Raw genomic sequence first — 206827 nt, 5'->3', positions numbered from 1 at the left:
TAGACCTAAGAAGGTTTAGGGCTTTTTCTGGAGGGGCCATTGATCGCGTTTGTGGCAGTGACGAAGTCTCTGGAGCTGTTGGTTTCTGCTAAATTTTCCATTTAGGGTTGATTTTATAGTCCACCACTGGTTTTTGAGAGCTCTGGATTTCCTTTGAACATCAGCTACGGCATGGAGATAAGCTAGTTACTTGTGGACTGAATTTGGGTCATTTTGCCAGGATTGTAGGCATTTCCTTTATATAACATACTTTGAAGTTTATCATCATTTTCGTCAGCCCAGTCTCGAGGTTTTATTTCGATGAATCCAGTTGATTCTTGGCAAACCGAAAGCATGAAGGTTTTCAGTATTGACCAGTGTTGTTCATCATTGTCAGGACACTCAGCAGGTAACTTTTACTTCACAATGTTCTGGAATTTCTTTTAGTTATTTAATATTTAGCAGATTTTTTACTTGTTTCTTTTGCTTCCACCGTTTGGGTGACACTTGTAGAGCCATTACTGAACGGACTATTTGATGATTTGTCCAGCAGTCATCAGACTGAGCTACAGTTCTTGTGATCCACACATCACGTCGATGTCTAGATCGCACAATCACACAATATGTGAGATGCGAGTGTTTTGATCTGTGGTGTTGCCATATGATTTTAAGCTTATTTTTCTGTCGAAAGTGAATGTGTGTAGTGACGAGATCGTGTTCTGAGCATTTAGTCAGAAGAACGGTTCCATTGGAGTTGCTATCGCCTATAACCTCTTACCAACGATACCTTTCCATAGGGCATAGTCTCTGCCAACTCGTGCATTGAAATCACCTAGCGGAATAATTTCATCTGATCGAGGCTGTTGATAAGAGTCGATCCAGTTGGCTATAGAGCTCTTCCTTTTATCATCCTCTGAGTCCAGGATTGGTGCGTATGCACTAATTGTACAAACGTCAAAAAAAGTTTTGCATCACCACGGTTCCAAGAGTTCCAGAACCTGTACAGAAAATTGGAATAGAGATCAACATAAACATCATTTCAGCCCTTTTTATTGCTCATGAAAACCACACATTGCATGTTGTACCACCATACAGCGAGACCTTCAAAAGTGGTGGTCCAGATTGCTGTACACACTGGTACCTCTAATACCCAGTAGCACGTCCTCTTGCACTGATGCATGCCTGTATTCGTCGTGGCATGCTATCCACAAGTTCATCAAGGATCTGTTGGTCCAGAGTGTGCCACTCCTCAATGGCGATTCGGCGTCGATACCTCAGAGTGATTGGTGGGTCACGTCGTCCATAAACAGCCCTTTTCAATGTATCCCAGGTATGTTCGATAGGGTTCATGCCTGGAGAACATGCTGGCCACTAGTCGAGCGATGTCGTTATCCTGAAGGAAGTCATTCACAAGATGTGCACGATGGGGGAGCGAATTGTCGTCCATGAAGAAGAATGCCTCGCCAATATGCTGCCGATATGGTTGCACTATCGGTCGGAGGATGGCATTCACGTATCGTACAGCTGCTACAGCGCCTTCCATGACCACCAGCGGCGTACATCGGCCCCACATAATGCCACCCCAAAACAGCAGGGAACCTCCACCTTGCTGCACTCGCTGGACAGTGTATCTAAGGCGTTCAGCCTGATCGGGTTGCCTCCAAACACATCTCCGACGATAGTCTGGTTGAAGGCATATGCGACACTCATCGGTGAGGAGAACGTGGCGCCAATCTTTCCGTTCGGCATGTTGTTGGGCCCATCTGTACCGCGATGCATGGTATCGTGGTTGGAAAAATGGACCTCATCATGGACGTCGGGAGTGAAGTTGTGCATCATGCAGCCTATTGTGCACACTTTGAGTCGTAACACAACGTCCTGTGGCTGCACGAAAAGCACTATTTAACATGGTGGCGTTGCTGTCAGGGTTCCTCCGAGCCATAATCCGCGGGTAGCGGTCATCCACTGCAGTAGTAGCCCTTGGGCGCCCTGAGCGAGGCATGTAATCGACAGTCCCTGTCTCTCTGTATCTCCTCCATGTCCGAACAACATCGCTTTGTTTCATTCCGAGACGTCTTGACACTTCCCTTGTTGAGAGCCCTTCCTTGCACAAAGTAACAGCGGACGCGATCGAACCGCGGTATTGACCGTCTAAGCATGGTTGAACTACAGACAACACGAGCCATGTACCTCCTTTCTAGTGGAATGACTGGAACTGATCGGCTGTGGACCCCATCCGTCTAAATGGCGCTGCTCATGCATGGTTGGACTCTCAACAGTCAAAGGGACTGTGTCTGTGATACAATATCCACAGTCAACGTCTATCTTCAGGAGTTCTGGGAACCGGGTTGATGCATCTTTCCCAGCGGCATATTACGTATGAAGAGATTATCAACAAAATCAATATTTTACGCATACAGTCACATTCAAGCGGAAGTTGAATGAAATAAAAGGAATCGAAGTTCTCCGGTTCTTCCGTGGACATTTACAAGTTGCGGTATTTTAACGAACTTTCGTTAGAGGGCCAAGTAGAAGAGAATAAATTTTCGCATACTTGTGTCTTCTTTTTCTAAACTGTAAACAAGTTAACAAACGTTTCACTATCCGTCAGCAGAAAGCTGATGTAATCATCAAAATATGAGTGTAAAATTCCATTAATAGGTTTTCAGTTGCATAGTTCTCTATCTCATTTTAAACCATTCCCTGCTTCATATTTTAACACAGTGCCAGAGTCACTGTTGTTGTTGTTGTTGTTGTTGTTGTGGCTTTCAGTGCACAGACTGGATTGATGTAGCTGTCCGCGCTACTAGAAACGCCTTATCTGCATCAGTAGTCATTCTCACTAGTGCAGAAAAAAGCATACACGTATAGCGTCTGCTTCAAAAGGAACGTTAAATTGATAAGCTTTCTTGGAACAAGTACGGACTTGGACTTGCTGACACATCCCTGGCTAGATAAGAGCGAACTTGACAGATGAGTTTGCTCTTTCAGGAGGGTCATAAAAGGTTTTAAAAAGTTTCATTGTCCATTCGAACAACGTTGATGTAATCGTCGGGTTTGTGAGTAATATTTCGTTTGGCAGATTTTTATGAGCAAATCTCTCATTTTAAGCCATTCCCTAGATCAGACTCTCGTTTTCTTCTTCTTCCTCTTCAAACACAATGCCAAAGTCAATGCAGGACTGCTTTGCATTTGTGACCGTTCTCACTACTGGTGAAATACTCACTCACGAACACGAACAGCAGCTGCTTCAAAGAGAGGTTAAACTGACAAACATTGTTGGAACATGTACGGGCTTGCTTGGCAACCCTGTGGCTAGATAAGAGCGATTTTGTCAGGCACGTTTGACCGTCTATGGGAGCGTTTACAGTTGTTGCACAACTTCGCCACTGCAGCACCGCCAAGGGACTATCAAGAAAAAACACACTGCGAAACGATTGTATACTGTGAATATGGGGTGGAGAAGCACATTCAAAATGAAAATGAGATCGTGTTTCGTAGCTTATTGTGGCGCTAGAAATGTAGATAGGCGTATTACACTGAAGCGCCAAAGAAACTGGTATAGGCACGCGTATTCAAATATAGAGATTTATGTAAACAATCAGAATACGGCGCTGCGGTCGGCAACGCCTGTATGAGACAAGTTGTTAGATCGGTTACTGCAGCTACAATGGCAGGTTATCAGGATTCAAGTGAGTTTGAATGTAGTGTTATAGACGGCGCACGGGCGATGGGACACAGGAGCTCCGAGGTAGAGATGACATGTACGACCGTTTCACGAGTGTACCGTGAATATCAGGAATCCGGTAAACCATTGAATCTCCGACACCGCTACGACCGGAAAAAGATCCTGCAAGAACGGGACCAACGATGACTGAAGAGAATCATTTAACGCGACACAAGTGCAACCCTTCCGTAAATTGCTGCAGATCTCAATGCTGGGCCATCAACAAGTGTTCTTGCGAACCGCTCAAGAAGGCCATTCAACAAAGGCCCACTCGTGTACCCTTAATGAGTGCACGACACAAAGCTTTATGCCGTGCCTGGGCCTCTGGATACCGACATTGGACTGTCGATGACTGAAAACATGTGGTCCCATTTCAAATTGCATCGAGCGAATGTATGTGTAGCCTGCATGTCAGCATGGGACTGTCCAAGCTGATGGAGGCTCTGTAATGGTGTGGGGCATGTGTAGTTGGAGTGATATGAGACCCCTCGTACGCCTAGATCCGAGTCTGACAGGTGACATGTACATAATCATACTGTCTGATCACCTGCATCCATTCATGTCCATAATGCATTCCAACGGACTTGGGCAATTCCAGCAGGACAATACGACAGCCCACACGTCCAGAATTGTTACAGTGTGGGTCCAGGAACACTCCTCTAGAGTTTGAACACTTCTGCTGGCCATCAAACTCCCCAGACATGAACATTATTGCGCATATCTGGGATGCCTTGTAACGTGCTGTTCAGAAAAGAACTCCACCCCCTCGTCCTCTCACGGATTTATGGGTAGCCCGGCAGAATTCGTTGTGTTAAAGTTCCCTCCAGCACTACTTCAGATATTAGTCGAGTCCATGCGATGTCGCACATGCTCGCTGGGGCCCTATATGATACTAGGCAAGTGTACCAGTTTCTTTGGCTCTTCAGTGTATACTATTGGGTATAATAAAATGTTATTTGTTTTTAAGACAGTGTGAAATCGTTAACAGAGAGAGACATGGGGACCCGCTTTCTTTCTTCAAAGCGAATTAGAATAATCTGCATTGACAGATTTGTATTAAAAGTCAAAAAAGGGAAAGTGTAAGGCAAGTTTATTGTCAATACTGATGGTTATTTGTTCTTTGAAAATGGAATGAGGAAATAAAAAGACTGTTATTGTTTGTCAAAAACTGAAAATTAGCACAATACGGTTCATTGGTGATGCAGCAGTAATAGCCGAAAGAAAATGGTTTCTGTACTAAATGTAACGGAGCCTGTGGTGACTTTAGGTTATGATATGCAGATAAATAAGAAAGCGTCACAGGTGGACACGCTGCAGGACTAAATATAATAGCCGGCGAAGAGAATCCAGATGCGATCTGTACATTTTGATATCTGGCAAGCAGGATAGATAAACCTGATATGTACACGCAATGCATAAAATCAATGAAAAGGACAAAAGGTCTTTTATAAGAATAAATAGCGGTTAATGCCCATGAATGTAATAGTCATGCCTAGTTTTGAATGTACTATAATGAGTTTGAAACCCGCAAAGAAATTCGCGAAACGAACTACAATCGGCTCAAAGCATCAGAGTGCTAGTGGCAAACATGCAGGTATACTCGATCAGTTGCTTTTGAACATCAACACGTCAAATGACAATCATTTCTCGTCTTAAATAATTTTAGATGATACTATTACAAGTCAGTTACTGTAAACCGCATATATTACATCGCACTAAGGTTTTATCATCACATGGTCCAGTCACATTAATGTTCGACGACAAATTGTAATAACCACTCACAGACGGTAGGTGGCAGCACTAACAGTGGAGGGTGTAGAAACCTTGTTGGAGCACACGAAAAAATGCGCAGTCGTTGTCATAATGCGGAAAAGGAACGATTTGTGCGTCGTCCAAAGGCGCATGATCATTGGTTTACAGCCCCCCCCAGGGGGCTCGCCACTCTTTAGCGGGTTCGTGCTAGGCTACCAAAGGGCCCCAGCCTCTGCAGTATTTTTTTGCCTTCTGTGCTTCATGTCTATCCTCTTGCTATTATTTTTCCCCTCCATTGGGGAACGTATCTGGGGTGCTGTTGGGAATGTTCTGCATTGTGTGTCGCTGATTTAAGAACAGTGTCATCTTTGTTTTTCGCTCCCTTCTTCTTTCTATGTTTCCCTTCTCCTCTCGTTCCTCCGCTCCTGCATTTGATGATCCTCTTTTTTCTTCTTCCTCCCTGTGCGCTCCTGAAGGAATGCCCACACATCTGACGCATAACAGGTGACTGGGTAATGTGTAATTTCCAGCTCCAGGTCGACAGGTAGGGTTTGCCCGTACCCCCTGGTACAGACCAGGCTCAGGGAGGGGTGACTGCCTGACCTGCAACCTTCCCAAATTGCCGACTGGTTCCTCTGTCAGGTGTTTGGGAGGTGTGACCAGAGGTGAGAACAATCACCTAAGGCAGGTGCACCCCCTTGTGAAGGGGACCCCCAGTTGGAAGCAGCAAACCATCGGAGATGCTGGCAGTCGTGGGGGATTTTCTCACAATGAATCAATCATCCACAATATCAACGTCTACGAAACGCAAACGTAATGAGGCTAATGATTCAAAGTCCCTTCTTCCTGCACCATGGTTCCCTGTGGTCTCGCATACTGAAGACTGTCAGTCCTTTGCCATGGTAAATCCATTTATTATTCAGAAAGGTGTTAATGCAATTGCCAGCCCTGTGAAATCCCACCCTCGTTTATGGAATGGCACTTTGCTTTTGGTGACTACTTCTGATTCTCAAGCATAACAACTGATTGCTGCCTCACTTCTCCACAGCTACCTTGCTCATGTTGAGCCCCATAGAACTTCGAATTACTCCCATTGGTTCATTTACACCCGGCTGCCCGATGGTCTAACTGAGGCCAAGACTCAGTCTTACCTCTCTGATCAGGGTGTCATTGCCATCCATTGTGTAATCAGAAAGATAGATTCCTCCTTGGTGCCCAGGTGCACTCTTTTGTCTCACCTTTGAAAAAATGGTGCTTCTGTCCAAGATCAAAGCAGAGTATGAAATTACCATAGTCCGACTGTACATTCTGAACCTGATGTGCTGCTACCAGTGTCATTGTTTCAACCACACTAGAACGTCTTTTCAACACCCAGCCAAAAGTGTAACCTGTGGTAGGGATGAGTAGAAGGGCGATTGTTCGCCCGCTTCTCCCTGCTGTATCAACTTCAATGGCGGCCATGTCGTCTCCTCTCGGAATTGTCCCTTGTATCTTGATGAGTGGGCTGTTCAAGAGATCTGGGTAAATGAAAAAGTGCCTTACCCAGTCGCTCGCAAGTTACTGGTTAGTTGCAAACCCTGTGTCCTCCCATCTGGCACATATAGTTTTGTTCTTGTTACCCCTCGTTCCATGAAGGACATGGACACGCACACATGCGACCTCCAATTCAGCTCTGAGGTTGTGAAATTGCCCACTGTCAAGGTAGCATCGCCAACCCCCCATCCAGATGTGCAACAAGCTGTCAAACTGTCGCCTCAAGAGGCGAAGCCACCAGCTACACAACTGGTAGGCCAGAAAGGACGGAAGGAGTACTCCTGTGAAGACTTACTCTGTCCCTCAAGCCAAAGAAAACCCGAATCTTCCTCTAACCGTAAAAGCTCAAAAAAGTCCGCCAAAGGCAAATGGTCTTCTCCTTTGCTGACTCGAAGACCCTCTTCGATGGTGTCATGTGTTACCTTAGCCCAGCGTGTCTCCATGTCGCCAATGTGAACCACCAATCGTTTTTCAGCGTTTGACTCCAAAGACTGACCGCACAAGCAAGCCAATGCTTCTGTGGACCCCATGGAGCAGGATACTCCTGCTTCTGTGCCCTGTAGTAGCGATTCTTCACAGACTGTCACTCGGCAGCTGCCGAGGTGACCCCTACATCTCTTCCTCATCACGACTCTCCTCCAATGGAACGTTTGCTGCCTTTGGTCTCTCACAGAGGATTTACGACTGATTTTAGCATTGCAATGTCCCCTTGTAGTCTGCCTTCAGTACATGAAGTCACGCCCTCACGACCGCTTTGAGCTTTCACATTTCTTCCCAGTTCGGTTTGACCTTCCCCCTCAGGTCGGCATTCCATTGCATGGGGGTGTCATGCTGCTCATACGGGATGACATTCAAAGTCAATCCATCTCCCTGACTACCCATCTTCAAGCTGTTGCAGTTCGCCTTTTCCTTCCCCACCTGACTTTTTCTCTCTGTACCATTCAGTCCCTCTGTCATTCGATGCCACCAGTGCAGACTTCCTTCAGCTTATTGGGCAGCTATCTCCCCAATTTTTGCTATTTGGTGACTTTAATGTGCATCATCCCCTTTGGGGTTCTCCCAGGACCTGTCAGAGGGGTGTCCTCTTGGCTGACCTTCTTAACCAGTTTAACCTCTTTTGCCTTAACACTGGAGCACCCACTTTCCTTTCCAACTCCCCACACACCTGTTCCCATTTTGACCCATCCTTCTGCACTGCAAAGCTTGGCCATCATCTGGAGTGGTCCATTCTTTCTGACACCTACTCAAGCGGCAATTTCCTGTGTGCTATCCTTTTGCTGATTCCTACCCCATCCACAAGCACACCCAAATGGCAGCTTACTAAGGCTGACTGGCAGCTTCGCTCCTCCCTAGCGACCTTCAAAGAACAAGATTTCCCCAGTTATGATAACCAGGTGGAATATCTCACAAAAGTATCCTTACTGCTGTAGAAAGCAGCACTTCCCCTTTACCACGTCGTGTCCCAGTCCCTTGGTGGACGGAGACATACCATGACACAATTTGCACACGAGATGCACTCTCCACACTTTTAACCATCATCCTATGATGGAAAACATCATTCATTGTAAACAGATGAGTACAAAGTGTCGTCGCGTTCTTCAGGATAACAAAAGAGCTAGCTGGATTTCAATCACTCGTTCTTTTAACAGTTCCACCCCTTCCTCCATCGTGTGGGCCAACCTCTGACTGCTCTCTGGGACCAAAATCCATTCCCCAATTTGCAGCCTGACAGTAGCAAACGATGTCATCGTGGACCCTACTGCTGTTTCCAACACCTTGGGCCGCCATTTTGCGCAAGTTTCGAGCTCTTCCCGCTATCACCCTGCCTTCATCCACCGAAACGAGCGGTGGAGACTCGGGTGATACCCTTCTCTTCTCTGAATCGTGAGTGCTACAATGCCGCCTTTACTATGAGGGAGCTAGATTACGCTCTCAGTTCATCCCGACCCTCCACCCCAGGGCCAGACGTCATCCACATTCATGTTTCTCTTGTGGGCAAACACTTTCTGCTTAACATATATAACCGCATCTCAGTAGAGTGCACATTTCCCGGATGCTGGAGTGGAGCCACCGTCATACCCATACCTAAGCCTGGTAAGGACAAAAATCTTATTTCTAGCTACCGCTCCATCTCTGTTACCAGCTATGTTTGGAAGGTGATGGAACGTATGATTCATGCCTAGCTGGTATGGTGGCTCGAGTCTCGCAACTTACTAACCACTGCACAATGTGAATTTCAAGCGTGGCGATCTGCGATTGGCCATCTCGTTACTTTGTCCACCCAGGTCATGAATGGTTTTCTGCGGAAATCCCAGTCTGTGGCCGTGTTTTTCTATTTGGAGAAGGCCTACAACACCTGTTGGAGAATTGGTATCCTCCGTACTCTATACGTGTGGGAATTCTGTGGCCACCTGCCCTGTTTCCTCCAGGAATTTGTAGAAGATCGAGTTTTCAAGGTATTTATCAGACATCTTTATCCAGGAAAACGGTGTACCTCAGGGTTCTGTCCTAGGCGTCGTCCTCTTTGCTATCGCCATTAACCCTATCATGGCCTGTCTCCCACTGGGCATCTCCAGCTCACTTTTTGTTGACGATTTTGCCGTCTATTGCAGTTCTCCACGGACCTGTCTTACTGAGCGTCGTCTTCAGCGATGTCTTGATCGTCTTTACTCCTGGAGCATTGATAATACCTTTCACTTTTCCACTGGCAAAACCGTCTGTATGAATTTCTGGCGACGCAATTGGATTCTCCCACCATCTTTACATCTTGGGACTGTTGCCCTTCTGTTCGTTGAAACTACGAAATTCCTGGGGCTCATGCTCGATAGGAAACACTCTTTGTCCTCCCATGTGTATTACCTGGCAGCCCACTGTACACGGTTCCTCAATGTCCTACGTTTCGTCAATGGTATTTCCTGGGGTGCCGATTGAATCACCCTCCTCTGTTTATACTGGTCCCTTGTCCATTCAAAATTTGACTATGGGTGCTTTGTTTATGTGTCTGCATGTTCATCCCTCTTACGCCATATCAACACTATCAACCATTGTGGCATCCATTTGGCCACATGCACCTTTGACACTAGCCCAGTTGAGAGTCTGTATGCTGAAGCTGTTACTGCAGTGACTTTCTCCTCAGCAGGTATGCATGCCGTTTGTCTCCCTTGACATCCTATGCCTCCTTCTTTGATGATTTATTTGATCGCCAATATGGATCTCGTCCCTCTTCTCTGTTACCTTCTGGAGCCCGCTTTCAGCACTTGCTACAGCAGTTTAACATCACACTACCTGCAACTTTCCCGGTAGGTGTGAACACTTCACTACCTTGGCTTCATGAAGTGGCCCATGTTAACCTTCACCTCCATTCCCTTCCTAAGGACACTACTCCAGCCTCGATTTATAGCCTTCAGTTCGTATGGAACTTCGCGATAGTACCTTTGTCTACACTGATGACTCTCAGACTGATTGTGGGGTCTGGTGTGCCTTCATCATTCGCACCTGTGTCTTTTGGTTCTTCTGGCACACTGCTCAGTGTTTACAGCGGAGCTCTTCGCCCTGTATCAGGCCATGGAGAACATCCGGCGACACAGCCTTTTCAATTGTGTCCTCCGCTCAGACTCACTGAGCGCCCTTCAAAGTGTATGTGCTCTGTACAGTGCCCATTTCTTGGTGCAGCAGGTCCAGGAAAACTGCCACTTGCTCACTCTTGGTGGAGCCAGTTTGCCAGGTCTTGTCTATCTGCCAGGAAATGAGGTGACTGACACTGCTGCCAAGGCTGCAGTCCACATAACTCAGCCCGTGAGTTCCTATATTCCCTCCGATGATCTCTGTATTGCCGTCTGTCAGGAGGTGGTGTCCCTTTGGCATCACCAATGCTCCTCCCTTCACAGGAATAAGCTCCAGCTTATTAAGCCTCTCCCAGCGGCTCAGACGACCTCCTCTCGGCCCTCCGGCCAGGAGGAGGGTGTTTTAACTAGGCTGCATATTGGGCACTGCATTTTTAGCCTTCATCATTTAATAAGTTGCGCTACCCCACCACTATGTACACATTGAGCCCAAGTTTTAACTGTCTGCCACTTCCTGATGCAATGCCCATTTTTTAACCGTTTATGCTCCTTCTTGGGTTTGCCGTCTGAGTTATGGGCCACTTTAGCAAATGAAGTGCGGGCTGCCGACCACGTTTTACTTTTTATCCGCCAAAGTAATATGGCGATGTTTTGGATCTCCATTTCTGTATGGTACCTTTTTTAGCCCTTTCTCCGCATGCCTGTTTTTAGCAGTCTTCTCTTATGTCAATTTGGACTGATGTATAGTCGTTTTTGATTCCTCTGTCTTTGTTTTCTATAGTTTTGACTTGGCCGCATATGGTCCTTATGATGTTATTTATTATATGGCTACTTGTTTCGGTGCTTCAGTGCACCATCTTTGTGCCTTAACTGACGCTGATGGGGTTAACTCCAATAGTATACGCAATTCATCAGAAGCTAATATCTATGAACTGGTTTTGGCTGACTACCTGTAACAACGATGTTGCGTCTCCGACCATCAACTACCAACTGACTAGATTCAGTCAGAGGTTGTGTCTCCAGCCATCAACTACCAACTGACTGACTTGACTCAAGTCAGTTGGTAGTTGATGGTTGAAGACACATCTTTGTTGCAGGCAGTCTGCGAAAACCAATTCATAGATGTCGGCCTCTGATGAATCATGTATGCAATCGGAGTTAACCCCCTCAGCGTCTGTTAAGGCCTGGAGATTATGAGTTGAAGCACCCAAACGGGTAGCCATATAATAAATATCGTAAGGACAGCTGTAGGTGGTCCATTTTATTACAGAACCTCTTTGGGTTTTGTGCCACATTTCGAGGTGGAGTTTCGTTGTGGAAAGTATTAAAACCATCTCGCATTCAAGTTTGCACTAAATTTCGAAGTTCTGTGGAACTTCGTCAGGTTTAGGGATTTTGGATTTTTTAAAGTTTGGCATGATTTTTTCGTTGTTTCTGCTATAGTGTTCCGAGGTGTTTTATGTACCACGGGGTGTATCAGTACCACCTCTTATTAATTCAATTTGTGTGTGTCTATATATATATAAAATGATATGAATATAATAGAGGGAAACATTCCACGTGGGAAAAATATATCTAAAAACAAAGATGTGACTTACCAAACGGAAGTGCTGGGAGGTCGATAGACACACAAACAAACACACACACACACACACACACACACACACACACACACAAAATTCAAGCTTTCGCAACAAACGGTTGCTTCATCAAGAAAGAGGGAAGGAGAGGGAAAGACGAAAGGATGTGGGTTTTAAGGGAGAGGGTAAGGAGTCATTCCAATCCCGGGAGCAGACTTTTCTGCTTCTGTGTGTGTATATGCGGATGGATATGTGTGTGTGTGTGTGTGTGTGTGTGTGTGTGTGCGCGCGCGCGCGCGCGCGCGCGAGTGTATACCTGTCCTTTTTCCCCCCTAAGGTAAGTCTTTCCACTCCCGGGATTGGAATGACTCCTTACCCTCTCCCTTAAAACCCACATCCTTTCGTCTTTCCCTCTTTCCTGATGAAGCAACCGTTTGTTGCGAAAGCTTTGTGTGTATGTTTGTGTGTCTATCGACCTGCCAGCACTTTCGTTTGGTAAGTCACATCATCTTTGTTTTATATATATATATATATATTTCCCGCGTGGAATGTTTCCCTATTATTATTGGTGTTTTGCCCTTAAAGAGCGCATTTGGACTAAACTACATGGCCAGTTCCTTTTGCTGCCTTCCTTGCTGCCCAAACTTCCCTCATTCGCTCGCTGTGTTTCTGTTTCCGGTCCTCTGTCCATGCTTCGTGTCGGCTTCGTGTCTTCGGCTTCATCTTGATTGCCTTTTTGGTTGCCCATATTTCTTTCATCTTCTGGCTGTGATCTTGCTTGCGCTCTTCGGTCCATTTTATGCCTGTTCGTTTGTCGCATTGTATCTCATGTAGTTTACTTTTCTTAATGATGTTTCTGAACTTTATTCTGTCGTTTATTGTGTCTGCTGTTATGTTGAGCTGGTTCAGGTCGTTTTCTACCTCTGCCACCCATTTATTGTTTCTAGTGGTTACCCAGTCAAAGATCTGTTTGGTCAGCCTGTGTGATGGCATTCTGTATAAGTGTCCATAGAATTGTAGTCTGCGTTTTCTAATCTTTTCTGTGATTGTCTCCGTATGTTTGTACAGTTCCTCTGTAGGTTTCTTGATCCATATTCCATTGTTGTTAGTTGCGCCAAATATTTTCCTAAGTATTTTCCGTTCTACTTTTTCTAATTGTCTAATACGTGTATGCCCTCGGATTAGTGTGGTCTCTGCTGCATATAGTGCCTCGGGGAGCACCACCGTGTCGTAATGGCGTAATTTGGCTTTTTGTGAGATAGACTTCTTGTTGTAATGATTCCACACTACTTTGTATGCCTTGTCCAGTTTAGTCTTTCTTTCTTCATTTGAGTCTCTGTTATGTCCACTCATTTGTAGTGTTTCACCGAGGTATTTGAAGTTTGCTGTTTTGTAAATCGTGCCATACTTTGTGTTCAGAGATGAGAGTTTCTTTGTGCTCATAAACTGTGTCTTTTCGTAAGAGATCTGTAGTCCAGTTTTGGAAGCGATTTCGTGCAGTTTTTCAATAGCGTCTTTTGTTTCCTTTATACCTTTCGTGACAATCGCCAAATCGTCTGCAAAAGCCAGGCATTTAATCTGTAGGTTTCCTAAGGTTATCCCCTGTTGTGATGTTTCCCATTCTTTTATGACCTTATCTAACACCAGATTGAAAAGGAGAGGTGAGAGGCCATCGCCTTGTCGGACACCTGTGCGAATTTCAAAGGGCTCTGATAGTTCCCCACAGAACTTTACTTTGGAGGTCGTGTTGGTTAAAGTTTGCTCTATGATAGCCCGTGTTTTGTTGTCTACTTTGTATTCTGCTAGAATTTTGAAGAGAGTTTTCCGGTCGATAGAGTCGTACGCCTTTTTGAAGTCAACAAAGGTAATGATCAGGTTCTGTTTGTGTTGTAAAATCATTTTCAGGTTCCAAATTTGTTCCGCACAAGACCGCCCTTTACGGAAGCCTGCTTGGTATTCCCCAATCAAGTGGTCGGTTTGGCATTCTAGTCTGTTCAGTAAAGCTTTAGAGAGGATCTTGTATGTGACCGGTAGTAGGGATATTCCTCTGTAGTTGTTCGGGTTAGTCTTGTCACCTTTTTTGTGTAGTGGGTGTATCAGGGCAGTTTTCCAGTCGTCAGGAATTTTCATGGTCTTCCAGATGTCTTCAAAGATCCTGTGGATGTCTTTGGTGAGTTCTGGGTCTTGTAACTTCCAGATTTCCGCGATGTTGCCATCTTCTCCTGGTGCTCTACGATTCTTGAGTGACTTTATTATTTCTTTAACTACTTCTAGAGTTGGAGGTTCACTATCTGGATTGTATGTGCTCGTTTCTGTCATCATTTCTTCCATGGGGGGGTCCGTGTTGAGCAGTTTTTCAAAGTACTTTGCCAGAATGTCACAATTGTTTTTGTTATTGGTTTCTAGGGTTCCATCCGGTCTTCTGAAGCACAAGTTGGGTGGTTGATATCCAGTCATATTTTCTCTGAACGTTCTGTAGAAGTTTCTTGTATTGTTCTTCATGAAGTCTGATTCGATCTCTGTCAGTCGCCGTTTGTCATACTGTCGTATATATATATATATATGATCAGTCGATACTATTTCTTTGAATTTAAATCACATCTGGTCCACGTTTATATAGTCAGATTGGAAGGAGTGGAGACTGTCTCTTAGGAAGGTGTCTGGCGAATTTTTATCTTTTTGATGCATTTTGCGTTCATTTTTTGGTCGTGTTTGGATGTTATGGTATGCAGTCTAGCTGAAACAACTTTGTGGTCACTAATCCCTATCTGTCATGATGCTCCTTATTTAGTCAGAATTATTTGTTGCTAACAGTCCAAGCAACTCTGTCTATTCCCCTCGACCTATCCTCCCTGCCTCCCCACTGGCCTAGTGTTTGTGGGGTCCAATAGCATTTGAGTATTGGCACACTGACCAATGGACTCCTGAGCCCTAGGACTCCGCTTCTGTCAGCAGCCCAAACAACAGGGGACTGACACGCATTGAGTCTATGAAATGACGCATTGGTAATAGGTAGGTATAGCCGAAATCTTGATTTGCGGAATAAAACCTGCAAGAAAAGGACGACTGATTGATTTGCTCTATCATTTGAAAGTCATATCACAGTCGCTGAGTGCACCGACGTTCCTAATGGAAGGTAACCTGACAAACCTCTGACCGTTCATGCTGCTCTTCTCTGTATATGTTCAATACCTGCTGTTAGTCCTGTTTAACATGAGTCCCACACATTTGACCAATAATCTAGAATGTATCATACAAGTGATTTGTAAGCAACCTCCTTTGTTCACTGATTGCACTTCCCAAGTATTCTACCAATAAGCCTGCTTTGCCCACGACAGAGCCTATGAGATCATTCCATTTCATATTCCTAAAAAGCGATATACCCAAGTATTTGTATGAGTTGGTCGATACGAACTGTGACTCACTCATATTATAGTCACAGTATACTAGGTTTTTCTCATTTCATGGAGTGCACAATTTTACGTTTCTGAACATTTAAAGCAAGTTGCCAATCTTTGCACTACTTTGAAATCTTGTTGAGATCTGACCGAACATGTATGCAGCTGCCTTCACACAGTATTTCATTACAGCCAACTGCATCATCAATAAAAAGTCACAGGTTACTGTTAATATTGTCTGCAAGGTCATTAATATACAACATGAACAGCAATGGTCCCAGCATTCTTCTCTAGAACAAGTTACTTCTACATCTGACGATGATTCTCCATCTTAGATAACATGCTGTGTTCTCATTGCCAAAAATTCCTCAACCCAGTCACAAATTTCACTTAATATCCCATATGATTGTACATTTGGCAATAAGCAAAGGTGTGGTGCTGAGTCAAATGCTTTTCGGAAATCAAGAAGTACAACATCTGTCTGACTGTCTTGATCCAAAGGTTTTAGCATGTCGTGAGAAAAGTGCGAGTTGAGTTTCACGTGATCGATGTTTTCAGAATCCATGCTGGATGGCACTGAGGAGGTCATTTTGTTCAAGATACATAATTACGTTTGGGCTCAGAATATGTTCTAAAATTCTATAACAAATCGACGTCAAATATATTAGACGGCAGTTTTGTTAATCACTTTGACTACTCTCCTTATAGACGAGTGTTACGTGTGCTTTCTTCCAACTACTGGGTGTGGCTTTTTGTTCGAGATATCTACGATAGATTATGGGCAGAAAAAGAGCTAACTCAGCCGCAAATTTGGTATAGGATCTGATAGGACTTCCATTGGGCACCGGTACGTACTGGTGTCGGTCGTGATGTGGCAAAATTGGTGTGGCCAGGTAGTTGAAAATACTCCTTAGTATTTCCCTGCCTGTCATGAGCAGAAACTCCAACACACAGCTGGGTAGTTCAAAAAAGTAATGATAAGTGTGTTGGATTAATAACTCAATGTGAGGCCACATTCGACGATACTGTGATAGCATTACTGGCAGCAATAACTGCCAGACACACCTGCTGAAAATGACACTGCATAGCAATGTTGCTTCCAGCAGTACCACAATATTGTGAACATGGGAGGCAGTGGCAATATTGCCTAGCCAACAAAAGCAGAGTGGAAATCAATAATGAGCTAAGTGACAAAAACATTTTTTTTTCAGTTAGACCTGAAAAGCCAAGCTAAGTGCCATTGCCAACAACCTGAAAAGTGGGCAAAGTGCTACGGTCATTTCTTGTAATCGACATTTTATGGTAAAAGCCCAAAATCAACCAAAGCGGGAATTGGCTGCCCAAGCCACAAAGTGGCTAATGTCGCTTTAAATTGGCCAACCAATGTCAGATCTTTTCCTGATTTTGGGATCTAGCCGACCAGTTCATGAAGTGGCTGGGACCGAATGACCAAACTCCGAAGGAAGAAGAAAAGCAGATTTGACTGAACACTTTCAGACTGAATAAGTCAGGAAATGGCCTACATCACTTTAAATTTTCCGATTAATTTCAGTCTTAATTCACACATGTCAGGTGAGAAAGAGTCGTGGAAATATGCAGCTCACAAATGTATGTTACGTGTTAAATGAATTTTTACCAAACTTGTTATAACGTGAGTGTTAACTGGCCTGCTGACAAGTTGAAACAAACGTCCCAGTGAGGGGTTAATCTTCTGTGAAAGGAAGCTAACCTCAAGTTCAGAGTGTTCATTGCACAAAAGCGTGTAATCAGAATAATTGCTGGAGCTCATCCAAGATCATCCTGCAGACACTTATTTAAAGAGCTAGAAATCTTCACTGTAGCCTCACAATATATATATATTCACTTATGAAATTTGTTATTAACAATCCAAACGAATTGAAAAGTAATAGCAGTGTACATGGCTACAACACTAGGAGAAATGATGATCTTCACTACTCAAGGTTTATAACTTTGGCTCAGAAGGGGGTAAATTATACTGCCACAAAAGTCTTTGGGCACTTACCTAATAGCATCAAAAGTCTGACAGATAGCCGTATAGCATTTAAAAGGAAATTAAAAGAATTTCTTAATGGCAACTCCTTCTACTCATTAGATGAATTTTTGGATAGAGTAAGTGTGAAATTTCCCAACGCCGCCCCCCCCCCCAAAAAAAAAGAAAAAAAAAAAAAAAAAAAAAAAAAAAAGAAAAAGAAAAAAGAAAAAAGAGTGTCATGTAATGTTTTGTGTAATGTAATATCTTGCATAGACATCTTTTATTAACCTGACACGTTCCACATCATTACTAAGTGTCGTATTCATGATCTATGGAACAAGTACTAATCTAATCTAATCTACTACGATTCCTTTAGTAATGATATAAATATAGTAATTGAGAATGTACGTAATGAGAAGCCTCAAAAGACAGTACAAATAATGTTGTCTTTCATATTAATTGTAAGGTTCAGTTGAATTAGTTAGTATCAGTTAAAGTTCAGGTTTTGGCCCTACCATTTTCAGATCTGTTCGACAGTTATAAACATGAATACTAGGGCCCATTCAGGGTTTGTGTGTTTAAAGCAAGGTGTTTCCACGTCTTAAAAAAAGTTTAATACAGTTCCTCTGCAAAAACGTGTTTATTATAGTATATTTAATCAATGTTTGAAAGAAATAAAAAGCTTTTCAGTTTATGTGTATATTTTCATGTTTGTTGGTAGTGTTTTATACGGACTACAGTAGAGGAAGCACACGAATGTCGATAAAGTGAGCGAGGTATTAGGGAAGGTGGTATCGGCACCTAATTTGTATTTATTTATCTGAAGAAATTATTTTCAAAAAGAGCCATATGGCAACTGTGAAAACAATCAGCTCAATTAAACTCGTTATGATGAACCTTAAAATAATGTAGTTATTTTCTCATCCATTTTCACAGAAAAAAATGTAACTCATGAAAGACAAGCTTTAAGTATGTTTAGTAAATATATTTTCTATTTAAAATGGCCAGGGTAGACCTCAAGTATGGGGGGGGGGGGGGGGGGGCAAATAAAATAAATAAATAAAAAATCAGCTTTCATAATTAACTGACGTTCCCCTATCTCATCTGAAAGATGTGCAAAGTACTCACAATGAATCCAATTTAACAGGAAGAAAGACAAAGTGCAAGAGGCAGGCCCTTCTCCACAAAGCAGCAGCTAGAGGTCGCACAGGGTACGATGGGCGATGCACAGTTACCAATTTTCGTCAAAAGCACTGGACAACTTCATTTGTTTGTTCAGAAGAGGAGGCCAACAAATGTTCGCCACCTTTCGTCCAGTCAGCGATGTCTGAATCTACGTGCACGCCCTGCAGTCTTTCTCAAATGATTTTACAGAAACCATTCGGTAAAAAAAAAACTCATTTTTGCTTCATTTATAGCTTTATATGTCAGGTTCATGATAGCATGCCCTTTGTTTCGTTAACGGTCGTAGTTATTGCGATATTTACATGGAAGTAAGACACTGTGCGGAATTCGAAAAAGTTTTTAATGAAAAATAGAGTATCTTTCACCACTCTCGAGAAAATTGACCTGACGTAGTACACACATTTGCGATAACGCCACACCAGCGACAAAGCCAGAGTGAAATATCCGCAAGATTCCTCCTATTTCATAAACGGTTTGAGATATCGAAATGAGATTTTGTCAAATGGTAACACATAACAGGTGATCTTTCCATACGATTATTATGCAGAACTTCATTATCTACTATGTTATTCCACTAACTACAGACATTTCCGATCAAGGAATACAATTTCTAAGGGCTATCGATAGCTTGTGAAATGAGAAATGTTATGGGTTTTGGAACAACATAAGTGAAGTCATTACACGTTTATTTTGTACCGGGGATGTGCTTTTTCATAAGATACTGGCCTTACTTTTCCTCTGTTCATTTGATAAACTTAATCACCCACTGTTTCAGAATTCTCTTGCAATTGCGTCTGTGCAACATGATAGTGAAGTGAGACTATGTAAACTCTGCTGTGTTTTGGCAAAAAGGCAAATTTCGACATGGAAACAAGAGAGATGTGAAGGTTTTTCTCAAAACTCCCCACTCATGAAACTTCTCTGAAAGTTACAAATGGTTAACAAACCAGGCAAAATAAACCATTGCATTTTCAGTGGAATTCTTTTTAGATACAAACCAAAGAAGAGGTGACAGATCCATTGGAAAGGTCTCCACGTATGTATGGGGGTAACGGAGCCCCACATAATATTTGCGGTTCAGAACGACACTTCCCCTCCAGCGCCTGCCCGCAGCTCCCACCATTACAGCTCTCCCCAAGCGTGCCCTGCTGTTTACGCATCTACCCGCCACCATATTCCGCATGCACTATACCACGTGCATGGCACAGTTAACACTGAATGTTAGAAAAGGGCTGCCTACCTCGTATTGTTGCCTTATCACAGTATGCAGTTCGATTTAGCCAGGTATTTCCCGACGTATGTGCAATCACATTGTATTTTGGCCAGGTATCTCCAGCCAATTCGCGAAATGGCTGGCCAACGTCTACGTGTATGTGATTACTCTGCTAGTCACAATAAAGTGCCTGGCAAAGGGTTCAATGTACCACCTTTAAGCTGTCTCTGTTCCATTCCATTCTCGAATGGCATGCGGGGAAAACGAGCACTTAACTTTATCTGTGCAAACCCTGATTTCTCTTATCATGATGATCATTTCTTCCTATGTAGGTGGGTGGCAACATGATGTTTCCACAATCGGAGTTTCATGACAAGATCCCATGGCAGCGAAAAATGCCTTAGTTTTAATGATTGCCACTCCAATTCACGTATCATGTCTGTGGCACCATCTCCCCTATTTCGTGATGATACCGAATGAGCTACCCTTCTTTGTACTTTTTCAATGTCATCCATCAGTCCCACCTGATGCGGATCCCACACCGCACAGCAATACTCCGGAATAGGACAGACAAGCGTGGTGTAAGCAGTCTCTTTAGTAGACCTCTTGCACCTTCTAAGTGTTCTGCCAATGAATTGCAGTCTTTGGTTTGCTCTACCCACAACATTATCTATGTGATCATTTCAAATTAGGTTGTTTGAAACTGTAATCCGTAAGTGTCTAGTTGAATCTGCAGCCTTAAGATTTGTGCAAGTCATCACGTAATCGAAATTTTAGGGGATTTCTTTTAATACTCATGTGAATGACTTCACACGTTTCTTCATTCAGGGTCAATTGACACTTTTAGCACCATAGAGATACCGTATCTAAATCATTTTGCAATTCATTTCAGTCATCTGATGACTTTACAAGATGGATACTCAGATTATCTCCTATGCCGTTAATGTAGATCAGGAACAATAGAGGGCATATAGGACTTCCTTGGGGAACGCGGATATCATTACTTATTGTGAATCAGTAATTTTATTTCATAAATCTAGATATTCATACAAAACTACACTCACTAAAATTCATTATTTCATAAACCACTGTTTATAACTTATATGTTCGGAATACATGTAGGAGACTTAATGTAAAAATCTCTAAATTTAGGTCTAACACTTTTTGCTAAATAGTTATAAGGTAACATTTTTTACAATGATGAAAATCTCTTTGCTTCACTTTCTGTGTTATATTTGTACTACTACTCTATGAACACTTGGTGGGAAGTTGTGTAGTAATCGAGACCAGTCATGTTTACGATCAGTAGCAAGGAGACATTGTAGTTGCGGTCAATAGCCCATGGAAGCGAATTAACTTCACATTATGTTATTCTGATGTTTGAAGAGTTGGATTACAAATATTGAAAGTGCAGCTTTTTTTTTCTTTTTATTTTGTAGATAGTGATGCACCAGACTTTCAGATCCTAGCATACGTTTTTTGTACAAAGCAGAGCTGCTGCATTGTTCTACCTCTGTAAGATTACAATGGAGCCAACTTCAAGACAATCAGCTAAGTAAAAACTATATTTTAGTGAAGTGAATATAACCTTCAATGCAACAACATCCACTATAATGACAGATGTTAATTCCAAGGGCAAATCATTGTACATCGAGCAGTGAATTGGTCTATTACAACAAGAGGAAGAAATAAACATCAAATTATTTGAATACTTACTCCACAGAGGAATGTTAACTGATATTCAGTGTACAATAACAGAAAAATACCAAAGAATTCTTTGAGAGTTGTAGTACCCAAAATGCTATACTCTTAACACACTGTTTCATTTGTCCAGACAAGTCTAACATTCTGCGACAATATTACAACTTGCTTGGATTTTAATTCCCACAAGAACATGATCCTTTTCTCACCTTTTCAACATCCTTTGAACAAACATTTACAGAGAGGGCAACATTTTGTTCTTTTCCATTATTTTATTGAGCATTTATAACACCACCACACACAACAAATTGTGACCTGGCCGCAGATTGATGCAGTGGTACAGGAAGTGTAGAATGAATTTCTTTCATTTCTGCCATTCATCTAAGGACCAAAAGTTTTGTGACCTTTGGCCAAAATAAAAGAAATTCATTCAACAATACATATGTGCAGTTATTGAGTGCACAAAAATTCCACCCAGTGGGATCAAATACCACGTCATACATTTACGACATTGACAATCGGCTTTTCTTTTGGATCGTCACTCTGAAATGAAGCACAGATCAGCCTGTCTTCACTGATTGTGATTCTGAAGTTGAAACTCCAGCTACAATAGATGGCACCAAAATGTGTTGCATTAAGCTGACTTCAATAACAGATATCTGGTTGCTTAGTGTCAACTTAATCAACACACTGACCTGTGGAAGGTTGCACATACTTAGCTTTTTCAACACCTTGACAACATTTTTGGTGCAGAGGCAATGTGATTGCTATCTCTCAGTACTGAGTCGAGTGCCAGTGAGCTGACTTCAAACTGCTCACTCCAGTGCCGGAGAGCTCGATGCCACGGAAATCCCGAGTATCGGCACCAGAGTCCAGACTCGGGCTGGAGTCGCCGTGTTTGCCACTCACCAGCAGGCCACAGGTGACTGTGCTGCAGCTGCAGGCCACGCCGCTGTCCCTGTTCTCCTGGGAACACGATTACGGTTTTGTTCCACTAAAAGCTACCGGTGATGTTTTCAAACTGTCACAGCTTGTAACAGTGCCTCCAAATGATGTACTGTTGGGCTAGTATTTGTTTGCACCTGTAGGCCTCTTACTGTTTGCCTTCTCAGCTGTGAAATTCCTTGTAATGGCCACTCCCTTTGAGCCCTTCCTCTTTCTCGGTTTCACCCATAGCAAGTACATGTCGCGCCTCACCTAAAAGAGAAAGCGAATTATTCAATTTACAGTAACTGGCTAAAAATATGATAAAAGCAGTACGGAACTTAATGCACTACTGTGTGGATGAGGCTTATCTTATCTGGGTTTAAACCTCGAACAGTCACGTTGGTTGACTGAGCCAACCAGAGTTCACCGTTTTGATCTGAATTCTTATTACTTATTGTTGGACTGCTTGAGGTTCCATCTATCTTCGAGCTGGACCTCTATTAGTTACATGTATTGTTGCTGGAGTTGTAGTGAGAAGGCGCACTCGCAATAATTGCAGCTTATTTTTGTTCATGCTCTGGTGTACGAAGTCAACAACACAGCCACTAATGTGAGTAAAATTTTTTATATTAATAATTTATACCAACTTTTAATGGATTAAAATCTTGCACTATCAAATGAGTTTCATTTTTATTCATACTTTGAGGGCTTGTTTCATAAAGGGTTGGCAGAGCAAGAAGTTGAAAATCTTCTAAACAATGATTCCAACAACTAGGAGTATTCTGAATTTGACTGGTCCTACTGGGAGGAAGAACTAATATGATTTAGCAATCACAAAACTTAATCAGAAATAGAGCTGTTCCATTAGAGGGAAATAAACATATACATCTAGAGGAAGAGCAAATCCAATGTCATGAAGAAGATTATGATCTTGATTTTACACTCCTGGAAATTGAAATAAGAACACCGTGAATTCATTGTCCCAGGAAGGGGAAACTTTATTGACACATTCCTGGGGTCAGATACATCACATGATCACACTGACAGAACCACAGGCACATAGACACAGGCAACAGAGCATGCACAATGTCGGCACTAGTACAGTGTATATCCACCTTTCGCAGCAATGCAGGCTCCTATTCTCCCATGGAGACGATCGTAGAGATGCTGGATGTAGTCCTGTGGAACGGCTTGCCATGCCATTTCCACCTGGCGCCTCAGTTGGACCAGCGTTCGTGCTGGACGTGCAGACCGCGTGAGACGACGCTTCATCCAGTCCCAAACATGCTCAATGGGGGGACAGATCCGGAGATCTTGCTGGCCAGGGTAGTTGACTTACACCTTCTAGAGCACGTTGGGTGGCACGGGATACATGCGGACGTGCATTGTCCTGTTGGAACAGCAAGTTCCCTTGCCGGTCTAGGAATGGTAGAACGATGGGTTCGATGACGGTTTGGATGTACCGTGCACTATTCAGTGTCCCCTCGACGATCACCAGTGGTGTACGGCCAGTGTAGGAGATCGCTCCCCACACCATGATGCCGGGTGTTGGCCCTGTGTGCCCCAGTCGTATGCAGTCCTGATTGTGGCGCTCACCTGCACGGCGCCAAACACGCATACGACCATCATTGGCACCAAGGCAGAAGCGACTCTCATCGCTGAAGAAGACACGTCTCCATTCGTCCCCACATTCACGCCTGTCGCGACACCACTGGAGGCGGGCTGCACGATGTTGGGGCGTGAGCGGAAGATGGCCTAACGGTGTGCGGGACCGTAGCCCAGCTTCATGGAGACGGTTGCGAATGGTCCTCGCCGATACCCCAGGAGCAACAGTGTCCCTAATTTGCTGGGAAGTGGCGGTGCGGTCCCCTACGGCACTGCGTAGGATCCTACGGTCTTGGCGTGCATCCGTGCATCGCTGCGGTCCGGTCCCAGGTCGACGGGCACGTGCACCTTCCGCCGACCACTGGCGACAACATCGATGTACTGCAGAGACCTCACGCCCCACGTGTTGAGCAATTCGGCGGTACGTCCACCCGGCCTCCCGCATGCCCACTATACGCCCTCGCTCAAAGTCCGTCAACTGCACATACGGTTCACGTCCACGCTGTCGCGGCATGCTACCAGTGTTAAAGACTGCGATGGAGCTCCGTATGCCACGGCAAACTGGCTGACACTGACGGCGGCGGTGCACAAATGCTGCGCAGCTAGCGCCATTCGACGGCCAACACCGCGGTTCCTGGTGTGTCCGCTGTGCCGTGCGTGTGATCATTGCTTGTACAGCCCTCTCGCAGTGTCCGGAGCAAGTATGGTGAGTCTGACACACCGGTGTCAATGTGTTCTTTTTTCCATTTCCAGGAGTGTATTTATGGGTCTGTTGCTGGTAAAGATGGTAAAACTATATGATCCAAGAGGGGGATGAAAAGGAGACTTTGACGGAAGACTTCTGTGCTTTTACTGGAACCCTTCTATTGACTGGCTTTTGAAGGGTGGAAATAAAGTAACTATTGAATCACTTTGGAATAATGATGGCACTGGCACGATGATTCTCAGAGCTTATGTCTTATAGACGGTTCTTATTCCTCCTCCTAAGTGTGAGATTTGTTGACAAAGAGACAAAACACAAAATCATGAGGAAGATAAGTTAACAACGATTAGGGCATATTTTGATAAATTTGTTGCAAATTGTAAGGAAAGCTCTAGTTTGGAAGAGTTTGCAACCATAGATGAGACGTTAGAGGAAGATGTTTGTTCCTTCAATATATACAGGACGAACCAGCCAAGTAGGGCTGGAAATACTTTGCTATTTGTGATACCAAACCACCTACAGAGCTTCAGTGGAGTTACACTGTGGAACACAACAAGATGGTCCTTACAAGGCTTCAAAACATATGGTATTGTGCACTGACTAGCAGAAACTCTGAATGAACCCAACTGGAATTGATAAGTCAGTCCGACAGTCTCTCTCTCTCTCTCTCTCTCTCTCTCTCTCTCTCTCTCTTTCTCTCTCTCTCCGCCAACCCTCCAGTCTGAAGAAAGGCCCAATGGTATCAAACGACTGCCATGTCATTCTCATTCCAGAGGCATCACTGGATGTGGTCAGCACACTGCTCTCCAGGTCATCATCAGTTTTCGTGACCAGAGTCACTACTTTTCAGTCAAGTAATTCAATTGGCCTCGCAAGGGCCGAGTGCATCCCATTTGCCAATAGAGCTCAGCAGACCTGGACGGTCACCCATCAAGTGCTAGACAAGCTTAACAGCACTTAACTTCAGTGATCTGACAGGAAGCAGTGCTGTTGCCCTAGGAATTGGTAATTGTTATACTAGCTACCCATTGGCAATCTCACTTTTGCAGAAACACATCACTTGCATTGGGGGGGGGGGGGGGGGGGTGGAAATCCCTCCAGAATTCCTAGTGCTGAAATCCACGAATATTGGGTCTTCTCTGTTTGCATACAGAAAGATATCACAATGGTGTCACATGTGCCCCAAAAGAGTGTTATTCTGCTTAGCACTATGTACAGTTGTTGAAGGAACCAATAAACCACACATTAACATGGGTTACATGACAAAGGGAGGGTTGGGATAGTTGACCAGATATGTTGTAAATACTCTGTGGCTCATGGAACTAGAAGGTGGACAATGGCAGTATGGTTTGCTTTACACTAAATATTGTTGGCATCAATGCCCAAATTTTGTTTCAGTCCAGTGCAGAAAACCCAAGAAAACCAAGGAGGATATTTTGAAACAGCTGTCTCAAAAACTTATGAAATCTCATTTAGTTGCAAGTTCCCACATTCCTCTGCTTCCAAATGGCCTCAAGATATTTTTGACACCTTATAAACTGGAAGAACATTGGGAACTAGAAGAGCCTCCACACAAAAAGACGACTTGCTGCAGTGTGTGTGGCAGAAATAAGAATGTTGTTCCACAATTCGTTGTTGTCAGTGTAAGATGTTTGTGTGCAAAAAGCATTTTACCATCATCCGTGAAAAGTGTTCACATAACACTGTCAATGAGGTGGAGGAAATGGATGACTAAAATCTGTCTATACATAACAACAATTTATCTAATATATAACCTCAGTACGATTCAATAAGTGCTGTAGGTATAATGTGCATTGCGAAATAAGTGTACTGGTAGGCCAAGTGTAATGTGAGACTGTTATGTGTCTTAGAAATTTGTTGCTAATAAAAGAGTAGGATACTTATATTAGTTTTTAAAACAATCTATTAAGAAGCAATAAAGTCAAACATTAAAATATATGTTTATGTATGTAAAAAGCAAAATAAAGTTTCTTTTTCCCAACACTAAGGATATTAAGACAGTATTTTTTGTGCCTCTGAAGAATGTGATGATTGGTTGACAGAGTATCCACACGGCCACTGATGTTACAAAAACTGATGTGGCCATTCAAAGGTTAATATACGAGGAAAAATCACCATATGTAACTTTCATAACTGAAAGCAGGGCTACATTCACTTATAAAGATATCCTATATTTATTCCATTGAAACTTCATGAGATCCTGAAGCTGATCACTGGACATGGGATCAAGCTAATGCCTATGTTTCACTAACTGAGCTGCGAAAAGCACATAATTATATAAGTGTGGAAAATTTGTCACTCCACTTTTAATATAAAATGTGCAATGTTTGTACGATATTACTGAATACTGCAAACAACATTGAGAACACGTACCTGAGAGATAGCACTCTGTTTGCCACTGCAAACTAACAGTTTGGCACGTCACATGATTGCAACGTAAGGTACCACATTCTTGCTGCGGATGCACGGTATAGGTTCAATATATGGTGTCTGTGCATTTATTCGCAGCCACACTACGGGCACACAAAGCAAGCCCCATTGCTCGAAATGGTACACAAATCAGTGTCCTAAGGGTGTACCGTCACTCGGCAATTGTAGAGGAGCCCTGATAATAGAATGAGGATAGAGACAATATTCAAAGTGTGCTAAAAGATGACTGGGCAGCACACGTTAATGACAGACTATGAGGTATATCAAAAAACCATGACTGGCTGCATCTTTCCTGTCAAATCTGCCACCAATTCTCACCTGCAAATGATACAGGAACCTATCGGATGCATCTGTTTGTTCATTTAGAGCATCTTGAATTCACCAAAATGCACTACCCAATCACCAAACACTTTAAGGATCAATCCATGATCATAAGAATATTTGTGAAATATCATTGGTCCCATGGCATACAGCACAATGGGCACATCTGAAATGCTGATGTGAACTTTGGTAATGAGTATCCAGGAGTCTGTATATGCCCTCGGTCACAGTGGACGTTTAGCAACCTTTGTTTGGACCCCAGGACATGTCAGGATACTGGGCAATGAACTTGCTGACAGACTGGCCAAACAGGCTACCAGTAAACCAACTCTGGAGATCAGCCTGCCAGAGACTGATCTCTGATCAGTCTTCCACCATAAGGTTTTCACGACCTGTGATACTGAATGGCACACCCTTGGTACACCTGATAAACCCCATGTTATCAAGGAGACAACAAATGTGTGGCAGTCATCCATTCACAGGTACTCTGTTGTCCTCTGCTGGCTCTGCATCGGCCATACTTGGCTAACACATGCTCACCTTCTCTGTTGCGAGAATCCACCTCGGTGTCGCTCCCACATGACTGCTGTCCACATCTGATTGGACTGCCCAATTTTAGTCGCTCTGTGGCGGACTTTTAACCTTCCCAGCATCCTACCTACAGTGTTGGGCAACAAAGATTCACATGGCTGGTTTAGTTCTACGTTTTATTTGTGACGGGGGTTTTTATCGCACAATCTAAGGTTGGGCATCTGGCCTTCTCTCCCAGGCCTCCACCCTTCCTCCATTTTACCTCTTCATCACTCTTTCTTTGCATTTTGCTTGCCTTGGTGTTCGTCTTTTCCCTGTGTGTTCATCTCACCTTGTCTTTTAAGCTGGCGATTTTAGTATGTTGCAGAGTGAGTGGCTCCTTTTTTATTCTTGTCATCAGCCACCCCACACCACCTAGTATATGATTTTAATACCTTCCTTTACTTTTCCTTTTAGTGTACATTTTTCCCTTTGGTTTGTTTCTTTTGTTTTGTCTTTTGGCATGGCTTCCCATTGGTTTTATGGGCTTTTACTTTCCCCAACTCCTTTTGGTAATTGTTTTACTTTGAGACTTGTTTGCTTGAGGAAAAATGGACTGATGACCATGTTGGTTGGTCCCTTTATAACCCAAACCAACCTACATGCATACATTTTTTAAAGACAGAATAAACCACAATTTGACTGTGTATTACTGTATTTATCTTCTGTACTATCTAGAGTTTGACTTTTATGCCATTATCGAGTGCAACGCTACAAGTTCTTAGACCAATGACTGTTACATCTGCAAGGCATGTGTTAGTTTTGTTTACCTGCTTTGGACTATCTTAACAGATATAGTTTTTTATGGACTATTAGATGCACTTTCTTTCAAAAAATACCCTCCAAAATTCATGTGCATGTTATACTCAAAATTAATATAAAAATGTCCAGTGTTTGATTTAAAATTCCTGCCAGTCTTAAAAATGGCCATATATTCAATGCTGTGCCCATCTTTCTCTATCTGGCAACACTGGACTTAACTGGAAGCAGCAGTGCATCACTGCAACAAATGTAAGTTGTGGGCATTCAAAAGCTTACTAACAATGTTACCCTTCTGCCGATCCATCACAAACCCAGAACAACACTGTCTACCCTATGACAGCACAATATTTTTGATAGTAGCTAGTTTTGTAACGGAAAAAAATAAAAGGTATTCACATGATGCGGGCTATAAATTGGAAGTAATAGCATATGCAGAAGAATATGGAGAGGCATTTCGACCTTCCACCAATAGAAATAAAACATTCACAGTTGGTGAGCTAGTAAAGAACTGAAAAAAAAAAAAAAAAAAAAATAAGGAAGACTAAATTTGCAAATAGAGGACTGAATGCAAAACGGCCAAAACTAGAAAATGAAGATTTTCAGGGATTTTAAAGATCAGTTCAGTTCTATAAACAAATAACTTCTTTTTCAGTCTGGCTTTGCAATCTAATAATAAAAATGTAATTTGTTTAAAAATTGCTTAAGAATTAAGGTACATATTATAGTCCATAACATCTTATAGTCTGTAAAATATGTTATGATGTGTTAATGGTCTAAGAACTTTTAGCATTGTACTCAATAATGGCATAAAAGCCCAAATATAGATAGCACATAAGATGAATACAGTAATACACAGTCAAATGGCACTTTATTCTTTCAAAAAATGTTGGAAGACTGTGGCTCAGCACCATCGAAAACATTGTACTCTCATTTGATTTCTTATGTCATATACTCACTTTCCATTAGGTTCCCGTTCAGACATTTACCATCAGCTCCCATCATGCAGTTCTTCACTGCTTGCTAAATAAGCCTCAGACATTTCAAACAATTTCTAAGTCCATAACTCCTTGCTGTAATTAGACACTCATTGTACACAATGATCGTTAACTTTACACCTAATCGTAGAATTTCACTGCCAATTTGTACAATTTTATTTTCAGTTTGTTAATTATATATTAGGTTAGTCTCTTCTTATTGATTTTGCTCCATTAATTTGTTCTGTCATTTTTTGAAGTCAAAGAGAGTAATACCGCCACAACAACAAAAGAAGTTCAGATGTGCCCTGGAAACTGCAGTACTACCCAGAATAGCTTTGGTGATTTATGGTCTCTTTTGCCTAATTCTCTCTGCATTTTCTTCAGTTTTAATTTGCTGTTCATGAACAATGGAAATGTCATAGTTTAAAATAAGGTCTCGGAATCTCTGGCTCACCATTACAAAATCAATGTGAATCCTTCCACTGTTCCTAGGCTTTTTCCACGAATACACTGTTTTTCACAATTCTTAGATGGAGGTTAACAATGAATAAATTATGCTGCATGCAATTTTCTATCAGGCAGCTTCCTTTCCCTCAGTCCATATTCTCTTATTATTTTTCTTTCTTCTCCTTTTTTGTCTATTGAATTCCAATGCCCCTTATAATTAAATTTTTGTCATCCTTAACAATCACAATAATTTTTTTTCAGCTTATCATAATTCTTTCAATCTCTGTCATCTACAGAGATATTTGGCATGCAAAATTTTGCAGCTGGGGTTAGTACTGGCTTTGTGTCAGTCTTGGCTCCGACTGCTGTTTGTAGTAGTTTACTCGCGTTCCAGTTTTCCTGTTTGTCTTCTGACTTACCAGTATTTGATTTTTTTGTTGGTAATCCAGTACTCTGTTGACCAGAAATCCTCCTCATTGAAATGACATGTATTCAGCAGGGTGCCATCATCCAAATGCTGTAATATTTTGACAGGCTGTATTGCAGCCAGCTTCAGAATGTCCTCATGACTTATCATCTGCTGGGCACCGTCTTGCATACCCCTGTTGTGAAACTTTTAGAGTAATTTTGTAAAAATGTTGAATGTTTCCAGAACCAATCAACCAAATTTATGCAGATTTTGCCAAAAATTATCGAAGTCCTGAATGGTACTGTGAAAGAGCCACTCTTCCACCTAAAATGATGCTGTGTATGTCTTAAACAGCCAAATTCAGGGTATGATAACCAGGTACAGTTACTGAATATAAATCTATACATTCAGTAGTGGACACTGATTATGCAGTCAATTTCACCTGAAGATCTTCCTGGAATGCCACCAATTCAGTTGAAAATATGGTCAGTAATTGTAATCTTATAAAATTTACGTCCACCAAAGCTTTGACATGGAACATAGCTCAAAGTAAAAACACAGTCACCTAATTTCACAGAATCTTCAGTACTTACAGGAAAAGGTGAAAACTTATTTACTACACAAATACCAACCATCCACTTAGGCTTGATTTTGCCATTACAGCTAACAAGGAGAGTCAAACAGTGTGGTGTTAACATAGAAATCCCATATTTTTCTCACAGTAAACCCTACGAAGTACATTCCAAGAGTATATTCTCTACAAGACATGTCTTCAGCTGAGCTCCCAGAGGTAAGCAAGCACTGGATTAATGTTAATATACATAACGCAACATAAGAGACCCATGTTCAGGAAACGAGTGTCGAGGAGCAGATGTAGGAATCCTGTGAGGAATTCCAAGTGAGGTCCTAGTGGAGGTGGCCTGCTGTTACCTTCCTCCAACCATTGATGAAGTGTCAAGTGCGTATCTGTGGGGAACAGTGTGGGTTAAACCCAGTGATGATGCAAAGCCTACTCGACTCTTTTAATTGCACCGAGGGGCCCGCCAGGCTTAATGCACCGATCCAACGGACGGGTCACGATCAACAGTGTCACAAGAAGACAAAAAAGGTGTGTATTTGTTAGGATATCGCTCTCTGCAGAGTTTCCCTGCTCGAGTAGCAGTGGGCAAACCTTTGACCCAAAATACAAAAACATAATAATTATGAAACTTCTAGTCCAGGACTGCCCTTACTGGACACAACACACTGTTTAAAAGTACTACAGCACTATACTACTCCTACCTGTACTGCAGATAAGAATACATTATTGTAACCACTGTTCTGCTTCATATTTTCTCCATAAACGGGCAGCATTTCTACTTTCTCTTAATTGGTATCCATTGTACTTGCACAAACTTTCAACTGAAGATGGTTCACTGAAATGGACAGAATTGAAAGGAAAATCAGCACTGGCTGTATTTTGTTGATTTATTGTCAGCAAAATCGATTTTCGGTCACTTAGTGACCATCCTCAGTGCTGTAATATACAATTAAAATTGGTAGGCATTGGTATCAAGCTATAACCACAAGCTTAGAGTGATCATATAAACTGAGCAGTTTATATGGTTATAGCTTGATACCGATGCTTACCAATTTTAATTGTATATTACAGCACTGAGGACGGTCACTAAATGACCCAGTTTATGTGATCGCTCTAAGCTTGTGGTTATAGCTTGATACCAGTGCCTACCAATTTTAATTGTATATTACAGCACTGAGGATTGTCACTAAGTCACCGAAAATCGATTTTGCTTACAAAAAAACAACAAAATACGGCCAATGCTGATTTTCCTTCCAGTTCTATCCACTATTTGGTCGTGGTGCACACAACACGCCATGGAGTCACCAATCAATGAATTGGACAGACTATTACTCACCACATAGATGAGGCACTGAGTGGCACAAAGGCAAACTGAAAAAGCTGTCCTCCAAGTGCTAAGGCATTACTGCAGATGGGCCATAGTGCCGAGAGAGGACAGCAGCCACATGTGTGTGTGTGTGTTTTTTTTTGTTTTGTGTACATCTGATGAAGGACTAAGACTTAGTCCGATAACTGAAACAATATATAGCAGGCTTTTTTCAGTGTCCCTGTATACCATCCAACACCACCTCAATTTTTTGCGCAGCAATCTATCCTCTTCACATGATTGTTATTGCAATGTGCCAGCCAGCCTGCATGTAGTATTTGCACTGTTAGCTGATTCAGGCAGAAGACGTGCTTCGTTGATGCTGCACATTTTCATGATTTTGACAGAGAGTAACTGATCCCAGTGCAGAAGTTGCCACAGAATCAGCCAAGTGAAAAATCTGTGCAATTTGCATATTTATTTATATGTAAAAGCTGACTCCAGAATTTTCCTTTGTGTGAGACTGCATGTGCCAGACCCTGTACCGATGTGTAGGTCTAGATTCACGTGTTTCACTATTCGTGTCGCTTCTACATAATCCACCACTGATTGTATCAATACTCATTTGTGTTGTGATATATTGCGAAATTTGGAACATTTATGAGTGGTGCAATAAAGCCATACTGTTGTCATCAATTGTAGGCTTAAACTTATTTGTGCTGTTTTACATTTTTGAGAACAGTAAAACTATCCTTGTTCAGAACAATCATTAATTAATTTCATTGTATAATTGTGTGAGAAATAGGTTACCTTTAAGAATTTTCAGATGCTTACAAAACTACATTTTTGAAAAGTTTCCTAAGTTACCAGTATGAGTGCTGTGGATTTCATAGCAAAAACAGCATTTGTGATTCACAGTTACTCACACAGAATACATCAACTCGAATTTTAGTGTATATGAATTCAAATAAACATACATTTTTTAGAATTTTTGAAAGTTGCTATTATCCTGGGCACAATCTAATTTGTAGCAAATCAGCATCTGTGATTTAGTTACTGTAACTAACACATTGTGTTACGTGTAGTTTTTCCTTCTCGAGTAATACTCATTATCTACATTTACAGTAAATTAATGCTATTTTCAATTTTTTAAAGACTAATGAACCTCAAAAAGCTTTAGAAAACTAGGTACCTTTTTTCTGGTGCCTTAATAGAAATATTGCTTTCTGTACTTGGTTCAATTCTTATAGGGAATTAGTAATTTTTAGCTCAACTGATACACTGCACCAGCCTGGAGGCCTCATTCAACATTTTGTAGAGGCTATTCCAGCACCCACAGAGGGAACAAGATGCAACCAACTGCAGATTGTGAAGCGTGTTGCAACAAACAATACCTGTAATCTGGGTCCAGAACTTTGATCATTCCAGCAACAGGCAACTAATATTGGGAAGACCAGCCTTGTGCATGGAGTTTCAACAAAACTCACAATTTACAGCATTTTCCCCAGAAACGATTGTGGCCCTTTGGTTCTGAGTCTAGTGAAAGGACTGAACCAGAGACTTCGTATGTTCCATGACAAACCAGGCTGCACTACACATCAGATGCTGCTACCCAGGTGGATGACTGTGTGTGAAGTGCACACTAAGATTTTTTTTGATTACGCAACACACTGTCCAGTCCATGGAATGACAACTGTAGGAGACCCACAAGTATACATGTAAGATCCAAAAGGATGTCCTCTACATGCAAGAATATTAAAATCCTTGTAGTTAAATGCTGCAGCATTTGTAACAACATTTGAAACACTCCTGAAAAGCAGTCCTCTCATTATACTAGATACAGAAAACTGACTGAAACCTGAAATTGATAGCAATAAGTTTTTGGGGAAATTTAAGTGTATACTGAAAGGACGGGCTAGTGGCAAATGGAGGTGGTATGTTTGTTGCAAATCTTCAGAGACAGAAACTGAATCTGCTTGCAAGACAGTTTGGGCAAGACTCAGTACCAGTGGTGGGCATAAAATGGTAACTGTATCCCTAAGACAGTCTCCACTCATTCGCTGACTGTGTAAGCTCAGACCTTGGTTTAAATTCAAAGAAACAGAATCGACAGTAATTGCGATATGTACACCAAATAAATTTATGAGGGATGGTACTGACTGTCCATGGTACACAAAACAGACCAGAACACGGCTACAGAAGCAATGAAAACAGCATGCTAAATTTACAAGAATGCAAAACCCCCAAAATTGGTGAAGTTTTACTGAAATTCGGAATTTAGTGCGAATTTCATTGGAAGATGTTTTTAATAGTTTCCACAATGAAACTTTGCCTCAAAATCTGGCAAGAAACTCAAAGAGAGTATGGTCATTTGTAAAGTAAACCAATGGCAAGATGTAATTAATAAATCCACTGCGTGATAACAGTGGTGATGAACTGATGACAGCACCACTAAAGTCGAGTCACGAAATAGGGTTTTCCAATATTTGGGGGGGGGGGGGGGGGGGGGAGATGATGAGGAGAAGAACGGAAAAGGAGTGGAGCTGGGAAGGGGAAAAAGACAGACAAGTGCACTGGCAAAGGCTGGCACACAAAAAGGTTAAGGTAGTGTGGAAAGGTAAGGGATAATAGGACAGGGGTGTGGAAACAGTTAGATGGACAGTGTAGGAACAGTATGTTACTGTTAAGTTGAGGATGGGATAGTTTCGGGACCAGAGAACGTTTTGGAAGAATAACTCCCATTTGCACAGTTCAGAAATGCTAGTGGTGGAAAGAAGTACCCAGATGGCTTCGGTCGCACAGTAGCCATTGAAATCAAGCATGTTACATTGTGTCACAGAGTGATCTGCTTTGCTCTTGGCCGTTCATCATGGTGGGCAGCTGGTTGTTAGTCATGCCCATATAAAAAGCCGTGCAATGGTTACAGTAGTGCTGGTATACAACATGGCTGCTTTCCTAGGTGGCTCAGCCCTTAATGGCATAAGATAAGACTGACAGGACTGGACTAGGAAGTGCTGGGCAGGTGGATCGGGCATTCCACAGGGACATGATCCATATGGCAAGAGGTTATGATTATGAGTGGCATACTGATGGACTAGGATGTTGTGGAGGTTGGTTGGGCAATGGAACACCACTTTAGGAGGGGTGGGAAGGGTCTGTGGTAGGATGTCCCTCATTTTAGGGCACGATGGTAGATAATCAAAGCCCTAACATAACATGTGGTTCAGTTATTCCAATCCATGGTGGTATTGGGGGGCGCTGTTGTCTAGCTGGCTCTTGGGCCTGGTGGGAGGGTTGAGGGTGTGTGGGGAAATGACAGGGGAAATATGTTTGCAGATTAGGTCCAGGCAATAGTGCCGGACCGTGAAGGCCTTGGCGAGATCTTCAGCATTTTGGGAACGGGAGTTCTTGTCACTTTAGATACACTGTTCCCAGATGGCAAGGCTGTATGGGAGGAATCTTTATGCGGAGCCAGCCACCAGCTCTTTCCATTCCAGTCCGCTCGCAGTTTTGTCTTAGCCCATCAAAGGCCAGGGCACATGTGTGTGTGTGTGTGTGCGCGTGTGTGTGTGTGTGTGTGTTTTCTTTGCTAAAGTAGGCTTTGGCTGAAACCTTTAATGTGTAACAGTCTTTCCACTGCACTCAATGATTTCCATTGTTTAAGTTGGAATGATGATGTACGTAACTTTGTGGGGAAAGCAAACCGAAGGCTGATTTACTGGCAGGACTCCGTACTCTTCTAGAGCAATGCAGTGCGGATGGGATCTGCTTAAGATAAGACTAATGGAGGACACTGAAAAAGTTCAAAGAAGGGCAGCTCATTTTGTATTATCATGATATAGGGGAGAGAGTGTCATGAATACGATACATGAATTGGGATGAAAATCTTTAAAACAAACGCATTTTTTGTTGCGGCAGGAACTTCTCGTGAAATTTCAATCATCAGCTTTCTCCTCAGAATGAGAAAATATTTTGTTGGAACTGAGGGAGAAAATAAGATAAATCACAGCTCACTCTGAAAGATTAAGAGTTAGTTTTCCCATACACTGTTAAGAGCATAATGGCAGAGAAATAGCTTGTAGGTGAGTCAATGAATCCTCTACCATGCACTTAATTGTGTATTGCACAGTTCCCCAATCATACTGTAATCATTGGTGGAGACTTTAATCATCCAACAATCAACTGGGAAAATTACAGTTTTGTTAGTGTTGGCATGTAAAAAATTACAAAATGCCTTCTCTGAAGCTACCTACAACAGACAGTTTGGAACCCCACTCATGATGGACATATATTGGATCTAATAGCAACATAAACACACCTAACCTGTCTGAGGATGGTCACATTGAAGCTAGTATTAGTGATCATGATGCGGTTATGGCAACAATGTTTACTAAAATACAGCTAAAACAAGTATAAAGATACATGTGTTCAGTACATTAGACAGAAAAGCAAGGGTGTCATATTTCAATGAGATATTTGAAACCCTCAGCACAGGGCAGTAGCATGTAGAGGAACTGTGGCTCATGTTTAAAAGAACAGTTGACATGCATTGTATAGACATGTACAGAGTAGAACAATTCATAATTGGAGGAACACCCCATGGTACACAGCCACTTAAAGAAACTTCTAAGGAAACAGACTACTGTATAATAACTGTAAAACAAAAGCATAGGACTATAGATAGAGAGGTGCTGAATGAAACACATTTGGCTGCCAAGAGATCAGCACATGACACTTGCAATCATTACTGGAACAGAATACCAACAAATGATCTTTCCCAAAACTCAAAAGCAATTCCGCTCATATGTAAAGACTGTTAGTGGCTCCAGTGACATACAAATGAGACAGGCACTGAAAATGAGCAAAGCAAAAGATGAAATACTTAATTCAGTTTTCAAATGTTTCTTTACAAGGAAAACACAGGAGAAATGCTCCAACTTAATCCTCGTTCCACTGAAAAGGAGAGCAAAGTAAGTGTTAAGTGTCAGTGGTGTTGAGGAACAGCTGAAATCCTTGAAACTAAACAAAGCATGAAGGACCAATGGAACCCCTATCAGTTCTATTTCTATACTGCATTTGTGGCCAAGTTATTCCCTCTTCTGACTATAATCTGCTGTACATCCCTTTGGCAAAAAAATAGTTTGAAGACAGAACAGGTCACAACCAGTTCCCAGAACGGTAGTAGAAGTCATCCAAAAAATTACCACCCAATCCTTGACATCTGTTTGTTATACAATCATAGAACATATTCTGAGCTCAAACACAATGAACTATCTTGAACGGAATACCTGCTTCAATGCCAGCCATCATGACTTCCAAAAACATCAACATGTGAAACCCAACTCTCACTTTTCTCATACAACATACTGGAAGCTTCGGATCAAGGCAGTCTGGTAGATGCAGTATTTCTTGACTTCCAAAAAGCATCTGGCTCCATACAACACCTATGCTTATTGTCAAAAGTACCATCATATGGGGTATCAAGTGGAATTCGTGACTGGATTGAGAGCTTTTTGGTAGGCAGGATGCAGCTCGTTATCTTAGATGGAGAGTCATTGTCTGTTGTAGAGGTAACTTCGGATGTGACCCTGGGAAGTGTGGTAAGACCCTTGCTATTTATGTTGTATATTAATGATCTTGAAGACAGTATTAATAGTAAACTCAGACTTTTTGCAGGTTATGCAGTTATCTATAATGAATTGTCTGAAAGAAGATGTATAAATATTCAGTATGATTTGGATAAGATTTCCAAGTGGTGCAAAGATTGGCAACTTTCTTTAAATGTTCAGAAATATAAAATTGTGCACTTAAAAAATATCAATATCAATAAGCCACAGCTGGAAGTGTAAAACTCATAAAAATACCTGGCTGGAACAATTCGTAGGAGTACGAAATTGAATGATCACGCTGGCTCTGTTGTAGGTAATGCATGTGATACACTTTAGTTTATTGATAGAATATTGAGGAAACGCAATCAGTCTACAAAGGAGATTGCTAACAAATCACTCATGTAACCCATTCTACAAAACTGCTAAAGTGTGTAGAACCCCTACCATATAGGACTAACAGGTGATATAGAACTTATACAATGAAGACCAGCACAAATGGTCAAAGGTTTCTTTGACCCACATGAGAGTCAAAGAGATACTGAAGAAACTGAACTGGCAGGCTCTTGAAGACAGACATATGCTATCTCAAGAAAGCCTATTTACAAAGATTTGAGAACGGGATTTGAATGATTACAGCAGGATTATACTAAAATACCCTACGTATAACTCTCATAGGAATCCTGAGGACAAGATCTGATTAATTACAGCACACACACAGGCATTTAAACATGCATTCTTCCAACACTCCAAATGTGAATGGAACAGCAAGAAACCCTAATAACCGGTACAATGGCACGTACCCTCAGCCACGCACTTCTCAGTGGTTTGCAGAGTATAGACGTAGGCGTAGGCCGTCTCTCACATGCACTAAGTGAATACTGGGTTGGTACCCATGTCCCGCCTCAGATACATGCTACGCAAATAATTACAATGCTATCTCACACTTACATATATAATTTACTCTCAACACAGAGAGCTGATTCCATCCTGGGGGGAGAGTGGGAGTGTGTGTCAATAGACCTTACATGTTTGTTCTCCTCCATAATCAGCAGCAATACTGGAAGCATATAGAGTGATCCACTATTGCAGCCCAATTTTGTTTCATTTCTGTTCTGTTAGAAACAAAGAAGAATACGAACCTTTTAAGAATAAGAAGTGGAAGAGAAGAGCTAGAAATGATAGAGGAATTTACCTATTTGGGAAGCAAGATTACAAGGGATGGTAGAAGCTGGAAAGTAACAGTGAGCAGAATAATACAGGCTGAAATTGCATTCAGTTTATGAAAGAACTTATTCACCAGCAGGAACATTAGTCTGGAAATAAGGGAACGGGTTATGAAAGCATTTGTTTGGAGTGTGTCGCTACAGGATGAGACACTTGGACAGTAGGAAACCAAGAGAGAAGACGGTTAGAAGCCCTGGAGATCTGGTGCTGCAAAAGGATGAAGAGGACCAGCTAGAGAGACAGAGTGATCAATGGAGAGGTGCTGAAAAGAGTACAGGAAATCGCATTTCTGTGGAAGCACATCCAAAGAAGATGAAACGAACTTATTTTAAGACACAGTAACATCACAGGGGTAATAACGGAAGGCGCTATTGAGGGGAGGAATCCCTTTGGATGCCCAAGGATGTCATACATGCAGATGAATGATGTTGGATACACTACATACACAGAAACAGAGAGGAAGGCAGAATGGAATATTTCTGCAAACCAATCTCGGGGTTGAACACTTCAGAGAGAGAGAGAGAGAGAGAGAGAGAGAGAGAGAGAGACTGCTTGTGAATTTGTTGTGTATGTGTTCTGTTTCTCACCAAAAGGGTGCTGGCCCCACGAAGACACTTATCACGGAAGAGGCTGAAGGTAACACTGCTGTGCACAAAGTGCTGAGAAGTACCACAGACCACATCACTGAGACTCCAGCTTATGATACGGATTGGTCTGACAGATAATGAAGGAGATTAATTAGAGGCCATGATAACCAAACTTAATCCAAGCACTGTGAGTGGGGAACGCTGATGTTAGGATGTTTGATGAATCCAAATTACAATGGATGGAACATGAACTAGTACAAAGCCATGTTCCTTGTGGGTGGCTTCACAGACAGCCATTATTGGGCTTCTACCACGAACAATCCTGAAGCTGCAGTAGATAGTGTGGTGTGGTATTCATGATGATTTATTGGTCCACAAATGTACATTTACATACACATCACACTTCACAATCCATCTAACAGTGGCAGAGGGTGCTTCTGGTACGACTGACTGAAGCTCTCTACTTTGTTCCACTCACGAATGACACATGGGAAGAATGATTACCGGTAAGCCTTTGTATTAGCTCTAATTTCACAAATTTTCTCGTCGTGGTCTTTCCGCGAGCTGTACGTGGGAGGAAGTAATTGTTGTCCGACTTCCCAGAACGCGCGCTCTCGAAATTTTGGTAGTAAACCTCTCCGTGATGCACAATGCCTCTCTTGTAACATCTGCCAATGGAGTGTGTTGAGCATCTCTGTAATGCTCTCAGTCTGACTAAATGATCCTGTGACAAAACATGCCGCTCTTCACTGGAACTTCTCTCTCTCTCTCTCTCTCTTCTACCAGTCCTACCTGGTAAATGTCCCACATTGGTGAAACCCAGCCTGGCATCTGCGTTTCCTACCATTTGTTTTATGTGGTCAATCCACTAAAGGTTACTCTGGATAGTTACTCCTACATGTTTTATGATAGAAACGTTTCCAGCAATTCATCATCAGTAGTGTAGTTGTGGATTTCTTTTCCTATTTATGCATATGTTGTATTTATTTACATTCAGGGTCAACTGACAGAGCCTGCATCTTTCATCAATCCTGTGCAGGTCATTCTGCAAATTTATATTCTCTTCTGGCACTGCTACTTTCTTACAGACAACCACATCATTCGAGAGCAGTCTTAAAGTGCTTCAAACGCTTTCTACTAAATCATTTATATATGCTGTAATCAGTAACAGTACGATCACAGTTCCTTGGGGTACTCCGGAAATAACCTTTACATCTGTGGATTCTGCTCCATTAAAAAGTGATATATTGAGTTCTGTCTGCAACGAATCTTTATTCCAGTCACAAATCTCATTCGATATTCAGTAAGCTTGTAAATTTTTTTCACTAAATGGCAATGTGGGACGGTGTCAAACACCCTCTTGAAGTTGATGTGCTCTCTATATCCCTATGGATCTTATGGAAGAACAGAGTGAGCTGAGTTTCATGAGATCTCTATTTGTAGAATCCATGCTCATTTTTAGAGAGGGGATTTTCATTCCCCAAAAGCATCATAATTCTTGAGCATAAAACATGTTCCAAAAGTCTACAACAGAATGCCATTAATGATATAGGGCTATAATTATTTGCAGCTTTCCTACGACCCTTTTTGAGAATGGAACTGACTGCGCTTTTTTCCAGTTGATGGGTACCCCCCACTGCTCTAGTGATCAACAATAAATTGTTGCTAGAAGTGGAGCAAGTTTTTTTGCATAATATTTGTAGAATCTCTTAAGACATCTCATCTGGTCCTGAAGTCTCTCCACAGCTAAGTGATTGTAGTGGTTTTTCTATTCCATGATCGGTTACCTCCATACCTGCATTTTGACGTCTGTACGATAATTGAAAGGAGGGACTGTGTTACGATCTTCTGCGGCGGAACAATTTCAGAAGACCAAATTCAATATTTCGGTCTTTTCTCTGTTATCTCCTGTATCGGTGCCAGCATGGTCACTGAGTGAATGAACACAGGATTTTGAACCACCTACTGATTTTACCTAAGACCAAAACCTCTTAGTGTTTTTACTCCGATCGGTTGACAAAATTTTACTTTCAAAGTCACTAAATCCTTCTATCGTTGCTCTCTTTACACTAATTTTTTGCTTTGTTCAGCTTTTGTTTGTCAGCTAGGTTTTGGCTTCTCTTGAATCTGTGGTAAAGTCCTCTTTGTTTATGTAGCAGTTTTCTAACACAGCTTTTAAACCTCAGTGGGTCTTTCTCATCTCTTAAGACTTCATTCAGAACATACTTGTATAATGCGTAAGGCTTTTGGTGTTTCATTCTCAGCACTGAATATTTAATGCTAGCTGCTCAGATACTTTGCAATTTGTATGCGGTCACTCTTGGTGAGTAAAAATAGTTTCCTATCTTTCTTAACATTAATCATATATCGGTGATGTTCCTGAGACATATTGAGTCTCACCATCTACAATGATGATGACGTAGGCTGAGGCAATGAATTAAAATTTGTGTCGGTGCCCGGATTTGAACCAGAGTCAATACTGAAGCGAGTTTAGAAGGTGAAGAGCAATGGTCTGATTGTGAATTGGAGTTTGTATTGGGGAGGGAGACATGCTAGGGTAGTCTTTACAGCTACGGTAACTGGAGAGCCAATGTAGTGCTAAGGATAGTGCTTCTGCCTAGGAAGCAGGAGACTCAGATTTGAATCCTGGCACTGGCAAAAATTTTCATTCACTGCTTCAATCCACACCATTATTGTAGGTTTCTTACCATTCCCTGATAAATCCATAGTCACAGCTGCCTAATGATCACTGATACCTTCCTCTAAACTTACTGTTCGATAAGTTCAAGTCCGTTTGTTGCTAGGAGGTTTAAGATGTTACTTTCACAAGTTGGTTCTCGAGTTATCTGCTCAAAGTAATTTTCGGACAACACATTCAGAATACTGTCACACAACTCTCTGTCTCTGCCACCAGTCTTGGCGACATGACTCTCCCAATCTATACCTGTCAAATTGAAGTCACCCCCTATTACAACAGCTTCATCAGGAAAATTATTAATGATAATTTGCAGGTTTCCTCTGAAATGCTCTATCACTATAGCTCCTGACCCAGGCAGTCTATAAAAGTATCCAATTACCATTTTTGACCAACCTTCGATGTTTAAATTACATTCAGAAACCGTGATTACCTTGCCAGATGTCAAATTCTTTACTGCAATAAATACACCCCACAATTGGCGACTACCCAATCCTTATGATAAATATTTCAATCTGAACCCAGTATCTCATTACTATTCACTTCCGGTTTCAACCAACTTTCTGTTCCTCATACTTTCTGGGTATTATAACCTTTGAAAAGTGATACTAATTCTGGGATCCTTTGTCAGACGCTCCTGTAGTTTACTAATATCATATTAAGGTTTTCTGTATCTCATCTGCCAGGGGGATAATTCCTCGAGAACATTCTTCGTGGAACAATGAATGCGGCAAGGTCTCTGCACGCACTACAAACTTTTGTTCACATCCTTGTTGCAAACTGAGATGATGTGGACAATGTGTAGTTTCTGCAGAATGGTGCACCTCCACATTTTGGACTGCATTCACAAGAATAATTTGAAAATGCTTTTTCAGGCTGTGTTTTTGGACACCACAGAAATGTTGAGCAGCCACCAATGCGTACAGGCATGATCCTATCAGATTTCTTTCTGTGGGGTATCTGAAATAGAAAATGCACACCAGAAAACCACCTGATTTGAACAATTTCATATCAGTGCTTAGAGATAAGTGTGTGTGTGCATTGCAAATGATATGTTGTTGGTCAGCAATGATGCACTTTGACGGCAGTGGTGTGCTACTATTAGCTGGTGTCTGTGTTAAAATGTGAACAGTTACATTGTGTTGTGAATAATGGAGGTAATTTGTACACAAGAGGTAAATTCGTAAACACTTTGTGACACAAATGACATCTAGAGGGGGAAAGGGGGCGGGGGATGACATCAGGATAAATGGTACGAAACACAGACGAAACACAGATACTACTCTCTCCACAAGGGTGTCAATTGCTATGACAAGCTTCACACCGGAGTAAATATGTGGTGGAGCTGTTTTTAGCATGTTCTCCATAGGGGACTCAAGGCTGTGTTGTTCAATTACTGAAGAAGGTATATGTTTCACAACACCATTCATGTCCAGAAATTTCACGTGAAACAAGACAGGCTCAAGGAACACTGATTTCACTAACAAACAAAATGTCTTAACAATCCAGAGGATGCTGCAGTTCTTTCTTGGGTCTCTTTTTTCTCTCTCTCAAAACAATGAAACTTACTTTTTGATGGCACTTTTACTGTTTGGCATCAGGGCTGTCACAGCTATTTCCACAATTACACTCACTCCTCTGTTTACCATACAGTGTTAAAAACCATTGACTGTCAACTACACTCCTGGAAATGGAAAAAAGAACACATTGACACCGGTGTGTCAGACCCACCATACTTGCTCCGGACACTGCGAGAGGGCTGTACAAGCAATGATCACACGCACGGCACAGCGGACACACCAGGAACCACGGTGTTGGCCGTCGAATGGCGCTAGCTGCGCAGCATTTGTTCACCGCCGCCGTCAGTGTCAGCCAGTTTGCCGTGGCATACGGAGCTCCATCGCAGTCTTTAACACTGGTAGCATGCCGCGACAGCGTGGACGTGAACCGTATATGCAGTTGACGGACTTTGAGCAAGGGCGTATAGTGGGCATGCGGGAGGCCGGGTGGACGTACCGCCGAATTGCTCAACACGTGGGGCGTGAGGTCTCCACAGTACATCGATGTTGTCGCCAGTGGTCGGCGGAAGGTGCACGTGCCCGTCGACCTGGGACCGGACCGCAGCGACGCATGGATGCACGCCAAGACCGTAGGATCCTACGCAGTGCCGTAGGGGACCGCACCGCCACTTCCCAGCAAATTAGGGACACCGTTGCTCCTGGGGTATCGGCGAGGACCATTCGCAACCGTCTCCAAGAAGCTGGGCTACGGTCCCGCACACCGTTAGGCCGTCTTCCGCTCACGCCCCAACATCGTGCAGCCCGCCTCCAGTGGTGTCGCGACAGGCGTGAATGGAGGGACGAATGGAGACGTGTCGTCTTCAGCGATGAGAGTCGCTTCTGCTTTGGTGCCAATGATGGTCGTATGCGTGTTTGGCGCCGTGCAGGTGAGCGCCACAATCAGGACTGCATACGACCGAGGCACACAGGGCCAACACCCGGCATCATGGTGTGGGGAGCGATCTCCTACACTGGCCGTACACCACTGGTGATCGTCGAGGGGACACTGAATAGTGCACGGTACATCCAAACCGTCATCGAACCCATCGTTCTACCATTCCTAGACCGGCAAGGGAACTTGCTGTTCCAACAGGACAATGCACGTCCGCATGTATCCCGTGCCACCCAACGTGCTCTAGAAGGTGTAAGTCAACTACCCTGGCCAGCAAGATCTCCGGATCTGTCCCCCATTGAGCATGTTTGGGACTGGATGAAGCGTCGTCTCATGCGGTCTGCACGTCCAGCACGAACGCTGGTCCAACTGAGGCGCCAGGTGGAAATGGCATGGCAAGCCGTTCCACAGGACTACATCCAGCATCTCTACGATCGTCTCCATGGGAGAATAGCAGCCTGCATTGCTGCGAAAGGTGGATATACACTGTACTAGTGCCGACATTGTGCATGCTCTGTTGCCTGTGTCTATGTGCCTGTGGTTCTGTCAGTGTGATCATGTGATGTATCTGACCCCAGGAATGTGTCAATAAAGTTTCCCCTTCCTGGGACAATGAATTCACGGTGTTCTTATTTCAATTTCCAGGAGTGTATTAGCCAGCAGACAGTGAGAAACACTTGTACAAAAACAAGTTAACAACTTTATTAGATCAAAAATTCAACATTTTACTACATAATGAGATCTCATCAACAGCAAAAATAAATTATTCTTACAACAGAACATTGATATATTGTTACACTGTTCTTTGCATAAATTTTTAAACACCACATACGTCATACAAAAAGAAGGCTAAATGGGCACAAATTGCTGTTCTATATTGCACCATTCCGTTCATTTCATTGCATGTAAGGGAACTCTTGGGAAGAACACGAAGTCTACACAAGAGAAAACGTCACACCACTAAGGCAGTCAGCAATGAATGTAATACAATGTACTCATCAAGCAGTCCATCTCTCTCTCTCTCTCTCTCTCTCTCTCTCTCTCTCTCTCTCTCTCTCTCACATACGTTTTCCAAATTATCAATCTGCATCTTTTATGTGCCATGAGCTCTATGCTTCATACATTTTAAAGATGCATATCTGAAAAACTGTTATGTGGGTGTCCGATCATTTGCTACATAGGCCAGAATAATGTGCCTTTACTAGCCACTTTTCACCAGATAGGAGAAAGAAACACACATCCACTAATTTGAAAGTGACTGCACAGAAGAATGTGAACCTGTATTCAGCTGGCAGTAACAGAAAATTAACAAAAAGCTCTTTGAGAGTTGCAATGCCAAAAGCACTATACTACTAGCACTGTGTTTCACTAGTACGACAAGTCTAGCATTCTGCAACATTGCACTTTATGGGATTTTAATTTCCACACACACACACACACACACACACACACACACACACACACACACACACACACACATATCTTACCTCACATTTTCAACATCCTTTGAACAAGCGTAGCACGTTCATCACTTTACAATTACATAGAGGACAACGTTTTGTAGTTTTCCACACTCTCACTGTGCATTTATAGCAACAGCACATATGTGCATATTTCGAATGCACAAAAATTCCATCCAGTGATCTTGAATAACACGTCATACATTTATCGACATCAACAATGGGCTTTTCTTTTGGAACGTCACTCTTTGAAATGAAGCAGAGATCAGTCTGAGTTTTCACAGAGCGCAGTTCACAGACACTTCCCTTACTGGAATGCTGCACATAGTCAACCTCATCAACAATCCGACTTATGTGTTGCTGCCCAGTGTCCACTTCATCAACACCCTGACTCACAGAAGGCCAAACAGCATCAACTTTATCAACACCCCAACTTGTGCAAGGGCACGCAGAGTCAACTTCATTAACACTTTGACTCATGGAAGGTCGCACAGAGTCAATTTCATCAGCATCCTGACTCGCGGAAGGCCGCACAGAGTCAATTTCATCAACACCCTGACTCGTGGAAGGATGCACAGCGTCGACTTCATCGACACCCTGACTCGTGGAAGGATGCACAGCGTCGACTTCATCGACACCCTGACTCGTGGAAGGATGCACAGTGTCGACTTCATCGACACCCTGACTCGTGGAAGGATGCACAGTGTCGACTTCATCGACACCCTGACTCGTGGAAGGATGCACAGTGTCGACTTCATCGACACCCTGACTCGTGGAAGGATGCACAGTGTCGACTTCATCGACACCCTGACTCGTGGAAGGATGCACAGCGTCGACTTCATCGACACCCTGACTCGTGGAAGGATGGTCAGCGTCGACTTCATCGACACCCTGACTCGTGGAAGGATGGTCAGCGTCGACTTCATCGACACCCTGACTCGTGGAAGGATGGTCAGCGTCGACTTCATCGACAGCCTGACTCGTGGAAGGATGGTCAGCGTCGACTTCATGGACACCCTGACTCGTGGAAGGATGCACAGCGTCGACTTCATCGACACCCTGACTCGTGGAAGGATGCACAGCGTCGACTTCATCGACACCCTGACTCGTGGAAGGATGCACAGCATCGACTTCGTCAACACCCTGACTTGTGGAAGGATGCACAGCGTCGACTTCGTCAACACCCTGACTCGTGGAAGGATGCACAGCGTCAACTTCATCAACACCCTGACTCATGGAAGGATGCACAGCGTCGACTTCATCAACACCCTGAACAGTCGAAGGATGCACAGTGTCAACTTCATCAACACCCTGACTCATGGAAGGATTCACAGTGTTAACTTCATCAACACATTGATTCATGTAAGGCTCCACAGCATCAACTTTATCCACACTTCTATACAAAGTCCGCACAGCATGAACAGCTCTTTGAACATCTCGACATGATGTCTGTGATGATGAGTCAATTTGACTGCTGTCTTGATGTAAATTATTTGACTGTGAGGCAATCACACAAGCTTCTCGACGTGCGACACGTGCTAACAAATCGACTACATCAACACTTTGTCTCAAGTCAAGTCCCAGTGAGCTGACTTTCAAACTGTGCTCTCTGGTGCTGGAGAGCTTGATGCCATGGAATTCCCGAGTATCGGCACCAGAGTCTGGACTCAGGCTGGAGTCACTGTCTTTGCCACTTGCCGGCAGGGCAGAGGCAACTGTGCTCTGACTACAGGCCACGCCACTGCTCTGGCTGCAAGCTACACCGCTGTCCCTGTTCTCCTGGGAACACAATTCCAGTTTTACTCCACTAAAAGCTATTGGTGATGTTTTCAAATCATCACAGCTTTTAAAAGTGTCTCTGAACATCGTACTGTTGGGCTGAAATTTGTTTGTGCTTGTAGTCCTCTCACTGACTACCTTCATAGCTATGGAATTCCTCGCAGTGGCCACTCCCTTTGAGCTCTTCCTCTTTCTTCTCTTCCTCGGTTTCACCCGTGGCTGGTACATGTCCCGCCTCACCTAGAATAAAGAGAAAATTAATTGGTCGATTTAAAATTTTTGCTGTTTCAGATTTTGAGGTCTTTTTATAGCAACTTAAACATCACAATTCTAAAAAGGAACCCCATATAGTCATATCACATATCATTTCTTTAAAAATTAGTACCTTCAATTTTTTTTATTTTACTGTTTTTTGTGTGAGCATGAATCATTACAACAATGCCATCTACTGGAATACATCTACTTAAAGGAACTAGTTGACTGTTTTAAGATGGATGACAGCACATACTAAGCTGCTTAAGACTATTTTTTGTTGTGAATGCATTTATACAAGCAGTAATAATTGTTCCAAAAAGTAAGAAATTAATAAACAAGGCCAACCATTTTGTTATCTATCATATGTAACTCAACACTGTGTAATGCAAAGGATGAATTGTGTAAATAATTCAAATTAAAATAACTTATAGGAAGGCAGCAAAGTGACCATCACAACCGCCGATAATTTGACAGGTGCGCACCCAGTTATTTTCGAGGTAAAATTGCAGCAAGTAAGCGCTGTGCAATGGAATTTAAAACCTCAGCGTACAGAGCAATTCCTGAAAGGTAACACAAACGTGCACAGGTGACACCTCTGCCACCCCCCCCCACCCCACCCCCCCCACCCACTCACAAGTCAGAAGTTGTCAATAGTGAAAATTAATAACCACCATGGGATTAGGTAGCTTTAAACCTGTCCCTCTGTTTTTTGAAACGGGAGACAGCAGGATTCCATACAGAATGTAAGTGAAAACATGGAGCAGCAGTATTGTTTTTTGATAAGGGGGAGAACACAATTCCATGCAGAATTTAAGCAAAAACCTCTATCTCTATATATATAATTTAATGTTAACTGTTTGCTTAATAATTCCACCGCACTAGCTGGAAGTGCAGGCTAGAACCACCGTATTGTTATATTCCATAGGACGACTGGCACCAAGACAATGTCCTGTAATAGCAGAATTGCTCGGCTGTTGAAAGTGTGTGTGTGTGTGTGTGTGTGTGTGTGTGTGTGTGTGTGTGTGTGAGGCACATAGGATTAGTTATGATCAGAAGACCAGTCATCCACAGTCCTGAAAATCTGACCAATATATGACGTGCCACAACTGTAAGGAATATGAGAGGCACTCACCTCATGCAAACTGAGGTCATCTTTAATGGGACCTAAAAGGACCCTAATCTTAGGTGGTGGTCGAGAAACACATTTCACATCTTATTTTCATAAAACACGACCAGTCCTGTTGGAAATGCTCCCTGCATAAGGCAGAAAGGCATTACACCTTGGTACCAACTCGGTATTATCATCACCCACCTGGTGCACTGCTGGTCGATAGCACAAAGCACATCTGATCTGTCTTTCACTATATACATTCTGATGCAAGGTGACCTCAAGATGGGCTAACTCAGCTGACAAACTCTCAGGGTCTGAAATGATGTGGGTCCTGTGAACCAAGTTACGAAGTACCCATTAGTGCTGAGCTGTATGGTGACAGCTATAATCTTGCAGATAAATTTCAGTGTGAGTAGGCTTCCTACACACAACATGTCTTAACATACCATCAACCTCCCTCCCGACCAACACATCATGAAAGAGGAGGTAGCCATTCTTTTCCACCTCCATCGTGAAATGAATATTCAGGTGTTCTAAGAAGTTGTTCAAATTCTCACTGCCATGATGTCAAACACAAGTATTGTCCAAATATCTGATAAATTGCAGGTATCAATGCCACTGACTCCACAGCATATTCCTTGAACTCTCCCATTAACAAATTTGCCATAACAGGTGTTAACTTCCATTTAGTTTTTATTCAATGACCAGTACTATGAGCAGACAAATGGAGTTGTGATGGGAAGCAAACTATCACCTATTATTGCAAATTTGTTTATCGAGGTCTTTCAGCAATGTGCCTTGGAATTGGCACACTGAATTATAATTTATTATTACTTTTTCAGATGTGTTGACGATACTTTTGCTGTTTGGCGTCATGGCAGTGAGAACATGAACAACCTTTTAGAATGCCTGAAATCAATCCACCTAAATATTTGTTTCACGATGGAGATGGAAAAGTAACGGCTGCCTTCGCTTTCTAGATGTGCTGGTCGGGGGAAAGTTGATGGTACATTAAGACATGCTTTGTATAGGAAGCCTACTCTCACTGGCTTTTATCTGCAGGATGATATTTGTCACCATGGAGCTCAGCATAAAGGGGTACTTCGTAACTTGGTTCACAGAGCCCACATCATTTCAGAACATGAGAATTTGTCAGTTGAGTTAACCCATCTCGAGGTCACTTTTCATCGGAATGGATATCTACATCTACATCTATACTCTGCAAACCACCGTGAGGTGCAGGCAGAGGGCACGTCTCATTGTACCAGTAATTTGTCTTCACGATCCCTGTGTGAGCAATATGTAGGGGTTTTTAGCATATTCCTGAAGTAATCATCTGAATCCAGTTCTTGAAAAGTTTTTGTTGATATTCTCGGGACAATTTATGTCTCTCTTCAAGCGTCTTCCAGTTCAGTTCTTTCAGTATTTCTGTGACACTCTCCCACAGATTAAAGAAACCTGTTACTATTTGTACTGCCCTTCTCTGTATCCATTCAAGCCCTCTGTTAGTCCTATCTGGCACAGGTCCAATACACTTAAGCAATATTCTAGGATGGCTCACATGAGTGATTTGTTAGCAATCTCCTTTGTACACCAATTGCATTTCCCCAGTATTTTACTAATGAACCAAAGTCTAGTATCACCTGCTTTACTCACAACTGAGCCTATGTGCTCATTCCATTTGATACTCCTACAAAGTGTTACACTCAGGTATTTGTATGGTTGGCCGATTCCAACAGTGACTCATTAATACTATAGTCACACGATATTAGATTTTCTCATTATGTGAAGTGCACAGTTTTATATTTCTGAACATTTAAAGAAAGTCGCCAATCTTTGTAACACTTTGATATCTTATGAAGATCTGACTGATTATTTATGCAACTTCTTCCAGATAGTACTTCATTACAGATAGCTGCATCATCTGCAAAAAGTCTGATGACCGTATTAATATCGTGTGCAAGGTCATTAATATACAAAATGTACAGCAAGAGTCCCAACACATGTCCCTGGGGTACACCCAAGGTTACTTCTATGTCTGACGACGACTCCTGCATCCCCCTACAAAAATGTCCCAGACCCAGTCATAAATTTCACTTGATACCCCATATGATAGCACTTTTGACAATAAGCATATGTGTGGTAATGAGCTAAATACTTTTCAGAAATCAAGAAACAGTGTATCTACTTGACTGCCATGATCCTAAGATTTCAGGATGTCATGTGAGAAAAGTGCAAGTTGGGCTTCACATGATCAATGATTTTGGAATCCACATTGGTTGGCATTGAGGAGGTCATTGTGTTCAAGATACCTCATTATGTTTGAGCTCAAAATATGTTCTAGGACTGTACAACAAATCAATGTCAAGGATATTGGATGGTAATTCTGTCCATCACTTCTACTGACCTTCTTGAAGATGGGTGTGACCTGTGTTTTTTTTTTCTTCTTCCAAAAACAGGGCATAGTTTTTGGTTCAAGGGATCTACAACAGATTATAATTAGAAGGAGGGTTAATTCAATCACAAATTCAGTACAGAATCTGACAAGGATTGGATCAAGCCCCCAGAGATTTGATTTGTTTCTTAGTGCACTTGACACTAATACTTATTTCATTCACCTTTCCAGTGGTGTGGGGATTAAATTGGAGGAGTTGCTTTGCTACCCAAATTTCAGTTCTTGTCTCATTCGGTACGGACTGGACATTAACTTTGGTGCCACTAAAAGCCTTTATATATGACACGAATGTCTTTCACTTCTGCGAAAGATCATTTGACAACATTCTGTTATGGTAGTCATTGAAGGCCTCACACATTGCTCTCGACAGCCAAATACGTTTTATTCAGCTTATATCTATTGCCCTATGCTTTGTTTTACACCTCTTTCTTTACAGGTTTCTTTACAGTGAATGTATACCATGGAGGTTTCCTCCCATTACGGACTGTTCTACTGGGTATATATACAGGATGATTATAATTGAAGTTATAACTTTCAAAATGCTGTAGAAATAACACCACTTGTCAGAATGACGTCAAATTGCAAAGGAATATTATCGAAGAATGGGGGAAACATATGGCAGAAGAAAAAAAGTAGCATGAAAATTGAACAATAGATGGTGCTGTATGTGTCAGAATACGTAAATGAAAACACCTGTCACGCGCATGACCCATTGAAGTTGGTATAAACACACCGGGTACACGGCTTTTCCTCCTTTCGCGACTGCGATGTTCGCCATGACTGTCTCAATGCAGGATCTCACTCTGCTCGTAAAGCTGTATTACAAGAATTATGACTGTGCACACGTTGCACTGCAGTAGTTCTAGACACTGAAGGGTTTGAAAAGAGGCATTGGTCCGATGACTGGTGTGGGTCTGGGGAAAATGATTCAGAAATCCGAAAAGACAGGTTCTTTTGGTGTGCAACCTTATAGAGAGAGAAAAACAGCAATGCACGAGGAGACGAGTGGGGGTGGTGTGCAAACGTGTAGTGCATGGAGAATTGCCTGAGCATTGGACATAACCCTGAGCACGATGCATAAAATCCTATGAAACATCCTTCTTTGCCATCCATTCAAAATTACCCATGTGCATGAGTTGCTTCCTGTTGACCTGCCAGCAAGATTTTTTGCTCGCATGGAAGTGGACAATGATTGGCCATGGAAGATTTTGTGGACGGACGAAGCCCACTTCCATCTGACAGGATATGTCAATACACAGAACTGTCGAATGAGGGCAATGGAAAATGCTCATGCAAATCAACCAGTACCACTTCATCCTGAAAAGGTCACTGTGTGGTGTGGGTTTACGGCATCATTTATCATAGAGCCACATTTTTTCGAAGAGGCAAGTGCTTCTGGTCCTGTTATCAGTACTATCATTGGTAAGCGCTACGATTGTCTTTTGCACAAGCACGTCTTTCCAGCTCCCCAACAGTGTGGATGGGATCATTTTTATGCAAGATGGCGCACCTCTACACATTGCAAATCCAGTTAAGCAGCTGCTGAAGTGCCATTTTGGAAATGCTAGAATTATCAGCTGCTATTTCCCTATAGCCTGGCCATCCCAATCCCCTGGTCTCAATCTGTGTGACTTCTGGCTGTGGGGATTCCTGAAAGATGTCGTGTTCACTGTTCTGATTGCAAACTTAGCTGCACTGAAGGCACGCATGGAAACACTTCGATCAGTTGTGGAACATCATGTTTCTCGATTTAAACTTGTTGCAGAAAACTACGGACAGTGTATTGAACATGTTTTGCACCAGTCACACATAAATTACTAATCTGATGTGATTCTGACAAATGCTTTTTATGCAGTTTTTTGGCCTTAGGACAATTAAAAACTGATGTTATTAATGCTTTTTTATGCAGTTTGTGGCCTCAGGACAATTAAAAACCAAAGCGTGTGATGCTTTTTATGCTGTTTTTGGCCTCGGGACAATTAAAAACCGATTTTTCCCATCCAATGTGACATGACCTTGCTGCGGTGGATGGGCTTACGTAGCTAACAGTATCACACCTGTACATCCATACACACTGCGTAGTACAGTTTGTTTAACATCAACTGTACACTTTAAGCATTGTTGTATGGTTCATCTGTCATTTGTAGTTGACGACTATTAAATTATAGTGCTTACATCACCATCTATTGTTATACACTCCTGGAAATTGAAATAAGAACACCGTGAATTCATTGTCCCAGGAAGGGGAAACTTTATTGACACATTCCTGGGGTCAGATACATCACATGATCACACTGACAGAACCACAGGCACATAGACACAGGCAACAGAGCATGCACAATGTCGGCACTAGTACAGTGTATATCCACCTTTCGCAGCAATGCAGGCTGCTATTCTCCCATGGAGACGATCGTAGAGATGCTGGATGTAGTCCTGTGGAACGGCTTGCCATGCCATTTCCACCTGGCGCCTCAGTTGGACCAGCGTTCGTGCTGGACGTGCAGACCGCGTGAGACGACGCTTCATCCAGTCCCAAACGTGCTCAATGGGGGACAGATCCGGAGATCTTGCTGGCCAGGGTAGTTGACTTACACCTTCTAGAGCACGTTGGGTGGCACGGGATACATGCGGACGTGCATTGTCCTGTTGGAACAGCAAGTTCCCTTGCCGGTCTAGGAATGGTAGAACGATGGGTTCGATGACGGTTTGGATGTACCGTGCACTATTCAGTGTCCCCTCGACGATCACCAGTGGTGTACGGCCAGTGTAGGAGATCGCTCCCCACACCATGATGCCGGGTGTTGGCCCTGTGTGCCTCGGTCGTATGCAGTCCTGATTGTGGCGCTCACCTGCACGGCGCCAAACACGCATACGACCATCATTGGCACCAAAGCAGAAGCGACTCTCATCGCTGAAGACGACACGTCTCCATTCGTCCCTCCATTCACGCCTGTCGCGACACCACTGGAGGCGGGCTGCACGATGTTGGGGCGTGAGCGGAAGACGGCCTAACGGTGTGCGGGACCGTAGCCCAGCTTCTTGGAGACGGTTGCGAATGGTCCTCGCCGATACCCCAGGAGCAACGGTGTCCCTAATTTGCTGGGAAGTGGCGGTGCGGTCCCCTACGGCACTGCGTAGGATCCTACGGTCTTGGCGTGCATCCGTGCGTCGCTGCGGTCCGGTCCCAGGTCGACGGGCACGTGCACCTTCCGCCGACCACTGGCGACAACATCGATGTACTGTGGAGACCTCACGCCCCACGTGTTGAGCAATTCGGCGGTACGTCCACCCGGCCTCCCGCATGCCCACTATACGCCCTCGCTCAAAGTCCGTCAACTGCACATACGGTTCACGTCCATGCTGTCGCGGCATGCTACCAGTGTTAAAGACTGCGATGGAGCTCCGTATGCCACGGCAAACTGGCTGACACTGACGGCGGCGGTGCACAAATGCTGCGCAGCTAGCGCCATTCGACGGCCAACACCGCGGTTCCTGGTGTGTCCGCTGTGCCGTGCGTGTGATCATTGCTTGTACAGCCCTCTCGCAGTGTCCGGAGCAAGTATGGTGGGTCTGACACACCGGTGTCAATGTGTTCTTTTTTCCATTTCCAGGAGTGTATTTTGTAACTATATTTTTCTGCTGCCATACGTTTTCCCTCTTCTCCGATAATATTCTGTTGCAATTTGACACAATTCTGACCAGTGGTGTTACTTCTACAACAGTTTGAAAGTTTAACATTAATTATAGTCACCCTGTATATCCAGTGTGTTGTCGAATTTTCTTGTAAACATGAGCCAGAGTTCCTCTACGTGCACCTGATATGCGCTGAAAGTTTAAAGTTCCTCACTGTGATGCGAAACTACTGATTTTTTATTTAGTTTACTGAAAATATGCACTGATCAACTACAACATGATGACCACTCACCTAATAGCCAGTGTGTCCACCTCTGGCATGTACAACAGCAGTGACATGTCATGACATGGAAGTAATGTATGGTATGTCACTGGATGGAGCTAGCATCACATCTGCACACACAAGTCATCTAATTCCTGTAAATTCCAAGGAGGGGAGCGACGAGTTCTGATGTCACGTTCAATCACATCCCAGATGTGTTCGACTGGGTTCAGGTCTGGCAAGTTTGGGAGCCAGCATATCAATTACAACTTGCCAGTATGTTCTTTGAACCACTCCACCACACTCCTGGCCTTGTAACGCAGTGCATTATCTTGCTGAAAAATGACAATGCCATCGGAAAACGCAACTGTCACGAAGGTATGTAAATGGTCTGCAACCAGCGTACTACACACCTGGGCCATCATGGCGCCTTCCATGAGCTCCAGTGAACCGACGGATACCCACCTGAATGTTCCCCAGAGCATAACTGAGCTGCTGACAGCTTGTTCCCTTCCCATGGTGCAGGTGTCAAGGAGTTGTTTGCCTGGAAGACGATGGATTCGCGCACTTCCATCAGCTTGATCAAGAAGGTATCGGCACTCATCAGACCATGCAACACTCTGCCACTGCACCAACATCCAGTACCAATGGTCATGTGCATATTTCAGTCATAGTTGCCAATGTCACAGTGTTAACATTCACACATGCATGCGTCTTCGGATACAGAGGCCCATTTTTAGGAATGTTTGGTGTACTGTGTGTTCAGATACACCTTTACTCAGTCCAACATTAAAATTCTGTTGTTAGTTCTGCCACAGTTCACCACTTTTCCTGTTTTACCAGCCTGCCCAGCCTACAACGTCTGACATCTGTGACCCCCCCCCCCCCCCCCCCCCCCCAAACCTCACAACGCCTAGATGTGATTTCACCTTGGTTTCGTCACATGTTGAATACACTCACCACAACTCTTTTCAAACACTTGACAAGTCATGCAGTTTCCAAAATTCTCGTGCTGAGCCTCTGGGCCATCACAACCAGTCCACGGTTGAACTCAGATAGATCAAGTGACTTCCCCATTCTACACACAGACAGCACACTCACCAATTCTACATGCACCAAGCGTGTGACTAGCAGTAATTCCTCGCCAGGTGATGCTGGTATCAGCTGGGTGGATTTATGTCGATAGTATGTCAGTGGTCATAATGTCTGGCTGATCAGTGTAAATCTGGTATTAGTTGTCCTTTATAGTTTGGCAATCATTGTTGCCACAATCGAGTCATGGTCATTGATACCAGTTTGGAGGTGGCCATCCTCAAAGAGCACAGGGTCTATTGTTGCCATTGGATCCAATGTATTTTCATCGTAAGTGAAGTTCGCAACTATCTGTTCTAGGTAGTTTTCTGAGAATGCATTTAGTAATGTTTCACAGAATGTCTTATCATGCCCTCCACTAACAAAACAGTAATTTTCCCAATTAATTGTTGGATGATTACAGTCTCCACCAATGATTACAGTATGACGGGGGAACTTGCATACAAGTGAACTGAATTTTTCTCTAAATTTTTCAGTTACATCAGGAGATTAGTGTGGTGGGTAATAGAAGGATCCAATCATCATTTTATGCCCATTCCTGGTACAGCGTCTTGCCCAAACAATCTCACATGAAGCTTCAATTTCTATCTTGGTGGATTTGAGTTCTTCTCTACTGCGACAAATACACCACCCCATTTGCCTAGCCTTTTGATTTACACTTAAATTTCCCCAAAAATCTCACTGCTTTCAATTTCACATTTCAACCAGCTTTCTGTACCCAGTCTTACGTGAGCTCCACTTCTTTTCATGTGCACTTCAAACCCTGACACTTTGCTGCGAACGCTTCAGCAGTTTACCATTAGGATTTTAATACTCTCACCTGCGGGAGGCATTTATTTCGATCTTCCACTGATACTTCTGGGTTTCCTACAGCTTTCATTATCTGGACTGAATGGAGAGTCGTCTAATCTAAAACAAACCCTTGTGTGCACCCTACACACAGTCAGCTAGCTGAGTAGCAGCCTCTGACACGTGGTGCAAAACTGACCTATTTAGGGGGGACCCTACAGTTCTCAACCCTATGGCGCAAGTCCAGGAAGTCACAGCTTAGTTTGTCACAGAACCTTCAAAGTCTCTGGTTCAGTCCTTCCATTCGACTCAGAACCAAAGGCACACAATGAGTTTTGGGGGCAGTGCTGAAAATTGTGAGCTTTGTCGAGACTCCATACACATGGCTGGTCTTCCCAATCTTCTCTGTCAGTCACTAGAATGTGTGAAGTATGACCTCAGAGCAGAGACGACAGGCATAATTTGTTCCAAGATGTTGCACAATCTGCAGTTGCTTGCACCCTGTTCCTCAATGGCTGCTAGAGCAGCCTCTTCAACAAGTTGAATGAGGCTCCAGGCATACACAATGAGAGCACCTGGTGTCCTTTTCTGTCCCCTGCTGTCATTTCCCTAAGGGATATCATCATTCGGTGTACATATGACGTTTGATCTGCCAATGATTAACAGGCTCCTACCCTCTAACATCCCAAAAGAAGTGAAGTGAGTCCCACTGCTTCAGCTTAAATTACAGTGAGATACAGCACCTCAAACGTGTTAGTTAGAGGGATTGGTACAACATCCCAATTCCTCCCTGGTTCCCATCCACAGGACGCCTAGATTTAAAATTGACACATCACTCACAGTCACGTGGATGAGTATTGACAGATCATGTACTTTCTGCAAAGGAGACAGGATTCACAGGAGAGGGTAGTACTTGATGTACCTCTGATACTATTATCACAGGTACACGACTCTCGGGATCTCTTCCAACACACCGAAACACAGTAAATTTTCGACAGCTCTGCTGTGGCAAACAAGCATGGTGCTACTCCACAAGGGGTTATGGGCGTTAAAATCTCCCAAATATAAGAAAGATGTAGGGAGTTGATCGATCAGTGCACCCAATATGTTCAGGGGTACTGCGCCATCTGGAGGGAGATATACATTGCACACAGTTATTTCCAGCATCGTCCATATCCGGACAGCCACAGCTTCAAGAGGAGTTTGAAGGGGCACAGGTTCACTACATACCGAGTTTACGACATAAATGCAAACTCCACTTGACGCATTATTACATTCATTACGGTTCTCGTAATATCCCCTGTAACCGTGAAGGGCAGAGGTTCACATTGCTGGGAACCAGGTTTTCTGGAGGGCTATGCAGAAAGCAGGTGTAAAGCTTAACAGTTGCCATAGCTCAGCCAGGTGGTGGAAAAAATTGCCACCACTAGTGGATGATGTGATTGTGAAACTGGGAAGGCATGAAGTGTCAATGAGGCAGTCTACGCCTCAGGTCACCTGCTGCCACCAACTTCTTTCCTGAACAGGCTATATCCATTGATTCTGAGGCTCTGGCGAGATCTAGGTCCTCAGCGGATCCCAGAATCTTCACCTAATCCTCAGATGCAGAGCTTGTAGATAATGGTGGTGTGGGCGCCACTGCAATTCCCTTGGTCTTGGTGGTGGTCTTTCTGGATTTCTCTCGCTGATCCTTGGGTTTCTCTGGCCAGGAGGACTTCACTGATTCAGTCTCCAGGACTGAGGATGATCGCGAAACCCTATGACCAACTGCTTTTGGGCACTTCAGCCACTGGCAGATGTCATCTTTCCCACTAGCCAAAACCTGGGAAGGGACACCTTCCTAGTGATGTGTGTGTATATTGTGTTACGTAAATGATGTTCGCCTGCTAGGCATGATTAATGTACACCGGTTAGTGCATTCTGTTCAGTCACTTCAAAGAGGTTATTTTTGTTAATGAAAATCAGAATTCATTTAACATTCGATTTCTTGTATGCCATCACCAATATTTATTCAGTAATTCCGTGCAGTAGTCTGAACTACATAGCAAAGCTATTCAGGCTTATTACATGCAATAGCCGTTTTCCAGATGTCCAATGCTGCATGGTCTAAAAATATTACAGTACATTCGGATAGTGGCATTGCATATGGCTTTGCCGTGACAGGACTCGTCACAGTAGCCAATTTTTCGTGGTATTTGACCGACACGTGGCGACCGTAGGCGAAAGGGGCATTAATATTAAATTAGTGTCCTGAACTTTGCAGTTAAAATTGGGTGTATTTTAAGTAATACGATCTCTAAATTTTTATGAAATTCCAAGATGGCGGACAAGCAAAAATTATGAAGTGACATGGACAAAGTAGAGCAAGATTGTGGAAGTCCAAATTGTAACAGTGGGGAAGATAACACATGTGAACCAGAGATGGCACAGTATTTGAGAGTACACCAGAATGTGTTCGATAGTTGTGCAAAGAGTAGTGTGGCTGAAGAGAACTTACAAAAAACAATGAATGTAACGATCGAAACTATAAAACAGGAAGTCACAGATAGTGACCAAAGTAATTTAGAAGGACCAATTGCATACCCAGTACATGTATGAAAAATAAAAGTGGAACACGTAGTGGAACCCACTTGGGATTTAAGTATGTTGGTAGGCATGTTGCAAACAATGAATGGAAACATAAGCACAATAAACGGAAATATAGGTTTGTTGAAAGAGGAAGTAAATGAAAATATAGGTTTGCTGAAAGAGGATATGAATGAAATAAAAGGGGAAGTGAATGAAAGAATAGGCTCACTAGGCAAAAAAATAGACACTGTAAATAGAAATATGGAGGCATCATTGAAAGTAATGGGGGAGAGGCTAGACACCTATGAAGGACGTGTTAGAGCAGTTGAAAAGAGTGTAGAATTAGTAAACCTTGAAGTCAAACATATTAAAGAAACTCATGAGATAGTAGCTCAGGAAATGAAAATCGAAATACAGGAATCTGTTTCTGAATTGGAAACCAAGATTATTCATGTTCAGTCAAGCACTGAAACCAAAATGCAAGCAGTTGAAGAGGCTGTATATAGCAAAATTGTTAATGCAGTAGCAGTAATAAAGCAAGATGTAGATGGTAAAAATAAAGTCTTAGCTAACCATGTGCATCAACAAATTTCTGAATTGAAAGTGAATGAGGTAGGAGGGCTAATTACAGTAACTTCAGAAGTTGCTGAAAGGATTGAGAGTTTGGAAAATGCGAAGAAGTCAGCTATCATGTATTCATTTGGAGGGGGATATCATAACCATATAGGTGCCGAATTGGAAAAATTTGACCTGAAAGGCAAAATACATCCTGTAACTTTTATGAAAGCTTGTAAGACTCTGATTCCCAGGGAACTCCCTGAGAAAAATAGAATAATGATAGCAGAAACTAAGATGATCAGTGATGCTACGAATTGGGCAAGTAGGGCCGCAGAGGATTGTGAAACTTTAGAAGAGTTTTTGAGTAAATTTGAAGAGGAATTTTGGTCCAAAAGTAAACAGAGTGAAGTGTACCAGGAATTCTTGGATGCTGCACCATTTAAACTAGGTGGCAGCAAGACCATGAGAGAATATTGTGAGGACTTGTGTCGAAAAGTAGATAATGTAAGGGGTTTGGTAACAGAGGAGCACTTGCTACATGTGTTGCATAGGAAGTTACCTTGGAATGTACAAGGGTACATTAGCTTGGCAAGTAGTAATAAAACAAGTCCAACTATAATAACCAGAACAGACACAATTATAGTAATTACCATAATAATGGTAATAATAACAGGAATGAACAAAGGCAGGAATATGGAGTGAGATCAATGAGGACTAATAGAGGTAAAAGAGGTGGAAGAGGTTTTGGTGGTAGAGGTAACTACAATGGTAGACTTCAATACCAGTCGGAAAATGAAGAACTGCCACAGTAGAGGGCCGAACTGGAGCGGAATATGGGGGTAGGCCCCATCAACAGTATAATAGGAACCAACATTATCACCAAAATAAGAATTAAAATAATAATAGGCAATATAATAGACAGAAAGTAAATTATTGCAATAAGAGTGAACAGAATGAATACCATGCTTGGTGTGAGAAAGATATGAAGCAATGGGGTAGAGACAATGGGACTCTAAATTAAAATGGGTACAAGGTTTAGCTGGATTTTTTAGAAAAAAGGAACTAGATACGTATTACAAGCTAAGGAAAGCCTATGAAGGCGACATAGATGATACCTTGCCAGCAAATGAACATAATAGCATAACTAATGTTAAAGAAGGGATACCCAAAAGGGAAAAGGTTAGTACTTGCAGAAATATAGGAAAGATTATCAATGGTAGTACTGGAAAAGAAGTAGGAAGTGTAGTTATTGAGAGTAAGTCTCCCAATAATACTAGTGGTGAGGAAGGAAATGATCAATGGGTAAATGACTTATGTGAGTTAGGTACAGGATTAATAGAGTACGAGAGAGAGCTAGGAGAGGATCCTTGTAGTAGATATGAGAAAGTTGAAGGAAGGGATAGAATTGAAATAGAGGAGAATATTGAAGATATTCCCGAAATATCTAGTGAGGCAGAGGAGGAATCAATAAGTAGTACCAGTGATCATAGTGATGAGGAAACTAGTAGTGACGATAGTGATGAGGTGGTAATGGAGATAGGTGCTCCTACTGATAACATTGAACTGTGTAGTGTGAGTACACAGATGGAGCATAATTTGTTAGGAGAGTGTTTCAAAGGAAATAATTCAAAGAGTGGCCAGGAAGGTAACAGCTTGGTAGGCATGGGTAATGAAATCATTAGTGTAGAGGGGCAAGTATTTAATGGTAAATGTGATATGGTGATAGTAGGTGAACCTAATCAAGAATATGAGAGGTTATATGGTACCCAAAGAGCAGAACTAAGTGAAAGAGAGTATCTCCCCCTCCCCCATGCTGAAAGGGAAACACAAGTTTACCTTGTCAAAAGAGGCAATTATAGGGATCTGAGCCAAGAGGATGAAAGTGTGATAGGTGATAATGAAAATTCCTCAATAGAAATGAGTCAAAACACAGTAGGAGAGACAAACAGAAAAATATCCCAGAGAGAGAGAGAGAGAGAGAGAGAGAGAGAGAGAGTCACAGAGAGGGAAAAGGAACCGCCAGATAAGTATAGTGATAAGTTAGTGCAAGGAATGTCAGCAGATTGGACTAATGAGGCTACTGAACAGGATTTGCTACAAGAAGAGGAAGATGAGTCATCAATTAGGTTAGGCCAACCCTTAATAAGTGTACAGTTGTATGATGTAAGTGAATATGCATTATTAGATACAGATAGTGAGATAACTTGTATTTCTGAGTCCTTGTGGAAACATATTAGTAGTAAATATGAGATTCCAGAAAAGTCTGTGGCTGGACTCAAGATAGCAGGTGCCACAGGGAAGTTAAGTAAACCTGTGAAGAAACAAGTGTATTTGTATTTCAAAATGGTAATATGGAAAGTGTGTCTTTAGTTATTCCTAAGTTAAGCATAAATATGATTATAGGTTCAGATTGGATGATGGAAAATCAAGTAATAATTAGTTGTGACCAAGGGCTGATGCTGTTTAAATATTTGGGTACAGAATATACAGTGAATTTTGCAGGACACATGGTAGATGAGAAGGAACCATTAGGTTGTCTCAAAATAGTGGAAGGGTCAGTAGTGGAATGTTGTGAAGAATGGGAGGAAGGAAATGTTGGTGAAAGTGAGAATCTATGGTTAGACAAGAATAGGTTGTTCCATCAGAAGGTAAGTGAAGTGGACAGCATTGATGAACAACAAAAGGAGGAGCTGTATAATCTATTAGTAGAAAACGAATAGGTGTTTTCTGAGGAACCAGGAAGAGTGAGTAATCTATTTTGAATGTAGGTTAAATATTAAACCTCATGAACCATTTTATAGAAGATCATTTGATATAGCTATAGCAAAGAGGAAGGCAGTAGCTGCTGAATTGGACAGGATGGAAAGACAGAGTAATAGAAAGAAGTAATAGCAATTATAATAACCCGATTATGTGTGTACAGAAAAAGGATGGTGGAATTAGAGTAGTACTGGATGCCAGGAAGCTAAATTCAATAATAGAATGTGACAAACCAGACAGTTTAGATGATATAACACAAAATTTTAATGGGATTAAATAATTAAGTAGTCTCAATTTAACAGAGGGATATTGGCAAATAGGCCTGGCAAAGGAGCATAGAAAATATACGGCTTTCTTATTTGGAGGAAAATGTTACCAATATTGCGTGGTAACATTTGGTCTGAATATTTCAGTATCCATATTTATACGGGCTCTAGACAAAGTATTAGGAAAGGAGTTGAGTAGCAAAATTACAGTGTATGTGGACGATATACTCATAGCTACCAAAAGTTGGAAGGAACATTGTACTATATTGAGAGAGGTGTTGCATGCATTGCATAAAGAAGAAATGACATTACGATTGAAGAAATCTGAATTTGTGAAAAGTGAGATTATGTTTGTAGGTTACATAATTAGTAGTCAAGGAATTAAGAAAGATCCAGAGAAGATTAAAGCGAGAAAGGAATTCCCTGTGCCCAAGTGTAGGATGCATTTGAAAGCTTTTCTAGGATTGTGTGGTTTCTACAGAAAATATGTGTCAGTCCAGGCATTTAATAGTCCAGCACTCAATGAGTTACTAAAGAAAAGTAAAGCTTTTGTTTGGTCAAAAGAGTGTCAGGAGGCATTTGAACACCTGAAAGAGAAACTTAGTGATGATAGTATTTTAAGTCATCCAGACTTAAGTCTGCCCTTTTGCTCAGAAACGGACAGCAGCGGATATGGATTAGGTGCACACTTATTCCAAGTAGTCAGTTTGGAGGGGCATGAGGAAAGCATTTGCAAGCAGGACGTTGAGTAAATGTGAGCGTAACTATACCATTTCAGAAAAAGAAGCTCTAGCAATAATTTGGGCATTTAAAAAATTTTATAACTTTTGTGGGGACATAAAGTAATAGTATATACTGACCATCAGGCATTGACATTTCTTAGTAATGTAAGCTAGTAAATACCAGATTGACACGATGGGTGTTGTATTTACAGCAGTTTGACATTGAAATAAAGTATATAAAAGGTGAACAGAACGTAGTATCAGATGCTTTGTCCAGGCTACCTATAGGAATGAGACCAGAAGAAGGAGTGTTAGGAGAAGAGGGTTACAAGAGAATTTACTACATAAAAGGGATGAAAAATCAGAAAGAAATCAACAGTATATGTAAGAATTTAAGAAGGGAACAGAATAAGGATCCATTTTTAGTATTAGTGAAAACTGAGCTTAGAAAGAGGGGTAATGATAAGATGCAAAAATATTATTGTGTATTTGATGGACTATTGTTCAGAAGGAGAGAGGAAACGTCAGATGTGTGGAGAGTATGCTGGCCGGAGGAACGTGTAGTAGCATTAGTTGATCGCATACATTTAAGTTGTGGGCATTGTGGAACAAAGAAATGTTTGGAGAAATTGACAGAATCAGTATATTTTAACAATATGGCAAGGAGGATCCATGCAAGATTGAAGACGTGTGACCTCTGCCAGAAGGTGAAGGTAACAAATCAGAAGAGTAGGGATCCAATGCAATCCATTTTACCCAAAGATACCTTAGAAATTGTGGCTTTGGATTTCTATGGTCCATTACCTAAGACTATAGGAGGTTTTTGTTACATTTTAGTAGCAGTAGACGTATTTTCAAAATTTGTAAAATTATATCCTCTGAGAAAAGCTACAGGAAAAGCAGTGTGTGACAAAATGATTAAGGACTATTTTGTAAAGATAGGCAAACCAAATGTTATACTGTCAGATAATGGGTCTCAATTCATTTCAAAGAAATGGAAAACGAGTATGCAAGAGCAAGGAGTAGAATTAAGATATATAGCAGCGTACCATGCAGCAAGCAATCTGGCCGAACACTATGTGAAAGAGATAGGTAGACTCTGTAGGGCATTCTGCCATGACAAACATAGTAGTTGGGAAAAGTACGTACCTGACATTGAAAATGTTCTAAATAACCTGGGGCATGAAAGTACAGGATTTACCCCAAATGAAATAATGATGGGAATAAAAGAGGCTAACATAGTTGAAGAGAATATTAACTTCCCTTCAAGAAAGGAGATGACTTTAGAAGAAAATAAAGGGCTAGTTAAAGAACGCGTGGTAAAATAATGTTACGGAGGAAGAAAAGACATAATGGGAAAGGAAAGTTAACTAACGTAGAAGTAGGAGACCCCGTGTTGGTCAAATCCCACGAGAAATCCAAAGAAATTACTTCAGAAATTTCAAAGTTTTTTCAGGTATACAAGGGTCCCTTTGAGGTGGGTGACATACCAATGCATACTGTCTAATCTTTCCTAAGTCAAAGAAAAAACTATGGTGTATGGAACATAGAGGACTCAAAGCTGTATAGGAAGAACATACAAGAGTAAAAAGTTCAAAAATAAAGAAAGAGACTCTAAAAGTACAGGAAACCACTATTGTATATAATTGTAGTAGGTATTACTAAAATTTTGTAAAGACTATAATAATAGGGCACGTTTTGATACTGTGGTGGTATGGCAGAAACTAAAAAATATATGTGTAATGTAAGACTGTATTTAATGAAGGAATTAACGTGTTACTGTGTGATTTAAATTAGAATAGGCAAACTGAACTGAAAATTATCATGTTGTTTATTAGTTCTTAATCACCATTATAATCATAGTATTATTATGTGTGTCATGTAACATGTCTGTCTTTCCAAGAGGAATTCAAAATAATTTAGCACATTTAAGTAATGGTTTCAAACAATAGTAAACATGACAGGAGGCAGGATGGTATTTCATCCCGACCTTGTATAAACAACCCGGGATGAAATAGAGGGGCATACATAATGCCACAACTAAGCATAGCCAAGGCGCAGCAGTTGAATAAGTGAATGCTCATGCCATCTGTTGGATAGCTGCGCAAACAAAAGCACAGGTGCTTCCGCCTGGCGGCAGTCAAATGAAATAGCGCTACGAGTAAGACAGTATATGAATAGTGCTGCCCTCGGAAGACAAAATAAAGAAGCATTAAACTAGGATAATATTATTACGTATAGTAAAAATATTAGTTTAAAATTAGTTATATATATATATTAAACTAATATAAAATGACTGTAACTGAATATGGTAATGTTATGGTATGTCCATTTGTAAACAGAGAACATGGCATAGTGTAAATTAATGTTTAAATGTGAGGGAAATCCCCGAGAACGCAGACAATGCAGGTTGGCGCGTGAATTTGGCAGTAGAGAGAGATGTTTCTGGAACTGTTCAGATGCAGAACCGAGATCACGCGGCGCGAAAGTGACGGTTTTAGTACGGTGCGGTAACGTTGCTTATAGACAGTTAAAAGTGAGCTTACAAGAAACACGAACTGGATTTATGGTGTGTCAGCAAGTCAAATGGACAATAAGGCTTGCAGGATGCAACATTTCGACAGAGACGGCTTGTGAGCAATATAGTTGCTGTTCCCGCTCAAAAAGCACATGGCATGCCTTGTGGAAGTCTGTGTAATTTACGACGGACTGCAGCGACCAGCAGCAAGGTATGAAATGACCAGTGTCTGCAGCTAATGTTGCAATGTGATCTTACTACCATATTAGATCCACTGATGAGCTCACGCCAGCACAAGCAACGAACTAGTAGTTATCGTATGACAGTGTTTTCACAAATGGTGCATTTTATGCCGCCGCCATAACAAGTACATTTATCCGTAGTGAACCAGTTTATGTATTTATCAAGTCAAGTTCTCTACAGTGTAATGTCTGAGTGAAATAATAAGTTTGTGATTCAAAGTGCATTCCATGAGCGTCATCAATTATTTACAGAAAATAGTTCATTATTATCCCAAATCCATCACTGTGTGTGTGTGTGTGTGTGCAGCAATACCAGTAAAAAGGCTATATTATGTATAGGTGTATTAATGCAACAAGAGGATATAATTGGAGTTAATGCCGAAAATTTCCAACAAACGCCGGATTATACAACTGACAGAAGACGCCAGGTATTGTGCCACATTAATGTGGTGGCTTTTCAGTACATTATCAACGTAAAAACCCATTCAGTTTCATTAGAACAAAATGATTCTAAAGTAATGTTTTTTAACATCTCTAGTAACCATCAGTTCTATAGTGTTCACTGATTATTCAATTAAAGAATTTATTGCCACCACAGTACTCATTGTACCTTCAGTACAATGCAAATTCAGTAACATTAAAATCATTACTGACAGTTGGTGTAGATCAATCTAACTTACAGCAAGTTCAAGTGTTTATCATATGTGTGTGTATATTGTGTTACGTCAATGTTGTTCGCCTGCTAGGCGTGATTAACGTATACCAGTTAGTGCATTCTGTTCAGTCACTTCAAAGAGGTTACTTTTGTTAATGAAAATCAGAATTCATTTAACATTCGATTTCTTGTACGCCATAGCCAATATTTATTCAGCAATTCCGTGTAGTAGTCTGAACTACATAGCAAAGCTATTCAGGCTTATTACACGCGACAGCCGCTTTCCAGACGTCCGATGCCACATGGTCTAAAACTATTACAGCACATTCGGATAGTGGCATTGCAACATCTGCACCTGGAAATGTCTTACAATTTAAAACATGGGTCCTAAATCTCTGTCTTAGCATTATATAATCTAGCTGAAACCTTCCAGTGTTTCCAGGCCTCTTCCACGTATTCAACCTTCTTTCACGATTCTTAAAGTGTTAGCTATGATTAAGTTATGTTCTGTGCAAAATTCTACCAGGCAGCTTCCTCTTTCATTTCTTAGCCCCATTCCATATTCACCTACTACGTTTCCTCCTCTTCCTTTTCCTACTATCGAATTCTATTTCCCCTCCATGGCTATTAAATTTTCGTCTCTCTTCATCATCTGAATAATTTCTTTTATCTCATCATACAATTCTTCAATCTCTTCGTCATCTGTGGAGCTAGTTGGCATATAAACTTGTACTACTGTGGTAGGCGTGGGCTTCGTGTCTATCTTGGCAACAATAATGCGTTCACTATGTTGTTCATAATAGCTGACCCGCACACTTATTTTTTATTCATTATTAAACCAACTCTTACCCCTATTTGGTTTTGTATTTATAGCTCTGTATTCACCTGACCAGAAGTCTTGTTCCTCCTGCCACCAAACTTCACTAATTCCCACTATATCTAACTTTAACCTACCCATTTCCCTTTCTAAATTTTCTAACCTACCTGCCCAATTAAGGGATCTGATATTCCATGCTCCGATCCGTAGAACGCAAGTTTTCTTTCTCCTGATAACGACGTCCTCCTGAGTACAAGTGTGGTATCTACAAATCTATGAGAACCTTTACTGCAAAACAGAAATTTTTAAGTTGATAGAATTTAATGTCGTTTTCTCTGAGGTTTCACAAAATTGTCATTTTTTAAGTACAGCATTAAATTATTGCAGTCACTAGTTCATAATTTCATGCATGTCCCTTGCCCTAGTGCTGTGAGTCAAATGCTACAAGACTGTTCAAGCAAGGTTGATAATGTATCTAGCGCTTTGGCGTATCGGCAAATCTCGAGCCTAAAACGCAAGCAGTGTTCATTAAGCCCCACCCAATGGGACTGTTCAATATAAATTTGTAAGAAAGCTTAACAGTGTGAAAGCTTCACATGTAAATGTAAGACAACTTCTGTCCTAATATATTAAACAATATAAAAATGTTGACCTCATCAGCAGTTGCTTAATCTGTGAAAAGATCATCCCATATTTTTCGAATGATGAGTCTGGGAAGAAACCTCGTCTTATAATCAGGTAAATATGGTAATTTACAAAAACACCTGCTGTGTTCTCTAATCAAAGTGGATACAACAATCACCTTTTAATTATTTTTTATTATTTTGTGTGAATTTCTTTCTGTCAGTGATATTGCTTTTAAATTTCCTTACTCTGTTTGACTGTAGTAAAATACAGATTCCTATTTTAATTCTATTTTGTCCCTTTTTCTTTTACTTCTTTTCCTCCTATGCACTTTTAATGAGCAACTTCGATCCATTACCTTGTAACATTTCTCGCAGTATCGGAATGCAGGTCTGTTGTTCACGTTGCTGCACTGCAGACACGTCCAGTAATCTCTTCTCGGGATTTCGGGATCAAAGACGTCAGAGCTGCCTGATGAACCACAGCTAGAATTTCCTGCGTTGTCCCATGTCTTGGGTGGTGGAAGCCCAACAACTTGAAGCTCCTGTTAACACAAACATAACACATATAGCACTACAGAAAGATTTCCACTGAGATCACTTGTATTCTTCAAAATTTAGCAGCAAACAGAGGGAAAGTAATAACAGTGATGGAAATTTTGCATTTTAGTAAAAACAAATGCCTCAGAACTACGTGTGGGGCAGATTCCGATAGGATGTACTTTGGTGGAAGTAGTAGGCTGTCAGCCAATGATAAAACAGAAGTGAAGATTGAGGAGATCATAAACTATTAGCCACATTCTATTCATGAAACTGAACAGGATAATGCACCCAAAGTGCTGACCAGTCTGTCAACCTCTGAACATTGTGCTGCTATATGGAACTCTCAAATTCCAGAGAAGAAATAAATATTCAGTGAAAGAAACTAGCACCTTATTGCTCATGGAATGAAGGCCAGGAGTGCAAAATTAAGCTAGTAGGAGTATTGTGCAAAAATTATTTTAAACAGCTTATTAGATGAGCAATGTGCCTTAAACCTTTCAGCTAAAAAAAAAAGTGTAACAACATTAACCACGCATGAGCACAGGTGTGAGATTGTCAGCAACAATTCAAAAAATGGTAGCAGATACTTGTATTGAAAAAACTCCCAGACTTATAGAAGAGCTAAATATGCAAGAATACTGGCCCAATACACATTCCACAGAGTGACAGGTGTAACTTGAGATGAGACACCCATGAAAGTGATCTGCACAATATGCAATAGCCTGGCAGTTTGACAGAAGACATAAAATTCTGCAATAAAAACTACAATGTTGACTTTCATAATGGTTGGAAAGGAAACTATTTAGGGACCATCCCAGCATTCATACTAAGCTACTAAGGGAAATCAATCTGGATATCCGCACAGGAATTCTGATCTCTCTCCTCCTGAGTACAAGCCCTGCAACTTTATTCCCAGACCATCACTCGTGCTGGATGTAGGAAGAAGCACGTGAGGGGCATTCAGAGAGGCGAGACGACAAAACTATATCCAAACAATAATTTCAGTCATTTATCAAGCACATAACCCCACCACACAAAGCTACACTATCTCAGCCTCATTTTTAGATGCTGCCTTGCCAAAGCTGTCCAAAGCATATGTGTGCTTCAGGACTCCGTGAACATATATTACTGAAATATACATCAGAGATGAAGAGGCAAATGAGAAAAATGACAAATCATTACAAATACTGAATCAGATTTTACACGGCATATATGGTTCTATTAGTTTATTATTTTTTGTACGTTTCTTGAGATGAAGAGCTCAAGTGTATCTATGTGAGAACTAATTAATTTTCTCTCTTATTTTCTAAAGAGAGAAAACTACTGTTTTACATTTTCAACAACTGTCTGGACAACAAAAGATGACAGACATAAGTAGATCACACCACAAAAATGCAGTATTTTCTTCAAATTTATATTTATATAATATATAATTGTATTGATTCTTAGCTGGTGAATCACTTTAAATACAATGGTGAAATGGCAACAGCACATCAGGGTATGCAGTCCCGAAACATGGAAAGTAATTTAAATTTGTCCTATCTCGGACTGCTTTCCAGCAGAACAGAAAGGATTGAGGGCACCAGAGGGTTATGAGGAAGATGGAAGAGATCAGTGTTGAACTTCCTGCCAACAATGAAGTCATTAAAGATGGAGCACAATCCCGGATTAGGGAACAACGGAGAAGGAAAGCGGTTGCGTCCTTTCGAAGGAGCCATCCTGGCACTTGCCTTAAACAGTTTAGAGAAATAGCAGAAAACCTAAAACAGGATGGCTGGATGCAGATTTGAAGTGTCGTGCTCCCAAATGTGAGTCCAGTGTGCTAACCACTGTGCTAACCCACTCAGTGGGCATTATGGTGATTCTGACCAATGAGTAGAGGAGATGGGAACTGCAAAGACAAAGTTGTTAGATAAAATCCTACAGACTGGGATTTGAGTGTCTGCATTCATCTGAGAGTTGGTGGAGTTCTAACACTTCAGAAGTAGGAGCACACGGAATTTAATAAAAAGAAAGGAATCGATGATGCGGACAAACTGGGTTGTATGTCAGCATCTAAATACATAGCTGGAATCATGGTGGATGTTTCAGGGGAATCTTACAATCTGTGTTGGGAATCTCTGTTCCTTCATTTACAGGATACACTACAGGATTATCTAACAAATATAGCTGTAGAGGTAAGATGGCAAGAATGTCATTCCGAGGCAAATCAGTTAAGACAATAACTGAAAGCTGCCCTCAAGAGTGTATATCTCTTCCGGGAGCCCTACAGCCCCAGCACGTGACAGCCTATGCCAGTGAATTAACACTGTGATGTAGTAAAATTAAACTTCCAACTGCACTGCAGGAATCAAACTACGTCCTTTTACCACAGTGCAAAATTCTTATATACAGAGACAAAACTCTTACACTGAGTCTGAGTATTCAGTTACATCAAATGCTACCATACATTGAGGAAATGAGCAGCAAAGGAGCTATGTTAATACACAGCATGTGAATAAATACAAGACAACACCACTTCCACACTGCACCAGTAGTAATTAAGTACGTCATAACAGAACAGTTTACATGCACCAGTTGTGGGTCCTGCTACAGCAGACAGAAGCACTGTGGCCTTCAGTGTGCCTCTAAGAGATGGTCACATTAGGACTAGAGCCTTTACGGTCAGCTGTGAGACAACAATTGACCGGCTAACACAACATACATAGAATTTTATGCCAATGCTGATTCGCATTTGACAAAACATAAACATGAAATATAATCTCAAATAAGTGGCAGGTGTGACGGGAGATCTCAGAAAATTAGAGCAGAATTAGAGTGTTCGGGAAAGATTAAAACAGAGAGTGAAGGAACAAGTCACTTTCTCACAGCTCGTAGCTTTATTTCACATAATTTGTGTCGGATCGGGAGGAGGCACAGACAGTGCCCCAAATTTGGCACACCAGATGGTACGTGAGATTGTATCATATTTGAGTGCAAAGAGTATGCAGGAAAAGCTTGTCAGGGGAAGCAGATAAAGAGAATGGAAAATTTTTGACTTAATATGAGACAATAACCAGAGCACTTTAAACAATCTAGTGGAACAAACTGCAAAAAGAGCTGTGAAAGATTTTATCTGATATGTAGGCTTAGATGGCATGTAAACGTGAAGTCAGAAAAAAAAAAGAAAAGAAAAAATCACAACTTTGCTACATTCGCCTGTCAATGATCTTGGTGGATAATACCAGTGATGGTGAGGGAGACAGCTCTAACTGTCTGAACGCAGAACAGGGGTTCTCTACTGTGATATTGCTCCTTCACACCTCCTACCTGCAAGTGCAACATTTTATGTAACACATTATATAATTTTCGTGCACTCCCTAACGTCGTAGAGTGCTAATCAGTCGATACTGACATTACATACACTTTATGTTATGCTATTTTTACTTTAACAAGAATAATCAGTTTCTGAAAATTAATTTAATTAGATAGATAAAAAATCTACTCACCAAGTTGCAGCAGAAGAAAACACTCATAAAAAGTTAATGAAATGTGCAAGCTTTCAGAGCCCATGGCTCCTCGTCCTGGCAGAAGGATTGAAGGGAAGGGACGAGGGACAATGGAAAATGCCTGGCAAGGTTTAGAAAATTGGAAGAATTATGGAAAAGTCACCCAGAGCCCTGGATCAGGGAAAACTTACCAGATGAAATGAGATGGAAAAACTATTTTTTCCATCCTATGCATTAAGTCTCCCCTGACCGGGGGAGACTTTTCCACAATTCTCTCATTTTCTTAAACCTTTCCAGTTCTTTTTGTTCATACTTCTCCCTTCCCCTTTAACCCTTCTGCCAGAAGACGGCGTCACTGGCTCCAAAAGCTTGCATATTTCATTAACTATTTATGTGTGTTTCCTCCTACTGCAGCTTTGTGAGCAGATTTCTTACCTATCCAATTATAAGCTATTTATACTTTGCCATTTAGTTAATAATGACATAAAATATTTAGGGTGGTGGTAGACTAGAACACGAGACAAAACACAGCTGTTGAGAGCAGCAGAGAGCTGGCAAATCCAACTTTAGCAGTGCTGAGAGGGCAGAGGGAAGCAGTGTGTGGATACTGTATTAACTATTGCAGTACCGATGACTCCTAGATAATCCAGCACTGTACATTTGTGTAGCATCAGCACAGCCCTATTTCTGTTGATTGTCAGGCTATACTGTAACACTCAGGCAACAGTTATGTAAAGAATAAAGTTTAACAGTAATTTGGCTAGATGCTTGCTTTTTCAGCATTTAGCAATCACACTTTTCACACGTGTAGAGTATCACAGAATGTGACAACACTGATGGTCACGATGCACTCGGGGGATTCGATCAACAGTACACCTCGTCTGCACTGAAACACTGATTGCAGGAGCTGCAGAGTTGTTGGGACTCATCGAGCATTTTGGAAAGCTCCGGCGAATCGAAAGGCCTAACAGGCATAATTGGCACACAATTGTGAGGCCACAGCAAGCAAATGACTGACTGAACAAAACTATACTGAGTAATAAGGCGAACTGACCTAAAAATACTTTTTGCAGTTCCGTCATAACGTTGGCATTTCTCAATCAAAAATAAGTAACAGGAAGCAGTTTAAAAAAAAAGGGGGCCCCACAGGAATTGCACCTTGCCTAATAAGAGAGTAAGGCCATAGATTAAAAGACTTAAAACACAGTAAGGGACCAGAGAAAGTGATACTTATTTTTACTTAGCAATAAATGATTAAAAAGTACAGAAAGTACACAGTATTGTCACACACAACTGTCAAGGAACTGTGTTGGCAAGGAAGGGTATTCTTAGACTCTCTACAACAGATCAGAAAATGTAATCAATTTCTCAAGCAACTCATTAAAGCTATGCCTCAGTCCTGCATTCTAACAGTAGAGTCAAATGGAAACAAACACCATGTACGTCCTTCCTCAACATACACTACTAGTTCTTCAAAAGAGAAGTTTGGTAAGTAAATTTCACGCCTCAATGAGGGAATTCATTCCCAGCTAAAAATCTTTCAAAATAGTAACACTGTTTCAACAAGCAGGTGTAAACAACATACAGTCAAACATTTTGGTGACAAACATGCATGAATCGAAAAAATGTATCTGACCACAGTGACGCACTCTCTTTTACACACATAACTCATCTAGTAAGCCAAATATAAATTTACTGAGACCAATGAAAAAGGTTTCAATAGCTTTCCATAAACTGAGAAACCAAAGCAAGGATTGTGGGGCTATTTCTAACCACCCCACAAAACAAGCACTGCAAATTACATGCAAGTTTTAATTGAAATTATTTCATTAACATTATTCCAATCATCTTAAGCGTTGTGTGTGTGTGTGTGTGTGTGTGTGTGTGTGTGTGTGTGTTTCTTTTTCTGAGGGAAAGGAGAGTCTGACAGAGTGATTAGAGGGGAGGAATATGGTGGAAGAGAGAAGGTTGACACAGAGACAAATTTATGAGAGGAAATAACAACAATAACTTTTGTTCCACCACTTCAGCAACTGTAACTACATCATTAATCCAGTTGCAGCATTCTCAAACAAAAGTAAATGTGTTCACAAGTGTAAAATTGACAACAATTACGGAAGAGATGGATAATAATTAATTTACTAAAATGAAACTTCCTGGCAGATTAAAACTGTGTGCCCGACCGAGACTCGAACTCGGGACCTTTGCCTTCCGCGGGCAAGTGCTCTACCAACTGAGCTACCGAAGCACGACTCACGCCCCGTCCACACAGCTTCACTTCTGCCAGTACCTCGTCTCCTACCTTCCAAACTTTACAGAAGCTCTCCTGCGCAGGAGAGCTTCTGTAAAGTTTGGAAGGTAGGAGACGAGATACTGGCAGAAGTAAAGCTGTGAGTACCGGGCGTGAGTCGTGCTTCGGTAGCTCAGTTGGTAGAGCACTTGCCCGCGGAAGGCAAAGGTCCCGAGTTCGAGTCTCGGTCGGGCACACAGTTTTAATCTGCCAGGAAGTTTCATATCAGCGCACACTCCGCTGCAGAGTGAAAATCTCATTCTGGAATTTACTAAAATATTTGCATATATATTTGATAACATTACTCCCACTTTAAGCACCTGCACGATGCTAGGTTGCAATACGGCTCTAAGATCTCTTCTGGTGTTCAATAATATCTGCAAGAAATGAAACAGTCTTGCAAATAATTTTTTTTTAAAAAAAAAAAAGGGGTTGTAGAGGTACTGCAACTTAACATACTGCAGACAGATAAAATGAGAACCATCTGAGTAATAGTAAATGGTGAGCAAGAAAGGAAAAATGTGCAAGGGTGGAGTCACAACAAAGGAGGGGCAGAAGGAGAAAGCAGGGAGGGCAGGGAGGGATGCATCACCACACTGGCACAAGAGTACACAGTGGACAGGGGACACACACAAAGAGGTCACCCTCACAGTTCTGCGCCCCGCATCACTCAAATTTTCCTGATCTTATGGGAAGTGGTATTTCGATGCAGGATAGCAGTCAGTCAAAGTTGTGTCCGGGAGTTCTTAAATTCTTAATATCACAAAACTTACGTTCACACTGGCATCACTCGCAGTACTGCTATCGCCAAAAGGATTCGGCCCTTCATTAGGTGACCGTATTTCAAATTCGACACGACCTACTGCATTTCTCTCTGACCACTCACTGCTAGACGTTTCGCTGCTGCGGCAACATAAATCTGTAGGATGAAGGAGTGTTAATGACATTATTTCTGTCTACAGGCAATATTAGACAATTTACGAATATGTGGCAGCCTGAAGATTCGGCGGAGCCGGAAGGATCGGCAGCAGACACTGCGACACTGTTAAAGAAAAGAAAAGAAAAACGGGGTACAAAGATGAATGCGACACTCTACACCTTGCATTCGATAAACACAAACTAGTGATATTTCATAACATAATTGATACAATGAATGAAAACGCTAATAACACTTATTTTGTGTTACACTTTCACACAATATCTGAAACTATTAGCACGACCCAAAACTCACTTTAGCTATGAAAATTGTATACATAAAGTTTTGCTTCAGAAAGAAATGTTTTATTTTATGTTCCTAGTTGATTAATGCTATAAATGGATTGAACATGTATTCTGTCAAAACAATAAATGGACTGAGAACATATTCTGTCAAAACAGTCTTTTTCGTCAGCGTCCGAAAGGTATAGAAAGGAAAGCATTGCTGTTATTACAAAAGCAAAAACAGGTAATGGAAAGTCCTTGTCAAATCCTTTTTTGAGCTAGAGTACACACACACACACACACACACACACACACACACACACACACACACACACGCACGCACAGTGTCACTGCGATTATTATCCAAGTTGTTACTCTTAATCCTTAGTGACTTACCAAACGAAAGTGCTGGCAGGTCGATAGACACACAAACAAACACAAACATACACACAAAATTCAAGCTTTCGCAACAAATGGTTGCTTCATCAGAAAAGAGGGAAGGAGAGGGAAAGACGAAAGGATGTGGGTTTTAAGGCAGAGGGTAAGGAGTCATTCCAATCCCGGGAGCGGAAAGACTTACCTTAAGGGGGAAAAAGGACAGGTATACACTCGTACGCACACACACACACACACACACACACACACACACACACACACACACACACATATCCATCCACACATACACAGACACAAGCAGACATTTGTAAAGGCAAAGAGTTTGGGCAGAGATGTCAGTCGAGGCGGAAGTACAGAGGCAAAGATGTTGTTGAAAGACAGGTGAGGTATGAGCGGCGGCAAATTGAAATTAGCGGAGATTGAGGCCTGGCAGATAACGAGAAGAGAGGATATACTGAAGGGCAAGTTCCCATCTCCGGAGTTCTGACAGGTTGGTGTTAGTGGGAAGTATCCAGATAACCCGGACAGTGTAACACTGTGCCAAGATGTGCTGGCCGTGCACCAAGGCATGTTTAGCCACAGGGTGATCCTCATTACCAACAAACACTGTCTGCCTGTGTGTCCATTCATGCGAATGGACAGTTTGTTGCTGGTCATTCCCACATAGAAAGCTTCACAGTGTAGGCAGGTCAGTTGGGGTGCTTTCACACGTGGCTCTGCCTTTGATCGTATACACCTTCCGGGTTACAGGACTGGAGTAGGTGGTGGTGGGAGGGTGCATGGGACAGGTTTTACACCGGGGGCTGTTACAAGGGTAGGAGCCAGAGGGTAGGGAAGGTGGTTTGGGGATTTCATAGGGATGAACTAAGAGGTTACGAAGGTTAGATGGACGGCGGAAAGACACTCTTGGTGGAGTGGGGAGGATTTCGTGAAGGATGGATCTCATTTCAGGGCAGGATCTGAGGAAGTCATATCCCTGCTGGAGAGCCACATTCAGAGTCTGATCCAGTCCCGGAAAGTATCCTGTCACAAGTGGGGCACTTTTGGGATTCTTCTGTGGGAGGTTCTGGGTTTGAGGAGATGAGGAAGTGGCTCTGGTTATTTGCTTCTGTACCAGGTCGGGAGGGTAGTTGCGGGATGCGAAAGCTGTTTTCAGGTTGTTGGTGTAATGGTTCAGGGATTCTGGACTGGAGCAGATTTGTTTGCCACGAAGACCTAGGCTGTAGGCAAGGGACCGTTTGATGTGGAATGGCTGGCAGCTGTCATAATGGAGGTACTGTTGCTTGTTGGTGGGTTTGATGTGGACGGACATGTGAAGCTGGCCATTGGACACACTGAGGTCAATGTCGAGGAAAGTGGCATGGGATTTGGAGTAGGACCAGGTGAATCTGATGGAACCAAAGGAGTTGAGGTTGGAGAGGAAATTCTGGAGTAGTTCTTCACTGTGAGTCCAGATCATGAAAATGTCACCAATAAATCTGTACCAAACTTTGTGTTGGCAGGCCTGGGTAACCAAGAAGGCTTCCTCTAAGCGACCCATGAATAGGTTGGCATGCGAGGGGGCCATCCTGGTACCCATGGCTGTTCCCTTTAATTGTTGGTATGTCTGGCCTTCGAAAGTGAAGAAGTTGTGGGTCAGGATGAAGCTGGCTAACGTAATGAGGAAAGAGGTTTTAGGTAGGGTGGCAAGTGATCGGCGTGAAATGAAGTGCTCCATTGCAGCGAGGCCCTGGACGTGCAGAATATTTGTGTATAAGAAAGTGGCAGCAATGGTTACAAGGATGGTTTCCGGGGGTAACAGACTGGGTAAGGATTCCAGGCATTCGAGAAAGTGGTTGGTGTCTTTGATGAAGGATGGGAGACTGCATGTAATGGGTTGAAGGTGTTGATCTACGTAGGCAGAGATACGTTCTGTGGGGGCTTGGTAACCAGCTTCAATGGGACGGCCGGGATGATTGGGTTTGTGAATTTTAGGAAGTAGGTAGAAGGTAGGGGTGCGGGGTGTCGGTGGGGTCAGGAGGTTGATGGAGTCAGGAGAAAGGTTTTGTAGGGGGTCTAGGGTTCTGAGGATTCCTTGAAGCTCCGCCTGGACATCAGGAATGGGATTACCTTGGCAAACTTTGTAAGTAGTGTTGTCTGAAAGCTGACGCAGTCCCTCAGCCACATACTCCCGACGATCAAGTACCACGGTCGTGGAACCCTTGTCCGCCGGAAGAATGACGATGGATCGGTCAGCCTTCAGATCACGGATAGCCTGGGCATCAGCAGTGGTGATGTTGGGAGTAGGATTAAGGTTTTTTAAGAAGAATTGAGAGGCAAGGCTGGAAGTAAGAAATTCCTGGAAAGTTTGGAGAGGGTGATTTTGAGGAAGAGGAAGAGGAGGTGGGTCCCGCTGTGACGGAGGACGGAACTGTTCCAGGCAGTGTTCAATTTGGATAGTGTCTTGGGGAGTTGGATCATTAGGAGTAGGATCAGGATCATTTTTCTTCATGGCACAGTGATATTTCCAGCAGAGAGCACGGGTGTAGGCCAGACATACCAACAATTAAAGGGAACAGCCATGGGTACCAGGAAGGCCCCTCACATGCCAACCTATTCATGGGTCGCTTAGAGGAAGCCTTCTTGGTTACCCAGGCCTGCCAACCCAAAGTTTGGTACAGATTTATTGGTGACATTTTCATGATCTGGACTCACAGTGAAGAACTACTCCAGAATTTCCTCTCCAACCTCAACTCCTTTGGTTCCATCAGATTCACCTGGTCCTACTCCAAATCCCATGCCACTTTCCTCGACATTGACCTCAGTGTGTCCAATGGCCAGCTTCACATGTCCGTCCACATCAAACCCACCAACAAGCAACAGTACCTCCATTATGACAGCTGCCAGCCATTCCACATCAAACGGTCCCTTGCCTACAGCCTAGGTCTTCGTGGCAAACAAATCTGCTCCAGTCCAGAATCCCTGAACCATTACACCAACAACCTGAAAACAGCTTTCGCATCCCGCAACTACCCTCCCGACCTGGTATAGAAGCAAATAACCAGAGCCACTTCCTCATCTCCTCAAACCAAGAACCTCCCACAGAAGAACCCCAAAAGTGCCCCACTTGTGACAGGATACTTTCCGGGACTGGATCAGACTCTGAATGTGGCTCTCCAGCAGGGATATGACTTCCTCAAATCCTGCCCTGAAATGAGATCCATCCTTCACGAAATCCTCCCCACTCCACCAAGAGTGTCTTTCCGCCGTCCATCTAACCTTCGTAACCTCTTAGTTCATCCCTATGAAATCCCCAAACCACCTTCCCTACCCTCTGGCTCCTACCCTTGTAACAGCCCCCGGTGTAAAACCTGTCCCATGCACCCTCCCACCACCACCTACTCCAGTCCTGTAACCCGGAAGGTGTATACGATCAAAGGCAGAGCCACGTGTGAAAGCACCCCAACTGACCTGCCTACACTGTGAAGCTTTCTATGTGGGAATGACCAGCAACAAACTGTCCATTCGCATGAATGGACACAGGCAGACAGTGTTTGTTGGTAATGAGGATCACCCTGTGGCTAAACATGCCTTGGTGCACGGCCAGCACATCTTGGCACAGTGTTACACCGTCCGGGTTATCTGGATACTTCCCACTAACACCAACCTGTCAGAACTCCGGAGATGGGAACTTGCCCTTCAGTATATCCTCTCTTCTCGTTATCTGCCAGGCCTCAATCTCCGCTAATTTCAATTTGCCGCCGCTCATACCTCACCTGTCTTTCAACAACATCTTTGCCTCTGTACTTCCGCCTCGACTGACATCTCTGCCCAAACTCTTTGCCTTTACAAATGTCTGCTTGTGTCTGTGTATGTGTGGATGGATATGTGTGTGTGTGTGTGTGTGTGTGTGTGTGTGTGTGTGTGTGTGTGTGTGTGTGTGTGTGTGTGTGCGTACGAGTGTATACCTGTCCTTTTTCCCCCCTAAGGTAAGTCTTTCCGCTCCCGGGATTGGAATGACTCCTTACCCTCTCCCTTAAAACCCACATCCTTTCGTCTTTCCCTCTCCTTCCCTCTTCCCTGATGAAGCAACCGTTTGTTGCGAAAGCTTGAATTTTGTGTGTATGTATGTGTGTCTATCGACATGCCAGCACTTTCGTTTGGTAAGTCACATCATCTTTGTTCTTAGACATATTTTTCCCACGTGGAATGTTTCCCTCTATTATTTTCATATATATATATATATCACTTATAAACTCACATGGGAAGTATCTTATTTTTTAAATATAATCTACACCAGTTGAAAATGGTAAAATTTATACTTGCATTGCTTCAAGATCTAATAAAATGAGTAATTTTTTTATATAGAAGGCTGTGGATATCTGTGTTACAATAGTTAAATTACACGTCAAAATCAGTATCGTATCATTTCATATTACAAACACGTGTTTTATGTTGAAGGGCTAACATTTTTCCGAAGAAAAGTGACGAGCAGATTGGTAAATCTGCTCAAAAAGTAAAGTATGACGCCAAAACAAAATGTTTTTAAGAAACGTGGGTTTCATGGTAATAGATTTTCGAATAAAAGGAAACATTGTGTTCAACATGTGGCGTGTGAAGTTACAAACAATGAAATACAGGCAAACTCGTCAGTATTTAGAGAAACACCTATTAGTGCTTCGAAGATTAAAATAAAACGTTGTGACACACAGTTTTCTCAAAATGAAAGTGATGTACATGGTAGGTTAGGTTATATTCTGACAGATTTACACATCCTAATAAGGGTGTTAGGTGACTGTATGTGTTGTAAAATATGTGGAGGGCCAGTTAGTTTACATGAAGACAGAGAGGTATCAAATGGACTAGCCAGGAAACTTATCACTAATTGTGCAGTTGTAAATATACTCATTCATTTTAAAATTCTGATAAGTGTAATGATAATTATTTTGAAGTAAATGTTAGGTGGTTTTATGGATTGAGAGCTATTCGTAAAGGACACACTGCGGCAGAAACAATGTGTGCCGTGATGAATATGCCATGCCCACCTTGTAAAATCAACAAGTATGCAGGATGTATTGGAGCTGCTGCAGAATCTGTTGCATGGGAGTCAATGAAGGGTGCTACAAACAAAGCTGTTGAGATAAATGATGGTATGACTGACATACCAGTAGCTTTTGATGGGACTTGGCTGAAGCACAGCTACATTATTATAAGTGTAAATCAGGGAATGAAGATGAGTGTATCTGTGACAGGAATTATGAAGGAGCAAGTGGTGTTATGGAGGTCTCTGCAGCTATTGAACCTCTTAGTCCATCTGTGAATGAAAGGATTTGCCATGTTACACTAAGTTCTTAGGTGATGGAGACTCAAAAGCATATAACAGTGTAGTAGCCACTCAGCCTAATGGTGAGAACATTAATGCAAAACTGTAATGTATTTGTCATGTCGAGAAGAGGATGGGCACCAGGTTGAGGAAGCTGAAACAAAGCTAGATAGAGAGGCAATAAACTTACTGATGGTGAAACCATAAGAGGCCAGCTGACAGACAAAATGATTGATGAACTACAGCAGTATTATTAGAAATAATACTGAGGATTTGTTGAAAATGAAGCAGGCAGTATGGACTCCCTTCTTTCTCAGACTGTCAACTGTTGAAAAACCAGTACACCACATTTGTCCTCCTGGGCCTGATTCATGGTGCAATTACCGCAATGCCTAGTACTCAAAGAGTTCATACAGCCATAAACATTCCATCCCAGCAGCAGTCATGGATATCATAAAGCCTAGCAAAACCTAGCAAATCCCCCCATGAACAATGGACCTTGCCCTTGGTGGGGAGGCTTGTATGCCTCAACGATACATATAGCCGTACCGTAGGTGCAACCACAACGGAGGGGTATCTGTTGGGAGGCCAGACAAACGTGTGGTTCCTGAAGAGGGGCAGCAGCCTTTTCAGCAATTGCAGGGGCAACAGTCTGGATGATTCACTGATCTGCTCTTGTAACACTAACCAAAACGGCCTTGCTGTGCTGGTACTGTGAACGGCTGAACGCAAGGGGAACCTACAGCCGTAATTTTTCGTGAGTGCATGCAGCTTTACTGTATGGTTAAATGATGATGGCGTCAACTTGGGTAAAATATTCTGGAAAGGGACTACTCAAGAGGACGTTGTTATCAGGAGAAATAAAACTGGTGTTCTACGGGTCGGAGCGTGGAATGTCAGATCCCTCAATCGGGCAGCAAGGTTAGAAAATTTGAAAAGGGAAATGGATAGGTTAAAGTTAGATATAGTGGGAATTAGTGAAGTTCGGTGGCAGGAGGATCAAGACTTTTGGTCAGGTGAATACAGGGTTATAAATACAAAATCAAATAGGGGTAATGCAGGAGTAGGTACAATAGTGAATAAAAAAGCAGCAACGTGGGTAAGCTACTACAAACAGCATAGTGAACGCATTATTGTGGCTCAGATAGATACGAACCCCATGCCTACCACAGTAGTACAAGTTTATATGCCAACTAGCTCTACAGATGATGATGAAATTGAAGAAATGTATGATGAGATAAAAGAAATTATTCAGATAGTGAAGGGAGACGAAAATTTAATAGTCACGGGTGACTGGAATTCGATGGTAGGAAAAGGAAGAGAAGGAAACGTAGTAGGTGAATATGGAATGGGGGTAAGGAATGAAAGAGGAAGCCGCCTGGTAGAATTTTGCACAGAACATAACTTAATCATACCTAACACTTGGTTCAAGAATCATAAAAGAAGATTGTATACATGGAAGAAGCCTGGAGATACTGACATGTTTCAGATAGATTATATACTGGTAAGACAGAGATTTAGGAACCAGGTTTTAAATTGTAAAACATTTCCAGGGGCAGATGTGGACTCTGACCACAATCTATTGGTTATGAACTGTAGATTAAAACTAAAGAAACTTCAAAAAGATGGGAATTTAAGCAGATGGGACCTGGATAAACTGACAGAACCAAAGGTTGTAGAGAGTTTCAGGGAGAGCATTAGGGAATGATTGACAAGAATGGGGGAAAGAAATACAGTAGAAGAAGAATGGGTAGCTCTGAGGGATGAAATAGTGAAGGCAGTAGAGGATCAAGTAGGTAAAAAGACGAGGGCTAATAGAAGTTTTTGGGTAACAGAAGAGACACTGAATTTAATTGATGAAAGGAGGAAATATAAAAATGCAGTAAATGAAGCAGGCAAAAAGGAATACAAACGTCTCAGAAATGAGATCAACTGGCAGTGCAAAATGGTTAAGCAGGGCTAGAGGACAAATGTAAAGATGTAGAGGTGTATATCTCTAGGGTTAAGATGGATACTGCCTACAGGAAAATTAAAGAGACCTTTGGAGAAAAGAGAACCACTTGCATGAATATCAAGAGCTCAGATGGAAACCCAGTACTAAGCAAAGAAGAGAAAGCCGAAAGGTGGAAGGAGTATATAGAGGGTCTATACAAGGACGATGTACTTGAGGACAATATTATGGAAATGGAAGAGGATGTGATGCTGTTATTGCTTTTAATGGTGGCAACATTGGTAGGGTGAAAGTGCTACAGCATATGGAAATTAAACCTGGTGCAAACTGCATCAGAGAACTTGAACAGATGGACAAGGTTTGATTGATAAAGCAGAGTATGCAGCACAGTTGGAAACTAAGGACTCCAGAAGGAAGAAAAAAAGAAGAACTTGGAAAAAGATCAAGAGGATGATATACAGTATGGTACAAGGTGCTTCTGAGTGACTAAATATAAAAAAATTAAGGATATATTAAGTGAGTTACAGTCTCTTGAAACTTTAGAAGCCTTTCCTGAAAATTTACATTTTCTGTTGCATTTTTCCCTAAATCTTAGAAACACTTCGAGTAGAGTATTCAAATTTTCAGCGAGTAATAACACACATATCCTGAGTCGACTGAACTAAAACAAAAACATAATGTTATGTACAATTAAAATTATTTAGGATAATGTACAAAAATTTACACAGAATTTTAACTGTGTAATTAAAAAATTGTATTTCTGAAAGCAGTTGCTGAAATGCAATTATTGTAGTTCAGTAGACTCATAACATACAGTTTAATGGCCTAATGGCCTGTAAAAGTTTCATGTCAGTGGCTATTATGGTTCCCGAAATACAGGGAAGCCAAGTCGCTAAATTTAATATTGTTGGGATAGGGCGTTCCTACTCCCCTTAAATCAAAAAATGTGTTTAACTGCTTCTGAGAACTGGAATTTAATTTGGCCACCTTTTGTCTCTATAGACCTGTGACATGGTGCCCTGGCAAATTCAACTGTATAATCAGTAAACTGACAATACACACAGACAAGGTACTGCTTCTCTAAAACTTAAACATTACAACTCTGTTTGAAACTCTCACATACACTAGAACTATTTTTCTCCTTTTGTACACCGTAGGGACAAACTTATTATACAAATGTGGCACTTTTCCACTTGTACTGTATTTATTTAGACTACTTCTGCATTTTACAACAAGTAACAGCTTTTTAAGCCATTATTGAGTGTTTAGCTAGAACAAGATGCAGAACATATAAATACAATAGTATATTTATACAGTGTGCTTCTATTCGTAAACCAAATGAAAAAGATGCACATCATGTGACAATGCTGCCATTTTCAAACTGTAATCTCAAAAAATTATTGACGTTAGCATTTACGGGTAATGTCTAATTTAAGAATATCCATTATAGTTGGTGAACTGCAACTGTAATTTAAATTGGTGATTTATCAAATTAAATTTCATAACCAACTTAGATCACACCTGCTTCCACGCAACATGTGGAATGTACCACATATAATCATATGTCACTGAAGACTTGCCAACTGCGAAATATCAGTCTATTTTAATTATTGAAGGTTAGAAATCAGTTTTTCTCTCCTTGGTCAAATGAAACCACTCCCAACTATTCATCCTCAAATTGCAGGTCTCAAATTACCACACGTTTTTCCATATACATAACATAGTTTTATATCAGTTCATAAGCTTAAATTAGATACAAAAAAACTGATAACCAACATAACAATGTGAAAGCATTTCATCTATGATATACATAAAGGTTACAACAGAACAAATTAAATTCACATACAAGAAAACACAAAATAAATTTTGCAGCCACTCACCACTAATTGAAACCTATCAGAACTGATAAAATCATGAACAGGACACTCAGTTGCTGCCTGCAGGGATAGTGTTGTAATTGGAAATGACACACATAAATGTTAGTTTCATGGAATATTTATGAAGTGAGAATCCACTTTAAGAAAAAGTAGGAAAAGACAGATTGCTACTTACTGTAAAGAAGACACATTAAGTTGGCCCAAACTGCTGGAGTTGGTGTTCATGTGTTCTTGAGGCATGCCTCCTTGTGTGTGTGAAGGGTGTGTGTTTCTCTTTTACTGATGAAGGCTGTGATCAAAAGCTTTGGGTAAGTGTCTTAATTGATCCTGTCTGCAACTTAATGTGTATTTTTTATGGTAAGCAGCAATCTATCTTTTCCTACATTGTTTATATTCCTATCTGGAATTTCGATTGTTTGATTTTGAGAATCCGCTTTATATTGATCACAGATAAAAATAAAAATCATGCTAAAGATAGAATAATTTTGCTGGATACACAATTATACATTTTACAAAGGTGGACATAAGCAGACAATTCCACTACATGTTTATGATAAGAAGCTCGAAGTTGTTTTAAATATTTCTCCATAATATTAAAAATGACAATAATCACACATGCACCAGCTGAGATGGCAGGTAGTGCTATTTAGAAATGGAATGGAAAAAACAGTCAGTTCAAACAAGAGACCTCACCAGAGGAACCTCGCACACTGCTCTGCCCTTTCCATTTTCTTCATACCTACAAGACTTTAAGCTCAGTGCCTGTACATCAGTTACCTACAGCAGTACAAGAAAATTCTTATAAAAACTTGGAAAAGTTGTATTCAAAAATAAAAGAAGATTTCCGAAAGCTGCTAAGTACAAAACATTACGGTCTTGTCAACACAGTTGTCGACAGCTGAATGTGTAGCATATAAGTCTCATACTTGTAAAGCTAATGGTTCGAGTCAAATTAGTGGCAGTTTTCATTTTCTACTTAAAGTCATATTTATGAACAAAAGGAAATGCTAATTAACAAATACTGAAACACCAAATTTTTTAATATATATATATATATATACATATATCTCTAAAAACAAAGATTCTATAACTTACCGAACGAAAGTGTTGGTACGTTGATAGAAACAATAACAAACACAAACACACACACAAATTTCAAGCTTTGGCAACCCACGGTTGCTTCATCAGGAAAGAGGGAAGGAGAGGGAAAGACGAAAGGATGTGGGTTTTAAGGGAGAGGGTAAGGAGTCATTCCAATCCCGGGAGCGGAAAGACTTACCTTGGGGGGGAAAAGGGACAGGTATACACTCGCGCACACACACACATATCCATCCGCACATAACAGACACAAGCAGACATATGTAAAGGCAAAGAGTTTGGGTAGAGATGTCAGTCAAGGCGGAATCACAGAGGCAAAGATGCTATTGAATGACAGGTGAGGTATGAGCGGCGGCAACTTGAAATTAGCGGAGGTTGAGGCCTGGTGGGTAACGGGAAAAGAGGATATATTGAAGGGCAAGTTCCCATCTCCGGAGTTCTGATAGGTTGGTGTCATTGGGAAGTATTCAGATAACCCGAACAGTGTAACACTGCGCCAAGATGTGCTGGCCGTGCACCAAGACACTCTTGGTGGAGTGGGGAGGATTTCATGAAGGATGGATCTCATTTCAGGGCAGGATTTGAGGAAGTCGTATCCCTGATGCAGAGCCACATTCAGAGTCTGATCCAGTCCCGGAAAGTATCCTGTCACAAGTGGAGCACTTTTGGGATTATTCTGTGGGAGGTTCTGGGTTTGGGGAGATACTTCCAGCCTTGCCTCTCAATCCTTCTTGAAAAACCTTAATCCTATTCCCAACATCACCACAGCTGAAGCCCAGGCTATCCGTGATCTGAAGGCTGACCAATCCATCGTCATTCTTCCGACGGACAAGGGTTCCACGACCGTGATACTTGATCGTCGGGATTATGAGGCTGAGGGACTGCGTCGACTTTCAGACAACACTACATACAAAGTTTGCCAAGGTAATCCCATTCCTTATGTCCAGGTGGAGCTTCAAGGAATCCTCAGAACCTTAGGCACCCTACAAAACCTTTCACCTGACTCCATCAACCTCCTGACCCCACCAACACCCCGTACCCCTACCTTCTACCTACTTCCTAAAATTCACAAACCCAATCATCCCGGCCGCCCCATTGTAGCCGGTTACCAAGGCCCCGCAGAACGTATCTCTGCCTACGTAGATCAACACCTTCAACCCGTTACATGCAGTCTCCCATCCTTCATCAAAGACACCATCCACTTCCTCGAACACCTGGAATCCTTACCCAATCTGTTACCCCTGGAAACCATCCTTGTAACCATTGATGCCACTTTCTTATACACAATTATCCCGTATACACAATTATCCCGCATGTCCAGGGCCTCGCTGCGATGGAGCACTTCCTTTCACGCCGATCACCTGCCACCCTACCTAAAACCTCTTTCCTCATTACCTCAGCCAGCTTCATCCTAACTCACAACTTCTTCATTTTCGAAGGCCAAACATACCAACAATTAAAGGGAACAGCCATGGGTACCAGGATGCCACCCTCGTCCCTTAGAGGAAGCCTTCTTGGTTACCCAGGCCTGCCAACCCAAAGTTTGGTACAGATGTATTGACGACATCTTCATGATCGGGACTCACAGTGAAGAAGAACTCCAGAATTTCCTCTCCAACCTCAACTCCTTTGGCTCCATTAGATTCCCCTGGTCCTACTCCAAATCCTATGCCACTTTCCTCGACGTTGGCCTCCCATCTGTCAAATGGCCAGCTTCACACATCTGTCCACATCAAACCCACCAACAAGCAACAGTACCTCCATTATGACAGCTGCCACCTATTTCATATCAAACAGTCCCTTCCCTACAGCCTAGGTCTTCGTGGCAAACGAATCAGCTCCAGTCCGGAATCCCTGAACCATTACACCAGCAACCTGAAAACAGCTTTCGCATCCCGCAACTACCCTCCTGACCTGGTACAGAAGCAAATAACCAGAGCCACTTCCTCATCTCCTCAAACCCAGAACCTCCCACAGAAGAATCCCAAAAGTGCCCCACTTGTGACAGGATACTTTCCAGGACTGGATCAGACTCTGAATGTGGCTCTCCAGCAGGGATACGACTTCCTCAAATCCTGCCCTGAAATGAGATCCATCCTTCACGAAATCCTCCCCACTCCACCAAGAGTGTCTTTCCACCGACCACCTAACCCTCGTAACCTCTTGGTCCATCCCTATGAAATCCCCAAACGACCTTCCCTACCCTTTGGCTCCTATGCTTGTAACCACCCCCGGTGTAAAACCTGTCCCAAGCACCCTCCCACCACCACCTACTCCAGTCCTGTAACCTGGAAGGTGTACACGATCAAAGGCAGAGGCACGTGTGACAGCACCCATGTGATTTACCAACTGACCAGCAACAAACTGTCCATTCGCATCAACGGACACAGGCAGACAGTGTTTGTTGGTAATGAGGATCACCCTGTGGCTAAACACGCCTTGGTGCACGACCAGCACATCTTGGCACAGTATTACACTGTCCGGGTTCTACATCTACATCTACATCTATACTCCGCGAGCCACCTTACGGTGTGTGGCGGAGGGTACTTATTGTACCACTATCTGATCCCCCCTTCCCTGTTCCATTCACGAATTGTGCGTGGGAAGAACGACTGCTTGTAAGTCTCCGTATTTGCTCTAATTTCTGGATACTTCCCACTGACACCAACCTATCAGAACTCCGGCGATGGGAACTTGCCCTTCAGTATATCCTCTCTTCTCGTTATCCGCCAGGCGTCAATCTCCGCTAATTTCTAATTTCAATTTGCCGCCACTCATACCTCACCTGTCTTTCAACATCATCTTTGCCTCTGTACTTCCACCTCGACTGACATCTCTACCCGAACTCTTTGCCTTTACATGTGTCTGCTTGTGTCTGTTATGTGTGGATGGATGTGTGTGTGTGTGTGTGTGTGTGTGTGTGTGTGTGTGTGTGTGTGTGTTTGCTATTACAAAACCAGGACGCTATGTTTTGGAGTATCTTATTTTAATTAAAAAGGGATAGTTGGAAGAAACGGAAAAGCAAGAAAGAAAAATTTTCAGGGAGATGTAGGATCCCAGAAGACTAGCAAAGGGAGTCGAGGAGCTCTTATGAGTACAGTGAAAAAATCACAGACACAGTGCAGAAACAACAGTCAAAATTTTACCTACGAAGAATGGACAAAAACTGACTGAGCACAAAGGTCTCTGATTACATCACATTGTTAAAGTCCACTTCTAAGTGGGTAGAAGAGGTCAAAAGAGATGCACGAGAAACTGCTGTTACACTACAGCAGAGCCAAAACAGAGAATAGCTGAGAAGCACAGTCAACAGCACAAAATCATTTGAAGAGAAACCACTAAATAAGAGGTCCACAAATTACACTGAAGAGGAGAGGGAAAGAAAAAAGTGAAAGAATGAAGAGGTGATGGAAAGAGAGGAAAAGAAAGCCGAGAAGCTCCAAGTTCTACAAGGTCCGCAAATAGCCAAATTCAGAACGAAAACAAAACACTGTTAAAACTCTGAAAATAAGATATTTTATTTTTTTTATTTTTGTACCTAATTTTTGTTTATAGTAAATACTGATGTCTTTACAAAATTAGCAATTAAAAAGAAAAAGACATTTTATACAAAAATAATTAAAATTTCCATTTGATGAGAAATATAGAATTTTAGTAAAAGTAAAAAAAAAAAAAGTTGCTACTAGCAAGATTTAAACTGGTACTTTTACAATTACGAGACACTTACACTATGTACTCAGCTACCGACAGCTGTGTTAATGAGCTCGAAATGTTTTGTGCATAACAATACTCAGAAATCTCCTAATCTCCAATGGATTTTTTAGTATTTGTGAGAACTGTGTCACAGTGTTTTAGAAAACATGAAAGGTCACTGAGCTTCAAATTCTATTTGTTTGAAGAAAATTAAAGAGGATCAGTCCTTAATATCACCTCATCAGATTGATATTCACAAGAAACAATCTTGCACATACTGGTAACTACAATTAATAGACAACAAATTGTCTCAATACACTGACAGATATAGATATTTACATGGACCAGAATTGTTTTAGCGGGGAGTAGACCTCGATTGAACAGATCGAGCTCTCTAAGGGATTCTACAACTGAAATAACTATAAATCATTCCATTCCCCCGAAGCAGGCACCTGTCATGTCCACTGGTGTGCAAAACTTACGGACGAAGGTAACCTTCACACGATGTGTGTCTGCCGAGTAACAGCTTGATGAAACTTGGACCATACATAGAAAGAACTGATACAGTATAGTACAGACAGTAACTGAAAGAAATATGTAATAAGATGAACAGAAATGACACTTTTATTTGAAGACAATAATTACGCCAATGTCACCATGACTTACGACGGTACTCTGAAAATTACAAAAGGCAGGACAAGATTCTTAATAGGGTGTGCAATCATCATGCTCTGCAACTTACTACCATGCTGGTAAGGAGTTCTTGTGGGAGGGAGTTCCATTCCTGCACCAGTGCAGTTGACAACTGCCAAATGGCCGTCAGTGTATACGGACATGCTGGAATACATCTCCCCACCACATCCCTAATGATCTCGACAGGATTTACGTCGGGTGGCATGGGCAGGCCAGTCGGTTCGCCACATATCCTCTCATCATTCCAATAGCTCCGTTGTTTGATGCAGTCGCACATTGTCATCCATAAAAATGAATCTGGGGCCGAATGCACCCCTGAAAAGACGCACGTGGAGAACAATAATGTCTCTCAATAATGTCAACCAGTAAGTACACCATGTTCACAGATTTGGTGGTCCGTGCACCCATGCAACATTATGCCCCACACACCGTAACACCAAGATCACTAAAATAATAAAGTTTGACAATGTTCCTGGGTGCATTACGTGTTCCTACATCTCACAATCTGAGGGTATGTCTCGAATCACTATTCGGACTGAATATGCTCTCATCTGAGAAAAGCGCGCGACTTCACTCCTCACTGGTCCAGTCTCTATACTCACAGCACCATTGCAAATGGTGCTGCTGACATGTCAGTATCAACGGAACACCACTTACTAGTTGCTGGGCAAAGACACAACACACACCATCACCATCCCACTGTGGGGTGTGTGACTGCGTGCCTTGCAGTCCTGTTAAATGTGGTTTCCACTGCTCAATGTAGCGGTCATCTGCTGCTGTAGTTGACTGTAGTCGGCAACCTCCTCTCCTTCATGCAGCAGTGCCTGTGGTTCAAAATGCTTCCCGTGCATGCTACACAATACTTCGAGCAATACCAAACTCCTGGGCTACGCTTGTCACATGCCATCCTCCTCCCAGTTTCCCAATCATTGTCCCCTCTGTGTGAAGTCATCCAAATTTTATTTCTGAGCCACTCGCCAAGTGACACGCGCAGTCTTTTCCAATTCCTTCAGCTGTCTCGCATTGTGGAGCCAGTCTCATTTGGCGCCACAGCACGGTGACCTAACACCATGTAAAGTGCAGCGTTCTCTGCTCGATTGAGAACTGTCTGGCGACATGCTCCAACACTTCCATTCACTTCCACTGAGTGGTTAATATGTTACATTACTTTATCTAATTCATTCATAAGTTCTGCACAGGAGTGTATTATGGTCTGCACACTGTCAACTAATGATAACATATAGTTGGGTACAAAAGTCAGCTCTATTTGTAATTACTTTCCCAGTCTTTTACCACTCCCATTTTCCTTTCTTTTCAAGCAGGGACAGGCTAAGAAGACAAAGCCATCAACAAACCTATTTCCATGGCCTGAGGCTGAAAATTATGACAAAGAAATTTCATTACATGACAGTTGCCATGTTCCCCCTAATCAATATACCGAGTCTGAATAAATATATGCAACACATTACCTGATACACAACCGCAGAGCCTTTTATAATCTTTCCTCATTACTAAAACTCTTAAACGACAAAAAAGTTTATGGATTTGTGGAAACAGTGACGGAAAATGGAAAATAGAAAAACATTTGACTTTCAAGTGTTAAAAGTAATGTGAAAACAAAGGGGGAAAAAAGAAAGGAAGATGGAGTAGGCATAAACAGAAACTCAAATTATATTGAGCCTACCAATACATGTAAGTGGATTGCACTAAAGTACAATAACAAAGGAAGAGAGTGACTAACAATGCACCAGAATTGACTTCTCAACAACTGGCGATTCACTAACACACATAAGCTTTTGGCCACAGCCTTCATCAGAAAAAGAAACACACACCAATAATTCATACACACAAGCACATCTCACACACACATGACCACCAACTCCAGCAGCTCAGACCAGAAATGAATGGAAGCAGCAATCTGGAGGGGCGGAGAAGTGGGAGAGAGAGCAGTGTACAGGTGGGGGGGGGGGGGGCGCACTGTCCTGCAGTATGTGCAGGGACTAGAATTCCAACAGGTGCAGCATCAAGAGGTTCTGGGGCAGGGAGGTGGGGAAAAGCAAGAAAGCAGAGGAGCGAGGAAATACGGGTGGGTGCTTTGGTAGAGGGCATCATACAAAAAGGGTTGAAGAAGAGAAGTTGTGGGTTGACGACGAGAATGGGGAGGAGGTGACAGAACAGAGTGGGTGGAAACTGTTGGGTGGAAGGTGTGGGGACATTATGTTACCGCAGATTGAGGTAGAGATAATTACAGGAGTGGAGAATGTCTTGTATGGATAACTCCCATCATAAAAGCTGGTGGTGGAGGGGTGGATCCAGATGGCTCGGGTAATCAAACAGTCATGGAAATCAACCATGTTATGTTCAGCTGCATGTTGTCCCATAGGGTGGTCTACTTTCCATTTGGCCAGTTTGGCGGTGGCCCTTCATCCTGGTGGACAGCTCGTTGGTAGTCATTCATACCAAACAAAGCTGGTATATGACATGGCTGCTTTAATATGTGACGCTTCAACGTGGTAAGATAAGCCTATGACAGGACTGGAATAGGAAGTGTTGGGTGGGTGGATTTGGCAGGTCTTGCACCTGGGTCCTCTAAAGGGACATCATCCCCATGGCAAGGCATCGGGATTGGAAACGGCACAGGAAAAGACTAGGATGTAATGGAAGTTCGATAGGCTATGGAACACCACTGTTGGAGGGGTGGGAAGGATCTTGGGTAAGATGTCCCTCATATCAGGAAATAATGATAGATAATCAAAATCCTGACAAAGTATGTGGTTCATTTGTTCCAGTCCCGGGTGATACTAGATGATGCAGGAGGCACTCCCTTGTGGCTGGTTCTTAGGGATGGAAGGAGGACTGGAGTTGTGAGGGAAATGGCACAGGAGATCTGTTTGTGGACTAGGTCTGAGGGACTGTGACAGTCTGTGAAAGCCTTGGTGAAACCCTCAGCATCCTGGGCAAGGGAATTCTTGTCACTGCAGATGTGCCATCCCCACATGGCCAGGATGTATCTACATGTACATCAATATAGATACTCCGCAAACTACATTACAGTGTGTGACGGAGAGTGCCCTGCCCCACTGCTAGTCATTACCTTTTCTGTTCCAGTTGGAAGTAGAGTGAGGAAAAACCACTGCCTATACGCCTGTGTATAAGCCCTAATTTCTCATATCTTATCCTCATGATCCTTACGCACATGAATGTTGGAGATAGAAGAATTTTTTGCCAGTCAGCTTCAAATGATGGTTCTCTAAATTTCCTCAATAGTGTTCCTCAAACAGAATGTCGTCTTTCTCCTGGCATTCCCATTTGAGTTCCCAAGGCATTTCCGTAACACTTGTGTGTTGTTCTAACCTACCTGTAACAAATCTAGCAGTGTGCCTCTGACCTGCTTCTTTGTCTTCCTTTAATCTGACCTGGTGTGGACCTTAAACACTCAGTCGTACCAGTATTGTATATGTGGTCTCCATTACAGATGAACCACACTTTCCCAAAATTCTCCCAATAAACTGAGATCAGCCATTCATCTTCCCTACCACAGCCCTCACACGGGATGGATTTTTGGTGTGAAAGAGAGATAGCTGTTGAAATTTGTAGCACAGCCATGGGCATCCACATGGCCCCTCCTATGCCAACCTATTTATGGGCCATCTAGAGACGTTTCTAGCCTACCAAAATGCCAAACCTCTAGTCTAGTCCAGGTTAGTTGATGACACCTTCATGATCAGGACTCAGGTCCAAGACACACTATTTTCATTCCTTCATTACCTCAAAACCACCTCTCCCATTCACTTCACATGGTCCTCCTCAACCCACATGACACCTTCCTAGACATTGAGCACCTCCTTTCTAACGACTCCATCCACACCTCTGTCCATATCAAACACAAAAACCACCAACAGTACTGCATTTTGATAGCTGTTATCCCTTCCATACCCATACAGCCTGGCTGTTGTGATAAGAACTCCCTTGCTCAGTTTGCTGAGAGTCTCCTCAAGGCCTTCACAATTCACAGACAGGAAGTGTCCCGCAGACCTAACCCAAAAACAGATCTCCCTCAATTCTCCCACCACTTCCAAGAACCATCCACAAATGAGTGCTCCCTTTGTCACACAATATTACTTTGGACTGGAAAAACAGAACCACATCCTTCAGCAGGACTTGATTACCTGATATCAAGTGGTGACAAAAGATACTTGCCACCCGTTCTAAACTGGTGTTCCACAGCCCACCCAATGTCCACAACATCCTAGTCCACCCGTATGCCATTCCCAATCCCAACCCCAACCCTTTGCCACAAGGATCATATCCCTGAGGAAGACCCAGGCGCAAGACCTGCCCAATTCATCCACACAGCACTTTCTATTCCAGTTCTGTCACAGGTTTATCCTACACCATCAGAAGCTGGCCCACCTCTGAAAACAGTCATGTCATATAACAGTTCCGCAAGCAATCATTGTACAGGTTTTCATGTCAGTATAACTACCTACAAGCTGTCTACCAGGAAGAACAGCCACCAGAAAACAGTAGCCAAGAGCAAAGTGGACCACCCTGTGGTACAACATGCTGCTGAACATAACATGGTTAATTTCAATGGTTGCTTCACTACCCAAGCTATCTGGATCCTCCCCGCCACCACCAGATTTCATGAACTGCACAAATGAGATTTATGCTTATGAGACAGTCTCTGGTCCCCACCCATCTTTGCCGACTCCTCTGCTTTTTCACTCCATTTTCCCCACTTACCTGCCCCTGTCGCTGCACCTGTTGGCATTCTAGTCCCTGAGCATTCTGCCAAACAGCGCCCCTACCCCCCTCCCTCGCCAACCCATACACTGCTGCCCCTTCCACTTCCCCGCCCCTCCAGACTGCTACTTCCATTCCATGTGACAGTTGCATTCCGGTCCGAGCTGCTGCAGTTGGGGCTATGTGTGCTTGAGGTGTGCTTATTTGTGTAAATGAATGGTGTGTATTTCTTTTTCTGACGAAGTCTGTGGCCGAAAGCTTGTGTGTGTGTGTGTGTGTGTGTGTGTGTGTGTGTGTGTGTGTGTGTGTTAATTGTGCATCTCTGCAACTTATCATGTCATCATTCCAGAATGTAGTAATCTATCTCTTCCTTATTTTTTGATAGTCCAGTAATCCATCTTTTCCTACATTTCTGATATTCCAACTGGGAATTTCCATTGTTCAAATGTTAAAATAGATATCCCTGGGTGAATAAGTATGCGTCAATTACATGATCACTTCAAAAATGGGCGGACAACAAAATAACATGAACTTCCACAGGTAAATTGCAATGACAACAAAAGTGTTTCCATTGTTGTAAGGACAAACTCTTACATCTTAAATGGAGTGCAAAATCTGATCTGTATGGCAAAAAATTTGTACATTGCATAAAAGTTAACTGTAATTGGTATACTGCACAGAAGATTGATGAGTAAAAAGTTAGTGGAATATAAAACAATGGAAAATCCAAGATGGAATAATGACAATATTATGAAAAGGATACATTGCTATTCACCATACAGAAGAGATGCTGAGTTGCAGACAGACACCCAGAAAGATTGCTTTAAGGGTGGGATTTTGGCCAAAAGGTCGCCTTGTAACGTAGAAAACACACACACACACACACACACACACACACACACACACATTCACAATATACACACATGTGACCACTGTTTCTGACCACTGAGCTCAAACTGCAAACAACTGCACTTGATCGATGAAGCAACCTTGCGTGGGTAGTGGGGGTAAGCAGGAGGCTGGGGTGGGAAGGGGGAGGGATAGCAGGGTAGAGGCTGGGACGACATAGTGCTGATTGAGGAAGAAGCATTCAAGGACATGGTGGCGACAGCATATGACTGTTAGGTGCAGTTGTAAGGTTTGAGGACGGGGAAAATGGAAAAGGGGAGCAGGAGAGGAGGAGAAAAGGACTGGTGGGTGTGTTGGAGGAACAGAAGGCTATATAGTGCTGGAGGGGGGGCAGGAAAGGGGATAGCTGAGTGAAGGACAGGGACTAGTGAAGGCTGTGGACAGGGAAAGGGGGGGGGGGTTTCTGCAAATGTGGGATATGTTGCGTGGAGAGTTCCGACCCACAGAACTCAGAAAAGCTGGTGTTGCTAGGAAGGATCCAGATGGCACAGGCTGCAATATATCTTACGTTCCTGTAACCCATCTTCCACTTTTCACCCCCCCCCCCCCCTCCGCCCCCATAGTCCCTGTTATTCACACACCTATCCCATTCCTTGCTCCCACTCCAGCATTACATAGCCTTCTATCCCTCCAACGCACACACTAGTCTGTCTCTTTCTTTCCCCTCATCTACCTCTCTTTTACACTCCCCCCCCCCCCACCTAAAACCTCCCCACTATGCCTAGCAGCCCTACTCTCTCCCCAACATGTCACTGTATATTCCCACAAGCATCACTACACCCTCCCAACCCCAAACTCTTCCTTACATTCACCACTCAAATTGCTTTGCCTAGCAGGTACAGTTGCTCAACAGTCCACCTCAGTTACCTGAGAGAGTGGTCATGTGTGTGCAAGTTGTGCTTACATGAATGTGAGTTTGGTTTCTATGATAGAAGCAGTCCTCTTAGCCAAGAGCTCACATGTACAGCAGTCTTTTTGCGTGCCTGTCTGTGACTCAGTATCTCCTTATATAGTGAGTATCAATCTATCCTTTTCATAATACTACCAGTGGAATGTAAAGTAAGATAGAATTTTGGTTGTATTAATGAAGAACACTTATCTGGCAATTGCTGTGAAGAGTTGAGGCAAAATATTGTAATTTTATCTGTACACAGAATTCCAGGTGTGGAAATAATGGAACCACTTTCATCAAAATTCCAGTGGCTATTGCAGAAACTTAAAACATAAGCCAATGAAAGAGTCATAATAGTTGCTGATTCCAACACAGATTTAGTTATTGAAGTCAATAGTGTGGTGTCACTACCAGACACCACACTTGCTAGGTGGTAGCCTTTAAATCGGCCGCGGTCCGGTAGTATACGTCGGACCCGCGTGTCGCCACTGTCAGTGATTGCAGACCGGGCGCCGCCACACGGCAGGTCTAGAGAGACGTCCTAGCACTCGCCCTAGTTGTACAGCCGACTTTGCTAGCAATGGTTCACTGACAAATTACGCTCTCATTAGCCGAGACAATAGTTAGCATAGCCTTCAGCTACGTCATTTGCTACGACCTAGCAAGGCGCCATTATCAATTGCTATTTATCTTGTGATGCATGTACTGTCAGACCGATGTTCACAAATTATGGATTAAAGTTAAGTATTCCAACAGCTACGTACTTTATTTGCTAGACTCAAATCCTTTAACTGTTCCAGACCTCACGCCAGCCTGCGTGAGCTCAAACGCGTGCCTTTCGGCTTCACCTCCTAGTGGCTTGGCTGTCTTGCCAAGTCACAACAAATAGCTCGGCAAAATTCATTGACTATTCAAAAATTGGGCTTTTATGCTAATTTCACTGATTTTACTTGAGTAAACAAACCATCAACAATATACAAAGAAAATATTTTAACAAATTTTACTTATACCGAGAAAAATAATTTTTGTTTAGATTTAGGACTGCCTGATCATTGTGCCCTATTTATGGAGTGACCAGCAAAGGAACCTTGCTTTAAAAAAAAAAAAAGGCCAGCACCAAATGGCAGTTTTACAAAAAAATATGAACTTATTCCATCACAGGTAAAATAACAGACTGTACGACAGAACACAGTACAGTATTTGAAATTTTGTCTAAATTCTTGGAAAACTTCCAGCTCACTTTTTAATGATGCTTCCCCTCTTGCTGTACAGCATAAAGAAGTAGAAAATGAAGTAAAGAGGGTTGCTGAAGGAATAAAAACATTAACTGTTAGAAAAGACAGCGCCACAGGGAACTAAAACACAGCTAAAGTCCCAACTTTGTTGTCTATATAAAAGCTACAAAAATATTTTCAGAAAGGCACAAAAGAACTGGCAAATAATACATTTATCTTGGGTAGTAAGAACAAATCAAAGACATTTTAGTCAGCGATCAAAGCTGAAACATGCACTATAGCTAGAGGTCCCAATATTTCCAAAATCAAGACAAAGGGCCAAACTCTTAAAATCCTGCTCAAATTTCAGCACTGTTTAATGAATTCTTTACAAATGTAAAAAAAAAAAAATCAAATATTAATGTACAAGATTACACAGATAAGGTTAATTTCTTTGGCACTGAGCAATTTTCTCTCAGGAAATTCAGCAAAATTACTACGAAAGATGTAAATAATATGATACTGTCACTAAAAAGAAAGATCAGCAGGTGGGATGGAATAACAACAAAAGTGTTACACACAGTCTCTAAAATAATCTGCACAACCACTATCCGCAATAGTTAATAAGTCTTTGATGTTGTTTTATAGATACTCTGAATTATGAAATAGTTAAATCACTACTCAAAAACAGCACAAAAGAATTTATGAGAAACTATCACCCAATACCTCTACTTCCACCACTATCAAAAATATTTGGAAAGGGACTCACAATATAAACTCAAAATTTCACACAAAAATTTAAAAAAAAATTCAAATAATCAGTATGGGTTTCAAAAAGGCAATAGCACAATACCTGCTATCAACCACTTTCTAGACAAAATTAGCTCCTTTCGAGACAACTGCCTACATGGCACAAAAAATTCTTGTGACCTACTGACAGCCTTCGATAGTGTGAACCACTGCTTGCTACTCTCTAAACTCGAAAAAATAAGGCATTAGGGGCACTCTAATAGAACAGTTTAGGTCCCACCTAACAAACTGAAGACAAGAAGTGGTTATAACATCAGGGAGTGGCAACTGTGGTTCAGAATGCAAAACCATTTCATTTCACAAAGAATTCCTTAAAGCTCAGTTATATCTCCCATTTTTTTTCCTTAATATTGACTGTCACACAGTTTTATTAGCAAATGACGAATCTGAAATCACTGACACTAATAGTATGTACCAAAGTCCCCAAACTATCTTAAATACTCGAGAAAAATTAGGTAACTGCTTTAATCTAAATTACTTCAAATTAAACATCGAAAAAACTAAGTTACGACAGTTTAAAAAAAACCAAGTCAAGTTAAATGATGTTCAAATTCACCACAAAAACAACGATTTAAAAAACTGAACTCCAACCGAACAGGTCACGAAGACCCTACAGTACCGGTCGGATGGCATGTTATCTTCAGCCCACAGGCGTCACTGGATACGGATATGGAGGGGCATGTGGTCAGCATACCACTCTCCCGGCCGTATGTCAATTTACGAGACCCAAGTGATAGCTCAAGCCTACAGAGCTTAACTTTGGTGACCTGACGGGAACCTGTGTTACCACTGTGCCAAGGCCATTACAAAAACCAGGAAGCAAAATGATCATGAAAATCCTAGGAATGCACCTGGAGAAAAATATGTCACAGGCCTCGCATATATAACACTTCACAAATAAATTAAATAGCCCAGCATTTGTAATGATGATGGTATACAATACTATCAGCAAGAACGTAAGGAAAGGACACCCATAAAGTTCAAGATGGGCAGCTCATTTTGTACTATGATGAAATAGCAGAGAGAGTGTCATAGATATGATACACAAATTTGGGTGTCAATCGTTAAAACTACGGAATTTTTCATTGTGGCAACATCTTTTCACTAAAGATCAATCACCAATTTTATCTTCCAAATGTGAAACTATTTTGTTGACACCAACCTGCTAAGGGAGAAATGTTCATCCTAATAAAATAAGAGAAATCAGAGCTTGCAGAGAAAAATGTAAGTATTCATTTTTCCTGCACACTGTTCGAGAGCAGGACACTAGAGAAGTAGTATGAAAGTGGTTTGATGAATCCTCTGTCAGGCACACGAGTGTCAATTGCCAAGTAGTCTTGTAAATGTAAGTAATATATTACATGTACTTTGCATCTGTAATAAGATATGGAATTAAACTTCGGCATAGCTCAAACTTTTTTTTTTTTTTTTTTTTTTTTGGTCATCAGTCTACTGACTGATTTGATGAGGCCCGCCACGAATTCCTTTCCTGTGCTAACCTCTTCATCTCAGAGTAGCACTTGCAACCTACGTCCTCAATTATTTGCTTGACGTATTCCAATCTCTGTCTTCCTCTACAGTTTTTGCCCTCTACAGCTCCCTCTAGTACCATGGAAGTCATTCCCTCATGTCTTAGCAGATGTCCTATCATCCTGTCCCTTCTCCTTATCAGTGTTTTCCACATATTCCTTTCCTCTCCGATTCTGCGTAGAACCTCCTCATTCCTTACCTTATCAGTCCACCTAATTTTCAACATTCGTCTATAGCACCACATCTCAAATGCTTCGATTCTCTTCTGTTCTGGTTTTCCCACAGTCCATGTTTCACTACCATACAATGCTGTACTCCAGACGTACATCCTCAGAAATTTCTTCCTCAAATTAAGGCCGGTATTTGATATTAGTAGACTTCTCTTGGCCAGAAATGCCTTTTTTGCCATAGCGAGTCTGCTTTTGATGTCCTCCTTGCTCCGTCCATCATTGGTTATTTTACGGCCTAGGTAGCAGAATTCCTTAACTTCATTGACTTCGTGACCATCAATCCTGATGTTAAGTTTCTCGCTGTTCTCATTTCTACTACTTCTCATTACCTTCATCTTTCTCCGATTTACTCTCAAACCATACTGTGTACTCATTAGACTGTTCATTCCGTTCAGCAGATCATTTAATTCTTCTTCACTTTCACTCACTATAGCAATGTCATCAGCGAATCGTATCATTGATATCCTTTCACCTTGTATTTTAATCCCACTCCTGAACCTTTCTTTTATTTACATCATTGCTTCCTCGATGTACAGATTGAAGAGTAGGGGCGACAGGCTACAGCCTTGTCTTACACCCTTCTTAATACGAGCACTTCGTTCTTGATCGTCCACTCTTATTATTCCCTCTTGGTTGTTGTACATATTCTATATGACCCGTCTCTCCCTATAGCTTACCCCTACTTTTTTCAGAATCTTGAACAGCTTGCACCATTTTATATTGTCGAACGCCATTTCCAGGTCGACAAATCCTAAGAAAGTGTCTTGATTTTTCTTTAGCCTTGCTTCCATTATTAGCCGTAACATCAGAAATGCCTCTCTCATCCCTTTACTTTTCCTAAAGCCAAACTGATCGTCACCTAGCGCATTCTCAATTTTCTTTTCCATTCTTCAAACAATATGTCTGTAATATTAAGAAATCAAAAAACCATCATCAGAAATACCCAAAACATGAAGTGAAGAAAACCGAGTTGCACTCCTAAAAAAAATCCAAGTATATTAAGGGTTCCATCACAGTACATCTGCGATCTTATTACCTTTGTACACAGTAAGCAAAATTTATTTGTAGTGAATCAAGTTCAACTTGTATATGATGCCAGGAATCAAAGTGTATTCTTTGTAGATCATTTTGCATCTAAACTTTTTACCCACAGGCTACAGTGTTGTTAATGGCAGATCATAACACACAAATGAAAGAGTAAGTTAAATGCACTGCTCTGTTCTTAAATGCTGACAGAAAAGAAAGAAACAGAAAGTGGATGCCAGATCTCAACAAAAGGCACAGGCCTGCTTATTGTATTACTGACAGCTGTGTAAGCACTGAACAGTGAGATACTTCTTTCCTGAGATAGGTGTAAAGATATCAATCGTGCAGCAGTTTCTTACCTCCTATGCATCAAATTAGGTCATTTTGTTGACATATACATATTTCACACTTATCTCAAGATACACCGATTCTACTGTCTCAATGTTTTTTACCCATTTTATGCGCCTTATAAATGCTGGAGGGAAAAAAAGTTTGCAGGGACTCAGTTACAGTAACTTAGAAGATCTGTAAGTGGAAAAAATGTAAATTGGCATCAATCATAACAGTTTTATTTTGAAGACAATAAATTTTGACGGTGAAACCACAAACAGTAACAATAAGTAGTGGTGGTTGCTTCACAAAGAAACACTTTATGTACTGTGACACACATTTGCAACATCTACACCACAATGCAGTACACGTAGTGTTCTTACAACACTGAAAGCATCTTCTGCATCTTCAAACTATCTGCTGTGTCGTAACTGTAGAAGCCATGGCAACTCAGTCAATTATTGCCAGTGGAACACACAAAATATCTTTAAAGTCACATCACATGCTGCTGTGAGAAATAGCCAATGCTCATCCCTCTAAACTACAAAATATGAATGTAAATGAAGTGAAGTCGTACCTGTTTCTTCTTCCTGAAATGAAAATTCAGTCTCTGATCCAGGATCCGTATGGCGCTCTGGCAAATCAATCAACCTACAAATGTCATTTTTGAAGACCTTGGTTGGGATGGTGGCATCATCTGAAAAACACATAAATGAGAATAAAATTGTAACCGCTTCCTTTCACTTCACTGTGACGAGACTTTGAAGTGATAAGACAGTTCATAAATTGCTCTCAATAAAATGGTAAAGTAATCTCAAAGAGTAAATAAAATGAATGAATACTCCTGGGTAAAAAAAAATAACCCACTAACTTTACAGAGCAGTCACACAAAAATAAGGCATAAATATAATCAAACTAAACTTTTGTGTAATCACCACAGAGTTCTTATTGAGCAAATTAACAATGAAGTCATAAAACTGGGTGACAAGCTTTTGAATTTATGGTGGATGAAGAGGAGGACTGGCTGGAATCAAAAGGAAGAAGGAGACAAGTAAAAATGACCAAGAGTGATTTTGGTGCACTAAATGTTTTCAAAGCTAAGCCTTTTCCACGTGCCCGAAAAAGGGGAAGTTTAGAATCTGAGTTTCTTACACTTACGGTTGTGAAATGGACTTTTAATCAAAAAACCAATTAAAGCTGTGAGTATCAGCCAACCACAGAGACACGCCATGTCTCTCTCTCTCTCTCTCTCTCTCTCTCTCTCTCTCTCTCTCTCTCTCTCTCTCTCTGTGTGTGTGTGTGTGTGTGTGTGTGTGTGTGTGTGTGTGTGTGTGTGTGAGTGAGTGAGTGAGTGAGAGAGAGAGAGAGAGAGAGAGAAATGTATTGTTATGGACTGGAGGGCGCACTCAAAATAAAAGGCAGCAGCAAAGAGAGAGGAAATATGTAGAGGGGCCGAAGCAGGCTTTTCAGCAGTGTCCGTTCCATTAGCCATCATGCTATATGAAGTCATTCTGCATAATTTAACAATTACCTACAAACACTGTACCCATACTATAAATAAACTGCTTATCGACACATTTAAAAATTCATAATGATAAGTGCCACGCATAAAAGTTGTTCCAAGTGGTTCGTGGTTCGTTTCTAAAGTTTATTTTACGTAAAAGCCCAGAAAATGAGATGAAGTTGTAGATTCTAAAACTGTGACACAGTGGCTTTGAAATCCATCTGAGAATGCTTTATAATATAGTTAATAACCCTGGGTTACCTCGTTTTGGTCATCTTGACAGAAACTTAAAATCCCTCTGGCTACGTAAGAAGAGACCCTCGAAAAAATAAAAACCAGTTTATATCCATTTCAGCATTGACAGTCACATGTGAGTGTGTGTGCTACTACATTTGAAGCCTAGTTGTCATGTTTTGGTTGAGGTGGTTGGCATTAGATACCACCTTCACTGTGTGCAACTTTGGATACTAGACAACAAAATGCATGCTTTCAGACTCTCTCCCATACTGTTGTTAGGGCAATGCTTTAAAAAAAAAAAGAGAGAGAGAGAGAGAGAGAGAGAGAGATTACTATAGTTATCCTGAGTCTGAAATTTAATTTAGCAGCTCAGAAAGTGAAGAAGAATGTGATCTTACGTCATCAGAGACGAACTGACAACATTTTGTCAGTTTAGCGACAAGTGCTCACCAATGGTAAAAGAATGATACATACACTGTACTGCAATCAGCTCCTTCAGGATTTATATTCACAGGAAGCCATTGTGAAATACACAATTGGACTTCATAGATACAGAGAAACTAAACAATGACTTCAAGTTTCAGGATATTTTAGTCAAAGTCCAGTACACGAGTATACCGGGATTTTATTGCTGGTGGTTTTCAAAATGTTGTAACTCATTGTTTTGAGTTTTGTAAGCTGGCTTTGCGTGTCTATATGTAATGTCATTCATTACAGGATGTTTTTCATTAATAAAATAAAATACTGTTGGAACATAATTTGAAAAGAAAAGTTACATTAACCAGTTCAATATGCTGAGTTTTTACACTACTGGCCATTAAAATTGGTACACCACGAAGATTACGTGCTACAGATGCAAAATTTAACCGACAGGAAGAAGATGCTGTGATATGCAAATGATTAGCTTTTCAGAGCATTCACACAAGGCTGGCGCCAGTGGCGACACCTACAACGTGCTGACATGAGGAAAGTTTCCAACCGATTTCTCATACACAAACAGCAGTTGACCGGCATTGCCTGGTGTAACATCGTTGTGATGCCTCATGTAAGGAGGAGAAATGCATACCATCATGTTTCCAACTCTGATAAAGGTCGGATTGTAGCCTATCATGATTGTGGTTTATCATATCGCGACATTGCTGCTCGAGTTGGTCGAGATCCAATGACTGCTAGAAGAATATGGAATCGGTGGGGTCAGGAGGGTGACATGGAACGCCGTGCTGGATCCCAACGGCCTCGTATCACTAGCAGTCGAGATTACAGGCATCTTATCCGCATGGCTGTAACGGATCGTGCAGCCACGTCTCGATCCCTGCGTCAACAGATGGGGACGTTTGCAAGACAACAACCATCTGCACGAACAGTTCAACAACGTTTGCAGCAGCATGGACTCTCAGCTCGGTGACCATGGCTGCAGTTACCCTTGAGGCTGTATCACAGACAGGAGCGCCTGCGATGGTGTACTCAACGACGAACCTGGGTGCACGAATGGCAAAACGTCATTTTTTCAGATGAATCCAGGTTCTGTTTACAGCATCATGATGGTCGCATCCGTGTTTGGCGACATCGCGGTGAACACACATTGGAAGTGTGTAATCATCATCGCCATACTGGCGTATCACCGGGTGTGATGGTATGGGGTTACACGTCTCGGTTACCTCTTGTTCGCATTGACGGCATTTTGAACAGTGGAAGTTACATTTCAGATGTGTTACGACCCGTGGCTCTACCCTTCATTCGATCCCTGCGAAACCCTACATTTCAGCAGCAGGATAATGCACGACCGCATGTTGCAGGTCCTGTACTGACCTTTCTGGATGCAGAAAATGTGCGACTGCTGCCCTTGCCAGCACATTCTCCAGATCTCTCACCAACTGAAAACGTCTGGTCAATGGTGGCCGAGCAACTGGCTTGTCACAATATGCCAGTCACTACTCTTGATGAACTGTGGTATCGTGTTGAAGCTGCATGGGCAGCTGTACCTGTACACACCATCCAAGCTCTGTTTGACTCAATGCACAGATGTATCAAGGCCGTTATTACAACCAGAGGTGGTTGTTCTGGGTACTGATTTCTCAGGATCTATGCACCCAAATTGCGTGAAAATGTAATCACATGTCAATTCTAGTATAATATATGTGTCCAATGAATACCCGTTTATCATCTGCATTTCTTCTTGGTGTAGCAATTTTGATGGCCAGTAGTGTATATAAACGACAAGAAAGAAATGAATATTGCAGAAAAAATAAGAAAAAACCAACATTGCCATCTTTTGACTGCAATACCATTTATTTGTATTTTTTAGTCAAAAGGCAAGCACGGCCCCTTGGGAGAGCCTGTAACTCCTAGAGGGCGCGTCCCCAGGTGGCGGATCGGGGAACGCCTCCCAGATATGGGTGGTAGGAGGGAAATCAAATACCTCCCGCGGACCAACAGGCCGGGCAGAGCAAGTTCGTTAGCTGAAGTGAAAGCAACTGCTCTAGGGGTAGGCATCCCCGAAATCAAGACCCTGGTCCTCCAGGTTGGGGGTTGTGCTTAGGGCCAGCGACCCTATCACAGGATCCTGTAGGAGAAAATGGATTGCTACGAATCAGAATGACAAGAATGCTGGGCCACCAAACTTGATGACGAACTTGCAAAATTTAAAGGTTATGAATATGGGAACATGGAATGTATTAAGTCTCTATAGATCAGGATCACTGATAAATGTCATACAGGAACTTGAAAGGTATAAAATGGATTTAGTTGCAGTACAAGAAACCAGATGGACGGGTAATGGAAGTATAAACAAAAATAAGTATACAATAATGTATGGGGGAAATGATACACAAATACATGCACTAGGGACAGGATTTATAATAAACAACAAATTGTTACCTTTTATTAGGAAATTTGAGGCAGTGAATGAAAGGATATCTCACATTACGATTCAATGCAAATATAAGACTTTAAATGTTATAAATTGCCATGCTCCAACAGAGGATAAAGAGGACAATATTAAAGAAGAATTTTACAACAAATTGGAACAGGTATATGATACATTCTCGAAAAATTCAATTAAAATAATTCTAGGAGATTTCAATGCCAAGTTAGGACATGAAAATCATTATAAACCTACAATTGGACCTCATAGTCTACATCAGCAGAGTAATGAAAACGGAACAAAACTTATTAGCTTTGCCACTTCCAAAAACATGTTGATCAAAAGTACATATTTTGCACATAAAGATATACATAAACAAACATGGGCTTCAAGAGATGGCATCACAAAAAATCAAATTGATCATGTATTAATCGAAAAACAACATCATAAATGCATACATGATATCAGAAGTCAAAGGGGAGCAGACTGTGATTCGGATCACTTTCTTGTAAAAGCCAAGTTCAAGATCTCACTCTCAAGACATAAATGGTCTAAATTAAATGGTGTTCCTAGGTTTAATACAATGAAACTGAAAAACCCAAACATTCTCAACCAGTACATTAGAGAATTAGAAACACACAAACCTGAAGTGGAAAGTAAAATTAACAATGATGATACTAATCAAGCCTGGAACGCTCTGAAAGAAAGTATCACACGAGCAACTACCTCAGTTTTGGGACATTTTACTACAACTAAGAACCCCTGGTTTGATGCCGAGTGCTCGAACGCTATCGAAGATAGAAAATTAGCAAGGGAAAAATTCCTACAAAAACCAATAACACAAAACAAACTTATTTTTGAAGAGAAACAGAAACTTGCCAGGAAACTCATTAGGAAAAAGAAAAGGGATTTTATGAATTACAAATTAAAAAGAGCTGAGAATGACCGTACCACAGACTCCAGAGGATTTTTCAAGAGCATAAATATGTTTAAAAGTGGGAATATAAAAAATTATGGACAGTTCATAACAGACCCAGATGGCTCCTTGCTAACAGAAAGAAGTGACATTGCTAACAGATGGAAGGAATATTTTAATGAGTTACTAAATGCTCCAACTATAAGCGTCTCTCAGGAAGATGACAATGAATATCTTACTGCTGACCCATCGGACGAAGAGCCCAGCTTAGCAGAAATTAAAGAAAGCATCAAGAAGCTGAAGAGACATAAAGCTCCTGGAAGTGATGGTATAGACACAGATATATGGAAGCTCAGTAAATTTCCTTTTGTAAACTGCTTACACAAAATCATCACCAACATCTGGAAGCAGGAACAGGTCCCACATGATTGGAAAGAAGTAGTTGTGTGCCCTATATACAAGAAGGGGGACCCAACAAATTGTTCAAACTACAGAGGAATTGCGTTACTAAACACAACATATAAAATTCTGACAAATATACTGTTAGCAAGGATAAGCCCTTACGTTGAAGACTCCCTAGATGATGCCCAATGTGGATTTAGACCTAACAGATCGACTATTGACAATATATATGTCCTAAGGATGTTGGGTGAAAAGAAATATGAATTCAATCAAAATGTACATATGCTTTTCATTGATTTTAAAAAAGCTTTTGACAGTATCAACAGGGAATATTTATGGAAGTGCATGAGGCAGATTGGCATCCCTAACAAATTGATAAATTTAATAAAATCTTGCACTTTAAACTCAAAATACAAAATAAAAGTAGCTAGCAAACTTTCTGAAGACTTTGAGGTTAAAACTGGAGTCAAACAAGGGGATTCACTCTCACCAGTTCTTTTTAACATAGTAATCAATAGAATAATCCAAAAAGTAAAGCTACTACAAATTGGAGCACAACTGGAAAGCAAAATTAACATTGTAGCATACGCTGATGACATTGCATTATTATCTGACAGTGAGAATGATTTGAAGCTTCTTACTGCACAATTAATTAAAGCCACAAATGGCACAGGCCTCCAGCTGAATACAGACAAAACAATGTACTTTATCTTATCCCGCTATCCATCAAATAATAATGTACTGCAAATTAATAACACAGCTTTCACAAAGACAAATGAATTTAATTACCTTGGTACAATAGTAACCTCTGACAACTCCATAAAAATTGAAATAGAATCACGAATTCAGAAGGCTAACAAATGCTACTATAGTCTCTTGACAGTTTTCAAAAGCAAGTTAATTTCTAGGAACACCAAACTACAAGTATACAAATCATTGATTATACCAGTACTCACCTATGGATCTGAAACCTGGACTCTCACAAAAAAAGAGGAAAACAGATTAAGAGTATTTGAACGAAAAATTTTGAGAAAAATATTTGGACCCATAAGAGATAGGATCAGTGATGAATGGAGATTGCTAAATAACAATGAAATTTACAAATTATATAAAGACTCCGATATAGTGGCCAAAATTAAAGCCAAAAGACTGAAATGGATAGGGCATGTCATCAGAGCACCACCAAACAGGACCATCAAGAAAGTGACTGAAGAGATTCCCACCGGAAGACGACCTCTTGGACGCCCACGCATGAGATACTTGGACAATATTCAAGACGATCTCAGAAAACTAGGACATGACAGACAGTGGCAAATTACTTGTAAAGACAGAGCAAAGTGGTTCAACATTGTCCATTCTGCAGCAAAAAGCCTTCATGGATTGTAATGCTTAATAATAATAATAATAATAATAATAATAATAAAGGCAAGCACGGCGCCATTTGCAAAATTTTACATGACTCTGAACCCCAGTAACAGGAACACTGTTGTGCTCTTTTGATACAGCTGTCTGTACTGTCCCAAGGCCTTTCACCTATGCACAGTTATACATTTGAGCCTGCTTACCATAATCAAGCTTTTGCCTTGCTCTTTATTCTTGCAGCCAATTATTTTAAACCTATACCGACATGTTCCTTCTTATAAAGTGACAAAGCATGTTGCTCTTACTACAGAAGGATCACACTGTTGAATGTAGTATACAAATTTTATCCGGAACTCTATACTATAGAATAGTGCCTAATATGGAAGTCATATTGGGTGATTATCAGTGAGGCTTTAGGCATAACAGATCAGCTGTGGACTAGATATTCATACTGAAACAAATACAGGAGAAAAAACATATGAATATAATGTAGAAGTCAACATTATCTACATGGATTTTGAGAAGGCTGTGACTGTGAGAGCTAGGTCATTATGTGTGTTATGAATAAGCTACATATTTGTCTCTTAGTAGTTGAGAAATTCCCGACTGGGCAAAATCATCTTCAATCTCAATTTAATCAGTATTCCACCAACCGGGAGTTACAGTTGGATTTTATTACATGTTGGCCGCACATCAGACAAGAGATTAACAATTAGCACGCGTTTTTATCTTTGACTTACATTCGGTTCAAACACTGACAGTTCACCAATTAAAATAAAATTGCTACAACAAAAAGTTATGTACGCAGTAAAGCCCCATTTTTAAGTTCAGCATTTTATGTTTCCCAATTTTACCAGTCATTTTTGTCAGTCCTGACAGAAGTTCTATGCTCTCAATACAATGCTTTCCCGTCATTAACGGTTCTATATTATTTTATGTTTTTTTTTTTTTTTTTTGTTGACGTTATCACGATCTTTACCATTTCATACAGATTCTTGCAAAAAGTGCAATTTATTTCTGTTAAAAGTCAGCCTTTTTATTGTAGGTTCGCAGTGTTTGGAACATTGGTAAACTATGCTAATAATGATGTGACAATAATGACTTTGGTAGCAACCTTCCTTCTGCTCAATGTGTTGTGTTACAACAGCTTTAATTTGAAGACAGCCATCTCTATAATGGGCTTTCACGAATCACTGTTACTTCCACGTCCAAAATGCTAATCCATACTACATACACGGTCTTAGGTTGGTACAAGCTAATAACAGGCGTAAACATTCCTCCTCACGAAGCTCTGTAACATGACAATTACAGCCCTCTTTCTCACCCAGGTCATCCTTGAACCAAGTGACCACCTTGTCAACACCAAGTTGTAGATTTCATGCCTATAGTTCTATGTTTACACAGACTGACAACTGTAGTGTTTTAACCAATATAGAGTTACAAATTTTATTAACCATAATTTTGTAATGATAACCAATATAGAGTTACAAATTTTATTAACCATAATTTTGTAATGATATCAATAATAAGTCTGACAGTAGACCATAAATCTCTCTTTAATGTGGTTTCACAAAAGAGTACAGCCAATTTCTGTTAGAAAGAAATTGTATCAGATTTTCGTGAAGGAAAAATTTAAATTGTTTTAATTTTGTATTTTGAACAATATAAAGAGAATGACAGTAAGAGTAATTTGTTCACTTTTGTTTGTTGTGTTTCCAATGTTTTCCTGAATTTCACACTTTCCTGCATTTTACACTTTTTTGGGTCAGTCCACTGAAAATATATATATATAAAAAATGGAGGTAGGTACTATGTATTGATATTACTGCAATACACTGTGGTCAAGCCGTTGATAGTCCTCAGGGCTGCATACAACGCAGCAGTCTCTTCGCTGCACTTGTAATGACGTTGGGCACAGCACTGCAGTTCCTGCAGCCGCACAATACCCATAAGGATTACCTCGGGCAAATAATTAGAACATCCAAAACAGAATGTGCTCCATAACAAATCCTCACACGTAACAAAGATAGCTCTAACCCTCAAAATGACCTTTCTACTCAACTTTACCAAATACACAACTACGTGTGCTTCTTCAGTTATGCATCCAACAAGTACGAAATTTTCCTATTAATCAAATGGTTTTGGGCTCTGAAATTATCATGGGGGGAAAAAAAAGAGGCAGAAAAATCATGCATTCAATAGTCTAAATAGGGAAGATATGTTAGAAGACAAAATTGTTTGGCACACTATCCAAATATATTTTTGTTATTAGGGCAATCTCAAAAAGTTCTAAGACAATCATGAAGGTGGATAGGGAATTAGCTGACTGTTTCAATATCAATAAAGGAGTTACAAAAGATAATGCCCTTCTCACAATGCCTTTCAATTCGACCTTAGAAGCCATTATGGAAAGACTCCAAATAACTGGGCACATAGGTATAAGAACCATGCAAGTTGGTGGCATACGCTGACAACACTGCAGTAATTAGTATACGAATGATGTCACTGGAGAGAATAGTGGTGAAATTGAAAGAAGCCGCATGGCATATGGGTCTGGAAATTAACAAATCAGAAAACAAATATATGTAACTCTATAGAACCGAGGACAATAATCTGGATATGGTCAGCAGCAGGTTTTAATTTTGAGCATGTAGAGGATTTTGAATACCAAGGAGTTTATATTATTAAAATAAATTCCATGTCCACTGAAATAAAAGCCCACATTTTAAGTGGTAATATGTTTGGTAAACTGACAACTAAAAATCACTACATATAAAGTTACAATCAGACCAGTAGTTACACATGGATGTAAGGCATGGATGCTAACCAGCAATATCAATCAACAACTCTGAATGTTTGAATGAAGAATACTATGGAAAATTTATGGAGGAATCTGAAATAATGATATTACACAGAGATCAAGGACAAATTATGAGTTGGATCACCTCATACAGGGAGCTGAAATAATAAGGCTAATTAAAAGTAAAAGAATAGAGGACACAAATACAAAGGTCTTCCAACAGACACCGACAGGTAGAAGATTAAAAGAAAGACCACATAAACGGTGGCTGGATGAAGTGAAAGAAAAGATCAGAGCCCTAGGAATCTGTGCATGGAGAAGGAAAGTAAACAAGAGCACAGAATGGAAGGAAACTGTTAAGGAGGCAAAGACCCACAGAGGATTGCAAAGCCACAAGAAGAAGAATACTTCTTTTCATTTCCAAATTGACGATTCCTTGATGCCGCAGACTGTGCCCTGAAAACTAATATCTTCTTTTAGTCAAGTTCTGCTATCAATTTTTTCTGTCTTCAGTTTGATTCAGCATCTCTTCATTAGTTAACCAATCATTCTTCTATAGCATTACATTCCAATAGCTTCTATTGTCTTCTTGTCTGAACTGTTTATCATCCACATTTCACTTTTGTGGAAGGCTACATTCCAGACAAATACCTTCAAAAAAGCATTCCTAAAAATTTTATATTTGATGTTAACAAATCTCTCTTTATCAGAAATTATTTCCTTTTTGTGGTCAGTTCTTAATACATTCTTTCTACTTCTGTTATTGTTATTTATTTTGCTGCCTGAATAACAAAACTCATCTACTGCTTTTAATGTCTCTATTTCTAATCTAAATCTCTCACTATCACCTAATTTAATTTGATTACATTCCAGTACCACTTTTCTACTTTTGTTGACGTTTGTGTTATAAACTCTTTCATATACCATCCATTCCATTCAACTGATCTTCCAAGTCTTTAGCAGTCTCTGGCAGAATTGCAATGTCATCGGTTTCTCTTACTCCTTGCACTACATACAGACTGAATAACACCTGGAATAGGCCACAATCCTGTCGGACTCCCTTATCAACCACCACCTCCACTTCATATCCTTCGACTCCCATAAATGCAGTTTCATTTCTGTAAAAGCTGTAGATAATCTTCCACTCTAAAGGTAGGTTGGTCCTTATTCAATCTACCTTCTAAGATAAGTCATAGGTTAAGTACTTCCCCAAGGTGTTCCTACATCCCCGTAGAACCTAAACTGATCTTCCCCGAGGTAAGTTGCAGTCACTAATTCCAATTCTACAGATAACTGAATCACTTATTACTAAAAGGGGATAATTCTTCAAAAGCTTAAAACGCAGATTTTGTAAGTTTCAATTCGAGATATTGATGCACTGTCCGGAATTAAAATGCGATACTGTCATTGTCTTGATGCTTTTAGAAATCTGACTTAAATCTGCAATTATTTCTAATAGGGGAAAACTCCAGGAGTTGTCACATATTAGAAATGAACTTGTAGAAGGCCTGGAAACATGCTGAACCAACCAGTGACTTTTGCTGAAAAGCATGATTAAGTATTCCAGTTCTTATATTATGTTGAGCAGTTCAGAGTTTGAAACATCAAATAATAATGAAAAAAGGAGAAAACAAAAAAAGGTAAAGGCTGATGACTTTTTATAGTATGCTAAGGGTTTTTGAGATACACAACATGAAGAAAAAGAGAGGTACACTTTATTATTGTTATGAGGGGCCAAGGTAAGAAGGCCTTAATGAAGTGTGCACCTTATTGTAACATTATATTGGGAACTGTCTCCACAAGAGAACTCCACTTTTTTTAACAACGCACACAGATGTCAAAATCACAATCATGTGGTTGTAAAAATGTTCTTATTCTTAACAAACACTGGCAGATTTGACAAAACCTACTACTATTTACCCATTGGAGGCCACTCTTATCAACCATCTGACGACAAATTAGATGTCCAAAAAGAAAGTTACGAATGCGCAACCGAGTACTTATTCCAGATAAGTATAAGTCACTTATCACCACATCCAGCTGCTCATTCATTTTGAAGTGTATGCAGCAAAAACAAAAAAAAACAAAAAAACAGTGAATTCTAAAACCTGATGAATCCCTTTGTACAAAAAGATCATCATCTTAACCAAAATAATGGGAACAGGCACTAGAAAGCATGACAAAGTATCATTTGCTCCCCATTATTTTCTGTACCATCAGCACTATTCAGAAAAGAAAAGGCTAAGTCCTATATTGAAAGACACAAAGTCATTGCCACTACATTAATGAAAGCCAAGACATGTTTTACCAAAAAGAACACTGAGCTTCCTGAAACAGGAGCATATGATTAGACAGTTCTCATAAACATAAAGAAAGATGACATTCAGAAACTTAGTTACGTATATTACCAATAGTATCAAGTTCTCATAATCAGCTGAAGGTGCAGCCTACATAGAAGTGGATGAAGATGATTGAAAAATGAGTAGAATCAATAATTTTTTGTAGCATGCTTTGTATTCATTTTTGTATAAACTTAGCATAATTTTGTGAACAAGAGGCCAATCATGATTTGTAACATGTTTTTTATCCATTTTTCATTAACATAGGGCTTTTTTTAATACTTATGGTTATAAAGATGATGTTAAACATAGTCAATGGCTCAGGTTCGAAAGTATGTAAAAGCAACGAGTTTTTTGCTATCATTTAAATGTACCTCGTACTATGATTACGTATTGTAATTTTTCTGTAAAATGGTACACTCCAGACATGCATACTTTACATTACATTTATAGTGTGCAAAGTACTGTCATTCATTAAGTATGAGTTTTTACTTTCATGTAATTTAAGTACATGCCTTAACATATATTTGCTACCTCAACAATGTAAGAAAACAGATATCGTTACTCACTGCAAAGATGACTCATTGAGTTAGAGACAGGAACAACGAAACGACACTTACACATCAGCTTTTGGTCAAACCCTTCACCAGAAAAGGAAACACACATATATTCATTCACACAAGCAAGCACATCTCACACACACATGATCAACTTCTCTGGCAGCTCGGATCGGAATGCAACTGTCACATAGAATGGAAGAAGCAATCCAGAGGGAGGTGGGAAAGCAGCGAAAGGGGGAGAGCAGAGGGCTGTCAGGCAGAGTGTGCATGGACCACATTCCAACAGGCACAGTGTCAGGACGCAAGGAGATGTGGAAGGGGGAGGAGGTGAAAAAAGAAAGCCATGTGGGTGTGTTGACAGAGGACAGCACACAAAGAGGGTGGGAGATTAGAATAGGGAGAAGTTGACAGGACAGAAGGGGTGAAACTGTCAGGTGAAAGGGTGTAGGTTACCTTACGTTGAAGCAGAGATGATTTCGGTAGAGGAGAATGTGTTGTAAGATAATGCACATCTAAGCATTTCAGAGAAACTGATGGTGGAGTTGAAGATCCAAATGGCTAGTGTTGGGAAGCAGCCATTAAAATCAAGCACATTATCTTTGTGTACAAGGTGGTCTACTTTGCTTTGGCCACAGTATGGTGGTGGTCATTCATCCTATATATTCCAATATAAAATGCTGTGGAATGACTGCAGCAGAGCTGGTATATAACATGGCTACTCTCACAGGTGGCCCGGCCTCTGATGGGGTGTGATAAGCCTGTGGCAGGACTGGGATAGGCAGTGCTGGATGGGTGGATTGATCAGGTCTTGCACATGGTTATTCCACAGGGATATTATCCCTGTGGCAAGGGGTTGGGACTGAGAGTGGCATAGGGATGAACTAGGATTTTGTGGAGGTTGGGTGGGCAATGGAACATGACTTTCGGGGGGGGGGGGGGGGGGGGGGTGAAGGATCTCAGGTAGGATGTCCCTCATTTCAGGATACGACAATAGGTAATCAGATCCCAGACAAAAGATGTGGTACTGTTGTTCCAGTTATGGGTGGTTCTGGGTGACTGAAGAGGGCATTCATTTTGTAACTGGTTCTTAGGGGTAGTGGAAGGATTTGGGGAGGGAGGGAGGGAGGGAGGGATGGTGCAGGAGATTTGTTTGATAACTTGGTCTGGGGGTAGTACCCGTCTGGGAAGGCTTTGGTGAGACCCTCAGAATATTGGGAAATGGGGTTCTTGTCACTGCAGATACACCATCCCCATGAGGCCAGGTTGTATGGGATTTTTTGGTGTGGAAGGGATGGCAACTGTCAAATTGTCGATCTGTTGGTGGGTTTCATGTGGACAGAGGTGTGGATGTAGCCATAGGAGAGTTGGTGGTCAATGTAGAGGAAGTTGGCCAGGTTGAGGAGGACAAGGTGAAGCACATGGGAGAGAAGGTGTTGAGGTTGTGAAGAAATGAAGATAGGGTGTCTTGGCCGTGAGCAACTCATTTATCAAACTTCCTGGCAGATTAAAACTGCTTGCCGGACCGAGAACCGAATTCGGAACCTTTGCCTTTCACGGGCAAGTGCTCTACCAACTGAGCTACCCAAGCATGACTCATGCCCCGTCCTCACAGCTTTACTTCCGCCAGTACCTCGTCCTCATTCAGCTCATTTATCGCTATCGTTGATAATGCCATGTGATAAAAATCACCATAGTAGTTACAAATATTTTTCAAATTACACAATATTAGCCTTACACATACCAGAAAATGTACTGTATATAATACAGGGAAACATTCCACGTGGGAAAAATATGTCTAAGGACGAAGGCATATTTGCAGAGCGAATGTAAATAAAACTTAATGGGGTCGTTGTGGGGACGTTGTGAGGGTGATATGGTATTAGAAGGTGGAAAGTGTAACATGAGGCTGAAATGAAAATGAAAATAAAAATATATGGGGAGAGATAAAGGTGAACTAGAAAGCAACTGGAGATCTGGTGTGAAAAAAGTCAAAAAAGTGTTGGTTAAAGATGGGCTATGTTGATCCTGTGGTGAATTTGGGTTGGTAACCAACGATGTGCACAAAGGTTAGGTGGTTGTGTTCTCGCCGAAACACGTTAAAGGGTGGAGAAATTTGGGAAAATTTATTTATTTATTTATTTACATTCCCTCCGCAAACATGCCTTCGCCCTTAGAAAATGTACTGTTTTACACAGCAGAAAGAAATTGGATATTACATTGCTAAGGAAGGATATGGAAAGTGTTTTCTTCCTCCTGAATAATTTATGATGCGTATTGTTCCCTTTTAGAAACAAGCAATTCAATTGGTGTTACAATTTTGCAACCACCTGCAATACTCAATGCCTGAAACAGTCACCCAGCCCCACGGGTAGGTTGCCTGTCTAATGGCTCCCAGGGGTAACGCAAATTTGATTTCCGATATTATATATAATCACTGACCAAATTTAAAAATTTAATAACGATTGTTTTAGTATGGATATTGGGGTTTCAAGGCTTTGTTGTATTTATTACATTCAACTTATAATTATAAATCATACATCAAATGAAAGAGCAACTGAAACAGTTTTGCTTGTATACCAGTGTGAACACACATGTAATGTTTCCTGTGTCTTCCAATAGGAAGTGTTACAGCTAGAGTGACAAACTACGACAGTGAAGTTTAGGCTCATTCTGCACACCTACGTCGTGCATTCGACAATAACTGATGAGCCTTCAGTAGAGTTCTGAGTACTTCATCACAAATGTCGCAGCCAGAGTGAGCATTAAATTTAATCAAAGCAAGTTGTTTGGTAAATTTCTATTCCACTTCTTGTGTGTTGTCACTGCTGATGGTGTTGGTAAATGACAGAAACGAGCAAGAGACACACTTAATTCAACCACAAAGCAAGTGTACGTGTGTACCGAACTGTTGCTTTGATTGGTCAGATGGTTGATTGGTCAGATGGTTGATTGGTCAGATGGTTGATTGGGGGGATGGGTAAAGGGGCCAAACAACTCAGTCATCAGTCCCTCAATTGGAGAGTGGTTTATCTGGAAGTAGATACATCCACCAAGAATGTTTCCTGATACAGTTGGGAGATTCATACCACTAAAAGTGAGAAGGCTAAAAACGTAATGGACATATTTTGTATTGTCAATAGCAAACGCAAGATGGAGGAGATAGGGAAGTCAGAAGGTGGGTGTCTCAGGGATTCTGCAATGTGACAAGAAATTTCCCACCCCTAGCCATCACACCCCTGATCCATTAGAGTCAAGAGTGCTCACTATTCAACAAAATGTAACACCCAGAACAGAAAATTGGGCATGGCAGAAAGGAGGAAAACTGAATCTAAAAGCGACACAAACATTGTAAAAGAGGACTTAAGAGGAGCCAGCTCAAGGAGGTTAGGTCGGGTATCCCCCAGACTTTGCGGGTATACTCCATTCATCGTAAGAATAAACCTCATGTAAACATTACACTACGTATTCTTCCGTGTTTCCTGGAACCTCATTGGGTTTCATTTCATGTGGAACAGAAGCCATGCTATTTCGAGTACAGTCAAGTAGAGTAATGAGGATACATTTTATGATGTGCATTACGGGTACATCGACTCAGCCATAATACGAGACAACCGCTTTACCAGCACATTTAAATTGGACAGCACTGGCCAGCCACCTGGTCCAACCAACCTGCAGTGATGTGAACTGTTGTAGCAAAGACATAAAAAAGTGATGATATGAGAACAATATAGCCTTGAATGTCATTTTATTTTCAAACAGAAGGAAATAAAGGTAAAACTCAGGTGATACACTTCTTAGATAATCTGATGGAAAACATAACATGCTTACGATCTTAGCTAACATAGTACAGTAATTAAAAACGAGAGAGATGAAAACTCCTGAATTTAACAAGGGTAATTTTTCCACATGACCTATGTGCAGTGTAAAAGCGCACTGCTGGGATTTCACCATGTAGTTAAATATTGAAGCCACAGAAGGTATTACAGTCAGTCATCTGGTAATCTCTGAACTTATTCCGTATCAGATTCCGAGGAATACAGGACATTTCTGCACTGTTATGCTGATAACGATGCAATCAGCAGAGTCCCAAGCCACCAAAAAGTCCACATTTCCTCCTCCTCATTTATAACATGCTGTTCTGCATTTCGCCAGTGTTCGGCAGTGACGTGTCACAAAGCTTCGTGCATTAGTTACAGCAAATCTGACAGCTTAAATGTCTTGTTATTTCTCACGACAGATTCTTTAACTTCGCTCCAGATCAATTCTGTGGGGTTCAGATTGCAAAGTTAAGGTGACAACTGTAAAAAATGCATCATTTGTTTAGTGTCCTTGACGCCATGAAAATTATTGTTTCCCACGTTTCTACGATGATCACTCTGGCTCGTATGAGACCACATCTGTCCTACAAAACAATGGTCTTATTCAAACAAAGAGTATTTGTTTATTCATTTTTCTCCAAAAAATTTAATTTTGTAATGTTTTCTTAACTTCAAAATCTTTAACAATCTTTTATAAAATATTGATAATCAAGAATGTGTAGCCATTAACAGTAATCCGCACGCACGTTTCACTACGAAGCAGGAAGCAGTGTCATCCATTTTCATAGAACATTTGAACCCAGAGACAATCAGAGCACAAGTAGTGCTTATGGAGACTGCGGCTGTGCACAATTTTTCAAATAAACTTAAAGAAGCTAAAGCACGGTTGAGGAATATGTTAATGGCTGTTAATACATCAGTAAAGTTTCATTTACACTGACATAGTAATAAGATATCTAATACATCAGTTGGACCTACTTCCAAGAGCAGACCACCACCACTGTATGAGAGCTATGGCTGCTGACCAATCATAGTGTTTGTTTGTGTTTGTTTACATCAGGTTTATTCTTATGATGAATGGAGTAAAGTGGAGATGGCCCATCCCCAACCAGCCTGGCCCTGCTCCAGCGGTAGATTAAACTCTTACAACTGAGAATAAAAACAGCTTTTATCGAGTACCAGTTCAACCAGTCATGAATCGTCCACCAATATTAGAGACAATGAGTCCAGAACTCCACACTTAGCATGAAGGGTCGAAATAGGCTCCACAACTACAATGTGAGGGCAGCTTGTTACACAAAAGAAAACTACAGGTTAACCTAGTACACCAAGGCAGAGATGACACAGGACTGTGGATTCCTTCCAGCAGAAGCAGAAGTAACAGGAGCCTTTGTTGCAGCAGTCTCTTCGACTGTGCCAAGTTTATTAGATGGGGCAGTAGCCCATCATATGTTGTCCCATTTCTGAGTGAGCAGATCTCTCGTGTGCACCCACAAATTTGCATTTGAGGTTGGCAAAGCGAATGGGGAGCAAGAAAGTGTTCCTCAAGCCAAACGGTCAACCAATTCATTCTCCAGGGTACCCACATGACATGGGATGCAGATAAAGACAACCCAGCAGGCAGCACGACAGAGGACAGCGAGAAGATCAGAAATAGTGGAGACCGTAGGGTGGCAAGAATAGTGTCAGTCAAGAACGTGGAGGCTGCTCACTGAGTTGGTATACATTAAAACATGGTCAAGGAAGGCCTGTCTAAACTTTCACTTGGAAGCAGCAACACTGCAATCCCCACTCGCACCTCAACCTGCGCAAACTGCCATTGTTCCTGAATCAGACTATTGTAGCAAAGATGGCTACAAGTGAACAGAGAGCTTTTTGTGATTTACAGTTTGCATGGACTGAATCTGTTGATGCAGTACAATGTGTTTTCCATATTGAGTTCTACTGTAATCTTCCAAGTGATAATAACATCCATAAGCAATGGCCATCTTTCCAAAGGAAAAGTATGGGATGACCAAGAGTGACTGAAGAATGTGCTGATTGTGTGTGAGAGTCTATCACATGTAACCCCAAGAAATCAGTTCAGAATCCTAGCTGTGAATTAGCAGTTCCAGTGACATCTGACTCTTAAGGGGGCACTTAGAACTATGTCCTTATCGTTTGCAGCTGTTACAAGCTCTAAAGCTTACAGACTCCAGTTAATGAGCCAACTTTGCAAACAACATGATGCTGCAGGACGAAGTAGCTTTTCTGCATCACGTCATCTTCATTGATGGATTGACATTTCACCTACGTGGACATGTGAACACATGATGTGTACACGTGTGGGTCACTAAATCCCCACAAGATGGTACAGTTGCAATGAGACTCCCACAAATTGAACGACAATGTTTTTTGTGTCCTTTTCCATGAGAATGTTTATGGGTCTTTCGTTTTCAATGAAGCAACTGCTAATGGTGTTCCTTATCGATGCGTTAGAACGACGGCTCTATCCTCAATTGGAAGAAGCTAAACCACAGACCTTTATTTAGCAGCAAGATGGTGTACCGCTTCACTCAGTACGTGATTCGTTAAACATTGTTGTACCTGACTGCTGGATCAGCCACGAGGGGCCTGATGATAGACCTGTTATTGCAAAAGAACAGACACCATGCGGAATTCGCACCTGTGATAAATATCATGTAAATTGAAGGTGGAGGGAGATGAAAGGAAATGTAAAAGATGAGACTACTGATGGCAGAAACATCAGTACTTTATATGGAATAAACAGCAATGAGTGAAAATGTGTGCGACAGATTCGAACCCAGGATCTCCTGCTTATTAGGCAGTTGCATTAACCACTGCGCCACCTGCACAAAGTCTTTATCACAAGTCTGTGGACTATTTTGGCACGGTCCCCATCCACGGTCTTCATGCTTGCTACTTTGAGATTCCCCCAGGAAGTAGGACGTAACTGTACATCCACACTGAAGATGGTGGATTCATTGCCCATTGAGGCCAATTTGCATTATATGTATCGCAGCTGCATATGCTGCATTGTGTGTTCTTTCAGACATGTCCAAAAGAACAGGCAATAATTGGTTTGCCTCAATGGGCAATGAATCCACCACTTTCAGTGTGGATGCACAATTACATCCAACATCCTATGGAAATCTCAAAGCAGTGAGCATGGAGCACATGGACAGGGACTGTGCATAGTGATGCTGGGTAGGAATGTGGGTCGGCTGAGATGCGTGCAAAGGAAGTCCATGGAATTACAAAAACAATGACTGCAAGAGCCCACTGATTATTGACTTTCTGGAACACGGCACCAACTTAACGCATAGCAGTACGTCGACACTTTGCAAAAACTGAAGTGCATCATCAAGTCCATATGCCCAGGAAAGTTGGACAGCATCTGTCTGTGTTGCATGATAATACTCACCCACACTTTTCCATGTTGTTTCGACAATGCTACAGAAGGTTTGCTGGGAAGCCTTTACACATCCTCTACACAGTCCTGATCTCTCCCCATGCAATTTCCATATTTTTTGGATCCACGGAAGATGTTAGTGCCTGTTGACTTGCTTCAGACAAAGAGGTGCACACCTGAGTACAATCATGGTTCCGTAGACACCGGCAAACATTTTTGCATGAAGACACTGGCCATTTTGTCTCACAGTTGAATAAATGTATTACAGCTATGGTGATTTCTTTTGCAATAATAACCATTTACTTATTTTCTTCCATCAGCCTCATTTTCATTTGACTGTCCCTTACACATACAGTTGCTCCTTTTGTATGAAGGTTTCTTAGGTTTTTCATTTACGTGGCACCAACCTTTCTATTGCCTTCCATTTCTTGTCCAGCCAGTCTATGTTTTCCAGTTTGCATTTCCTGCCTATCTCATTTTTTATGCATCTGATTTCCTTTTGTACACTGTAATTGGTGAATATTTATATTTTCTGATTTTATCAATTAAATATAGTATCTCATGTGTTGTGCAATAATTCCTACTGAGCCTGGTCTTTTTGCCTACTGATCATCAGCTATTTTCTCTATTTAATATCTGACAGCTATCCATTCTTCATCTATAACATTTCATTCCCCTGTTCCAGTCAAAGTTTGCCAAATGCTCCTTTAGAAACTTTCAACCACACACCTTCCTTTCAATTTATACAGGTCCATCACCTTAATTTCATATCTTTTTGCAATTTATTCTGTTTTAATCTGCAGTTCATAAGCAATAAATTATGGTCAGAATCCAAATCACCTACTGGAAGTGTTTTGCTACACAAAATTTTGTTTCTCAAACCTTGTCTTACCATTACATAAGGTATCTGATCCGTCTGGTGTTGGAGGTCTCTTCTATGTATCCGATCATCTATCATAACTCTTTGAAACGATTAAATTGTGTACACGCAAAATTCTGCTGAAGGGTTTACCCTTTCATTCATTCCCCCATCAACTTTTTCCTATTTTTCCTCCTCCTCCTCCTCCTCCTCCTCCTCCTCCTCTTCTTCTTCTTCTTCTTCTTCTTCTTTCTCTTAACTAATTCCAGGCCCTGTGAAAAAACTGCATTGCCATTAATGTACTTAATAATTTCTTTTACATCATGATTTTTTTCAATCTCTTCATCCTCAATGGAACTCATGGGCATATATACTTGTACTTGCAGTGTTATGATGATCTGTTCACTATGCAGCTCATATTATGTTACCCCCATTTCTATTTTTCTGTTCATTATTAGATCTACTCCTGCATTACCTCTATTTGATTTGTTGCTGGTAACCATGAGTTCAACTGGTCAGAAATCATGTTCTTTCTGCCACCACATTTCACAGTGTCCCGCTATATCTAATTTCTTATTTGAAGTTCTTTAACCTACCTACACAATTAAGAGACCTGGCATTCCATGCATCAACCTACAGAATGCCAGTTTTCTTGAGACTGTCCTTATGAATAACCTCTGCTCAGAGATCTAAATAGGGGACCATTTTACTTCTGGAGTACTTTATCTCAAGAACATGTCATCACCACCACCACTACACTGAGCAATAGAGCTGCCCAGCAGCGGGAGATATAATGGCTCTAGCTTCCATTTGCTTTTATGCATTTGCAGTACTCTTATATGTTGGCTAACGTAATGAAACCAGAAGAGTCAACGGCCAATCTGTTACACCTGCAACTACTGAAAAGACTACTGTCTCTTTTCAGGTGCCATATGTGAATGAAGGAGTTCTATTTCCTACTGTCATATTTAATATACAGCACATATTACAGGCAGTTGGCACACAAAACTATGCTCGACTGCATCTCGGGCCTCCTCAGTGATAAATGGAAGTACCGTCTGTTAACAAATTTGCTGGACCGAAGTTGGATGCATTCCCCACACATAAAAAAAATTAAAAGAGTCAATTGAGAACTTTGTTAAAATTAATGAAAGAAAAAGGCTGAAGGCTGCACAGTACTTATCACCAAAAGGTACTACTCTACAGAAACACACAAAAGGAGAAAACTGCGACCCCTGTTTCTTGCATTACATGTTCCTTCTTCAGGGAGTAAAGGTAGGACTGTTGGGAAAGGATAGATAAGAGGAACAGATTATTCAGACCCCGGATGGAGAGGGACTAACTTCTTGACAGTACATGGCCAGGGCTATGGTTTTCTCTTGTTGAGCCCTACAACGATGTCTCTTTCCAATATTCCCCCTGCACCGCTTACTGTTACCTTCCATCACCCTAGTAACCTCCACAATGTACTCATCAAACAATATATCATTCCCAGGTTGCTATCCCTAGCCCACATTTCCTAATCCTCCAATCAACACTTACTCCAGCTATACAGCTGGTAAATCTTCCAATATTGAAGTAAGATCTACTTGCAGACTCACATATTTCATTTACCAACTAACAAGTGCTTACTGCACACCTTTCTATGTACGTATGATCACCACTCAACAGTCTGAGAACTTGAACAGACAGCCAGTTGCTGGTTACTTCACAGGGACTGATGTGTGCCTACTGTTGCAACATCACATAAGCCATTTGCATCCTCCCACCCAGATATGTCTTTTTTTTTTTTCTTTTTACATTTGTACCACTTTTGCCTAAAATTGAGAGTATGGTCCTCACTAAGCTAAATTTTTTCCCTTCCTGGCACAAAAAAACAAAGTTAAAATGTGGTGCACTAAAAGAAAAACCACACAAGCCCAGCATTCTGTGGGTCTTCTGGTCAGAGCAGATAAATATGAGCCAATGGACAAGATTCTACACAAATACAAATGGGAATTACTCTGTGCCTCATACCACACTAGAAGGAAGTGCACCATCCTCCAGTCAGTTTGTCAGCTCCACTGACTTACCTCGTCATCGGTTCCTTCTTGCTTCTGGGACACAAAATAGTCTACGAGATGATACGACACCGATCGTCAGAGGTTTCCAGACGAGCTGCCTTCACTGCTCCACCTACTGCTCAGCTTCCCTCACTGCCGAAGCCAGATTGCCACAAATTTCCACCTCTATATGAGAACCACAGTGTCATTTACTGACTGGAATGATTTATAGGCCGATTACTGTCTAGTCTTCTGTGTAAAGCAGCGAGGGCTAGGAGCAGTTACAGAACTTATCACTGCCCTGAGAGCTCTTCCGCTCTGGTACTTTCTTGACTGCCCCCCATCTATACACAACACGCAACACTGAGATGTGGCTTGGGAGGCAGATCGTAACATCACAACAAAGGAAAGTAATGTAGCTCTGGTGGTGTTCACCCCACTTTGGCTCTCCGATGTATTCTATACTGTGTTTGTCATACTCAAATAAAATGCTCTTTTTTGAGTAGTAAGTGAAGCACTACTCTGCCACGATCATATTTGATCTGCACTCAATTATCGTGAAGGTTATTTGCTCCAATCCTGTTAAAGGACTTTTCAGTATCTTGTTCTACACCGAGACCTTCTAGGCATTCCTTTTTTTAGGACGGAAAATGACTGTGCTGCACTGAAGTTGTTTGCATAGTTTCTGCAGTGATAGTGCACGTGTGAGAGGAGCTGGCACAGACCTAACTAAGCACATGTCGCACCACAAGAAGCTGGTGCCACACAGCAAACAGTTGCTCACCGGCCTCTGCACAGAGGTCCCCACAGTTGCCCTAGTACCCTCACAGTGGATCACATTGAACGTCTTTAATCGGGAAGATCTAGATGCTTGGCACTTTTAATCAGAGATTCTACAAAATATGACAAGGCCGGTTCCATTTGCACCCTAGTTTTCAGCTTTAGGATATTTTAATACATCAAATGCCTTTGAAATTCTACACTTCAAATCGATTACGTGTGGTGGCTGTGATAACCCCTCATCAAATACAGGATCTGAGAATCTCACAGAGGTTTCAAAGCTAAGAACATATCCTCCATCTACAGTACCAGTAAATTAAAAGCACAGCAATAATGTGAATGCTGCTGTTATGCCACTAATATAATTATTACTCTCATTTTGTGGCCATTTCCTTCACATTCTGCTTTTGCCACATACCAACAGTTCGATCTCGATATGTGGAACATTTTTGCACTACACGGTAGCATATACCAACAAAAATTGAAAGTGTTCTGCCACAAACACTACTGAGCTCATACCCCAGCATTCCCGCATGTGTTATATGTCAATTGAAATCTCATTCTTACGAATGTGTCTTTTCAGCACGGGAATAAAGCCAACCTTGAAGGTGAAGAACAGTGTGAGTGCACAGTGGGTACTGGATGTGTCTAATGTTACTGGAACTTTCCAGGCAGAGATCTCAAGACAGCTCTAGACCTGCCCCTTTCTGGGAAGTCAAATAACTAGTATAAGGGGCACGTGCAGCTCGCACGGAATGTCGGCTGTAGCGCGCCGGCTGCGTGATGAGTGCTGAGTGGGCAGACTCGGGACAGCAGGGCAGCAAGAATGGCTGGCACAAGAAGACCATAGCGTCATTCAACCGGCTCAGATATACAGACGAATGACGACAACTGAAATCCGCCCAAATATTACAGACAGTGTGTCATCACTAACTGTCTACAATACACTCCTGGAAATTGAAATAAGAACACCGTGAATTCATTGTCCCAGGAAGGGGAAACTTTATTGACACATTCCTGGGGTCAGATACATCACATGATCACACTGACAGAACCACAGGCACATAGACACAGGCAACAGAGCATGCACAATGTCGGCACTAGTACAGTGTATATCCACCTTTCGCAGCAATGCAGGCTGCTATTCTCCCATGGAGACGATCGTAGAGATGCTGGATGTAGTCCTGTGGAACGGCTTGCCATGCTATTTCCACCTGGCGCCTCAGTTGGACCAGCGTTCGTGCTGGACGTGCAGACCGCGTGAGATGACGCTTCATCCAGTCCCAAACATGCTCAATGGGGGACAGATCCGGAGGTCTTGCTGGCCAGGGTAGTTGACTTACACCTTCTAGAGCACATTGGGTGGCACGGGATACATGCGGACGTGCATTGTCCTGTTGGAACAGCAAGTTCCCTTGCCGGTCTAGGAATGGTAGAACGATGGGTTCGATGACGGTTTGGATGTACCGTGCACTATTCAGTGTCCCCTCGACGATCACCAGTGGTGTACGGCCAGTGTAGGAGATCGCTCCCCACACCATGATGCCGGGTGTTGGCCCTGTGTGCCTCGGTCGTATGCAGTCCTGATTGTGGCGCTCACCTGCACGGCGCCAACACGCATACGACCATCATTGGCACCAAGGCAGAAGCGACTCTCATCGCTGAAGACGACACGTCTCCATTCGTCCCTCCATTCACGCCTGTCGCGACACCACTGGAGGCGGGCTGCACGATGTTGGGGCGTGAGCGGAAGACGGCCTAACGGTGTGCGGGACCGTAGCCCAGCTTCATGGAGACGGTTGCGAATGGTCCTCGCCGATACCCCAGGAGCAACAGTGTCCCTAATTTGCTGGGAAGTGGCGGTGCGGTCCCCTACGGCACTGCGTAGGATCCTACGGTCTTGGCGTGCATCCGTGCGTCGCTGCGGTCCGGTCCCAGGTCGACGGGCACGTGCACCTTCCGCCGACCACTGGCGACAACATCGATGTACTGTGGAGACCTCACGCCCCATGTGTTGAGCAATTCGGCGGTACGTCCACCCGGCCTCCCGCATGCCCACTATACGCCCTCGCTCAAAGTCCGTCAACTGCACATACGGTTCACGTCCACGCTGTCGCGGCATGCTACCAGTGTTAAAGACTGCGATGGAGCTCCGTATGCCACGGCAAACTGGCTGACACTGACGGCGGCGGTGCACAAATGCTGCGCAGCTAGCGCCATTCGACGGCCAACACCGCGGTTCCTGGTGTGTCCGCTGTGCCGTGCGTGTGATCATTGCTTGTACAGCCCTCTCGCAGTGTCCGGAGCAAGTATGGTGGGTCTGACACACCGGTGTCAATGTGTTCTTTTTTCCATTTCCAGGAGTGTAGATTAGCGGGTCGAGATCTGGAGTTGTCACATGCCATCTTTCACTGGTGTAGTACCACAAACAGGGACTCGCATATGTAGAGCCAGGGTCAACAGGGGCATCGGGTGACCCTCTATGGTGTTCAGTCACTTCTGTTTGTGGTGGTCAACTCACATACTGACATGTCGGTAGATGACCCGGTGAATCATCACAGGAAGCAGCAATTCTCGACATCTGTACTTCTCAAACTTCTGGAATAGAGATACAGAGGGCTGTTGGATATGACAACAGAAACGATTCGGTAAACGTCGGAAAGAGACTGAACACTTGTCAATAAGCAACAAGAATGGTTAACTCCTGTTCTCATACCTTTCACAGCTAAGATACCAAAAGGCGTATTCCTGCAGGATAATGCTAGACCCCACACTGTGGTTCACATCACAAATGCCTCAATGAATGTATGGATCATCGACTGACGTGGCTGGTCCTCCGATTTGTCATGCACAGAGCACGTGCTGGATATGGTGGAAACATATTTCAAAACGCGCCTCCAGCCAGCTACCTTCATCAACTCACATAGCTCACATTTCAGGCACGGCAAGGAATTCATCAAGATGGTGTTCAGAGAGTCTTTGCTTCTTTGTCACAATGAATACGGGAGTGTATTCCTGTCTATGGGAGGGTCACGCACTTACTGGTGGTGGTGGTGGTGGTGGACATCGGTTAGAAATCAGTTTATCATTTAACACACATTATGTGATGAACATCTAAAAGTTTGATAAATGTTGAACTGGTGGTACTTCATGTAACATTTACCATTTCTGCCAGTTAGCAAGACAGAATTCAGACTATTGTCACAACTGACGTGTAGTGTAACAAGAGGCCTGTTTTAGCTCAGAAGCTGATAGTTCCGTTTTCCACTACTGCATTTTACTTGCACCCTGCCAGAGCCCAGCATTATTTTTAGAAATAACTACTGTTTGGAGAGCAGTTACATGTGCGTACTTATGTTCATGATATTGGCCAGTCTCGAGAAATAGCTGTAATGAGACACATTTGCTAAAGAACCAATTCCATTTTACTCATACAGTCTGTTCTTTTTGCAGAAGTTTTTCCCACTTCCTTTCTCACTATGAAGTGCATCAATGTACTTGACAAAATCATTAACAACATTTCAACATTAAAAGTGTGAAAATACTGTACACAGCAAAAGCAGAAAGTAAAGGAAAGGCCAATGACAAAATGAGGGTAATTCAAACAAGTCTGTCACCAGTACCCAACACATCATTCTGTATGAATTAATTCATATAGTGTTTTGTAGTTGAGATAATTCAATTAATAAATACAGAAATTATATAAGAAATGTAAAAAATGGAAATGATTGTATGGCATTGTTGACTGGGAGGCCCCATTAGGGGAGTTTGGCCGCCGTATTGCAAGTCCTTTTTAAGTGACGCCACATAGGCGACTTGCGAGTCAATGATGATAAAAATGCTGTATATACCTGGAACAGAAATGCGTAGATGTGACAAAACATATGATGAAAAATGTGCTTTACATCATTTATTATATTTATATGTATTTTCCCGTGCAAATAATTTCTTTTTATCTGAAAATGCAGATTTTTCACATTTCAGCAACGGTTATGTTAAGGTGACTGTCACGTTAACAGAGTGTATGTGCAGACAAGGAAAAAAAATTCCCAGGTTTCCCAGTTAAAAACACACTTTTCTTCTGGGTGAAGACAATCTTTTTCTGTGTTAAGGGACAGTATAGTTTCCTTCGGAACGGTAAAACTTACCAATCCATTGAATGGTTATGGTTTTATACACGGGTGTACAATTTCCCTGCACTTTAGAAAACGAAAATCAGGGGAAAAAAAAAAAAAACACGTTTTGGAAAGATCTTTGATGTGCAGCAACATGTATGCTGCATATTTTCGTATTATGAAAGTATAAATTTGAATTCCACCAAATACAGCATGTTACTTTCCGGAGCACTGATATCAAGATTGCGATGTGCCTTTGTAAGCCACACATAACTTATGTCACGTGATCTCACCAGCCAATGACAGTGGATATTCAGACCATAGGACACGTGATGTAGTCAGCCAATAGCAACATCACTGTTAAGTAGTGTGAACACACAAACAGGAAGTGTTAATGGTTTAAATTAATATGCATAGTATTGCTACAAGAAAAGCAAAGCTTTCACATATACTGGTCTCTAAGGTTAATGAGCTGCAAGAGAAGATGAACTTTCACATATAATGTAGATCTTTCTGTGCGTGTTACACTTTAAGATGATGTTGTTGTGGTCTTCAGTCCTGAGACTGGTTTGATGCAGCTCTCCGTGCTACTCTATCCTGTGCAAGCTTCTTCATCTCCCAGTACCTACTGCAACCTACATCCTTCTGAATCTGCTTAGTGTATTCATCTCTTGGTCTCCCTCTACGATTTTTAACCTCCACGCTGCACTCCAATGCTAAATTTGTGATCCCTTGATGCCTCAAAACATGTCCTACCAACCGATCCCTTCTTCTAGTCAAGTTGTGCCACAAACTTCTCTTCTCCCCAATCCTATTCAATACCTCCTTATTAGTTACGTGATCTACCCACCTTATCTTCAGCATTCTTCTGTAGCACCACATTTCGAAAGCTTCTATTCTCTTCCTGTCCAAACTGGTTATCGTCCATGTTTCACTTCCATACATGGCTACACTCCATACAAATACTTTCAGAAACGACTTCCTGACACTTAAATCTATACTCGATGTTAACAAATTTCTCTTCTTCAGAAACAATTTCCTTGCCATTGCCAGCCTACATTTTATATCCTCTTTACTTCGACCATCATCAGTTATTTTACTCCCTAAATAGCAAAACTCCTTTACTACTTTAAGTGTCTCATTTCCTAATCTAATCCCCTCAGCATCACCCGATTTACTTTGATTACATTCCATTATCCTCGTTTTGCTTTTGTTGATGTTCATCTTATATCCTCCTTTCAAGACACTGTCCATTCTGTTCAACTGCTCTTCCAAGTTCTTTGCTGTCTCTCACAGAATTACAATGTCATCAGCGAACCTCAAAGTTTTTACTTCTTCTCCATGAATTTTAATACCCACTCCGAATTTTTCTTTTGTTTCCTTTACTGCTTGCTCAATATACAGATTGAATAACATCGGGGAGAGACTACAACCCTGTCTCACTCCTTTCCCAACCACTGCTTCCCTTTCATGCCCCTCGACTCTTATAACTGCCATCTGGTTTCTGTACAAATTGTGAATAGCCTTTCGTTCCCTGTATTTTACCCCTGCCACCTTCAGAATTTGAAAGAGAGTATTCCAGTTAACGTTGTCAAAAGCTTTCTCTAAGTCTACAAATGCTAGAAACGTAGGTTTGCCTTTTCTTAATCTTTCTTCTAAGATAAGTCGTAAGGTTAGTATTGCCTCACGTGTTCCAACATTTCTACGGAATCCAAACTGATCTTCCCCGAAGTCCGCTTCTACCAGTTTTTCCATTCGCCTGTAAAGAATTCGCATTAGTATTTTGCAGCTGTGACTTATTAAACTGATAGTTCGGTAATTTTCACATCTGTCAACACCTGCTTTCTTTGGGATTGGAATTATTATATTCTTCTTGAAGTCTGTGGGTATTTCGCCTGTCTCATACATCTTGCTCACCAGATGGTAGAGTTTTGTCATGACTGGCTCTCCCAAGGCCATCAGTAGTTCTAATGGAATGTTGTCTACTCCCGGGGCCTTGTTTTGACTCAGGTCTTTCAGTGCTCTGTCAAACTCTTCACGCAGTATCTTATCTCCCATTTCATCTTCATCTACATCCTCTTCCATTTCCATAATATTGTCCTCAAGTACATCGCCCTTGTATAAACCCTCTATATACTCCTTCCACCTTTCTGCCTTCCCTTCTTTGCTTAGAACTGGGTTGCCATCTGAGCTCTTGATATTCATACAAGTGGTTCTCTTCTCTCCAAAGGTCTCTTTAATTTTCCTGTAGGCAGTATCTATCTTACCCCTAGTGAGACAAGCCTCTACATCCTCACATTTGTCCTCTAGCCATCCCTGCTTAGCCATTTTGCACTTCCTGTCGATGTCATTTTTGAGACGTTTGTATTCCTTTTTGCCTGCTTCATTTACTGCATTTTTATATTTTCTCCTTTCATCAATTAACTTCAATATTTCTTCTGTTACCCAAGGATTTCTATTAGCCCTCGTCTTTTTACCTACTTGATCCTCTGCTGCCTTCACTACTTCATCCCTCAGAGCTACCCATTCTTCTTCTACTGTATTTCTTACCCCCATTCCTGCCAATTGTTCCCTTATGCTCTCCCTGAAACACTCTACAACCTCTGGTTCTTTCAGTTTATCCAGGTCCCATCTCCTTAAATTCCCACCTTTTTGCAGTTTCTCCAGTTTCAATCTGCAGTTCATAACCAATAGATTGTGGTCAGAATCCACATCTGCCCCTGGAAATGTCTTACAATTTAAAACCTGGTTCCTAAATCTCTGTCTTACCATTATATAATCTATCTGATACCTTTTAGTATCTCCAGGATTCTTCCAGGTATAGAACCTTCTTTTATGATTCTTGAACCAAGTGTTAGCTATAATTAAGTTATGCTCTGTGTAAAATTCTACAAGGCGGCTTCCTCTTTCATTTCTTCCCCCCAATCCATATTCACCTACTATGTTTCCTTCTCTCCCTTTTCCTACTGACGAATTCCAGTCACCCATGACCATTAAATTTTCGTCTCCCTTCACTACCTGAATAATTTCTTTTATCTCGTCATACATTTCATCAATTTCTTCATCATCTGCAGAGCTAGTTGGCATATAAACTTGTACTACTGTAGTAGGCACGGGCTTTGTGTCTATCTTGGCCACAATAATGCGTTCACTATGCTGTTTGTAGTAGCTAACCCGCACTCCTATTTTTTTACTCATTATCAAACCTACTCCTGCATTACCCCTATTTGATTTTGTATTTATAACCCTGTAATCACCTGACCAAAAGCCTTGTTCCTCCTGCCACCGAACTTCACTAATTCCCACTATATCTAACTTTAACCTATCCATTTCCCTTTTTAAATTTTCTAACCTACCTGCCCGATTAAGGGATCTGACATTCCACACTCCGATCCGTAGAACGCCAGTTTTCTTTCTCCTGATAACGACATCCTCTTGAGTAGTCCCCGCCCGGAGATCCGAATGGGGGACTATTTTACCTCCGGAATATTTTACCCAAGAGGACGCCATCATCATTTAATCATACAGTAAAGCTGCATTTCCTCGGGAAAATTTACGGCTGTAGTTTCCCCTTGCTTTCAGCCGTTCACAGTACCAGCACAGCAAGGCCGTTTTGGTTAGTGTTACAAGAGCAGATCAGTCAATCATCCAGACTGTTGCCCCTGCAACTACTGAAAAGGCTGCTGCCCCTCTTCAGGAACCACATGTTTGTCTGGCCTCTCAACAGATACCCCTCCGTTGTGGTTGCACCTACGGTACGGCCATCTGTATCGCTGAGGCACGCAAGCCTCCCCACCAACGGCAAGGTCCAAGGTTCATGTCACATAAACGAGACAGTAAAATATTTAGTAATGACGTAAATGTCTGATGATCTGGGCTCGAAATTCTTCTAAATGGCTCGTCAACAAAGAGTTGATTTTTAAATGTGAGTCAAATGCTCTGTGATTTAAGAAATTCATTGAACATTCTCGCACATAGTTCAACTTCCGTAAAAGGAAATTTACATTATAAGTAACACTTTTCAAACCACCATTCCCAATATTTTCCTGCAACCTATTAGAAATAGGTTCATTTCAGCAGTTGCCAGAGTGTGCCATATAACAGGTAGCACCGCACTTGCGTAGCTACGATGACATAGGAAGCCTGTATGTTCGTATGTGTAAAACATTACATCGTGTCATAAAAGAAACAAGACATCAGACAACACACCAAGAGCACCAGAATTTCATGAACCATACTAAAATGTGCACATTTAAAGTGCACATTCGTATGTCCAGATTCCCAGTGAAGTAGGCCTCGACCAGATATTAAGTTTTTCAGTGTGGTTTTCGGGATGTAGATTTTCTTGGAGTACCAGTACTGTATCTTACGTTTGGTTATTTATTATGGCATAATGCCATACGTGCTAGACGTTGAAAACATGCACTTGAAATGCAGCGAACAGTTGAAACTAGCCAATAGTGCGGAATTAAACACTTCATTTCAAATACATTGACTGCCTCAGCGGAAAAGATTAACAACAGCCAAATTTCATTAGCAAACCGACAAAAATAACTTCTTTGTTCTGCAAGGTGATTAATGCTTGACTGTCAGAAAGGCGGAAATAAAATCTGAAACTAATAACATATTTTAGCCTTCAGAAATTATGTGAATATATTTTAATTTACTTGGTAGCTCCCGGCCACAGAAATCCGTTTTGTTTTCATTTTACACGAGAGCAGTAAATGAAGAGGAAACAGCAAAATCACCAAATGTAAACACGGGTCATGTGGAGACTACCCACTTCCCCACTATAACTCAGAGTACTGCGTGCCTCAGCCCCGTATCTACAATATTTCCAAACCCCATTTCTCTAGAGTTTGAGATAGAATGACAAAAAATTTTAAAAATCAAATTTCCAAAAATATGTTTATGTTGTAGTGCACATCTTTCTGAAGAGTCCGATACATAAAACACGTGTTCGAGAAAATGTAAGATCTGTTATTTGGTCTTAAGTGTGCCAAAGTGTAGTGCCACCCCTCTTCACACAGCATTCTTCTATCGCACATCACTGTGCTTCACTCTGTGGAATTGAAATCTATATATTTTGTAATGGATGCCATGAAACTATAATCAGGGTAGTGGAAATTAAAATGTCCTGTGGTGCCTCTCCTGCTCCCAGTCGGCCGGTCTGATATCCTGGCGCAACCCCCCCCTCCCCCCCCCCCCCATTCTTTTTTTTAAATCACAATTAATACTGAATGGGAGTATCTGTAATCTGGAGAACAAGAACTCTTCAGAAAATCTGTACTCTTTATTGCCTATTAGCTAATAACTTTCTCTTTTGTGCAGGATGCATAAAACCAGTAAAGACAAGAAAAAAGCAAGACAATGCACATTTCTTCAATCCTTAGCTCCTAGCATTTTTTCTCCCCCTAATCTTGATACAGCTTTACATGGCGTGCTTTCCCTTCTGCGAAAAAATTTATTACCTCATCAAAGTTTGACAAACGTTTTGCTACATGAAAAATCGAAATGTTGTTGTCTAATACTGAAAAAGCTGTCAACAAAAATAGTACCCAAGACTGGTATGGTTTCTCGATCTGACTACGTCTATTTTGTCACTGTCTGCTACATAAAACAAAATAGGCCTTTCTAATATTGCAGCAATTTTAACACACGCCAAATAAACGAGACTGTTTTGGCATAAATGGTCATTTTTATAACACGGCAGAATATAATTCACGAAGTACCAATATCAAATGCCTATTGGGCCTACTACAAGCAAAACGCTTTATGTTAGGAAATAGTTTCACATTTCATTCATACGCTTCAGTTTCTCCAGCACGAGATCGAAAGAATTTGGAATCGTCATATTCTTCCATAATTTGTGTTATATCCCAGTTTTTTCTCCTTCCTCGTTCTAATACACAATCTTGTCATCACTAATTCTGTAACTATTCCTGCCATTGCCAAAACTTACTCACCAGTTACCTTCACAAACCCTGCCAGAATCACTGGTTTAGTTCTCCCCAGATTATTCTCTGGTTAGCCATTGTAACACATTCATACAATGCATTTTCTGCACTACTTTCAGAATAGAACTTAAGCAGCTGCTAGCTGGAGATTGTACAACTGGCCCTTACTAGTGTAGCGACGTGGCCAAAAATTTTCTGTCAAAATTTCATTTTCTTGGATACACTGGGAAGATAATAGGTAATTTTTGTTACCTGTTATTCCTGCTAGTTGTTTATTACCACTCTGGTAGTCTGAACCTATAGATTTTGCTACTAATTATAACGAGGCTGATCATTCACAAACCCAATCAACCACATGATCTGACAGTGATTGCCATTCATCCGTTCGGCTTTCCTCCGCTCAGCTCGTACAGCCCTTCTATCTGCAGGTAAGTTTATTTCTAGATGCAATGAGGATTCCCCTGACAGAGACATAATGTACACTATGCACGGATTCACAAATCAACTTAGGATTCATTCATTCAGAAATCAGTTTAGAATGAGTTCCAAAACTGACTATGCGCTACAAAACCATGTGAATAATTGATTGACCAACGTGCGCTGGGTGCTAGGTGCTTTGTGAAACAAGGTTTTTCCCTCAAGAATATGAATTACCCCCCCCCCCCCCGAAATTGCCATTGGGTCAGATACCTCGTCCCCCCCCCTCCCCCCAACCCAATCTGGGCCTTCTGCGCATGCGTGAATCTGGCAGCTTGGGCGCGCCAGTAAACTTTTTCTCGATAGCACCTAGCTGCTTGCTGCGACTGATTACACAGCCAACAGCCAGATTTCTGTAGCCAGAAGTGAGAGAAGGCACTACTCATACGTGATTCAACTGTGCATGCACATGAGCCCACTTGTAACTGCTAAAACGAATCTAATGTAAACCGCTGTGCTAATCGGAGGCCATTTGTTGTTATGAAGCATTGCATAGTCTTCCTACAGCCTTTGACATTTTTCTGTTGACAGACACTTGTGTGAGCACTGTCTTTTGTTATTGTGTATGGCGCATTTCCTTTGCAATTTAAGTTCTTTTTTTTTCTTTCTCTAGTTCATGTTTTATTGCTGCAGTATTATTCTGCAGTAGCAGGATACAGTAATATCCTTTGTTAGAGTATTGGTTTTTACCGGTCAAAACTACAAAAATATAACTGAAAACTAAAACGATGAAAAATTCCCGGGTTTTTCCCAGTTTTCTCCTGGATGAAAGAATTCCCGGGTTTTTCCCGGATCTCCCGGGTCGTATACATCCTGGTTAGATACTTAAAATATATTTACACCACTGGCTATACATATTAACTGTTCCCCCATCATAGCTTCCCACAATTCCTCATAAGAGGCATTATCGACATGCCAACCTTAAGGACCGAAGGTACCAGCTGTGAAGATAATTATTATGCTTGAACTACCCCTAATGTTAGGAACTTAATCATCAGCAACATGTTTTGCGAGTTAGGCACTCATACAAAAACATGCACTTAAAAAGCACACAAATTCAAAAAACAAAACCAAAGTTATTCAGACACGAAGTCCTTGCCTTAGGGCCCTGCCACACTGGGACGCCTTGGCAAATCTGTCTGTAATTCTGCTGCCAGCACTCTGGTCTCACAGTACAAGATGTCAGCAGAGACATCAGAGCAATGCCCTCAGTCTCCGTTCAGTAGAAGAGCTACAAGCTATATGTGCAAGTTCGAAATAAAAAGAAAATGCAGAGAAAGAAGTTCAGGGCTCATCCCATCATTGCTGATCATGACATTAATGGGTTATTTGACATGCTTTATAATGATTTAAGAAATTACAGTGCTAAATTTTGCAGTATCCTGAAAATGTCATTCTGTCCATTTGATGAGATTTTGGAGAGCTTCTGAGATTAACTGACAAAAAAGTCACTGTTTTAAGTAAAGTAATCTCATTGAAGGAAAAGATTTTCAAGACCTGTGTACTCAGTAACTAAGTGTTTGTTGTCCGTAGTGATAGTTACAGTTTTATTTTTAACTCTAAAGTACACACAGAAGTGCTTTTCAGATTTTATTTGAAAAGTATGTTACTATAAACTGAAAACAAATTTACAAATGTTTTAGACAAGAAATCAGAAACCTGACACTTTTGTTTACATATCTTCTTTCTTAAAATAATTCTAGCATGTCTGTATCTGGCCTATTAACATCACTTTCTGCAGCAAGAGATGTAGCTGTGCTATTTCGGCCTGGAAGTAGGTTGACGAAAACTTACAGAACCCAGATAGTAAATGTGCTTTGCCTGTGCTGTGGTTGCACTGGAGCATCAGGAACAGGCTGTGAGGAAACTGAGGATCAATAATTTCCACTACCTGCATCCAACCAGAGTCCAGAAAGTGTGTTATTGTAAGTAATTTGAACGTGACTGTAATGTAGAGAGACGTATTCTCCGATCTGAGTTTCACTCCACAGTGCTCACGTGGGAGAGTAAAACTAGGTACGGGTGAGTGGCAAGTAGCACTTGGCAGCTCTGCTGGTGTCCTGGTGGGGGAGCGACCATAGGCCATTGTGTGTTCCAGTGGCAGCACCACCAGGCCTGCCGGCATAACCTCGCAGCAGCTGCTCTGCCACGCTCAGGCAGATGCCAAGTCAGGAGGCTCCATTACGTCCCACGCTTCTGTCTAGCATCTCTGCCAGCAGATCTGCCGTGGCATCCCAGTGCAGTAGGGCCCTCACTTTAAGAACGGCAAAACCAAATTCCCTGCTCCACTTATCCGTGTTACCACCCATCGAGCAAAGCATTCCTTTCCTGTAGTGGTAAACACTAGTCCCATGAGCTAAAAGGCCCACTAGCTGCCTCTCCGTGCACTGGCTAGTTCAGCAAACATGTATATGGCTCCAACAGACTACACTGGGCCATCAGCCGTTCCATTGAATTCCAAAGATGTTACAAGGGACATGAAGAGACCACTTACCAATGATTACCCATGCAAAACTGCTCACATTCACCATACTAATGCTAACCTTACAAAATATCCAGAAAAGCACTGAAGATAGCATTACTACTCTTAAATGTTTGTACATTATCAAACCTAGCTTAGTCAACTGCTATTTCAAGTGAAAGTCAGCCAAGCTTGCTTTCTTTCTTCTTTGTTTGCATAACCTCTAAACCACCTTCTGTGCCTTTAAGGGGGTGACCAGTCTCATATATACATTTGGCAACAACTGATCCATCACAATTGCCCACATGTGCACGCGCTCTGTATCTTGTTAAAAATTTCCTCCCCATCCGTCCTACATGCTCCGCATCACATGATGCACACTGTATTTTATAAACACCTACCTATTCAAATATACTTGATCTGTTCTCAACTTCATGCTTTACACTATATCTGATTAAATTTTGCCAACCGGACATTGTACAGACTAAAAATGTATGCCAATTTCTGTGAAATGTATGGTAATGATCTTTTTATCACTAGTTATCACCTCATTCCAATTCTTCTTGAGCCCGCGGATAAGACAAGTCACCCATTATTTACCAATATCTGATTCATAATGTTTAATTCAGTTTAAAATTGTTACTGCACCATATTTTGGGAAAACTTCACAGAAGTTGGTGAAAAGTTTTAGATGGTACAATTACATAAAGATTAAAGCATGAAGTTTGGAATTGGATAAGTAAATTTGACTGGTATGTGTTTACAAAATATAGTGCACATCATCATCATCATCATCATGGACAGTTTCCAGCCTCTGGCCAGGTCTGTATGGAACATAGACCTCTCCGCCGTCTTCTGTCTTCTTGCCACCTTGGTCCAGTCTTCTACTTTCTTCTGGACACACTCCTCTACTCCTTTCAGCCACCTGTCTCTCAGTCTTCCTCTTGGTCTCTTTTCCTTCCAGTTTCATCTCGTGTATCCTCCTGAGTATCCTCTTCTTCCCCATTCTCTTAACATGTCCATACCATCTCAGCCATGATTTCTCTATCTCCTCCTGTCATGATTCCACCTTCATTAACTCACTGATCCTCTCATTTCTTAACATATCTGTCTTTGTCACTCTAATACTGTTTCTCAAGAATTTCATCTCACTAGCTTGTACTTCGCTTTTCTCTCTTCCTTTCATAACCCAGGTTCCTGATGCATATGTCAGGATCGGGACGCAGTGTGACTGGTATATAACGTTTTTGCTGATTTTGAGTATATCCTTGCTCTATATCAGGCTTCTGACACGCTTCCGAAATGCTTCTGCTTTTCTCCCTCGTTTGTTTATTTCTCTGTCGTTTTTTCCATCTTCCTGCATCAGGCTTCCTACATACTTTAAACTCTCTCCCCACTAATTGTTATTCCAGTTCTTCCTCTCCCCTTCTTTCTTGTTGTGGTAATCATCTTACTCATACTAAATTTCATCCCATATTCTTGTACAGTCCGTTCCCATATGTCCAACTGCTCTAGTACTTCCTCCTCATTCCCCCAAATCATCAGATCATCTGCAAACACCATAGCTTTCATCTTCCTTTCTCCAATTACTTGTGCTACTGTACTCATTATATAATCCAATACAACAACGAAGAGTAATGGTGAAAGTGCATTTCCCTGCCTCGAGCCATTCTTCTGTTCAATCCAAGCCCATCTCTCTCCTCCCACTTTCACACAGCTCAGCCGGCCGCTGTGGCTGAGCGGTTCTAGGGGCTTCAGTCTGGAACCGCACTGTTGCTACCGTTGCAGGTTCGAATCCTGCCTCGGGCATGGATGTGTGTGATGTTCTTAGGTTAGTTAGGTTTAAGTAGTTCTAAGTCTAGGGGACTGATGACCTCTGATGTTAAGTCCCATAGTGCTTAGAGCCATTTGAACCATTTTTTCACACAGATCACACTTCATGGTACATTTCCACTATTCTCCAAAGAAACTGTTTTACTACTCCTCTGTACTACAAGGCTTTCCACACTTTGCTTCTATGCACACTATCATACGCTTTTTCAATGTCCAGGAAGGCCATTTGTAGATCTATTCCGTATTCATAGTGCTGTTCCTGCAGTTGTCTTACAGCAAAAATTAGATCCACCGTGAACCTTCTTGTTCTGAAGCCATGTTGCTCTTCTCTCATTCTTCCTTCTAATTTTGCCCGAATTCATGCTTCCAAAATTTTCTCACAAATGTTTGTACAATTACTCATCAATGTTATCCCTTGATAGTTCTTGCATTCTTTTCTATTTCCCTTCTTAAAGGTCGGGATAATTATTTCATTCTTCCAGTCTTCTGGGATCATCTTCTGTCTCCACACAATTTTCATTACTTGATATAGCCATTGCATCCCCACCTCTCCTGCTGCTCTCACCATCTCTACACTTAGCTCATCCAGACCTGGTGACGTCCCTCCCTTCATCTTTCCCAATGCCTCTTCCACTTCTCCCCATGTAAGGTCTTTTCCTATTTGCTGTTCCTCCTCGGCTTGTTCCTCCTCATCCAGGTTGTGCATCATATGAGTGAAATATATAGAGCAGATGGGGAGGAAGCTTTTTAACAAGATGTAGAGAGCACAGAGACAGTTTTACAGTGGGCAATTACAGTAGACTGGTTGCTGCCAAACATGAGAATGGTCACACCCTAAAAGGCATAGAAGAGGGTTTAGTGTGATGCAAGCAAAGAAGAAAGGAAGCAAGCTTGACCTACTTGAAGAACTTGAAATAACAATTCACTGAGTAAGGTTTGATAATGTACTTTATGTACAAATGGGCAATGGGCAAGAGCTGTAATTCTTTATTCAGTTTTTTTTTCCTTTAAGGTTGGCATTAGTACAGTAAATGTGAGCACTTTTGCACAGATAACCATTGGTATGTGGTTCCTACATGTCCCTTGTAACTTCCTTGGAACTCTATGAACAGCTACTGGCTCAGTGCCATCTGTTGTTTACTGAAGTAGCCATTGCACAGGGAGGCAGGTGATGGAACCTGAAGATGATGTTGACTGGTGTTTACCACTTCAGGTAAAGAATGCTTTGGTGGATGGGTGGATGAGTGGCACAGAGAATCTGGTGTCGCTCTTTTTAAAGTAAGATGAGGACTTCATGTCTGAAGAACTTAATTTCTTTTTATATTTCTGATTTTGTGTGGCTTTCAAGTGCTTGTTTATGTAAGGTTAGAAAGACAGCCAGATGGTGGGAGCTTGACTCCTGAAATGTGTTACTGAGGATTATGTTCCTCACATTTGTGGTTGTATGCTAAAATATTTCTAACAGTCACCAACATACACTTTATGTTTGAGCACGGACACCCTATAAAGTTTTACCCACAAAGCAGCCTAATTGTGTACAAGGTTCATCCGTCATTCTATGAAAATTGATTTTAGATGTAACAATTCCATCCTGGTCTAATAACCATGTTAAAGAATGTAACAAAACCAAAGCCATTCCTGACAAATTTCAAGTATGTAGCTGTTGGAAGCACTAACATATATACTTTTGTGTTATTCTAAAGTAAATACTCACCACTGTCATCACTGGAATGACTTCTTTTGATGCCACACAGCCCTGACCCTTAAACCAAAGGGCACATTATCAGAATCTGAAATCCTCTACATAAAAATGGCAGTGACAAGTTCTTAATTGCTTCCACTGAACAAATAGCACAAATTTAATAACAGAGGGTTTTTTCCTTGTTTAAGTTAGCCCAGCTTGAATTTATTCAATGACTCTAGCATTAATTTGTCAATAACTACATCATAAGATCTGAAGTTTCACATTAAGGGATTGTGTGGAGGAAGAGGAGGAGCAGGTAAAGAAGCAGCAACAGGGTAGGATGAACAGTGGGAGGAAAAGACAGAGGTGATAACGAGGATAAAGCTATACGCGCTAAGAGAAATCAGGATGATTCACAGCATAAAAGGGCACCTTGAGAAAATAAGGTCAAACATGGAGAAAACATGAAGAACAAATGCAAATGTCATGTGATTTAAACATGTTGCGGGTAAAGGACAAGAAACTTAAATTTGATCATTATTTCTTCAGATTGCTGCTATAGTTGTGTACAATTTTTTGGAGGGGTCTAGTTTCAAAACTTAACGTCGGTTTACGAATCAACATTAATGTTCTAAACTACTCACCACTAAGAAACTGTACGCTACTCTGACAGAAACCTGAACAAATATTAAAAGCAAAATTATGAGGAAGGCTGAGTAGGAAGAGAGTGTGTACACATACAGTAATGGACACAGGTTCAGCCCACTTTGGGGCTTATACTTTTGTTTTCCATGCTTCTGCACTAAACAAGGAAAAAAGGTATCATATGGACATGCCTACATTCCAACTTCAAAGACATGTTGTATGTTCCCCTGCCCTCGGTGGCTGCTTTAAGCTATCACTCCTCTACCACATGAAACTGATACATTGACAACGTACAAGCAATAAATGAAGTGCCCTGTCCTATATGACACTATTCTTCAATTTCACTGATAAATTAATGGTGAGCAAAGGGTGGAGGGGGGCGGGGGGGGGAGGCAGCATTTCACAATAATGACTTATCTTTCCTCTCAGCTGACATAACTACTAATCAAACCGTAGTTTTTGAACATTAATCAAACAATGGAAAATCCAGGATGGACCAACTCCCCCGCCCATTTCTCCTCCTGGGAGACTTCAATGCCCATCATGTCCTGTGGGGCTCCACTTCTCTTTGCGCTCGAGGTTGAATTTTGGAGAGCCTCCTAACATCTCAAGTGTTGTGCATCCTCAACACAGGTACTTCGACTCATTTCTCTACTGCTAAAGGGTCATTCTCAGCCATTGACCTATCTTTCTGCTCTCCAACCCTCACCGACTCTGTTCACTGGGAGGTCATTGACGACCTTCATTCCAGCGATCACTTCCCTATCCGCATTCATCTCCTGGATGGTGTATCACTGCAGCAGCGACCACCATCGTGGATGATTGGCAGGGCTAACTGGCCACTGTTCACTCAGTTGGCTGTCTTTGACCCCCACAATAACGTACAGGAATGGGTGGATCACATCACGCTTGTGGTCCATCATGCTGCTGACCTGTTCATACCACAGTCTTCTGGCACTCTTAAGCGGCGCCTTGTGCCTCGTCGGACAGAAGAGTGCCGTTCAGCCATCCGGGGCAGGCGTGTGGCTCTTCGCCGATTTAAATGCCGCCCAACAGCGGTCAATCTTACCGCCTTTCGAATCGCGAGAGCCAGGGCACGCCGTGACATTAAAGAGAGCAAGAAATGGTCATGGCAGGAGTTCCTGGACTCCATCAACCGTTCCACTTGTTCCACAAGAGTATGGGAAGCCATCCGGAGGATTTCCGGTAAACATAGCCGTTTACCAATAGCTGCTGTCCTGAACCAGGGATGCCTCCAAACGACACCCAGAGCCATTGCTCAGACGCTGGCAGAGCATTTTGGGCAAAGTACTGCCACTGCAAATCAGGATCCAGCGTTTCGTCGCTACCGTGCGACTGTCGAAAGAGCGACCTTGGACTTTCGGTCGAACAGTTCTGAGGCCTACAATTCCCCTTTCTCCATGTGGGAACTTGAATCAGCACTTACTGAGACTTCTGACACTGCATCAGGTTACGACCGCATCCGGTACTCCAAGCTTCGACATCTGCCAGCGGGGTCAAAGGAAATCCTCCTTGAATGTTTTAATCTCATATGGCAGACAGGAGTGTTTCCCACCTCATGGAGGGAGGCAATTCTCATCCCTCTCCTCCAACCAGGAAAGGACTGCACATGTCCCAGTAGTTATCGTAGTATCGCCTTGACAAGCTGTGTCGGAAAGACCCTGGAACGGATGGTTAACCGGCGTCTGGTCTGGCTGTTAGAGACCAGACAGCTCCTTAGCCGCTTTCAGTGTGGATTCCGAAAATATCGGTCCACGGTCGACAACCTGATCCTCCTAGAGGCGGCTATTCAGCAGGCTTTTCTCCGTCAGCATCACTGTATCGGTATCTTCTTTGATATAAGTAAGGCATATGATACTACTTGGAGACACTGTATTCTTGCACAAATGCATCAATGGGGCTTTCGTGGCTGCCTCCCGATTTTCATTCGGTCTTTCCTGTCTCAGCGGTTTTTTCGGACCCGCGTTGGTAACACACTGTCTGATCGCTTTGAGCAAGAGAACGGTGTCCCCCAGGGCAGTGTTTTAAGCGTTACCCTCTTTGCCATAGCCATCAACAGTATAACGTCTACAGTGACGAATCCAGTACAGTGCTCCTTATTTGTGGACGACTTTGCTGTTTTCTGTTCCTCCTCCAGTGTTGCAACCGTGAGCCGTCAGTTGCAGCTAACAGTGCGGCGGTTAGAGGAGTGGGCTGCGAAGATTGGTTTTCGGTTTTCTGCCGATAAGTGTGTTTGTGTTCATTTTAATCGTTCTCGTCATCTTTTTACTTTGCCTGCCTTGCATATGGGGAATACTGTCCTACATTTTAGAGACACAGTGCGGTTTTTGGGCCTAATTTTTGACTCCAGGTTGTCATGGCTGCCACCTACGTGACTTGAAAGCCAGAACGCTGAAGGCACTGAACATCCTCAAGTGCCTCAGCCACAGGTCTTGGGGCGCGGACAGGGTGCGTCTCCTACAGTTTTATGGAGCTTTTGTGCGTTCACGGCTGGACTATGGGTGCACAGTAGATGGGTCAGCGAGGCCATCTTATTTGCGGATCCTTGACGCTGTTCACCATGCTGGGATCCGACTGGCCACAGGTGCTTATCGGACCAGTCCCGTACCCAGCCTCTGTGCTGAATCTGGCGAACCGCCACTTACCATCCGGCGGCAGCTCCTGCTGGTGCGCCAGGCTTGTAAGTTTCTTGCAGCTCCCAGATCGCCTGTTCACCATCTTGTTGCCCATCCACCTCTGGACCGCCTTTTTTCCCACCGTCCCCGGGCTACGTTGCCGTTTGGGATCCGTGTGCAAAGTGTACTAGAGTCCCTCGGTGTGGAGTCTGTACAATCCCAAATCCAGGGTTGCCTGCCACCCTGGTTGCTGAAGAGGCCCGGAGTGATTTTAGATTTATTGCAGTACAAGAAAGATTGCACTCCTGCCACCGTTTTTAATGCATCATTTTCTGCCATTTTATCTGAGCACCACGACTATGTAGCTGTTTTTACGGATGGGTCTAAACAAGGGGATTCTGTTGGTTGCTCAGTTGTTTTTCCATATCGTGTCCTCAAGGTCCGACTGCCTCAGACTTTTACTGTCTTTGATGCAGAATTGTTTGCGATTTTGCGGGCACTGGAGCACATGAGACATTCTTCCACTCCTAAATTTCTTGTCTGTTCCGATTCACTCAGTGCTCTTCACTCATTGCAACGTTTGTATCCAGCAGACAAAATTGTCCAGACCATTCAGGATGCCCTCCTCCGACTACAGCGACTGGGGAAGGTTGTAGCTTTCTGCTGGGTTCCGGGGCATGTTGGCATTGCTGGGAATGAAAGGGCAGATTTCGTAGCCAAGGAGGCGTGTCTCGCCCCACAAGTATCTCAGTGTGCTATCCCCTTGCACGCACTCACCTCGCTGTTGAGCTCACGGGTCATGCGTCGGTGGGAGGATGAGTGGCTGGAAGTGACTGACAACAAGCTCCGTATAGTCAAGCCCACAACGCGTGTGTGGTGTACTTCCTTTCAGCCCCATCGATGGGACGAGGTTCTCCTCACTCGGCTTTGAATAGGCCACAGCCCTATGACGCATGGCTTCCTGCTCCGGCGAGAGGACCCTCCAATGTGTAGTGCTTGCGGCGTCCAGGTCACTGTGCGCCACATTTTATTGGATTGCATTTTGTTTTCTGACCAGCGGGTCGCGGCTGACTTGCCAGCGGACCTGCCATCTCTTTTAGGCAACACTCGGACGAATGTGGTTAAAGTTTTAAAGTTCTGTGCCCTGTCAAATGTTTTTACAAAGATTTTAGGGGAGGATCTTAATTTGCTCACTGTGTGACAAACTCGCCCATATTTTATGTAAATGGCCAGCCAATAACAATTTCCTGTGACATTCTTGTTGCTATGTTTCCCCATTCCTTAGGTTTTACTTTCTTATGTAGCATTTTCCTTCTTTTCCTGCTTTCTTTGAGTGTCTGCTTTAGTTTTCTTAGGTCTGCCCACATTCGTTCCTTTTAATGTGTGTCAGGGCGCTGATGACCTCGATGTTGAGCGCCCATAAGCCCCAACACACCACCACCATCCAGGATGGAATTAACAATATTATGAGAAGGAAAGTTGCTACTCACCATATAGCGGAGATGCTGAGCCGCAGATAGACACAACAAAAAGACTCACAATTATAGCTTTCAGCCATTAAGGCCTTTGTCAACAACAGACACACATACGCACAGCACACTGTGGTTTCAGTTGACTGAGACTGCAGTAAGGTGTGCGAGTTGTGTTTGCGTGAATGTATGTGCGTATATTGTTGACGAAGGTCTCAATGCCCAAAAGCTATAATTGTGAGTCTTTTTGTTGTGCCAATCTGCGACTCAGCATCTCTGCTATATGGTCAGTAGCAACTTTCCTTCTAAATATTGTTAGTTTTTGGACATTGGTAGTTTATATGGAATAATATCCATATAAACAAGTCGCAGATAGGCACAACAAAAAGATTGTCAGCAATTAAGCTTTCGGCCAAATAGTCCTTCATCGGAATAAGAGAAAAACACACACACACACACACACACACACACACACACACACACACACACACAAAGTCTGGCTGCTGAGGCCTCAGCAGTCAGAGACTGTGGTCATGTATGTGAGAGTTGCAGTCGAGAGAGTGTGTGTTGTCTCATTCTAATGAAAGCTTACTTGCTGACAGTCTCTTTGTTGTGCCTATCTGCAACTCAGGATCTCCACCACATGGTGAGCTGCAACTATCCATTCCATAATACTGTCATAATTCCATCCCGGATTTTCCATTGATTCATGTAGTTAGTACACTTTGATTCAAAATTGTCTTCACTTTCCAAATTGCACTGTCTTATAACCTGGTACAAGAAATGAAACAGACGAAATATTGCTACAGTAAATGGGCTTGCAGCCGCCCACTTCGCATTTCTAAATTAAAGAATACTTGATTTATTGTTAAACTAGTTGAGAAACCGTGCATTTCCTGGGTCAGAATATATGGCATGGGAGAAGGCATGAACACCATTCTAGATAAGAGATATATACAGATGAATATGTCATTAAGGATATTATGAATGCAGTTATCCTGCTAGAAAGGTAGTTTGGTTGCAGTGTGTGGCAGTGGGTGAATGTGGTGAGCAAAAATCTGCATACTGTGGAGAAATAAATATCCTTGGAAAAAGCTAAATAATATAGGACTTACAAACTTTACTGTACACGTGAAAATGTTTTTATTGTTCCATTCACAACGCAATGTAATGGTGAGAGTTTCACCCACTGTGGCATACTGCGATAAAACTCCCTTACTAACAACATGAGGCCAAGCGTTATCTGCCATCACAAACATGAGGGGGTGGCAATGGGTGGTCACAGAGAAAAGTCTGTCAGTACAACAGACACAAGCCATTTACATACAGATATAGATGACAAGTTGTATAAACAGTTCATCAACCAACAAAAACTAACACAAAAAATTGAATAAAAAAGAATTCTAGTAACATCAGATTACCATCACTTAAGGTGCTAATGCCTGAATGTGTTCTAATACACAAGTGCTTACCTGATGGCAGGTTTTGACCAAGAGTACTGCATTCACCCATACTTCTGCTGAAAAATAATAAGTGACATAACAGATTTTACTCAGTAAAAGAGAAAAACATTTGAAAACAGCTGAGGGCAAAAGTGAACAAACTTCTTTTTCAAAACAGTGCCAGGCAGAAGACCAAATTTTAAATATGAATATAAGACTCTGCTCACAACAAATATAAAACAGTAACACTTCAGCTGCATCACATGTACTACTTTCACCAGAGGCAATATCCAGTTCACTAACTGAACACAAAATGTCTTTTCACAAAGGCCTTTAAAGGCCCACATTTAACCTAATACGCCTATAACTTTTTCACTTCATCATTTAGTGCATGTATAAACTTTTCAATTCACATTGACACCAATTTACTTCATGGGGGGGGGGGGGGGAGGGGGGGGAGGGGGGCACGTTCCCCACAATGCCAATGAAAAGAACATTTGCAACTACTAACTATCTGTTAAATAAAACTCCACAGCTTCAGACTGCATGACAACGTGTCTCACGGACACGCGATATTAGCATCAGTCTGTAGTATTGGTCTTGTTGACTCATTTTTCGTCATTGGTGATTCTGCAAAGTTGTCAACTCAGGTAAAAGTGCAGTTACTGTGTCAGCATTTTTTTTTTTTGTGAGGTGTAGGTTTTGGTCTTGCTAATGAATCGTGAAGTGTAGAAGGATAATCATGAACCAGATGCAGATAGCTAGTGACATTGTGGTTCTTCATTTGTTTTGATTCTTAAATAAACCTCAGCAACTTAAGTGGAGCTTTTCTAATAAACTAGCATCTTCTGCCCAAAAATTGAGTAACGTTCAGCAACTATCATTACTTACTCTATCACTACATCCAAATAAATCATGGAATATATTAGAATTGAAACTGTTTTCACTATTCTGAAGCCTAATAGCACAGCACTAATTTCACACAACGTAAATTCTGAATTTTTACAAGACAAAGAAAATATCTGTAAACTTTACTTCCAAACCAAAAGAAATAACACACAAAATTTTTACTGTCGACATCATGGTTGGCCATCCTCATTTCGCACATTACCAACACATATATGTCAAGTGAAAACTGCCGACACTGTAACTGCAATTAAAGTGAGACAACTATTCAATCTACCATGTTAAACAGAGATCTCAACAACATGAACTCTCCTATCTGTTCCTTGATGATACATGTGTTGCTTGAAAACTGTGATACAGAAAAGATACTGACCACATTACAAATACCACCAATATGGTATATTTCACATATATATAATGAATATGCCACTCGCAAAACCCCACGAAGTTCAGAAGTAAAAATTCCAAATAAACTCTCAAATGTGGGGCTGTACTGCAAAATTAAACTTTGACAAGTTAAGTTAGTATTGTATAGCATAGTAGTTTATTCATATAAGGAGCACATGCAATGATAAAAGTTGTAAATCGCAAGTTGAATATACCAAATAAATTAAGTAGCTTTGTTTTTCTGATGCAGATACCATTGTTTCAAAATTTATGGAAAATCAGAATGCTAGAAAACCAATGAAAATGAAGTGATAAGAAAATTGAATACACCAGTAACACATTCATGCGATGCAAAACTACAAGTTGCATTTCAGCAGCTCTACAACCTGAATACAACAGCATATTTGCAACTCACACCCAAACTCTCATCTTTCAGCCTAATCAAGACCTCAGGCTACACTATGGATCAGTAGATATGTCAGCGCACACAAGATTTTGTAGTTACTTTCACTGACTTCGCCACCTCACTATCAATCATCTTCCAATATATACTATAACTCAGTCTCACTATACAATTTATGTTTCAAAATCTAACACACGGATGAAAGAAATATGGTCAGTATTCTGCACTCTTAATGTCTGCACATATACAATATAACACACCACTTCCTAATTATGTTACTGTACAAAGTTTATGTCCAGGACTGGTTTATTCAACTGACTCTATTTATACAGAGATTAACTACGCAGTCTGCTCATAAATCTACAGAATTACAATTCTTTTATGTTGCAGCCTGGAACAATTCAATGAGAACAATTTTAATCCTATGTAAAACAGGGAAACGTGGACAATACAGACCGCAGACAGGAGGAAAATACAAGACCTCGAAATACGATGTTACAGAATAGGGGAGAAAAGCACTTTTTGGCACATGAGAGTGAGAGAGAACAACTTTTACTTTTTCGTTATTTTTATCGCCGCTTCCATTGTATTATAAGGTTTAACGGCATAAATTATCCTCACAACTCTCGGACATTTCATCGCGAGATCAAAATAATTGTACCTACGTTACGTGACAAACCAGAGTCCAAAATTTTCTGGAAGTCTGTTGGCGATAACGTTTCATTCACTTTGATTCCACACAAAATATTAAACTTCATATAGCTTATAAACGTACACCAGCTATAGTATTTTACAAGCTCTAGATGAAACTATTCCCCACGTTTCAGCACATAATACTTACTGTTATATTCCATTTTACTGTAGGAAATAGATTTCGTGAATGGAAATGTGGTGTCACATTAAAGGGAAAAAAAAAAGGATGTGGAAATTTTAATACGATAAATTCTACTTTCACACACTCGTGAACAGAACTCATTTTACCTATTTATCCCCGAGCGAAATATTAAAATTTGAATTACATGCAATAAAAAGTCGTCAATACTCTTGCTTCCGACGTACTCACAATAAAACACAATGCATACATTTAAATAAAAACATATTTAATACTGACATACCGTTACTATTCACTGCACTTTGCACTACGTTTGCAACTTTCTTGTCCCGACTTGCACAGATCGACGCCTGCGGTTTGTTTACGTTGTTATGCAATGTCGCCAACGTAGGAAAGACTTATAAAAAAAAATAATGTAGCATTCTTAAGTTCACTAAAGACAGTACGAAACAGTCTCTATCGTACTGTGAAAAAGTTTCAGTAACATCAGAATGTATGAATTTTTAAGTAATCAAATCCAGAAAGCAACTTTAACTGCAACCCAGATAAAAGCTAAACTCAGTTGTTGGTAATTTTCAGCCCGGACTTCATTTGTTTACTTTTCAAAGTTTTGAATTTTACAAAAATATGACAGAGTAACATCATTTGTAATAAAATCCAAGTAACTCAACAACGCATTGAAATGTTTCTCAATAAACCGTGTCCTATGATAGACTAAAAGTATAAAATTTATTCATGCATTCAGTCATTTAGAGATCATGTTACAATGGTACAGAATTTGTCAGCTTAATAGAATGAAAATGAGTAGGCCAGAAAATATACTGTGCATACACAGAATTGTGTAAGCATACTTTAAGAGGATAAGAGTGACCGTGAATGAACAATCCTGGCATTTGCTTGAAGTGTCTTCGGAAACCCCAAATCAGGATGGTCAGGCAGACCAATCTATACGCTCGAATACGAGAACAGTGTCTTACGTGCACTGCATCAATCGTTTAGCTTCTACTATGAAATGTGTCGTATGAATAGAAATAAAAAGTTTTGGATTCGTGCTTTCGTTTCACATATTTAGTACGCGATTTCGTATCTGTCTGGTATATCGTAAAAACGGAAAAAGGTACAGGTGCGTCAACCATGGTCAGAGCCTGCGTGCGAAACCAGTTTCAGTTTATTCACCATTGACCACTTACAGCGGAATAGGTCTGAACATTAAATATACAATTAACAACAACTTTACAGTAAAGTTTTTACAGTTTAATTCCTTTTCTTTTAGGAATATTCTTATATACTAATGTCAATGCTTATTTCAAAATATTCTGTTATCTTATAAAATGGGTGTCAATTAACAACAACTTTACAGTAAAGTTTTTACAGTTTAATTCCTTTTCTTTTAGGAATATTCTTATATACTAATGTCAATGCTTATTTCAAAATATTCTGTTATCTTATAAAATGGGTGTTTGAGAAGCCAGTCATAAACCTTACGTTTGAAAATATTATTGGTCAGTGACCGAGCAGATGCTGGAAGTTTATTGAAGAGTTTTAAACTCATTATTTTGTGTGAGTTTGCAGTCTTTGTGAGTCTGTGTCTTGGTATGTCAAAGTCCAGTTTGCCTCTGGTGTTGTGGGGATGTATGTTCTCTCTGGTCTCGAACTCATTTAAGTTGCTTTTGACATAAAGCAGGGCTGTGTAGATGTATAGATTCACCACGGTTAATATCATGTGCTTGATAAAGAGGGGATGGCAGTGTTCCTTGGGCTTAGCTTTGCTTATTATTCTAATTACTTTTTTTTGAATTTTCAGAATTTCACTGACAAAGCAAGAATGTCCCCATAACAATATGCCGTAGGAAATGTGTGACTGAAAGAGGCCAAAATATACCACCTTTAGATACTCATCAGTGACTATATCTGTCAGTCTCCAGATGAGATAACACACTCTTGCTATTCTCTTGCAGTGAAGCGCCCTTTCAATTTTGTAAATGAGTGAACCAGTTTCTTACCATTTGGAAAAGATTGCCAAAAGGAAAAAAAAAACATACTACATGTCATTTATTTATTATGTATCTGCTAATATATTCTAAATACAAATTATAAGAGATTAAGGATTGTATTCTTTGTATGTTTATTGGAATTTGCTTTTTTTGCCATAATGTTTCACAATTTTACGTATTTATAGGATCGTGAAAAATATTACGTCTCCCAACTGTTTTTCAACAGAAAATAATAAAAAGTTATGTTCTTATGTGTAAATAACAAAAGGTTTCTGGCTATTTTTCTCGAGTTTTTACTCTGTGGGTTATCGCCGTTTATCTAGATTTTAATATTTAACGTAAGTAAAAAACAAGATGCAGAAATCCCCTGCTGCTAAAAAATCAGAACACAGTTATACAATATCAACTCTTCTAGCAATTCAATTAGCTGAGTCCGTAATAAAATTGTGAGTATCCATGATATCTAAGATGTTCCCTTCTATTGATATTGCGGCCGAGTTGGACATCTTCCCTGACTCATTGTTGAACGCACATAGTTTTTTTTATAAATTTTAATTTGGAAGAGGATCTTGCATCACATGCTACTGTGCCTGGCATCGTTATTCAGTACCTCCTCGTTAATTACATAATCTACCCACCCAACCTTCAGCATTCTTCTGTAGCACCACATTTCAAAAGCTTCCATTCCTCCTTGTCTAACTCATTTATTGTCCAGGATTCACCTCCACTGCAGACAAATACAGAAAAGACCTCCTGACATGTAAGCATCTATATTAGATGCTGACAAATGTCTCTTATTCAGAAATGCTTTCCTTGCCATTATTATGTCCTCTCTGTGTTGGCCATCATTAGTTATTTTGCTATCCAAACAGCAAAACTGAGCTACTACATTAAGTATCTAATTTCCAAATCTAATACCCTCAACAGATTTAATTCAAGTATGTTCTATTATCCTTGTTTTGCTTTTGTTGATGTTCATGTTATATCCTCCTTTCAAGATAGTGCCTATTCTGTTCAGCTGCTCTTCCAAGTCCTTTGCCCTCTCTGATAGATTTAGTATGTCATTGATAAACTTCGAAGTTTTTATTTCTTCTCCCTGGACTTTCAAACTTATTCCAAACTTTTCTTCGGTTACCTTTACTGCTTGTTTTGTGTACAAATTAAATAGCATGGGGGACAGCCTATAAAACTGTCACACGTGCTTCTCAACCACTGCTTCCTTTTCATACCCCTTGACTCTTATAACTGCTGCCTGGTTTCTGTAAGAGTTGTAAATATGGTAGCCTTACACTCTTTGTATTTTACCCTTGCTACCTTCAGAATTTCAAAAAGAGTAATCCAGTCAACATTGTCAAAAGCTTTTGCTGAGTCTACAGACACCATAAACGTATGTTTGCATTTCCTTAACCTACCTTCTAAGATATGTCATAGGGTTAGTGAGGCCTCATATGTTCCAATATTTCTCCAGAATCCAAACTGATCTTTTCCGAGGTCAGCTTCTACCAGTTTTTCCACTCTCCTGTACAGAATTCATGTCAGTATTTTGCAATCATGACTTATTAAACTGATAGTTCAGTAATATGCATACCTGTCACCACCTGCTTTCTTTAGAATTAGAATTATTATATTCTTCTTGAAGTTTGAAGGTATTACACCTGTCTCATACATCTTGCATACCACATGGAAGAGTTTTGTCAGGTTCTATCATGGCTATCAGTAGTTCTGACAGAATGTCATGTATTCTCGTGCCCTCAATTTGACTTGAGTCTTTTAGTGCTCTGTTAAATCCTTCTTGCCATATCACATCTCCCATCTCATCTTCATGTACAAACTCTTTTGTTTCTATAATGTTGCTTACAAGATCGTCTGTTGTATAGCCCCTCTGTATATTCCTTACTCCTTACTGTTTTTTCCTTATTTGGTTAGGACTGGTTTTCCATCTGAGTTCTTGATATTCATACTGCTGCTTCTCTTTTCTCCAAAGGTCTCTTTAATAATTCTTTAGGCAGCATCTACCTTGCCCTCGTGATATATGCTTCTAAATCCTTATATTTGTCCTCTAGCTTTCCTGCTTAGCCACTTTGCACTCCCTGTCAGTCCCATTTGTTAGAAGTTTATATTCCCTTTACCCAGCTTCATTTTCTGCTTTTTCATATTTTCTCCTGTCGTCAAATAAATGCAGTATCTCCCATGTTACCTAAGGATTTCTACTTGGCCTTTTCTTTTTACCTATTTGATCTTCTGCTGCATTCACTATTTCACCTCTCAAAGATACCCATTCATCTTCTGCGGGATTCCTTTCCCTGTTCATATCAGCCATTGCGTAATGCTCCCACTGAAACCCACAACAACTTATGGTTCTTTGTACTCTTGCCAGTCCCATCTCCTTAATTTCCTACCTCTTTACAATGTATTCACTTTTAATCTACAGTTCATAACCATTAAGTTGTGATTAGAATCCACTCCCCAGAAATGTCTTACACTTTAAAATCCGGTCCCTAAAACTCTGTCTTACCATTATGTAATCAATATGGAACCTTCCAGTGTCTCCAGATCTCTTCCATATCTTCAACTTTCTTTAATGATTCTTAAACCAGGTGTTAGTTATAATTAAATTGTGCTGTGTGCAAAATTCTACCAGACAGCTTCCTCTTCCCTTTCTTTACATTCACCTACAATGTTTCCATCTCTTCCTTTTCCACCTGTCAATGGCCAATCATCCACCACTATTAAATTTTCATTCCCCTTAACTATCTGAATAATTTCTTTTATCTCAGCATATATCTCTTCAATCTCTTCATCATCTGCGGAGCCAGTTGCCATTTAAACTTGTACTAGTGTGGTAGATGTGGGACTTGTGTCTATCTTCGCTACAATAATGCTGTTGATATTAGCTTATCTGCATTCCTATTTCCTTATTCATTATTGAACCTACTCGTGCATTAACCCTATTTGATTTTGTATTTATAACCCTGCATGCATATGACCAAAAGTCCTGCTCCACCTGCTACAAAAATTCACTAATTTCCACTATATCTAACTTTAACCTATCCATTTTCATTCTTAAATTTTCTAACCTAACTACGCAATTAAGGAATCTAATATTCCGCTTTCCGAACACCTCTTTTTTTTCTACTGATGATGATATCCTCCTGAGTAGTCCCCAGCTGGAGATCCAAATGTGGGACTATTTTATCTATGTAATATTTTACCCTAGATGATGCCATCATCATTTAAACATACAGTAGAGCTGTATGCCCTCAGGAAAAATTACTGCTGTAGTTTCCCCTTGCTTTCAGCCGTTTGCAGTACCAGCACAGCAAGATCATTTTTGCTGGTGGTACAAGGCCAGATCAGTTATTCAAACTGCTGGCCTGCAACTACTGAAAAGCTTCTCGTCTTCTTCAGGATCCGTACATTTATCTGGCTTCTCAACAGATATCCTTGTGTTGTGTTTGCATGTACGGTACAGCTATCTGTATCGCTGAGGCACACAAGTTTCCCCACCAATGGCAAGGTCTATTATTCATGTTATGGTTTGTTTCTAAAACCTTGTTGCAAATGTAAGACATATTCAGACCATATCATTAATTTAGTTTAGAAAGAATGTCTTGGCCAAGAAGTGCCGAATCAGTATTTGATATCGATAGTGCTCATGCGATGCACAACAGCAGCTTACTTGACTAGCCCCTGGTGGTGTAGCATACAGGGGTCATCAGGGGTGAAAATTCCAGAACAGTAAAATATGGGTGGCATCACACACTTACCATGTGACCAACCACACCCAGCACAGCTTCTTTGAACCTTCTAGCAGGGCAGTGAGGAAATGGAGGGATATAAGTAGGACCCACATGCACTATTTGAGAGAGAATGGTAGTAGCAACAAGCAGATGACACCGTCTCCATGATGCTCGTCAGTCTGAGCTGGACTTAGTTTATTTCACTAGCTTCAGCCAAAGTAAGATGCATATCAGCCTTAGAGAATGTTGAGTTAGTTCGTGATAGATGGGAGCTTGTAACTAGTTAAGTGTGCCAGGAGTACTTCCAAGCATTGAAGTTACAGCAGTAGTTAAACATTCCTATGCTGTTTCCTGAGTAGCCCTATGAAATTCCATACTCCTCTACACCTATCAAAACTCACTTTTCAACCATGGGATCGGCTCGTGGCCCACCACCAGTTAACCTAATCGAATTTCGTCGTTTGAGGTAAGGCCTTCAGTCACTCACCTAGCTGTCCTTCTCACTCCCACACAAGACATAAAAGAGGACATGTAAAAGTGAAGCAAAGTGTGGGGTGGATTTTCTTGAGTGATGAGATAGGAGATTCAGAATACAGGTATGGGGAGAAGAAGGAATTTCAGTAGAATTCAGCCCTGATCCAAGTATAGATGCACAGCTGAACAGTTCCGAGGAGATAATGGGGATGTCACACTGTACCACCATAATTAGCATGAGGATCACGATTCGCAAGGACAGCGCATTGCACCAGCATTGTGGGTGCAAAGACCATCTCAGCTACTGCACATTTAACAGCTTGGCAAGTCTGCAGGGTCACTGTACATGTCGTCCGATGCCGATTCCCACAGTACATCAGCTTCTGATGAAGATAGGCATTATCTTAGCCATATCGAGTGTACTAAACTAGTCCCATAAAATTTTATGGAGACAGGGAACAACTTTCAGAGTTTTTAGACAACTATAATAGTTTAGTGAAGTCTAAACCTAAGAAAGTGTTTCTAAAATAAATCATTGGCCAAATAATGGGCTCTGCCCAAAGTAAGTTGTTAGTTAGAGATCATACTGAAACTTGGTCAGCCATGAGAACAATACTGCTAGAGAATTATGAGGACTAGCAGACACTTGATTTTATGCGAGTTCTATTTTCGGTAGTCAGCAGGGAAAGGAAGGGAGTGCGGTTCAGTGGGGCTCTCGCATGGACACTATGTAGTATGTCCTTTAGGGAAACCACGAGGAAGGTCATAAAGAAAGGAGAAATTTCCGGCAGTTACGCATTAATTGGCAAGCCAGGAGGAGTTGTGTTTATTCAGGGTTTATATAATGAACGAATCAAGACATTGATATGAGCTCAGGGTAAGAAATTAACACTGCCAGAAGCAATTGAGTTAGCCACAACTGAAGAATGAGCAATTGTGTACAACAAAGAGAAATAACTGATGGCAACTGCACCCCAGCAAGTATGAAAGATCGATTCCAAAGGTTGCCGTACTGGAAGCTATTTAGTCCAAATGTATAGACTGCAGAATACCGAGTGCAAGGTAGAGACTGTTAAGGAAATTCCACCTGAACCTGAGTTTACTTGACTGCCTAATAGCGTAGACGATATTCAAGAATTTAGAGGAAACGGTTCATGGTCCCAGTGTCCTCCACTGACCAGTCATAAGATGTGCAAAATGCAATGTGACCAGGCACACTCCTCTAAGCACTAAAGAAATACCTTTAACTTGCTTCACATGTCATCAGCCCAGCCATTATGTCCGAGATTGTCAAGAAAATAGATGAGCCAACATACGCGCTTAACTTCAGTGATCTCACAGGAACTGGTGTTATCACTGCGGCAAGGCCGTTGGTACTAATGGTATATACTCATGAACAATTGCAATTCTGTTGCTGTATGAGACTGTATTGTGCGAAAATGTATACTACCAAAAACTGTGATTTCCTATTGTTCATGCCAATGGAGCAAGGTGAAGAGATGTATTGTGTGACGACTATTTTTCTTGATAGACTTTTTCTAATGCAGTTTGTCATATGTAGTAGAGAGGATATAAAATGTAGACTGGCAATGGCAAGGAAAGCGTTTCTGAAAAAGAGAAATTTGTTAACATTGAGTATATATTTAAGTGTCAGGAAGTCATTTCTGAAAGTATTTGTATGGACTGTAACCATGTATGGAAGCGAGACTTGGACGATAAATAGTTTGGACAAGAAGAGAATAGAAGCTTTTGAAATGTGGTGCTACAGAAGAATGCTGAAGATTAGATGGGTAGATCACATAGCTAATGAGGAAGTACTGAATAGGATTGGGCAGAAGAGAAGTTTGTAGCACAACTTGACTAGAAGAAGGGATCGGTTGGTAGGACATGTGTTGAGGCATCAAGGGATCACCAATTTAGTATTGGAGGGCAGCGTGGAGGGTAAAAATTGTAGAGGGAGACCAAGAGATGAATACACTAAACAGATACAGAAGGATGTAGGTTGCAGTAGGTACTGGGAGATGAAGAAGCTTGCACAGGATAGAGTAGTGTGAAGAGCTGCATCAGACCAGTCTCAGGACTCAAGACCACAACAACAACAACAGTTATATCGTTTGGATATAAAGCTGCAGGCGTGGCACACGCAACTAGGCAGCGTAAATCTGATAACCTCTGAGATCCGAGCCTACAAAAATTTCCCTGGGAGCGAAGGACGTATCATGAATGTAAGAAATATTCCAACCGGTTCAGTTTTGGAAGAAGTTCTTGGACAAAAGACAGCAAATAGCCTGTTCTAACAATGGAATTGGCGAACTAATATTTGATGTCGATAGTGCTCATTTGATGCACAACAGCAGTGCTACTCGACTAGTACCTCATTGTTTAGTATACAGGGGTCGTTGTTGTTGTTGTTGTGCTCTTCAGTCCTGAGACTGGTTTGATGCAGCTCTCCATGCTACTCTATCCTGTGCAAGCTTGTTCATCTCCCAGTACCTACTGCAACCTACATCCTTCTGAATCTGTTTACTGTATTCATTTCTTGGTCTCCCTCTACGATTTTTACCCTCCACACTGCCCTCCAATACTAAATTGGTGATCCCTTGATGCCTCAGAATATGCCCAAGCAACCGATCCCTTCTTCTAGCCAAGTTGTGCCACAAACTCCTCTTCTCCCCAATTCTATTCAATACCTCCTCATTAGCTATGTGATCTACCCATCTAATCTTCAGCATTCTTCTGTAGCACCACATTTCGAAAGCTTCTATTCTCTTTTTGTCCAAACTATTTATCGTCCACGTATCACTTCCATACATGGCTACACTCCATACAAATACTTTCGGAAATGACATCCTGACACTTAAATCTATACTCGATGTTAACAAATTTCTCTTCTTTAGAAACGCTTTCCTTGCCATTGCCAGTCTACATTTTATATCCTCTCTACTTCGACCATCATCAGTTATTTTTCTCCCCAAATAGCAAAACTCCTTTACTACTTTAAGTGTGTCATTTCCTAATCTAATTCCCTCACCATCACCCGACTTAATTCGACTACATTCTATTATCCTCGTTTTGCGTTTGTTGATGTTTATCTTATATGCTCCTTTCAAGACACTGTCCATTCCATTCAACTGCTCTTCCAAGTCCTTTGCTGTCTCTGACAGAATTACAATGTCAAAGTTTTTGTTTCTTCTCCATGGATTTCAATACCTACTCCGAATTTTTCTTTTGTTTCCTTTACTGCTTGCTCAATATACAGATTGAATAGCATCGGGGAGAGGCTACAACACTGTCTCACTCCCTTCCCAACCACTGCTTCCCTTTCATGCCCCTCAACTCTTATAACTGCCATCTGGTTTCTGTACAAATTGTAAATAGCCTTTCGCTCCCTGTATTTTACCCCTGTCACTTTCAGAATTTAAAAGAGAGTATTCCAGTCAACATTGTCAAAAGCTTTCTCTAAGTCTACAAATGCTAGAAACGTAGGGGTCGTAAGGAAGGAAAATTCCGAAATGGCCAAATGTGTGGATGGCATCACGCACTAGCCGCGCTTGACCAACTACATGCAGGGCAGCTTCGTTGAACCTTCTAGCTGAGTGGTGTGCAAATGAAGCCCTATAATACTGCACTACTGAAGTGAGAATGGTACGAGCAGCAAACAGATGGCGTGGCTTCCAGGGCACTTATCAGTCTGAAATGGACTTATTTTATTTCGCTAGCCTCCAGCCTAAGTAGAACGCGTATTAGACTTAGAGAATGTTGGGTTAGTTCATCATAGATGAGAACTCATAAAAAAACACTTCTGCCCTGTTTCATGAGTAGCCCTATCGAGTCCTGTACTCTGTACCACTCAAACCTAACTTTTCAGCTGAGACCAGGGAAACAGCAGGGGGCTCACTACCAGTTAACGTCGTCGAACTGCATCGTTCAAGGTAAGGTCTACGGTCGCTCATCTAGCTGTCAGAAGGACACGAAAAGCCTACACCATAAGACGAAAACAGTGTTTTTCGAATCTGAGTAGAGTAGCCATTCTCTTTGATACTTCTCGCTGTTTCGTGAATGGTTTCCATAGCAGTAGATTGGAAACCTTCGATTTGAAGTTCAAGCAATCATTCTTTCTGATTTGCTTCAGGTTTTATATAAAATACCGAAGCATTTCAGAACTTAAAACTGCAGGCCAAAATCCAGGATCTTCTTTAGAAATGTTCGGTGTCGATCTTGGTATCCTTGGAAACAGTGGTCTTGGAGGTGGCGTTTGTATGCTAATACTAGCCACAGACATCATTTCAATGGCGTTGCCTTCTAACTTACATTCATCAGCAGTCAGGAAACCAGCAATATTAAAAAAAATTCTTTTTACTCTGTAAATAATTAAGTGTGCTAAAAATGATAGTGGCGCAAAATATTCTGGTACAATTTAAGAAAAAACCACTCTAGTTCTTATTTAGAATTTAATACAGCGATAAGGGTTAGCTGTGTTATTAGTAAGCATTTTAAGAAAGACAAAGAAAATGGAAAGTTGCGACCACACTGACACACGTGCGTGATCGACGAAGGTTAATCTAGAGGAAAAGGGGATCGACTATATTTGAGGGGTCCGGGTTTAATCCCCAGGCCAGCCACCAAACTGGTGTGTTCTATTATTTCCTTTACCATTTCAAGCAAATGTTGGGATAAGTCAATGAAATGGATACATACACTCCCTTCTCTTCCAGTTAAACGGAACTCCATTTCTGATGACCTATGCTGTCGACCAGACGAAAAACTTCCTTCCTTCATTCATTATGAGTGCACTGGATAGTTCCTATTATACACCCACTAGCTGATAATAACCTGCTTCGCTTGCGTTTTAATTTTCAGTCAGTAGTTTTATAAATGTTATAATGGACAGATAACTGCAGTGAAAGACTTTTCAGTTTCGTTTTTTTTTTTTTTTTTTTTTCTCGCTGTATTACAATATCATGCTAACCATTTTCATTGTCCAATTGCTTTGGCCACTTTGTTTGATCGAGGTGCATTCTTTCATTCTCTTCTGCTGGACCCTCATGAGCTCGAATTATTATTTTGTAATTATCTGCGACCATTTTTTCGATTTTCTTTTTAAACATTCGTACCTGTTCATTTTTTTTATGTTTGAAACATTGCAGATCCAGAGTTATATCTGGATGCAACCCAGTGGTGTTCAAGAAGCGCTGATCAGCTTCGTCATCTTCGTTTCCTACAAAACGTACTTGTAAAAACTTCGACGTTTCATTTGGAGATGGTAACAATGTTCCGGTTTCATGATACACTTGTCCTTGGATTCTAAACACCAGACTAAATCCTTCCTACTCGGTTACTCCTGTTGCTCCAAATTATGTCTTTTGGAAGCATGCGTTATAATATCTTCCCTTTTTTTTTTTTTTTTTTTTTTTTATCAAAAAGTTCTTCGATATCGGTGTTCCACCTTCCTATGTTCAAAGAATTTGAGTGGAGCTAATTTTAGTGCTGGCAACGTAATTTTGCCATTTGAGCAGCATATACTTGGCTTTTCATTTTAAATTTTTTCGCCTTACGATATTTACATAGATTATCCATTCTCCCAATTGCTATACTTATATTTCATAGTTGGATAGTAACGAAATGTCTCATTTTTAAAAGAGTGACGTGCTTTCCTCCTTGCGCATTCAGCATTTGAAGATGTCTTCAATGATTGTGCGGTGACCCGACTTCCTAAGCGAAGATTATTTATTACATCTGTTTTCTGTTCGTCACTTTTATTCCTAACCGATCTTTTCCTTGTTTTTCTATATGTCTGGTTTTTTCTCCAATCTGCTTCGCTAATATTTTCACGCTGTTCGCCTGTTAGATAATTTCTTCTTCGTTGAGAATTTTGTTGTAACATTGCTAGACCTGTTCTCTTTCTACATCTGTTTCGTTGTTCCGTGCTTTCCGACACTACACAGGGTCGCTAAAAGTTGTTTTTACGTTTGGGTTTTTTGCTCCAATATATTTTCATGTTCTTAATAATTACACACAGATACTAGATTCTCCTCCTTTAAATGTTGAATTGGAACTGAATCACAGTTTTCGCGAGCAGTTTTCATAAATAATGATACGTAGGCAGAGATTGGATCATAGAATTTGTGTTGGCAGCGCCGAGCCTTAATTACGTTAACATGACAATTTTTGTCACCAACAGATACCTAATTCCACCCACAGCGACCAAACTTTTGTCCTTCAGAGATGACAGCCCTTTGTTCTCGCTGTGCTCTTACCAATGTCAGTTCGCTTAACTCGTTTCATTCCGAATTTAATTTGAGTCATCTGGGGTAGGTTGAGGCCAAGCAGCTACTGAACATCTTAGGGAACTGTCCTGACGTCCTCACTAATTATTTGGGGGTAACAGACAAAATTCAGTACAAGATTCGTTTAACTGATAATGCTCCAGTGCGACAAACTCAATATCGATTGTCTCCCCTGAAAAAGAAGATACTGCAACAAAAGGTCAATCACATACTTGGGATGGGTTTGTTAGTCCATCCACATCACCTTATGCTTCCCCCTTTTTTTCTGGTTGCTAAGGAACAAGTCAAGGATTACAGGGCACTTAATCAAAAAGCCATTTTGGAATCTATAACACTTTCTGACCTGCATTATTGTTTTACTTTGTTTTCTGGGACTTGTTGCTTCCTGGTGCTTGATCTTAACCAAAGCTGTTAGCAGGTACAGTTGACCAAGAATTCTAAGCACATTACTGCATTTTGCACCAACTGGAACTATATGAGTTGAATTGGGTGCCCTTTGGCTAATCTACCAGGGCCACTGTGCTGTCTCAACTGTTACATCATGTTCTGGGAGACCTTATGTTCAACTGCATCTACAACCACCACGATGATGCTCTTGTACATAGCCATTCATTTGACCAACATTCATGTCATCTCAAGGAAGTGTCCTTACAACTTTGGGTAGCTGGATTAATCATTAAGCTGTCTAAGGGTGCACTGGCTAGGTGGAAAATTTCTTTCTGGGTCATCTCATGTCATGTGATGGGATTAGAATTGATCAGGATTGTACCTCAGCCTTATGAAGTTTTCTTCCTCTAAGGAACAACAAGAGGGTAGCTAGATTAAGGAAGTTTGTTTCTAATTTTGTTCAGCTCACTGCCCCCTTAATAGTCTGCATAAAAAGGGAGAGACCTTTGTTTGGGTGTAGAGGCATCAGGCTGCTTTTGAAGCTATTAAAACCACCTTGAGTAATCCAGTCTTGGCCATACCAAACTTTGGGGAAGGCATCATTGTCCAGACTGATGTGTTGAATGCTGGCATCATGGCCATGTTCTTGCAGTAGTGTTCCTTGGAAAGATGTTCCATTGTTTACACCTCAAGGAGTGTTTAGGAGTATCAAGCCTTGGCAGTTCTCTTTGCCCTTGAGAAAATTAAATTTTATCTCAAGCAAAGGGAGTTTCATCTGTAGATGGACAACCAAGTTTTAAGACGTGTCTTAGTGTGACGTAGAAAGACCAGTAGAATCACCGGATGGGCAGTACGAATATTCCCATTCTGCTTCACAGTTCAGCATGTTATGGGGCCTGACAATCATGTGGCCAGTACACCTAGTTGAGTGTTTGAAAAAGGTGCTGAAGAAGTAGGAGGGGTTCACTCCTCATCCATGAACTCTGTGTCTTGGTCAAGTTATCGGAGATTATTACTGACCTTAAGTCTAAACAGGGCCAGAACCCCCTTTCAGGATCCATTAGACAATGTCTGTGGCCAGAGAATGGGTACCCGGTTATCTGCTTGAAAGGGCACAGTTCGCTGGGAGGTTGGGAGATCCATTGATGTTAGGATTGTTTTCCTGTGGAGCTTGTTTCTTACATTTTTTATTACTTTCATGATTCCTCACTTGGAGGGCATTTGAGGCTTCACAAGACCATCGTTAAGGCGCGGCAATATGTAACCTGGCCATGATTATATAAGGATATCGGCCAACTACTGGTGGAGTGCGAGTTATGTAAGATGGAAAAATCCAGTCACAACTCATGCAAGGGACTTTTACAGTCCAAGGGAGAGCAACTTGTTTATTGATTATATGGTGCGTCTTCCTCAAACAAAGGGGGGGAATTATGTGTTGGTTGGAGTAGATGCATTTTCCTGTTTTGTCTGGCTTGTCCCCAGTAGGGGGGTCACTGTGACGGTGAGGTCATCCACATAAGTGCTAAAAGGAATCTGTTCCATTTGTTCTGCCGCGTGTTCGACTTCCGCAGCGGAAGGTACTAGAGGTTGTGTATTGAATTAATATAAATAACACTTATGTGTAGTAGTGGAACAATAATTTGTCTTAATATCCCAAATATGTATCATGCTACAACAGAAGACATGTAACTTAGAATTCACTGAGTGAATACAAACACTTCATTATTTCCTAGGAAAGCATTTAACTCCCCATTGACTGGCTTTGCTTCACAACTTTTTAAAGTATGCGGCAGCTTGTTTAATGGTCTTTGCCCACTAATGTAAGGACTACTGACAGTTATTTGAAATAGTTATCAAAATAGTTGCCTTTACTTCTAGTATGTGCTAGTCACAAAAAAATGTAATGACTTTATACAAATATAAGAAATATGTTGTCAAATATTTATGTCAGACAAAGGTTTCATGACAGAACTCACTGACCTTAGTCCATGCTTTAAACTAACTACTCTGTTCTGTAGTACTAATATTCTGTTGAGGTGCAGGCCTGCTGCACAGCCCCACAGTTCAGTGCCATAATAAAGAAATGGATAACTTATTCCACAGTACAAGAATGAAAACAATCTGTTTTTGACAAAATAATGTTACTGTATGACTAAAAAGTCTGCTCACAAAGTGGTGCCAGAACACACACGTAAAAGGAGGTTGTAATTGGGCAAGTTTTCAGAGCCAGTGACTTCTTCTTCAGGCAGAAGAGCTGAAGGGGAAGGAAGAGGGGTGAAGGAAAAGTACTGGAGATGTCTAGGAAAAGGGATAGATTTTGGGAAAGTCATCCAGAACTGTGGATCAGGGGAGACTTACCATACGGGATGAGAAGGAAAGACTAATTGTCGGGGATTGCTCGGATGAGATGCAGGATGGAAAATCTCGCCCGATGCAGTCCCCAACAATCAGTCTTTCCTTCTCATCCTGTGCAGTAAATCTCCCCTGCCCTGCAGTCCTGGGTGACTTTCCCTAAATCTACCCCTTTTCCTCGACATCTCCAGTCATTTTCCTTTACCCCTCTTCCTTCACCTTCAACCCTTCCCTCCTGAAGAAGGAGTCATTGGCTCTGAAAGTTTACCCAATTACAACCTTCTCTTATGTATGTGTTTTGCCGAGTAGATTTTTTATCTATCCAATTAAATGATTTTATTTCATAGTACACTATTTTTAATGTTTGTCTTGAAACTGTTATTGCCAGTTGGCTAATCAAATAAAAGCTACTGCTGAGTTTCTCACACATAAAATTAATTTGGTTTAACCAGCGAAGATTAATGTCGTATGTTTCTACTGGTGTAACACCTCATATACAAGTGATACAATACATATCACAAAAGACTGGCTGTTCAGTTTGTTTGTTAAATTGTCTGTGTGTCTCTTTCAATTTAGACTTCTGTGGAGACATAGACCTAAAATGACACACTGCTCACTTCAGTCATCTGCTGCTCAAAGCGAATTATTTCTTTGTGTGTAATTTAATTTAAAATGGCACTTTCTAGATATTTGTGAAACTCAGTTTTAGCCCATTTTGATGAAACAAAAAGTACTTTGCACAGAAAACGGTTAAGGTAAGATGCAAATATTTGATCAGGTGAACATCTGCAACCAAGGAAAATATTTATAGAATAAAAATCTGCTTCAGTTGCCAGTAATTTTCTAAAGTTAGTCCATAACCAGTTTTGAGGCTTAAAGCTTCACCTTCAGATGCCACCAAATAACTGCGGCAACATAAAAGTGGGGCAGTCATGCCAGATAGTCATGTGAGATCACATCCATGTCAAACAAAGGCGTAGGTGCATAGGACCAACATCCACTGCACCCGCCTGGAGAGTATGACACAGAAATGCATAATGTAACATAATTTTTTTATGGAACAGCTGATGAATCTTGCATAAAAGAACTCTGAAATCAACTTCATGAATAAAGCACACTGATCTCAGACACAGTTTTGATAGTGATTTAAAATGATCAAATTACTGATATGTCCCTTCCTTTTCTGCACCATTCATATGCACCTGTCAAGTGATATGGATGTTCTAAGACTACACAAGTAGGGTGAACTTTATTTTCACAAGGATAAGGTAGACTGGACTCAATTACACTGGTGCACGGTATTATTCCCTTAATCTATTAAAAACTGATCAGCAGGACTTTACATTATTTTATACCCTTGCAAACATGGTGGCAGTCATTCTGTGACATTCTGTCAATGGTGAATCCTGTCATTGGCTCATGCTGCCACAATGATTCGTCCCATCAGTTCCAACACTTGACTCCCATGAGTACTCACAAAAAATGCAATTTATGTAGGCTACATATTAATAGGAAGATCAGTACACATGACACTGACCCTCAGTATCAGGATTGGCTCTCGAGCAAAAAAGTTTGATGATCACCAATGTAAAGGAATCACCTAGACAATAGAAAAGGGAAATACACAATGTGATTTCTAACTTGCAAACAACAATAACTGCGTTAACTGAGGATTTGCAGTTGGAGGTAACGAAACAATGTGATCTTGTGAGAAAGGAAGTTAGGGACAATTTCAAGAGCTTAATAATTATGTAAAGCAATTGAAAGAGGTTAACAAATGTGAATTTAGAACAGTTAATGAACAAATCTCAGACATGTTTGTGAAACAGAGTATATTATAATAAAAGAAGGCTTTGGAGGTGATGGCTATTGCAGGGTCTGCCTTTGGTAACTTGGAGGAGCGAGTGAGTGAGTTAAAATTCTTTGGACACACAGTGGCTATAAATGGAGTGTATCCTCACTCTAAGTGGAGTCAAGCAATAGAAAACTTTCCAGAATCTCAGAACATAAAACAGTTATGCTCCTTTTTAGGACTGGCCAGATTTAATAGGCCATTTGTAAGAGTGAGTGATTCCCATCATTTGTCTCTTTGGAACAGAAAACTAGTGGATATCAGACAAAGGTGCTGCAGAGCCATTTAACAGCATAAAGTAAGCCTTAGTAAGCACACAAATTTTAAAACACCCATAATGGCATCAGCCTTTCAAACTTGCCACGGATGCATCACACTACGACATGGACTGTGAGCTGTTCCAAGGAGAATGGAATCTGGAAGAAAGCAGTCATGATACAATAGCTTTAGCCAGCAAGTGCCTAAATAAACACAAAATAAATTGTACACCTGCCAAAATGGAATTGTTAGCCATAGTGTTGAGGGTACAGAAATTGCAAATGCTGATATGGAGGTCACAGATAAGGCTGCTCGTGAGGCATGTGCTTTCTAAGAGAAAAAGTGTATTATTAGACAACGGATTTATACACTGGGTGTTATTTTTACAAGAATTTCAGAGAGAAATAAGATACATAAAACATCATTAGGTACAATCCCAGACAAAAAATCCAGTTACCTTTGGGTATGAACATTGTAACAAGAACAGAAGGACCTGGTGTTGTTTTTAAGATTAAATTTTGTCTATTAGCTATATGGATAATGTGGTAAGATGCTTAGCAAGAAATATTAGTAAAGAATGACAATCTGGTGAATTCTTTAGTAAAAAGTTTTTGGTGCAATCAGAGAAGCCTAACAGAAAGTGAGAAACCTTTACGGATGCTACAAGGAGTCTTATTTTGGAGATCAACAGGGGACTCCAGGTGCTGAAAATTATGTATTACACATCCAAGCATAGAAGAATTGGTTTGGTTTTTGCATAAAAGTTATGGCCATTTTGGGATAGGGAAATGTGTTACACACATCATCAAACTCTATAATTTCAAAGGTATGAGTAAAAGAAGGTATCATACGGATCTGTAAGTTGTGTTGGAAAATCAAAGATGACAAAAGCAATGAAGTACATAAAATATATCAATTATTTACAAAGAGTTTACATGGCATAACAGTGACTAACTTACATGGACGTCTGCCAAAAGCTGGAGGAGGAGTTCCTTATAAATTTTAGTATGAGCTGAATGTTGGTCAAAGTATGTAAAATTATATCCAAAAAAGTTAGGCAATGGACCTACAATAATAAATTGTTTAAGGAAATGCTTTTCAGATATAGGAAAACCACAATGGATCCTGACGGACTATGGCTTACAATTCACAAGCAACAATTTCAATGAATTTCTGACTTGGGAATGTATCAAACAAGTAGCCACTTCCATATACTGTACCCAGGGCAACCCATCAGTGAGGATAGTGCAGAAGATCAGTCAACTGTGTCATACATACTGTTCCAAAAAGCACGTGACCTGACTATGAGTTATTTCCTGAATTCCAAAAGATATTCAATGAATTACCACATTTTTCAACTGTTCCCAGTAGAGGATATGCATATAAAGTTCATAGGGTAACCACTTTTAAAATATTTTACTTGATTGAAGGTGGATGAATTAAGTGATGTGAAGATTAATGACAAGTGGAAGGGCACTTAAAGAAGGAAGCAGTGCATAGGGCAAGAGAACATAAGGTAAAGCCATGTGTACCTAAGTTGCAATTCGATCAACTTGCAGTAGTAAAAATTTATCATCAAATTTTAAATTAAAAAAAAAAAAAAAAAAAAAAAAAAAAAAAAAAAAAAAAAAAAAAAAAAAAAAGACACCAGTAAGTTATTCCAGTAATTCGATTCCCCAATCCAAAACTGTATTTCTTGTAAATCCATCCATAGGCCAAGAAAAAGATTTTTATAATGCAGAATTGATAAAGAGATGAATAGCTTAATACTAAATGACTTGGAGGACCCACCTCATTTGATTTTTTTTTTAAATACATGCAGCACAAGGATGTAATTGCTTCTGTCTTCTTGAGAGTGAATGAGAGGATTGATATCATTTGATAATGACACATATTGCTCACTGTACAACAATAACATGACGTTTTGCAGCCTTAATGAGGAGAGGAAATTTATTTTATTTTATTTATTTATTTATTTATTTTTACAATCATATTGACCAACTAGAATCATGTTAACAACTTCAGTTCCTCTTTTTCCTTTGTTGTTGTTTCCTATTTTTCCAGTATTCCCTCATTTTCTCCCCATGAAGTCTCTTCCTTTCTTCTGTCCATGTTGTTCCCGATTTTTTATTTCTTCTGCTTTGAAAGCCTTCCAAATTTAGTATTTTGTTTTTAAAACGGTTTCTTTCTGCTATTTCTGATTCTTTGATGTTTTTTTCAAGATCTTTTCTTACTTCTGTAATACATGCTATTGTCGATTTCTTCTTCCAGAAATTTAGGAGTATTAGTTTTGTTAGTCTATTTCCATCCATTCGGTAGAGATGTCCAAAAGAGGTTAATATTCGTTTGGCCATTACTTCGTATATTTTCTCTATATTTTTGTAGATCTCCTCATTACTTCTTATTTCCCAACCATCTACAGTTTTCATTGCACCCATTATTTTTCTAATAATCCTTCTTTCCAGTACCTCTAGTTTGTACATCTTACAGTTCATCGTTAGGCATTCAGATCCATATAAACATTCTGGTTGTACCACTGTGGTGTAGTGTTTCAGTTTTGTTTTTCTAGATATACATTTCTTGTTGTAAATATTTTTGGCTAAATCAAATGCTCTTTCCATTTTGTTAAATCTTACATCTATTGCAAATTTTTCTAGTCCATTTTGTTGTATAGTTTCTCCAAGATATTTAAATTTATTTATTCACTCTATTTTACCAATTTGTGTTTCTATGTATTTTGGTGCCTTTTTTATATTTGTCATGAATTTTGTTTTTTCGGCTGAAATTTTGAGACCAGTTCTGTTTGCTAATTTTTCCAGAATGTTTATTTGAGTAACTGCTTCTGTCAGGTTTTCTGAAAGTATTGTGAAATCATCCGCAAAAGCCAAGCAGTTTACCTTAATTCCATTTGTTTTCCTTCTGGGAGTTATTGGTTCAATTTTGTGATTTTTTAGTTCCGAATTCCAGATCCTTACAATTTTTCTAGAACACAGTTAAACCATCACCTTGTCTAACACCAGTTTTTATTTCAAAAGGCTGAGATACTTTTCCCATAAATTTGACTTTAGATACTGTACCTGTTAGTCTTTTATGAATTATGTTTGCGAGTTTTGATTTAACACCAAATTCTCTAATGACCTTATCTATTGTTTCTCTGTCTATACAATCAAATGCTTTCTTGAAATCTATAAATGACACTAGTATTGGTTTGCTGGTTAACATTCTATGGCGAATTATTGACTTTAAGTTAAAAATTTGTTCTGCACAGGATATTCCCTTTCGAAAACCACCCTGATATTCTCCTAGTTGTTTGTCTAAAGTATCTACCACTCTGTTGAGGAGAATTTTTGATAATATTTTGTATGCCACTGGCAGAAGTGACACTTCTCTGTAATTATTGACATTTTGTTTGTCTCCCTTTTTATGTAGCAGGTGGATTAATGCTGTTTTCCATTCAACTGGAATCTTTTCAGTTTTCCAAATATTCTCAAAAAGCAGCTGTAGATGCTTTATGATTTTTGGTTCTGACCACTTCAATAATTCTGCTGTAATGGAGTCTTAACAACTTGCTTTATTGTTTTTGAGTGTTTTGATGGCTTCATGAATTTCTAGCTCTGTTGGTGGGAAATCTTCCTCTAGATTTTGAGGTGTCACTGGAAATTCTAATTTATCTGTTGTAACTGGACAGTTTAACAACTTTTCAAAAAAAAATTGCTAAAATTTCACTATTTTATTTATTATTTAATCCTATTTTGCCATTTTCATCTTTGAAACAAATACTTGGTGTCTGATATCCTTTAAGTATGTGTTTAAAGGTTTGGTAAAAATTTCTAGAATTATTTTTGGTGAAATTTTCTTCTATTTCAGTAAGCTGACAATTTTCAAAGTTCCTTTTGATTTTTCGGATTATTTTTGATGTTTCTTTTCTTTGTTGTCTGAATTGTTCAAGGTCTTCTTGTTTTCTCAAACAACTCCATTTTCTCCATTTTTGAGCTCTTTGTATTAGTGCTTCTTCACATTCCTCATTCCACCATGTCTTCTTTTTATTCTTGGCTAATCCTAAAGTTTTCTCTGCTGCTTGAGTTATTTTCATCTGGAGTTCACGCCAATCACCTTCTTTACTTGTCTCAATTTCTTCTCTAAATTTTGCTATATTTTCTTTTGTAATATTAGCTGTAGTGGTGTTGTATCTGATCACTTTCTTGGTTGCCTTTTTTGGTTTAGATGGGAGAAATTTTATTTTAATCTTAGAGAGATAATGATCTGAATCGAATTCCCCATTTCTGACTATTTAACGTTCATAATTTCCTAAGCTATGGAATAATCTTTTGGGGAAATAGTACCCGAATCTGCAAGCACTTTCCAGATTGCTGGGTCAGCAAACAAATCAAAAGCTATATGGAATGTAGTAAAAAAATAAATAGGCCCAAGCAAAAATGTTAGAAATCCAGATGACTTTGTTTTAAAAGATGATCAAGGTGTGCTAGTCAGAAATCATACTTTAGCAAATTACGTTAATGACTACTTCATAAATAGTCCAATCAATCTGCATAAAAATTGTCCTAAGATAAGTAGAACATCAATCCCAGAAGAACAAAGTGTGAATTCATGATTGCTACCTCCCACAAACAAATTGGAAGATAATCAAATAATAAAAACAATGAAGAATAAAATGTTCTCAGGGATTGACGAGATACCTTGCTCAGTCATGATGAGATGTGCTAGTGTCATATCAGACCCACTCTCACACATCATAAACATGTCATTTTCAGAAGGTGTCTTTCCACAACGATTAAAAATTGCAAAAGTAAAACCATTGTATAAAAAGGGCAATATACATGAAGTGGGAAACTATAGACCAATAGCTTTATTATCGGTATTTTCAAAAGTAATAGAGACAGTCATGAAAAACAGAATTACAAATTACCTCGAGAAATTCAATCTATTGTCTGTAAACCAACACGGCTTCCCCAAAGGAATGAGTACAGAGTCAGCCATCACCCAATTCATTGAAAATATTGTAACGGGGCTAGATAAGAACAGCAGTACAATAGGAATAAATTTGGACCTCTCAAAGGCATTCGATACTGTCCAACATGATATCCTGCTAGACAAATTAGAATATGTCGGTATACGAGGAGTAGCTAAAAGTGGTTTCAGTCGTATCTCCATAATAGGAAACAGGTAGTAGAAATTGCAACAACAAACAGTAAAAACCAAAGTATTGTTTACAGATCGGATATTCAGACTGTGCCAATAGGGGCACCGCAGGGGAGTGTTCTAGGACCTCTCCTATTTCTTCTTTACATAAATGATATCAAGATTCCAGTAAATGGTACTCATATAACCCTGTTTGCGGATGACACAAACATTGTAGTAACTGACATAAACTGGGTATTGCCAACATCTGCTAGTACTTCATTGGCTCTTCCAATGGCAGGTCAGTTGTCTTGTTGGTACTTTTTCTCCATGCTCCACACTTTGTGGAAAATCATTGATGTAAATTTAGAACAATACTGGGTCCAGAACACTTCCTTGTGGGACTCCTATATTAACATACTGTGGGTCAGAGAAGTGATTTAGTGTACCACATATTTGGATGTGCTCTGTGAAATTTCTACTCTCTGCACTCTGTTATTTAGGCACAATTGCATGCAGAAAACTGGAGAGTTTTGAGAACTTTTTAAATCTGCTACAAACCCATGTAAGTGGAATCCATCAGTAGAAACAGATGTCAGGGAAGTAAAAGTCCTATGTAGCAGCTGACACCTATAATAAAATAAATTAATAAATAGTGTACTAAAATATGTATTCAGTCACTATTGCAAGTGCTTGGTATTGGCATCACCACATTCACCAGGGGAAGAGGGAATAGATATCCACCTTGGAAATTAAGTGACAAGCTAACATCTAGGTATAGATGTCAACACAGGGTAAGGATAATGTATAAGCCTGTCATAACATTAATTCAGTGGAGGGAAAAGTACAGGAACCACTATAGGTGGCAATCTAGGCAGTCCATAAGTAAGTCCAAGCTATAAAAGAAAATAAGCTACCTAGAAAAGAAAAGTGCTTGAAGAGTAGAAAGATTTGTAATTTATTTGTGTGAAATGTCATTACATACAAAGCAACTGGTAGTACAACCGATACAACTTGTATGCAATCTAAATTTATTTCATTATGGATGCAGTCTTCATTATTTTACATAATAATATATTAGGTTTTAGTTTCTATGGTAGGCTATGGTAGCACTGCTCAATGAACCATGATTTTAGATGAAACTTCCTGGCAGATTAAAACTGTGTGCCCGACCGAGACTCGAACTCGGGACCTTTGCCTTTCGCGGGCAAGTGCTCTACCAACTGAGCTACCGAAGCACGACTCACGCCCGGTACTCACAGCTTTATTTCTGCCAGTACCTCGTCTCCTACCTTTCATATCAGCGCACACTCTGCTGCAGAGCGAAAATCTCATTCTGGAAGCATGATTTTAGATGTTATTTGATTTTTTCACATGTTAACATTTTAGTGCATCAAAATATTTTGCTCGTTTATTGTATGGACTGTTTGCAGTTCTTTTCAGTCTTCTGTTTACTGTATGATTACCTTTTACTTGTCTAATGTTATGTTCATGAATTTCTACATTTCATCATGTATGCTTCTTATCTTCTACAGCTAGTACTATTTTTTCAAACAGACACATACAACAGCTAGTCATAATTTTAAAATCTACAAATAATCTCTTGGTTGATGTTCTAGCATCTGTTTTGCTAATATTCTCAAAGGTCTTCTCTGCAGTGTAAATACTTAGTCAACATGAGTTTTGGAAGCCCTATCCCATAATACAAGACTATATGCAAGAAAGGGTTGGATTAAAATGAGATACATTGTCCTCATCTTTGGGTGTTGGCATATGGAGCTATTCTTCTAAAGACATATATGCTAGAAGTTAGTCTTGCAGACATATTGCCAATTTGGTGCGTCCCTAATAGTTTGCTATCTACAAAAATACCTAAACATTTACACTCAATGCAGATTTTCCCTAATATATTGCTATCTTGAGAATCAATACAATTTTGCAAATCCCCAACATTGAAGGAAACTGCATATGTCTTTCGTAAGCTGACTTTTAGATTGTCATTTTCAAACTTTGTCTTTGCTACATCTATAAATTTTTTTACCTCTATTGTGAGATCAAATATATCATTTCCACAACAAAAGCCTGAAGCATCATGTGCATACAGAGTAATGAAGGTATCATTTTTAAATGTATTTGAGAAGCCATTGACATAGCATATGATACGGATGGGATCAATTACACAGCTCTACAAAATAAAATTTTTTTTTCGTTGCCAGGGAAGTTTGAAAGAAAATGGGATATTGTTATGATACTCATTCCGAGTATATTTGTACTTTTTCCAAATTGGCTCTGGTTTTTGAGATATAGGTTATTTGTGGAAATGAGAGTTTCATGCGGATAATATCAACTGCAGGGTCCATATATGGTGTAATGTATTTGCTACCTGTTTTTTAATTAGTGATATTGTACTATCTTTATTAAACAATTGTACTCAGGGAGTGCATCTGTGTGGTTGAGGATTACATCATGCAAACATCAAACTGTCAGCATGTGTTCAGTCCTGTTGTGCGGTGCGTGTGTTGAAGATATTGAGGGTTGTGCATATTTGAATTCGGCGGTACTCGACATTCATTTGTTGGCCGAGGTAATCCCCGCAACAGCCGATAGGTAGCGTTCAGTGTAAACAAGAAAAATGGCGATGGTCGAAAGTCACACACATGTGCAGTGCAGCTTCAAGGAGATAGAACGTTTTCATCGTGACGTAGCAAATAAGAGGTGAGTATTCATTTCACACAAAACAATTAATGATGTTTGTTGGATGTGATTGACATGCAAATACAAGAAAGTTCTGCATAATATGTAGTATTTGTGCAATTTTGTTTTAGGAAAACATGAGTTCTTCATGCTGTCTTTGCGTGAACCATCCAGATGAGTTCTGCTACATTTGTGGTGAATACGTTCTTCAAAAGAACAGGAAGAATATCACTCCTTTTGTGAAGGAAGCGTATCTGGCATATTTCGGAATTAAACTTGGAGATCAAGACAAGGCGTGGGCACCCCATAAAGTTTGTAAATGCTGTGTGGAGTGCTTACGGCAGTGGACAAAACGAAAAAGGAAAAGCTTAAACTTCGGAGTGCCTATGGTATGGCGAGAGCAGAAGAACCATACAGATGATTGCTATTTTTGCATTGTTAATGTGAAAGGTTTTAATAGGTTCAAAAAACGAAAGTGGGAATATCCCGATTTGGAGTCAGCAAGAAGACTGGTGGTGCACAGCAACGACGTTCCTGTACCAACCTTCACAACATTACCCACGCTAACATCATCAGATGACGATGTGCGCGGCGAGGAATGTACAAGTAGTGGTTCGGAATATGAAGGACGTGAGACACAACCCCAGCAGTTCGACCAGAAGGAGCTCAGTGACTTGATACGAGAACTCAATCTTTCAAAGCAAGCATCAGAACTCTTAGCATCCAGGCTTAAGGAAAAGAACTGTCTTCATCCAAGTGTTAAAATAACAGCTTACCGGACGAGAGAAGAAAACCTTCTTCCATACTTCAACCAAGAAGAGGTTATAGTGTATTGCAGCAATATACCTGGACTTTTACTTGAATTGGGGCTGCCGGAATATAGACCAGAGGACTGGCGTCTCTTCATAGACAGTTCCACTAGAAGTTTAAAATGTGTTCTCCTACACAATGGCAATCGTTACGCATCTATTCCAATTGCCCACTCAACAAAACTTTGTGAAGCATATGCTAACATCAAGATGGTTCTGCAGAAAATTCAGTATATGCAGCACCAGTGGTTGATTTGTGTTGATTTGAAAATGGTGAACTTCTTGCTTGGACAACAAAGTGGATACACAAAGCACCCATGTTTTATCTGCATGTGGGATAGTAGGGCAAAGCACGAACATTGGAAGCAGAAAACATGGCCTCCAAGGGAACATATGGCTGTTGGTGAAGCAAACATCATTAATGAACCTCTGGTTAGTAGGGACAAGATTGTTCTTCCATCATTACATATTAAGTTAGGACTAATGAAGCAATTCACCAAAGCTTTAGACAGAAATGGTAATTGCTTCACATACATCTGCAATACGTTCCCTGGACTCAGTAGTGAAAAACTTAAGGCAGGAATATTTGATGGTCCTCAAATTCGCAGGCTCATCAACGATACCAATTTTACAAGTGTCATGACTGTCACTGAAGCATCGGCCTGGAACAGTTTTGTCGCTGTTGTAAAATGTTTTTTGGGCAATCATAAAGCTCCCAATTACGAGGAACTGGTCAAAAACATGCTCACTAACTTTCAAAACTTAGGAGCTAACATGAGCATAAAATTGCACTTCCTTCACAGCCACTTGCATCGATTTCCTCGTAATCTAGGTGATTTCAGTGAGGAACAAGGAGAGTGGTTCCATCAAGATATGAAAGGAATAGAGGAAAGATATAAAGGAAGATGGGACAGGCATATGATGGCAGATTATTGCTGGAATCTGCAACGTGACTGTTCTGAAGAGACCTATAAAAGGAAAGCGTGCAGGAAGCGGTTCGTCATGGACGGAAAATGATATACTTATAGAGAAACTTTTCAATTATGTTTTATACGTGGACAAATGCCTATCAGGTTTTCATAGAAGCTATTTATAAACATTATTTTCTTTTTTGATTGTAGTTTGTAGCGCTCGAGTTCAGTATTAGCAATTTTTTCTAATTTTTTGAATAAATCATGCATTATCTCAAAAACTAGAGCCAAACTGCATAAATGGTTGCTATATTCGTCCTCAGCACCACTAACCCATCCTAAAGCCACTCAAATATCCTTGGCAAGAAAATGAGTGTTGACCAGTGTTATCGATCCCTGAGGCACACCAAACTTAATTTAATTCCTGACACTTGATGAATAACTTTTTAATGTTTCTCCATTATTGTGTGTACACTTTCTCCTGTTTCTTTAAATATGATGTGATAAGATGCAAAATTTTTCCACTGATGCTATCTCTGGTCAATTTTGAAAGAAGTACCTCATGATCAGCTCTATCAAAAACCAGTAATAAATCTAAGAAAACTCCAGTTACTTGCATGCTTTCATCAATTTTGTCAAGAATTTTCAGCATAAATTGTAGTGCTGCTCCCATGATGCTATGGCCACTCCTAAAATTATAATATATATTCCAGAATTATTTTTTCAATTAACTTACTAAAAATGGAAGTTAAAGCAAGTGGTCTGTAATTTTCTACTAGTTGTTTATCACCTTTTTTGTAGAGAGATTTAACAATGGCTAATTTTAGTATAGCAGGGAATGCTCCTTCTTTTGAGACACTATTTATTAGATGCATCAAAGGATATGTTAGATTATTTTGGCATTGTCTGACTAAAAGTGGAGTAATTTTATCCCAGCCAGCAGATTTTTTTGTTTTTACATTCTCTGATGAGCTGCAAAATATCCTTGAGTTCAACTTCAAGTTCAGAGTTTACCTCAGTATGGTCTCCAGCATGTACTTTATCTGCAGTACAAAAGTCAGATTCTACTATTGTGAAGTAGTCACTAAAATGGTACTTATCTCCTTAGGATTGGTGACAATATTGTTATTAGATATCTGCATATTGATGTTATTATTTTTAGTTTCATTTTATTGACTCTTATTTCATTTACTATGGACTGGCAGGTCTTTGAGATACAATCTGAGTTTTATATTTTTGAATCAATCTTCTCGGCATAAATATTTTGACTTGCTTGCAAAAATGGTACTTAACATCATCTGTGTTTATCCTTGTGTGCCTTATTTTATGTCTCTCTTTGCATCATATTCATGTCTTCAATTTTTTCTTTCAATTATCTAGGAAAATTATCAAATTCTACAGGTTTAGGCTGTAGTGTTTTATTCTTATTTATATTTATCTTTCTTATAGCAAAGATAAATCTGTAGGGCTATGCCGGCAGTAGCTTAGCTACCAGAAGGGTCACCCAAGCTGGACAGGCCAAATGGGAGAAGCCAGACAAAGTGTGTCCCACAACAGCCTATCACTCCCCCTTTCCTATCCCAAACCTTTCCTCACCATGTCCTTTTCCTGTCATTTCCTGTTATATGTATAAGACCTCAGTGGCAGCAATAGCAGAGAAAGAGTCTTTCAGAACAGTGAAGCTGGCAGAAGAGGCACCTTTTCTCTTTTGGTACACAAAGAGTACAAGTAGCGACTGTACCACAGAGGGGTGGCTACAGATGGCGTCTGACTCATAGTGAGTGGCTGATTTTAGGCTGGGCATCCTACTGCCTTTGTGGAATGTAACGGGAAACTACCACATTACATACCCAAGCAGTACATAGTATGTCTCTCCATATGAAAGATTCCAGAGTTAAAACTTCCTCTCATTCGGATCTCCAGGAGGGGAACACATTGAGAGTAGATGTATTTGAAAGGAAGAAAGGGACAGCGAAGGGAGGAAAGGTAAGGATTGGAACATGGAAAGCAGGAAAGCTAGAGAATGCAAAACAGGAGATGAAAAGGAACAGATTTGATGCCCTCGGTTCGTGTGACATGAGATGGGGAGAGAATGGTGAGATAGAAAGAGGAGATTATAAGCTCTTTTACTCAGGGGAAATCAGGAGTGGTGAAAACAGAGTAGGAATATTGATAGGGCAAAAGCTGAAAAATAAGGTAATCAAGGTACAATATATTGATGGAAGACTGATGATGATACGACTGAAGGGTAGTTCAAAAGATTTGGTTGTAATACAGGTATATGTGCCAACCAGCCAACATAGAGATGAGGAAGTGGAAGAATATTATGAGAAAATACAAGAACTCATTGAGAAAGAAAATAGAAATGCCTGCATTATCATCATGGGGGACTGGAATGCAGTGGTGGGTGAAGGAAGAGATGAAGATACAGTAGGAAAATTTGGATTAGGAATAAGAAATAAGAGAGGTGGATGACTTAAATTTTTTCTGTAAAGAGAATTCATTAGCAGTGGGTAACACATTGTTTGAAGACCACAAAAGGAGACGTTACACATGGGTATCAAATTTGACTAGGGAAAGATATCAGTTGGACTACATCCTGATACAAAAGAGGTTTAGGAACTGTTTGAAGAATGCCAAAGCTTATCCAGGAGTGTATAAATTCAGACCACAACCTAGTAGCGGGAGAAATACAAGTGAAGTTGAAAAAAGTCTGGAGAGGTAAATCAAAAGAAATACTAAACAGAGAAAGACTCAAAGAGGTAGGAAAGGCATCAGATTTGGAGAACAGATTTATGGAAAAATGGGAAAGAGGTAGTGTTGATGAAAGTGTTAATGACAAATGGATGAAAATGAGAGGAGGACTCACGGACTCTGCCAAAGAAGTACTAGGAATTACAGTATCCCAAAGTACCAGGAAAGAATCGATAACAGAAAACATGTTGAAAAAGATGGAAGAGTGGAGAAAGTGGAAAAATGTAGAAACTGAAGAAGGCAAAAAGAGGTACAGGAAACTGAACAATGAATTAAGAAGAGAAACTGAAGAAGCAAAGGAAAAATAGATGAAACAGAAATGTGACAAAATAGAGAAACTGGAGAAAGTGGGAAAGTATGAAATGATGTATAGACTGGCTAGTGAGATAGTTTTTGAATGTATAAGAAAGAGGAATAACGTGGAAATAGAACCACAGGAGGTTTTGAACAGATGGCAAGAATACATTGAATGTCTGTGAAAGGCGGATGAAATACAAAGCGAAATTAAGGTTGAAGAGGAGCAATATGCGCCGGAAGATGGAAAGGGATTCACCATCTACATCTACATCTACACTCCACAAGCCACTCAACGGTGTGTGGCGGAGGGCACTTTACGTGCCACTGTCATTACCTCCCTTTCCTGTTCCAGTCGCATACGGTTCGCGGGAAGAACGATTGCCGGAAAGCCTCTGTGCACGCTTTAATCTCTCTAATTTTACATTTGTGATCTCCTCAGGAGGTATAAGTAGGGGGAAGCAATATATTCGATACCTCATCCAGAAACGCACCCTCTCGAAACCTGGACAGCAAGCTACACCACAATGCAGAGCGCCTCTCTTGCAGAGTCTGCCACTTGAGTTTGCTAAACATCTCCGTAACGCTATCACGCTTGCCAGATATCCCTGTGATGAAACACACCGCTCTTCTTTGGATCTTCTCTATCTCCTCTGTCAACCCGACCTGGTATAGATCCCATACTGATGAGCAATACTCAAGTATTGCATCTTGGAAGCAGAAGTAGAAAAGGCACTGAAGGAGATGAAGAATAGTAAGGCATGTGGAATTGATGATTTGCCAGCAGAACTGTTGAAGAGTCTGGGAAACAAGTCAAGAAAAGAAATAGTTTACCACTGTAATGGGGTATATGTCAAAGGGGAATGGCCTGAGGACTTCCCTGCAACAGTTATGATACAATAGATAAAAATGGAAACACTAAAAGATGTGAAGAGCGTAGGACCATCAGTCTAATTTTTCATGCAGCTGCAGTCTTACTGAGAGTATTGAATAGAAGCTGGATAGAGGGATTGCAGAGGAGCAGTTCAGATTTAGAAGAGGAAAAGGAACAAGAGATGCTATTGGCCTGTTAAGAACTATAGGGGAAAGATATATGGAAAAAGGTAGAGAAATCTTTGCTGTTTTTATAGATTTAGATAAGGCTTTTGACAGAGTTCAGTGGAACAAGCTGATGGATATTTTGAAGAGGAAAGGAGTAGATTGGAAACAGAGATGACTGATGCAGAATCTATATTTACACCAGAAAGTAAGGATAAGGATTGGAAATGAAATGTCAGAAGGAAGCAGCATTGGACCAGTTGTTAGACAGGGTTGTTGTCTTTTCCCACTGTTGTTTAATGCATACTTCGAAGAGATTATTGGGAAAGGATTAGATGGAAAAAGAGGAATATGTATTGGTGGAAAGAGAATAGATTTATAAGATTTGCTGATAACTTGGTATTAGTGGCAGAAAGTGAGCGGACAGTGAATAACATGCTGAAAGATCTGAATGAAGCTTGTGTGGAATATGGGATGCAAATAAACACAACAAAAACAAAGAGTATGGTCATCAGTACAAGACGCAGACTGTCCAATATTAAAGCAGGACAATCTACCGTTAGCCAAGTAAGGGAAAGGCACAGAAGCAGCAACAGGATATCTCACTAAATATATCCTAGAAGCACTCAATAAAGGAAACTATACAACAGGTATATTCCTCAATGTAACCAAAAATTTTGACACAGTGGATCACAAAACACTGTTGGTTAAGCTAGATGAACTGGGAATAATGGGGATTGTAAAAAAATTGTTCCAGTCATATCTAGAAAATAGAATACAGATGACTGAAATAACACATTTATCATGTAACTCCAACTGTATTGAAAAACATATTTCTGACCCCAAACATATAAATATAGGTGTACCACAGGGTAGTGTCCTAGATCCAGTAGTATTTCTAATTTATATTAATGATTTCCCACAAAGTATAAAGCATGGGCATACAATATTGTTTGCAGATGACTCTAATGTGCTAAACAGTGACACATCACATGTAGATCTAAGAGAGAAAGCTGAAGAAACACTAAAAAGTGTATATGAGTGGGCAGTTAACAACAAAGTCACACTTAATATTAAGAAAACAAGTGTTATGAACTTTTACATAAACAAAAAACCATATCATAATAACCTGAAGTTAGGTAATGAAACCATACAATGGGTGGAAAGCACAAAATTTCTTGGGATGCAAGTTGATAGTTGAAGTGGGAAGCCCATGTGAAAATACTTCGTAACAGAATCTCTATAGCACGCTATGCCCTCAGAGTTCTTACTTCAGCATGGGATATTTCATGTATTAGATCAGTATACTTTGTGTATATCCATTCTGTTATTAGTTATGGGATAATATTCTGGGGAACGAACAGGAAAAATATCGAAGCTATATTCAAATTGCAGAAAAGAGCAGTATGTATAATGACCAAGAGTGGCAGAATGGTTCACTGCCTTGAACTTTTTAAAATGCTCTAAATCTTAACTGTCCCATGTGAATATATTTTTCAGAATGTTATGTACATTAATAAAAATATTGGACACTATGTTAACAATGGTTCTGTACATGGTTACGAAACTAGGAATTGCAATAATTTGCATCTGGATAGAAAAAATAAAGTTAAAACGCAACAGAGTCTACTGTACAATGCCATCAAATTATATAATAAATTATTGCAAAACATAAAAGACATAGAGACAATCTCCTCTTTCAAAGGAAAACTAAAAAAAATTTAAAAAAATAAAAGTTTCTATACAGTAATGGAGTACTTGAATTAAAAAAGGTTACTTAAAATCTGAAAGTTCTCTGTTAAACTATATGGAGAAATAATAATTATATAAGAATGAAAAATGTAAATTAGATTATAAGAAAATTTCACTGTCAACTATTGTGTAAGAAACAAATAAGAAAATTTCACTATCAACTACTGTGTAAGAAACAAATTTAAACTGTTAAATTGTCTGTTATTCAATGACAAAATCCATACAATGTAAATTGTTTCACAGAATAATAAAGAAATCAAATCAAATCAAATTACTTACCTATTTTACGAGAAACCAGGGTGAATAGTTTGTAGGTGAACATGGAATATATTCTATGGGCCGTCTTATGTGTGTACAACACACATGTTCCCAATAACAAACTCAAAAGAGTATCAGATGATATGAAGAACAACAGTGTGAAAATAGAATATTCTTACTGAATTGAAAGTTAGATCCACAGACTGATGTAATCCTTGTACACATGAGTTTGAAACAAAGCTAATGTGGTTAAAACAAACAACAACTGAAACTAAACAATATAAAAATATGAACTTATGTTATGAAGGACAAATGATTTCTTGCCCAACAGAAATTGCAGGGACCTTCAACAAATATTTTGCAATGTAAGTGAACAGTTGGTGAGTGGACTGAAAGAACACAACAAAATATCACCTCCGTCATCCAATAGTGTGAGAAATGTGTCTACATCTTTGTTCATTTTACCCACAAATACTGAAGAAATTTTGTCACTTATAAAAACCTTGAAAGCAGGGCACTCATGTGGAATTGATGGAATACCAGATGCAATTATTAAAAAATGATGTCTTACCATAGCTAAACCTTTGACACACTTGTGCAACAGCTCACTGGCATCAGGAACCTTCCCTTCATGCTTAAAAACAGCAAAACTGAAATCACTTTTCAAAAAAGGAAATCCAGAAAGTGTTTCAAATTATAGAGCAATTGCCCTACTGCCTGTATTTTCAAAAATTTTAGATTTTTTTTTATGAGAGATTATCTGATTTCCTAAATAAAAATAAAATTCTCTCTCCTTCACAGCAAGGCTTCAGGAAAGGCTATTCAACTGAAAGTGCAATATTTGAATTTCTTAATGAAATCTATACTAAACTGGATACAAGTGAGTTTGTGAGAGGTATATGTATTGATTTATCTAAAGCTTTTGACATCATTGACCATAATGCCCTACTGCAGAAGCTTGACCAATTAGGAATTAAAGGTATGTCCAATGAGTGGCTCAAGACATACCTATGTGGTCACAAACAGGTGGTTGAAGTGCAATATACTGACCATAACAAAATCAGCTACTCCTATTCAGGATATGAACAGCGTCCCTCAAGGATCAGTATTAGGACCCATTCTGTTTCTCCTCTATGTCAATGATCTTATCTACAACAAGTATTGCCAAACTACCCTCCAATTTTCAGACGAAACAAGCTTCCTTATTAGTGGTAAAACAGAAGAAAAACTAAGACTCCACTATCCAAACGAAGAACAGCGTAGAACAGTGGTTCAGCTATAACAAGCTAATTATAAACAAAGAAAAGACAGGAGCACTGAACTTCTATAATGTAAAAAGAAGACACCACCCAAACATAGAAATAGAACTTAGGGACAGAGTTCTTGAAAGTGTTGACAGCACAAAATTTCTGGGACTCTGGCTCCAGAACAACACAAAACGGGAGCCACACATTGAATATTTGCAAAGAAAACTAAGCAAAACCTGTTACATGATATGGATCTTTAAAACTTGTTGCAGCAAAGCCAGCCTGTTATATGTATACTACTCCTATGTGCATTCTGAAATAAAATATGGCATAATCTTCTGGAGCAATACAACAACAAATATTAAACTGTTCAGGATGCAAAAGAGAATACTAGGAATTATTGAAGAGGTCAGCAATACGAAATCATGCAGACCCATATTCAAAAACCTGTCAGTTCTTCCTCTTCCTTGCATTTTTATCTACGAAACATCAGTTTTCATCAAACAATATATTGATAGACACCCAGATATCTTATTAAATAATGAAGGTATAAATGCACACAATACAAGGCAAAAATCTGACCTTCATATGAAACAGGTAAGAACATCATGTGCCAAAAAGGCACACTACATACAGGGATAAAGATTTTCAATAATCTACCTAACCATATTAAATCAGCAAGTAAACTCTGTGGTTTTAAGGCTGAAGTAAAGGCATATTTAATTGATCATTGCTTTTACAGTCTGACAGAATACATAAAAGCCAAACAACAAAAATAAAGATGAATTATGAATATTCCACTTTATATGTTGCCTGTAATGTTTGTTCTTTGCTAAATTACTTTAATATCTAGTCCTTAGGGATGCAATACAAACTGTATTTTATCTTGTAAATACCTAACCATGTCCAATATCCTTGTATATATTCTATACATGTAGGATTTGGAGGACTAAAAAAATAAAATAAGGATTTAAGATTTAAAGATCAGAGACTAATTCACTGTAAGGTAAGCTGTTATGAAGTACAACTTTTTATTTGGGATGGAAGACGTAACTAGCGTGAAAAACATGTTGTTGTTGCTGTGGCTTATCAAAGGAGTGAATTATAAAGTAGTTAAAGTTGATTTGATTTAACTGTAGAATAAGACTGTCTAAGCAGAGGCTATGAGATGCAGCAGATGGCTTTGGCTTAAAATAATATGTTATACCTTAATCTTTCCATCTCATGAATGATGTCTGTGATGTTTAAAAAAGGAATTTTCTTTTTAGTTTTGATGACATCTGACTCAACTTCTGTACTTGGAATTTTTGTTATCTGTGCATCTACTGTGTGCTAGGCTGAATGCAACATATCTGCAGAACTGACAGTGGATGGTGATATTACGGTGCTGATTGCTTGATTTGATTTGATTCTTTTTCGTGTTCCATAGGTCCAACTGTGTTGGATTCACATGGACGTGGAACGAGTCAGTTTTTTACAAATACAATCTGATAAACTTATAGAACATACAGAAATTTGGGTACATAATTATATAAAAATTTATACAGTAAATTCTTTGGGCAGCAATACAGAAAAAGAAAATACATATTTTCTTAGAATCATTAAAGCACCACAGAAAACAGATACAGAGCACACACAGATACAGAGCTCAGGTTACATAACATTCTTAATGGCATTATGTCAACTTGTATTATAGAATACTAAAATTTTACAATTTATTTAGTTAAAAATTCATCTAGACTGTAAAAAGCTTTTTCTAGCAGCAATATTGTTAGTGCTTTCTTAAACTTACTTTTGTTATGAATCTCTGTCTTTATTTAAGGAGGAAGAGCATTGAAGAGTTTTGCTCCAGTGTAGTGGAAACCCTTTTCGCCAAGCTCGAATTTCTGTGCTCATTGTGTATGTCATTCTTCCTCGGTGTGTTATGCTCATGATAATTACTGTTTGGTTGAAATATCTCTATATTTTTACAAACAAAACACATGAGAGAAAAAAATATATTGGCATGTAATTGTATATATTTTAAGTTTTCGAAAGCTACTTCTACACGAGTCTCTTTGCCCCAATCCACATATAATTCTTAAAGCTCGCTTCTGTGCAATGAACACTTTCCTTGCTAATGGCTGGTTGCCTCAAAAAATAATTCCGTACTCAATGAGAGAATGAAAATAGCCATAGTATGCCACTTTTGCAGTGTTAGGTTCAACACATGTGGTGACAACCTGTAAAGCATAGGTAGCAGAGCTAAGCCTCTTACAGAGATCAATAATATGTGAAGACCAGTTCATTTTCTTGTCAATGTGCACTCCAAGAAATTTTGTAGCTTCCATTCTTTCTATTGGTTGATTACCACATGTCACACTTATCTCTCTCTCTTTTTTCTGTTTTTGTACAGAATTGAATAAAGGTAGTCTTACTGGAATTTAATGAGTGACCATTCACCTTGAACCAATTAACTATATCTGAGAGTATGTGATTAATGATTTCCTCAAGATTGTTGTCTGTTCTACTACACATAAAAATTGTGGTATCATCAGCAAATAATGTAAATTTACACGGCAGGCTTGTACATGATGCTAGCTCATTTATAAAAATCAGGAATAATAGTGGTCCAAGAATTGAGCCCTGAGGCACTCCACATGTAATGGAACTCCATTCAGAAGCTGAGGAAGCGTCACATACTCCACCTGAGCTATTCAAGACAACTTTTTGTTTTCTGTCTTGGAAGTACGACTGTAGCCAATTGCCTGCAACACCACTCATTCCTACTAATTTTGCTTTTTGCTAGAGAATCTGGTGATCAACACAGTCAAACGCTTTGGATAAATCACAGTAGACACCAAGTGCTAGCATTTTTTCATTAAGGGTTTCTAGGACTTCATTTGCAAGTGCATAGACTGTGTCTTCTGTTGAATGGCCCCTTTGAAAGCCAAATTGGCTCTTGCTGAGAACTCCATTCTTCATGAGATGATCAGTAATTCTTACATGTATTAGCTTTTCTAGAATTTTGGAGAAAGCTGTCAGCAAAGAGATAGCTCAATAGTTAGTTAGTTCAGCTTTATCGCCCTTTTTGTACAGGGGCTTCACAATGGCATACTTAAGTCTACTGGGAGCAACACCTTTCTGAAGGGAAGCATTGAAAATGTGACAGAGAATGTCCCTTATCCACACGCATGAATATTTCAATAAATTACTAGATATATCATCAACCCCTGCAGAGTTCTTACTTTTTAGAGATATTATGATTTTTTTAATTTCTTCTACAGTGACAGGATTAAGGTGCATTTCTGAAATTGTGCTTGTATATACTGCTTGACAGAGAGTTACAGCTTCATCAACATTGGGCTTGCAATCAATCTGTTGAGTTACTGATAGGAAGTGTTTATTAAAAATCTCAGCCACCGTTTTGGGGTTATCTGCTAGGGTACCTTCATATCTAATTTTATTTACATCTTCTTTGCTTGTTGTATCTCTTCCTGTTTCTTTTTTTTTACAATGCTCCAAATTGTTTTTAGTGAGGCCTTTGCTACAGCGAGCAATTATGCCATGTGTCTGACATCCCACCTAGGAGATATGCTCCAGCCCATGGACACCAAGAGTGGGAAACATTGCTGTTGACACCTGTATGAAATAAAATGAGTCATGGCTTGACAGTTATGATGTACAAGATAAAGCAGTGTAAACAACTGTTAAATGCAATGTATGCATTGTAATGGTATATGCAAATGTATTGCAAAGAAGAAGAGTTCAAGATCACTGAGCAGTAGCTTATTTTCTAAGAAATATTTCAGGCTTGCACAGGCACTGCAATGGAGGGATAGGAGTTTGAAGCCAAGATACCCAGGGGCCGGTTACTTCTCCAACTGGTTTCCAGAGCAAGAAGGTAAAATTGGTTTTCCACAGTGACCATAAACTATACACACAAAGAGACCATACAGACATTTGTTACGTTACAGCTGCTACAGAATTCCCTGATTATTTAAAATGTTGTGATGCTCTAAGGCCTGAACTTTGACCCTCGGCTATAGCAGGCAATATTCTTACTGACTGTGTTACCTGTCTACAGCAAAGACAGATGTTCAGCACTTCTGAAATGCATTCTTAACTCCATACACTTGAACTGCCTTTTAAGTGCCATTCACTCAATTGATCTACTGCAAGTAGCACATGCTCAGATAACACTTCCCAGATAACTCTCAGTATCTTTGTGACCATTTTGAGTATTGTTATTGTAAGCAGTACAACTGAATGTAAAAAAATACATTTAGAGACAAACTAAACTGTTGTGCATCCCCAACCTACCAATGTATACACAGAATATACACAAAGGGGAATGTGATCATGTCAGAAGAGTAATGAGAATCATCTGTATAAGCTACAACAGACACTAAAGAGGAGCTGGTGAAGAGCAAGGTGAGTGAAGGGTGGTGGGCTGCCATGTTTTCAGAATGACCAGCTCTGAAAGTGAACTCTCAGCACCAGGTTATTTTGATGTTATATCCTCCTGAGACCTGGCGACAACTGTCATGATTTTTTTGGAAACAGATATTCTGTACCTGTTAAACAGAAGGTAGTGAAATAAGATTCGCAAAAAATTTTCTTTTTTTCTTTTAAATTCATGGTTTTCTGAAGTGTCCATTACAATGGACACTGGGTCTTGGAGACATGTAAGTAAACATTAGAAAAGAAGTAAAGTGTCCATTACAATGGACACTGGGTCTTGGAGACGTATAAGTAAACATTAGAAAGAAAGTTGAAAATGTAAAAAAAGTACTTTATTTTTAGTTTATTGAACAAAATACAGTCTTATTATGCAGATATAACTTGAATCACACACTGATTATTAATTTAAAATAATTAATATAAATTTAAAAAGTAAAATAAATGACAAATTTTGACAGTTTTATTTCTGATGATACTCAGAGAAACAGTTTTTCTGTGATGTCAGACAGAGGAAAACTGAACAACCTTTGCACCTTATTTTGATTTTCTTAGTGCAGCCACTGTTCTTACACCTCATGCTATTTTTCAACCCTGTCATTTCTGGTAAATGGGTTACAGAAGGTGAAGGTGATTGTGGCGGCAGTAATCTTCGCCTTTTAGGAGTTGACTCCTCATCATCTTCATCAGAATGTTGTTCCTCTTGGCCCCTTAACAAATGCTCAGCAATTCTAATTTTGAAATCCAGGTACTGCAGGATATTCTTCTTTGGCTCATCGTTCTTAATTCTGTCACTTCTGTACTGAATCCAGCTATTTGCAATTCCCAGATCTATGAAGTGAAAAATAGTTTTTAAGGTCCACTTTTTGGTTCTGGTGCAGATCCTGTAAAAACTCATCATTCTGTTAATCAGGTCTATGCCACCCATATTTTTATTGTAGCAGCTGATTACTGCTGGATGGGGAACCTGAATGTATCTCCGATCTTTTTTCGACCACCTTTTACATTGATCCATAGGGTTCTTCCCAACCTTCGTCGATGCAGTTATGACTGGCTTTTGGTCATACCATTTTACAATAGAAATGAGTTTGTCTTTTCTCACTGTCTGGTCAACAGACCCACGTCCTTGATTTGCAAGAATCTTGTCTGCTGTCAGATGGACTGCTCTGGGTATTCTTGACTTCATGATTGTTCCAGTGGCAGGCAAGTTTTTTTCAGCCAATGATTCCAGTAACGGAACAGAGGTAAAATACCTATCAAAAAACACATGTGTTCTTCTGGAAGGCTCTGGCAAAGCTGAGGCCCCTATTCCTTGTTTTAATTGTTGACCAATAGCTTCTGGGAATGTTCCTTTACCCTGATAAATCTCAAAGTCAAGACTAGTCCTGAAGGAGCAGCCAACACAAAATTTTTGAGCCCTTCAGGATTTGGCTTTCCCCTGACAAATTGTTTTATTGCACATGCTCCAGTAAACGGGATCATTTGTTCATCCACTGCCACTTCAGGAGATCGAGGTAAACTGAGGCATGCTCTCTTTACACGTTCTAAAAGTGGTCTTATTTTCCACAACTTATCTTTCCTTCTAGTTTCCTCTGTTACAGCATTATCGTCTGTCACCTTCAAATTACTTCTAATGGTGAAGTATCGGTCTCGAGTCATAATTTCAGTAATGCTAATAACTCTTGTTGTTTTACCCCAGTACATCCTAACTCTAGGGTATCTCAAACAAGACATTAGTATTGTTGCTCCAATAAATACCCGCAATTCCTTGGCAGACAGCTTTAAAGACCTTCCAGTCTGCTGTAAATATCTCATATTGGTAAGTTCAGAAGTATCCTTAAAAAAGGCCAAGTCAAAGTATTGCTGAAAGTAGTCCATGATCTGATTCTCATTATGTTCTGCAACTTCCGTGGGCGAGAAGGTAACCTGGAGTCCCTCAAACCTGAAATTTGGAAACAAAGCATCAAGGAAAGATCGAAAATATCAGGAATAATAGAAAATTGTTTACAAGAAGGTATCTCACTTACCTTTCGCATTTCTCCCAAAACATCCTGCGATTCTGGGAAGAGCTCTCGTCATCATCAGAATTATCAGTGCAGCTGCTACTCTGTTCACTTGGGGAAGGAACATTCGATTGTTGCACAGCATCATCTGCCAGATCAAAATCACCATCCTCCTCCTCACTAATCTCAAGATCTGACACGTCTCCATTCAAAAGAAGTTCTAAAATTTCTTCGGAACTGAGCTTTGATGTGTATCCTTTAAGAAAATGATTGTTTTAACATAGAGCCTACTTTCCTTACAGGAAATAATGATAGTAGTGCATCACATAATGTCATTGAGCAACAGTCACAACACGAAATGTATTGGAAATTAGCGAAGGTAATCACCATTAATTCCTACGAAATAGTGCTCAGAAATGTGGCCGCAAGTCCCAGCGTCCACTATAGTGGACATTACTGTTTTGCAACAATAACTTATGGAAATACACAGTACTACCAAACCTTATTGCACAGAAAGGTCGTATAAGCACCATTTATAGATACTGTCTACAATAGGTCCTTTTTTTCATCAAATAAGTTTCGAAAAAAACACAATAATGACGGGGAACTCACCTGCCATCGTAACACGTCGTAAACAAAGCTGTTACTTGGCGCCAAGTGATCGCAGTGACTGTTTCTCCCGCCAGATGGCTGCAGCATACAATCCATTCAAATGTGCCACAGGTATTACAACGGAAAATGCAGAATCTCTGACAGCAGGACAGGAAACTCGATGTCCATTATAATGGACATCAGGTCTCAGGAGGATATGGGAGAAAGTGTATCATTTTGTCGATTCTGATTTTTGTGCGAAATGTTCAGCACATCACACAGTCACTAAACCACATTTAATTGACATTGGCATTATGCAGGAAATCTTGCATCAGCATAAGAAAATACAACATAGTTGAATGCAAAACTGAAATCTGTGACCTAAAAGCCATTTCATAATTTGTAGTATCATTCATTTGCCTCATTTATGACTTGTCATTGTTTCTATTGTGTTAGAATTAGATGATCACAGTCATAATTTTCTTCATTGTACAAATCATGTTTGATTAGTATTTTTGATACCGCCTTATGATTCCTTCAGTTTGGATATTCTGAACTGGTTATCAGAATAAACACATACACACTAAAAATTAAACTGCAGTTGCTGCCTTTAAATTATGACACAGCTGTCTTCTCCAGAAGGAGATCTGGCAAAGACAGATGTTACCACATTTTCCAGTTGTCCAGTGCTTCAACTCTCAACCCCCTGAAATCGTGCAGTGAAAGAAAAATATTGCTGCTGTACAAAGCACTATTACTGCTATATAAAGTACCACTACTAGTGCAAATAGTTGGTACAGTTATGGCAATTGCTGTCAAAGGGAAGCTGGAAAGGAGCAGAAATGATTAGCTTGTAAGTTAACACAATAAACAGAAGATTTACTTAATTCATATTTCTTCAGTTGAATGAAGAATCATTACAAATAATGCAGCAAGAAACAGAGTCCAGTAATTTCATAGTCAACAATGATGAGTCTCACCATACTAACCATGAACTATGGTGTCGGAACCATGATTAGACGGTGTCTGCATAGCGTCACATGGTGATGTGGCTCTGGGCGCAAGTGACTTGAGTAGCTGCTGCCTGCCATCCTATACTGCAGCAGCAGAGGCTTTCATAATGCAAAGCCACTGGCAGTGTGGTTCAGTGGACGCACTCTTCTGGGTCTGTCAGATCCTGTGCGATTGCTGTCGGTGTTCAACGGAAGCTTGTAATTCCGTTACTGTCTGTAGAATGCTGCTAGTGGGGGTGGCACTGATATGAGATACCACAAGTACTTATCTCGAGGGGACAAAATTTCACTAGGCCTACTCGTATAAAAGTACATACACTATCCTAGGTTCTGACAGTAATAATTTCTTCCTTGGGAGGGAGATGTGTGAGTCAGACATTATAATGATCATCCTCTGACCTGCCCTTACTTTTTAACCTTCCTCAGTATTTAACTCTCTTCTTGCTGATGAAGTAACTGTGTTCCAAAAGCTCCGATAATATATGTGATTTTTATATGTGCCTATTGGCAGCTGTGAAATTTTGGCAACTGAAGGCAAGATAGGCCCAATACTGTTTCCCATTTACATTAATAACTTCCCACAGCGCACCACATGAGGTGAAACAGTGTTATTTGCCAATGACAGCAGTGTAATAGCTACAGAAAAAACTCTAGAACGGTTTGGAGCAAAAACTGCCCAGGCACTTACAGTGGTCTGCAACTGGGTAGCAAATGATAAGCTAACTCCTAATATAAAAAAGTCCAATAAACTGTGTGCCAACAGGCCTCCGAAGGCCCAACCGTCGTGTCATCCTCAACTGCCTAGTGTTATCAGATGTAGATGTGGCTATGGAGGAATGTGTGGTCAGCACACCACTCTCCCTGATGATGTCAGTTTTTGTGCCCTTGAGCTGCTACCTCTTGGTCAAATAACTCATCAAATGTCCTCACAGAACTGAGTTTACCCTAGTAGGTCAACAGGGCATGGCGGCCTTGATGGTTGACCATTCAAGTGCCCAGCCTCATCTGACAGCTTAAATTTGGTGATCTAACAGGAACCAATGTTTTCAACCACAACAGAGCCATTGAACAGTAGAGTATGTAGCTAGCATGAAATTTTTAAGTATATATTTTGACTGGTAATGAAAATTTAATTAACATATCACAGAACTCAGTAAAAGAATTAGCGCAGCATGCTATGAATATTAACTGCAGGGTGTAACTGCTCTTGCCTAAGAACAATGTTTGCACACATGCATTCTATTATCAGTTATGACATAATATTTCTTGTATCAATAGAAAAAGTGGCAATAAATACAATCAGACATCTGCTGGTGGCAGTGTGGCTTCATTTGCCAGAGACTGCAGTCAGGTATGTGAGAGTTGCATCTCTGTGTGTGTGTGTGTGTGTGTGTGTGTGTGTGTGTGTGTGTGTGTGTGTGTGTGTGTGTGTGTGTGGTCTGTTTTTGGCAAAAGCCTTGCTGGCCAAAAGCTTATATGTGACAGACTTTTTGTTGTGTCTATCTGCAACTCAGCACATCTCTGCTATGTGGTGAGCAGTAACTTTCCTTTTCATAATATTGTTACATTCCATCCTGGAATTTCCATTGTTTAACAAATTAATAAGTTTATTTACACTATAACGATAACTGAGTTATGCATAACTTTGAATGCCATAGGTTCTTCTGTGGTGCTGAGTTATAAACAAATGATGCTTCTGAACAGTAATAAGTAGCCGAGAATGCTGATATTTTCATATAAGATGCTGAATATGATTAATGGTTAGTTGCATCATGCTACATTGATGTATAGTTCCTTTCTGGAATCTTTGACACTAATGTTCATAAGTCTACAGATGGACACAATCTGGGCTGAGCTCTGGCTGCTTAAGGGTATGCACCAGCTAATCGAGTCTCAGGTGGTGAGATCATATGAATTCCATATCCACTGTTGGCATGTGTGTGCAGCGCAACCACTCAGGGGAACAGTGAGTGAAGGAATGTGATCTCGCCTGGTGGTGCACTGGTGGGAGCTTCAAAAGTGTCATCTCCCACGTAGCAACGAGTGGTGTGCTGGTGTAGGCGATGGAGGTGCTGTTGACACTCCAATATTCTGAGGTGCAAATGCTCAGAATGTGAAGAAATGTATTCAGACTGCAGCAAGGGGCCATCGGCATGATGAGCAAGGGTGTACTTCATCCAGCTGTTTAAGAATGGGAATTTTCACAGCTTTGAGTTTTTGTACAGTAAACACTCAGCAGTTTATGCAGTAAACAGCTCTGTAGACAACCATCAAACCAGATGCAGTGGTTGCCTGTATCTGGATTGAACAAATGAAGTTAACACCCAAACCAGTATGTTTTACCATGGAGTTAAGCTAAATAATAAACTACTGAAAAAGACCAAAAACATAAACAAATTGTGTAAATTTAAAACAAATCTTTAAGTGTATTTACTAAGAAATAATTTTTACTCAGGTAAAGCGATTACATAATAAAAATGACTACAAATAAATAATCAGGTTGGCCAATAACAAAGTAGCCAAGACGCATGCTTGTAAACAATGCAATATATGTCTAGTTTGTAAATTATTCTACATAATCTAAAAACTTAGGTGTCTTTGCAGAAGAGTCTTGCGATTCATTTCTCTTGCCTGAATTAGGTTCTTTCTGTTCCTTTGATCTGGCCTTGTGTAGGTCAGTGACAAAATAGCATGTATATGTCACTGTGACTCTGGGCTTACCTGCCCAACTTTAGCATATGGGGCTCAGGGTTCGAGTCTTGCGTGTGGCAGGCAATATTTTTCTACATTGCCTAACACAATTATGTGTTTACATTGAGGTAGCATTTACTATTTTATTCATGGTCTTACAGTCTCCACTGGTTTGTTGCAAAGTACAGTACAGCAAATACATAACGAATTGCATCACAAATAAATGACTATAAGCTTCTGAACTGTCACTACCAGTAAACAAACTGTGTTTTCTTTTCTAAATAAAGTCCATAAACAAACAAAGGAGGGGTCAAAAGGAAAGAAACACAAAATAAGAACAGTTTTTGCTTGGTTGCAGTGAGAATAATAATTTTGTAACTTCTAATTTTACAACAAATCACATTTACAAAAGATGTTTGAAAAATGAGTAATCTAGCAGAGTGATGTGCAACAGTACCCACTTGTAGCAAGTGTAGGATCGATAAGCCCAGTCACTGCGTGTGTGGTAAGGTACGTCATCTGGTGACATCATATCTTCAACATTTGTCATCCACTTATGAGGCATTTCCCATTTGTGGCCCCATGTGTCTTGTATTAAATTACTAGTCACACCATCATCTATGTTGCTTTGGGGTTTTCAAACATTAATAAAAATCACTGTGTATATGTATAATGATGACACCCACGCGAAGAAATTTGTCCGTGAATGAATGAATGAATAAATAAAAAGTACTGGTTAGTAATACTGACACATAATTTTATAATTTTCTCAGACAGATTTTTTGTTTTAATAAGTCTTTTAAAAATTTTGTAGTTGCACTGGATTTTTAGACATATTTTAGAAACAGAGACAACTTCTCCACATAGCCTACAGCCTTGGTGATTTCTTTAGGCCTCCAGGGAACACAGCTTTCTCCCAGCTAACCAACCAACCAATGCACATTAGTTGTTCTTGAACATTGTCTAATATTGTCAAATCTTATTCTCCTCTGCACTCCCATATTACAATTTTTGCACTGGGTAGACAGAAGTCTTACTCACGGGCTTTCTAACTGCAGACCTGGATGACATTCAACTACTTATAGATGGGTGTAAGAATAAATTCTTATTTTGTAAACTATATTATGCTTTGAAAATTGGCTAGGCCAGGTTTTACTGTTTTGGATGATTTATCTGAACTAATGAGATTTTTGGCTATAAAAATGTTGGTGATTAGAAGTTTAGAAAAATATATGAACACCGTTATTCGTACGTGATGTGGATACCATGTATGAGTGTGATATTGCATATTTGCATAAATTGCATGAAATTATTAATTAATGAGTTAATTAATTATTACTGTACATCATACTGTACAGAAAAATTAAAGTAACAAAAGCATTTAGTCGAAAGTCAGACTCTAACAGTGGTTAAAACAGAATCTGAAATGAAATGAAAATTAGCCTACGGCATTGTGGGCTGGGAGTCCCCCATTCAGGGAAGTTCGGCTGCTGAGGGCAAGTACTTATTGCATTCGATGCCACATTGGGCGACTTGTGCATTGGAGATGGGGATGAAATGATGGTGAGGACAACACAACAACCAGTCCCTGAGAGGAGAAAATCTCCTGCCCCAGCCGGGAATTGAAACCGAGTCCCTTGAAATTGGTAGATACTCAGAACTTTAAGTTTAATTATTTCAGAACATGACTGGTTTCAGATAATTTAAGATGTGTTACTGGTAAGTTGGAATGCTTATATTTCAAATGGTGTAGCTCATCTTTCTTGCATTTGAGACATTAATTCATAAGGTTTTGCATGTTTTGAATTTTAGGATGGATATCAATTAATTATTTTCAGATTATGAGTACCTTAATGTATTCTATTTATGTCAATGTAAGCATAACAACTAAAATAATATCCTGAACAATAAACTCAAGTGAAAGGAAGTCTACATAACAGCTTGAGATTTTTATGTGAGTGTCACATGCCAATAGATAAATGTATTGAAAAAAAGATAAAAATTAGCAAACAAAAAAACTAGTTAGTTTTGGAAGTAGAAAAAACACAACAGATTGGAAGAATCTGAGATGCTACATACATGTTGTATAAACTTCTATAATACAGTGCAAACACAACTATGTGTATCTATAACATTCGTAACATTGCAACAATCACATTTTCTTTTAAAAATTCTTATTCTTTGATGAATTCTCCTTTGCTTGTCATGAAAACATACAGAAACTACCAGATACAACCTGGAGCACACAATACTGCTTTTCTTCCTCATTTTTTGTAGAATTTATTATGGACCTCAGTGCTCAACACCTCCATTGGCTGAACATATATGACTCTCAGCTTAGTAATAGTTACACACTTTCTGAAAAACACAATTTTCATGCTCATATGAAGGATCTGTCTAGAAGAACTTGTCTGTCAAATTAAATCTCTGCTCTTTTTGTAGAATCAGTCAGTTCAATTACATTATTAATAATTTTCTTGATTTGAACACCTTCAGTAGTTTCATTTGATGCATCCATCTCACAATGCACTCTATTGACTTCTTTGATTTTTATATACAAAGCTTAGGGTTGAGGTGACGGACTAAGGAAACAGCATCTGTACTGTAACAATACTTCACGCACATGCAAGAGTGTACGATCGACAACCATGTATTTATAGTTTTGATGACATGCTGGACGCCAGACATGGTTGTTTGGCTGCAGAAAGGGTACACTTTGTAGTTCAACATATGCAAACACAAACATAAGGAAAATATTAAATATCACATACTGCACTTTCTCTTAGTGGGTGTTGTTGTTGTGGTCTTCAGTCCTGAGACTGGTTTGATGCAGCTCCCCGTGCTACTCTATCCTGTGCAAGCTTCTTCATCTCCCAGTACTTACTGCAACTTACATCCTTCTGAATCTGCTTAGTGTATTCATCTCTTGGTCTCCCTCTACAATTTTTACCCTCCACACTGCCCTCCAATGCTAAATTTGTGATCCCTTGATGCCTCAGAACAAGTCCTACCAAATGGTCCCTTCTTCTTGTCAAGTTGTGCCACAAACTCCTCTTCTCCCCAATTCTATTCAATACCTTCTCATTAGTTATGTGATCTACTCATCTAATCTTCAGCATTCTTCTGTAGCACCACATTTTAAAAGCTTTTATTCTCTTCTTGTCAGAAACAACTTCCTGATACTTAAATCTATACTCGATGTCAACAAATTTCTCTTCTTCAGAAACACTTTCCTTGCCGTTGCCAGTCTACATTTTATATCATCTCTACTTCGACCATTATCAGTTATTTTGCTCCCCAAATAGCAAAACTCCTTTACTACTTTAAGTGTCTCTTTTCCTAATCTAATTCCCTCAGCATCATCTGACTTAATTCGACTACCTTCCATTATCCTCATTTTGCTTTTGTTGATGTTCATCTTATATCCTCCTTTCAAGACACTGTCCATTCCATTCAACTGCTCTTCCAAGTCATTTGCTGTCTCTGACAGAATTACAATGTCATCGGTGAACCTCAAAGTTTTTATTTCTTCTCCATGGATTTTAATACCTACTACAAACTTTTCTTTTGTTCCCTTTACTGCTTGCTCAATATACAGATGGAATAACATAGGGGAGAGGCTACAGCCCTGTCTCACTCCCTTCCCAACCACTGCTTCCCTTTGATGCACCTCGACTCTTATAACTGGCATCTGGTTTCTGTACAAATTGTAAATAGCCTTTTGCTCCCTGTATTTTGCCCCTGCCACCTTCAGTATTTGAAAGAGAGTATTCCGGTCAACATCGTCAAAAGCTTTCTCTTAGTCTACAAATGCTAGAAACGTAGGTTTGCCTTTCCTTAATCTTTCTTCTAAGGTAAGTCTTAAGGTCAGTATTGCCTCACATGTTCCAACATTTCTACGGAATCCAAATTGATCTTCCTCGAGGTCAACTTCTACCAATTTTTCCATTCATCTGTAAAGTTTTTTCATTAGTATTTTGCAGCTGTAACTTATTAAACTGATAGTTCGGTAATTTTCACATCTGTCAACACCTGCTTCTTTGGGATTGGAATTATTATATTCTTCTTGAAGTCTGAGGGTATTTCACCTGTCTCATACATCTTGCTCACCAGATGGTAGAGTTTTGTCAGGGCTGGCTCTCCCAAGGCTGTCAGTAGTTCTAATGGAATGTTGTCTACTCCCGGGGCCTTGTTTTGATTTGGGTCTTTCATTGCTCTGTCAAACTCTTCACGCAGTATCATATCTCCCATTTCATCTTCATCTACATCCTCTTCCATTTCTATAATATTGTCCTCAAGTACATCGCCCTTGTATAGATCCTCTATATACTCCTTCCACCTTTCTGCTTTCGCTTCTTTGCTTAAAACTGGGTTTCCCTGTGAGCTCTTGATATTCATGCAAGTGGTTCTCATTTCTACAAAGGTCTCTTTAAGTTTCTTGTAAGCATTATCTATCTTACCCCTAGTGAGATAAGCCTCTACATCCTTACATTTGTCCTCTAGCCATCTCTGCTTAGCCATTTTGCACTTTCTGTCGATCTCATTTTTGAGAGGTTTGTATTCCTTTTTGCCTGCTTCATTTACTGCATTCTTATATTTTCTCGTTTCATCAATTAAATTCAACATTTCTTCTGTTACCCAAGGATTACTACTAGCCCTCGTCTATTTACCTACTTGATCCTCTGCTGCCTTCACTACTCCATCCCTCAGAGCTACCCATTCTTCTTCTACTGTATTTCTTTCCCCCGTTCCTGTCAATTGTTCCCTTATGCTCTCCCTGAAACTCTGTACAACCTCTGGTTTAGTCAGTTTATCCAGGTCCCATCTCCTTAATATTTAAAATTCGTCGTGGAATGTAAATATTTTCATGTAATAAATAACTGTGCGATGGATAGACCCTGAAGATAATCTATGAAATGATGTATTTGCAATGGCACCCTATTCATTAGGCAATAATGACAGGACGCCACAACGTCTAAGTACTATACGTTGCCGTGAGCTTTGCTCCTATGGCACAAACACCGTGGGAAATCTGAGTTCTGCAACTCTGCCACCAGACTGGCAGATGGCAACAACAACATTCTGGCCAGGCCTCCAGGCAGCACGCACGGTGACAGTAGAAGTCATCGATATACTCTATTGCACATCTTCCCGCACCCACTGTGCCACATGACAAAAATAGGCCTGCACGTATCCTACCATGAGGCAGCTACTTAGGATGGTGCACAGCTTGGCAAGCCCCTTCCATTGCAGTGAGCAACCGACAATAAGATTTCAGCAACGCGTCGCTGCGGACTCGGCCACTATCTTCCAGGACAGCATGCCACCTCCTCCACCTACACTCTTAAGTGTTACTGGCTAGCTGGGACTTGGCATAATTTCTACTGTTTTTACTTCACTGACAAGATAGTGCCAAGACTTTACTTTGTGCTTCTATCCTTGCCAGACTTATAAATTTTCTATACTGTTTGACCATCAGAACTCTAAGATACTCGTATTTTGAAAGTTTACTTCTGTGACTTAAGCTAGTGTGCAGACTTTATTTTCAAACCCAAGATTTAAGAAACTTCCTTTATGTTATATTTTAACTTTATTCAGACTAAGATTTAGCACACCTTTAAAGAGTGTTGTACTCTCACTTATCAAATGATTATTTTCGCTTGTTGATTGAACTTTAATTTTGTTTCCCACTGGAGAACTATTATTTATTTTTCACTTGTGGAAGAACTCTGTTTAATTTCAGACTTGAAGAGACTTTACTTCCATAATACATTGTGGACTTTGTTAAAGTTGTATTCAAGAAATAAACCCGTTCTATTGAGACTGCCTGTGTGTCTCTCTAGTGTAGCAATAATCAAACTGAGACCCAAAGGCTGCATGTGGGCCGAATCAAGTATTTGTGTGGCCTGCTTGAGCCATGGCATGGCTCTCGGGCGCAAGACGCTATCGATTACTCCTCTGGTTGAGGTTGGCACTATGTGTGATCGCGAGCGCCTCCTGTCGGAGGGAGCCCTAACGGGCGAGTGAGTACGAGTATGGGAGTCTGGGGCGGACAGCAGGGGAGAACGGACATTGCGGCCGCACTCTGAGGTGACAAGAGAAGAGTTGTTGTGCACGGCCAAGAAGGGAACGTTGAGCAAGGCGGCAGTCAGCATCGTTTTCCGGGGGACAGAGAGGTGCGGCAGTCCAGCGAGCAGACACCAGCTCCGGGAGCAGTTCTCCGGTTTGTGGACATGACATCTGTCGTATTTTGGTGCAGTATAGTTTGCTTGGTATGCATCTGCTTCTCCCTTTATGCCCACATGTGTTGTTCTGTCCATATGTGCATTGAAAAGGTTACGTTCCGGCTGGAACAGTGGCTTGTGCTTTACGTTCATGCACCCTGACTCATTTGTTTTGCTGCAGGCAGCTGTAATTTCAGAGACTTTTTTTTATTGTCGTGATTATCTTAGCCAGGTGGTGCCTAGTATCCGAGAATAAGACAGCTAACATGTGACCTGTTTTGGGTTTTGGAGTCCTGTTTGGGCAACCTAGTTATCACGCACACAAATGTATTGCTGCCGAGTGAGGTTAGCCCTAATCTTGTGAAACTGTGACTGGATCATCTGCAAATTAATTTAACATTTGTGGTGTGTTGTTTTTTGCTTTCAATGGTGAATTTCTTGTCATTCATTTGTGTATGTTTCACCGTTAATGATAACTGTGAGTAAGGTAGCAAGGTCTTGAAGGGCTTGCGTATCATGACTGTATTTTGGCTACTGTTTAATTTGATTTCTTGTTTACCGGTCTGGTGAAAACTTATGCCAAGTTTATTAATTTCCGCCTGCGGTCCGGAAGTTGGTTTGAAGGAAAATCTTTACTGGACTTAACTGTTAACTGATCTTGCGTTGAACTAATGTCATTATTAAATCGTTTCTTGTGTACTTCAAATGTATTACCATAGACAAGGAAACAAGGCACATTCTGTGGTCGAGGGGTAGGCACGGTTGCTGCTTTGCGTGTTGCGTCTTGTCGCTCGCTATCATTTCCCGTGTTAGTACGGGCGGCGTGAGATTTGGTTGCTCGCGGTTATATGGCTGCTAGTCAGCTGTGCCTGCTCCTGTTTCAGGGTCTCCCGTGTTTTGTGAGCCGTACGCAGACTTTCAGTCACTGTTACTCCTGTGTTGTTGTCGGTCGCTTACCAAAACGTTAGTCTGTTTTAGCACGGTGGCCACTAGGCCGTGACGGTGTCGGTTGATGACCAGCATTGGGGCGGTCGTCCGCTCTGAGCGGCTTCGGTCACTTGGACTTGGCAGTTACCTTCTGATTAAACGGATCAAATTTGTTTATTTTAAATTCCTAAGTAGTTTGTGAGAAAAGTTGTAAATGAGCTTTTCATGATTTTACACAATTCAAACATTTTGGTAAGGCATTTTCCAATCTGTTTTATTTAAATGAGAGTTCTTTATTGGGGTTATTCACCTGTTGAAGCTTAACATAAAATTTGTAACTTAGCTTTCATTATTATTATTCTGGATTTACAATGTGAGTACATTTTTCCAGCACCTATTCTAGATTACAGTAAGTCACTAATTATTGTTCTCCACTCTTCTCTATTTGTCCATAAATCTTCAGGAATGTTGTTCTTCCTCATTGCTGACTGAACTCCCTGTATCCATGTATCAGGTGGTCGTCCCCTTTTTCTTCTTCCAATTGGTACGCAGTCGATTATGCATTTTGGTAGCCTTTCCTGTTCCATTCGTCTGATGTGTCCATACCATTTAAGTTGTTTGTGCTCAATGAAATCAATAATTGAATTTTTACATTTCATCTTGTCTCTGATTACTTCATTTCTTATTCTTTCTCGTCTTGATATTCTTGCTGAACGTCTCCAGAAATCCATTTCTGTGGCTAATAATTTTGATTTCAGTTGCCATTTTGTTGTCCACACTTCTGAACCATATGTAATAATGCTCCTAACTATTGTTTTAAAAATTCTTATTTTGTTATCAGTTGTTATGTGTTTGTCCCAGAGAATTCCTTTCAATAAAGAGATTGTTGTCTTTCCAGAATTTATTCTTGATCTAATTTCTTTGTCCTGTTTCCCATCATTTGTAATTTTCACACCTAAATATTTATATTCCTCAGTAGCTGTTATTGTTCCCATCCCTTCTTCTAATATTAAGTCTCCATTCACTCCACCAATTACCATGTACTTTGTTTTATTCATGTTTACATTTAGACCTGATTTTTTATATTCTTGAATCAATTTTCTGGTCATATACTCTATGTCCTCACAGTCTTGGGCTATAATCAGTTGGTCATCTGCAAATTGTAACGAGTATATTGTTCTATCATTTATTGGTATTCCCATAGCGTGACATTTTTTCTTCCAATTCTGTAAAGTTACTTCTGTATATATTTTATACAATGTAGGTGAGATGCTACATCCTTGACGTAATCCTTTTGTGACTTGGAATCCATGTGATAGATATTTACCAATTTTTATTTTTGAAATAATGAAACTTAGCTTTCATGATTGTACTTAATTTAAGCATTCTTGTAAAGCAGTCCTTTATCTATGTTTTATTGATTGGTAATTCTTTATTGGTGTTATTCACTGGTTGAAGGTTAACGTATGTTTGTAACCAAGTTTATGTCCTTGCTCAATTGAGACTTGTTAAGAGCCTTTATTGCT

At 40.7% G+C, this 206827-nt stretch overlaps 2 protein-coding genes and 2 non-coding genes across 5 annotated transcripts; 1 reads left to right on the top strand and 3 right to left on the bottom strand.

Moving 5' to 3' along the window:
- Positions 1-21913: 21913 nt before the first annotated feature.
- Positions 21914-150740, bottom strand: LOC124551206. Of its 2 annotated transcripts, XM_047126197.1 has the most exons (7): positions 150675-150740; positions 144483-144530; positions 104609-104728; positions 76908-77053; positions 70173-70358; positions 46736-48727; positions 21914-22821 (listed from the first exon to the last, which is right to left on the bottom strand). In XM_047126197.1, the coding sequence occupies exons 1-6, from the start codon at positions 150712-150714 to the stop codon at positions 46745-46747; spliced, it is 2523 nt and encodes an 840-aa protein (XP_046982153.1). In that variant the 5' UTR covers positions 150715-150740; the 3' UTR covers positions 21914-22821; positions 46736-46744. The 2 variants fall into 2 exon arrangements, with proteins under 2 accessions (XP_046982153.1, XP_046982152.1); XM_047126196.1 differs by lacking the exon at positions 21914-22821 and having other exon boundaries at positions 46675-48727.
- Positions 76019-76093, bottom strand: Trnap-cgg. Its single transcript has one exon. It is a non-coding gene; the product is annotated as a tRNA-Pro (tRNA).
- Positions 76256-76330, top strand: Trnap-cgg. The gene has a single exon. It is a non-coding gene; the product is annotated as a tRNA-Pro (tRNA).
- Positions 150741-193169: 42429 nt separating the features above from the next.
- On the bottom strand, positions 193170-194474 carry LOC124550644 (piggyBac transposable element-derived protein 3-like). Its single transcript, XM_047125368.1, has 3 exons — positions 194468-194474; positions 193880-194111; positions 193170-193794 (listed from the first exon to the last, which is right to left on the bottom strand). Exons 1-3 carry the CDS (start codon positions 194472-194474, stop codon positions 193170-193172), a joined length of 864 nt encoding a protein of 287 aa, XP_046981324.1.
- Positions 194475-206827: the final 12353 nt, after the last annotated feature.

This window comes from Schistocerca americana, chromosome 9, assembly GCF_021461395.2.
Source record: "Schistocerca americana isolate TAMUIC-IGC-003095 chromosome 9, iqSchAmer2.1, whole genome shotgun sequence".
Classification (NCBI taxonomy): Eukaryota; Metazoa; Arthropoda; class Insecta; order Orthoptera; family Acrididae; genus Schistocerca; species Schistocerca americana.
This window is presented reverse-complemented; position numbering and strand designations above follow the sequence as displayed.

Coding starts and splice junctions, on each gene's coding strand:
- LOC124551206 (XM_047126197.1), bottom strand. CDS start 150,714: ATGGGTGAATGCAGTACTCTTGGTCAAAACCTGCCATCAG. Junction 144,531..150,674: donor TGGTCAAAACCTGCCATCAG/GTAAGCACTTGT, acceptor CTTTGGTTTAAG/GGTCAGGGCTGTGTGGCATC. Junction 48,728..70,172: donor ACTGCGAGAAATGTTACAAG/GTAATGGATCGA, acceptor TCTTTATTCTAG/GTGAGGCGGGACATGTACCA.
- LOC124550644 (XM_047125368.1), bottom strand. Junction 193,795..193,879: donor TTTTGGGAGAAATGCGAAAG/GTAAGTGAGATA, acceptor TCCAAATTTCAG/GTTTGAGGGACTCCAGGTTA.